At 39.9% G+C, this 288,358-nt stretch overlaps 3 protein-coding genes, 2 non-coding genes and 2 pseudogenes across 15 annotated transcripts; 3 read left to right on the forward strand and 4 right to left on the reverse strand.

The window, feature by feature from the left end:
* Positions 1–1,936: 1,936 nt before the first annotated feature.
* On the forward strand, positions 1,937–94,490 carry INPP5F (inositol polyphosphate-5-phosphatase F). Of its 3 annotated transcripts, XM_022568602.3 has the most exons (20): positions 1,939–2,252; positions 21,589–21,669; positions 42,053–42,189; positions 60,446–60,574; positions 60,799–60,966; positions 61,084–61,140; positions 63,225–63,423; positions 63,968–64,147; positions 65,044–65,111; positions 70,163–70,287; positions 71,060–71,137; positions 72,044–72,164; positions 73,745–73,873; positions 79,600–79,717; positions 82,058–82,256; positions 88,143–88,214; positions 89,211–89,284; positions 89,706–89,834; positions 90,424–90,511; positions 92,300–94,490. In XM_022568602.3, exons 1-20 carry the CDS (start codon positions 2,156–2,158, stop codon positions 93,453–93,455), a joined length of 3,405 nt encoding a protein of 1,134 aa, XP_022424310.1. In that variant the 5' UTR covers positions 1,939–2,155; the 3' UTR covers positions 93,456–94,490. The 3 variants fall into 3 exon arrangements, with proteins under 3 accessions (XP_089754367.1, XP_022424310.1, XP_089754366.1); XM_089898241.1 differs by lacking the exon at positions 90,424–90,511 and having other exon boundaries at positions 1,937–2,252; positions 92,300–92,497; XM_089898240.1 differs by lacking the exons at positions 60,446–60,574; positions 60,799–60,966; positions 61,084–61,140.
* A 779-nt stretch (positions 94,491–95,269) lies between these two features.
* On the reverse strand, positions 95,270–163,975 carry MCMBP (minichromosome maintenance complex binding protein). Of its 2 annotated transcripts, none has more exons than XM_022568605.3 (16): positions 163,627–163,975; positions 142,311–142,396; positions 141,563–141,703; positions 141,390–141,431; positions 131,367–131,468; positions 126,211–126,355; positions 123,235–123,386; positions 121,421–121,521; positions 116,255–116,433; positions 115,792–115,915; positions 114,503–114,620; positions 109,151–109,316; positions 108,080–108,213; positions 106,980–107,144; positions 97,571–97,659; positions 95,270–97,173 (listed from the first exon to the last, which is right to left on the reverse strand). In XM_022568605.3, the coding sequence occupies exons 1-16, from the start codon at positions 163,682–163,684 to the stop codon at positions 97,047–97,049; spliced, it is 1,929 nt and encodes a 642-aa protein (XP_022424313.1). In that variant the 5' UTR covers positions 163,685–163,975; the 3' UTR covers positions 95,270–97,046. The 2 variants fall into 2 exon arrangements, with proteins under 2 accessions (XP_022424313.1, XP_022424315.1); XM_022568607.2 differs by having other exon boundaries at positions 116,261–116,433; positions 163,627–163,974.
* Positions 119,035–123,681, forward strand: LOC149747335 (Y-box-binding protein 1 pseudogene; annotated as a pseudogene).
* A 4,572-nt stretch (positions 163,976–168,547) lies between the features above and the next one.
* Positions 168,548–175,140, reverse strand: LOC149747336 (metallothionein-1G-like; annotated as a pseudogene).
* On the forward strand, positions 174,848–227,755 carry SEC23IP (SEC23 interacting protein). Of its 8 annotated transcripts, XR_016388183.1 has the most exons (20): positions 174,848–175,105; positions 180,397–180,929; positions 183,771–183,990; positions 184,800–184,993; positions 189,190–189,279; positions 193,146–193,266; positions 194,260–194,349; positions 196,107–196,248; positions 197,461–197,669; positions 198,034–198,152; positions 198,540–198,692; positions 200,174–200,269; positions 204,631–204,825; positions 209,003–209,158; positions 209,544–209,646; positions 211,172–211,357; positions 212,000–212,162; positions 212,987–213,088; positions 224,809–224,859; positions 225,844–226,799. XR_016388183.1 is itself a non-coding variant. In XM_089898244.1 (19 exons), the coding sequence occupies exons 1-18, from the start codon at positions 174,943–174,945 to the stop codon at positions 213,066–213,068; spliced, it is 3,015 nt and encodes a 1,004-aa protein (XP_089754370.1). In that variant the 5' UTR covers positions 174,848–174,942; the 3' UTR covers positions 213,069–213,088; positions 226,806–227,755. The 8 variants fall into 8 exon arrangements, 7 of the variants coding, with proteins under 7 accessions (XP_089754370.1, XP_089754369.1, XP_089754368.1 ...); XM_089898244.1 differs by lacking the exons at positions 224,809–224,859; positions 225,844–226,799 and adding an exon at positions 226,806–227,755; XM_089898243.1 differs by lacking the exon at positions 224,809–224,859.
* On the reverse strand, positions 191,004–191,076 carry TRNAA-UGC (transfer RNA alanine (anticodon UGC)). Its single transcript has one exon. It is a non-coding gene; the product is annotated as a tRNA-Ala (tRNA).
* A 6,711-nt stretch (positions 227,756–234,466) lies between the features above and the next one.
* On the reverse strand, positions 234,467–234,599 carry LOC115801537 (small nucleolar RNA SNORA66). The gene has a single exon (XR_004021837.1). It is a non-coding gene; the product is annotated as a small nucleolar RNA SNORA66 (small nucleolar RNA).
* Positions 234,600–288,358: the final 53,759 nt, after the last annotated feature.

Raw genomic sequence — 288,358 nt, forward strand, 5'->3', positions numbered from 1 at the left:
CTGTCAGGCAGATTTTTCCATTTAATTTCATTTAAAACAGTGGTGCTTAATCCTGGCTGCATATCAGAATACTCTGGGGAGCTTAGAAAAAAAAAAAAATACTGTTGCCAGAGCCCATCTCAATTAAATTCTGTTTTAATTGGCCTGAGTTCCTAGTATTGGTATGTTTGAAAAACTCCCTAAGTGATTCTACCTAGGTAGCTATGGTTGGAACCACTGATTTAAAACATCGGGGAAAGTTTCAGTCAACTAATCAATTGTTTCAAAAGTTACAATAGCATTATTTTCTTCACATCTGGCAATGTGATTCATTAAAAAATAAAGAAGTAATTTGCAGAACATCCTGTCTTCATAAGACTTTCTCATTATCTCTTCATTTTTGCTAAGGAAAGTCAACACACGGCTGAATTCAACAATAAATCCGAAACTGATGGCTCCACTGAATCTTCTTTCCACCATCTTATTGCCATTATCTTCTTTGTCCAACTCGCCTCATTTGCCATAGTAATTGCTCCTATTGACCTTTAGGTTGAGATGTCTGGGCAGTCCAAAAGGCATAGTACTTATCACAGATTCCAGGACAGTTTGTCATCATGGGACTTCCTGTGCTATGGAAATTCAACTGAGAAACCAGTGTGGGCTGGAATAATTAGTAATGTGGAACTCCTTCCTGCTTTTGGGCCCTCTCACTCTTATCTAGCAGAAAGTTAAAAGCATTGCCTTGCTTTTCTTGTCTTCTACCTCGTTTTTGTTTGTTTGTTTGTTTTTTCCTTCTTCCTTTCTAAGGCATTAGAAAAGGCAGGAGACAGGAGTAGAAAGATTCATTTACTCATAAAACTGGGAGTGGAATTAAAGGTCATTTAGTTCAACCGCAATCTGAGACCAAGAGACTTTCCCAAGATCACACAGCTAGATCACCCCTGGCGTGGGGCCTGGAACTGGGGTCCTGACTCTCAAGCCCCATTCTGTTCAACATACCACCTGGCCTTTCAAGATAGCTCGAAGATACTTGGGAGGGCTTCCTCCTTCCACAAGAGGTTTTCCAGCCATCTTATCCTTGTCAAACTAGACCCCTTTTACTTCCTTGACATTTTATTGTCTTCTCACATGCGTCCTGCTTAATTCGGGACATGATAGCTTATGGACTTTGCTCTCTTCCTTCTCGTTATTTTGAGCCCCGTGCTGGTAATACTTGTTTAATTTCTATTGTTACATGCTTCTCGTTGATGTGCATTTATTGAATGTTTGCTGTTGTCAAATGTTGCAAGGTTCTAAGAGGAAATTCCCAAACAGAAGACGCCCCAGCTCTGTGGAGAGCCTGGCTGGCGACAGACCCCTGCAACCAGCCCCTTAGGTCGCATTTCCCAGCTCTCCTAGTCTGGGTCTCTGCGGGCAGTACAGGCCCGGGGGAAGAGGGCGGGGGGGGGGGCGGTCAGGCTGGATTTAGGGAGTCGGCCTGGCTTTTCTCAGGGCTGGTGAAAGTAACGAATAACCTGCTGGCATGGGAGGGGAGGCCCCAGAAGTGGGCTTCTGCTCCAAAGGCCGCAGGGCAGTAAGGCGGCCAGTCTGTCTCATCCAGGCCGGTGTTCTGCCCGCAATTCCCGGGGCTGGGAAAGCGGGCCCGCCAGGGGCGGGGCCTGGAAAGAGCGGGAGGAGGAGGAGGGGGCTTGGATGGAGAGAGAAGAGGGAGGAGGAAGAGCCTCGGGGGAGGAACCAGGCGGAGAAACCCAGGAAAAGCTGGAGAAGAAGGCGGCGGGAATGGGCAGGAAGAGGAACGGAAAGGAGAGAGAAGCGGGGAGGAGACGGGGAGGGGGTGGAGCCTGGGAGAAGTCAGGGGAGAAGCGGGGGAAGGGGTGGGGCAGGGGGCGGAGCCATGAGGGGAGCGGGGGCGGGGCCGATCAAGGGGCGGAGCCGGGGGGAGAGGCCTCCCAAGGCCGCCGCCGCCGCCGCCGCCGCCGGGGCGCGTTCTCTTCCCGCGGGTCTGGCAGCCGGGGGTGCTCCCTCAGCCGGCGCTCCCCGAAGCGCGGGCTCTGGCGGCCCCGGCCGACGAGGACGCCCCGCGCGAACCGCCGCCTCTGGGGTCGCGGGGTCGCGGGGCTGCAGAGCCGCTGGCGCGCCCGGGCCGCCGCCGCCTCCCTTGGTGTCCGGGGCCGGCATGGAGCTCTTCCAAGCCAAGGACCACTACATCCTGCAGCAGGACGAACGCGCGCTGTGGTGCAGCCGCCGCGACGGCAGCCTCCATCTCCGACCGGGTGAGGCTGGCGGCACGGGGTCGCCCTGGGCGGGCGGGGAGCGAGGAGGGGGCGCGGCCGGGGCGCCTCGGCCGGGGGCTGCGGATCTGGCGCCTCCTGCGGCCCTGGCGGGCGGGGCGGGGCGGGCTCGAGCGAGGGCGCGCGGTCTGTCATTATTTCCTGAGAGGAGGGAGCGCTGCCGTCGCCCCTGCCCCTCTGCGGGGGACAAAGGACTGGCGACCCTCGTCCCTCCGAGCGCGCTTCCGCGTCGCGATCTGCTCCGCTGCTCGGGAGAGGGGACGTGAGTCGAGCCGCCCGCAGTCGGGGTCGGGCCGGCGCCCACCAGAAAGTTCGAGCGAGGTGCGCCTGGCCTTAAAGGCCTCTTCCTCTCTGGAGTGGCCTCTGCCCGTCCTTCGGGACAAGTTCTGGGTTCGAATCCTGATCTCAGGCCAGAGGCGATCGCGCCAGTTCAGTGGAACATCCTGCCGGAGCTTCAGTGCCTGTGGACATCTATCTGTTTCTGGTGGTCCTTTATCATTAAAGGCGTGACTTCATTCTGGTTACCTCATAGGCACTCGATTTACAGCGCCTTTTTTTTTAAAATTTTAGTATTACAGTTAAACTGTATCGTAATATTCAACTTTTAATATTTTTGTGTGGCTCAGTATTGTGAGATACACTCTTGTGGGTCCATGTTTGGGTGTCATGTAAGCTGTCATGAGATGTCTAAGTCTACAACGATTAGTCTGCATTAGGAAAACTAGGTCACAGTGGTGAGTTAAACAGGGCAGTCGCTGCCCTCAGAGAGCTGACAGTCCGGGGGGGGCGGTTTCCCTTGAGGGGGCCCCGGAGCACCTCCCCCTTTGAGGTTGCCAGTCCTTTTTCCTAATCACTGCAGATCTTTCATTTTAGGAGAAGTAAGAGAACAGAGTTCTTGAAGGAAATAGCCAGAGCATTTCAAGTTTACTTGTAATTCTTATATGTAATCTAGACAAAGGAATTTACGTGATATGAATTGGAAAGTATGAAAGGCACAAACGAACTTTTCATATACATCACAGCGGTTACCATTTATAGGAGGGTTTCCAAGGATCTGGTCCCTTAATATATTATTCCCAGTCCTCACAACAACCTTACAAAGCAGGTGGTGAGGTGATATCCTCTTTCTCAGGTGAGGAGACAGGTGTGAAAGGTTGAGTAACTTGACTGAGGTCACAGAGAGTAGAATTGGCCCCCAGAACACTTTCTGGCCCGTCCCACTGCTTGCCTAGGAAGGCCTGCTCGTTGATTTGCTAGAGCAGTGAAGAACTTATTTTTTTTTTCTAGGTTTTGGATGTATTTTCTTGCTATTACATTTTATTTCCTCTATTCAGAATGGAAGAGAAACTACTGCACCCAGATAAGGTTCTTTGATAATCTTGAGACAGGAGGTGTTGTAGATAGGCTAATTTTGGCCGGTCTCCAGTCATTCTCTTCTCCCTGTTTTTCCTGATTTGATCATTTGCCTGGTCTTTCTCCCCTCGCCCCACCCACAATGTTTGGATAAGGCTTCAAGTGCAGACTGAAGAAAAGTAGATTGCAAAATTCCCCAGGCTGTCAAAGAGCCGACTCTTTGGATTCTTAAGAGCTTAAAATTAACTATGGCAGCTGGATGGAACTTGACATCACCTCTAACTCATTGGACAGAACACTTTTCTGTACTTCATTTCCTCAGCTATAAAATGAGGGTTGGACTTTTTGGTCCTTGTACATAATGAAATGTTTTTGAAACTGCCAATTTAAGTGTTTGTTCAGTGTACCTCTTTGAGGACAAGAATTGATGTGTTTCATCAAAAACACTCAGGAAATCTCTAGGTCACCTGTGTATTGGGACAGTGAATTGAAGCATATGTAGATAGAGGTGGATGTGGTTGTCTCCATTTCTAGGGCTACTCTCTCCTTTCTCTTAGCCTCTAAGATTGACAGAGATGAACCAAGCTGGTGGAATTACATGGAAGGAGGTAAGGTCCCAGGAGTCCTCTGAATAGATGGCTTTAAATGAATTATGTGTCATTCTGTTTGGTTTGTGTTCATTTCTCGTACACAGGAACCTGTCCAGTCCTAACAGCTTTAGGGATAAGTTGCTCCCCTCAAGAGAAGTAAGTCAACTCTTCTAGGGTGCTGGCTAGTAGCTTACCTTTCAGTGGAAGGATACTTAAACCCAACCATCTGAGCTGAAGCTCAGATGATCATGCTACAGGCTTAAGCCTTGAAGGAATATTCACAGGGAAACCTGGGCCTAGATTTTGGATTAAGCCATGTGGTTTGAATTACTGTTTATATATCCAAAGTCCATATCAGAAGGCAAATTAACTTTTTTCTGAATAAAATGGTTGTAGCCTTTGCAATTAATTTTATCACACTTCTTAGGATACAGCCTACCACAGACTAAAGCAGACCAAAAATATAGAGGAAGGAAGAGGCCATCATCTTTCAGAACAGCCTGTTTTTGATCTTCAGGTGTTCAAGTACATATAGCCAATGAATAAAGAATCTCACACACCTGACTTTACCAAATAGTTTATCCTATCCAATACTCAAGAGCCTTTCTAAAGAATGCCTATGGAATAATGGCATTTAATTGTTAAATGTTTTCCAGGTCTTTTTCTGTAGACTTATTTAAAATTCTCCATTTTATTGGATCATCTCCCTCTGCTTTTACAGCCAGTTTTGCTATTGTTTGTAATGAAAGCATTTAAAATCGTTCATAGTTTCTTACTGGTTATTCAACTGAATAAATTACTGGCCAAGTCCTTTTCTTTCTAAAGGGCAGTACCATAAGACCAAAAAAGCCTGTGAGCCTTGTGATTTTTATGTTTGTGGCAACTTGAAACAGGACTTTTCTTCTAGTGGCATCAGAAGGATCAGTATTGATATTTAAGTCTAAAGCGACCATTTCCTTGGTCTGGAATGTTTGTTACTGTCAGTCTCTTTTCCTGCCTAGTTTATTTTGTAAGACCCAGTTCAGATGCCACCCCTACTCTGTGCTCACCATAGCCTGCATTCCTGGGGCAGAATTATTGGTCACCTTTTTGTGTTTCCAGGTGCTTTAGACGCTTGGTACACACGTTAGTTATAGCCCTGACTGTATCATATAATAATAGTTTGCTTCCTTCTTCCCCAGTGGAGAGAGCATTCCTCAAGGCAAGGACCACGTTCTACTCCTCTTGGTGTCTCTGAGCTTTAGAGTGCTTAGGACACAGAAGGCATTTTTGGTTGAGTTGAGCCGAATTAAATTTAAGTCCAGGTTTTCTCTCAATACTATCATTGCCACAAATATAGCATGTTGTGTTATGCTTATTACTCATTTTAGGCCCTGTTTTAAACGTCTTCTAATTTAGGTGGAAAATCTCTGTCCAGCTGGATAAGGAAATAAATGTGAGGAAAGGTGCATTTCCATTTACGTTGTTTTTCTATCTGATTTAACGTCATTTAAAAAAAAAATCTTTGTGATGGTATTCCGTATTTTCTTCTTTAACATTGTTTAAATTTTTTCTTCTAAGTAGTTGAGTATTTTTTCTGGCTTTCCATTTTTTTAAGGTTAGTGAGTGTCTGTATTCATACTTAGAACTGCTTTTTTGGTGGATGCTTATATCTCTTGCAGGGTAATGACCAGCAGAGGAAAATATTTAGACTGTTTTATTTTCAACCAGGGAAGATGATAAAGCACTGTGTAAACATTCAGTCATCTCTTGAGAGTGGAGTTTCACTATCTGAGAATAAGGGCTGTAATTTAAAGACTTAAAAAGCAATATAATATAGTCCACTGTTGAGCAAGGGTGATATGGTCTTATCTCTTTAATCTTAAAACTGCTTCCACTTGTCCTTGTAGCTTTGTCTGATAGGACAGTGTTATATAATTTACTGCTGCGTATTGCTTCATTCTATTCTGAGACTGACCACGAAAAGATGGTAGAGCATCTGTCATACACATAACATTCATAAGCATGTAAACTATTTAGAGAGAGACGAAACACTGAATGATACATACCAGTGAACAGTTTTTGGAGGGGGATGCTAGTTATCAGAATGTACAGAAACATAAAAATGCATTCCTGTTTTTCTTAGTTATTTTTTGATAATGAAATTATTTTTAATATGTCATATGAAAACTTTTTTGAATGAGAAATTAGTTACAGAATTGAAATCTAAATAGAACTTTTATCTGTTTTGCGGAATCATATTTTATGCAACTATATCCAGTTTAGACTTTTGTGTTATTTGGTATTTACTTTGAAAAAATCTTTTAACTTTACCTTTTAAAAAAATCATGTTTGCTAAAAATTCACCGCTTACCATGACAAAATGTAATAGGGCATTTTAATTTAAAAATTAGTTATTAAATATATTATGAAAATCTTTTAACCATTTTTGTTGCTGTTGAATAACCAGTTTTTTTCCCCTAGTGTCTTTAGTTTTCAGTTTCTTTAAAATGGCTTACCACTTTTATACCTTGAACACTTCTTACCCCATATTTTATATTTCTAACAGGCTAGCAGTTGGATTGAACAGATCTGTAAACTTATTTTGTGAACATTTATTGTTATGCATGCAAGATACAAAACACATCTTTCCAAAAAATTTCCCCCTTTCTTTGGCTTAAAAAAAAAAGATAGTCTTTGTAGGGTGAATGATGACAATTTTTGGAATCAGGTTTTACAGCTAGAGGGAAGTTTTTGTGCATATTGTCTGCTTTGTGAACTGAGATTAATAGTAGCTAATAACAACAGCTTTTATTTACTAAGCATTTTTCTGAACCAGACACTGTTCTAAGCCCTTTATGTGTACTGTTTCATGTCATCCCCACAATAAAACTTAGGCGGAGGGGTTTTATTATTATCTTACAGGCACAGAGAAGTAATTTGTCCAAGTTCAAAGAATAAGAGGGAGAGCCAGACTTCTAACCCCATATTGACTCCAAAGCCAAGTTTTTCTCAATATTGACAAAAATGTTTTATAAACCTTTCTACCTTCTTGACCACAAAGTTGTAGGATTTATATTTTTATGGGTAATATCTGAAATGTATTTAGCTGTCATAGTCATTATAGTGTAGCCTATGTAGAGAATAAAATAGCCTCTGAAATGTCAAAGTATGCACGTTGAGGAAGGATCTATGTAGAATGAAAAGGCTAATGATGGGACTATTGGTTTGTTCTTTGACCTTTCACCTGTCCTCACTCTTTTCTTGCAAAACTAGTTATATAGTTACAGGGAATATCGTTATATAATAGGTTGACTCGTTTTTCCAGTTACGGTCAGTTGGTAAGTTTTCTCTTCTTAAGTTTTTAGAACATTTGCAGGTTGTGGAGGGAATATATAGAGGGAAGATCTTGGAGCAGAAACACTGATATGTACTGGATGGGAACTATTTCAGCCAGTGATGAGCAACCTGAAGCCTTCTCAGTCTAACTTTGCAAGAGTTCCAGATCCAGTTCCAGATCCAGTTTCACAGACATCCTTTCAGAGCACATAAAGCAGAGAGGGAATGGAGGAGAAAAAGTCTTCAGGGCAACCACTTCTGAAGAGGGGAGGGACTTTGTAGCATCGCTGATTCCTAGATGCTTGTGTTCTGGCCATGCCAGCAGAGGCCAGGACTTGCCAAAGGCTGGCTTCAGAGGAGAGGCAGTATCCAGGCCTTTAAGATAGAGCATGCAGGTGCCAGAAACAAAGGTGCCCTGACAGCTTGGTCTTTTCGGAACATGGCTACTTTGGTGCTGCTCCAGGATGCCCAGCAGCACGGCTTCCCCTTATCCCACCTGCCCAGCCTAACTCAGCCCAAGCAGGGAGAAGGAGATGTAGATTCATTATTATATCCCTAGCACCTGGCCCACTGCAAGTCATCTGTAAAAATTGTATTGAATGAATTGAAATAATTCTAGTTTCTGGTTGACTCTGTGTATCTTGAGCAGCAAAGAGGTTGTTGGAAGGATTAAATGAAGAACATAAGAACAGAAGACTAAAACGCTGCATCTCTTACCAACTTTAAAAAATGTGCTAATTTCTCATTGTCGTTTTATTCAGGAAACGGGGGAATCTAACTTTTAATTCTGTGGGATTCAATAAATCTTTTCTTTTTTTAATGAAAATAAATGAGACCCAAAGACATTTTTATTTTTCTCTAACTGGCCCTATGCCAACAAAAAAAAAGATTGTTGGCTGATTTTGGTTCTTATGATTTATGACAAAATTAGCTGATGTATTTGCAGATAGATACTAGACTATCGGAAAATCGAACTAATTTGGCTATAGTATTGATTCAGTGCATTCTCAGAGCCATAGTCTGACCTTGATGTGGTTTTATGGGGATTTAAATGTGTTAGATCTTTATAAGCTGCATTACTATCTCTCTGTAAACCTTTTTGTAAACTGTTCTATTCCTGTTCAAATATGTTTTAAAATATAAACTTTTAAAATCTAGTCTTGCAAACACAAACCTGAGAAGTAACAGCAATCTCATAGAACCTGTAACAAATTACTCATTAGCTGGGCTAAGTTATAATCATATGTGTCAGACGACCATAAACGAGCTGAGAAGAATATTTGAATTAGAGTATGTTTACCAAAATAGAGAAATAATACATTACTTTATTATCAGTAGCTGTTGATAATACATTAAGTAATATTTAAGTAGTATTTAAAAAGTGAGGGTGAGCACTGCACATTTAGCCTCATAGTACTATCAGAACACATACTGGTAGTATCTTAATTAAATCCCATGCTCTGTTAAGATGACTCATTTTCTGGTTGCTGTGAGACCCTTAAAGGAACTGCTCTCATTCACAAAAAAGCATCCACTCCTGCCAACTTTTTGGTAAGGCTGTTGAGGGAAGTACAGGTTGATTTAGGTCAGTGTTCCCTGTTTTTTTTTCTTTTTAAGCTACCGCATTTTAATTGCAGATTCTTCCACATTTAACCTTGAATTTCTTCAACTTCATAGTGGGATATTTAAAAATACATTTAAAGTACATTAATTTTTCGTTATGAAAATTTATGAATATTATTCTTTGAAACCTCTTTTTACTTGTACTAAACTTCAAATTCCAGTTTCTGCCATGGTCAACATATATAATTTGAAATAGTCCTAACATGTAACTGAAGTGTTGGGACATTTTAAACATGCCACAATGCTCTTAATTTTAGTAGTTTGCGTGTATAATATTAATGATGCTTCATGGTGTCATTATACATTGCTTTTATGCCAGATATAAACATTCTTCTCCCTATTTCCAGCATAATAACCCTCCCCTCCCCCAGGGAACAGTTGTGGTGGGTAGACCAAAGAGTTTGGCAGAGTTTCTAGTTTGCTAGTCTCCCTCTGGGCAGTTGTTCTTCTTGACCTCCAGGATTCACCTCTAGTAGCTATTGCATTTATCCCCCTTTGCACCTTTCAAATACTCCCTTTTCTCAAAGAAGCAGCCCTCCGCCCTGACGACTAATTTAGTATTCTATTCCTTTCTCCTTCCAAATTATATTAAGTCTGAAATTCTGTGAAGTCATTTATTTATTATTTCAACAAACATTTATTGAAGATCTGTCTGCGAGGCATTGTGCCAAGGTAAAAAGATGGATAAAATACTGTCTCTACCCTATAACCCAGGTAGTGGTCCAACAAGGGAAAGGCATACAGAGGATTCTAGAGCGACAGATACTGTGATAGAGCTGAGTTCTGTGGGAGATTTGAGCTGGGTCTTGAAGTTCAAAGTCTCTGTTTTTTCCCAAGGTAGTGAAAATCTGTTTTTCTTCCTCATAAAGAAATGGGAAGAAAGGAGTTCTTTTATTTGATTCTCTGAAGTTCCTGCCAGCTGTAAATTGTCTGTGATTGTTTCTGTCTTATTTAAGAGTGGAAAGTCCTGGGAGAAACTGGCCGTGTGACTAGTGGACTTTAATGGGTATATATATTTTTTGCCTTGCCTTGCCAGAAATAACTTTGTATGCACATTGCCTTGGTTCTAATTAAGTACTCAAAAAAAAAAAAAAGAAAAAGAAAAAAGTTTATGAGAATGAATAGTGCCTAACTGGCCAGACTGAAATAGTACAGGTTCTCCCCTGTACCTCCCACCCCACAGGACACTCTGCTGTGGCCCTCGTTTGATCTAGAAGCAGTTCTACATTTGAGGGCAATTAAAATGGCACATCCTAGACCTGATGGTGTGTTTGAAGGTAGAGCTTTTTGTTGGTAAGGACCTATGGTATCAGAATGACTATACAGACGATCCTAGATGGAAGAGAGTAAGTTTCGAACAGAGTTTTCAGGAAAAGCTAGGAAACTATTTAAACGCCAACAGAGACAAAGGTTGCATCTATTTTATGTTCGAAGTGCTAATTTTATGCATCTCAGTTACCGGCTCTAAAATGAGTTAAGGAAAATACCAACTGTTAGCTCACCTGTGCTCTTATTTAGCTTTCAGAATCCTATTTCTTTCTCTTGTCTTATTCTAAAGATTTATTTATTTATTTTGGCTGCCGTTGGGTCTTTTTTTAAAATTAATTAATTAATTAATGGCTGCATTGGGTCTTCGTTGCTGTGCGGGCTTTCTCTAGTTGTGTTGAGCGGGGGCTACTCTTTGTTGCGGTGCGCGGGCCACTCATTGCAGTGGCTTCTCTTGTTGCAGAGCACAGGCTCTAGGCATGTGGCTTCACTACTTGTGGCTGGCGGGCTCTAGAGTGCAGGCCCGGCAGTTGTGGCGCAAGGGCTCAGTTGCTCCGTAGCATGTGGGATCTTCCCGGACCAGGGACCAAAACCGTGTCCCCTGCGTTGGCAGGCAGATTCTTAACCACTGAGCCACGAGGGAAGTCCCTGAGTTGGGTCTTTGTTGCTGCGCGTGGGCTTTCTCTAGTTGTGGCGAGCTTGGGCTACTCTGTTGCTGTGCACGGGCTTCTCGTTGCAGTGGCTTCTCTTGTTGCGAGCACGGGCTCTAGGCACACGGCCTCAATAGTTGTGGCTCACAGGCTCTAGAGTGCAGGCTCAGTAGTTGTGGCACACGGGCTTAGTTGCTCCGTGGCATGTGGGATCTTCCCCGACCAGGGATTGAACCCGTGTCCCCTGCATTGGCAGGCGGATTCTTAACCGCTGCGTCACCAGGGAAGTCCTATCACAGGACATTGAATATAGTTCCCTGTGCTATACAGTAGGACCTTGTTGTTTATCCATCTTATGTATATTAGTTTGCATCTGCTAATCGCACACTCCCAATCCTTCCTTCTCCCCAACCTGCTCTCCCTTGGCAACCACAAGTCTGTTCTCTATGTCTGTCTGTTTCTGTTTCATAGATATGTTCACTTGTGTTGTATTTTAGATTCCATATATGTGATATCATATGGTATTTGTCTTTTTCTTTCTGACTTACTTCACTTAGTATGATAATCTCTAAGTCCATTCATATTGCTGCAAATGGCTTTATTTCATTCTTTTATGGCTGAGTAATCTGTTATGTATATATATACCACATCTTCTTTATACATTCATCTGTCAATGGACATTCAGGTTGTTTCCATGTCTTGGCTATTGTAAATAGTGCTGCTATGAACATAGGGGTGTATGTATCCTTTTGAATTATAGTTTTATCTGGGTATATGCCCAGGAGTGGATTGCTAGCTCATATGGCAACTCTATTTTTAGTTTTCTGAGGAACCTCCATACTGTTTTCCATAATGGCTGCACCAGTCTACATTCCCATCAACAGTGTAGGAGGGTTCCCTTTTTTCCACACCCTCTCCAACATTTGTTATTTGTAGACTTTTTAATGATGGCCATTCTGACCAGTGTGAGGTGGCACCTCGTTGTAGTTTTGATTTGCATTTCTCTCATAATTAGTGATGTTGAGCATCTTTTCATGTTCCTATTGGCCACCTGTATGTCTTATTTGGAGATATGTCTATTTAGGTTTTCTGCCCAAAAAACAATTTCTAATATCCTTCATGCTGCACTGTAATTAGATCCCAGTTTTTGTTTGTTTGTTTGTTTGTTTTTTGCGGTACGCTGGCCTCTCACTGTTGTGGCCTCTCCCGTTCCGGAGCACAGGCTCTGGACGCACAGGCTCAGCGGCCATGGCTCACGGCCCCAGCTGCTCCGCGGCACGTGGGATCTTCTCGGACCGGGGCACGAACCCGCGTACCCTGCATAGGCAGGCGGACTCTCAACCACTGCGCCACCAGGGAAGCCAGATCCCAGTTTTAATAGAAAAGTCTAGAAATTCTTAGGATCCCTTTCCTAGGTAGTATATCTCATCTTTTAACTATTCTTAGGGTTTTTTTTTTTCCCTTAGGGTTATTTTTTTAAACGTATTTTTTTATACTAGCTTACACCAACTTTTTGCTTATTCACTATATATTATGAACTCTTTATTCAGTTTATGGTTCTTAATTACGTGAAAGAGTTTCAAGCTGTCCACGGCACAGGCGTCATCTTTGAATCACTCAGGTAGGATAAAACTAAAGCTACTAATGCAGGTTCCAACTAGTAACCTATAATCACTTCGACCTGTAATTCTCAACCTGGCTGTTCTTTAGAATCACCTGGGGGAGATTTACAAAATACTTGTGCCTGGGTCCCACCGTAACCCAACAGTCAGACTCGAGGATGGGGCCCAGGCATCAGTATTTGTAAAGCTCCCAGATGGTGATGTTGAGCAGCCGGGATCCAGGACCGTTGAGCTGGAGTTCACACTGGGAAAGCAGCAGCCGCTGGAACTTCTAAAGTGGATTAGCTCTTTAGCTTGCTGAATGCTGGAAAATAATTACTATTGGAGAGTTCAGAGAAACATGTATCAAATTTTGCATTTATAAGATGGCATCTGAATCAAATTATTCCTTAACCTTTTTTTCTGGCCTAATTAAATTTTGAGAATTTAAGTATGGATGAGCTAACCATTGGAACTTTTAGTTCCTCATTGTAGAACCCTTTTCCTCATCTGTTTGACTTTGGTGTTGGTAATTGTCTTTTCAGAGCCATAATGTCCTTTTGTCTTTAGCAGGAAATGAAACTTGGGTCTGATTATGTATGCATACACTAGCACCTTTTTTTTTTTTTTTTTGACACAAGTGAAACTGCCTGTAAACTTCAGCAGCTGTGCAAAACCCAGGTTTGTTCTTGGGCTGAGGGAGCGCCATCACTCTGGGCTCTTGGAATGAGTGAGTCATGCTCTCTGCAGGCACACAGTACTTAATCACTTGTTTTCTGTGTACCAGGAAGAAGAGGGCATATGAAAATAGAAGCCATGTCCTGCCAAATGGATCTGAAATAAGAGTGGAAATGTTGACCTAATGGGTCAAACAATTGAGCTTATGACAAACTACTTATGTCTTTGGGTGTATGTTACTTTAATGGTTTCACTAATTAAAATTTGGCATTATTTCTAAAATACTATGCTTTTGTAATTTGTAAGCAGCTCTACTCTTTACTAGATAACCTTGATAATCCTAAATTTTAAAACCTATTTGCAAACTTCAAATGTCTCTCTTTTGAAATTGTGTGCCACATTGGAATATACCTTTCGAAGGAAGGATTAGAAAGCAATATGTTTGTTGGAGCAGATCAATTACATGGCTCTTCTTTGTGGAGGGAAGGGACAAGCCCACTGGCCATTCTCCCTGTCATTCCAATGCCTTCTGCCTCCGGAGTAGGCATTAATAATGGTGACAGAGTGTCGATTACTAAGCATAGTTGCTACATATGCCGAGACCAGTATGGTTCATACATGTCCTCTATACAAACACTCTGCTAATGCTTTTATTTATTTTTATCTCCTTAATGAAGAGTAACAGATTAAAAAATACACACATATTTTGAAGTGTCTGTTGTGTGCCAGGAACTGTACCAGGCATAAAGTCATAGCGGCTCAAAAAGACACACTCAGCCTCCCTTCTTGTGCCCGTTATATATAGCCTATTTCAGGCCTTCCTCCACTGGCTTCTCGCTATATTGGTGTGAGAAGCTGTGGGCACCTGCTAGAGATTTTAAGATAATTTAAAGTTTCCCAGAATTTTTAGTTAAGTCTTTCGTTGTGAGAAATCACATGCTCATCGTTTATGATTTGGTTCAATAACTATTGAATGAGTCCCTGTTGTGTCAGACACTGTGCTAGGCTGCAGGCATACAGTGGTAAACAAAATAGGCCTAGAATTAAATAAACCGATAGAAGAGTCGAGACTTAATAGTCTGTCTTTTAATTGGTAAGTTGAAACTTTACATTTATTATAATTATTAATATATTATGAGTTATTTTCACCTTTTATTCATGTTTTCCATTTATTGTGCTTTTCTCAGTTTTTTTGTTCTATCACCTTTTACTGTGTTCCGTAGGATGCTATGAATTTTATTTTTACTTTAAAATTTTTTTAATTTTCTGGATGGTATGAATTTTTATCAGATGTCTTTCTGTTGCTGATTAAAAGCTACCCATTCTGTTTTTTGTTCTTCTATGGTTTCTCAAAACTTAGGACCCTAGTACTTATTTTCATGTATATAACTAAAGTCTACTGATGTCTGTGTCTTTTTCCCAAGTATATTTTAACCTTCATTTAGACTCTACTGCTTCTAGATTTCCCCTCTCCAGTGTAGGGGACTTTAGGGGAGGGGAGGAAGCTGGCAGTTATGCTTGATTTGCCATTTGGACCTGAATTGGGTTGCTAGGACTGTTTCTGCGTGCCTAATTTTGAGCTGCATCAGAGCCCTGTATCTGTTTCACATTCTGAAGAAACAGAATTTGGGGGGCATATCTAAGCATTGAGATATTTTCATAAAACATTTATTACTCTCAGAAGGCTTTTAGGGATTATGGCCTTAAGATTTAATGTAAAAAACAATCGAAGTTGGGTTTTTCCTTTTTTATCCTTTCCTTTTTAAATAAAAAGCCGTATGTAGACCCTTGAAATAAAAATCTATAGAGAGATTTAGTGAGTGCTAGGAACCTGAAATTTTAAATGCATATACACATTTCCCAACTTGAGCTAAAAGTTATTGAACATTTATGTGCCAGGCATTGTGCTGGGTACTTTCACATAATTCTTCCATTTAATCCTCATAAAAATCCTGTAAGTTAGATGGAATTCCCACTTATGAAAGAGGGACCTGAAGTTGTAAGGGGTTCCAAGACTGCAGTAGAGCTGGGACTTTTCACTCAGGACATGGAACGCAGGCTGTGCCCATGTCACTCAGAATCTCTTGACTCTGTCCAGCCTTCCAGTTGCAGATTTGGAACCAGGTCACCCTCGTGCACACTCCTGTCACCTGGATCTCTGGCTTTAGGCTTGCCTTCTCCCATCCATCCTCTGCATACTAGCCCCAGTGTTCAATCTCAAATGCAAATCTGCCCTCTCTGGAGGAAATGTCTCCTGAATTTACTGCCTGTGGTCCTACTGAGTTGGTCCCTGTTTAGTTTTTCAGCCTCATTCTTACAGCTTCCTGCCTTTTACCTTAAGGGCTTACAGTACCAAACTGTTTAGAGTCCTCCTTGCATTCAGTAGATATTTGAGTGCCTGTTATGTGTTATACAGTCTGCTGCATGTGGGCCTGCCCAGGGCTTTTCTCATGATCTAGATGGAGGAGGTCTTGGCTCTGGACAAGGATAGTGGCCACGGGGATGGAGAGAAGTGAAACATTCATCAGATATGAGGAGGTAGAATCAACAGGACTTGGTGAGGAAGAAAGCTGTTTTTTTTTTTTTGGCCGCATCATGCAGCTTGTGGGATCTCAGTTCCTCAACCAGGGACTGAACCCACGCCACAGCAGTGAAAATCTGGAATCCTAACCACTAGGTCACCAGGGAACTCCCAGGAAGAAAGCATTTTGAATGTCTCCCAGGTTCTGGCTTGTGTGGCTGGAATGATGGTGGTGAGCTGAAAGCCCCCTACGAACTTAAAATGAGAGTATTATATCTTAGTAGTTACACATGGTAGGGAAACTTATGGTGTTAGAGGTAGGATAGAGCCCTGGACTGAGAGTGGGATATGGGGTTTTGATTTTAACAAGCTGTGTAGTTAATATTGGACACATTACCTCTGCCAGTCATGATATCTTTATTTGAAATAGAGCAGATGACTTTAACTTTGTTACTTCAAATACTGAACCCTTCTAATGTGATTCAGTGCAAATTATCTGACTCCAGCCTGCTTCTCCATTCTGTGTCGTTCGCTCATTTGTCTGTTCAGCATTTGGAGCCTGCTGTATATCATGCACTTGGGGCATAAAGCTAAATGAGATCAGGTCTCCATGAATTTTCTGTTCTTGATGAGCTTCCTGTTCAGTCAGGGAGACAGGCAAGTCAGTAATTAGGTGCATTAAACCAAAATGAGATGCCACGATGCGTATACGAGCAGGGTTCAGGGGGATCACAAAAGAGAACCTGATCAGTTCTGCCGGGTGGGTGGAATGGGGAATGTGTCAGGGAACACCAGTGACCCTTGTTCTGAGTCTGGAATGGACAGCATGCCGAAGTGGGTGGGGAGCAGCATTCCAGGCCCAGCCTGTGCACACTTCTGGATGACTGTAGGAAGACAAGGATGCTGGGGTGGGGAGGCGGGAGGAGGGTAGACAGGAGGAGCCCACGCTGGGCCTTGAGAGCCTTTCCAAGGAATTTGGACTTTGTTTCTCAGGCTCTGGGGGGTCGGAGAAGACATATGACTGGATTAACAATGTTCTATGTATTTTTTTCATGCCTAATGTATTTCTTTTACAATATCAATGTTAGACAAACTAGACTTTAGGGCAAAGAGCATTATTTGAAATAAAGGCAGTTATTACGTCCTGATAAATGGAGCAATTCACCAGGAAGATATAATAATCCTGAATCTGTATGTGCCTGACAACATAGTCTGAAAAAATATGAGGCAAAAATTAAGAAGGAAGAGTACACAAAGCATGAGATTTAAAAAAAAAGAACGCTGTCAAAGTATTAGGCTAAGCAGTCAAAACATTAGCAAGTACATAGAGCAGTTGAATAAAATAATTAATAAAGTTGATAATGAGCCCTCACCCCAGAGTTGAATAGTGTATTCAAATGTTTGAAGTAAGAAATACTTTTAAAAGCATGACTTGAACAGACATATATGTATATACCTATAACTTCAGAAGCAAGAGTTTTGTGAAGTGTTTCCCCTTACATGGTACAGTTTTTCTCTTTCCTGTTTCTTTGCTGTTAGTGCTGGTCTCGTTGTACAAAATTGATATAATGACCCACCAACGGATTGAATTGACACCCTTTTTCTTGAAAACACTAAGGAAATATATGTGCTTTTCAAGTACACACAGAACATTTGCAAACTGGCTTTCTGGATTCCCCTCCCCGCACCAAGCGTCTGGTACTCCTCTTGTTCTGCCTCTTGTCCTTCCCCCGCTAAAGCAAAGATGACTTTGACTCCTATTTTTACTGAGTCAAGGCCATACGATACATCCATCTGCTTCTCATCTCCATTTCTATATTTAGCCTTTTCATCTTTTCTTCTAGACTTAGAAGAAAGTAATATCTTTCATTTCCAAGGTTAACTTTTACACCTGTACTTTTGATTTCATTTTGTTTTCTTTTCCTCCTTAAATAGCTCCTGGTTTTTATGCCTAGACATTTCTCCTTGACCACCCTATCATGAACTCAGTCTTAATGGCCTAACTAGTTCTCTCTCAAATAACCTCAAAGATTATTAGTGACTATTATTTTTATTTATTTATTTATTTATTTATTTATTTGTGCCAGGTCTTAGTTGCGGCACGCGGGATCTTTTTTTTTTTAGTTGCGGCACGCGGGATCTAGTTCCCTGGCCAGGGGTCGAACCCGGCCCCCCTGCATTGGGAGCGCAGAGTCTCAACCACTGGACCACCAGGGAAGTCCCAGTGACTATTATTTTTAGTCGTTAGACCGCAAAACTTAGTCATCTTTATAGGTTTTTTTTAAGTGAAATTTTAATTTTCTTGAATGGCTACTATAGTCACATGGTTCAAAATGCCAAAGGTGCAAAAGGGTGTTACTGAGTTAGGAGGTTCTCGCCCACCTTTTCTCCTGCTGCTGTATAGCCTGCTTTTTCTTCCTTCCTCCTTCTTACTCAGCTATGTCCTCATCTTATCCCTCTCAAGAGAAGATAGACGTTTCACTGTCATTTCAAAATTCACCCTCTTCCTGTCCTTTGTGTAGCTTCCTTTGGGGTGTTTCATGTTAATCTCCTTTTGTACATTCTTCACCTACTGCCCACCCTGCTCCCCAAGCTACCATATCCTTTCAAGCCAAGGCTCTTGTGATAAATAACCTTCTAACTCCTTTCCCTGCTCGCAGTCTCCACCCCCGTTCAGTGCTGTCACCTAATCCCTGGCTGCAGTCTTGTTTTACTTTTGTCATTGTCTGCCTGCCAAGGCCTCCAGGAAGTAAGGCTCATTAGTCTTTTATTCAGGTCTCTCCTTATTGGCCTCAGTTTACTTTTTCCAGTCTTATCAATAAAGATCTCCACCATACTAACGATACTCATTGGTCTTCTGATCTATACTGTTTGCTCCTTTATTTTTATATCTTAGCCTGATAACAGTGCCTGGTTCTTGGAAGGTACTTGATAAGTGTTTCCCCAGTGAAGGGACAGTTTCCAAAACAAACCTTGTACTTTCTTTCTGCTGCATTATTTTTCTTTCTGATTTCCTTATGCTTGAAGTTCCACTTCCTCCATGTAACTGTCCATGACTGTTTTAGCTCTAACTTTTTCATCCTCCTCCATATTCCTAGAGCTCATCTGAAACCCAAGGGATAGAGTCTTAAAACTGTGGTTGTTCATCTGAAGTCAGGGTGGGGTTATGAGTAGCTGGAGCTGTTTCCTTAGCAGGGGCACCTGTGTTGGCAGATGTTGAGATTTGGCCTGCCTGACAGGGATTCTGGTTATTTGAAAAGAAATCAGGGTATTTTTAGTTTGTACACCAACATGAATTCCAGAGTTAGAGTTAGATTTTTATAAATTAACAAAGAGGTAAAATTAATAAATACATAATTGATAATGGGTAAGGAACAACTTAGATAATATGATAAGCGAAAAAATAATGAAAAAACAGATTTGTATAAAAATTTAAAACTGAAAATATTTACAAACATATCAAAGAGTTGATGTTCTTAATATAAAAAGAACTCGTAAATCAATAAGGAACATAAAGAAAAATTGTTAGAGGATATGAATAAGAAAATCATAGAAGAAGAAACATAAGCAGTCAGTTTTATAATTAAATGTTTAATCTTACCAGCAATGAAAAGAAAATAAACATCATTTAGGCAATGGATACCATCAAATTAGCAAAATTTAAAAAGAAATTCTAAATGATGGCAAAGCATAAGAAGCATTTTCATATGCTTCTGGCAGAAATCTAACTTGGTGTATAACCTTTGCAGAAAGCACTTTGGTAATATTTGAAAGCTTTCATTTTTTTTTTTATGTTTTCACCTATTAATTTCATTCCTAGGAACTGTTCTAAAGCTATTAATTAGGGAAATAAAGTATTTGAATAATGTTCATCATTGATCATTATTGTTTATAATAGAGAAAAATTGGAAATCACTTAAATGTCCAAGAGTGAGGAGGTGCTTCCTTAAGTGGAAAATTAGCCATGAAGTTATAATTTTGGAGAATATTTTAAAGATGTGAGAAAATACAAAATGGTATAAGAAAAATTAACATACAGTGTTGTGTTTGCAATATTGCAGTTGGATATGCACACAGACATATGTGAAATGTAGCAAAATAATGTTATCTCTGGGTGGCGGGATGGAAGTGATAAAATATTTTTTCCAATTTTATACAGTATTTATAATAAGAATGCATGTTATTTAAAATGTAAATATTGTCTTACTGATTAGTTCCATATATAAATTCTGAGGGAGGCACTGTAGTTGGATGGTTAAGAGCACAGGCCATGAGTCATGCAGACCTGGCTTTGAATTGCAGCTCTGCCCTTGATCCGTTGTATGACATGGCCACTTTACTTTTCTAAGGCTCCATTTCCTCATCTGTGAATTGGGACTCCTAATACCTAACTCATAGAATTGTTAGGGTTAGAAATGATAATGTGTATAACAGCCTTTAAAAAAATTAATTCCCTATTTTACTTTAATTCTTGAAATAAAAACAGAAGGTAACTTTTTTTTGCCTCCCATTGAATGTATCATTAACAGAGACGTTCAAGATACAATAGTCAAAACTCTTCTGTAATTACCCACATGTGTTACAGATTGATTATACATTTCATTAAAATAGAATTTAAATGGTAATAACTAAAATGTAATTTTAATTTTCTGCTAAGAGAAATGCTGTTTTCATTCTTGCTAATTTTTTCCTGCTATTGAACCACCACTAATGTTACCTTTATCTCCATGGATATAACAGCCTTTTGTAGCCTGGGTTCCACAACAGAATTATGCCCTAATGTCCTCAGGCATCCTTTGTATGTAATGAATTAGCTTCTCTTCTGTGTGCCTAGAATGGTACAAACTATGTACCATCCTTGGGAGAATTGAGAAAACAGTCATCCAAATCATTGTCTTGCTCTGTGGTTCAGATGAGGAACCCTGATTGGATGCCTGGCACATATTAGGCACTCAGTATAAATGGAAGCAATTCCTATTGTTTTTTCCATAGAAGTCACATAAAAGAGCACTTGCTTTCTGGGTTTCTTTGCTTGGTGTTAGCTTCTTTGGGAAAGGGTATTTTCCAGAGTGTGATTCAGTAAGTGCACATCTCTGTGGTGGTTTCTCAGGCCTTGTCTTTGGATCTGGGACTGGCCATGGCGACAGCACCTTGGATAACTCCTCTTGTTTGCCCTCTTGTAGTGTACCAGCCTCCTTCCTCCACTGCAGGGCGCCAGAGTACTGCCTCGCATCTGAGTAGAGTTTTAGAATTTCAGTTATCTCCCCATAACTGTCCGTATATTAGAAGGCTTATTCAGGTCTGAATTAATACTTGTCCACAAAGTGCTCGATAGTAATGTATTCAGTTCTGGGTGTTGAAAACTGCTCTTTTGGAAAGCGGATCATTTTTTAATATACTGCTAAAGATAGCGTTTTTTTTTAAATCGTCTTGTGACATTCCTGTGACATTTCTTTTTAAAAATTTTAATACAATTTTAAAAGTTACTTTCCATTTACAGTTATTAGAAAATATTGGCTATATTCACCGTGTTGTAAAATACATCCTTGAGTCTATCTTACACCCAACAGTTTGTACCTCCCACTCCCTCACCCTTATATTGCCCCTCCTCCCTTCCCTCTCCTCACTGGTAACCACTAGTTTGTTCTCTATAAAGATACTGTTTTAATATGTTTTCTGATGAATATGTTTTCATGATTGCTTCTTATTTTATTTTAGCTACTGATCTACTTCTTGCCTGGAATCCCATTTGTCTGGGGTTGGTAGAAGGTGTTATTGGCAAAATTCAGCTTCACTCAGGTATGTTTCTGTAAACTCCTTAAACTTGTCAAATTTAATGTGGCATTCTATGATATTTTCTTCTTTGAGGATAAATGTAGATTCTGTAATGGCTTTGATTCCTTTACCTTAATTTTGGGTCTGCCCAAAGTGGGTATATTTCCGTATAAGTGAAACAAAAATACAAGCATACCTCATTTTATTGTCCTTTGCAGATATTGCGTTGTTTTACAGATTTAAGGTTTATGGCAACCTGGCGTCAAACAAATGTATTGGTGCCGTTTTTCCAGCAGCATTTGCTCACTTCATGTCTCTGTGTCACATTTAGGTAATTCTTGCAATCTTTCAAACTTTATATTTGTTACGGTGATCTGTGATAAGTGATCTTTGTTACTACTACAACTCACTGAAGGCTCAGATGATGGTTACCAGTTTTTAGCAAGAAAGTATTTTGTTGTTTTCTGCTTGTTTGTTTGTTTTGGCTGTGCCATGCGGCATGTGGTACCTTAGTTCCCCCACCAGGGATCAAACCTGCGTCCCCTGCAGTGGAAGCATAGAGTCTTAACCACTGGACTGCCAGGGAAGTCTCAATAAAGTTTTTTTTTTTTAATTGAAGTATAGTTGATTTACAGTGTTGTGTTACTTTCTGGTGTACAGCAAAGTGATTCAGTTATACATGTATGTATTTATTCTTTTTCATATTCTTTTCCATTGTGGTTTATTACAGGATATTGAATATAGTTCTCTGTGCTATACAGTAGGACCTTGTTGATTATCTATTTTATATATAGTAGTTTGTATCTGCTAATCCCAAACTCCTAATTTATCCCTCCCCTCCCCTCTTTCCCTTTGGTAACCACAAGTTTGTTTTCTATGTCTGTGAGTCTTTTTTTGTTTCATAAATAAGTTCTTTTTTTTTTTTTTGGCCACGCCACGCAACTTGCAGGATCTTAGTTCTCTGACCAGGGATTGAACCTGGGCCCTGGCAGTGAAAGCACCGAGTCCTAACCACGGGACCGCCAGGGAATTCCCTTGTGTCATATTTTAGATTCCACATATAAGTGATATCATATGGTATTTGTCTTTCTCTTTCTGACTTACTTCACTTAGTATGATAATCTCTAGGTCTGTCCATGTTGCTGCAGATGGCATTATTTCATTCTTTTTTTTACGGCTGAGTAATATTCCATTGTATTGATGTTTTTAAAAATATATATATATATAAAATCATATATGTATATATATACCACATCCTCTTTATCCATTCATCTGTTCATGGACATTTAGGTTGTTTCCATGTCTTGGTTATTGTAAATAGTGCTGCTATGAACATTGGGGTGCATGTATCTTTTCGAATGATAGTTTTCTCCAAATATATGCCCAGGAGTGGGATTTCTGGATCATGTGGCAACTCTATTTTTAGTTTTTTAGGGAACCTCCATGCTGTTTTCCATAGTGGCTGCACCAATTTACATTCCCACCAACAGCATAGGAGGGTTCCCTTTTTTCCACACCCTCTCCAACATTTGTTATTTGTAGACTTTTTAATGATGGCCATTCTGACCAGTGTGAGGTGGTACCTCATTGTAGTTTTGATTTTCATTTCTCTAATAATTAGCGATGATGAGCATCTTTTCATGTATCTGTTGGCCGTCTGTTTGTCTTCTTTGGAGAAATGTCTACTTAGGTCTTTTGCCCATTTTTTGATTGGGTTGTTTGTTCTTTTGTCATTGAGTTGTATGAGCTATTTGTATATTTTGGAAATTAAGCGCTTGTCAGTCACATGGTTTGCAAAGATTTTCTCCTAGTCTGTAGATTGTCTGTTTGTTTGTTTATGGTTTCCTTTGCTGTGCAAAAGCTCATAGGTTTGGATTACGTCCCATTTGTTTCTTTTTGCTTTTATTTCTATTGCCTTGGGAGACTGACCTAAGAAAACATTGGTACTATTTATTTCAGAATGTTTTGCCTGTGTTCTCTTCTAGGAGTTTTATGGTGTTATGTCTTATATTTAAGTCTTTAAGCCATTTTGAGTTTATTTTTGTGCATGGTGTGAGGGAGTGTTCTAACTTCATTGATTTATGTGGGCTGTTCAGCTTTCCCAACACCACTTGCTGAAGAGACTGTCTTTTCTCCGCTGTATATTCAGCAAGAAAGTTCTTGTTTTGTTTTGTTTTGTTTTTTTGCGGTACGCGGGCCTCTCACTGTTGTGGCCTCTCCCGTTGCGGAGCACAGGCTCGGGATGCGCAGGCTCAGCAGCCATGGCTCACGGGCCCAGCCACTTGGCGTCATGTGGGATCTTCCCGGACCGGGGCACGAACCCGTGTCCCCTGCATCGGCAGGCGGACTCTCAACCACTGCGCCACCAGGGAAGCCCAGGAAGTATTTTTAATTAAGGTATGTACATTTTTTAGACATAATGCCAGCCCACTTAATAGGCTACAGTTTAGTGTAAACAACTGTGCACTGGGAGACCAAAAAATTTTGTGACTCATTTTATTTGTTTTATTGCAGTGGTCTGGAACTGAATCCACAGCATCTCCAAGGGATGCCCAAAAAGCTTTAGAGAAAGGGGGGCATAATATTAAAATCGTTTCTTCCTCTTAAAAAAAAAACCCCACAAGCTATTAAATGCCTGTTTTTAGGAATTGTGTCAGGAACTGTGCTAGTCGGTGGAATACAATAATGAGCAATAACTGACCTGTTCCCACCATGAGCGGAGCTTATGGTTTAAGAGGGAAGTTAGACATTAGTGAGTAATCATTGAAATAAATGTATAATTATTTGTGAATTGTGTTAGGTGCTCTGACAGAAAGATACACCAACCACACTGATTTTGAGGGAGAGGACAGTAAGAACAAGGCTGGAGAGGTAGGCAGGTGTCAGACCGGGACTGGTTGGCTTTGGGTTAGCTGTCCATTCCTAATATAGTCAACTCTGGCCAGGGAGGAGTATGGGTCTGTTAGTACACAGTGCAGTCCTTTCCGGGAGCTGTATCCAGGGCAGACAAATTCATGAAAGGTCTAGATCATTCACTAAGCCCTCCCTTTGAAGGACAGGCACCTGTGCTGAGTTCAGAGGGAATTTTGTTTGTGAGAAGGTAGGTGTTACGTAGGCAGGTCCCAAAAAGTCATGAAAAGGACTGAATGAAATATTTTAAGCACTAAATTTAAATATCTGTTTTTCCTTTGGTAGCCATTTTAATGTGAGTTAAGAGCTATAGGAAGCTTTGCTGTTATTGCTGTGTTATGGGGAGCGTAGCTACGTCTGTAGTGTGCTTTTAAAAATGCTTTAAAAATAAAATTACTGAGCGTTTGGAAGCTAGGTTAATTTCTGGATGATATAAAGCACAAATTGCTGGAGACAGTCTAATTTTCTTTTGCTGATTCTTGTGGTTATTTTCTGAAATGTGTCATCTATTTTATAGACACGAAAAGCTATTTACCACGGATATGCAGTATAGCTTGCTGAAAAACAAACACGCATTTATCTACCACCTAGATTAAGGAATGAAACGTGACGAATGTCTTTGGAGCCCTCACTGCCTTTCTCCAAGTGTATCCTCTCCTGCCTCCTTCCCTTCAAGAGAGTCTGTGATTTTGAATATTGTACTTATTCGTCCCTTGATTTTCATTATTGCTGTTGTTACACATATATCCCTCGACAATATGTTGCTGAGCCTTGTGTTTGGGGAATTTTATATAAATGATATTAAGCTGTATGTGTTCTTCCACTTCTCCTCTCCACTCCCACAACTTGATGCTTTGTGATTTATCCACATTGATATAGGAAACTTTAGTTCCTTATTTTCACTATTGCATGAATATATCATAATTTGTCCTTTTTTCTGTCATTGGGTAATTTTTGTCATTGTTGTTTTTTTGCCATTAGAAATAATACCACTGCGAGCATTATTGTATGTTCTGTCTTTGGTAGTTTTAAAATTCTTTCAATACAAAGGAGAAAAGCATTAGACATTGTGTAACATGCTAAGTATTTCAGTCACACTCTCCTACCTGTCCACATTTACATACGTATATCTTTAATTCATTTATATGCTGACAGGATAATTTCACAGTTGAATGTTCTGAGCTAAAATTCATTTTCTATTGTTTAAGTGAAGCTTATGAAACTTTGGAGTTATTTTTCTCCAATTTCAGTTACATCTTGAAACAGTGAATAAATCACTGACATGAGTCAAGAGACCTGAATTCAGGCTGTATTTATTAGCTTTTAGATAATAGGAGAAGTTACATAACATCTGTTTCATCTGTTGCTGTGTAACAAGCTGTCCCAAAAGTTAACGCCTTAAAACAACAACGTATAATAGCTCACGATTCTATGGGTCAGCCACGCGGCTCTTCTGCCCTTTTCTTCTGTTGGCTGGGGTCATCCATGTGGCAACATTCAGCTGGGGGTTTGCCTGGGGGCATCTCAGTTTTCCTTCATGTGGCATCTCTGTCCACTTGTCTCATCTCACAAGGCCTCTCCTTGGGGCCTGTCTCTCTCCTGGATACCTTAGCATCCTTTCAGGGTGCTAAGACGACAAGTTCCAATGTATAAGGGCTTATCAAGCCTCTGCTTGTGTCACTGAGCTTGCTAATATCCCATTGGTCTAAGGAGGTCACACATCCAAACGTAGAACTAACATGAGAAGGGGCTTCACAAGGGTTTCCATCCCAGGAGGCTGGTTCATTGGGGGCCACAACGCCCCAGAGCCTCTACTTTATAAACTGTAAAACAAGAGTAAAACTAACTGCCCACTTTTTTTCCTTAGGGTGTTGTGAATCTCAAATAAGATAATATACCTAAAGGTGCTTAGTAAATTATCACTATTTCATCAATTCTTTGGTTGCAAATACAAACCTATCAGTTTATGCAAACAAATTTTTATTAGGAATTCAAGGGAACAAAACCAAGAAATGGATTTGTTCAGGATCTGAGATTACTTTTGCGGCGGGTGGTATCTGACCACCACTTCCCCCCGTACAGCTCCTACAGTCTTCTCTTCTTTTGGCTGTCTCTGTTTCTGTGTTATATGGGACAGAATTTATGCATTTATGTGGTACTCAAACCAACCTCAGCCCTCAAGCCAACCAACATCTGATGTTCCCTGCAACCCCTGGAGACTGACTAGCTATCTAGTTCAGACCCCTAGGGAAGAGACTTTTTGGCTTACCGTGAGCCAGGGACCTTCCCTGGTCACAAAGTTCAAACATGCCCACTGCTCTAAGCTGGATGGGCAAGCAGCGCAGGAGGGTTTGTCCTTGGCAGACAACCCAAGGTCATTTCCTACAAGCAATGTACAAATATGTTACTGGCTGATGAGTTTGATGCAGTCAAAGTATGGTCATTAGGAGGTAGTGGAGGTGTGAGCATTTCCTATGGTCAGCCCCTGTTTACATGCACTTTCTCTCCTTGCACCACGTGCCTTTCTTTGGACCAAAAACAAGAAGTTGGTAGGCAGTGTAGATATCTGTTATATAGGATATTTTGGAAGAGGGAAAGGTGGGGAATAGAGTGAACTAGAGAAAAAAATACTAAAAAGAAGTAAAGAAGGGCAGGGAAGGTGTCTCAGTTTTTCACTCTCCTAACCTGTCCCTTTTTTTTTTTTTTTTTTCTTCCTCCTGCCCCATCACTTCTAAAGTTTGGCTGTTAATAAAAGGGTGTGGGGAGGAAGCAAAGGAAAGTTTTTTCTGGGCCCCCTGCTGTTCTTCTTCCCCTCACCCACAAGAGAACTGCAGCCGCACCCTGTGTATCACTCCACCCCCAGCTCCCACCCCCTGAGCATCCATCTTACTCTTGTCACCTTCTCTTTCTTCATCCTCTGTCCTGGGCATGCCTCGTCTCCTCCCCTCCCTGTGTCCCATTAAAGCTCTTGCTCTGATCACACTACCACCTTGGCCGATGGGCAGTGTGTTCCTGGTATGTATTATAACCGAGATAATCACTCCATGTGCATTTTCCTACGGGGGCATCTTACCTTCTGGGGGTAGAAGATGAGAGGAATAAAATGTCTGTACTTAAACTTTTTCTCACTGCTGTTTCCCTCCTACTTAGTCTCTACATATTAATGCACGAATTTTCTTGCCTAGTGAGATGGGAACATAAGTTTACTTGAATAGTTGTCATTGACAGTCTAAAAACGGCGTGGGTGAGCCATGACTGTCATCAAGCTCATGGGGTGTGAGCAGTCGTGACTTACGAACCGTTAGTAGCTGGCTAGGGCTGCTGCAGCAAAGTTCCACAGACTGGGGGGCTTAAATAGAAATTTATTTTCTTACAGTTCTGGAGGCTTGAAGTCTAAGATCAAGGTTTCATCAGGGTTGATTTCTTCTGAGATCTCTTTCGTTGGCTTGTAGATGGCTGTCTTCTCCTTGTGTCTTCACATCATCTTCACATTGTCTTCTCTCTGTGTAGTGTCTGTCTTCAAATTTCCTCTTATAAGGACACCAGTCATATTGGATTAGAGCCCTCCCTAATGACCTCATTTAACTTACTTACACCTTTAAAGATCCCACTTTTTAGAATAGGGTCACATTCTGAGGCACTGGGGGTTAGGATTCAAACATATGAATTTTAAGGGAACATAATTCAGCCCTTAACAGGAACCTAACATCCACTGGAAAACTCACTGCAAAAGCATGTCAAAGAGAATTCCCCCCATTGCTTCTGACCCTTTGTTTTACAGTGGAATAGGCCATTCCCCAAATGTCACTGAGTAGGCACTGGCCCCAGCAGTGGACTAACCGTAGGATCACACAGTTGCCTTGGATCAGGTTACTTCATCCAAGCCTCAGTTGCCAACTATAAGACAAGGATGATGACACCCCCTAGATATGTTTATTGTAAGATTTAATAAAACTCACATGAAGCGCTTAGCATAGCTCCTGTTAATAGTAGGCATTCAATAGATGCTGGCTATTACTATTTTTTCCTTAGTTTTAAAGGTAACTTAGAGGTGTCACGTATATCACTAGAGAACCACTTAAGTTCTAGCTATACAATTTTGAACAGATTTTAAACTTAGACTTTTTTTTCCAATAATATTAATGTTTACCGAAACTAATGATACTAACGTGTCACTAAAAGGTGACATGGTGGGGATTATAAAAAGTAATGTTTTTAGAAGTGAAATATTAGTAGCATTAGTGAAGGTTATATTTTATAATCCACCTGCCCCTTTAGAAAAATGTGTGTTGGAAGAATTTAAAAGTATTATTTGGTTGTGGTATCCTTTGCTGATAATTGCCCTTCCTTTTAGCAAGCTCTGTCCCCAAAATTGTTCTATTAACCCTGGTGCCTAGAAAACAACAGTTTAGAACCATTAGCCTTTCTTCAGTTTGGAAGGTGTCTTCCCCAGACATTTGCAGGCAGGTGGACTTTCAGCCAGTGTCTAATGCAGCCTATTTTTGACAACCTGAAGGTGTCTGACTTTGGTTTGATCACTTGGGATTTATTAAGATGAGGAACAGAAAGTAGAAGGGACATGTAATGTGCTAAATAGATGAAGGAAAAGCAAAGCTTCATGAAAAATCATTGTCTTCTATTCCTGGTAGTGTCCAGGGGGGAGTAAGGATGATAGTCAAATTCTTACCACAGTTGTCATTACACATTAATTTTTTGTTTTCTTCTTTTTCGTTTGTCCTCTTCCACCCATCCTCCTTCCCCAGGGTATAAGCTCCAAGACAGGGGCTATGTGTGTTTTGCTCACTGCTGTGTCCCCCTGTGCAGTGGCTATTCAAAAATATTCAACAAATAGTTATTTAATAAATATTTACGGAGTGCCTATTATGTGCTGGGGGCTGCAGGATGAACAAAATTCAAAGCTTCCAGGAGCATAGAATCGAAGCCAAGAGATAGACATTAATTATCCCATCAGAATTTTATCATTAAACATAAGCTTCTGAAGAAGAAAAATGTAGGATGTTGTGAAGCACATAGCAGAGGGGCCTGACTGGTGGTAGCGGGGGCTCCTGGATGGAAGGCATCCCTGAGGAAGTGATGTCTGAGTTGAGGACTGAAATGTGTTTTCTCAATCACGGGAGTCTTTTTGCACAGCTGCTAACTCTGCCAACGACTACTCTCCTCTCATTCCCCACCCCTCACCTTGGCCCTGTCCAGATTATCATACTAATATTTCAGGCCTCAACCCAAACACCACTTCCTTAGGGATGCCTTCCATCCAGGAGATAGCTGTATCATCACAGAGCCAGGAAGAGATTGCTCGAGGCTGGAGGCTTTAAATGGATTACAAAAACTCTTTAAATTAAAATCTCCAGTAGTCCCCCCCTTATCCGTGGTTTCCCTTTCCAAAGTTTCAGTTACCTGCGGTCAGCCATGGTCCGAAAATATTAAATGGAAAATTCCAAACAATTCATAAGTTTGAAATTGCACGCCATCCCGAGCGGTGTGATGAAATCTCACTGTTCTGCTTCCTCCTGCCTGCGATGTGAATCATCCCTTTGTCCAGCTTATCCACACTGTATGCTATCAGCCCATTAGTCACTTAGTAAGTTTCAGTTATCAGATCGACTGTCGAGGTATCACAGTACTGTGTTCAAGTGATGCTTATTTTACTTAGTAATGATCCCAGTGTTCAAGAAAGAATGTATATATAGGGCTCGGTTCTATCTGTGGTTTCAGGCATCCACTTGGGGTCCTGGAACGTATCCCCGGGGGATACGTGTTTTGAAGACTGAGAAGAGGATAAGCTCGTTAGGGTAAGAAATATCTGAATATAAAATGCAAAAGCATTTTTCCTACGATATATTCAGAAATAGTTTGAAGAGAGAATTGTCAGGAATCCTGATTAATTTAGCAACAGAGGCTCTTAGGTTAGTAGTAATTAAGTGAATTACTACTCCTAGTATTGAGCAGCTACAGACACAGTTCACTCAAGTCGCTCCCATTCATTCAAATAGTACACACCATCTGCTGTTTCTTCACTTTTAAAGTGGTGAGGATATCTCGATCATTAAAATGCTAAAGTGTATTATGCGTATGATTTAAAAAGTTTGATTTTAGTCCGTGGCTGTCAATGGAGACCTTGCTATGACACTCAACGACATGAAATATTTTTATACTTTAGTGATGAATGAATGGAGTGTCACCAGCATTGCCTCAGTAGTTTCCTAAAAAGCCATTAGAAAACCCCACTGCTCAAGGGCACTGGAGAAAAAGGAAGAGAAGCCTGACAGGGTCCCTGCTGAGCTCTCAGCCTCTGCTGGAGGCCTGCTTCTCAGGCACGGTCTTTAGATAGTGCTTCTGTTTAAATACGAGTTCAATTGTCTGCGTACAGTTGCCCTTGAGAGAAGTGGATTGTTTTATTGTCTACTGACAACTCATATAATAAAAACATGTAAGGATTGTGATGATGGTTGTACAACTCTAAATTCTTCAGAATCATTGACTTGTTTTACTTAAAATGAGTGAATTTTATGGTATATGAATTATATCTCAATAAAGCCATTGAAAATATTTAAGTCAGAGAATAGCTTTTGTTGTATCCTGTTGTCATTACTTCTGATTTTAACTTAATTTAAAAATTAAGTAATCTACCTTTTGGTAACAAAGGTGACTTTTGTTCATGTAGTAAAGTTGATTTGAAGGAAGTATTTTAAAGAAACAGTGTTATTCGGGACTTCCCTGGTGGCGCAGTGGTTAAGAATCCACCTGCCAATGCAGGGGACACAGGTTCAATCCCTGGTCAGGGAAGATCCCACATGCCGCAGAGCAACTAAGCCCATGTGCCACAACTACTGAGCCTGCACTCTAGAGCCCGTGAGCCACAACTACTGAAGCCCACGTGCCACAACTACTGAAGCCCACACGCCTAGAGCCTGTGCTCTGCAACAAGAGAAGCCACGACAATGAGAAGTCCACGCACCGCATTGAAGAGTAGCCCCCACTCGCCGCAACTAGAGAAAGCCCGCGGGCAGCAACGAAGACCCAACTCAGCCAAAAAAAAAAAAAAAAAAACAGTATTATTCGTAACATAACATTTCTACCAAATAGTCTAAAATGTAATTTAAAAACAGTCATTTTATATTCACTTTTTCATTCATGAGGGTCTCAGAACTACTTATTTTGGAGGTAAGATTTACATTGGTGACTAGGTTCCTGGTTAATCCTTAAAAGATTCTTTAATTGTAGTTTAGCTGACCTATTCTGTTAATAGCTTTGGGTCTTGGAAGCAGGCAGCTAAGTGGTACAATTGGTTCCTTTCTTTGGCATCTTCTTGTCTCTGGTTTTTGCTTCCCTCTTCCTTTTACTCTCTTCCCAGGTACCTCGGTGCTGAATGACCCTTCCCTCCTCTCTTTGCTCCCCTCAGCCTGCTCCATTACTTTATGCTTCAGAATTTTCCATCACCTCCCTTGTCCCTGATCTGAGCTCCAATCTCCTTGGTGCAGATGGTTCCACCTCCCCGGTAGGAGCAGTACTTGAACTGGACACATGAAGGTGCCCCATAGTTCTGAGCTCTCCCAAGGGTCATCAGATAAGCATGCTGCTTAGTTCTGAGCATACCTCTAACTGGCAGATTTTTATATCCTCAGGCAGAGAGAAACTTTAGAGGCAAGCCAACTTGCCTCTTCTGTTTCACGATCGTTCCATTTTCTAGTTATAAATGAATTTGTTCTTAAACTCTAGTTGTTTCCCTCAGTGATCCCTATGGCAGTGATATTAAAAGTTTTTTTTACTCCATAAAGAGAAGAGGCTTGTTAAGGTAAGATTGACTGACTGACTGTATGGGCCAGCTATAAACGTGCTTCCTATATTTATTTCCTCCTTTATATTCTTATTGAACATTTTGAAGTGATTACAATCAAATTATTATCAGGTCTAATTGTGTTTAAGAAAGAAGATTCTTGGTTCTTGGCTATCAGGTTTTTTACAGCCGGTAGGCTTGGGTCCCTTCATGCACAGGGGCCAATCACCTCCAACCTTGAAGCATACTTATGTCACCCCCCAAAGCAGTAATTTATCTTCATGATGATAAACCTTCATCATAAACAAAAATCCCAATTATATTTAGTATGCCTGGGTTTAATAGGTAGGAAAGTATGTAATATATTAACATTTTAAATAAACGTGTAAGAAAACATCTTAGCACTTTAGGAAGATAAAGATATAGTTATCTGGAAAATGTACTTTTTATTTTTATAATGTTGACTTTTTAAATTTTTATTTTATTTATTTTTGGCTGCGTTCGGTCTTCATTGCTGTGCATGGGCTTTCTCTAGTTGCAGCGAGCGGGGGCTACTCTTCGTTGTGGTGCGCGGGCTTCTCATTGCGGTGGCTTCTCTTGTTGCAGAGCACGGGCTCTAGGCGCGCGGGCTTCAGTAGTTGTGGCTGGCGGGCTCTAGAGCACAGGCTCAGTAGTTGTGGTTCACGGGCTTAGTTGCTCCGCGGCATGTGGGATCTTCCCTGACCAGGGCTCGAACCCGTGTCCCCTGCATTGGCAGGCAGATTCTTAACCACTGTGCCACCAGGGAAGTCCCCACTTTTTATTTTTTTTTGGCCCCACCATGCAGCTTGTGGGATCTCAGTTCCCCAACCAGGGATTGAACTCGTGCCCTCAGCAGTGAAAGCATGGTGTCCTAACCAGGACTGCCAGGGAACTCCCTGGAAAATGTACTTTTATATAGAAACTCATTTTGCCCATGGATACTCTGTAAGTTAGACTTTTATAGTTTTCTAGGACTATTATAAATAGAAAAGACTTTATATTTTTATGGCGTATAATAGATTATTTCATTTTATGGCAGGTCATTATTAAGGATTTTATTATTAGGATGAATTTAAATTCATAGGTTAAGCTGAAGATGCTTCTGATTCCACCATTTGGTACCTTTGAAATGGAGCCTAGTAAGTGTACCTCTTGCCCTAGATGCTGTTCTTATGAGTCATTGTCAGTTTTCTATATACCCAGACTTAGGAAACTTTAGTAGGCAACAGAACGACCCATCAAGAAACACTGAGTAGTTACTATGCTTGGAAAATGAACAAATTAATAATTGGCTCTTTGGTCACTGAGAGTATTAGAAGCCCAATATGATGTACTTTGAAAAAAATAGCTCTGGTGTGCTGGTACTGTTACTTGTATTTCTACTTACCTGATGTATAATGGTGTACGTTGCTCCCTGAAATATATTCAAAGATGTATAGTGCTCTATTTCCATTAGGAAAAGAAAGCATTTTTCTTAATGTAGTTTTAAAAAATAGAAATAACCTTAAATATAAAGCAAAAAATTATATTAAACATACCATGAATCCATATCTTTTAGTAGAAATTTAAATTCGTGCATAAGTTTGCATAAAACCTATAGACTTATGCTCATATTCATTTAAAAGTACTAAATGGCCAATTAATAGCTTATGCAATAGGTATCAATGAAGTAGGTTTTATGCACACATTGGACTGAATTTAAATTCCTACCAAAGATTTGTTTTTTTAAAAAAAGAAAAGCAGGATCCTTCAAATTGGAACATAATTTATCTTGAGATAAGCCGTTAAGACATTACCCAATTATTAGAGTCTCTTAAAATGCATAGTGTGTTAATATATTATATAACGGATCATTTAACGATACTTCATACATTTTAAAAAATGAGATCAAGAGAAACTAGACAGATTGTTTCTGACAGCAAGAGACTAGCAGTACTTGAAGAGATAATAGCCAAGAATTTTCGAAAACTAACTATAAATACAAGTCACAATGTCAAGAAATACTTTGTACTGCAAGGGAAAAAATACAAAGAAAACCACACTTAGGCACCTTGTAGTAAAACTGATGAAAACTAAAGGCAAAGAAAACATCCTAAAGCAGCCAGAGAAAAACCACACATTAAATTCAAGGGCATTCAATCAGCCTTGATAGGAACAATGGAAGCTGGAAGACAGTGGAATGCTGTCTTCAAAGTGCCTGTCTAGAATTTTATACCTTCAAAAATTAAGGAAAAAAAGACATTTTGAGCCAAACAAAGAATTTGTCATCAGCAGTATCTGCACTAAAAGAAATACTAAGAATTCTTCAGGTAAAAGGACCATGATTCCAGATGGGAGTGTGGAGTTGTAGGAAGGAGTGAAGTTCAGTGGAAAGAGTAAATGTGTTGGTAAATTTAAATAAAGTTGGCTTTATATGAGGTTTAAAATTAACGCAGAATGAAAACACACAACAATAATAGTAACAATAGTGAGTTAGAAAGGGCTGGTGTTCTAAGGTCCTTTCACTGTCCAGGAACTGTCAAAAATACTAATTTACATTAGGCTTTTGTAAGTTAGGGCTCGTATTGTCAGACCCTACAATATAACCACTAATAGCATAATAAAAGATTGTAAAAACCTAATAAAGGGGGAAATGGAATAATAATAATTTTAACACTTAATAATCCAAAAGAAGGCAAGAAAAGAAAGCATGTAGAACAGGTGGGACAAATGGTAAGACGGTAGAATGATTCTTAAGTTTATCAACAATTACATTACATACAAATGGACTTAGTACTCAGTTAAAAAACAAAGCTTTTCATAATGGAAAAACAATAAAATTCATCTACAAGCTGCTTTTAAGACAAATATCTTAGTTATATGTATATAGAATGGTCCAAAGTAAAAGGATAGAAAAAAAGAGAAACCAAGCAAATGCTAACCTACTGAAAAATAATGTGTCTATCCCAATATCAAAACAGACTTTAAGGCAAGAAGCATAAAGAAGATATACATTTCAAAAATAGCAAAAGTTCAAGTCACCAGAAAGATATAGCAATTTTAAATTTGTACACACCTAAGGCTTAAAATATAAAAAGAGCAATGAGTCATTTGCCTTAAATTTATTAGTTAGACTGTCAACTTGAAATGGCAGAGAAACATACGAGTATTCTTATTATCAGCTTGACACAGAAGAAAGGAAAGGTGAGCCAACTATAATCCCCTTTCCTAATTCTCTTTTTTCCTTCTTAACGACACATCTCCATTCTCTGATTAATCTGGTGCAAATGCAGACTCCGAGCATTTATTAGAGGCGTAATCTACAGACGCTCTTCAAGAATTTAAATATTTGTTATTTGAATATTATGTTACAACTTCAGAGTATGTAGTAACCACCTGGGTTAGTATTTATTGGCATGCGGATATAATTATAAATTCTATTGTGCTGATTTCGAGTGTTAAGGCAGCAGGGTTCCCTCTGCTTTGTCATTTCCCAGCTTCTCCTGTTGGACACTCCAGGTGACGTGGACCTAGGAGAGGTGAAGGAAGTGCTTTGTCCTCAGGAATATAGTCTGCAGGATTGGGGCAAGCTAAAGGAGGAAAACATATGAGAGTCATTATCAGATCCACCTTCTTTTTTATTTTTGCCTTTGGTTGTAACGTGAATGTTTATAGAGAGACACAGAGAAACTGGAAAGTGTCCAAAAGAGCAGTGAAAACAGAACCTTTGTATGCTACAAAAGTAAATAAATAAGTTTTTTTTCTCTAAAAGAATTAAGTCTTAAAAAAAAAATCCCATTGAACCAGTTCAAATCAGAACCAGTCTTTGGAAAAGGTGAGCCAGAAGAAAAATATCAGAAAAGCAAAATCATTTTCACGCAAATATTTCATTCACTTCAAGTGTCTGGCCCACAGAATATGTACTGCCTATGTATTTCTATCACTAGGGGCTCTTTTAGTTGAATCTCACTTAACCTGTTTGCCAGATTAACCAACATGCCTTACTGCCTCTGCAGAGTCTGTTGGTAGATGCATTGGATGCTCTGAAGGCCGGGGGAGACTGGGTAGGAAGCCCTCTCTCTTCTGGTGGATCGTGTTTATTTCCAATCCTGTTCATACTTGTTTTACTCGATATCGTAATTACATAATTAAATAAGCCCATCAACTATGAGTATTGATACAAAAAGAAAGACTTCCTGTTTCTATGAAGGCTAAATTGAATGCTTTGGAAAGACTAGATAAAGCTGTGTTGCATCAAAAGAAAAAAAAAGGTAAATTACACCACCAAATACTTATTAGGGGGCTCATTCTCAAAGAATGTGGGAATTTAGCTCCCCAACCAGGGATCATCGAACCAGTGCCCCATGTAATGGAAGCGCAGAGTCCTAACTACTGGACCACCAGGAAATTCCCTAAATTATGTATGTTTAAAAGGTCATTGTTAAACTCCCAAGTAAGATTAAAAGGACTAATGCCAACAATGGTAACCAATTGCTCTCCTAGTCTCTGCTAGTCTTATATGAGAGAACTCACAAGGTGGGGTTTGGATTAGATTTAAAGAATTGCCATGGAATGGGGAACAATGGTCAAAGGGAACATTAATTGTATATGTAATGTTTACATTTTTAAACAAATGGAATGTATTCGTTTATTTCCTATCGAATTAACATTAATAAAAATGAAAAGGATTGCTAGACGTTCATTGTTGGATCAAATGCGTATCTTTTCTATATGTCAGTAGGATGGATTGTCATGTTGAGAAATATGTAAGATGCAGTACTTCCTAGAGGTGAGGTCATGAGTAGGGAGAAAAGATTTTCATCCAATTTTAGGAAAAAAAATTTTTTTTAAATGAAAATCTTTATCCTGCCATTACTTATCCTCTTTTAACTGAGTCAGTTATTGTATAGGGCAAGCAATTGAATCTTTTCCAGGACTATTGTTTTAGTTTGCCCTAACTGGTCATGCTTTTCAAGACAATCACTTCCTAATCAGTTTTCTTATCTTGCTGGGGAAGTCAGATTTTCCTGTCTGTCTTTTCCTGAAGGAGTCAGGGTTACAAAATTGACCTTTTTTCCCATTGTAAAATGTTTAAAAAGTTGAAAAAATATCTTTATGCTGAAAGACCTTGCTAGACTAAATTACCTTTGACACATGGTTGTACCGCATATCCAGATTTCAGTGTGGCAGCTTTAATTGAGCCAAGTTTCTTCTGCTGGTGGGTGATATAAATTAATGCAGTAACCTGCATTTGTGCTTTTAAAAACTTTATTACAAAACTATGCCTGACTGGATACTGGGATTGCTAAACAGTAGTGATGCTATATATCAATACTTTTACCTTTTTCTTGGCTTAAAGCACAAACTAGAGAAAATATATTTGGATCATTTAACCCTGTAACTAACATGCTCATTCTTGCCGAACTTCCAGGCTTCTATGTGTTTATTATTGTGTTTTGTTTCACCTAAGGCAAAATAATTACAGGAATACATATTGCTATTTCTCATGAGGTTTTTTGTTTGTTTTGTTTTGTTTTCTAGGGGCAGCCTAGAAATACCTTAGTGTCCAATTCGAATTTTTCATTTTCTTTCCATTATGATTTTAATGTTCCTTTGAACACTATTTCAAATACCTGTGTCTCTGTGTTTGACAGGAAATACACTTTTTAGTTTTTTTCATTTTATTTATTTATTTATTTATTTATTTATTTATTTATTTATTTATTTATTTATTTATTTATTTATGGCTGCGTTGGGTCCTCATTGCTGAGTGCAGGCTTTCTCTAGTTGCGGTGAGCGGGGGCTACTCTTCCTTGTGGTGCACGGGCTTCTCATTGCGGTGGCTTCTCGTTGCGAAGCACGGGTTCTAGGTGCGTGGGCTTCAGTAGTTGTGGCACGCGGGCTCAGTAGTTGTGGCTCACGGGCTCTAGAGTGCAGGCTCAGTAGTTGTGGCGCATGGGCTCAGTTGCTCCATGGCATGTGAGAATCTTCTCGGACCAGGGCTCGAACCCGTGTCCCCTGCATTGGCAGGCGGATTCTTAATCACTGCGCCACCAGGGAAGCCCACTTTTTAGTTTTTTACTCTCTGCTCTGGTAGATAAGACTCCTAACAAGTTCTTTTGTTCTTTAGAAGGAGTTTTTTTTAAAAAATGATTGAGACGTAGTTCACACACCATAAAATTCACTCTTACATTACAATTCAGTGGTGTTTAGTATCATCATAAGGTTGTACAACCATCACCACTATCTAATTCCAGGACATTTTCATCATCCCACCTTACTTAGATTATAACTAGTAAATATTGATTTTCTTATCTATCTTACTCTTAGTTTTTTTGTTTTGATCAGTGTGTAAGACTGAAAACAGTAAGACAGGAAACTGTGTATTAAAAGACTTATGAGATTTTAACCCAGTGCAATTTGTAGAGCTGGTTGGAAGTCAACTACAAAAAGACATTTTTATTCATGGTCCCCACACTCCCAGCGTCTAAATTATTTCAAAGCAGATTCCAGATATTTTTCTGCAGATACTTCAGTATGTATTTCAACACTAATTATTGACACACCATGCTTTCCCCCTCTTTATTATCATTTACTAGATGCCCATATTTACGTGGGTCTGCGTCTGTCTTCTCTGTTCTTTTCTAATATTCATTTGTCCATTCTTGTACTGGCACCACGTTGTTTTATTTACCATAGGTTTATCATATGTTTTGCTACCTGGTAAACATTAGCTCTTAGTAATAATAACAGGAATTATAAAAATTATTTAGTCCGCATAGATACTCTTCGAAATAGGTGGTTTTATCCCATTCTACAGATGAGAAAACCAAGAATTGGAGCAGTTTAGTATTAAGCTGAAGTACATGATAAATAAATAAGGCAGCTAAAATTTGAGTCTGAGTTCTGACCTCAAAGTCCAGAACACTGAGGCTTTTCTGAAAAGGGAAAGCTACTGTTTACAAAATTTTTTCTCTTTTGTTTGAGATCATTTACATGATATTTTCTCGGATTTAGTCTTCATTATAATTCCTCAGGCATATTGAACTTAAGTCTGTAATTTTTTTTGTAGAAGCACCTCAGTTTTTCAGTTTCTGTGTATGAGTTTAGCTAGCTAAACTCTAAAAATATGCGTATTTTTTTTTTAATGTATTTGAGTTTGTAAGTTGAATTTCAGTATTGACAATACCAATGTTTTTGTGGAAAAAAGCATGCCTTTCGTTTCCTAAGTGAGTCTATGTGTGGGGTAAAACCTCTGTGTTTGAAATTTAGTATTTTTATATTTTTGGTACTATACCATTAGATGGCTTATTGGAAAGACATTTATTACATTTGATTGTGCACGTTGTGTTTTTGTCATTGCTGTAATTTCTTAAAATCGCAATTCTTAATGTTAATATGAAAGCAAGAAGGCATAAACTGGGAAGAGGGCTTCCTAATGTTGGCTTGTCTGGTCATCTGCCAACACTAAATTGTTCAGTGTAAAATAGAAATTATTCCTGTGAGGTTAAGAGACCTGCGGTAAGAATTTCTTTTTATTCAGCAGACTGTATTAGCATTCAACAGTTTATTATGTATTATGTGCTTTATTTATTTTGTGTTAGGTTTATTGTGTGTTAGGTGCTTGGTAACCTTAATCTATGCCTGACGTACTTCCCAGCACATGGTAGGTCCTTGGTTAAAGTTTAATGATATTAATGAAATGACCTGCAAAAGCCTTGAAACTTTGGAGTAGATTTCTACCCTATTTTATAAAGAACTATGAAACGTTTCCAAATTCTTGCATTTATGAAATGCTTTAAGCACATCTCCAGAGCACTTTCCCTCAAATGAGAGTTGACTAATATTTGGGGGAAAAATGGGGGAAATTAAAATACTATATATCTTTTAAAAATATTTTTTCATAAGGGGAATATATATCCATCATGCTATTTTTCTATAGTAAGAAATTCCTGAAACACTGTTTCAATATTTTTATTTTTGGTACTAATTAGGTAGTATTTTTAAAGGGTGTAGAGTCTCATAAAATGAAAAATTGCTTTTGGATGCTGTCTTTCATAGACCATTTCTCAGTTAAATAGAAATCTTTTGTGAGAAGTAGAAATTTGGATTGGAAAGATAACTATTGGGCCTCTAGGTGTTTTCTTTCCTTTCTTTCTTGTAATTATTAAATACTTCTTTCATTTGTTTTACACCCCTCCCCCACTTTCTTCAATATATTTACTTATTTGCTCAGTCCTAGTGTACACATAAAGTAGTTTTGGAATTGCTAACTCATACTCTTCTGAAAAATAATTCACTAACCAGAGTACAATATTGTATACAGTTCTTTTTGTCTTTATCCTTGCAAAATACTGTTTTCCAAAGTTATTTAGATTAGTTTATTTCTTCCTTATCTCCTACATTATGGTTACGTTTTCCATTTGTAACAGAGTTGGGTTACTCTTTGCATTTTGTTTTGGGTTCCCTTCACATTCTGGTTAATTTGAACTACTTGTTTTTGAGGGGGTGTGAAACATTACCATGATTCTAAGAGTCAGAACTATGTGAAAGGGTATACTTGGAGAGATGTCATCCCCCTGATTCCTTTTATTCCATTCCTGTTTTCTCTTCCTTCCATGTCATTTCCACCTACTCCTTGTTCAGTAACCAATCTCATTAATTTCTAATTTCTCTTTCCTCTTTTTTTTTGTACAAATGAGCAGATATGTGCATATTTTCTCATCTTTCTTACAGAAAGGGTGGCACACTCTAGATACTCTTTTGTGCTTTGATTTAGTACTATATCTTATTATGTAATACCCTTATTGTATATTAATAATATCCAGTTTATCCCCTTAATATATCTAGGAATCACTTCTTATCAGTTTACAGAATGCTTTTTTACAGCTGCATAGTACTCTACTGCATAGATGTGCCATAGTTTATTCAGCCATTCTCCTATGTCTGGGCATTCTAGTTGTTTGCAGTATTTTACAGTTGTAAACTGCTGCAGTGAATAGATTTGAGTATGTGTACTTTTGTGTTGTTGAGGTGTGTCTTCAAGGTAAATTCACAAGAGTGGGATTGCTAGGTTAAAAGGTAAGTGTGTATGTTTTATTATTAGTTATCACAAAATTTCCCTCCAGAAAAGTTGTGTGCGTTTGTATTCCCACCAGCACTAGGAGAGTGCCTGGTTCCCGCAGCCTGGCCAGTGAATGTGCTGTCATACTTTTTTATTATCCCCAAGCTGATGGGTGAGAATGGTATTGCAACATTTTAATTTACATCTCCATTGAAAATCTTTTCATACATTTAAGGGTCATTTTTATATCTTTGTTGTGCTCTAAAAGGTACCAGTCCACGGCCTGTTAGGAACCGGGCCACGCAACAGGGTGAGCGGGGCGGGGAGGAGGGGGGAGCAGGTAAAGCTTCATCTGCTGCTCCCCATCGCTTGCATTACTGCTTGAATCATTGCTCGCGTTGCTACCTGAACCATCCCCCCCACCGCTCACATTACCACCTGAACCACACCCCAACCCGCCTCGGCCGTGGAAAAATTGTCTTCCACGAAACCGGTCCATGGTGCCTAAAAGGTTGGGGACCGCTGCTTTAAAGGGTTGTATCTTTTGCACACTGTGTTTGATTATTCACCTTCAGCTTGCCGGGACAGTACCACTTTATAGAAGCCAGACATTAAATATGACTTTTCTCTTTCAGATCTACCATGGTGGCTTATTTTAATTCGGCAGAAAGCTTTGGTGGGCAAACTTCCAGGAGACCATGAGGTCTGTAAAGTTACCAAAATTGCTGTGCTATCACTTTCTGAAATGGAACCTCAGGATCTTGAGCTAGAGGTAAGGTAAAGTCTCAGGAAATTTTATGGAAACTTGATATAGATGTAATGGCAACTATGGGGATTTGGTTTAATAGACCAGAATCATAGAGTTTTAGAGCTGGATAATATCTTTAGAGTAATTTAATCCTGTGGTTTTTAAGTCTCACTTTGGTAGTGGAACCTTTGTTTTAAAATCTGTGAAATCCAGTATATAAAATGCATAGAAGCCAGAGCTGCTTTTGTTGAGGTAGTGATAGGAGAAGAGGGGTTCCTTGGGGCCCTGCCTACTTGGCTTCTGCTGGAAGCCACCTTCTGTTTCTAGGGATCCCTAAGACTCTGCATAGCACAGTTCAAAAACTGGTTTGGGGTAGGGGAAGTCAAGAAGGTGAGATTTAACTTTTATTATATCTTTTATCTATATTTCTTGAAATTTCTCTCAGGCTATATTTCTCTTGTAGGTTTTTTTTTTTTTCATTTCTAATTTTATTGATTTGAGTCCTCTCCCTCTTTTTCTTGATGAGTCTGGCTAATGGTTTATCCATTTTGTTTATCTTCTCAAAGAACCAGCTTTTAGTTTTATTGATCTTTGCTATTGTTTTATTTCTATTTCACTTATTTCTGCTCTGTTCTTTATGATTTCTTTCCTTCTGCTAACTTTTGGTTTTGTTTGCTCTTCTTTCTCTAGTTCCTTTAGGTGTAAGGTTAGATTGTTTATTTGAGATTCTTCTTGTTTCTTGAGGTAGGCTTGTATAGCTCTAAACTTCCCTCTTAGAACTGCTTTTGCTGCATCCCATAGGTTTTGGATCGTTGTGTTTTCATTGTCATTTGTCTCTAGGTATTTTTTGATTTCCTCTTTGATTTCTTCAGTGATCTCTTGGTTATTTAGTAACGTATTGTTTAGCCTCCATGTGTTGGTGTTTTTTTTGTTTTCTTCCCTGTAATTCATTTCTAATCTCATAGCGTTGTGGTCAAAAAAGATGCTTGATATGATTTTAGTTTTCTTGAATTTACCGTGGCTTGATTTGTGACCCAAGATGTGATCTATCCTGGAGGATGTTCTGTGTGCAGTTGAGAAGAAAGTGTAATCTGCTGTTTTTGGATGGAAGGTTCTATAAATATCAATTAAATCTATCTGGTCTGTTGTGTCATTTAAAGCTTGTGTTTCCATATTAATTTTCTGTTTGGATGATCTGTCCATTGGTGTAAGTGAGGTGTTAAAGTCCCCCATTATTATTGTGTTACTGTCGATTTCCTCTTTTATAGCTGTTAGCAGTTGCCTTATGTATTGAGGTGCTCCTATGTTGGGTGCATATATATTTATAATTGTTATATCTTCTTAGATTGATCCCTTGATCATTATGTAGTGTCCTTCCTTGTCTCTTGTAACATTCTTTATTTTAAAGTCTATTTTATCTGATATGAGTACTGCTACTCCAGCTTTCTTTTGATTTCCATTTGCATGGAATATCTTTTTCCATCCCCTCACTTTCAGTCTGTATGTGTCCCTAGGTCTGAAGTGGGTCTCTTGTAGACAGCATATAGATGGGTCTTGTTTTTGTATCCATTCAGCCAGTCTATGTCTTTTGGTTGGAGCATTTAATCCATTCACGTTTAAGGTAATTATCGATATGTATGTTCCTATGACCATTTTCTTAATTGTTTTGGGTTTGTTTTTGTAGGTCCTTTTCTTCTCTTCTGCCTCCCACTTAGAGAAGTTCCTTTAGCACTTGTTGTAGAGCTGGTTTGGTGGTGCTGAATTCTTTTAGCTTTTGCTTGTCTGTAAAGCTTTTGATTTCTCCATTGAATCTGAATGAGATCCTTGCCGGGTAGAGTTATCTTGGTTGTAGTTTCTTCCCTTTCATCACTTTAAGTATATCATGCCACTGCCTTCTGGCTTGTAGAGTTTCTGCTGAGAAATCAGTTGTTAACCTTATGGGAGTTCCCTTGTATGTTATGTGTCATTTTTCCCTTGCTGCTTTCAATAATTTTTCTTTGTCTTTAATTTTTGCCAGTTTGATTACTATGTGTCTCGGCGGGTTTCTCCTTGGGTTTATCCTGTATGGGACTCTCTGCACTTCCTGGACTTGGGTGGCTATTTCCTTTCCCATGTTAGGGAAGTTTTCGACTATAATCTCTTCAAATATTTTCTTGGGTCCTTTCTCTCTCTCTTCTCCTGGGACCCCTATAATGCGAATGTTGTTGTGTTTAATGTTGTCCCAGAGGTCTCTTAGGCTGTCTTCATTTCTTTTCATTCTTTTTTCTTTATTCTGTTCTGCAGCAGTGAATTCCACCATTCTGTCTTGCAGGTCACTTATCCGTTCTTCTGCCTCAGTTATTCTGCTATTGATTCCTTCTAGTGTAGTTTTCATTTCAGATATTGTATTGTTCATCTCTGTTTGTTCTTTAATTCTTCTAGGTCTTTGTTAAACATCTCTTGCATCTTCTCGATCTTTGCCTCCATTCTTTTTCCAAGGTCCTGTATCATCTTCACTATCATTATTCTGAATTCTTTTTTCTGGAAGGTTGCCTACCTCCACTTCATTTAGTTGTTTTTCTGGGGTTTTATCTTTTTCCTTCATCTGGTACGTAGCCCTCTGCCTTTTCATCTTGTCTGTCTTTCTGTGAATGTGGTTTTTGTTCCACAGGCTGCAGGATTGTAGTTCTTCTTGCTTCTGCTGTCTGCCCTCTGGTGGATGAGGCTATCTGAGAGGCTTGTGCAGGTTTCCTGATGGGAGGGACTCTTTTTTCTTTTTCTTTTTTTTTTTTTGAAGAAAGAAAAACCACTGATCTTGTAAGACTTTTTCATTTTCCAAGAGGAAATCAAGCCTTCAAATACAGTGACTTAGGGCCAAGGTAATGAATTTGCCCAGGGCCAATGTTTGTCTCCACACTGTGCCTGCCACCGCCTGGCTGAAGTAACCCATGAAAGCATTTGTATCATGCCTGCTATCATTGTGGGGATGTGACATCTAGGGATGTCATCACTCTGTCATAGTCCTAGCCTATTTTGGTCACTGTGTGATGTGCCAGACAGGCCCTGAGGGTTAAATGGATTATCATATTTAATCCTTTGGACTATCCTATAAAGTAGGCACTGTTACAGTCCATGTTGTACAGGTGAAGAAAGAAGGCTTGGAGTGGAGGTAATCACACCTGGACTCAGTCCGTCTGGTCCTGTATCACTCTGCTGACCTTGCCTCCCTGTTACCTGAATAGCAGGTAACAGGTAACATAGTTCCCACTGCCCCACAGCTCAAATACGTGTTTTTCTAAGGTGAGTTGTTAGGAAGAAAGTTTGGGGACAGGGTTAAATTGTTTAAAAAAATAGGTACAGAGATACCTCAGAGACATTGTGGGTTTAATTCCAGACCACTGCAATAAAGCAAATATAATAACATGATTCACATGAATCTTTTTGTTTCTCAAGCATAGAAAAGTTATGTTTATACTGTGGTCTATTAAGTGTGCAAGGACATTATGCCTAAAAAAATAATGTACATACCTTAATTTTAAAATACCATTGCTAAAAAAATGCTAACCACCATCTCAGTTTTTGGTGAGTCAATCTTTCTGCAATAACATCAAAGGTCACTGATCACAGATCACTATAACAAATATAATAATGATGAGAAAGTTTGAAATTGTGAGAATTAACAAAATGTGGCACAGAGACATGAAGTGAGCAAATGCTGTTGGAAAATCCTGCCAATAGACTTGTTTGATGTAAGGTTGCCACAAACCTTTAATTTGTTAAAAAAAAAAAACGAAAAAAATATCTGCGAAGCACAGTAAAATGGGTATGACTGTGACAATATAGTTATTTTTATGCTGGAAGTTTGACAATCTAATTTTAAGAAACAAGCATTAAAATGAACTTAGGAGGCCATTGATATTCTATTTGTTGCAAGTATCAAAAAGAGATTAGAGTACTTCTTATTTCCTTTAATTGGTACTAGAGATGGAATACTAATACTATTGCTGATCTGAGACAAGTGCCTTAGGTGGCAATTGGGCCTATTAAAAACAGGTATTGGAAAGTTTTGTTTGCATTGTATTTTAGTGAAGAACAGCCAGACTAAAAAATTGTGTCAGTTTGCTAAGCTAATAAACTTGTGTCCTTTGGATGACTGCTGACAAATTGAAAGGTCAGTGTGGCTTCTTGTCACCAGCCTTTGCCTTGAGGGCGAGCACCCCTTGGGCAGCATGCTGGTTTGAGCATTAAGCCTGGGGCCCTGGCAGTTAGAGTTAGAGCAAGAAACAGCTTATCCAGCACCTTGGTCACCTGCTAGTCATCAGTTTGCACATCTAGTACTCCCAACCCTGGGGAAATGAGCTGTCCTCATCGGAGAACTGGAGCTGGACTTTTCAGGGAGGTTTTCTTATGCCCTTTGTGGCCACCAACCCGTAACATTTGAGATTAGTAGCTGACTATTGTGTAAATGGCAGGGGTGGAGGGGGAGGAATCTTTAGGAAATAATATTTAATGGAATTTTAAGACACAAAAATGTGAATATGATGAAAGCTTTTAAAATGTCTTTATTCTGAAGACCTTTCCTTTTCTCTCTTGATACTCATAAGTGAATGAGATTATCTTCAAATACAGGCGAAAATGAGATGCGCCCCCACATAGCTGAGTATTTTTACAGCACAGTGGAACAGTCTGAGCTATGGCGTTTGCCAGGGTACTAAAAGTTAAGAGTTGGAAATATGTAATGACCCTTGGTAATTAAGGGTAACCGTGATTATAGATAAAGTATTTCCAGATCCCATTTTAGTGATAGTTTGGCATGCCTTTCTCTCAAGAGAATAGAATTTTAGAAATTTGCACTTAAGCCTTTTTTCCCTTTCCTTTAATCCTATTTTATGGTAATGGAGCTTTACAGTGAACAATAGGAGGAAGGGAAAGAACAGCTATGTTGAAAATCACAAACTGTTTGCTTATTTTCTGACACATTAATTTAAATCTTTGGTATCTTTAATTCAATTTCCGTATAACTCCAGTTAAAAGGTGCATTTAGAAGCATGGTAATTTTTTTTTTAACATCTTTATTGGAGTATAATTGCTTTACAATGGTGTGTTAGTTTCTGCTTTATAACAAAGTGAATCAGTTATACATATACATATGTTCCCATATCTCTTCCCTCTTGCGTCTCCCTCCCCATCCCACCCCCCTAGGTGGTCACAAATCACCAAGCTGATCTCCCTGTGCTATGCGGCTGCTTCCCATTAGCTACCTATTTTACGTTTGGTAGTGTATATATGTCCATGCCACTCTCTCACTTTGTCCCAGCTTACCCTTCCCCCTCCCTGTGTCCTCAAGTCCATTCTGTACGTCAGTGTCTTTATTTCTGTCCTGCCCCTAGGTTCTTGAGAACAATTTTTTTGTTTTTAGATTCCATATATATGTGTTAGCATACAGTATTTGTTTTTCTCTTTCTGACTTTACTTCACTTTGTATGACAGACTCTAAGTCCATTCACCTCACTACAAATAACTCAGTTTCGTTTCTTTTTATGGCTGAGTAATATTCCATTTCCATTGTATGTATGTGCCACATCTTCTTTATCCATTCATCTGCCAAGGGACACTTAGGTTGCTTCCATGTCCTGGCTATTGTAAATAGAGCTGCAATGAACATTGTGGTACATGACTCTTTTTTTTAATTTTATTTACTTTTTTATACAGCAGGTCCTTATTAGTCATCAGTTTTATACACATCGGTGTATACATGTCAACCCCAATCTCCCAATTCATCACACCACCAGCCCCACCCCGCCGCTGCTTTCCCCCCTTGGTGTCCATACGTTTGTTCTCTACATCTGTGTCTCAATTTCTGCCCTGCAAACCGGTTCATTTGTACGACTTTTCTAGGTTCCACATATATGCTTTACTATATGATATTTGTTTTTCTCTTTCTGACTTACTTTGCTCTGTATGACAGTCTCTAGATTCATCCATGTCTCTACAAATGACCCAATTTCATTCCGTTTTATGGCTGAGTAATATTCCATTGTACATACGTACCACATCTTCTTTATCGATTCATCTGTCGATGGGCATTTAGGTTGCTTCCGTGACCTGGCTATTGTAAATAGTTCTGCAGTGAACATTGGGGTGCATGTGTCTTTTTGAATTATGGTTTTCTTTGGGTATATGCCCAGTAGTGGGATTGCTGGATGGTATGGTAATTCTATTTTTAGTTTCTTAAGGAACCTCCATACTGTTCTCCATAGTGGCTGTATCAATTTACATTCCCACCAACAGTGCAAGAGGGTTCCCTTTTCTCCACACCCTCTCCAGCATTTATTGTTTGTAGATTTTCTGGTGATGCCCATTCTAACTGGTGTGAGGTGATACCTCATTGTAGTTTTGATTTGCATTTCTCTCATAATTAGTGATGTTGAGAAGCTTTTCATGTGCTTCTTGGCCATCTGTATGTCTTCTTTGGAGAAATGTTTAGGTCTTCTGCCCATTTTTGGATTGGGTTGTTTGTTTTTTTAATATTGAGCTGCATGAACTGTTTATATATTTTGGAGATTAATCCTTTGTCCATTGATTTGTTTGCAAATATTTTCTCCCATTCTGAGGTTGTCTTCGTTTTGTTTGTAGTTTCCTTTGCTTGGCAAAAGCTTTTAAGTTTCATTAGGTCCCATTTGTTTATTTTTGTTTTTATTTCCATTACTCTAGGAGGTGCATCAGAAAAGATCTTGCTGTGATTTATGTCATGGAGTGTTCTGCCTATGTTTTCCTCCAAGGGTTTTATAGTGTCCGGTCTTACATTTAGCTCTCTAATCCATTTTGAGTTTATTTTTGTGTATGGTGTTAGGGAGTGTTCTAATTTCATTCTTTTACATGTAGCTGTCCAGTTTTCCCAGCACCACTTATTGAAGAGACTGTCTTTTCTCCATTGTATATCCTTGCCTCCTTTGTCATAGATTAGTTGACCATAGGTACATGGGTTTGTCTCTGGGCTTTCTTTCCTGTTGCATTTATCTGTATTTCTGTTTTTGTGCCAGTACCATATTGTCTTGATTACTGTAGCTTTGTAGTATAGCCTGAAGTCAGGGAATCTGGTTCCTCCAGCTCTGTTTTTTTCTTTCAAGACTGCTTTGGCTATTCAGGGTCTTTTGTGTCTCCATACAAATTTTAAGATTTTTTTGTTCTAGTTCTGTAAAAAATGCCATTGGTAATTTGATAGGGATTGCATTGAATCTGTAGATTGCTTTGGGTAATATAGTCATTTTCACAATATTGATTCTTCCAATCCAGGAACATGGTATCTCTCTCCATCTGTTTGTATCATCTTTAATTTCTTTCATCAGTGTCTTATAGTTTTCTGCATACAGGTCTTTTGTCTCTGTAGGTAGGTTTATTCCTAGGTATTTTATTCTTTTTGTTGCAGTGGTAAATGGAAGTGTTTCCTTAATTTCTCTTTCAGATTTTTCATCATTAGTGTATAGGAATGCAAGAGATTTCTGTGCATTAATTTTGTATCCTGCTACTTTACCAAATTCATTGATTAGCTCTAGTAGTTTTCTGGTAGCAACTTTAGGATTCTCTATGTATAGTATCATGTCATCTGCAAACAGTGACAGCTTTACTTCTTTTCTGTTGGATTCCTTTTATTTCTTTTTCTTCTCTGATTGCTGTGGCTAAAACTTCCAAAACTATATTGAATAATAGTGGTGAGAGTGGACAACCTTGTCTTGTTCCTGATCTTAGTGGAAATGGTTTCAGTTTTCACCATTGAGAACGATGTTCGCTGTGGGTTTGTCATATATGGCCTTTATTATGTTGAGGTAGGTTCCCTCTATGCCTACTTTCTGGAGGGTTTTTTTTTTTATCATTAATGTGTATTGAATTTTGTCAAAAGCTTTTTCTGCATCTATTGAGATTATCATATGGTTTCTCCTTCAGTTTGTTAATATGGTGTATCAAATTGATTTGCATATATTGAAGAATCCTTGCATTCCTGGGATAAACCCCACTTGATCACAGTGTATGATCCTTTTAATGTGCTGTTGGATTCTGTTGCTAGTATTTTGTTGAGGATTTTTGCATCTGTTTTCATCAGTGATATTGGCCTGTAGTTTTCTTTCTTTGTGACATCTTTGTCTGGTTTTGGTATCAGGGTGATGGTGGCCTTGTAGAATGAGTTTGGGAGTGTTCCTCCCTCTGCTGTATTTTGGAAGAGTTTGAGAAGGATCGGTGTTAGCTCTTCTGTAAATGTTTGATAGAATTCGCCTGTTAAGCCATCTGGTCCTGGACTTTTGTTTGTTGGAAGATTTTTAATCACAGTCTCAATTTCAGTGCTTGTGATTAGTCTGTTTATATTTTGTGTTTCTTCCTGGTTCAGTCTCAGAAGTCTGTGCTTTTCTAAGAATGTGTCCGTTTCTTCCAGGTTGTCCATTTTATTGGCATATAGTTGCTTGTAGTAATCTCTCATGATCCTTTATATTTCTGCAGTGTCAGTTGTTACTTCTCCTTTTTCATTTCTAATTCTGTTGATTTAAGTCTTCTCCCTTTTTTTCTTGATGAGTCTGGCTAATGGTTTATCCATTTTGTTTATCTTCTCAAAGAACCAGCTTTTAGTTTTATTGATCTTTGTTATTGTTTTCTTTGTTTCTATTTCACTTATTTCTGCTCTGATCTTTATGATTTCTTCCTTCTGCTAACTTTGGTTTTTTTTGTTCTTCTTTCTATGATTGCTTTAGGTGTAAGTTAGGCTGTTTATCTGAGATGTTCTTGTTTCTTTTTTTTTTTTTAATCTTTTCAATGTCTGTTTATTGTGTAGTGATATACTTTTATTTTTTTATTTTTATTTTTTTAACATCTTTATTGGGGTATAATTGCTTTACAATGGTGTGTTAGTTTCTGCTTTATAACAAAGTGAATCAGTTATACATATATATATGTTCCCATATCTCTCCCCTGTTGCATCTCCCTCCCTCCCACCCTCCCTAGAGATGTTCTTGTTTCTTGAGGTAGGATTGTATTGCTATAAACTTCCCTCTTAGAACTGCTTTTGCTGCATCCCATAGGATTTGGATGGTCGTGTTTTCATTGTCATTTGTTTCTGGGTATTTTTTGACTTCCTCTTTGATTTCCTCGGTGATCTCTTGGTTATTTAGTAGCGTATTGTTTAGCCTCCGTGTGTTTGTATTTTTTACAGATTTTTTCCTGTAATTGGTATCTAGTGTGATAGCGTTGTGGTCAGAAAAGATACATGATATGATTTCAATTTTCTTAGATTTACCAAGGCTTGGTTTGTGATCCAAGATATGATCTATCCTGGAGAATGTTCCATGAGCACTTGAGAAGAAAGTGTATTCTGTTGTTTTTGGATGGAATGTCCTATAAATATCAATTAAGTCCATCTTGTTTAATGTGTCATTTAAGGCTTGTGCTTCCTTATTTATTTTCATTTTGGATGATTTGTCCATTGGTTAAAGTGGGGTGCTAAAGTCCCCTACTATTTTTGTGTTACTGTCGATTTCCCCTTTTATGGCTGTTAGCATTTTTCTTATGTGTTGAGGTGCTCCTATGTTGGGTGCATAAATATTTACAATTGTTGTATCTTCTTGGATTGATCCCTTGGTCATTATGTAGTGTCCTTCTTTGTCTCTTGTTATAGTCTTTATTTTAAAGTTTGTTTTCTCTGATATGAGGATTGCTACTCCAGCTTTCTTTTGATTTCCATTTGCATGGAATATCTTTTTCCATCCCCTCACTTTCATTCTGTATGTATCCCTAGGTCTGAAGTGGGTCTCTTATAGACAGCATATAGATGGGTCTTGGTTCTGTATCCATTCAGCCAGTCTGTGTCTTTTGGTTGGAGCATTTAATCCATTTACATTTAAGGTAATTATCGAGATGTATGTTCCTATTACCATTTTTTAAATTGTTTTGGGTTTGTCATTGTAGGTCTTTTCCTTGTGTTTCCTGCCTAGGGAGGTTCCTTTAGCATTTGTTGTAAAGCTGGTTTGGTGCTGCTGAATTCTTAGTTTTTCCTCATCTGTAAAGGTTTTAATTTCTCCATCAAATCTGAATGAGATCCTTGCTGGGTAGAGTAATCTTGGTTGTAGGTTATTCCCTTTCATCACTTTAAGTATGTCCTGCTACTCCCTTCTGGCTTGCAGAGTTTCTGCTGAAAGATCAGCTGTTAACCTTATGGGGCTTCCCTTGTATGTTATTTGTTATGTTTCCCTTGCTGCTTTTAATATTTTTTCTTTGTGTTTAATTTTTGATAGTTTGATTAATATGTGTCTTGGCATTTTTCTCCTTGGATCTATCCTGTATGGGACTCTCTGTGCTTGCTGAACTTCATTGACTCTTTCCTTTCCCATATCAGGGAAGTTTTCAACTATAATCTCCTCAAATATTTTCTCAGTCCCTTTCTTTTTCTCCTCTTCTTCTGGGACCCCTATAATGCGAATTTTGGTGCATTTAATGTTGTCCCAGAGGTCTCTACGACTGTCCTCAATTCTTTTCATTCTTTTTTCTTTATTCTGCTCTGCAGTAGTTATTTCAACTATTTTATCTTCCAGATCACTTATCCATTCTTCTGCCTCAGTTATTCTGCTATTGATTCCTTCTAGCGAATTTTTAATTTCATTCATTGTGTTGTTCATCATTGTTTGTTTGCTGTTTAGTTCTTCTGGGTCCTTGTTAAACGTTTCTTGTATTTTCTCCATTCTGTTTCCAAGATTTTGGATTGTCTTTACTATCATTACTCTGAATTCTTTTTCAGGTAGAGTGCCTATTTCCTCTTTGTTTGGTCTGGTGGGTTTTTACCTTGCTCCTTCATCTGCTGTGTGTTTTCTCTGTCTTCTCATTTTGCTTAACTTACTGTGTTTGGGGTCTGCTTTTCACAGGCTGCAGGTTCATAGTTCCCGCTGTTTTGGTGTCTGCCCTCAGTGGCTAAGGTTGGTTCAGTGGGCTCTGTAGGCTTCCTGGTGGAGTGGACTAGTGCCTGTGTTCTGGTGGAGGAGGCTGGATCTTGTCTTTCTGGTGGGCAAGACCACGTCCAGTGGTGTGTTTTGGGGTGTCTGTGACCTTATTATGATTTGAGGCAGCCTCTCTGCTAATGGGTGGGGTTGTGTTCCTGTCTTGTTAGTTGTTTGGCATAGGGTGTCCAGTACTGTAGCTTGCTGGTCGTTGAGTGGAGCTGGGTCTTAGTATTGAGATGGAGATCTCTGGGAGAGCTTTCACCGTTTGATATTACATGGAGCCAGGAGGTCTCTCGTGGACCAGTGTCTTGAGCTCAGCTCTCCCCCCTCAGAGTCACAGGCCTGACACCCGGCCGGAGCACCAAGACCCTGTTAGCCACACGGCTCTTTTGGGAAGTCTGAGGTCTTCTGCCAGTGTTCAGTAGGTGTTCTATAGGAATTGTTCCACATGTAGTTGTATTTCTGATATATTTGTGGAGAGGAAGGTGATCTCCACATCTTACTCCTCCACCATCTTGAAGGTCCCCACAGCCCCCCAGTTGACTTTTTGCTTTAGTTATATGGCTTGTTTGCCAGTTTTTAAAATAATTTTCATAGTATACAGTTTACTCATTTAAAGCACATAATTTCAGTGGTTTTTAGTATATTCACAGTTTTGTAGCTGTCACCACAATTAATGTTAGAACATTTTCATCGCTCTAAAAATAACCCTGCACTCATTAGTAGTCACTCATTTCCCCCCAAACCCCAGGCAAATCCTAGGCAACCATTAATCTACTTTCTTTCTCTGTAAATTTGCCTATTCTGAATATTTCTGATAAATGGAATCATAAAATATGTGACCTTTTGTGACTGGCTTCTTTTATTTAGCACCATGTTTTCAAGGTTCATGCTTGTTGTAGCATGTGTCAACACTTAATTCCTTTTTATTCCATTGTATACCACATTTTATTTATCCGTTCATCAGTTGACGGACATTTAGGTTGTTTTCACTTTGGGGCTGTTATGAGTAATACTGCTGTGAACATTGTGTACAAGTTTTTGGGTGGACATTTGTTTTCATTTCTCTTGGGAGAAAGAGAAATTCCATACCTAGGAATGGAATTGCTGGGTCATATAGTAACTGTGTCTAACCTCTTGAGGACCTGCTAGACTGTTTTTCAAAGCAATGTGCCATTAAAGGAAAAAAAAAAGATCTAGGGACTTCCCTGGCAGTCTAGTGGTTAAGGCTCTGCACTTCCACTGCAGTGGGTGCGGGTTTGATCCCTGGTCAGGGCACTAAGATCCCACATGCCGTGCAGCATGGCCAAAAAAAAAAAAAAAAAAGATCTATACAAGGGTATGAAGAATCTGTGGGTTTCAAATAGATGTTCTTTCTTTTGAAAAAACATCCTTTAAAGTTTTATAGGCTTATGTTCCATATCTGCATATCTTATTTGCTGTATCTCATTGCCTTAATAGATAACTGTATCATTTTCCATATTTGGTTTCCCATTAGACATCTGTTTAAAATTTTAGCTCCAGATGGACATAGATAGCTACCAACCTTTAAAGTAAAATCATTTAGTTTCCTTTTCCTATACAGCAGCAACAACATCAGCCCTTAATCTTGGTTGTGAAATGTAAGTTGCTAGAGTCGTAGAAAAACTAGGGGAGTACTGTGGCGCTTGCAGTGGTGCTTTTCTTTTTGAGATGGTGTGTATCGATGTTGTGAGAAGTGCCTAAGCACATATTACACAGGACTGGCTGGGCCTCTGGAAAAGGGAAGGTGATCCCACTGTCCACACTGTATGTTGTAATCCCTAGAGCTCTGTCTAAACAAAACATCTTAAGACTGGAAGGGATCCCAAGAAGTAGTTTTCTGTATTCCTGTTTCTGGGTAGGCCTGAATTTAACCTATTTTAAAAGATAGTGGTCTATACTTTCTTTTCTAAAGTTAACTTTATATATGGAAGATTTTAAAATATTCATTGAAAATGTTTTATGTTTAAAGTATTTTAAATTTCTATTTAGAAAAGTCAGTTTTAAGAGACAGAGACAGACTTCTGGATAAGATGGTGTGGTGACTTTGTGCTTTGTAATGCAGATCACAATCCTTATCTGAAATCTTTGGGGCTGTATTTGTTTTAGAATTCACGTTTGGGGGGCTTTCTAAAAGGTTATTCCATGTACTTGATATATGTGCAGTGAGTCTGGGACACTACCCTACAATTTTACACATTCATACTTCTTAAAGAATCATATGAATATTCATTCTAAGGAAGGTAAGTGATGACTATAAATTGCCTCATATCAGTTCAGGGATTATTTTGTCATTAGATGAGCTTGTAGCAAACTTTTAAAAACTTTCAGGTTTCAGAGTTTTTTGGATTTTGGAGTTAAGGGATATTGGGCCTATACCAACTCTGTTCCAAGCCCAGGAAGAGGATAGATTAAAAAAAAAAAGAGGGCTTCCCTGGTGGCGCAGTGGTTGAGAGTCTGCCTGCCGATGCAGGGGACACGGGTTCGTGCCCTGGTCTGGGAAGATCCCACATGCCGCAGAGCGGCTGGGCCCGTGAGCCATGGCCGCTGAGCCTGCGCGTCCGGAGCCTGTGCTCCGCAACGGGAGAGGCCACAACAGTGAGAGGCCCACGTACCGCCAAAAAAAAAAAAAAAAAAAAGAGAGAAACGAAAAGAAAAACAAGACATTCCCAGACCTGGAGGGAAACCGTATCTTATCTTCATGGACCATAAACGGAATAGTGGGTCAGAGGCCTTCTAGTTTCTGCATCCATAAGTAGGCAGTGGTGGGTGGAGATGTTCCCTACACACTAAAGGGAACTAAAAGGGCTATATTGGAGATGGGTGTCTGGAGCCATGTTCAGTACTTTAAGCCTGGTGCTGGAGTGGGACCCCCCAGTTCGTGAAAGGAGGCTGTTAGGTTATCTGTTCTAAGTGGGATAATTGTGCCGAAAAGAATTCTCTTGTCTGTTAAGCCAGTAGTACCTCCCTTGAGAAACACTGGTCTTGGCAAAAGATAAGGATCTGAATTAACACAATAAAATCAGCATGAAGTAGTTGGGGTTGATAGGAGAGACTTCAGCAGGTAGAATAATGGAAGGTGACTCCAAGGTTTCTTGCTTAAGTAATCCAGCGGGTGATGTAGTCATTGCCTGAGATACGGCATACCAGAGAAGGAACAAGATTTGCTAAACAGACGTTGGTCAGGTTTGGAGATGCTGAATTTGAGAGACTAGTGTCTCATTAGTGGGGAGATGTATTTTGGGGTCATGAGCTCAGAGCAAAAGAGTAGAGTTAGAAATGTAGAGTTCAACGTAGTGGTAGTTAAAAATGAGGAAAGAGGATGAAATTTTCTTGGCAGAGCATGAAGAATGGGAAGAGAACTAAGGGTGGAACATTGGGAGCCACCATTATCTTTAGAGATAGAGACGCCAACAAAGAAGACAGAGAAGGAACAGTTGGAGGTGGGGGAAGAGCCCAGAGAGACGGGTGTCATAGGGGCAGGCGACAGGATGGCAGAGAGAGATCATTAATGCCACATTCTTAGACAGACATAAGGTTTCTCCTTTTCAGAGCGAGGGGGTCCTTGTTTCACTCTGCCTGAGCAGTTTCATTGGCCTTCACTCTTTGACCTACTGCAACCAGACTATAGTCCTCACAGTTCCAGTGACTGTGACACTGTACCCTGCTCACTCATGGAGATTTCAGGGTTGAGGGATGGATTTAGAGAAAAGATTCTGGTAAACTTGAACAATGTTAAAAGGTGGTAGGAAAGGGTCTATTAGAGAGAGGTTGGAACAGAGGAGAGAGGGGGTGAATGATGGGGCAAGGTCCTGATCCTAGAGGAGACACAGCCTTGCAGAGAAAAACAACTCCCGTCCTTCTGAGACTGAGGAGAGTGGGTGCAGACTAGGTGTGCTGCTGCAAGATTACTTCAGAATAGCTAGATATTTAGAATCATCTTTGATATATTCCCAGGGGAAAGTCTTGCTGGCTTGAATGCTCTTAAGGAATAACTGTGTCTGACAGAGGCATAATATCCTGTTTGAATATTAAAATTGCAACAATCTATAACTAGGTTTAAGGCATGTTTTCAGATCTTTTAAAGAAGGTGTTATTAATATGACTAGATGATTACTAACAAACACTCTGCATAAAAATCACTAGCCGGCAATTGCTCAGTGCCACAAGCAGCAGCAGCAGGGTGCTAACGGGAGGCTCCTTTGCTGCCCCAATAATTCTGTACTAACCAAGGCTGGAGGGGTATGAGGTGTATTCATGGAAGAAGGGAAGTGATGGTTTTCTAGGACTACTTTTATGCCCCATGTGTGAATCTGGAGGTTACCACTTACATTTGTAGCATCAGAGCCCATCCATTCATTTAACAAAGGTTTTTTGAGACCTCCTGTACCAGGTACTGCTAAGGCCCTGGAGATATATGAGTCAGTAAAACAAGGATCTCTGCTATTATGGAACTTACATCATGGTTGGGGTGCGGCAGACAGTAAACATCAACATAATTATATTATGTCATATGTTGGAAAGTAGTGAACGCTATGGGAAATAAAAGTTGAGTGCAGTAAGGGTGGTGGGTGGAGTGCCCAGGAGTGGAGATTATGGTAAGATATCTGAGGAGAGGATGTCTGGGCCGAGAGAACAGCCAGAACACAGGCCCTGAGGTGGCAGTAGTCCTGGCTTGTTGAGGAACAGCAAGGAGGCTGACGTGGGCGGAGTGGAGTAAGCAAGGGGAGGAGAGCCACAGGAGATGAAGGCAGAGGAGAGAAGATGAGGGTCTAGTTTTGAACATGTTGCGTGTGAGGCACCTGATGGAAATCCAAGTGGAAACGTTGGGATTTGTGATTCTAGAATTTTGGGAAAGAGTGGGGTTGGAAATGTACCGCTGGGAGGGAAGGGTTGGCATGTAGATGTATTTAAAGCCATGAGACTGGATGAAATCGCTGAGGGAGTGAATGCAGATAGAGAAGGGGGTCAAGGACTGAACCTTGAGGTGCCAAGACATTAAGAAGTCAAATGGTCAGGAAAGAACCAGTAAAAGAGGAAAAGAGTGACCACTGGAAGCCAAGTAAGACAGTGTATCAGAGAAGATGAGGGAGAGGTGAACTGTGTCAAATGCTACTGAGCAGTTAAGATAAGGACCAGGAATCTACCACTGCATTTAGCCAAGTAGAGACCATTGGTCACACTGAAGATAAGGTTTCGGTGGAGTGGTGGGGGCCAAAGCCAAGTTGGAGTGGGCTGGAGAGAGAATGGGAGGAGAGGGATTGGAGGCAGTGAGGAGTACAAAGAAGTAGGACCCTAGCTGGCACAGGAGGAGTGTTAGAGGAGAGAAATATCAGTGTGTTTCTGTGCTGGTGGGAATGATCAGGCAGAAAGAGGGGAAAGGAGAGAATTGCTGGAGCAACGTCCATATGCTTGATTCTTGCTCCTTCCCCATTATCTCAAGATCTGGTTAGTTTTGCTTACTTGAAGGGAAATTAAGTTAACTTGGTTTTGGCAGGAAGACTGTAGATTTTTTTTTACTTCACCTTTGGTTCCCTTGTCTTCACTGGTAGGCCAGGAGGAGTGTAAAGTTTCAATCATGTTTTGAAACCCATGTGAATAGAGTGTTTGGTAGCCATAGCTTTGAAAAGACATAAAACCCGTAAGATTGCAGTACATCCGAATTCTTCATTCAATTACCAGTCTCCACTTCCAATTTGATAAAACAGGAACAGCCCCCTTCCTTTTTTTAAAAAATTAATTTACTTATTTATTTTTTTGCATTGCGTTTTCGTTGCGGTGTGCGGGCTTCTCATTGCGGTGGCTTCTCTTGTTGCGGAGCATGGGCTCTAGGTGTATGGGCTTCAGTAGTTGTGGCATGCAGCCTCAGTAGTTGTGGCGCATGGACTTAGTTGCTCCGTAGCACATGGGATCCTCTGGGACCAGGGCTCGAATGCGTGTCCCCTGCATTGGCAGGAGGATTCCCAACCACTGTGCCACCAGGGAAGTCCACCCCCTAACTTTTTTTAAAAATTTATAATCAAAACTCGAACCAGGGGACTTCCCTGGTGGTCCAGTGGTTAAGAATCTGTCTTGCAATACAGAGGACGCCAGTTCGATCCCTGGTCGGGGAACTAAGATCCCACATGCCGCAGGGCAACTGAGCCCGGGCGCCACAGCTAGCGAGCCCATACGCCACAACTACCGAACCCACGTGCTCTGCAGCCCACGCGCCTGCCACAACTAATGAGCCCGTGCTCTCTGGAGCCCGAGCACCGTAATAAAAAAGATACTGTGTGCCACAACTAAGACCCCAATGCAGCCAAAAACTAAATAAATAAATAAATATTTTTAAAAACCCCACAATCTTGAATTAGTTTTTTCTCCTCATTAAGTTTTTTTATCCTGTTTATAATCTAGTAATAGTTATTTTGTAAGTAAGACACTACTAATGATAACCATTTAGTGACTGTTAGCTCTTAACAGGTGTCTACCACTTAGCATAGCAATAAAACCAGTGTATTGAAAAAACGGAATTAGTCTGCATATGGTTAATAGAATCCTTGTGTCCCTTTCAGAATATTTGCTTTGTGTGTTGAGCCACATGAAATTATATGTAAAACGCTTGACTTTAACCAGGTAGTCCTCTGTAGAACCTCTGTGCCCTTCTCTTGTCTTAACACCTTCCCATCCTCTTCATCACCTTTGTTGGTTGGACTGCATATTTCCTGCAGCCCCTACTTTCTGCTTCAAACTTAATCTCTGGACCCAAAGAGTGTGTTTTTGTGCTGATTTCGTTAGTGTGTGTGACGATAGGAGGCGAGAGAGTGGTTGAAACGTCCAGCTTTTAACATTCCCAATAGAGCAGACTCTTGGCAACTTCTCACCCAAAACACTCAATTAACTAGCATGAATATTTAGCATATATTGCTCTAAAGAAGTGTGACTAGAGCATAGCATATGTGTATTTTGCACTATTTTTAATCTTTGATGCCAATTTTTAAAGTGTTAATGAATCCCAACCAGAGCATTTTATTCTTCAGTTATATTACATAAGAACTTACTAGCATCCTAACCAGAATTTTCTACCCCTAAATCCTAAGTATATCCTGCCCTGTATTCTTTGCTTATCCTCTACTGTAGCTTTCTAATCCTTGAAACCACAGCTGTGTTTTCTAATATCAGTTGTCTGCTGGGTCATTTTACCTGTTCTTGATGTTCTAACCACAGTGCTTGAGGCATAGTGACACTTCTGCACTCACACTTGAACATTAAGCAAGCAGATATTAGTAATAATGAATTCTCTTTCTCCTCCTATTATTTAGCTCTGTAAGAAACATCATTTTGGAATTAACAAACCAGAGAAGATTATACCATCTCCTGATGACTCAAAGTTTCTACTGAAGACCTTTACGCATATTAAATCCAATGTGTCTGCTCCTAATAAAAAGAAAGTAAGAGTTTAATTGATATGGGCTTGGAATTCATCTTTGATTAGTTTTAAATTGAGGGGTGACTTTCCTGCTAATAAACTTACTTTCAAACTACTTGTCATATTAAAGCACCATCTCTGCGTATCCTTGGGGTTATTTTTTACTTTGCTCCTAGGGAGTTGTGTGGTATCCACACAATGCTTTACATTTAATTCCTGCAGTAATAGTAGATTAATTTCTTACAGGTTAAGGAAAGTAAAGAAAAGGAGAAGTTGGAGAGAAGATTACTTGAGGAGTTGCTGAAGATGTTCATGGACTCAGAATCCTTTTACTATAGCTTGACCTATGACCTGACCAATTCAGTGCAGAGGCAGAGTGCTGGGGAGAGGGACCCCTGTCCTCTCTGGCAAAAGGTACCTCTCACAGCTCAGAGCAGGGTTTGCCACCAGAACAATTTATGGACCCGTTTGGCTTCTATAGGAGAACTGAAACAACATGTTTCTGAACTGTTTGTTTTCTACCTTTTCCAGGTTGATGACCGATTTTTTTGGAATAAATATATGATACAAGACCTTACTGAGATTGGTGTGAGTAGTTGTTTCTGAAATATTCTAAGGTAGTTTATAGTTGTTAGGCAAATATTTTTAAGTTGTACTAAAACAAAAATTTTAAATCTCACGTAATGTTTTCCCCTGTAGAATGAGAATCATTTAGCTAGGGAAAACCAGGGCACTACTTTAAGGCAGTTCCTAATTTGACTATATAGCCACAGGCTTATCTTTTTAGTAGGTTTCCATAGAACAGTCATAATTTAAGGCTGTGGAACTAATATCCATAGAGTTCCTGTAAAAGATATTTTGTTTGTACCCATTGGAAGTGTTGAAGCCCGGTTTTCCTTTAGTGATACCAGTCATTTAATGTTCCGGTTTCCTCATATGGAAATTGGAGTAAACAAATCTCTAAGAACGTTCCAGTACTACAAGTATTCGAATCAGGGAAGACAGGGGGTATGATGAGATTATTGCATGAGGTTCCTTCAGGTTTAATGATTACCTTCTTCCTTTACTCTGTCATGTATATTGGAGAATTATGACTGTCCAAAGACAGTTCATTTATTCGGTCAATCAACCAATATTTATCGAAAGCCTGCCATGTGCCAGTTACTGTTTTGGACACAAATTGAGCAAAAAGTTGAATAGGGTCACAGATTATCTTTTTCTTAACCTTTCAGAAAGTTCAAACCTTTTTTCTTTCTGTTTCTCCCTATTGGTGGTGGTTAGTATAAATGATTTTGACCTATTTATCTGGTGGTATCTAAAACTAGGTATCTATCATGGCTTACCTCTCTAAAATGTTCTTGCCTCTCTATGATGCTGATCAAACCATGACCACCAAGACTTAATGATAGGGGGAGAAAAATAAGGGTGTCTGTAATGAGTATTTGTCCTGTTTGCTGACATATTGAGCTCTAATGTGTTTTGCAGAGTTTTTGTCAGACATGTAGCATTACCATTTAAAACCGATGACTTACAATAAAGGTGGCATTTCGTAGCATACCGATCTCTGTTCCCGCTGAGAGTTTTGTATTTATTGCTAAAACAAAAATATAAATAATGAGAATGGTGATAAAAGTAATGAATGCAGATAGATCCTTTGCTTCACTATTTTCAACTCTAACCACCTTCCTAAGATCCTATCTGCAGACTCCATAAAACAAAACTGTGAGATAGGACCTGGAGTATATAAGTAGTATATTTCATAGCTACTTTAGACTGTGAAAGAAGGGGTGGATTTGAAGTTGATGCTGAGATTAAGGCTAGATACAGATACGGAGATAGGAGGGAAGGAGGGGCTAAGAACAGCTTCTCTGGAGCACTTTTCATCCTTTACTGTCCCTGCATACAGTCAGTTGAGAAATCTGACTATTCTTAGTCGGAAAGACTAAGAGGAAATCTCTAACTTTAATTAATACTCTCCTAATTACATTGGATGACTTTTTAAAATAAGATATTTATGGAAAGGATTCTTTTTTTGGTTCATTGACTACTTGGATTTTAGCTTGGCAGAGCAAGACTTTTTCTAAACTAGAAAGTAGAATAGACCTCTGTGTTTCATAATAAAGTGATCAGAGTTGGTTGTATTTAATTAAAGGCTTAATACAATTGGGAGTTGAAAATCAACCTTTAAGCTTTATTTTCTTCTACACCAGCAGGAAGAACCATAATAGCCACATTTATTAAATCCTTACTATTAGGCAGGCACTACGCCAAACACTTTTTAGATTTTACTCATTTAATCTTCACAACAACCTTACGAGGTTGTCGTTTTTCTTATTTCACAAAGCAGAATGCCGAGGCATGGCAAGGTTAAGTGATTCACCTGCGTCAGGAAGTAAGTGGTGGAGCTTGAATTTGTACCCAGCAGCTGTGGTCCCTTTCAGGCAGCTCTTCTTATGAATGACCACCATAAACAAAAGGAAAGGCTCTCACCTCCGCCCCCCTCCCTCCCTCCATTCATTAGTGTTCTCCAAAAAGCAGAAAATATAGTTAAAGGATGGAAGGTTTCTGCTTCTAATAAACTAACAACAAGTATGTGCTAACTACTGCTTGGGTTTAAGGAAGTAGCAGTGCTGTACAGAATAGGAGCAACATGATGTTCATATTATTTTCAGACACCGGATGTGGACTTTTGGATTATCCCCATTATTCAAGGTTTTGTGCAGATTGAAGAACTTGTGGTTAATTATAATGAGTCATCTGACGATGAGAAAAGCAGCCCGGAGACCCCCCCTCAGGAGTCCACCTGCGTAGATGACATTCACCCACGCTTCCTAGTGGCTCTCATTTCACGCCGAAGTAGACACAGAGCAGGTGAGTGGAGGGCTGTAATAGTGTACAAATTAAATCCAGGCGAGAATGGAACATCTGCAGATGTATTGAAATGGTAATGACAATAATGGATTTGGAAACACAGTTGGCTTCAAAGTGCCCAGTGACTCTCAATAGTGTGATATAATTGGGGATCAAGTTTTTGGAGAGAAGTGAATGGGAGAGAGTTAACAAAAGGGAAAAGAAAAGGAGGTATATATGTGGAAAAGAGCAGAAAGTCACTTGGGATGTGCTTCTAGATACCATTGTTCCTACTGACAGCCTGTATCACAGTAATAAATCCTTCCCGAGTGCTAGCACCTTTGGGAAAAACCTCCTCTTTCAGTTCACAGGAGCTATCTCAGCTTCAACTTTTAAAAAACGATGAATACAGGCATGATCTGGGGTAAGTTGATACTGTTCTGCCTGGCAGTTGCTCATTAGATCCCCAAGGCTGTCCTGAAAGACACAGATTTGGTTAAGAAGCATATCTAGTGACACTAATTTTTTTTTTCAATGTTGCTGTTTTGTTTTAATTTTCTTTTAGGAATGCGTTATAAACGAAGAGGAGTGGATAAAAATGGAAATGTTGCAAATTATGTGGAGACTGAGCAGTTAATTCATGTGCATAATCATACCTTGTCATTTATTCAAACACGAGGCTCTGTGCCTGTGTTTTGGAGCCAGGTTGGGTATCGATATAATCCAAGACCTCGGCTGGACAGAAGTAAGCCTGTCCGTTATTTGGTTTGCAGACGATGATTTCAGAGGGAGTTTTTTAAAATATTAGATACTTCATAGGTTTGGATTTGTTTTGCCAGATACTTCATTTAAAATAATAACTCATGGTAAAATTTAATAGTGATATAATAATCACAAAAGTAATAATGGTTGTTGACAATTTAAGTAATTGACAATAAAAAGATTCCAAAAGAGAGCAAAACAGAGCTTAATTCACAGATTTTAATTTGTTGTTTCTTTAAAGAATACTTTATTACATGCTTAATTTTGGAAAAGTGTAAATATGGCCAATATTTATAGAAGCAGGAAATATCTTAAATAAGACAGCATCTACAAGGAATAGATAGGATGCCTTTACTCACATGTTTTGCTGGGAAAGGTTCGTTGTTGTTTTAAATATTAAGGACTTAATTTCTTCCAGTATTTTAACTTTAGCACTGGAATAGCTAAGTCATGTCAATCTAATTAGATTACTGAAAGAAGCTGATTTTAAAAATTGTTTTCAGAATATTTTTCTCTCAAAACAATTTATATTTGTGAGAATTCAGTAAAACTTCAGTTTTTAACATCCTTGTTTTAAAGGGGTTTTTATTAATTTATTATGAACTACATGAAACCTTTTCTGACAAGTTGGCTGGTTATATAAATAATAAATGTCATTTCATAGTTGCCACCTTCAGTATTTCAGTTTAGTCTAATTGGGGGAAAAAAAATCAGAGATCTTCCGCTTAGCATTTCATTTTAAAATACTGGTTTTAGACAATCTTAGTTACATTTGGGCTGTCAATAAATTATGTAAAAGTAAACGTAAAGGTGGAATAGACACTAATTTCTGTGTTACACGTGGGAAGGAAAAAAAGATTTTGTATCACTTCTTTGTAGGTGAAAAGGACACTGTCGCCTATTTCTGTGCCCATTTTGAAGAACAACTGAAAATTTACAAAAAACAGGTGGGTTTTGATCTGTAGTAATAAGTGTTCCTTCATATTTTTAGAAATGGTTATGCATCTGTTTCTTTAAATTTCATGAAAATAATATACGATTCATAATTAAGCAAAATGGCATTTCTCGTGAAGTTAAAGAACACATAGCTAAGAGTGTTCTTAATATTCTTTAAGAATTATCATTGAGTCAGCTACTTTAGACTGTTTTTAGATGAGATTAATCTACTGTCAATTACTACAATCTGAGAAGTATCTGGAGTAGGATAGGAAAAGCATCTCTCAGTACCACCTATAGGTCCATCTCTTTGAGGTAACAATTTGGTATGTATCCTTCAATATCTTTTTTCTCGGCCCACCGTTCTTATTTATTCATACATTCATATGTAGGTATGTGAACATATAAACCAAAATCAATTGAGAACTGTTAGGTGAAATACAAGTTCAGTAAGATGACCAGATTTCATACAGATTAATATAGACTAATCAGTAACTCTCTTATCCGTTAGCAATGACCAGTCGGAAGGTGTAATGCCATGGGATGCATTTCTCTAACAGTCACAAAAATAGGAAGAAACAACCTGAAATCTACCGAACATACAAAAAAGATAGCATGTATATGGGGGCAAGGGTGTTGGGAGGGGAGGATTACTGAAGAACGTAAAAGAAGACTTGAATAAACGGAGAGAAAATACCATGTTCCTGGAAGGAAAGACTCAATATTGAATAGATTTCAGTTGTTAATATATAAATTTTGTGCAATCTCAAAGAAAGTCCCATCAGGGAAATAAAAAGCAAACCCTCATATTGAAAAAAAATATAAAGTTTGTAGTAAGAGATAAAGGCAGGTAACTGGGGAAATGAGAACGCTCACACATTGCTGGGAGCAGCATAAGTTGCTATAGCCATTTTGAATGGTATTATCAATCAAAATAAAATATGCTTGGGCTTCCCTGGTGGCGCAGTGGTTGAGAGTCTGCCTGCCAATGCAGGGGACACGGGTTCGTGCCCCGGTCCGGGAAGATCCCACGTGCCGCGGAGCGGCTGGGCCTGTGAGCCATGGCCGCTGAGCCTGCACGTCCGGAGCTTGTGCTCCGCAACGGGAGAGGCTGCAACAGTGAGAGGCCCGCGTACCGCAAAAAATAAAATAAAATATGCTTATACTGTTAATCCAGTAATTTGTCTTTTGATATCTATCCTACATACCATATACAGAAATCAGTTCCAGATGGATGTGGATCTAAATGTGAAAGGTTAATAAGCCTTTTAAAGGAAAATATAGAACATCTTTTGACCTTGGGTCTTAAACAGGGCTTTAAAAGCACTAACCATAATGAAAAAAAAATGACTTTACTAAATGTTTAATTTTTACTAAAATTTTATTTACTGAAACGTTATTGAATGATCAAATATTTTGAATATTAAAATACTGCTATATGTTATAAATATTATTTATTAAAATTAAATAGGACTTAAGCACCAACCATAATGAAAAAATGGATAAATTTGACTTCACTGAAATTAAAGAACTTCTGATTATTAAAAGGCACCATTAAGAGAATGGAAAGGCAATTCACAAAGCAGGAGAAGACATATATAAGACAAAGGACTTTTATCTAGAGTACATTAAAAAGTCCTATAAATCCATAAAAAAGGTGTACAGCCCAAAAGAAAATTGGACAAAAGACTTGAGCAGATTCTTCATGAAAAAGGATGTCCAAAAGCCAATAAACATGAAAAGGTGTTCCACGTCGTTAATCATCAGGGAAATGCAAACTAAAACCACCATTCACAAAGCCAGAATGACTAAAATAAAAATGGCGGGAAGTACAAGTTTTGTCAAGGATGACAAAAAAATTTAAATCTCCCTGAGAGAAACATGTGTTCAATCAAGGAGGCATGTATAAGCCTCCTTATTGCAGCATAAAAAAACCCTTTGTTCATCAGGAGGTCAGTGGGTAAATAAAGTACAGCATATCTAAAGCGCTGCATACAAATGCTTAAAAATGATGAGGGGTCTTCCCTGGTGGCACCGTGGTTGAGAATCTGCCTGCTAATGCAGGGGACACGGTTTCGAGCCCTGGTCTGGGAGGATCCCACATGCCACGGAGCAGCTAGGCCCGTGAGCCACAACTACTGAGCCTGCGCATCTGGAGCCTGTGCTCCGCAACAAGAGAGGCCCGCGCACCGCGATGAAGGGTGGCCCCCGCTTGCCACAACTAGAGAAAGCCCTCGCACGGAAATGAAGACCCAACACAGCCAAAATAAATAAATTAATAAAAACTCCTACCCCCGACATCTTCTTAAAAAAAAACCAAAATGATGAGGTACATCTGTGTGTACTAATGTGAAAAGATCTTAAACTCATACAGTGGAGTGAGAAAAACTGCGTGACAGCATATGGCATGGTACCATTTAAAAACTCCCACTAAACAAAACTGTCATATGTAATTCTCTTCCATATATATGTGTTCTCACCTACATATGGCACGCACATTTATATAGGAACGCACTTAGATGGCCTGAAAGGGTACACATCAAACTTGTAGTGGGAGTTACCTTCAGGGAAGACTGTGGATTTATTTTAGCTTGTGGTCAGGAAGGATGTGACCTTTATCTACGTTTGAATTTTTTACAATGTAAATAAATTTCATGTATTCTCAATATGTGTAATTATAAGTAGCATTGAAGAGAATAAACCATAATTTAAATGTAACACATAATCACTGTAAAAATTGAAGTAATTGTGAGGTATGTAAAGGAAGTAGAAGAAATAACCTCCTCTCCACCCTCATTCCTGCTCCCTGTTGACTTTCACAACCTGTTTGTACACATCATACTCATCAACTTTATAGGCGTATGTGTTGAGGAGACACTTGTTCCTGTCTAACAGTACCCCAAGAGTGTTCTTTTATCCACCCTCATCCGCTGGGTAATTGCTCTCTGGGAGGTGGGCGTACGGTCGGTCTGACTCAGTCATGGTGTCACTACTGTTGCTCTTGCCTGTATTTGGTACAGGCGTGGGCTTGTGTATGTTCTTGGCACTTTGGCCAATGAGGTCTGATGTGAAGGGAAGTCTGCTGGGAGGCTCTGGGCAAGATTTCCTGCTCTAATAAAAAGAGATACAGGAACCCACAGTCAATCCCTCTGTGGTGGTTGTGTCTGGATTTGGTTCGTACTGCTGCAGCTGTGTCAAGCCTAGGTCATTAGCCTGAGGATTGACTAATATGCCGAGGATGGCAGAACAAAAAGATAGATCTGGTTTTGGTCACCATTGAATGAAGCAGTTCTGGAACCGTGCAACCTCGACTTCTGAGGTTCAGAACAGATTTCCGTTCTGAGATTTGAGTCAGTAATTTGTCATTTGCAGCAGAAAACATCTTGACACATGCATATTACACATTCAAAATTTAAGTCAAAAGAGGGCTATAAGCTATGGGATATACACCATTCTGCACCTATTTTCACTTAATAGCTCATGGCTATTATTTAACCATTTCTCCATTGGTGGACCTTTAGGATATAGTTTTTGCTATTCTAAAATTCTCCAGAAAACATCCTTTATATGTTTTGGAACACTTGTGTGCTTTATAAAGTTCTAGAGGTGAAATGGCTGGATCAAACATTACATTTCTTTTAGGTTGATACCTACCACTCAGTTGCTTCCAAAAAGATCACACCAGTGTACACTCTCAGTAACAGTGGGAGCCAGTGCCCATTACCCCATATACTCACTAATGCTGTCTACATTTAGTGTTCAGCTTTTGCCTGTCTATAGGTGAAAACTGGTTTCCTGTTTTAAAATGTACGTTTCTTTAAAGTTGTAGTCTCGTGTTTATTGGCTATTTGTTTATCTTCTCTTGTGAATATCCTCTGTATCCTTTACCCATTTTTTTCCTTACTGAATTTATAGCACTCTTTATATATTAATGGTTTTTATGTTGCAGGCATATTCCCCTAGGTAGTCCTTTATATTTTTTTTAACCTTTGCTTATTCTGTCATTTAGTACACAGAGGTTTTATATTTTTATGTTGTCACATCTGTCCATCTTTTCTTTACACTCTCTGGTTTTTGTTATGCTTAGAAGGTCAGTGCCATCCTTCAATTAGGGAAAAATCATCCCAACATTTCGTCTAGCTTTTTTATAACTTGAAGAAAAAATATTTAGATCATTAATGCATCTAGAATCTATTTTGTGTATAATGAAGTGTAGAGGGCTAACTTAAGTCCCCCTCCATGTAAACAGACAGTTATCCCAATACCATTTGTAGTATACCACTATAGTATAGTCCACACGTAGTCCACATATAGTATAGTCCATATTTCTCTCAGAATGATGTAACCATAGCTTAGATTCCTCAGTGTACATACGTCTGTCTCTAGGCCATCTGACCTGTTCTGTTGAGTCATTCATTTTTCTGCACTTGTACCACAGTTTTAATCACTATACATTTAAAGTATGTTTTGCTCTCCAACGGGACAAGTCCTTTATTATTATTAGTGTTCAAATATTTTCCTGTATTATTCACTCTTCCAGATAAACTTCAGAATTAATTTTCCAAGTCCATAAAAAGATCCTGATTGAATTTTGATTGGGATTGTTGAGTATATAGATTAACCTAGGGAGACGACATCTTTACTATATTGAATCTTGCCATCTAGCACCATGGTGTGTCTCCATTTATTTAGGTTTTCTTTTACATGTTTCAGCAAAGTTTCAGAGTGTCCAGTATGTAGGTTTTGTATATTTCTTTAAAAATTATTCTAGAGATTTAAAATACCTCCTATTATAAAGGAATTTGTTTTCATTTTATATTCTAAGAGGTTATTGCAAATGTATAATGTGTAAAAAAGCTATTCATGCCATTGATGTAAGTTCTCATAAACCTAAATGTAACAAATGAAAATCTTATAGGGAAAAAAAATTGATGCTTGAGTGGATTAATTTCTGAGTCTGGCTATAAATTATTTCTAAAATATAATTCTAAATAAATTCAGTAAAAATTATGAGTCTAATGTCTGATTAAACTAAATTTTTTCCTTTTCTTTACTCTCACAGGTTATTATTAATTTGGTAGACCAGGCAGGAAGAGAGAAAATAATTGGCGACGCTTACCTGAAACAAGTGTTGCTCTTTAACAACTCACACCTCACTTATGTTTCATTTGACTTCCATGAGCACTGGTAAGATGGCTTCCTGAGAGGAGTTTTGATCAGTTCCAATGTTTGTGGTAGACACTGCCACAGGGACCTTAGTTTCTCTTCTCTTTATTGGGAAGAAAATCTTGTTCTCCTCACTGTTAGAAAGGAAAGGACTATCATTTGTTTACTTAGTTCCATTTACATATGGGTTTTATTTTGCCTAAAAATTTAAGTTAATTCTTCCTGAAATATTTACAGTCTTTTTGTTCCAAAATGACTTGGAGACTTAGAGTTCCTTTTTTCCTTTTATCCTTCAGTAAAAGAATTTCTGGAACTTTCCCTTTCTGCTTGAGTTTGAGCCTGGCAGGAGTAATAGTGTTCCCTTACTTAAAACTCATCCTGCTGGCTCATCTTTATACTGTTAGTAATACTGCTCTCTCTTGGGATAACTCCACTGGAGTTTGCTCTGGAAAAACAACAATCATTTTGATGGTAATTTTAACTTGTGTGTATTCTGAGAGCAAGTTTCTTCTGTCATAATCCTGACTCTAATGTGGGTTCATTTACATAGGTATTGAAAATTTTGGTGGGGAAAGAAGCTTCTGATGGCTGTGATATGTTTCAGTGTATCCTTAAGCATATTTTCTTTCATAATGAAGATTAGTTATAAATATTTATATAATTGCCTATTTAAAGTAGTGTTATTCTCATATTTATAGTAATAATTTTCTTTCATTTTTCCAAGTAACCTTAGATATCATAATCTTAAAAAAATTATTAAAGTTTTTTTTTTTCCTTTTGGCATGTATTTTAGCCGAGGAATGAAGTTTGAGAATGTTCAAACACTAACAGATGCCATTTATGACATTATTCTTGACATGAAGTGGTGTTGGTAGGTATTTCGTAAGAAATCAGTTTGACAGACTCTTGGTATGTGAAATCATATGTATTTGTCTAGTACCACTAAGTGTTAAAATAATAGCAGGCTGAGAAAGGATTTTTGTTTTTCTTGTTTTGCTTCCCAATTCCTATTCTCCTTTTCAAAAGGGTGTGAGTCATTAGGCATAGTTAGCTTTGAACAGGGGAAAGGTGTCAGGTGGTCACAGCAAAATGGAGTGGAGTGCTCCGTGACTATTCTTTAATTCCTTCTAACGCTCCATGATCTACATTTCTTCTTGGTCCCTAACATGGGAAGGAAGGTTTAGAGGTATTTGGTCCCAGTTTTGAGACATTTAAAAATTATCAGAGAAGGAAGTTGATTCTTCAGGGGAGACGTAGGAAGAAGAAGTTGGCTTAAAGGACAGGAGAGAACATTTGATTAGATTTTAAGGCCACAGGTGGCTAGAGAAGTTAGATGAGTGAGGCATGCTGCATGACTTCTCACTGGGTGATAGAGTGAATTAGTCTGTTCAAGCTAATTTAGATGCATTTCTACTTGAAGTCAAAAAGGAGGAATGGGATGGTGTTTTAAAGTGCCTTCTGGTTTTAAATGTGTAGAAAAGCATAACTAGGGTTTGTATCAGCTCTGCCTAGTAGTTGTGTGACTCAGGCAAGTCACTCTTTCTGTACCTGTTTTCCTCCCCCCCCCAAAATGGGGAGAATATCTTCTTTGTTGAGTTATTGTGTAAATTAACAATAACGTCTACAAAGGTCTCAGTAATGCCTGCCACATAATAATATTCTAAGCAAATTGATAACCAATGTTGCTGTTGTTATTATTATACTGTGAAGAATTGTGGGTTTTGAAAACTTTAAAGTATTTCATATTGTAAAGTAATTCCATACTGTTTTTGAAAAGGGTTGATCAAGCTGGAGTAATATGTAAACAAGAAGGGATTTTTCGAGTTAATTGCATGGACTGCCTGGATCGCACCAATGTGGTCCAAGCTGCCATTGCACGAGTGGTCATGGAACAGCAGGTAATTTGGAGTCCACTGGATTGTAAATATTCATTTTTAATTTTTTTCACATGTAAACCAGTAACTAAAATCTTTGTTCCATAGAACATTTACAGCATGCAAACATCCTTGTTGCTTTAAAACCTGGAAAGTACAGCCTTTCCTAGAAATCAGTTGAATCAAATGGCGTTTTCTTAAGTACTCATTTCAAAAATGTGAGGCCCAGCATTTAAAATTGTACTGGGTGGCACTGTGTAGTCATTTACCTTTTTCTCTCAGCTCCAAACACTCGCTTCTGTATTGGGGCATGGGGTCTGCACACCACCTTTCTGCTCAACCAGCTGGTTCCATGTCAGGCTCTGCCAATAGAGGGCATTAAAGGAAGACCATGTGGCTGGAGGAGGACAAGGGGACAAGTTCCTTCACCCGTGTTATATTCCCATCATCAGCACCCTCTCTGTGGCTTTGGTTCCTTTGGCACCACAGAACCAGCCTCTTCCCTTTGTGCCCCAACCCTGCTGTTTCCTGGAGTCATTATATCTCTTACCTCAGTGTCCCCTTTTAGATCTTTCAGCCCTGTAACACCTGGGTAATGAATTCCCAAGGTTGACATTCCTAGCATGTTTTTTTCTCCTGATAGAACCTTGTGACTATCCTTTGGGGTTGCCTTCTACTGTCACACTGAAGCAGCCAGGCTTTGAAGATCAAGCCCTGGCCCTAGCACATACAAGGTGTCGACCCCATGCAAAGAATTCAACCTCTCCAAACTTCTATCTCCTCATCTATAAATGGGGGTAATAAGAGTATTGATTGCACAGGGTGGTTATGAGGAGTAAATGAGATAATTTATTTTAAAAAGCTCGGACTTCCCTGGTGGCGCAGTGGTTAAGAATCCACCTGCCACTGCAGGGGACATGGGTTCGAGCCCTGATCCGGGAAGATCCCACATGCTGCAGAGCAACTAAGCCTGTGCGCCAAAACTACTGAGCCTGCACTCTAGAGCCCACAAGCCACGACTGCTGAGCCCACGTGCCACAACTACTGAAGCCCGCATCCTAGAGCCCATGCTCTGCGACAGGATAAGCCACTGCAGTGAGAAGCCCACACACCACAACGAAGAGTAGCCCCTGCTCACCATAAATAGAGAAAGCCCACGCTCAGCAACAAAGACCTAATGCAGCCAAAAATAAAATAAATTTATATTTAAAAAAAGCTCTTAGAATGTGGCACCAGACTTAACATTTATTGGGCACTTACTGCTCTGCTACTATTAATATTATTGTTGTTTCTATATGGTTTTTTGATGGTTAGTTTCACTTCATAGCCAAATTTAAAAGAAAGACAAAATATAATAGTATGAGTCTACACATTAAAAATTACAGCAAAACAGTATAAATTTTTTATTCTATTTATTCAGATGTAGCAATTCATAAAGCTATCTTTCAAGTGGTGCTTAATTTTGAAAAAGTCTGAAAACATCATTTTTTAAAATTTAAGGGTCCTAAATTGTACATGCATATGCTTCCTTTCTCTGCAGTATACATTTTATGCTATAGTGTCCTGGCTTATATGCAGTTAATCTACCAATGTATTAATTTTAGCTGAAAAAATTAGGTGTGATGCCCCCAGAGCAGCCACTACCGGTGAAATGCAATCGCATTTATCAGATAATGTGGGCCAACAACGGTGACTCCATTAGCAGACAGTATGCTGGGACAGCTGCCCTGAAGGTAAGTACCTGCAGCCAGCATCTGTGGGTCATTATGTGGGACACAGGGTATAGTTTAAAACCAACTTGGTTTTTGAGAGAAAAGTACATGGGCTTCAGGTGGTAGGTGTATGTAGTTGACTCCTTTCTGGAATGTTTGGGTAAGGCAGGGGTCACACATTCAAATTCCACAGATGCCAGGTAATGTGACCCATTAGATTAAAGGGAGAGATGGGCTGTGTGGGCCTGAGGAAGAGCATATGTTGTCTTAGGAAGGTGCTGTTCTGCTACTTCCTAATGGGGATGGAGGCCCAATGTTGCTAGATCTCCCAGTTTTCAAGGGAGTTTGGAAAGTTGGAATTTTAAGTATGGCGGTTAAAACTTTATACAGACAAAATAAAACATGTCTATATTGGTGGGATTTGGGTCCCTGGTATAATTTGCCTCCTCTGAACTTGAATCCCAACCCTGCCTCTTACTAGCTCTGTGACTATGGGCAAGTCACTTAACCTCTCTGTGTCTGTCTCTTCATTTGTAAAACAGGAATAATACTAGGCCCACTTCAAAAAATTGGCATGGGATTATATGAGTTAATAACATGTTAGAGCTTAGACCATTCCCTGACACATAGTAAATTGTTGAAGAAAAGTTTTATTATCTTTTTGTGATTGTTACACATAAAGTCTTTTGAAGATCCCACCAAGCTGATCTTCACAGAATTTAATGTAAATGTAAACTGTAGTCACTGGTCACTAAAGACTCCCTCTGTGGGCCATAGGAAGTGGTTGAATTAGCTTAAATTAGGTTTATGTTAGTTTTCCTTCAAGGTAATAGTTCACCCCAGGATATTTGTTATAACAAATTGTACCATCGAGAGCTCAACAAGCATCAGATTATCCATCTTTTAGTTGGGTGATGAATGTCAAAAAGCTTTTTGTTAATTAAGGAAACTGAACTTTAGAAATCCTTGTGCAAGTTATTGTTTAAAGAGAAGTACTACTTATGCACTCAACGTCAGAGCACCTAAATATATAATGCAAATACTAATAAAACTAAAATGAGAAATAAACAGCATTACAATAATAGTAGAGGACTTTAACAGCCCACTCTCAACAATGGATAGATTATCCAGGCAGAAAATCAATAAAGAAACAACGAATTTGAACAACACTATAGACCCTATGCACCTAACAGACATATACAGAACATTCCATCCACCAACAGTAGAATACACATTTTTCAGAAGCACAAACGAAACATTCTCCAGGATAGATTATATGTTAGGCCACAAAACAAGTCTCAGCAACTTCAAGAAGACAGAAATTATATCAGGTATCTTTTCTGAGCACAGTGGTATGAAACTAGAAATCAGTAACAGGAGGAAAATTGGAAAATTCACAAATATGTGGCAATTAACATACTCTTGAACAACAGATGGATCAAAGAAGAAATCAAAAGGGAAATCAAAAAATACCTTGAAACAAATTAAACTGGAAACACAACATACCAGAATTTATGGGATGCAGCAAAAGCAGTTCTAAGAGGAAACTTTATAGCTATAAATGCCTATATTAAGAAAAAAGGAAGATCTCAACCTAACAATTACACCTCAAAGAGCTAGAAAAAGAAGAAGAAACTAAACCTAAAGTTGGCAAGAGGAAGGAAGTAATAAAGATTAGACCAGAAATATGTGAAATAGAAAATAGAAAAACAATAGAAAAGATCAACAAAGTTAAAAGTTGGCTGTTGAAGAGATAAACAAAATTGACAAACTCTTAGCTAGGCTAACCAAGGAAAAAAGAGAACTCAAAATTATAAATGAAAGAGATATTACAACTGATACCACAGAAATACATAGGATTATGAGACTACTATGAACAGGTGTATGCCAACAAATTGAACAATTTAGAGGAAATGGATTAATTCCTAGAAAGATACGACCTACCAGACTGAATCATGAAGAAACAAAATCTGAATAGACCAATGAGTAAGGAGATTGAATCAGTAATCAAAAAGCTCCCAACTAAGAAAAGCCCAGGACTAGGTGGTTTCACTGGTGAATTCTACAAACATTTAAAGAAGAATTAATACCAGTCCTTTTCAAACTCTTTTCAAAAAATAGAAGAGGGAACACTTCCAAACTGTTTCTATGAGGCCCTGATACATAAATTAGATAAAGACACAAGAAGAAAACTCTGAGCCCATGTCCCTGATTACTGTAGATACAAAAATTCTCAACAAAATACTAACAAACCAAATTCAGCAGCTCATTAAAGGGATCATATTCCATGAGGAAGAGGGACTTACCCCTGGTTCAGAATTTGAAAATCAATAAATGTGTTACACCACATCAATAGAATGAAAGATAAAAATCATAGGATCATCTCAGTAGATGCAAAAAAAAAAGCGTTTGACAAAATTCAACATCCTTTCATCCCGTGGTGAAAACTGAAAGCTTTCCTCTCAGATCAGGAACAAGACAAAGTTGCTCACTTTCACCACTCCTATTCATCATAGTGCTGGAAGTCCTAGCCAGGGCAATCAGGCAAGAGAAAGAAATAAAAAGCATCCAAATTGGAAGGGAAGAAGTAACATTGTCTTGATTTGCAGGTGGTGTGTTCTTATGCAGTTGACTTTGAACAACATGGGTTTGAATTACACGGGTCCACTTTATATGTGGATATTTTTCAATTGTAAATACTACAGTACTACACAGTCTGTGGTTGGTTGAATCCCTGGATGTGGAGGGAATGTGGATACAGAAAGCCGGCTATAAGTTATACAAAGATTAACCTCCACATTGTTAAAGGGTCAACCTTATATAGAAAATCCTAAAGACTCCACCAGAGAACTGTTAGAACTAATAAACGAATTCAGTAAAGTTGCAGGATACAAAATCAACCTACCAAAATCTGTCGTTTCTATATGCTAATTGAGATTATCTAAAGAAATAAAATAATCCCATTTACAGTAGCATCAAAAACAATAAAATAGTAAGGAATAAACTTAACCAAGAAGGTGAAAGATCTGTACACTAAAAACTGTAAGACGTTGATGAAAGAAATTGAAGAAGGCACAAATAAATGGAAGATAGCCTAGGTTCATGGCTTGGAAAAATTAACATTAAAATATTACCCAGCGCTTCCCTGGTGGCGCAGTGGTTGAGAGTCTGCCTGCCAATGCAGGGGACACAGGTTCGTGCCCTGGTCCGGGAAGATCCCACATGCCGCGGAGCGGCTGGGCCCATGAGCCATGGCCACTGAGCCTGCTCATCCGGAGCCTGTGCTCCGCAACAGGAGAGGCTGCAACAGTGACAGGCCCGCGTACCAAAAAAAAAAAAAAAAAAAAATTTACCCAAAGCCATCTCCAGATTCAATATAATCTCTATCAAAATTCCATTGGCATTTTCTACAAAAATAGAAAAAAAATCCTAAAATTCATGTGGAACCACAAGAGACCCCTAATAGCCAAAGCAATCCTGAGAAAGAACAAAACTGGAGATATCCCACTTCCTGATTTCAAACTATATCACAAAGCTGTAGTAATCAAAACAGTACTGGCATAAAAACAGGCACATAGACTAATGGAATAGAACCGAGAGCCCAGAAATAAACTCACGCTATCAGTCAACTAATAATTTGACAAGGGAGCCAAGGATACTCAATGGGGAAATGATAGTCTCTTCACTAATGCTGTTGGGAAACTGGTTATTCACATGCAAAATAATTAAACTGGACCCCCTATCTTACACCATTCACAAAAATTAACTTGAAATGGATTAAAGACTGTAAAACCTGAAACTTTAGTTTACTCCTACAAGAAAACATAGGGAAAGTTCCATGACATTGATCTTAGCAATGATTTTTTGGACATGACACTAAAAGCACAAGAAGAAAAGTAAAAATAAACAAGTGGGATTACATCAAAAAAAAGCTTTTGCATAGTAAAATAAATAATCAACAAAATGAAAAGACAACCCATGGAATGGGAGAAAATATTTGCAAGCCATATGTCTGAGAAAGGGTTAATATCCAAAATATGTAACCAACTAGTGCAACTCAATAGCAAAAAACAAATAATCTGATTTTACAACAGGCAAAGGATCTGAACAGCCATTTTTCCAAAGAGGATATACAAATGGCCAACAGGTACATAAAAACGTGCTCAACATCAGTAATCATCAGGGAAATGCAAATCAAAACCACAGTGAGCTATCACCTCCCACCTGTTGGAATGGGTGTTATCTAAAAGACAAGAGATAACAAGTGTTGGGAGAAAAGGTAACCCTTGTACATTGTTGGTGCGAATGTAAATTGGCATAGCCACTATGGAAAATGGTAAGGAAGTTCCTCAAAAAATTAAAAATGGAGTCACCATATGATCCAGCAATCTTATTTTATGAGTATATATCCAAAGAAAATGAAATCAGTATGTCACAGAAATACCTGTACTCCTGTGTTCATTGTAGCACTATTCATAATAGTCAAGACCTGGAAACAACCTAAGTATCTGATGGTGGATGAATGGCTAAAGAAAATGTGTGTGTGTGTATACCAAATGTGTGTGTATATATATATAATGGAATATTCAGCCATAAAAAAGGAAAATCCTGATATTTGCAGCAACATGGATGAACCTTGAGGACATTATGTTAAGTGAAATAAGGCAAACAGAGAAAGACAGATACTGCATGATCTGACTTACACGTGGAATTTTAAAAAGTCAAACTCATAGAAACATTGAGTAGATTGGTGCTTACCAGAGGATGGGGAAAATGGGGAGATATTGGTCAAAGAGTACAAACTTTCAGTTATAAGTTCTGGGGATCTAACGTACAGTATGGTGACTATAGTTAACAGTACTATATATATACACACACATATATCAAATCATCACATTGTACACCTTAAACTTATACAATGCTACTTGTCAATTATACAAAGCTGGAAAAAAAAGAGGAACACTTTTTTTCCTTTGATATTAAAATTCTTTGGATGCAGCATTCATGTCTCTCTCTTTTATAATAGATTCATGTTGCTAAATTAATACTTCCTGCGAATGACCTAATTGGCAACATGTTCTTCCTCAGCTGTCAATTTTAGGACCAGGCTTGTTTCCAAGATTGCCTTGGATAGAAATAGTGGGGTTGGGATGTGGGAGAAAGAGACTATGCTTTCCTTGCCTTAAGTTTAAGTCACTACCTCTCTAGGGACTTGCTCTGACACCTTTGTTGTGAAAACCAAGAGAAACAAAACAATTAAATCTTCATTGGATCATTCTACAGGGATTGTAATGTGCAGCAAGGTATGGAAACCTCTGCTCTCTCTATATATACACACAACCACATATGCAGATTAAATTCCATTATAATAAGCTCTAGGGAACTGTCTACATTTTCCCACATCAGAAATGTGTGTTTTGAATATCATACCAGTTGGAGGTTTGAAAATCTTTTTGTTTTGTTTGTTATATAATAAGTTTTGACCTGTAAATTCTAGATATTGTACAGATTGCCAAGAATGGCTTTACCTTAAGGCACAATCTAACTGTGGAGACTTTATGTCACCAATAGCATGTTTAATTGTTTGACATGCTTGGATCCGAGTCAAATACTAGTAGATATTTTAATTACATTATTTGGAAATTATAAAACCCTATAGATTTCCAGTCTTGAATCAAAAGCCCACATTGACTTCAGGAACATTTTTGTGCTTGAATAAATTGTTAAAGTGACTTTTTCCTTGACAGGGTGACTTTACAAGGACAGGAGAAAGGAAGTTAGCAGGAGTTATGAAAGATGGTGTTAACTCGGCAAATAGGTATTACCTGAATCGATTTAAGGATGCTTATAGGCAAGCCGTTATAGGTAAGGAACATAAATGCCTTTCTCTCTCTCAAATTTGTTATTCTTTCTGTGACTAACCTTTTACAGTAACCAACTTCATTAACATAGTTCATATGTTGTATAATATATTTGTGTCTATGTGTTGAACATCTTACCCAATAAATCAAATTTTTACGAGATTAGAATTTTTTTAAAATATTTTATTTATTTATTTGGCTGCATTGGGTCTTAGTTGCAGCATGTGGGACCTTCGTTGCGGCATGCAGGATCTTTCGTCGCAGTGCACGGGCTTCTCTAGTTGCGGTGTGTGGGCTAAGTAGTTGTGGCGTGCAGGCTTAGTTGCCCCATGGCATGTGGGAATCTTAGTTCCCCCACCAGTGATTGAACCCACATCCCCTGCATTGGGAGGCGGATTCTTTTTTTTTTTTTTAATATTTATTTGTTTGTTTTGGTTGTACTGGGTCTTAGTTGTGGCAGGTGGGCTCCTTAGTTGTGGCTTGCAGGCTCCTTAGTTGCAGCAGGTGGGCTCCTTAGTTGCGGCTCGCTGGCTCCTTAGTTGCAGCATGCAGGCTCCTTAGTTGTGGAATGCAAACTCTTAGTTGTGGCATGCACATGGGATCTAGTTCCCTGACCAGGGATCGAACCTGGGCCCCCTGCATTGGAAATGTGTAGTCTTATCCACTGTGCCACCAGGGAAGTCCCTGGAAGGCGGATTCTTAACCACTGGACCACCAAGGAAGTCCCTACAAGATTAGAATTTGACAGTTTTTTTAGGCTGGAGCAGCAAAAGAAACCGCTCATTTCCATACGTATTTGTCAATTTGTTATTCATGTAACAGAAGGCAGGGTTGAGGCTCCTGGAGTATGGAATAAGGTGCCCTAAAAACCTCATCGACTAAAAACTCCATATTCTATTTGTTTTTCCATTACTCAAGGCTGAGAGAGAAAAACGAGATGATTTTCTTTCTTCGTATAGTGTTTACCATGTGTTCTTGCTATGGACAAATATAGCATCCTTTCTTATAAGCATGATTTAACAGGGTATTAGGGTATCAGATTTAGAGATTATCCTAACCAATTCCTATCACTATTTAAGAAAAGAAATGGAGGGTAGATTGCCCAGTGGAATTCATGCCTTGGCATATTTTAACTTTAATTTTCATGAAAGTATTACCTTTTAGGATTAAAGTAAATGTAGAGTATTCTGGATTAGAATCAAATGTAACAGCTTGTCATATGGTCTCTAAGAATATTTTATAAATCCTATTTTTTAACCTGATTATTTATTATAAATGAAATAGTAGGGCCTATGCATAGGCAATTTAGGAACTTGAGAAGTCTGGTGTAATTAAGTTTGGTCCATTTGCCACACATAGGGTGCATGCTGATAGGAAAATTGGATTTTAGCAGTTTATTCAAGGAAAACTAAGATACCTTTCTTTCTCTTGGTTGATCTAGCGCCTCAGTTATGTCATTGAGGAGGCATGTTCTGTTCCTCTCTCATTTTGACGATCAGTCGCATCAGCTTCATCCTAACCCTGAAGCTGGATCTTTTCAAGTTTAAGAGAGAGGGGCCAGTAGCAGTCTGGGCTTACTGCTTCCCTGAAAGGGTCAGTGGTTGGCAGATCTCTCCCAGAAGCCTCCTCCAGGCTTACAGTCCCAAACAAGCACAGGGAATGGGATTACAATGATTTTGTTAAGCCTTGAGCTGCGTGCTGTACCAGGACGAAGTTAGCTTGTCTGTTCAGTTCCTTTGCCCATTTTAAAATTGGCTTATTTGTCTTTTTATTATTGAGTTGTTGGAATTCTTTATATATTCTTGGATACAGGTCCCTGATCAGACAGATGATTTTTAAATATTCGCTCATATTCTGTGGGTTGCCTTTTAATTTTCATGACATTGTCCTTTGAAACACAAAAGTTTTTAATTTTGATGGTGTCCACTTTGACTATGTTTTTTCTTTTGTGGCTTGTGATTTTAGTTTCATATCTAAAAAAACCATGCCTAGTCCAGGGTCACAAAGATTTATGCCTGGGCTTCCCTGGTGGTGCAGTGGTTGAGAGTCCGCCTGCCGATGCAGCGTACATGGGTTCTTGCCCCGGTCCGGGAAGATCCCACATGCCGCGGAGCGGCTGGGCCCGTGAGCCATGGCCGCTGAGCCTGCGCGTCCGGAGCCTGTGCTCCGCAATGGGAGAGGCCACAGCAGTGAGAGGCCCGCGTACCACAAAAAAAATTTTTTTAAAGATTTATGCCTATGTTTTTTAATGAGTCTTATTATTTTAGGTCTTGTATTCTCTTTGCTTTTTAAAAACGCATTAGTAAACTAAGAAGATGATAGATATTAACACTTTCTACTCTAGATTTGATGCAAGGCATTCCAGTGACAGAAGATCTTTATTCCATATTTACCAAGGAGAAAGAGCATGAAGCTTTGCATAAGGAAAATCAGAGAAGCCACCAGGAACTAATTAGTCAGCTCTTACAAAGTTACATGAAGTTACTGCTGCCTGATAATGAAAAGTTCCATGGGGGCTGGGCCCTCATTGACTGTGACCCCAGGTGAGTTGGAGTGGTGTCCTGGTAACTAACGTGCTTTCTGACGTTGTTAAGTTGTCCTAATTATTGCTAGCAATTGTCCATAGAGCTGTGGGCATGGATGCATAGTTCATAGCAGTTCTCAAGTACACGGCTGGTACTAAGGCAAGCTAAGATACTCACCTTGGCCGTAAAATTAAGGGGGCACTAGCAATATTTGATTTTTTAAAAACCCAAATGGTGAAACTACAGTTCAAAGCTTGTTTCTTGAGTTCTCCCCTGCCCCCAACCCCACTCCATGCCCCAGAATCTAGGTTTATTGTATTAATGCACAAAACTGAGTGTACCAACAGGTTTAATGATGCTAGTTACTTTGGGTTGTAAAGTGGTCCTGGTCTTTCATAAAATAAATAGGGCAACTAATACTTAACGTTCTTTTTTAAACAAAAAGCATCCAGTTTCAAGTGGTTCTTTAAAATATCAACTGAATGGCAGGATCCAAATTTATCCACCAGATTGAATGCTTGCTTTCAGGCTAAAATCTAAAATTATAATTTTCAATATTACGAATCAGAAACACTTCAGAAAATTCTAGACCAAGCTCTGAGAATAAAAGGCTTTATTTAGATTTTATTTTACATTTCATATGTTTTTAATAAAAGGGGCATAAAATAAGCTTGAAAGAACAGTAGGACGCAAGGTATTATACATATATTAAAATGAGCGAAAGGCAACATTGACTGTAGCTTCATAGGGAAACCTTCCATGACTTTAATTCCATGGATTATTTCACTTTGATATTTAGTATTATATGTATGGATGCAATTTTTGGACTCTTAAAAGATGAGGTTTTCCTCACACACAACTTAGCAGAAAATTTCTGTGCTCTTATAAGCCATTTGGTAAAAAATTTTTATTCATGTACGTTAGTTGTTGTTTTTAAAATAGCAGTCAAATTTAATGCAGCATGAAACAAACAAAAACTCCCAAAAGGTAGTACTTTTAATTCCCATTCAGAAATAACTGCAGGTATCACATCTGCATTTTGCTTGAGTTTTAACTTTGCACTTCACTTTTTTGAAGGTGTCATGATTGTCAATATCATTTTCCTTAGATCAAGTGGTTTTTTTTAAAAATTATTTTTATTTTTGTCTGCGTTGGGTCTTCGTTGCTGCGTGCAGGCTTTTCTCTAGTTCTAGCGAGTGGGGGCTACTCTTCATTGCGGTGTGCAGGCTTCTCATTGGGTGGCTTCTCTTGTTGTAGAGCGCGGGCTCTAGGCACGCGGGCTTCAGTAGTTGTGCCTCACGGACTCTAGAGCGCAGGCTCAGCAGTTGCGGCACACGGACTTAGTTGCTTTGGGGCATGTGGGATCTTCCCGGACCAGGGCTCGAACCCATGTGCCCTGCGTTGGCAGGCGGATTCTTAACCACTGCACCACCAGGGAAGTCCCAAGAACTGTCCTTCTTATTAAAGATACTTTGTGGTTATCATCCTTTCTAACACTGCTAAGATTGCTTTAAATTTGCTACTGGTATTTATCTGCATTTGCAAGGCGTAAAGATTTTCCAGATGGTGGATAGTTTTCCCTTTCTCTTGAAGGGAGATGTTTGGAAACCTGCTCTTTGGCTCTCTGAGTTTGCTATAGAGCCTTTGTACAGTCCGTCTACTGAGCCAGGGATGTGGACCCAGAACAGGCAGCCCCTGGTGGAGGACAGCAAGAGGTAGCTCTGGGAATGGCTTTGGGGGCTTAGGTCCCCAGACAGCCAGTGGTGAGTTCAGCCCCTTGAGCTTGGAGGCTTCAGCAGTCAGCACCTGTCTGCCTCATGCTGTGTGTGTGGTTTTTAAAAACACCTTTATCAAGATGTTATTCATATAGCATACAATTCGCCCATTTAAAGCATACAATTCAGTGGCTTTTAGAATATTCAGAGTTGTGCAACCATCACTTTGGTCAGTTTTAGAACATTTTTATCACCACAAAGAGAATCCGCATACTCTATCCCCACCCTCACCCCCTAAGCAGCCACTAATCTATTGATACTTCTCTCTGGACTCGTGTATTCTGGACACTTTATATAAATGTAATCATGTAATATGTAGCCTTTGTGACTGGCTTCATTCACTTAGCATAATATTTTCATGGCTCATGGGCGTTGTGGCATGTATCAGAACTTCATTCCTTTTTATGGCTGAATAGTATTTCATTGTATGGATAGACCGCATTTTGTTTATTCACTCTTCCTTTGGGCATTTATGTTTCCACCTTCTGGCTCTTCTGTTGTAAATAGTGATGCTGTGAATACTCACGTACACGTTTTTGTTTGCGCACCTGTTTTTCTTTTGGGTGTATACCTAGGAGGGGAAATTGCCAGGCCACATATAATTCAATGCGTTAACTTCTGAGAAACCACCAAACTATTTTCCACAGTGGCTGCACCATTTTACATTCCTACTAGTGATGTAGGAGGGTTCCAGTTTTTCCATGTCCTCACCGACACTTGTTTTCCATGGTTTTTTACTGTAGTCATCCTAGGGGTGTAAAGGAGTATCACATTGTGGTTTTGATTTGTATTTCCCTAGTGACACATGCTGTTGAGCATTTTTTTTTCTTGTGCTTGGTGGGCATTTGTCTTCCTTAGAAAAATGTCTATTCAAATCCTTTGCTCATTTAAAAAATTGGGTTGTGTGTCTTCTTGTTGAATTGGGCTACATGTTTTTGTAAATAAAGTTTTACAGGAACCAGGACTGGGATTAGGGTGAGGCAAGTGAGACAGGGTTGTACAGGTTGCAGGGTCAGATCCTATCTTTATTTGAAATGTTGATGTTATATCATGATATGTTTGCATTAATTTTGATTTTTTAAAAAATATTGCACTAAAAACTTACCTTGATGGCTCAGTTTTTTTGGCATCCCCTTAAATTTTGCGCCAGGGACCAGTGCCTCACTCACTTCACTGCAATCACCGCCCTGTTTAAATACCTGGCAGAAAAAGTTACAAATGCTCCGTCCTGCGCAGCTCAGCAAGAATGGCTGCCGTTCCCTTTTTCTTTACCTCCCAGCACCCCAGCAGGAACTGTCCAGCACAGCTTTGTGCCGTTTGCTTGGTTTCTGCCCTCCTTCGTGCTTACCCGGTGCCCACCCCCGGCCCCGAGCCTTTTTCTGTTAAACACTGAGCACAGCTCAGTTTGTTCCCCGCGGACAGCCCCTGGCGCATACAGATCAGACCTCTCGGGCCGTTCTGTGTCCTTTCCCTTCCAAGCGGCCGCAGCGGCTGCAAGGAAAGCTGACTTGAATGACAGCTGATAAGCGCCGGCTGGCGCGCTGCGGCCGGGGGAGGAATCTTTTATGTGACGGGAAATCGGCGGTACCGTCCAGGTGCCCTTCAGCATCAGCACAAAGCCAACTCTTTATTTTGTCCCACTCGGACTCACTTTTTCTTACACCCAGAGCACATGACCACTTGTACCCGCGTTAGTGGACTAGTGAGGTGCGCTGCAGCCCGCCCGCTAGCAGCCCTCCGGCCAGCAGAGATGGCCCTTCGCAAAGGCGTGCGTGCGCTCTCACGGGAGCCGGGCTGGGGGACCAGAGCCCGCGGCCACCTCGGTGCCCCTCTCCGCCGGCCCGGGAACCCGCCCTGCTCGCGGCGAGGGCGGTGCCGGACCGGCCACGCCTGCGCACTAGGCGTGCGCCGCGGCGGAGGCGGGCGGCGGAAGCGGGCTGAGGTTCTGGGCGTGACCCGGCGCGGCCGCGCTGCAGTTGCCGCAGTCAGCGTAGTCGCTGCAGGTGGTGGCTCTGCTACCAGCGGCTCTGACTGAGCTTCGACTCGTGGACGGACGGACGGACTGACGGGATGCCACGCTCCCACCGGCCTCCTCCGACCGCCCAGCGGCAGGCGAACGCCACGGGCAGTGCCGCCGGCAACGCCGCCGAGCCCAAGCCCGAAGGCGGCAGCCTGGCGACGACTTTCAAAATTTTTCTCCTTTTTGCAGGACTTATGGTTAAAGTTCCCGTGGGGTTGTATTTTTCCTGTAAATTACTTCTTTTCCAAAGCCTCCTGTTAATGTCGCCTGATGACAGTGGCTTTTACGCGACCATTGTCGCGGTGGTGGGGCTGCATGTGGTGCTGGCGGTGTTCGTGTTCATCGTGTGGAAGGAGGGGATGCCTGACTGGTGGGAAGAGAAAAGCGAGTAGCGCAGCGCCGCTTCCCAGCTGCAGGCGCGGGGGCGGGGAGCCCTGAAACGGGGTTTCTTGTTTTTCTTGTTCGTGTTTAAAAAAAAAAAAGTGTGCGTTTTCTGTTTTCTGGGGGTTTTTTCTGTTTAAGTGGGGCGGAGGGTGGCGGGGAGGGAAATTAAGTATTTACTGCAGCTTATACGTCGATAAAAATGCGGTGGGGGGGAGGGCTGACATTTTTCTCGACTGTCTGTCACGTGCCAAGTGCTTTTCGTCCGGACAGGATGCTTTTGACCGAGATCATGTTTGACCGATGTAAATATTAGTGTCAAAATAGAAACTAAGATAAAGTAACACTAATTAGTAGGGTTAGAATTTATTTCATATTACAGTACGTGTCGTGACGTAATTTTTATGGCTTGGCTCAAGCGACAATTTTAAGAGTGCACGTAAGTACCAACGCGCACAACTAAATTACGTTTTACGTCATTAGTCTGTTCTCAGTGAGCCTCTGCCAAAATCATAGAATTTGTGGTTTTTTCTTTACCGTTGGTTGGTTATTGCTCATATTTTGGATCAGTCTGTGTATTCATTGGGTTCTGGCTTCTGACCTAATTAGTTGTATTTTGGGGGCATATTTTTGGTGAAAATTGAGGTCAGTTTGTTATTTTACATTAAGACTGTTAGAGTTAACGCTGCAGCAACGTGCTGCCGAGGTAAAATCCTGCACTGGAAGATCTTGGTAAAGTTCTCTGCAGTACCTGTTAAAGAGTGACCTCATTCTTACGCAGATTATGTACGTGACTTAAACTCCATCTACAAGTGATTTTTCTCCCTCCTGTTTTCCATTTGTTTTTCAGTAGCATTTGGTAAGTCTTTGCAAATAGCTATGAAATTCTAAGGTAGAAATATCCACTCCAACAGTGGAATTTTGAGAAACAGTATAAGAGGCGTGGATTAATTTCACCTTTTGATTGGAAATGCTGTTTTAATAGATGAAAGTTTGAGTTCGGATTCTGCCCGTGTTATCTGTTGACTATGTGTAGATTTTCTGTGTTGACCTTTTTAAAAAAATTAGTATTTGGTTTAATGGTTAATCCCTTATTCTGATACTTGACTTTAGAGTGGAAATAAAATATGGCAAAATGGACTTAGAATAAAGAAATGTTTACTCATTCCTTAAAAGCTGAGTAAATCTGTAGTAAGAAAAATGCAAAGTAGTTTGGGCTGGGTTCCATTTTTGCACATAAACACTACATTTACGTAAAGTTCTTTCAAAGGATGCATTCTACATGAGTGTAAAAATACCCTAAATGTGCAGTGTCATTTTGAAGGTTAGGTCATGTGAGATGATCTAGACAATTTCTCTTTTCTCAGCCTCACATTTTCCTTTCTTTCCAACCCTTACCCCCTCTACCATCATCCAGTCCCCCGCCCCCATTATCCCATTTCCCCTGAGCACTCTCTCCTCCTTGGCTACCTCTCTGAGAAGGGATCTCTTCTCAGCTCCAGTCCTTTCCTTCACCTACCCCACCTTCCTAAACTGGGTTCTTGGTTTTTCGGTTTTTTAAAAATTTCCAGATGGATAGATTATATATATTTAACTGAAGAAGTAGGACTCGTTGATTTTTTTTCCCCACCCCAGCCCCTCCAATCTTTTATCATAAGTGGATCTGCTGTAGAAAAAAAACGTAAATGAAAACAAAAATATTTAATTCCCTGTGTCATGTTTGTTTAGCCTCATTGATGCTACTCACAGAGATGTGGATGTGCTGTTACTGCTTTCTAACTCTGCCTACTACGTGGCCTAGTAAGTTGCTTATTGATTTAAAGCTTTTACTTTTTATTTTTTAATGTGAGTAAATTTCCTTTTTAGAATTTGTAACACAAAAAAGTTAATCTAGTTTTACGTATTTTAAGAAATTTCACTGAACCCCTTTACCTTACATAATTGTTACATCACTCTGACTTCGGTTTGAAAGTGCTTTATAATCAGTGTGTTTATATAAGTGTTCTTTTAGTAGTATTTCCTATAGAGCTCAAGTTTTGATGTATTCCACATATTTTTATTGTGAATGACCATATAGCATTGTTTTTTATTACTATACCTTAGTTAAATGTTTCTCCATTGTTAGGCATTAAAATACTCCCATCTTTTTTGCTATTATGAATGATACAGCTGTCTATGCGCAGATAATTGTGTGTGTGTGCACATGCACTTCTCTGATTATAAGGGTATGATGAATATATGACTTTTGTGCCTTATTGCAAGATTGGTCTCCGGAAAGACTACCAGTTAACAATGCCACTAGCAGAAATACAAGTACTTCCTCATAGCTTTACCAGAATTGAGGTTTATTTTTTTCAAATACATATATATTTACTTTCTTTTTGGCCTTGTGTGAACTGTCATTTTTCAGTCATTGGCCCAGGTGCCTACTGGCACTGATCATATGGATTTCTCATTCTTGATTTTGGATATCAGATTTATCTGCTGTATCAGGAATACATAGCTTCAGTATATGTATGTGTTTTTCTCTCCTTTTAGGTTGTTAGGTTTGTTGGTTTGATTTCTTTTAGTGTAAGATGTATAAACTGATTTTCCTTTAGCTGTTGAACTATATATTTATGTGTGTGTGTATACATATATATATAAATATTAGTGTCAAAATAAAAACTAATTTACCCCAGAATGTATTGTGCTGTGGAAGATTTTAACTGCATAGTAGCTGCTGTTATACCTCAGCTGACAAGCCAAATATGCTTTTGATTTTAATCCTCTTCTTACTCTCTTTCCTTTGTCTAGTTATGATGATGAAGTTGACAAAGTAAACCAGTATCAACGACTAAGTCTACAAGATCTGGAAAAAATTGAAATAGGTAAATTTTAACATACTAAACCAAGTCATAGAAAGCAAATATTGTTTCTTCTAAGAATGGGTCATTATTTAAGCACGTGGTATAACATCTTATTAGAATCAGAAGGGGATAGTCTAAGTAGTACATTTCTTAGGATTCCCTTCTGATTTTGAGAGATTAGTGATGGATAATAGTCTAATAATAACAACTATATTTCTTTCATTACTTGCCTTGTGAAGATTAACCCTGGGATCGAGACAGTTTAAATATTTGAGACTGAAGAATTTTTATTTATAATCACATGAAACCAAACCATAAGCATGCGCTCTCATTTAGATTATGAAGAAAAATGCTAAATAATTGATGAATGTCAGTCCTTTGAAGATACAGAAGAAAGTGAATGTTACGTGAAAGATTTACATGTATTCATTTGGGTCTTTAGGTCCTGAACCCACTCTTTTTGGTAAGGCAAAGTTCTCCTGCATGCGACTGCACTACAGATATAAAGAAGCAAGTGGCTATTTCCACACCTTGAGAGCTGTAATGCGCAATCCAGAAGAGGATGGAAAAGGTAACGCAGAGAGATGAAAGTATTCAGTGATAACTTTTTCTCTGCTTTTATAAGCCCACAGGGACTTGGGGGACTGTACATACCCAGTACCAACTGAATGATCCAGGAAAATACCTTTGTGATTTGAGATCCTGAAATAGCAGCTTTGTTCCCAGCAATGCAGGGACATTATTTGAACTGATGATGTAGTCTGGGGCAAGGGAATCTATTATGGGAATTCTCAGTGTGTTTGGCCTTATGGGTGTCATGGCTTTTCCTACCACATACGCCTCTCATGGATAGTAGTCAGAAACAACACCTGTCTTGTTCACGGCTGTTGTCTCAGCATCTAGCAGTGTTTGGACAGATGAGGGTTTCAGAATAACTTTTAATTCCAATTGATTTGGTTCTTTTGTTCTTTAGTCTTCTGTTGAAATTTTAGAACATTTTGAATTAGGGGAGTGATGAACAAGTAGCATTTTTCTGTAAATTATAACAAATAAACTTGTATCTAATTACAAGACTACAAATTTCATTTGGAGTTCTGAGAACTGCTAATTTTTAAATATGTTTTTGGAGAAACTGGAAAGCAACTATATTTGGGTTTCAGATACCCTTCAGTGCATTGCAGAGATGTTGCAGATCACCAAGCAAGCCATGGGATTAGATGTGCCTATAATAGAGAAAAAGCTTGAGAGGTAAGTATACTACTTTGGATAGTAATGTCTTTATTCTTCAGAGACAATTAAAGTTTTACTTCTTTTAAAGTATTTGCAAAAGGGAGAGAAATCACATTATGATACTGTGTCGGTATTTAGAGGGAGAAGTATCATATCTTCGTGGATCAGAAAGTAATAATTTTGTTTAAATTATGGCCATGGGACTTCCCTGGCGATCCAGTGGTTAAGAAAGACTCTGTGCCTCCACTGCAAGGGGCCACTGGTTTGATCCCTGGTCAGGGAACTAAGATCCTGGATGCCGCTCGGCGTGGCCACAATAGTAATAATAATAAATAAAATAAATTATGGCCACAAGTGATACATTTTGAAACGCTTAAATATACTCTTGAGAGGGAACATTCAAATTTAAATAACTTTTTAGAGAAAATAACCAGCCAGTATGTTTTAAACACTAGGTTTTTGAATTTTGGAAAAGAATGCCTGTAAACAGATTATTTTACATTTAAAATCTGTGGGTTTTCCATCTAATGAGCAGGTTTGAAAGTCCACATTCCACTAGAAAAGAGAGTCATTTGGTCATCTAGAGGAAAATTGTCTTCTGTTAGAAATAATTATTTCAGTGGTTCCTTTTTTTAATTGAGATTATTTAAATTTTATAGAATCTATAAAGAGCTACTATAAAGTAGCTCTTTAACATCATAATTTTTATGAAATATTGTCATGACCAGTGATCTTGCGTGACCAAGTGTGGAACCAGTGTACTAAGACGTGTGGTAAATAGCACTGACTTTTTTCTTATTTATAGCAGCCATGAGGGATGCCAGCGAAGAAAACACTCAGTGCAGTTATGTTAAATGTCCCAAGTCTTCTAAAATAAATCCAGGTAGCCCACAGGAAACATAAGGAAACGGCGTTCTTTCCCCTCCCCGCTCTACCTGAATTCAGCAGAATTGGAATGTGTAGACACCTTAGTTAAGATGCTGTAGACACCTGTCTATAGTTAGTGTTGCCTTTGCTGGTGGTTTAGATTGCTGATGTGGTGGATCTGTGCTGCCCCCAATTGTAGTCAGTCACCACATATGGCTGTGGAGCCTTTGAAATGGGACTAGTCTAAATTTTGGGTGTGGGGTTTTTCTGGAAACATTTATTCTCAGAATAATGCAAAAGCAGAGGTTGAGGCTACTGTTAGGAGGCTTCCCTCCCCTCCTCCATTACCTCCCTCTCCTCCCCGAATGCCCAAGAACTCAACGTAATTCATCTAATTACTGTGAAGTGCTTCATTAAGTAGGATTAAAATATTGCAGATGTAGTGTTTCCACAGGGTGGTTCTTCGGTGCGCCAGGTGGCCTGCTTGAGAAAGATGACAGCACATGTGGGAGATGTCTGTGGCCTGATGGCTGAACTTGGGGTTAAAGTCACACAGCCGGGCCACCCATTCCATTCGGTGCCTGGGGGTGACTCGTCAATGTCACTTACAAAGGCTTCTGCTGCCCTGTTGTAAAATATAAAATACTGTGCATTGGCTGTTCCAAAGACTTAGTTTAAGAAAGATTAAGATATCTGATTAATCATCTCTTAATACTGATTATATGTTGAAATGATGATATTTTGTATGTAAAATTGTCTATAGCTCACATATTTGTATTGGATATTAATGTTCTTGCATCAAGTCCAAGGGGTTATCTGGGTTTATCGTTTAGCAGTGTACTGTTTTTAAGAAATTGGGGCCATTTTAAATAAGAGTTTTCCCTTACATTAATAATTGGCCTCCATGGGAAATTAACTTTTTTCTTTTCTAATTTGTAGGAAGAGCAGCAAACCTCATGAAGACATCATTGGCATCAGATCTCAAAATCAAGGCTCTTTGGCCCAGGGAAAAAAATTTTTAATGAGCAAATTTTCATCTCTAAATCAAAAAGTGAAACAGACCAAATCCAATGTAAATATTGGCAATCTACGAAAGCTAGGAAACTTTACAAAACCTGAAATGAAAGTTAACTTTCTAAAACCAAACTTAAAAGTAAATCTTTGGAAATCAGATAGTAGTCTTGAAACCATGGAAAACACTAGTGTGGTGGATAGTAAAGCCCAGGCAGAGTCAGATGGGGAAATGTCTTCAGATAATGACTCATACCACTCTGATGAATTCCTTACAAATTCCAAGTCTGATGAAGACAGGCAGCTAGCTAACTCTTTAGAGAATGTAGGGCCAGTAGACTATGTTCTTCCTAGTTGTGGTATTATTGCTTCAGTACCTCCATTAGGCAGTCGATCCCAGTCTATGAGCAGCACTGATATTAGCGTTCATGTTCCTTCAGAGGTTACTCTTGCTCATGAAAGTGGGCCTGGAAAAGGCTGTGAGTCTTCTCAGAAGAAAAGTCCTTCTGCTGACAACATACACACATTGACTGGCTTTGCCAAGCCCGTGGATATTTATTGCCACAGATTTGTTCACGATGCACAAAACAAAATGAGCCAGCTGTCAGAAACCAGGTCTGTTTCTCAGCAGGCTAGTGAGGAAGGAAATCACGTGACCAATCAAGTTTCTAACGAAGACACTCAATTTGAATCAGCGGAACAGATACCTTCTCGACCATCTCAGTTAGATGTGTCTTTTTCTGCAGCAGGCCCACAGCTTTTGTCAGTTGAACCAGTGCATTCAGTTGTATCTCAAAAGACCCCCGGCTCTGAATCTGGCACACTTGAACTCGAGAGAGGGCTTCACGTAACTCCTTCTCCTTCAGAGAGCTGTAGCAGCAGAGCAGTCTCTCCCTTTGCAAAGATTCGAAGTTCCATGGTCCAGGTTGCTACTATTACCCAAGCTGGATTAACCCAGGGGATAAGCTTTGCAGTGGCAAAGGTTCAGAAGAGCCCTGCAGAACCTGAAGGAGTTAATGAAGTCCAGCAGAATGAACTTAAAAATATGTTTACTCAATGCCAGACACGAATAATTCAGATTTAGTTTTTAGCCACACAGAATCCTGTGGCTTTTATTTAATCCAAAAAAAAGGTGTCATATAACCTGTACTGTCTTTGAATCTAGGGATCACAAATTCTGTTTATTTTGGAAAGGTTTTAAAAGGAGACTGAACCTGAGCATATTTCCAAATCTGAGAGCTAGGACAGTGGAAGTGCATCATCCTAGAACGTAGACCTAAGTAGCTTATACACTACAGAGCAGTTTGTCTCTTTAAAAGTAATTCAGGAATAGATTACTTTGGGATGTAATAACCTGAACATATTTTGGAGTTGGGTGGGTGGGGAGAAGGTATGAAGTAGACACAGAGGGTGGACATGGATCCATTTAGGTGATTAGCATTTTTCATAACTTGTTTTTCTGTTTGTCAGTTCATTTCTGTGTGTTTCCTCTACAAGGTAAATACTTAGTTTTTAGTGACTTCAAAGTGTTACTAGTATGGCCAAGCATTTTAATATAAAAACTGTTGGTTTGAGTTTTTAATGGCTTAACCATTCCCTATAAAGAGTTAATTGAGGGCTAATGGCGCTACAGTCAAGAAATGAATGCCCATTTGATGCTAATTTTCCCCACATTCTACTTAAATTTAAAATACTGCTACCTTGTACACCCCAAAGTCTAGGAGCATTAAGACTTGTCAGTCATAAAACCTGAGCTGTCAGATGTGAACACCAGCACCTATTAATTTTGCTCTCTTTTCAGAAATGTTAAGAACGTATACATATTGGATACTGGTAATGTTTGAAAGAAGTCTTTCAAGTTGTAATTTTTTCCAGGGGGCAGTCCATAACATCCTGTGTAGTCGAGCACAACTACTGAAAGTTCAATCTGAAGCACAACTGTGCTAAAACTTTAGGTTTTATGACTGTAACCTTGACCACATGGAACCGGGGCCTTGTCTGTAAGCCTATACAGTAAGAAAGTTGCACACCTTATTCCAAACAAGTACTGGTTTGTCTGATATCTTTAGAGCCTTACTCTGTTGAAATGATTCTCAGCTAAACATTATGTCTGTTGTAACTTTGATATTTCCACTTTTGTTATTTATCAGTGGTATCTTTTTTGAAGTGTCAGATGTCGTGACTATTTAAAATAAAATATCATCATAATTTAAAGTGACAATGTCTATGAGAATTCCTTGAATAATATTTTGAAGATAAAGGTTTGATATTTTATGTCAGACTAAAGAACTTGGAAGCAAGGTAAGTTTGCCATAACTGAACGCTTGGTCCCAGCCTTTCCTAATACTTTACTCTTTTGAAGTGTTTTCATGACTTTAAAAATGATGAAATGGATCACAAACCATCAAATTTTAAAAACCAAACATCGAAACTGAATGCTTTTTTCTCTTACCACCTTTTCTTGAAACTATTAGATGTCCTACAACATGAGAGAAAATAAAGTCAAGGTCAGGTGATAAAAGTATGTGTTTTTAAGCTCCAAAGAAATTAGTTCCAAAGAGATTTTTGAAAACTAAAATTAAGGAATTAAAATTAATTAATTTTAAAACTAAAATTAAAACTAAAATTTAATCTCAATCAAGGTGATAATATATAGATGTCTGTTCAGTTTCCCGGTGATTCAAATAGGATTAACATTGCATTAGAACAACAAACTTCACTGTCCAAGGAGAAAAGGATTTCTGAAGCCCAGAGTACTAATCTCTTACCTGAATGGGACTTCAGAGGGAGGACGCCGTGCTGCACCACCTCTCATACTGAAGTTTACGTCTGGTAATGGTTTTCCACACAGAAGATCACATGGGGTGAGTCTCATAATTCATGAAAAACAGCCCAAAGTACTAGTAATTTAGGAAGTTTTATTTATTTGAAAGGGTTTTCCTTTCAGGGGAACTTCTCTGTAAGACCAAGCAAATTATGTACTTCTCTTTGGTAAATTACAATTCACACTGGCACAATAAACACACAGTAACTCATCTACTCTGTTGAATTTTATTCCCACAAATCCAGTTGAGCCTTTGTTTTATTTCTAAAAGTTTAAGGAAGGTCTAGTCTACCAGTTATAAAAATGAAAACCAGTTAGAATTCTAAATATAAACAGATTATTTACATTAGTTTATAAAAATAGATTTGAGTTTAGGAAAAGTTAAACAACTAGTAATTTTCAGTTCAGTTCATGAGGCATAATAAACTCCTCCATTTTCAAGGCTGACCCTGTTTTCTTGGTTAGCAATGTCACTTTAGGCCTTGGGGGCCAGGGGGGTGCAGAATTTAAGTAATCATTTAACTGATTTCTAATGTTTCCGACTAAGTAAGTTACTAAGAGAAACTAATCTTTATATATAACCAGTGATAGCTTAAAAGTAGTGTTCTAACCTTTTCAAAGATTCTTGATGCCACTTATACTACTATACTGTATCAATTCGCTTTCTAGCTATGGATAATATTTTTATTCCTTTGAAAATTTGTATTAAAACTAATTTGTCTGGGGAAAACCTACCTACATACAGTTTTATCAGGGCATTCCTGGACTAGCAGATAATATTAGTTCATCTAATACATCTGGAACTAATTGATAAATTTATATAAAATGCAAAATCCAATGTAATCACAGCAACTAAATGACATTTATTAAGGAAAAGAATTAAAAACCATTTTTTTCTAAAGAAGGCATTTTTTAAAAAGTTAAATAAATTTTGTCCTCTTCCTATTTGGGCAAAACAACTTCACAGGGCAGACAGCATTCCCTTAAGCGAGTCCATAAAACAGTGGTTCCCAAATGCACTGGAGTGAAATGAGAAAAATAAGGACAATGTAGTGTTTTTTCAAAAAGCTACATTTATTCCACTTAAAGAACTATCTCTTGTTCTGAGATTGTCCTTTTATGAAGAAAAAAAGGGTGATAATACAGTGACTTCTTTCAGATTACTTGGCAAAATAAATTGGCAACTCTGTCAATCCCCACAATTTTTAGAAGTATTACAGGTCCATGAAACCCAAAACGTCTGGGAACCACTGCCATTTAAAGACTTGTTTTGCATGTTGTTAACAACTGTTAAATGGAAAAAAGTTGTGGTCAGATGTCTGGGAGATAATATTATAGAATTTCACATGATCATGTGAATTATGGCAAGTATGCTCCATTCCCCAAACTTGGACCACTGTACACATTCACACCCACTGTTCATTGGAAAGACATAAAAATCTGAAGTGAACAATTCCTCTGACTTTGGAATTGCAACAATTTTCTTCAAATGATGTTGATGTTAGCATTTCAACAGTCTGGCCTATGACTTAGCTGAAGCTAAGGAAACTAAGGAAATGGTATAATCAGCAACATTATCAATATTAAACTTTTAATATCAAATACAATTTTGTACATTACTAATTTATATAATTATAAAACAAACTTCAAAAGCTCCGTAAAATCAGTAAGGAAAAAGCCCCTACTGAATATTATATAAACTTTAGATGTTACCAGGTGTGATTTCAGGAAAAGACATTGGTTTTTTCTTTTGATACAAATTATCTACAAAACAGTGTGGTATAAATGATATTTGAATTTTAATAATGTGGCTACAATTCGCCCATTACTCTTTCATAGATGTCAGTACCTTCAAAGTTCATTTCCATTCACACATTTCTGCTGTTGAAGCCTGGTTCTTCTTAAAGACTCTAGCTGCTTTGCTCTTAGCCATCGTTCTCTTGACAGTGTTGTCTGACCAGCACTGAGGGACAGAAACCTGGTTTGAAATACAGAAACAAATTTAAGTCTAGACCTAGAATAATGACTATTTTTTTTTTAAGACCTACTGGTTTGTAAGTTTTTTTAATACTGTTGTGGGAGACAAGACCATCTGGTAACTACAGAACTCAACAACCAAGTTAGTTAGACTTCTACAAAGGAACACTCTGTCATATTTGGAGGGTGATTCCCTCTTTGAAGTGTGGAGAACAGGGAGCATGCCTGGTCCACTGAGGTGATCCCTGGCCACTGATTCCCTCTCAATGAGTCATTCCACAAGGGATTTTTAGAAGGAAGAAGTTCATTTCCATTTTTCTAAGTCTGCCTCAGTTACCCTAAGTAAGCAGATTTATCTACAGCTCAATGAAAAGGCAATCGTGGACATGTACACTCACCGAGCTACAATGAGCAACTGGTGGAGATCATCGGCAGTGATGCTCTGAGGATCGTTCTTGCGCATCTCCACAAAATCATCTTCAACTGCCTTTATCAAACAGTAAATGAACTTTAAAATTATTCCTTATGAGGAAACGACATTTGCATTTTGTAGGGAAAAGGAAGGTAACATGGTGACTTGCCTGATGTGAAAATGAGGAAGTCACCCTGCATCTTAGACAAATGAGGTAATAATATGGGTAAAAGGACTGAACCAAACTTTACACATAAGTTATACCACTGAGGAAAGTACTCTAAACAAAGTAACAAAACTCAAGATTCATTTGAGAATACCAGGCAAACAGATAAAAGCCAGCAACGTGCATAGCAAACATGATGCCTTTAAACACAGGGAAGAGAGACGTCAGCAAAAACTGCCAAGTAAGGACCTCTGAAAATCCTCACCACCATTAAAGGGAACAAGAACACAGGCAAAAATGATCAAAATCAGCTTCTTCAAAACTCTACACATTAACCAGATGCTTGAAACAATTCGGGAAGCATTTTTTCAAGAAAGATAGGAAGAACAGTGAGCTTTGAGGCATTTAAATTTGCCCTATTCCTCTACCCACCTCCAAGCAGCCCTGAAAACAGCCAGCCTGGCAACCACTGGAGAGGGCTGTGGGGCTGGAGCTGTCAAAGCACCATTCCCAGAGAACTGTTATTATTTGACTGTCTGGTAGTTCCCAGGAAGAATCCATTTGCAAGCCTGTCTTTATTTAACCTGACTTGGCACTTGCCCACTGTGAGTAGCCTATTCCCCCAGAGAGTTTATCAAAAGTAATCAGAAGCAACTACTGATCATCTTAGCCATCCCAGACACTGGGTAACAGCTGGGGCAAACAGCAGGCTACAAAACCATTAAAAAGAAAATCTAGGGAATGAGAGAGAGTGGTTCAGACGGCGGAGTAGATGGACATGTGCTCACTCCCTCTTGCGAGAACACCTGAATCACAACTAACTGCTGAACAATCATCGACAGGAAGACACTGGAACTCACCAAAAAAGATGCCCCACATCCAAAGACAAAGGAGAAGCCACAGTGCGACGGGAGGAGGGGCGCAATCACAATAAAATTAAATCCCATAACTGCTGGGTGGGCGACTCACAAACTGGAGAACAACTATACCACAGAAGTCCACCCACTGGAGTGAAGGTTCTGAGCCCCATGTCAGGCTTCCCAACCTGGGGGTTCGGGAATGGGAGGAGGAATTCCCAGAGAATCAGACTTTGAAGGCTAGCAGGATTTGACTGCAAAACTTTGACAGGACTGGGGGAAACAGAGACTCCACTCTTCAAGAGCACACACAAAGTAGTGTGTGCATCAGGACCCAGGGGAAGGAGCAGTGACCCCAGGGGAGACTGAACCACACCTACCTGCTAGTGTTGGAGGGTCCTGTGCAGAGGCGGGGGGGTGGCTGTGGCTCACCGTGAGGACAAGGACACTGGCAGCAAAAGTTCTGCGAAGTACTCCTTGGTGTGAGCCCTCCCAGAGTCTGCCATTAGCGCCACCAAAGAGCCCAGGTAGGCTCCAGTGCTGGGTCGCTTCAGGCCAAACAATCAACAGGGAGGGAACCCAGCCCCACCCATCAACAGACAAGCAGATTAAACTTTTACTGAGCTCTGCCCACCAGAGCAACAGTCAGCTCTACCCACCACCAGTCCCTCCCATAAGAAAACTTGCACAAGCCTCTTCAACAGCCTCATCCACCAGAGGGCAGACAGAAGCAGCAAGAAGAACTACAATCCTGCAGCCTGTGGAACAAAAACCACATTCACAGAAAGATAGACAAGATGAAAAGGCAGAGGGCTACGTACCAGATGAAGGAAAAAGATAAAACCCCAGAAAAACAACTAAATGAAGTGGAGACAGGCAATGCTGCAGAAAAAGAATTCAGAATAATGACAGTAAAGATGATCGAGGACCTCAGAAAAAGAATGGAGGAAAGATCGAGAAGATGCAAGAAGTGTTTAACAAAGACCTAGAAGAATTAACAAACAAGCAGAGATGAGCAATAGGATAACTGAAATGAAAAACACACTAGAAGGAATCAATAGCAGAATAACTGAGGCAGAAGAACGGATAAGTGACCTGGAAGACAGAATGGCAGAAATCACTGCTGCGGAACAGAATAAAGAAAAAAGAATGAAAAGAAACGAAGACAGCCTAAGAGACTACTGGGACAACATTAAATGCAAAAACATTTGCATTAGAGGGGTCCCAGAAGGAGAAGAGAGTGAGAAAGGACCTGAGAAAATATTTGAAGAGATTATAATTGTAAACTTCCTTAACTTGGGAAAGGAAATAGCCACCCAAGTCCAGGAAGCACAGAGAGTCCCAGGCAGAATAAACCCAAGGAGAAACACGCCAAGACACATAGTAATCAAACTGGCAAAAATTAAAGACAAAGAAAAATTATTGAAAGCAGCAAGGGAAAAATGACACATAACATACAAGGAAACTCCCATAAGGTTAACAGCTGATTTCTCAGCAGAAACTCTACAAGCATATTTAAAGTGATGAAAGGGAAGAACCTAAAACCAAGATCACTCTACCTGGCAAGGATTTCATTCAGATTCAATGGAGAAATCTAAACCTTTACAGGCAAGTAGAAGCTAAGAGAATTCAGCACCACCAAACCACCCTACAACAAATGCTACCACCCTACAACAAATGCTAAAGGAACTTCTCTAAGTGGGAAACACAAGAGAAGAAAAGGACCTATAAAAATAAACCCAAAACAATTAAAATGGTAATAGGAACATACATATCGATAATTACCTTAAACGTGAATGGATTAAATGCTGCAACCAAAAGACATAGACTGGCTGAATGGATACAAAAACAAGACCCATATACATGCTGTGTACAAGGGACCCACTTCAGACCTAGGGACACATACAGACTGAAAGTGAGGGGATGGAAAAAGATATTCCATGCAAATGGAAATCAAAAGAAAGCTGGAGTAGCAATACTCATATCAGATAAAATAGACTTTAAAATAAAGAATGTTACAAGAGACAAGGAAGGACACAACATAATGATCAAGGGATCAATCCAAGAAGATATAGCAATTATAAATATATATGCACCCAACATAGGAGCACCTCAATACATAAGGCAACTGCTAACAGCTATAAAAGAGGAAATCGACAGTAACACAATAATAGTGGGGGACTTTAACACCTCACTTACACCAATGGACAGATCATCCAAACAGAAAATATGGAAACACAAGCTTTAAATGACACAACAGACCTCACAGATTTAATTGATATTTACAGAACCTTCCATCCAAAAACAGCAGATTACACTTTCTTCTCAACTGCACACGGAACATCCTCCAGGATAGATCACATCTTGGGTCACAAATCAAGCCATGGTAAATATAAGAAAATTGAAATCATATCAAGCATCTTTTCTGACCACAACACTATGAGATTAGAAAATTACAGGGATAAAAACATAAAAAACACCAACACATGGAGGCTAAACAATAGGTTACTAAATAACCAAGAGATCACTGAAGAAATCAAAGAGAAAATCAAAAAATACCTAGAGACAAATGACAACACACGACGATCCAAAACCTATGGGATGCAGCAAAAGCAGTTCTAAGAGGGAAGTTCATATCAATACAATCCTACCTCAAGAAACAAGAAAAATCTCAGATAAACATCTAACCTTACACCTAAAGGAACTAGAGAAAGACGAACAAACAAAACCCAAAGTTAGTAGAAGGAAAGAAATCATAAAGATCAGAGCAGAAATAAATGAAATAGAAACAAAGAAAACAATAGCAAAGATCAATAAAACTAAAAGCTGGTTCTTTGAGAAGATAAACAAAATTGATAAACCTTTAGCCAGACTCATCAAGAAAAAGGAGAGGACTCAAATGAATAAAATTAGAAATGAAAAAGGAGAAGTTACAACAGACACAGCAGAAATACAAAGCATCCTAAGAGACTACAAGCAACTCTATGCCAATAAAATGGACAACCTGGAAGAAATGGACAAATTCTTAGAAACACATAAACTTCCAAGATTGAACCAGGAAGAAATAGCAAATATGAACAGACCAATTACAAGTAATGAAATTGAAACTGTGATTCAAAATCTTCCAAGAAACAAAAGTCCAGGACCAGATGGCTTCACAGGTGAATTCTACCGAACATTTGGAGAAGAGCTAACACCCATCCTTCTCAAACTCTTCCAAAAAATTGCACAGGAAGGAATACTCCCAAAGTCATTCTATGAGGCCACCATCACCCTGATACCAAAACCCAACAAATATACTACAAAAAAAGAAAATTACAGACCAATATCACTCATGAATATAGATGAAAAATCCTCAACAAAATACTAGCAAACAGAATCCAACAACACATTAAAAGGATCATACACCATGATCGAGTGGGATTTATCCCAGGGATGCAAGGATTCTTCAATATACACAAATCAATCAATGTGATACACCATATTAACAAACTGAAGAAAAAAAAACATATGATCATCTCCATAGATGCAGAAAAAGCTTTCAACAAAATTCAACACCGATTTATGATAAAAACTCTCCAGAAAGTGGGCATAGAGGAACCCTACCTCAATATAATAAAAGGCATATATGACAAACCCACAGCAAACATCATTCTCAATGGTGAAAAACAGAAAGCATTTCCTCTAAGATCAGAAACAAGACAAGGATGTCCACTCTCACCACTATCATTCAACATAGTTTTGGAAGTCCTAGCCACGGCAATCAGAGAAGAAAAAGAAATAAAAGAAATACAAACTGATAAGAAGTAAACGTGTCACTGTTTGCAGATGACATGATACTATACATAGAGAATCTTAAAGATGCCAGCAGAAAACTACTAGAGCTAATCAATGAATTTAGTAAAGTTGCAGGACACAGAATTAATGCACAGAAATCTCTTGCATTCCTATACACTAATGATGAAAAATCTGAAAGAGAAATTAAGGAAACACTCCCATTTACCACTGCAACACAAAGAATAAAATACCTAGGAATAAACCTACCTACAGAGACAAAAGACCTGTATGCAGAAAACTACAAAACACTGCTGAAAGAAATTAAAGATGCTACAAACAGATGGAGAGATATACCATGTTCTTAGATTGGAAGAATCAATATTGTGAAAATGACTATAGTACCCAAAGCCATCTACAGATTCAGTGCAATCCCTATCAAATCACCAATGACATTTTTTACAGAACTAGAGAAAAAAATCTTAAAAGTTGCATGGAGACACAATAGGCCCCGAATAGCCAAAGCAGTCTTGAGGGAAAAAAAACGGAGCTGGAGGAATCAGACTCCCTGACTTCAGACTATACTACAAAGCTACAGTAATCAAGACAATACAGTACTGGCACAAAAATAGAAACATAGATCAATGGAACAGGATAGAAAGCCCAGAGACAAACCCACACACCTATGGTCAACTAATCTATGATAAAGGAGGCAAGGAGATACAATGGAGAAAAGACAGTCTCTTCAATAAGTGGTGCTGGGAAAACTGGACAGCTACATGTAAAAGAATGAAATTAGAACACTCCCTAATACCATACACAAAAATAAACTCAAAATGGATTAAAGACCTAAATCTAAGACTGGACACCATAAAACTCTTAGAGGAAAACATAGGAAGAACACTCTGACATAAATCACAGCAAGATCTTTTCTCATCCACCTCCTAGAGTAATGGAAGTAAAAACAAAAATAAACAAATGGGACCTAATGAAACTTAAAAGCTTTTGCACAGCAAAGGAAACTACAAACAAGACGAAAAGACAACCCTCAGAATGGGAGAAAATATTTGCAAACAAATCAACAGACAATGGATTAATCTCCAAAATATATAAACAGCTCATGCAGCTCAATATTAAAAAAACAAACAACCCAATCCAGAAATGGGCAGACAACCTAAACAGACATTTCTCCAAAGAAGACATACAGATGGCCAAGAAGCACATGAAAAGCTGCTCAACATCACTAATTATTAGGGAAATGCAAATCAAAACTACAATGAGGTATCACCTCACACCAGTCAGAATGGGCATCATCAGAAAATCTACAAAGAAAAATGCTGGAGAGGGTGTGTAAAAAAGGGAACCCTCTTGCACTGTTGGTGGGAATGCAAACTGATACAGCCAATATGGAGGACAGTATGGAGGTTCCTTAAAAAACTAAAAATAGAATTACCATATGACCCAGCAATCCCACGACTGGGCATATACCCAGAGAAAACCATAATTCAAAAAGACAAATGCACCCCAGTGTTGACTGCAGCACTATTTACAATAGCCAGGACATGGAAGCAACCTAAATGCCAATCCACAGACGAATGGATAAAGAAGATGTGGTACATATATACAATGGAATATTACTCAGCCATAGAAAGGAAATAAATTGGGGCATCTGTAGAGACGTGGATGCATCTAGAGACTGTCATACAGAATGAAGTAAGTCAGAAAGAGAAAGACAAATATTGTACATTAACGCATATATGTGGAACCTAGAAAATGGTACAGATGAACCGGTTTGCAGGGCAGAAATTGAGACACAGAAGTAGAGAACAGACGTATGGACACCAAGGGGGGAAAGTGGCGGGGTTGTGGTGTGATGAACTGGGAGATTGGGATTGACATATATATACTAATATATATAAAATGGATAACTAATAAGAACCTGCTATATAGGGCTTCCCTGGTGGCACAGTGGTTGAGAGTCCGCCTGCCGATGCAGGGGACACGGGTTCATGCCCTGGTCCAGGAAGATCCCACATGCCGCGGAGCGGCTGGGCCTGTGAGCCATGGCCGCTGAGCCTGCACAGCCAGAGCCTGTGCTCCACAACGGGAGAGGCCACAACAGTGAGAGGCCCGCGTAACGCAAAAAAAAAAAAAACAAAGAACCTGCTGTATAAAAAAATAAAATTCAAAAGTCACTGTGGGGAAAAAAAACAACAACAACCAAACCAAAAAAAAAAGAGAAAATCTGGGGAATGAGATATCCTTAAGGGGATCTGGAGGGGGAGGAATACACATATATATGTATATATATACACACCCACACACACAAATATGTGTGTGTATATCTATCCCCAACCACCAGGAATTTAGAAGGTCGCATGCATGCCCAGGGCTGGGCACATGCTCAGAAGATCTGAGCCTGAGTAGGCAGGCCATAAGCTCTCACCACTGAACAACCCTGAGGCTCTGTGCAAGCAGAAGGTGAAGGCTAGGGGGCAGCTGTAAACTGCATGGCTGAGTGTTAAAGGATTGCTCCAACATGGATACAGAGTCCCTTAGCTTAGACTGGGAGACTGCTTCCAGGCATCTAAGGAAATTAAATTTCTATCCAATCACTGCCCACTCAGCTAACCGAGCCAAGACTTCAGTGCCCACATACAACTAAGAATACAGACTTTTAAAAATCAGTTCAGAAAAGTCACTAAACAACAAAGAGCAACAACAACAAAACCCTGGGGGGGCAGGCGGGGAGGGGGCAGAATCTGCCAGAGCAGAGTTGCCAAATTATATTATTCACAACACCTGGTTTGGGCTCCCCTGGTGGCGCAGTGGTTAGGAATCCGCCTGCCAATGCAGGGAACACGGGTTCGAGCCCTGGTCCGGGAAGATCCCCCATGCCGCGGAGCAACTAAGTCTGTGCGCCACAACTACTGAGCCTGTGCTCTAGAGCCCGCGAGCCACAACTACTGAAGCCCGCGCGCCTAGAGCCCGTGCTCTGCAACAAGAGAACCCACCCAATGAGAAGCTTGTGCACCACAACGAAGAGTAGCCCCCACTCGCCTCAACTAGAGAAAAGCCTGCATGCAGCAATAAAGACCCAACGCAGCCAAAGATAAATAAAATAACTAGATTAAAAAAATAAATCATCTATAAAAAACCTGGTTTTCAATACAAAAAGTAGGAGAAATACAAAGAGACAAGAATGTGTAGCCCCCTTCATTGGAAAATAAGAAGTCCTTGAGGAAACTTAAATATTGGAATTACTACACAAAGACTTTAAATTAGCTATTTTAAATATATTCAAAGAACTAAAGGAAACCATGAATAAAGAACTTTAAGTATGAGAATGATGTCTCACCAAATAGAAAATACCAGTAAAGCGATAGGAATTATTTAAAAAGCAAACAGAAATTCTGAAGTTGAAAAATACAACTTAAATTAAAAATTCACTTGAAAGGCAGAAGAAAGATTCAGCAAATCTGTAGACAGGCTGACCAAAATTATCTGGTCTGTGGAACAGAAAGCAAAAAGAATGAGGAAAACTGAACAGAGCCTCAAAGACCTGTGGGACACCATCAAGTGTACCACATACATACATGGGAGTGCCACAGAGGAGAAAGGGGCAGAAAAAAACTTAAATAATGGTCAAAAACTTACCAAATGTCTTGAAAACTCCCCCCAAATGTGCATTAATCTGCACATCCAAGAAACTCAATAAATTGCAAGTAGGATAAACTCAAAGAGATCCATATGTAGACACATTACAGCTAAACTGTCAAAAGCCAAAGAGAATCTTGAAAGGACAAGAGAAAAATGACTCATTGTGTACAAAGAACCCTCACTGGAAACTGACTTCTCCTCAGAAAATCCACTAGGCAGCTGGAGGACTTAAAAGTGCTGAAAGAACAAGCCTATGAACCAAGAATTCTACATCCAGCAATATTAGTCTCCAAAAATTAAGGAGAAATTAAGACATTCCCAGGTAAGCAAAAACTGAGAATGTGTCACAAGCAGAGCTCCCCCATAAAAAATACTGAGAAACACGAAAGAGAGTTCTCCAGGCTAAAGTGAAAGTAACTCGGATCCACGTGAAGATCACCGGTAAAGGTAACTACACAGGTAAATATAAAAGGTAGTATAAATGTCTTTAAAGACAACTGCATAAAGCAATAATTGTAAATGTGTTGACAGACGTATCAGTGTATAAAGACGTAATGTGAATGATGATAAAGCACAGAGGAGCGGGAGAAGGAATGGAAGGTATGAAGGAGCAAAGCTTTTGCATACTATTGTGCTTAAACTGGCATAATCCTAAATTAATCCCAGATTATCATAGTTAAGATGTTAATGTAGCTCCCAGGGCAACGACTAAAGAAAAAAAATATGTCATAAAAGAAAAGACATGGAAATTAAAATTGTACACTAGAAATATCTATTTCAAACAAAAGAAGACAATAATGGAGGAATAGAGGAACAAAAAAGACATATGACACAGAAAACAAATAGCAAGATTACCTTATCAGTAATTACAGTAAATGTAAATTGATTAAATATCCCAATTCAACACAGGGAAATCCTTTGTTTTAACCCAAACACACCTTGGTTATTTCATCAGATATGCTATAATCCAGGAACCTCAAAAGGGTCAGATAAATGCGGAATTTATTCAGCACAGAAGGCAGCACCGCAGAGAGAAGGCTGTTCATGTACTCCTCCATGTTTGGTGGAATTAGCTGTGGCTGTAAGTGGATCCGGCAGTCTGCCTAAAATGAGAAACAGTACACATTATTTTCCAAGTTCCTAAATCAACCTAGAATTTCAGGGGGATGCATTATCTCTATCAGCCCCTAAGGGAATTAAATACAATTCATTATTAGGGGGAGGGCACTGTTTAATATTAATTTCTATGCACTGTAACTATCTCAGCAATAATTACAGAAGTTAGCCTTTTCTTTGTTACTTATGTTTCTTCAATGGTATCAGTAAACATATAAAAAGACAGTGAATCTCTAAAAAGCAGCTAATTAAAATGTTTTAGATGTTTCCTTAATCACGGAACATGTACTCTATTTCTTACTGAACTGCATTTCTAGAAACCACATATAGCAAATCACACTTTCCCACAGAAATTTACCACTGGGCCATTTCATTCTCATTCACAGGCAGTTCCTCATATATCAAGGGTGAACATCATTATACAGAGCAACTATATGCCTTTTCAACAACTGGGCATACTTCTCATCATTAATGACTCAGATGTAAAAGCTCTCTTCCTTAGTCACTGATGATTCACCAGAGCATTTCACGATAAAGCATAGAAATAATTACCAGGTGATTAGGAACATTTTAAAAGGAACTCTAAAATATTTCTCACGTAGGATTGGCAGAAAACAATGGAACAGAGGCAGCAAGAACAAAGGTCTGGATGTTAATCAGGCAATTTACAGACAGTTTCTACTTTCTCTCCCTACATGTGGGAGTTTTCTGCTGCCAAGAGTTTTCTTTGCTTGTCTTGTGATTTTCTTTACAAAGTTTTCATCCCAGAGAACAAAATCAGCAGCTCCCTCATTAATAATCGGCAGCCACAACTCTGAAACAAGTTTAACTTATTAATAATAAGTAGTACCAAGAAACAAAGCAAAAATATAGATATCTTTCCAATGTAACCTCCGTCCATTTTAAAATGACCCTTCATTACCGGCAGGAGTGATCTCCCCTCCGAAGTAATAAAAACATTAATATTGCAGGGGAATTCCATCTGGTGGTAGCTGAAGTCATAATCCACCTTCTGCCAAGTTATTAGGTTGCTCAGGGCAGTCACATTATGAACACCTACAAAAACAAGGGAATAATTTTTCAGTAACTTGATTTTAATCACCTAACCAAATTAGTTTTGCTGACGTTAATAAGACATGAGATTTCTACTGCTTTAAAAAAAAGTATATGAGGCACTGTTCAATCTTCTAAATGGTCATTAATTAACAGGCTTCACAGATAATATCTGTCAAGCTACACAAACGTATTTCTGGAGCCAAGATTCCTCCCCCACCCACCCCAAATCTAATACCAAGCATCTGGTGTGCAATTAGATATAAAATAGTTCCCGATAAAAGTATGATTATTTTGTATGTGGCATCTTCACAGGGCTAAAATAATCTGGTAGAACCAAAATTATTTTTATACAGAGATAAGGTTAGTGAATTTTACTGAATTTATACTCACCTTTGCCTTAATTCTACCCAGTCTACAGTATTTTTTCTATTTTTACCTCTTGAACTTACACCAGCAAAGTGTCTTAATTCTCATTTGAGCATAGATAAAGCAATCTGCTTTCTTGTAATTTTATAACATGTTCCATAACTGAGGTTAGTGCAAGCCATCTGATCTACTAAATATTTTTTCAGAGATTCTTTGAAAAAAATTTTTTAAATCACATTGGCTGGTAGAAAATGTTTTATTAGATCTTTTCTACAACTTTTCTTTTGAGGTAATATAGGACTAAAGGCAAAACCTCCTCCCTTTTCAGCCTTTAAAAAGCTACCTGCTACTTGGTGTATTATCATACTATTTTCAAACTATCACAAAACATAGTTGATGTACACAATTTATTTGTTAATGATATATGCTTTAACCAAATTCACAGAGCAAGCCTTTGTCTTAAATATTGTGAAATGTGAATTTGTCTTTGTTCAGTTATTCCTTAGAAGATCATTACCACGCCTGGCTTTGCTGGGAGTTAGAAATGGAAGGACAACGTCCGTGCACACACCTGGCGTGTCCAGCTGCCCCTGTTCCAGGAGAGTTTCATCAATTACAAGAGAAGTATTGCTGGGCAGCTGGAGGAGCCCGCTGACCAAGCGATTGGCTGTGTAGTCTTTGTGGGGAATGAATTTCAAGTGGTTCATGTTCGCTATAGTCATCTGCAGATGAAAAGACTGCAAAGAGAAATTTTTTTAATGATCAAGGAACTAAGTTTCCCTCTTTTAAGAAAACATATATTTGGAGTTAAACACTACATTTTATAATGGAAAGAAAGAGCTTATTATTTCTAAGGGAGTAAGCAGTCTCATGGTTTCTTGAGCTCTTAGAAACAAAAATTTCTCCATCATAAGAATTTCTGATTCTATGAGCTGCTTTATTTTCAGCTGTCTTGTTCAGTATTCTTGAAGAATATTTTTTATTTTACCAGTGAACCAGAAACAAATGATAGACAACTGATATATATATCAAATATTCAGAGGCTTATAACTTCTTTAACTGACCACAGGCTAACAAAACAGAAAATAAAATGTTTATTTACACATCAAGACGGAGAGAGAAAAGCTTAATTTTCCTCTGTGCTCCCTGAATTAAAATCATATTCATCAGTAAAGGCAAACATACAGTAGAAGTAGGAAATCATCCATACACAAATACGATATCTAAATCAGTAATCGTGAGAGGAGAGGACAAACACCAAACTATATTGCCCAAGGTGATCTACAAATTCAATGCAATCCCTATCAAATTACCAATGGCGTTTTTTGGTTTTGTTTTTGTTTTTTTGCGGTACACAGGCCTCTCACTGTTGTGGCCTCTCCCGTTGCAGAGCACAGACTCCGGACGCGCAGGCTCAGCGGCCATGGCTCACGGGCCCTAGCCACTCTGCGGCATGTGGGATCTTCCCAGACCGGGGCACGAACTGAACCCGTGTCCCCTGCATCGGCAGGCGGACCCTCAACCCACTGCGCCACCAGGGAAGCCCCCAATGGCGTTTTCTATAGAACTAGAAAAAAAAATTTTTAATTTGTATGGAGACACAAAAGACCCCAAAGAGCCAAAGCAATCTTGAGAAAGAAAAATGGAGCTGGAGGAATCAGGTTCCCTGACTTCAGACTATACTACAAAGCTACAGTCATCAAAACAGTATGGTACTAGCACAAAACAAAAATATAGATCAATGGAACAGAACAGAAAGCCCAGAAATAAACCCACACACATATGGTCAATTAATCTACAACAAAGGAGGCAAGAATATACCATGAAGAAATGACAGTCTCTTCAATAAGTGTTGCTGGGAAAACTGGACAGCCACATGTAAAAGAATGAATTAGAACAGTCTCTAACACCATATAAAAAAATAAACTCAGAATGGATTAAAGACCTAAATGTAAGACTGGATACCATAAAACTCCTAGAGGAAAACATAGGCAGAACACTCTGACATAAATGGCAGCAATATCTTTTTGGATCTATCTCCTAGAGTAATAGAAATAAAAACAAAAATAAACAAATGGGACTTAATTAACCTTAAAAGCTTTTGCACAACAAAGGAAACCATAAAGAAGATGAAAAGACAGCCCTCAGAATGGGAGAAAATATTTGCAAATGATGCAACTGACAAGGGCTTAATTTCCAAAATATACAAACAGCTCATACAGCTCAGTATCAAAATAACAAACCCAATCAAAAAGTGGGCATAGGGCTTCCCTGGTGGCGCAGTGGTTGAGTGTCCGCCTGCCGATGCAGGGGACACGGGTTCGTGCCCCAGTCCGGGAGGATCCCACATGCCACGGAGCGGCTGGGCCCGTGAGCCACGGCTGCTGAGCCTGCGTGTCCGGAGCCTGTGCTCCACAATGGGAGAGGCCACAACAGTGAGAGGCCCGTGTACCGCAAAAAAAAAAAAAAAAAAGTGGGCACAGACCTAAGTAGGCATTTCTCCAGAGATGACATACACATGGCCAAAAGGCACATGAAAAGATGCTCAACATTGCTATTAGAGAAATGCAGATCAAAACTACAATGAGATATCACTCACACTGGTCAGAATGGCCATCATCAAAAAGTCTACAAATAATAAATGCTGGAGAGGGTGTGGAGAAAAGGGAACCCTCCTACACTGTTGGTGGGAATGTAAGTTGGTGCAGCCTCTATGGAAAACAGTATGGAGTTTCCTCAGAAAACTAAAAATAGAATTACCAAAGGATCCAGCAATCCCACTCCTGGGCATAGAAACAAAACTCTAAACCACAAAGATACACGCACCCCTTTGTTCATAGCAGCACTATTCACAATAGCCAAGACATGGAAACAACCTAAATGTCCATCAACAGATGAATGGATAAAGAAGATGTGGTACATATATACAATGCAATACTCAGCCATAAAAACCAATGAAATAATGGCATTTGCAGCAACATGGATGGATCTAGAGATTATCATACTAAGTAAAGTAAGCCAGACAGAGAAAGACAAATATCATATGATATCACTTACATGTGGAATCTTAAAAAAAAAAAAAAAAAAAAGATACAAATGAACTTATATACAAAACAGAAATAGACCCACAGACACAGAAAACAAACTTATGGTTACCAAAGGGGAAAGGGTTGAGGGGTGGGGGGATAAATTAGGAGTTTGGGATTAACATAATACACTACTGCATATAAAACAGATAACCAACAGGGACCTACTATATAGCACAGGGAAGTATACTCAATATTTTGTAATAACCTATAAGAGAAAAGAATCTGAGAAAAAAATAGATATATATGTATGTGTAACTGAATCACTCTGCTGTACACCTGAAACTAACACAACACTGTAAATCAACTGTACTTCAATTTTTAAAAAATCTGTGAATCACTATATTGTACACCTGTAACTTATATAATATTATATATCAACTATACTTCCATTTTTAAAATTTTTAATAAATTTTGAAAATAAAATAAAACTATATTCATTCAGCATAGACAGCTGCAGACCTCTAAACAAATTGCTCCAAGGAGGCCTGAGGTGTGGAGGACTCCACACTGTCATCAGTGCTGTGGGTCTCGGAACCTGCTCTACCCGGGAGAGCCACCTCCTCACCCAGTCTCAGCAGTAGAAAATCAGTTAAGTCCACCTGCACCTCCCTCCGTCTTCCTGAGCCCACCACACCCAGTGCCCTCTGCACCCTGCGTTGTACTCCAATCTAAGATCACTCTGGACCATAAAGAAGTATGTGTGGTACGGGTGGAGACTGGGGTGGGGAAGGATGTCAAGGAAGAGAGAAGATGTATTTTCAAAATGCAGAGGATTTTTGTACTTTGGCTCAGTAATTCAAAGAAAGCGGAGGGGGGGGTCATATTATAGATACAAGGAAATGACCCCGAAAGAAACAGAGTCTGTCGAAACAAAAGGTGGCAAAGAGCAGGGTGCAGCTCCATATAAGCAAAAGCAGGTCACTCACACTTACTGCTACGAAAACTAAATAAGATATTAAAAAGGCAAGTGTTTAGAAAAAGTTCAGTGCTAGCTAGACACAAACATAAGAGTAATATAAGGGAGTGGGATATGGTAAAAATGAAACAGTAAAACAAACCACTACAAAGTGATGTGGAATAAAAAGAACAAAAAGGAAATACCTTACCATGCAAGAATCTTGAGTACTTTCCTCATATCACTTTCATACTTAAAAATATAATTCATGTCCCAAGTATGTGCTACTTAAATCTTGGCCTCAAGCTTTGAGTGGCCCTAGGCTGCCACTCAGACCCCACGTCCTACGCTCCTCCCCAGCATTCATTCCATGGCAGTACACCGGCCCCTCAGGCTGGCGTTCCTCAACATGCCCAGCACGCTGCGCTCAGACCCTGAACTTGTTCTCTGCACAGGACAGACACTTTCCCCAACACGGCCCTGTGTCTTGATCCTGGGTTTGCATCAAGTCTCTCCCTGAACTCCACCCTGGAGAGGGCTTCCCCAACACGCTGTAGATGTCATCAACTCCACCCTGGCCTACCCCCCAGCACTCCCTATCCCCTTCCCCTGGGCCTTTACTGTTCTCCATGGCACTTCAGTGACATACTATATATGTTATTATTTGTTGGTCTTCCACCACCAACAAAATGTGGTCCAGGGCACTCCCAGGGAGTTGCTGAAAAACCCTCATGGGGTCCATGAGGTCAAAATCACACATGGATAAAAGATCCATTCAATGTGCAAGACAGACCAATGAATTTACGATAGCAGAGTATAAAAAGTTCATTGATGAGATTACAGATTTCACACAACTATCCTTGAAGAAAATGCCATATGGACAGTTTTGGTCTAGTATCAGAAGAATATCTACAGTTATCTGAAAATGCCATTAAAAGTCCTTCCTTTGCCAACTACTTTTTCATCTGTGTAAGGCCAGCATTCCTTCATATACTTCAGTCAAAACATCATGTTACAATAGACTGAATGCAGGAACAGATATGACAATCCAGCTGTCTTCTATTAATCCAGACATTACAGAGACTGGCAAAAATTTAAAACAATGTCACTTTTATCACTAATATTATTTTGTTTGGAAAAAAAGCTATTTTTTACAAAAATATTTTACTTCTGCTCATATGTAATTGATTTTCAATGAATATTTTAATATGTTTTTAGTTTTAACTTCTAATATGGTAAATTGATAATAAAAACCCAAACAACATCTCTTTAAGTTCTCAATAATTTTTTAACAGTGTAAAGTGAGTCAAGGAGAGTGAGAAATGTTGGTCTATTTAGTCCAATGCTGTTTCTTAAGAGCCCAGAAGATACTCAATAAACACTGGTTAAATGAATGATCTGTTTCAACCTCTTAAATTTCCAAAGAAGTGATCGGCATTGCCAGTCACACAGCTAATTAGAAGCTATTCCCCTGTCCCCAAGATCTTAATACCACACAAACACTGCGTTCCAGATGTCCTGGCAAATAAAGGTAGCTTGACTTTCCAAACAGGAATTAAAACTGGGGTAGGAGAGATCAAGTTATTACCTCAACTAAAAGAATTATGCTCCTATAATTTAGAGTTTACTTAGATTTACGATTTTAAAGCACACAAAGGATACCAAATTGTACAAACAAACTGGCATCAACGGAGAGTACAATGTTAAGGGAGTTACTACAGTTGTGTTGTTACTTGAAGAGACCTGTGCTAAGGCAATAAAGGAAACGTGAAATGTTTAGGAGTTAGTACATTTTAAATTATGAAACTAGGCAGGCTTTGTTTCCCCTTAATGAGGTCTGTTAACATCTCAAAGTTAAATATTTGGGTTGAATGAAAGACAATTAGATGGACTTTTAAAGTGTACTTAAGCTTATAATACATATTTATATTGATCTTACTGCTGGAACTAGATGTTGAATAATTCGATATAAGTGTTCGGTGAAGGTACTATTCCGTGGACACCCACTCAAGTTAACCGTAAATTTTCCTAGTGGAAGAACATCTCTTCTTGTATATCTAGAAAAAAAAAGATATCAACCAATAAGATACTCACGTGATTTCCTGATCTCCATCAAAAAGCAAACGAAGAAAAATTAGCTTAATACTGTCATTAAAATTAAAGCAGATTATTCTGATCAGTTGTTTTTTTAAGCAGAAACAACAATAAAAATAACAGCCAATATTTAAGTGCTGGGCACGTGCCAGGTACTGTTCTAAGTACTTAAATGCTTTCTCATTTAATTCCCAAACACTCTAAGGTAGGTATTATTGTTTTCATTTTACAGATGAGAAACCTGAGATACAGAAATTTTAAGAAACATGCCCACGTTCACGTAGCCAGGAAGTGACAGAGCTGAATTTGAACCCAGGTAGTTTGGTTCCAGAGTCTATGCTCTCAACCATCATGTACTACTGTCTCAAATCCTACCTGAGGAAAGATTTATAGTACAAAGATGTTTACTGGAGGATTATTTAAACAGAGAAAAAGTAGGAAAACCTAACATTTAGGGAAAAAGTACAGCTGTCTATAATGAAATACTGCACAGCCATTAAGAGGTTCAAGAAGAATTATGATAGGAAACGCTTAACATAAATGATAAAAGCAAGATAATGATCTGTTTAGAGTATAATTGAGGTCTAAGTAGGGATGGATACATATGTAAACAAAAAAAAGATGATATGAACAGGTACCAAGATCTGTTAACTGAGATCATCTTTAAGTGGTGAGATTACAGACAATTTCAATTTTCTTCTTTATGCTCTTGGAACTTGTTGAAGGCGCACATGTTATTTTGAAATCAGAAAACAAAGAGCTGTAGTGAAGTGAAAGGGAGAGGGGCACATGTCCACATACAAGTGAGATGTACACCAAATGGACCTCACAGAGCCTTGGGATGTATAAATAGAGAATTCAGAATGCAAAAAGGATAAAACAACTCATTTTACTCATTGGCCAGGTTCTTTATCTGATTTTTGCTCTTAAATTTAAGGAGATACAATCAAAATGCTACATGTGACGCTGAGAAAAGTTGAAAAAGGAATTTCTGTGATTTGGTATAACACCTGTTACACTGAACAAATAACCATCTGGTGATGAAACCTGATAAAAACAGAAACCTTTCTGTTCTTTTCCCCTCTCAACAAAACACCAAACTCCCTTAATTCCCACCAAGAACAGAGCACTTACACTGTAGAAATGAGATGTAATATAAGATATTCAGCAGCCAAACTGTCTCCCAAAAGGGCGTGAGTGAGGAACCCAAGCAGTTCTGCTCTGACTGGAGACAATTCAGACATGAAACTAGAAACAACTGGAGAGAGAAAGGAGACCAGATTCAGAACACAAACCAGTTCCTCTCGTGTCTCGTAGGTTAAAAAGTAACTGGAACAAAGCACTGCACATCAGTAGATGACTAGTATGGACTTAAAATATTGGTCGGTAAGTGATGCCAGCTGTCAAAATAAGACAGCGTGTGTACCTTTTGGGGGGCCTCATTTTAATGAAGAGAATTAACATAAAGGAAAATGGGGCAAAGAAATGGTGACCGCTGGAGAAATTTATTCTGACGACCAAGAATCTGACTGACAGCTCCACCACGCAGCTTTCACGTGCTGGGTAAGTCTCTGGGCCACGAGGCTTTAGCACTTACACTTACAGGTTTTGCTCTCCTCCTTGTTAAGGCAAGCAGGCAGTAAAGGGTTGATGTGCTGCAACTTCTGGGCTAAAACCACATGGATTCTTGGCACTAAGGAGGCAGGAGGACTGTGCACTCTCTGTTCTTCGGCCGTGTCTGTGCATTCCATTGGATCTAGCAGCGAAGAGGCATCCCTGCGGAGAGATGACAGAGCTTCAGTTCACAAAGGCGGCAGCTGTACAGATGTAAAAATAACACACATCTCTGAAAATCAAATGAGAACTCAAGCCAAGAACAATTTCACCTGCAGGTCCCCTTAAAGAGCAGAAAATGCTCCTCTTCCTTGTGAACACTTACATCACAGATTTCAGGCTACTTTGGTCATATTATGAGATAATGTACTTATTCTATTCTTCAAGATCAGTAACATTTTTACTGGGTGTGTTGTAACTGCAACAAATGGGATACAGCATATCACTCATCAAGTTACTTCAGAATGCAGACACCCTTTCTTAAGCTACTAGCTGGGACATCAAATACTTCATCACGTGTCTCAAAAATGGGGGCCTCTTCCTTAAAAGCCATCAGGTGTCTACTATTCAGCGTGAAGAATCCATTCCTCTCTCTTGCTAATTTTTTTTCCTAAATTTTATTCTTACATGATACCTCTCTTGAACAGTGAATAGACAAGCAGTGAAAAGGAAGTGTGAGTTTTTCAGGTTTGCTCAATAAATTAGCAGATGATAGATTTATTGTGAGATGATTGAAACAAATGACTAAGATGTTTCTAGACTTTACAGACTGACTCTAGAGAGTAATCAATTCATACCACCATCCTCCTTAAATACAAGAATGATACCAACAACCTTTATATAGTGTGTATCATGTGCCGGGCAATGTTCTTCACTTTGCACACACAAATTCATTAAAACCTCACAACCACACTCATGTATAATGAGGAAACCAAGCCACCGTAGTAGTTAAGTGTAAGGTCACAAAGCCAGTAAGTGGCCAAACCAGGATCCCAACCCAGGCCATCTGGCTCAGTCTGTGTACTAAAATGCCTCCATAAATGAAGTAACTCAAGCAGGAAATTCACCATAACCAGAAACAGCCAAGACAAGCAATTTTGTATGCCATTATTATGGAACTGTTTATTTAAAGTTGTTTAAAATGTCTGTTTTGCATCATTTTTTAAGTGTGAAAAAATAAGTTCTTCCTATGGAAAACCAAGATGAATGTCCAATATTTAACAAAAAACTCTACTGCAGGGGCAGAATATAATTCCTTTCTTTCGCCAACCTCAAAACAAAATAAGAAAGAATGAGGATGATCTGGATTTTCAGAATATATTAAGTGAGGGGAAAAAATATGTAAAAGAGCACATATACCATGCCCCATTTTATATAAGGCTAAGTGAGGGAAAAAATATATATGTATCTGTTTTTGCAAAAAAGAGATACAGGAAGGATAAAAGCAGAACTGAGGCTGGTTCCCTACAGCAGCAGTCCTCAGCCTTTTTGGCACCAGGGACCAGTTTCACAGAAGACAATTTTCCCATGGATGGGCTGGGGAGTGGGGGGTGCAGGGGTTGGGGGGATGGTCCAGGTGGCAACGCGAGCAAGGGGAGCAGCAGATGAAGCCTCGCTCTCCTGCCCTACAGAGCATGGGTGGGAGCAGGGTAGAAGAGATGAGGGTAGTGGGGAATGACATTCCTACATTCTTTTTATACAGTTTTGATTTTGGCAACAATTTCCATGTTTTCTATACTTATCTTTAAGTACAGAAACCAATAAGGACAGAGGGAAAACTCTGCAGTGAAACACAATGGAAACAAATGAACCTAACTATGTATAATGAATAACAACTAGCAGAGCACTAAGTGGGAAGAAGTCACCCAGGTAACTCTGGAACACAGCTGACTATATATACCCTCTCATTCTAAAATAAAAATTGGAAACAAATAATGAACTCAAGTTACTAGGTTTGTTTTTTGCAGTGGTATGGGTTATCAATTCTGAAATTACCTTCTCTGCATAGCAGTCTCCTCTTACCAGCAGGGAATACATTCCAAAACCCCTAGTGGATGCCTGAAACTGTGGATAGTACTGAGCCCCACATATGTCTTTTCCTATACATACATTCCTATGATAAAGTTTAATTTACAAATTAGGCACCGTAAGAGATTAACCATGATAACTAATAATAAAAATGAACAATTACAATGATATACTGTAATAAAAGTTACGTGAATGTGGTTTCTCTCTCAAAATATCTTATTGTACAAATTTAATGCCTTCTCCATCTTAACTAAGCACTTATCACATACCGTGACTGTAACTTTTGCAGGTTGAAATACAAAAGCAAAACTAGCACTAATTTCTTTTTCCATCTCAACAATTTCACAGAATCTTCTACTGTTCTTACTGTAGATCTTAACAACCTCAGCATACGATTTTTTTTTCTTTCCGTATAAGTCAAAAAATTTTACCTTTTCACTTTAAAAAAAGCATTTTACAGCTTTTCTTTGGCATACCCGAATTGCCAGATCACTACGCTTATGCTTTGGGGCCATTATTAAGTAAAATAAGGGTTACTTGACTACAGGCACTGTGATACCTGGAAAGTCGATCTGATAACTGAGATGGCTACTAAGTGACTAACGGATGGCATACCCTGGACAAAGGGATGATTCACGTCCTGGGCAGGACGGAGTGGGACAACTCAAAATTTCATCACACTACTAAGAAAGGTATGCAATTTAAAACTTATTATTTCTGGAATTTCCCAGTTAATATTTTCAGACAGCGGTTGACTGTAGGTAACTGAAACCATGGAAAGCAAAACCAAAGTGAGGGGGACCCTACTATACCATAGAACTGAGCAAAGGAATATATTGAGGATACTAGGAGTCAAGTTTCTTTCTGTTAGAAAAGGGAATTACAAATACGGAAAGGAGGAAGACTAGAATGACACCGAGTTGTGGAGCTGAACTGAACTGGAAACAGGAAGACAGCGTGAGCTCATGGTTTCTGATATTGTAAATAATATAAAAATATATGTAGATGTGTGTATATAAATGTGTGCGTGTGTGAGTATGTATATATTTATTTCCTAGCTCTGCTGAAATGTCATAGAAGCAATGCCAGCTCAGGACCAATGAGCACACCAGTACTCAAATCTTGATTTTTTAAACAAAATTCCTCAGTAAAAGAAACAGGTGCTCCTTGGAAAAAGGGCTGAAACTGAGGCTGAAGCATGGGAAGTACAAGATGAGGCTGAAACAGCTTAATGCATCAGAAAATATATGTTCAAAAATGGTAAGATAAGGTCACGTCAAAAAGAACCCACTGGTGGCGCAGTGGTTGAGAGTCCGCCTGCCGATGCAGGGGACACGGGTTTGTGCCCCGGTCCGGGAAGATCCCACATGCCGCGGAGCGGCTGGGCCCGTGAGCCATGGCCGCTGAGCCCGCGCTCCGCAACGGGAGAGGCCACAACAGTGAGAGGCCCGTGTACTGCGAAAAAAAAAAAAAAAGAACCCACAGTTCGATCGGTAGCAGGAGCGGACCCCGGAGAGCCCCGAGCAGCCCCACTGCCACCGTCCCCACTCACCATCACCGCAACCATGAGCAGCGAGGCCGAGACCCAGCAGCCACCCACCGCCCAACCCCCCGCCCTCACTGCTGCCGCCGCCAAGCCCAGCACGATGGGCATGGGCAGGACTGGCAGTGGCGCAGGCAGCCTCACATCAGCGGCGCCTGCTGGTGGGGACAAAAAGATCATTACAGCGAAGGTTCTGGGAACAGTAAAACGGTTCAATGTAAGAAACAGATATGGTTTCATCAACAGGAGTGACACCAAGAAACATGTATTCGTACACCAGACTGCCATAAAGAAGAAACCCAGGTAGTACCTTCGCGGTGTAGCAGATGGAGAGACTGTGGAGTTCGATGTTGCTGAAGGAGAAAAGGGGGGTGCGCAGGCAGCAAATGTTACAGGCCCTGGTGGAGTTCCAGCGCAAGGCAGTAAACATGCAGCAGACCGTAACCATCATAGACACTATCCACGTCGTAGGGGTCCTCCACGCAATCACCCGCAGAATTACCAGAACAGTGAGAGTGGGAAAAAGAATGAGGGATCGGAGAGTGCCAGGCCCAACAGCGTCGGCCCTACCGCAGGCGAAGGTGCCCACCTTACTGCATGCAGAGACCCAATGGGTGTCGACCACAGCACTCCAACCCTCCTGTGCAGAGAGAAGTGATGGAGGGTGCTGACAACCAGGGTGCAGGAGAACAAGGTAGAGGAGTGAGACAGAATATGCCTTCCTCCCCAAAGATGCCCAGAGAGGACGGCAATGAAGAAGATAAGGAAAATCAAGGAGATGAGACCCAACGTCAGCAGCCACCTCGACATCGGTACCGCGGCAACTTCAATTACCAACGCAGACGCCCAGAAAACCCTGAACCACAAGATGGCAAAGAGACAAAAGCAGCCAATCCACCAGCTGAGAATTCATCCGCTCCCGAGGCTGAGCAGGGCAGGGCTGAGAAAATGCCAGCTTACCATCTCTACCATCACCCGGTTTAGTCATCCAACAAGAAGAAACAAATATGAAATTCCAGCAATAAGAAATGAACAAAAGACTGGAGCTGAAGACCTTAAGTGCTTGCTTTTTGCCTGTTGACCACATATCTAGAACTATGTGCATTATCTAAGCAGCAAGGGGTTTTTATTATTTTTACCTAAAGACATCTTTTTGGTAATGACAAACATGTTTAAAAAAAAAAAGAAAAAGCCTGTTTTTTCTCAATACACCTTTAAAGGTTTTTAAATTGTTTCATATCGGGTCAAGTTGAGATTTTTTAAGAACCTCATTTTTAATTTGCAATAAAAGTTTACTGCTTGATTTTTTTCAAAAAAGTCAACAAACTGCAAGCACCAGTTTTAAGGTCTTAAATAATAATAATTTAAAAAAAAAGAACCCAGAGCCTGCTTAAAGTGGCTCCCAGTAGCCAAATATGGGAAAATTTGAGCCTCAAAATAAATAACAGATTAACATCCACACTAACATAAACAAAAATTACTTGAATGAATAAATAGGAGAGAAATCTTACAGTAGAGTTCTTTATAATTTCAAACTTTCAGAAAAGTTGGAGGGTAATTATGTCAAAATAGACTCACCTTTCATCATTATTCAGTATACTTAGCACAGGATCCACAGATAGTATGCCATATAACTCAAGAACATCATTTACTTTAAAACAATCCCAGTCTTCATAGACCTAACAAGAGGCCACACAAAATCACATTGTTAGGACTAAATAACACCAAAAAAGCATACGATATTAGTCTTAAAGTAATAATAATATCTTAGCATTTTAAATCAGAAAATGAACCTCAAAGCAACTCCTTTATTTGATAAATTGAGATCAAGAGAGGTAAAGCACTTACCTGAAGTCATTCTGCAATAAGCAAATACGTTAACAACTAAAACATGAGCCCTCCTGACTCCTGACCAATGTCTGTTTCCCCACTACATTCAGAGAAAAGGCTTTCCCCCAAGGATGATGGTCAACTAAAACTAGAAACATGCATTATCTCAAAATCTATTAACTACATCAAGAGAAGGGAAAACCCCACAATTATTAACTTTGGACTTATTCACAAGGTATGCAGTGTTAGGAGGATTAACACAAACTTAGAATGGCCATGAGGTTTCTCACAGTAAAGAGCCAAACTTTCAAAGCTGTCTATCATGATGGATATTAGAAACTGTCAAAGCCTCCTACTGGTGAGACCTAAGAGAAGCATGGAAGGAAAAACGTGCTAATTTTTGCTCCTGTGCTACATAACTGAAGTGCCATTTAAATTAAAACCACAACAACTAAGAACAGAAATTCTCAATGATCATTTCTGAAACTTGTATCACTTGTTCACCTCTCATGATTAAAAAATCAGAATAAGCAGAATAGGGGAACAAACTATTAACAGATTTTTTTCCTTCTACCTTATTTTAAATCTAAGTGAGAAATGGCTTTTGATAAGAAAAGGAAGAATGATGAAAATAAAGCAGATAGGGACTTCCCTGGTGGTCCAGTGGTTAAGAATCCGCCTTCCAATGCAGGGTACCCAGGTTCGATCCCTGGTGTGGGAACTAAGATCCCACATGTGGTGGGGCAACTACGCCCGCGCTGCAACTACATAGCCTGCGCGTCTCAACTAGAGAGAGGCCAGCGCACCGCGACAAAGATCCCGCACAACTAAGACCCGACGCGGCCAATAAATAAATATTAAAAAATAAAGCAGATATTAGTAAGTTAGAAATGATATAGAAAGGAAATAGATATTAATTTAAAAGTTGTTCCACTTCTATCTGAAATATCCATTTTTTGTAAACAATGCCGTGGTAGACAAAATAATGTCCCCCCACCACTCCGACCAATATCCACTTCTTAATCACTGGAATCCTTGAGTATGTTGTTACCTTACATGTAAAAGGAACTTGTATAAATTAAGGACCCTAAGATGGGGAGATTATTCTGGATTGCATGGGTGGGCTCAATTTAATCATACATGTCCTGAAAATTGGAGAATCTCTCCTACCTAAGGTCAGAGGGAGATGTGACTATGAAGAAATGGTCAGAGGGCTGCATTACTGCTGACTTGGAAGATGGAGGAAGGGGCCACAAGCCAAGGAATAATGGCAGCCTCCAAAAGCTGGAAAAGGCAAAAAAACAGACTCCCCCCCTAAAGCCTCCAGAGAGGAACCAGTCCTGCTGTCACCTGAATTTTAACCCCAGTGAGATCCATGTTGGAATTCTGGCCTAAAGCCTGCAAAATGATAAATTTTGTTGTTTTAAGCCACTAAGTTTGTGGTGATTTGTTATAGCAGCAAGAGAAAACTTGCTAATACAAATGCTAAGAGATTTCTGTTTTAATTTCTGAGACACTTAAAACATCTTTGTCAGCATCAGGTCTATGAAAGATTTTATTACCTTCACGAGGCATGCAGGACCCTTCTCTCCTGGCAGTGGAAAATTCAGATCAAAAGGAGAAGAGAAGTTTAGCGAGTTCAGCTGTTGTCCAGAAGAAGCTTCAGTTTCTAAACGTTTTGGTTCTCCACACCACTGAAGACCACCAACACTCCCTAAATTCAAAGGGACAGCATTGCACATCATCATTGCTAAGGCTTCCTGGAGATAAAGAACATTCCTAAACAGCCTTTTGAATTTGATAGAAATGATGCTTCTGAGCTTACAAACTTCAAGTTGTTACAGTTTTTAAGGAAATACCACATACTAGAAGTCCTTTGACCTATCAAGAGAACAAAGATTATTATGAAGATCTGAAAGTGTAATCACTTTCCACCTGCAATAAAATGGCAACAAATTCCCCCCCCCATCAAATCTCATGTAAGTAACTTTAAAGTTAATATTTAACATAGTTACTTGACATCTTTGACCCAAGGAGTACACAGGTCTACTGACAACAAAAACACCTTTGTAGAACATACTTCTTTCTACTTATTAAGTAGAATAAAACCATATAGCAATAAATTCATTTACCAAACATCTATTAATGTCCACTATGTACCAGGAATCAGACTAGTTGCTGGGGATACAAAAGATCATTTAAAGATAGCCTCGGAGGCTTCCCTGGTGGCACAGTGGTTGAGAGTCCGCCTGCCAATCCAGGGGACACAGGTTCGTGCCCCAGTCCGGGAAGATCCCACATGCCACGGACCGGCTAGGCCTGTGAGCCATGGCCGCTGAGCCTGTGCGTCCAGAGCCTGTGCTCCGCAACGGGAGAGGCCACAACAGTGAGAGGCCCTCATAAGGCAAAAAAAAAAAAAAAAAAAAAAGATAGCCTCGGGCTTCCCTGGTGGCACAGTGGTTGAGAGTCTGCCTGCCAATGCAGGGGACATGGGTTCGAGCCCTGGTCTGGGAGGATCCCACATGCCGCGGAGCAACTGGGCCCGTGAGCCACAACTACTGAGCCTGTGCATTTGGAGCCTGTGCTCCGCAACAAGAGAGGCCGCAACAGTGAGAGGCCTGTGCACCGCGATGAAGAGTGACCCCCACTTGCCGCAACTAGAGAAAGCCCTCACACAGAAACAAAGACCCAACACAGCCAAAACTAAAATAAATTAATTAATTTTATAAAAATAAAAAAATAAAGATAGCCTCTACCCCTAAAGTAGTCACAGTTTAGGGCTGATAACTAGTTAGAATTAAAATATAGCTTCCCATACCACACAATATTGCTCAGCAATAAAAAGGAATAAACTATTGATATAAGCAACAACTTGAATGGATCTCAAGGGAATTTTGCTGAATGAAAAAAGCCAATCTACAAAGTCTATATACTACATGATTCCATTTATGTAACATTCTTAAAATGACAAAATTATAGGGATGAAGAACAAATTAGTGGTTGCCAGGAAGAGGTAGAGAGGCAGGAGAGGTGGGTATGATTATAAAAGGGCAACATGAGAGATCCGGGTAATGAACTGTTCTGTATCCTGACTGTGGTAGTGGTCACATGAGTCTACACATGTGATGAAACTGCACAGAATTAAATACATACACATGCACAAAAATAACTGCATGTAAAAATGTGAATTCTGAATAAGGTCTATGGACTATATCAATATCCATTTCCTGGTTATGATATTCTACTATTAATTATGCAAGATGTTGACCCAGATGAAACTGGATCAAGTATATACAGGATCTGTCTTATGTTTTACAACTGCATGTGAATTACACTTATCTCCAAAACAGCTTAAGATATATATACAGCCTGAAAGATTGCTTAGAAACCAACAAACAAGGTAAACTTTACATAAATAATGCACTCAAATGTATTCAAAAGCCCTGAAAAGTATGATATTCAAACAAAAGGGGCAAGAAATAGAAGCATCAACAGCTTAAATGATAAGAAATTACCATGTGTCTTGGATTCTAATATGTTATTTATTGTTATGATACACCGTTAATTTTAATAAACATTTGGGGGGTGAGTGGAGAAAAAGAATACTATCACATTTGTATACATTTACTATAAAACATTCCAATTTTAAAAACATTAAAATATGCCTTAGCATTAAAGAAATACGGTAATATGAACTTATAAAGTAGAATAATATATGATTAAATGAAATTCAGTAGTAAATCTTTGTGTACCACTGAGTGCTATATTTGCCCTCTCAACCCATCCTTCACATTCAAATTAACTAGACTAATTTGTTTTTACCTCCTCTGCCTTTAACTTGTCTTTGGATTAAAGATGCTAAAGAGAAATGACTGGACACAAAAGGAGAAATAAAGACAAACTTATCTACCTGCCATATGAAGGAATTCAGTGTTCATAATAACTGTGGCTGGAGAAATCAATAATGATATATACCAATTTTGAAATTCTCTCATTCTCTTAGAAAATTTCAACTTTTGGTCTCCTTGTTTTAATCAGAATTGCGTTTTAATTAATTTTAAAGTTTAGGAGTAAGTAATCCAGTATACCACAATTTCACATTTTTCCTCCAATGTTTTCAGTCTTACTAATTAAAAGCATCACTATTCCAAAAAGAAAATAAGAAAGGATGTTTCAGATATAAATAAGTCACTTTTAGGGTAGAGTACTTCATATTACTTAAAAGCTGAGATAAATAAAATATGAAGAAAGATAAAAGACCTTTTCCAGCTACCCAAATTGAGACGCTTAACAACTGACAGTAGAGTAGCCACTTCTCACTAAGTGATGCCTAACTGCTCAATTATGAAGCACAGTCTGACCAAAGAGTAACTGTTCAAACTCTCAAAACTGTCTATAATTGTGATAAACCTCAAAGCAAAGTTGTCAAATCACTGCCAGCTCCTAAATCTAGAGCTACATTATACAACAATTAACTCTGAATATGAATCTACTGCAAGAGACCAGAAGTCTACCGAAAGCCCAATGGCACACACTACCTGCTTGCCTGGTACCGGCGTGCTGCTCTTTCTGTTTATTCGGCTGTAGGTCCATATCTTCATCATCTTCATAACTCCTCTTGTGACGACTGGGAGTGTAGGACGTTGAAGGGCTGACTCGAGCTTGGTTTGTATTAACATAGACGTTAAATGAAAGGTTAAGGAAAGATTTTCATGAACTGGGGAATATCGTAAGTTACCCTACCTAGGTGACTAATAAAAAACTATTACTTTGGAGGGAAGAGATATGGGAACATATGTATATGTATAACTGATTCACTTTGTTATAAAGCAGAAACTAACACACCACTGTAAAGCAATTATACTCCAATAAAGATGTAAAAAAAAAAAAAGACTATTACTTTGGCAGTTTGGTTAAAATAAAAATGTATTTTTAAAAGAAGGTTGATGTATACAATAAATAAGCTCTAAGGATATATTGTATAGCAGCAGTCCCCAACGTTTTTAGCACCAGGGACCAGCTTCATGGAAGACAATTTTTCCCGGACGGGTGTGTGTGTGTATGCAGGGGATGGTTCAGGCGGTAATGAGAGCGGTGGGGAGCGGCAAAATGAAGCTTCCCTCATTCGGCCGCCGCTCACCTCCTGCTGTGCAGCCCAGTTCCTAACAGGCCACGGCCCAGGGGCTGGGGACCCCTGTTGTATAACACAGGGAATACAGTCAACATTTTATAATAAATATGGAGTATAATCTATCAAAATTTTGAATCATTATGTTGTACACCTGAAATTAAAACATTATTGTAAATCAACCACACCTCAATTTTTAAAAAAACCCAGAATAACAAAAATTTCTTTTCAATAAAAGAAGGCTTCCAGTTTGGGTCATAAGAATTAACAGCTCAAACTTATGCCCCCTACCTTGCTGTAAACAACTGTAAAACTGACCTCCCAAGGCAATAGAAATAAAAGCAAAAATAAACAAATGGGACCTAATCAAACTTATAAGCTTTCACACAGAAAAGGAACCATAAATAAAATGAAAAGACAACCTATAGACTGGGAGAAAATATTTGCAAAAGATGAGACCTACAAGGGCTTAATTTCCAAAATATACAAACAGCTCATATAACTCAATAAGAAAAAAACAAACAACCCAATCAAAAAATGGGCAGAAGATCTAAACAAACACTTCTCCAAAGACGGAATATAGAAGGCCAACAGGCACATGAAAGATGTTCAACACTGCTATTTATTAGAGAAATGCAAATCAAAACTACAATGAGGTATAATCACTTCACACTGGTGAGAATGGCCATCATCAAAAAGTCTACAAACAGTGCTTGCTTCGGCAGCACATATACTAAAAAAGTCTACAAATAATAAATGCTGGAGTGTGGAGAAAAGGGAACCCTCCTACACTGTTGGTGGGAAAGTAAATTGGTGCAGCCCCTATGGAAAACAGAATGGAGGCTCCTTAAAAAACTAAAAATAGAGTTACCATTATGATCCAGCAATCTCACTCCTGGGCATATATACAGAAAAGACAAAAGCTCTAATTTGAAAAGGTACATGCATCCCAATGTTCAAAGCAGCACTAGTTACAATAGCCAAAACATGGAAGCAACATAAGTGTCCATCAACAGATGAATGGATAAAGATGTGGCGTGTATACACACACACACACACAGGGATGTTATTCAGCCATAAAAAAGAATGAAATAATGCCATCTGCAGCAACATGGATGGACCCAGAGATTATCATATTAAGTGAAGTAAGTCGGACAGAGAAAGACAAATATTATGGTATCATTTATATATGAGATATAAAGAAATAGTACAAATGAACTTATTTATAAAATAGAAACAGACTCACAGACATAGAAAACAAACTCGTGGTTACCAAAGGCGAAGGGTAGGGGCTGGGCGGGGGAAGGATAAATTGGGAGTATGGGACTGACAGATGCACACTACCATATATAAAATAGATAAACGACAAGAATTTACTGCTTAGCACAGGGAAATATACTCAGTGTCTTGAAATAAACTGTAATGGAAAACAAACTTTAAAAAAGAATACATATATATATGTATAACTGAATCACTTTGGTGTATACCTGAAACTAACACAATATTGTAAATCAACTATACTTCAATTAAAAAAACAAAAAAACCTGTAAAGCTGAACAAAAGGCATGAAGCAACTGTTTTCAGTCTCTGGACAACAAAGAACATAAGGTTATGATCCTTGAATGAGAAGAAACACCACAGGTAAACTCCACATTCTCCCCAGCTCTCTCAGGGGCATTTTCCAAATTGGCAGCAAAGGGAAGTGGAGGTTCTGCTCTTGCTGGTAGAGAAAACAGAGCACATAGCTCAGGGCTACTGAAGCAACTGGAATTTGCAGAACAGTTAGAGAGCAAAGAGCTTCAAATAGAGCCCTAGGAGAGAACAGCTGCTGCTTGGTTGGGAGCTTAGCAGAGCTTCTGGAAGTTACACAATACTAGAACTGGACCCTACCGAGAATCACGAGCATTTAGGTGAGACCCGGAAATAGCACATCTCGCAAGTAAGGACTACATCCTACATTGTAAGTGCCACTCATACCTACCTTAACAAATCCCAAAACCAAGCCTTGGCAAGATCAAAGCGATCCACTTAAATTACCTGCCTGCCAGAACAAAATTCAACACTCTTGAAGACAAAACTTTCAACAGTGTTGTATATCAGCATAACTAATCATAACACATGATTAATTATGTGAAGAAGCAGGAAAGTATGGCCTATAAGCAGGATTAAAAACAGTATCAACAGAAAAAAAAAAAACAACCCAGAGACAACCTGGATATTGGAATTAGCAGACAAGGGCATTAAAAAGCAGTTTTAAAATTTACAATTTTAAAAGAAAAGATGAGGACTATCATCAGAAAAATGGAAACAAAGAAAAAGAACCAAATGAAAAAATCTAGAACTAAAACATAAAATGGAAAAAAAAAAACCCTCAATCACCTGAGAACAATAATAATTAGTCTACAATCATGTGATTTGAGCCCCAGAAAATGAGAAAAAGATGAGACTGGGAAAGAAAAATATTTGAAGAAATAATGGCTGAAATCTTCTGAAAATATCAACCCACAGATCTAAAAGCTCAATAAAACCCAAGCAAGATAAACACAAAAAACCCAGACATGGGCACATCATAGTCAAGCTGCTGAAAACCACAGAGAATATTAGAAGCAGCCAGAGGAAAACTAAAGACCCATTACATACACGTGACAATGATAAAAATGATAGCTATCCTTTTATAAAAAAACAATGGAGGCCAGAAGACAATGGAACAATATCATTGAAGTGTTGAAGATGGGAGATACCTGTCAATGAAGCATTCTATAACCACTGGGAGAAAAAAAAGCGTTCTACAACCTCCGAAAATATCCTTCAAAAATAAAGGTGAGGGACCTCCCTAGCAGTCCAGTGGTTAAGACTCCATGCTCCGAATGCAGGGGGCACATAGATCCCTGATCAGGGAACTAAGATCCGGCATGCTGCACAATGCAACACACACACACACACACACACACACACACACACACCCAAAAAGGTGAAATAATGACATTTTCAGTTGAAAAAAAGCTGAGAAAATTTATTACCAACGGATCAGTACTTAAAAAAAAGGGCTCAGTGAAATGATTCCAGACAAAAACAAAGACAAAAAGAGCTAGAAATGATCAATATTTATGCAACATAAAAGACGTAATTTTTTCCCCCTTATTTCTAAATTTATGTAGGAGACAACTGTTTAAAAGATCAACAGAAGTATATTGTAGTGAGGCTCAAGGATCAAAGAAGAAATCACAAAGGAAATTAGAAAATATTTTGAACTGAATGAGAGTAAAAAAAAGTCAAAATTTGTGGGATCCAACTAAAGCAGTGATTAGAGTTTTATGGCCTTAAATGCTAATATTAGAAAAGGAAGGTATGAAATGATCTGCACACTAACCTTAAGGTTTAAAAAAAAATTAAAACCATTACTAAAAATGAAGGAAATAAGAGCAAACATCAATGAAATAGAAAACAAAAAATTAAAGTAAAAAGTTGATTCTCTGACAAACCCCTAGCAATACTAATCAAGGATAAAAGAGAAAAATAAATTAACATTTTGGAAATGAAAGGAGATCATTGTTAGATATGCCTTAGACATTAAAAGGAAAACAAGGAAATACTATGAAAGTTTTATGTCAATAAATTCAAGAACTGTGATTCAATGATTGTGAAACATTCCTTGACAGATACACAACTTTATCACAACCGACACAAAGTATCTGTTAAAAAACTGATTTAGTAAGTTAAAATCTCACCAAAAAAATGCCTGGCCTCAAACTGGAAACAACCAAAATGTTCATCAATTGGATATTATATAAACAAATACCATCAGCAATAAAAAGGAATGAACTATGGATACACATGGATGAATCTCAAATGCATTATGCTGAATAAAAGATATCAGACACAAAAGACTATATGTTATATGATTCCATTTGTATGACACTCAACAATAGGTAAAATTAAGCTATAGTGAAAAAAATCAGAGCAGTCGTGGGAAGGAGGTGGTGACGGGAAAAAGGCACAAAATTCTTTACTTCGATGGGTGTGCAAATTACAGGTGTATGCATTTATCCAAACCACTTAAGTATACCTTTAAAATCTGTGCATTTCAGTATGTGAACAATGCCTAAAGAAATTAGTAACTAAAAAAAATAAAAATGAGAATGAGATGTCTCCACAATCTCTCAAAAGAACAAACATATTGTTTTCCCTTAATAAAATTAGAATGAGTTCCAATTTAAAACCAGTTTTTTTACTTAATGATTGTGCAACTCTCTTTTTCAGTCCCTTTAAATCCACCTCAATCTTTTAAACAGTTTTTCACTAGCAGAATGCACCATAATTTTATCATTTCTCAGTGATGAATACTGAAGGTTGTTTTATAGATTTTCTTGTTTAGGACAAAGGAAACACATTTTATAAAAATAAAGCCAAGCTCTATAAATGAAGAATAATTTTCTTTTCCAGCTACCTTCACTGAGGTAAAAAGACTAAGTTTAAAAAAAACATCAAAATGTGAATTGTGCTCTCTTCAATTAAGAAAACAATCAGTAACCATTCAACACATAAGAAGGTTCAGATAAAGGATATTTCTTTTACCCACGTGGATTCTCCAGGCACTGGAACACAATAGAAAGTCTGTCTTTCCAAAGTGGTAGTTCGTGGAGAGTTTAAATCAACTTCTTGCTGAGGCTGTGATGTATACAAAATTTTGTTTTATTTAAAAAAATTTATGACAAAAACTTTAAAAATTAGCAACCATATTTCCATGTTATTTATAAAATCACAATACATACTTTTATATTAAGAGTTAATTAATAAGCAACTACTAAATCCAAACTATCATTTTTGAAAAGAAAACAGACATAAAATCATTTCAAATGCAATAATCAATACACTACCTTGCTTCAAATCCAAATATACAGCACCCTAGGTTAAAAAATTAAATCCCTTTGAATATTAATCAGAGTGAGGCCTCCCGGAGGTCCTCATTTCAGCACCAACACCAGCTCTATCCAACTGTCTGCAAACTCTAGTGCTGGATGTCTCAGGCCAAGCAACCAGTAAGACAAGAATACAGCACCACCCATCAAAAAGAGAAAAAGAAAAGAAAGAAACAACAAAAAACTATGTTACAGACGAAGGAGCAAGGTAAAAACCTAAAGACCAAATAAATGAAGACGAAATAGGCAACCTACCTGAAAAAGAATTCAGAGCTATGATAGTAAAGATTATCCAAAATCTCGGAAACAGAATGGAGAAAATACAAGAAACATTTAACAAGGATCTAGAAGAAATGAAGAGCAAACAAACAGTGATGAACAACATAATTACTGAAATTAAAAATACTCTAGAAGGAATCAATAGCACAATAACTGAGGCAGAAGAACAAATAAGTGAGCTGGAAGATAAAATGGTGGAAATAACTGCCAGGGAGCAGAATAAAGAAAAAAGAATGAAAAGAATTGAGGACAAGGGCTTCCCTGGTGGCGCAGTGGTTGAGAGTCCACCTGCCAATGCAGGGGACACGGGTTCGTGCCCCGGTCCGGGAGGATCCCGCATGCCACGGGGCAGCTGGGCCCATGAGCCATGGCCACTGGGCCTGCGCGTCCGGAGCCTGTGCTCCGCAACGGGAGGAGCCACAGCAGTGAGAGGCCCGTGTACCACAAAAAAAAAAAAAAAAAATTGAGGACAATCTCAGAGACCTCTGGGACAACATTAAACGCACCAACATTCGAATTATACGGGTCCCAGAAGAAGAGAAAAAGAACGGGGCTGAAAAAATATTTGAAGAGATTACAGTCGAAAACTTCCATAACATGGGAAAGGAAATAGTCAATCAAGTCCAGGAAGCACAGAGAGTACCAAACAGGATAAACCCAAAGAGACACACCAAGACACATATTAATGAAACTATCAAAAATTAAATACAAAGAAAAAATATTAAAATCAGCAAAGGAAAAGCAACAAATAACATACAAGGGAATCCCCATAAGGTTAACAGCTGATTTTTCAGCAGAAACTCTGCAAACCAGAAAGGAGTGACAGGACATATTTAAAGTGATTAAAGGGAAAACCCTACAACCAAGATTACTCAACCCAGCAAGGATCTCATTCAGATTCAATGGAGAAATTAAAACGTTTACAGATAAGCAAACATTAAGAGAATTCAGCACCACCAAAGCAGCTTTACGACAAACGCTAAAGGAACCTCTCCAGGCAGGAAACACAAGAGAAGGAAAAGACATGCAAAAACAAACCCAAGGAACAGGATAGAAAGCCCAGAGATAGATAAACGCATACACATACTGTCACCTTATTTTTGATAAAGGAGGCAAGAATATACAATGGAGAAAAGACAACCTCTTCAATAAGTGGTGCTGGGAAAACTGGACAGCTACATGTAAAAGAATGAAATTAGGGGCTTCCCTGGTGGCGCAGTGGTTGAGAGTCTGCCTGCCGATGCAGAGGACACAGGTTCGTGCCCCGGTCCGGGAAGATCCCACATGCTGAGGAATGGCTAGGCCCGTGAGCCATGGCTGCTGAGCCTGCGCGTCCGGAGCCTGTGCTCCGCAACGGGAGAGGCCACAACAGTGAGAGGCCCGCGTACCGCAAAAAAAAAAAGAAGAATGAAATTAGAACACTCCCTAACACCATACACAAAAATAAACTCAAAATGGATTAAAGACCTAAATGTAAGGCCAGACACTATCAAACTCTTAGAGGAAACCATAGGCAGAACGCTCTATGACATAAATCACAGCAAGATCCTTTTTGACCCACCTCCTAGAAAAATGGAAATAAAACCAAAAATAAACAAATGGGACCTAATGAAACTTAAAAAGCTTTTGCGCAGCAAAGGAAACCATAAACAAGATGAAAAGACAACCCTCAGAATGGGAGAAAATATTTGCAAAAGAAGCAACTGACAAACGATTAATCTCCAAAATTTATAAGCAGCTCATACAGCTCAATATCAAAAAAACAAACAACCCAATCCAAAAATGGGCAGAAGACCTAAATAGACATTTCTCCAAAGAAGACACACAGATTACCGACAAACACGTGAAAGGATGCTCAACGTCACTAATCATTAGAGATATGCAAATCAAAACTACAATGAGGTTATCACCTCACATCCATCAGAATGGCCATCATCAAAAAATCTACAAACAATAAATGCTGGAGAGGCTGTGGAGAAAAGAGAACCCTCCTTGCACTGTTGGTGGGAATGTAAATTGATACAGCCACTATGGAGAACAGTATGGAGGTTCCTTAAAAAACTAAAAATAGAATTACCATACGACCCAGCAATCCCAGTACTGGGCATATACCCTGAGAAAACCATAATTCAAAAAGAGTCATGTACCACAATGTTCACTGCAGCACTATTTACAATAGCCAGGACGTGGAAGCAACCTAAATGTCAATCGACAGATGAATGTATAAAGATGTGGCACATACATACAATGGAATATTACTCAGCCATAAAAAGAAACGAAATTGAGTTATTTGTAGTGAGGTGGATGGACCTAGAGTCTGTCCTACAGAGTGAAGTAAGTCAGAAAGAGAAAAACAAACACCCTATGCTAACACATATATATGGAATCTAAAAAAAAAAAAAAACAAAAAACCCAAAATGGTCATGAAGAACCTAGGGGCAGGATAGGAATAAAAACACAGACCTACTAGAAAATGGACTTGAGGGCGTGGGGACGGAGAAGGGTAAGATGGGACAAAGTGAGAGAGTGGCATGGACATATATACACTACCAAATATCAAACAGATAGCTAATGGGAAGCAGCCACATAGCACAGGGGAGATCAGCTTGGTGCTTTGTGACCACCTAGGGGGGTGGGATAGGGAGGGTGGGAGGGAGGGAGACACAAGAGGGAAGAGATATGGGGATGTATGCATAGCTGATTCACTTTGTTATAAAGCAGAAACTAACACACCTTTGTAAAGCCATTATATTCCAATAAAGATGTTTAAAAAACACTCAAAACAATTAAGAAAATGGTAATAGGACCATAAATATCAATAATTACCTTAAATGTAAATGGATTAAATGCTCCAACCAAAAGAAACAGACTGGCTGAATGGATACAAAAACAAGACCTGTACATATGCTGTCTACAACAGACCCACTTCAGACCTAGGGACACATACAGAATGAAAGTGAGGGGATGGAAAAAGATATTCCATGCAAATGGAAATCAAAAGAAAGCTGGAGTAGCAATCCTCATATCAGACAAAATAGACTTTAAAACAAAGACTATCACAAGAGACAAAGAAGGACACTACATAATGATCAAGGGATCAATCCAAGATGATATAACAATTATAAATATATATGCACCCAACATAGGAGCACCTCAATACATAAGACAAATGCTAACAGCCATAAAAGGGGAAATCGACAGTAACACAAAAATAGTAGGGGGACTTTAACACCCCACTTTCACCAAGGGACAGATCATCCAAAATGAAAATAAATTAAGGAAATACAAGCTTTAAATGACACATTAAACAAGATGGACTTAATATTTATAGGACAGTCCAGCCAAAAACAACAGAATACACTTTCTTCTCAAGTGCTCATGGAACAGTCTCCAGGACAGACCATATTTTGGGTCACAAATCAAGCCTTGGTAAATTTAAGAAAATTGAAATCGTATTAAGTATCTCTTCTGACCACAACGCTATGAGACTAGATATTACAGGAAAAAAAACTGTAAAAAATACAAACACATGAAGGCTAAACAATGTGCTACTAAATAACCAAGAGATAACTGAGGAAATCAAAAACTACCTAGAAACAAATGACAATGAAAACACAACAACCCAAAAGCTATGGGATGCAGCAAAAACAGTTCTACGAGGGAAGTTTATAGCAATACAATCCTAACTCAAGAAACAAGAAAAATCTCAAGTAAACAACCTAATCTTACACCTAAAACAATTAGAGAAAGAAGAACAAAAAAATCCCAAAGTTAGCAGAAGGAAAGAAATCATAAAGATCAGTTCAGAAATAAATGAAAAAGAAATGAAGGAAACAATAGCAATGATCAATAAAACTAAAAGCTGGTTCTTTGAGAAGATAAACAAAATTGATAAACCATTAGCCAGACTCATCAAGAAAAAAAGGGAGAAGACTCAAATCAACAGAATTAGAAATGAAAAAGGAGAAGTAACAACTGACACTGCAGAAATATAAAGGATCATGAGAGATTACTACAAGCAACTATATGCCAATAAAATGGACAACCTGGAAGAAACGGACACATTCTTAGAAAAGCACAGACTTCTGAGACTGAAGCAGGAAGAAATAGAAAATATAAACAGACTAATCACAAGAACTGAAATTGAGACTGTGATTAAAAATCTTCCAACAGGGCTTCCCTGGTGGCACAGTGGTTGAGAGAACACCTGCCGATGCAGGGGACACGGGTTTGTGCCCCAGTCCGGGAAGATCCCACATGCCCCGGAGCGGCTAGACCCGTGAGCCATGGCTGCTGAGCCTGCACATCCGAAGCCTGTGCTCCGCAACGGAAGAGGCCACAACAGTGAGAGGCCCACGTACCGCAAAAAAAAAAAAAAAAAAAAAATCTTCCAAACAAAAGCCCAGGACCAGATGTCTTCACAGGCGAATTCTATCAAACATTTAGAGAAAAAGCTAACACCTATCCTTCTCAAACTCTTCCAAACCACAGCAATGGGAGGAACACTCCCAAACTCATTCTATGAGGCCACCATCACCCTGATACCAAAACCAGACAAAGATGTCACAGAAAAAGAAAACTACAGGCCAATATCTCTGATGAACATAGATGCAAAAATACTCAACAAAATACTAGCAAACAGAATCCAACAGCACATTAAGAGGATCATACACCATGATCAAGTGGGGTTTATCCCAGGAATGCAAGGATTCTTCAATATATGCAAATCAATCAATATGATATACCATATTAACAAACTGAAGGGTAAAAAACCATATGATAATCTCAATAGATGCAGAAAAGGCTTCTGACAAAATTCAACACCCATTTATGATAAAAACTCTCCAGAAAGTGGGCATAGAGGGAACCTACCTCAACATAATAAAGGCCATATATGAGAAACCCACAGGCAACATCGTTCTCAATGGTGAAAAACTGAAACCATTTCCTCTAAGATCAGGAACAAGACAAGGTCGCCCACTCTCACCACTATTATTCAACACAGTTTTGAAAGTTTTAGCCACAGCAATCAGAGAAGAAAAAGAAATAAAAGAAATCCAAATAGGAAAAGAAGAAATAAAGCTGTCACTGTTTGCAGATAACATGATACTATACACAGAGAATCCTAAAGATGTTACCAGAAAAATACTAGAGCTAATCAATAAATCAGGTAGAGTAGCAGGACACAAAATTAATGCACAGAAATCTCTTGCATTCTTATACACTAATGATGAAAAATCCAAAAGAGAAATTAAGGAAACAATCTCATTTACCACTGCAACAAAAAGAATAAAATACCTAGGAATAAACCTACCTAAGGCGACAAAAGACCTGTATGCAGAAAACTATAAGACACTGATGAAAGAAATTAAAGATGATACAAACAGATGGAGACATATACCATGTTCTTGGATTGGAAGAATCAACACTGTGAAAATGACTATACTACCCAAAGCAATCTACACATTCAATGCAATCCCTATCAAACTACCAATGGCATTTTTCACAGAACTTAGAACAAAAAATCGCACAATTTGTATGGAAACACAAAAGACCCCAAATAGCCAAAGCAATCTTGAGAAAAACGGAGCTGGAGAAATCAGGCTCCAGGACTTCAGACTATACTACCAAGCTACAGTAATCAAGGGTTTCCCTGGTGGTGCAGAGATTAAGAATCCGCCTGCCAATGCAGGGGATATGGGTTCGGACCATGGTCCGGGAAGATCCCACATGCCACGGAGCAACTAAGCCCGTGTTCCACAACTACCGAGCCTGTGCTCTAGAGCTCCTGAGACACAACTACCGAAGCCCGCATGCCTAGAGCCTGTGATCCACAACAAGAGAAGCCACCACAATAAGAACCCCATGCACCACAACGAAGAGTAGCCCCTGCTAGCTGCAACTAGAGAAAGCCTGCGCACAGCAGCGAAGACCCAACACAGCCAGAAATAAAATAAATAAAATAAATAAATTTAAGAAAAAAAAGCTAAAGTAATCAAGACAGTATGGTACTGGCACAAAAACAGAAATATAGTTCAATGGAACAGGATAGAAAGCCCAGAGATAAACCCATGCGCATACAGTCACCTTATCTTTGATAAAGGAGGCAAGAGTATACAATGGAGGAAAGATTGCCTCTTCAAGAAGTGGTGCTGGGAAAACTGGACAGCTACATGTAAAAGAATGGAATTAGAACACTTCCTAACACCATACATAAAAATAAACTCAAAATGAATTAAAGACCTAAATGTAAGGCCAAACACTATAAAACTCTTAGAGGAAAACAAGGGCAGAACACAGACATAAATCACAGCAAGATCCTTTTTGACCCACCTTCTAGAGAAATGGAAATAAAAACAAAAATAAACAATTGGGACCTAATGAAACTTAAAAGCTTTTGCACAGTGAAGGAAACCATAAACAAGATGAAAAGACAACCCTCAGAATGGAAGCAAATATCTGCAAACAAAGCAATGGGCAAAGGATTAAACTCCAAAATATACACAAGCAGCTCATGCAGCTCAGTATGAAAAAAACAAACAACCCAATCCAAAAATGGGCAGAAGGCCTGAACAGACATTTCTCCAAAGAAGGTATACAGATGGCCAGCAAACACATTAGATGATGCTCAACATCACTAATCATGAGAAAAATGCAAATCAAAACTACAATGAGGTATCATCTCACACCGGCTAGAATGGCCATCATCAAAAAATCTACAAACAATAAATCCTGGAGAGGCTGTGGAGAAAAGGGAACCCTCTTGCACTGTTGCTGGGAATGTAAATTGATACAGCCACTATGGAGAACAGTAGGGAGGGTCCTTAGGAAACTAAAAATAGAACTACCATATGACCCAGCAATCCTACTACTGGGCATATACCCTGAGAAAACCATAATTCAAAAAGAGTCATGTACCAAAATGTTCATTGCAGCTCTATTTACAATAGCCAGGACATGGAAGCAACCTAAGTGTCCATCGACAGATGAATGTATAAAGAAGATGTGGCACATATATACAATGGAATATTACTCAGCCATAAAAAGAAACGAAATTGAGTTGTCTGTAGTGAGGTGGATGCACCTAGAGTCTGTCATACAGAGTGAAGTAAGTCAGAAAGAGAAAAACAAACAAATACCGTATGCTAACATATATATATGGAATCTAAAAAAACAAAAAAAAGTTTCTGATGAACCTAGGTGCATGATAGGAATAAAGACACAGACGTAGAGAATGGACTTGAGGATATGGGGAGGGGGAAGGGTGAGCTGTGACAAAGCGAGAGAGAGTCACGGACATATACACACTACCAAACGTAAGGTAGATAGCTAGTGGGAAGCAGCTGCATAGCACAGGGCGATCAGCTTGGTGCTTTGCCACCACCTAGAGGGGTGGGATAAGGAGGGTGGGAGGGAGGCTCAAGAGGGAAGAGATATGGGGATATACGTATGCATATAGCTGATTCACTTTTTTATACAGCAGAAGCTAACATAACATTGTAAAGCAATTATACTCCAATAAAGACGTTAAAGGAAAAATGAAAAAAAATTAACTCCCTTTAAATAAACATGTTATTTTATTAAATTTTTTCAAAGACAGTGCTCATGGTAATCCCACTGTCTCTCTCATTAAAAGCTCTCAGAATTAGCCCATTAAATAGGAATTTAGTGAAATACTCATTACAAGGTAGCTCTGAGATGAGATTTAAAAGTCAGATATTATTCCTTAGAAAAGGCATATTCTCTATGTCAAATATACTTAGAGATAAGAGGCAGAGAGGACCCAAGATGTAATATTGAAAAAATTATTTCAACAAACACATATTACTTTTAGAGTACCAAAAAAAAACCCTTAAAAGTAAATAAAATCTATATTCTGTTTTTTAAGAGAAAAAGAAAGAAAGAAAGGAAACAAAGAAAGAATCCCAGAGATATCAATTGAGCCTGAGATAATATATATAAGCTAAGTTTTTTCTGTGTATTTCTTTCCAGGGCCAAAGTTCCCTTTTCCTGGTATGGTGCTTTTACTTATGACTCTTTAGCAACGTAGTACAAAATAAAAACTCTTTGCCTTTGGGAGTGTCACAGATAGACAGTTTCACCTATTTCATTTTCCCATTTCCAGAGGCTGAGATTGTTGAGCTATAGAGACACTGCATTATTGTGTACTAGGAAAAAAAATGTGTATTCATTTATTAGCCTAATATGGCTTAGGGCCCCTCAAACAAGGGATGCAGGAAACCAAAAGTTGATTCATTAGACTTGCACAATGGTGATGCTATGGGACACCCTAAAGGAAAAAGAAATGGGAGAGCTGGAGGCCATCATGCGTAAGATTAAACGAATCCATCATTCATGAGTCCGTTACTCTAAATAAGTATAGGAGGTTATCATTTTTTCTTTATAGCAACCTTTCAAATTAGGGCTTTCCTCCCATACAGATCAGCCCACTGGGCTAAAACATTTATTCAACAGAAACAATTTATACTGTGAATTAACAGGCTGGGATTAGGGTTTATATATCAACCTCTTGAGGTTTGGGTAAGCAGGAGTCAGACTCCCAGAATGTAAAAAGCCCTAAATAACCTGATTAAACTAAGATTCTGGACTGCAAAGCAGAAATCTAATAGATCCAGAATGGAGGTAACTACTGAGGCTCACCTTTCTACTGGGGTCGTGCCTCAGCACCTGTCTGGTCAATCCCCACCTGTGATACTTGTTTTCTTTCTAACAATTGAAAATTACCACCTGTGTTTCAATAGTACCACATGAAAAACACACAAAAAGCAAAATATGAGATATTTTCAGTTAATATATTTTGACATGCTGATAATCTTCTTCTACTATTAAACCAGAAATAAGTTTTAAACACAATGCCAGGCATGTTGAACAGGTGTCTGAATGAAATTAAGTTTAATTCTGCATGTTGTTCTTCTACTATCAGAAAAGCAATACCAAAGAAAATGCAGATATACTGTGGTTCCTCTAATTGCTTTTCTAGTAAGTTTCTATCTCAAAACTACCCCTTTTACAACTATAATTATATCCAGGATTCTGTCTTCTTCCCTTTCCCATTACTGATATGTAAGAGAGTTTCTATTACTTCCTTTTATCAAAGAAAGCTTAAGTTTACTTTTTTCCTCCCAGGAAAAGACGGCAGGATTTAATCAAATTTAATTAAGCACGTGTAAAGCCCTAAATTAATCTTCTTTCATTTTTCTTCTACGTTTCATTTTAAAAGAACTTATCATGACCTGTAATTTTAAAAAGCAGGTATATAGGTATTAGGAAAAGAAAGGAATTAATTTTATCATTTACAATATTCCACCTTCTAAGAGATTTTTAGATCAAAAAAAAATCATATCAGTGAATATATTTTAAGTATACATACCCCACACTCTGCTACATCTCTATATTTTCCAAAATGAAGAACCTATGACCCAAAGCAAAAAAATAACAGTATTATATCAATCTATCAGAATCAAAATTACCATAAACAACACAAGGACAAAATTAATACTACTAATTGTAAACAGTAAGTTTCATGAATAAAGCAATACATACACGTGCTTTTGTGTTTCGGTTAACGGTTTCATAAACTCCCATGTAAAATTCAGGGTCAAACATATCCTGAATCATGCAACGGAACTTGACAAAACTGTTAGGTTTCAAATAATGAAGGGGAACTTCATTCAATGATGGTACCTTTAACGAAAACGAACAATCAAGTCAAAATATTCTGTGTATAAAACATTAAGCACATATACATAGACATATATATCCAGACTCAAACCGCAATTCCCACACACACACACAAAATCAAAGGAGCCAAATGATCTCAATGGTTAATATAACACAATTGCTAAACAAAAGTACTTCCTGTGTTCTTGCAAGTTTGTATGATGACATTTGACTATAATGTAAAAGGATGCTTTTCCTTCATAACACTTTCCAATTAGCAGAAAGGCATTTGCTTTGTTGAGCTCTTCTCTTAAAACTCGTACATGTCAACTCTTTTAAAATGAAGGTAATTAAACAAAAGATAATCGAATCTCTCACAACTACCCATTTTTTTCATGGTCAATTACTGCCACCTAGAGGCGCCAATATAGAAGCACTTATTTGCTTGAATTTAAGTTTAAGTTGCAAAAGAGACCAAAAACCTTTTAATACATATGCACTTAAAGCACAGGGCAGTGAACATTAATTTATATATATTTAAACTGTATGTGGATTACTGCTCTACTGTGAGAAACTGCAAGTCTGCCCAACCCTCGCCACCCCCCTCCCCCACCAAAAGCAATGAGCTCACCCATTTAGGAGCATTATTTTCCTTCAGCTTTTCCTTAAAATACTCAATTACTTTCTTCTCCCAGCCAGGATTAACTCCATTTTGAGCTGAAAGAAAAATATACTGTTCAAAGCTGAAGGTACAATCTATAATAATAGACAATGTTCACACATTAGTTTAGTGTGCACCTTATTGGAAGCACTGAACAAGACACCAGAAGCTGCCCTGTTGGGGGATTGGATATTACAATCAGGGCGAGGCTGACACCCTGCAGGCTCTCAGGAGCTAACAATCTCCTGAGGACACCCACAGAATGAGATACGAGGCTCCCCAGACAAAGCAGAACAGGAACCATCATTTGAAAAGCAGACTGATCTTTGAAAACATTTTTATACAGATTTTAAAAAATTTTTACAATTACCCTGAAATGAAGAGCAGAGAGTGGTGGTGTGTTTTTTTTTTAAGTTTTTATTTGGGAATAATTTCAAACTTTCAAAAAGTCACAGTGAAAAATATGTCACAATGATAATTACAAAGAACACCTGTAACCTTGCCCCATTTACTTTATTTGCTTGCTCTCTCTCTCCCACATATTTTTCTGACTCACCTGAGATTACATTACACACATCATTTATTTTTACCTTTAAATAGTTCAATGTGTTTCCTAAGAATAAGGAGATTATCTTATATAACCACAGTACTTGTTATCAATCTCAGGAAATTCAAAATTGATACAATACATTTTATCTAATCTACCATCCATATTCCAACTTGTCATTTGACCCAACACTATCCTTTATTGCACTTTTTCCACTTCAGTACAGGACCCAGTCTAGAATCACATACTGCTTTTAGCTATCGTGTTTTTTTTATCTCCTTTATTCTGGAACAGTTTCTCAATCTTTATCTCTTATGACACTGACACTGCAGAATACAAACCCTTTATTAAAAAATAGAAATCTCCTCACTGGGTCTGTCTGACGTTTCCTTATGAGTAGATTGCAGTTACGTGTTACCAGTCAGAGTGCTACATAAGGATGCTGTGCCCTTGTAGATACATCATTTAGAGACAAGATGTCCATCTTCCCTCATCGATGACGTTAATTTTCATCACCCAAAGTGACAGCCAATTTCTCCACTGTAGTTACTTTCTTCCCCTTACAACTAATAAGCAATCTACAGGAGATACCTCAGACAATTATCATGAAACTTGCCCTGCTCCCAAGATTCAGCATCCATTTTATGCTTCTTGCAATGATGATTGCAAAATCAGAGAAAGGTGTTTTTAATGTCATGTTAAAGAAAACCATACTTTGAAAAACTATGGGAATTGGTCAAGACCAAAGAGTGAATCATCAACAGAATTAGGAATATATGTTTTCATGAACTAGAACTACCTAACCATAGCTGGTCAGTACTTCCACCACCACACAGGTACCATACTCATCACACAGGTGCTATGGAGATGTGGCGTAAAGGAATTTTGTCTATATTTGTTGTGGAGCTGATTCTGTTAGAAATACTCATAAAATCCTGCTAACACCATGCTGCAGCAGAGATTCCAAATGCTTTCACTTAACTGAGCAAAGGACAGTTCTTAAAAAGAACTCGTGGAGGTGAAAAACGAGGAAGTGATTCTGATGTGCAATGAGGGTTAAATCTACTACTAGTAAACCAGTCCTCAAAGCTTGGTCCCCAGACTAGCAGTATTAGCACCACCTGAGTGGTTGTTAGGCAAATTCTTCAGCCCATCCAAGACCTACTGAATCAGAAACTCTGGAGGTGAAGCCTAGCGATTCATGTTTTAAAATACCCTCGAGGTGATTCTGATGCACACTAACATTTGAGAACCACTACTCTACTAGACACATGCCAATAAATGATTATTGAATTGGACGGTGGGGGAAGGGGACCAGAATGGGTATTTTTGCTTCTAGTCCAAATGGATGTTTAAAGAAAAGACCTACATGCAGCCATGACTGCGAACACCACTATGCTGACTGCATTTGTGTAAGAAACTTGAATATACCACATCACAGGTGATGAAGCTACATCAAAGAGTGATTGGGAAGCAGTAAGTTATTTCTAAGTAACTTACATGTATACAAAATGTTCTTAAGTAAAGGCCAGCTTACTAATATCTGGTACTGCTGGACAATTAAAGGACTACAATAGATAATTCCAAAATTATCAAGAGTACAATAACTGGGCTTCCCTGGTGGTACAGTGGTTGAGAATCTGCCTGCTAATGCAGGGGACACGGGTTCGAGCCCTGGTCTGGGAGGATCCCACATGCTGCGGACCAACTAGGCCCATGAGCCACAACTACTGAGCCTGCGCGTCTGGAGCTTGTGCTCTGCAACAAGAAAGGCCGCGATAGTGACAGACCCACGCACCGCGATGAAGAGTGGCCCCCACTTGTCACAACTAGAGAAAGCCCTCGCATAGAAACGAAGACTCAACACAGTAAAAATAAATAAATTAATAAACTCCTACCCCCAACATCTTCTTTAAAAAAAAAAAAGAGTACAATAACTATCCATTATTTATTAAGCCTACTGTGTGCCCAGCACTCTGCCAGGTGCTATCAGGATATTTAGAATTGAAGGAACTTAAAGATAAGATAAGCTATGGGTAAAATAACAGGCAAAAGCAAAGAAGAGAAACTAATGTAGGTCAAAAAAATCTCAGTGAGGGCTTCTGAAAGAGGTGTTTGAGCCAGGCCTGGGAAGAAGGGTAGAACTGAAACATGTTGAGGTATGAGGGATGGGCATATTCCAGACATAGAGCACTCTGGGGCAAGAAAGAGTAATGGTAAACCAAGGACAAGGATGGACACTACCAGAAATTCAAATACATGGAGCACAAAGTGCCTGGAAAAGAATAAAGCTACTGAACAAAAGGAAGATGAGGCCAAACACATCACAGAGTTTTCAATGCCAGGCTACAGATCTGCTCTCTATTCACAAACAATTCACCTTTACATTTCCAGGGTCTAGCAAGGGCCTGGGACATAGCTATCGGAGTTAGAGAAATAAACATTAAATAAGTACAATGTAGAGAAAATAGGTTGTTTCGCAAGACTAGCATCCATTTCCCCTTTTTCTAGTGACAGTGCCTCTTTTTGAGGGAGGAACCACAGCACCGTTACTCCCAGCCCAAGGGTGGACCTGACCTAGACCTCACAGTGGTTCTGATGATCAGTTTAGGGATGCATCAATCAAGGACAATCCTGGGAATAAGGCTTAGTACCTGGGTTCAACATTATAGGTTATAATCCCGCAGCTGCATGTGGCCACAGTGACCAAGGTCTGTCTGAAAGCTAAGCCATCCCAGAGGAAAGTGGAGTAAAAAGGCTGATTTCTGTAGACACAGTGTGAAGTATTTGGCTGTAATTGAGCCTGACGTTAACCCCCTCAGGAACCGTTACCTGAGACAACGTATTCATCTTCTCTGGTTTAAGCAGAATCGAGTTGGACCATTTGCAACCAAGAGACCTGCTGAGCACACACATATCACTCTATTATATTTCCCATGAATTCCTGGCCATCTGAATGTGGGCACCACTGCACTCAATCCTGCCCTAGTTTAAGTGGTCAGGGGAACTGAGGGACAAAAAATATATACACTTTCACACTCTCACCAACAGCATATGAGGGTTCTATATAACCTCACCAACACCTGGTCTTGTCAATCTTTTTAATCCTAGTCATTGTGCTGGGTATGCAGTAATATTTCACTGGGGTTTGAATATGCATTTCCCTAAGGACTAGTGATGTACACCTTTTCATGTTTATTGACCATTCCAATAAATCCTTTTGTGAGGTGCCTGCTTATTAATTTTGCCCATCTTTTAAAAAAAATGATTTTGTTGGGAATTCCCTGGCAGTCCAGTGGTTGGGACCCCACGCTCGCACTGCCAATGGCCAGGGTTCACTCCCTGGTTGGGGAACTAAAATTCCACAATCCATGCAGTACGGCCCAAAAAAAAAAAAACATTTTGTTGTGGCATCAATGATTTGTACAAATTTTGTGTATTCTGGATGCAAGTCTTTTGTCAGATATATGTAGGGCAAGTATTTTCTCCTAATCTGTAGCTTGCTTTTTGACATTCTTAATGGTGTCTTTTGATGGGAAGTTTTCAATTTTGACGAAGTCCAACTTTTCAATTTTTTCTTTTATGTTTACTGACCCCAAGGTCATAAAGATATTCTCCTGTTTTTCACTTTTCACATTTAAGTCTGTAATCCATATCAAATTAATGTTTTTGATTATAGTGTGACATAGACATCAAGGCTCATTTTTTTCCAAAAAGATATCCATTTGTACCAGCATTATTTAATTAAACAACTTTCTAGCAGTAAATTGCTTTGGCAAACAGAGTAACAATTAACTGTCACACATCTACCAAAGAGAAAATATGCAAAAAATAACCACTCACTAAACATATGCACTCACTAAACCCATGGTCAAAGACAGGAACTTCACTCATACACTGCCAATCTTTCCTGCTATAGAATTAGCAAACTATCATAGTTCCAAGTCCATCAGTGATAAGAAATAGATGTTGTGACTGGGGGAAAGTCTCCTGGTTGGTCCTCAGCAGCAATAAATGATAGATTTTTTTAAAATAAATAAATAAATAAATTGCTTTGGCACTACTGTCAAACTCAACTCATTGTATTTACGTTAATGTATTTCTAGACTTTCCGTTATGTTACACTGATCTAGTTGTCTATCCTTATGCCAATACCATATTGTTTTAATCACTATAGCTTGATAGTTAGTCTTAAAATCAGGTAGTTATGTTCTTCATCTTTGTCTTCAAGTCTGTCTTGATTACTCTAGATCCTCAAGTTTTCTAAATAATTTTGAGGAACAACTTGTCGACTTTTATATAAAGTCTGCTGAAATTTTGATTAGGTTTATATTGCATAGTATAGATTTGAGGAGAACTGACATCTTAACAATATCGAGTCTTCCAAGCTATGAACTCTCCCATGGGAGAGAGCATAAGGAAACCTATGCATAAATTCCAAGAGACTCCATCTGTCTTTTCCCCTTGTGATCCGGCTGTGTATCCTTACCATGCTGCTTTAATAAATCTTAGCCAGGAGTACAACTACATACTGAGTCATATATGTCATTTTAGTGAATCTCCAAACATACAGTTGGTTTTGGAACCCCCAACACATAAGTGTATCAATAGTTCATTTCTTTTTTATTGCTGAGTAATATTCCACTGTTCAGCCAAACTACAATTTGTTTCTCCATTCACCTGTTGAAGGACATTTAGATTGTCTCCAACTTTTGATGACTATAAATAAAACCATTATAAACACTTGTATGCAAGTTTTTGTGTGAACATAAGCTTTCATTTCTCTAGGGGAAAAACCTAAGAATGCGACAGCTAGATATATATATGTGTGTGTGTGTGTATGTATATACACATACATACATATATATATATATTATATACGACTAACATTTTAAGATTCTGCCTATTTCCCAGAGTGGCTGTACCATTTTGCATTTTCACCAGCAACGTATAAGAGATTCAGCTGTTTGCATTCTTACCATTACCTGGTATTGTCAAAATTTTTTTAAAATTTTAGTTCTAGGGCTTCCCTGGTGGCACAGTGGTTGAGAGTCCGCCTGCCGATGCAGGGGACACGGGTTCATGCCCCAGTCCGGGAAGATCCCACATGCCACGAAGCGGCTGGGCCCGTGAGCCATGGCTGCTGAGCCTGCGCGTCTGCGACGGGAGAGGCCACAACAGTGAGAGGCCCGTGTACCGCAAAAAAAAAAAAAAAAAAAAAAATTTTTAGCTCTACCAGTAGTTGTGATATCCCATTATGCTTTAAATTTGCATTTCCCTAGTGACTAATGATACTGAATTCTTTTCATGTGGTTATTTGCCATCCTTATATCCTCTCTGGTGAAGTGTCCATTCAAATCTACTTAAATCTTTTGCCCCTTTTTAAACTGGCTTAATAATCATTACATTTTCCTTATATATTCTAGATATGTCCTCTATCTGATATATGATTTTCAGGTATATTCTCTCAGCCTTTCATTTGCCTAACAATGCTTTTGCAAAACAAAGTTTATAATTTTGATGAAGTCCAATTTATCAAATTTTTGTTTTTATGCATTGTATCTTTGGAATTATGTCTAAGAACTCATAGCCAAACCCTGGGTCATGAAGATCTTCTCTTTATTTCTAAAAGTTTAACAGTTTAAACACTTAGATCTATGACCCATTTTGAGTTTGTTTTTCTATAAGGCATGAGATTTAGGTTGCAAGTAATATTTCTGCATTTAAATGTCTAATTGTTCCAATATCTTCGTTGAAAATAATCTTATTTTTCTATTGAATTGGCTTTTGTATATTTGTCAAAAGACAATTACGGCAACAAGAATGTGCCTTAAAAACATGCTAAGTGAAATAATACAGACAAAAAAGACAAATACTGTATCCACTTATATGAAGTACCTAGAATAAGCAAATGCATTGAGACAAAAAGTAAAACTGAGGTTCCAGGTGGGCAATGGAGGGAGAGTGGACCTGAGAGGAGGGAACTGCATTTTATCTTGAGTGAGTCTGGATAGTAGGTGGCTGTGGTAGACAGAATAACGCACACACACACACACACACCCGCAAAGATGTCCACATTCTAATCCCCAGAACCTGTGAATATACTGTTACATGGCAAAAGGGAATTTAGGCGGAGCTGACCTTAAAACAGGGAGATTATCTGGGGGGATCCAAGGTAATTACAAGGGTCCTTAAAAGTGGTAGGAGGCAGAAGAAGAAGTCTGAGTAAGAAGATGTGAGAAAAACTTGACCAGCTGTTGCTGGCTTTGAAGATGGAGGGGGGGCCACAACCCAAGAAACGTTGGCAAACTCTAGAAGCTGGAAAAAAGACAAGGAAGTAGATTCTCCCCTAGAGCCTCCAGAAAGGAATGCAGTCCTGCTGACAACTTGATCTTATCCCAGTGAGATCCAAATCAGACTTCTGACCTCCAGAAGTGTAAGATAATAAATTTATGTAACAAACGCTGGAGAGGGTGTGGAGAAAAGGGAACCCTCCCACACTGCTGGTGAGAATGAAAGTTGATGCAGCCACTATGGAAAACAGTATGGAGGTTCCTCAAAAAACTAAAAATAGAGTTACCATATGATCCAGCAACCCCAGTCCTGGGCATATATATGGACAAAACTATAATTCAAAAAGATACATGAACCCCTATATTCACAGCAGCACTATTCACAATAGCCAAGAAATGGAATCAACCTAAAAGTCCATCGACAGATGAATGGATAAAGAAGATGTGGAACATATATACAATGAAAACTACTTGACTATAAGAAAGAATGAAGTAATGCCATTTGCAGCAACATGGATGGACCTAGAGATTATCATACTAAGTGAAGTAAGACAGAGAAAGACAACTACCATATGACATCACTTATATGTGGAATCTAAAATATGACACAAATGAACTTACCTACAAAACAGAAACAGACTCATAGAGAACAGACTTGTGGTTGCCAAGGTGGAGGCGGGTGGAGGAGGGATGGATTGGGAGTTTGGGATTAGCAGACGCGAAATAGTATACATAGAATGGATAAACAACAAGGTCCTACTGTATAGCACAGGGAACTATATTCAATATCCTGTGTAAACCATAATGGAAAAGAATATAAAAAAGAATGTGTGTATGTATATATATATATATATATATATATATATATCTCTGAATCACTTTGCTATACAGCAGAAATTAACACATTGTAAATCAACTCTACTGTAATAAAAAAATAAATTTATGTTGTTTTAAGCAACTAAATTTGTGGTAGTTTGTTACAAAAGAAATAGGAAATAAATAGGGTGTTTTTTAAGGAGTTGGTCGATTTCATCCAAGTCATTCAATTTATGCCCATAGAGCTGTTTGTATTATTCTTTTCGTGTCTGTATTATTCTTTCACATGTCTCTAACGGTATCTCCCATTTTGTTCCTGATGTCAGTAATCTTTGTCTTCCTTTCTTTTTTCTTTGCCAGTCTGAAGATGCATATGAATTTTATTGATCTTTTTGGGTAAAAAACCAACAGAACACCCAACTAGCTTTGGGTTTCATTGATTTTCTTTTTCTTCTGTTTTCAACTTCATTCATTTCTGCTCTATATTATTTCCTTTGTTCTGTATGATTTGGGTTTATTTTGCTCTTCTTTTCTAGTTTCATAAAGTATAAGCTTAAATTATTGGTTTGAGACCTTTCTTCTCTTCTAATAAATGCCCTTGAAGTCTCTCAGTACATCTTTGGCTTATCTCACAAATTTTGATATGTTGTGTTGTCATTTTCCTTTAGTTTAAAATATTTTAAAATTTCCCTTGTGACTTCTTTTTGATCCACAAATTGTTCAGAATGTTATTTTCACAAGTCTGAATTTCTTGTTATCTGTTACTGATTTCTATTCTAATTACATTATGGTCAGAGAACATACTTTGATGATTCCAATTCTCTTAGGTTTGTTAAATATTTGTTTTATGACTTAGGATGTGGTTTACCTTGGTGAATGAATGTTCCATGTGCACTTGAAAAGAATGTGTATTCTGCTGTTAAGTAGAGGGTTCTACAATAGTGAGATCTATTTGACTGATGGTGTTCTATATCCTTGCTGCTTTTCTCTCCACTAGTTCTGGTACAGTTCTGAGAAGAGTAGTAGCATGTCCGACTATAATTGCAGACTTGTCTATTTCTCCTTTTAGTTCTGTCAGTTTTGGCTTGTATTTTGAAACTCTTGCTAGGTGTATTTACATTTAGGTCTTCTTGGTGAATTGACTATTTTATCATTATGTAATGTGCCTCTTATTCTTCTTCTCACACAACCTTTCCTAAAAAGAATTTAAAATTTAAAAAGACTCCAATACAGAGGTAGACACAGGATCCAAGAAACAACAGAATTCATGAACGCAATGGAAAAAAAAAAATCCCAGTATGAAAACTAAGCAACAAACCTAAAAAGCAACTGACACAAATTAAAGGAGTGATTCAACAGGCTCATTAAAGAACATCCACGAAAAGATAACAGTCTGGAGTAAAAAAAAATGATGTGAATAAAATGCCAGGAGAACTTAGTGAAAATGATGTCAAAATTCTCTTCAACGGGGAGAAAATGCAATAATACAAATATAAATAAATTAAATTTTAACACACTACTGCTTAAGAAAATAAGATACATATATACCTGATATAGCCTCCAAAATACATAAAGCAACAACTTTCAAAACTAAAGAGAAAAAAAATAAAACAGCAATCACAATTAGACTTTTCCACAGCTCTCTCAGAAACATAAATTAAGCACAAAACACAAAAACAAATAATATAGCAAAATGAATAAGATAATAAGTTCTCTAATAAATATATAAATATCCAAACAGAGAGTGTATTTTTTAAGTACACAGGACATTCACAAAAAGTTCTATGTACTAGCCACAAAGGAAACCTCAATAGATATGAAACACAACGTTTTCTGACCAAAATGTGACAAGGTAAGAACTCAATAACAAAAGGAAAGCTTAAAACAACTGCATCCTCATATCCTTGATGATTTAAGAAAAAACAAATAAACTTATACTATTAAAAAATCCTTAGTTTAGAAAGGAATATGCAGTGATAATTATCAAATACTCTTGGATGACAAAGAAACCTGTACAGGTTAATATCTGTGGGCTACTAAAGTGGTGTTCAGGAAGAAAGTTACAGATTTTAACACATTTATCAAATAACAAGAGAGAATGGAAATAGATGAGTTTATTAGCATTCAAGTTAAGAAGCTAAAAAAAGAGCAATAGGGACTTCCCTGGTGGCGCAGTGGTTAAGAATCAGCCTGCCAATTCAGAGGACACAGGTTTGAGCCCTGGTCCGGGAAGATCCAACATGCCGCGGAGCAACTAAGCCTGTGCGCCACAACTACTGAGTCTGCGCTCTAGAGCCCGTGAGCCACAACTACTGAGCCCACGTGCCACAACTACTGAAGCCCACGCGCCTAGAGCCCGCGCTCCACAAGAGAAGCCACCGCAATGAGAAGCCTGTGCACCGCAACAAAGAGCAGCCCCTGCTCGCCGCAACTAGAGAAAGCCCACACGCAGCAACAAAGACCCAATGCAGCCAAAAAATAAATTAATTTAAAAGAAAAAAATTTTTTAATTAAAAAAAAAAGAGCAACAAAACAAACCAAAGAGTAAGAAAGGAAATAAAGCTAAGGGCAGACATCAATGGAATGGAGAACAAAAACACCAATACAAATGATTAATATTAAGACAGACAAATTTTCTGGCACGCCTGTACAGGAGAAAAAGATAAAAAGAAAGAAAGAATAAAATATACAAATAAATAAAAACAACAGGATACAAATAAGACACAACACTATAAGGAAAAAGTAACAAAACTTTAAAAGAAGACATGCTATAGATAAATACTAAAAACTATATATAATATCATAAAGTATGAACTAATAATTTTGAAAATTCAGATAAAATGGATAAATTTCTGAAAAAATATAAGTTGCCAAAATTGGCACAAGATTAGAAGACTGAGTTCTTATTTTTATCACAATTTGGTCAAAAAAAATTGTAGGTCCAATATCAATGAGAGAAACAAAAGAAACAGTAGCTAATCCTTCCTCCCAATCCCATGAAGTCCCAAGTCCAGAAAATTCTGCAAAGTTTCAGGACAACTTCACAAAAGATAAAGAAGCAAAACTCCTATATAAACTATTAACTTCTGAATCCAATGGAATATATATTAAAAAAATCATGTTCAAGCAGCACTTTTATCCCAATAATGCAAAACAGTTTGTTATTAGAAAATCTATTAGTGTAATCTGCCACACTAAAAGATTAAAGAAAAAAAAAATGACCTTCTCGGGGGATACAGAACCAAGCATTTGATGAAGTCCAAGACCTATTTTATTATGAAAAACTGTAAATTATGGCTTGATATTAAACCTTGGGGTTTAAGAGAAATGATTTTACCTTGTTCTTAAAAGACTATTCTTAAACCAAAAAAATTTAATGACAAGATAGTTTATACATGGTAGTTTGTACCTCTTAATCTCCTACCCCTATCTTGCCACTCCTTCCTTCCTCTTCCCCACTGGTAACCACTAGTTTGCTCTCTATATCCATGTATTTCTTTTTGGTTATATTCAGTAGTTCATTTACTCTGATTTTTAACCTTTCTAACATGATCAGACGAAGCACAAATTATAGTCACAGATAGAATATAAATATTATAAACTTTGGTAATATACAATGACTGACACAAATTGGGTAGAAGCAATGGAGGGCAGTAAAGAGACACTAATTTCCTCAGTGAAAGCCTTGAATTAGTATCTAAAATTGTTGGAGGAAAAAAGAATATGCCTGTAAATCTAAAAGGAAAGCAACAGAAGAATTAAAAATAGTATAAGTGAGAAACCAGAAGCTTTTTCACTAAGAACGGGAACAAGGTAAGGATGCCCCCTCTCTCACCACTCCTTTTCAACATGGTACTGGAGTCCTAGCTAATGCAGTAAGACAAGGAAGGGAAATAAAGGTATATGGATAGGAAAAGAAAATAATAAAACTCTCTGTTTGCAGATGGCATGATTTTCCACATAGAATACCCAAAAGAATCAACCAAAAAAACCCTCCTGGCACTAATAAGCTATTAAAACAAGGTTACAGAATGCAAGGCTAACATACAAAAGTCAATCACTTCTCCTATGTACTCCCAGTGAACAAGTAGAATTTGAAATTAAAAACATAGTATCATTTGTAGTAGCATTCCCCAAAATTAAGTTTTTGGGTATAAATCTAACAAAATATGTATAAGATCTAGAGAAGGAAAGCTACAAAACTCAAAAGAAATCAAAGAAGAACTCAATAAATGGAGAGATAGTCCATGTTCATGGAGAGGAAGACAATATTTTCAAGATGTTGCTTTTTCCCAACTTGATCTATACATTCAACGCAATTCCAATCAAATTCCAACAGGTTATTTTGTGCATACTGACAAACTGAATCTCAAGTTATAGAGAGGCAAGAGACCCAGAATGGCCAGCAATAGTGAAGAACAAAGAACAAAGTTGGAGGACAAAGAACCCTTAAAACTCAATAAGAAAATGAACAACCCAATTAAAAAATGTGCCAAAGACCTGAACAGACACCTCACAAAAGAATATATACATTGTGACCACCTAGAGGGGTGGAATAGGGAGGGTGGGAGGGAGACGCAAGAGGGAGGAGATATGTATAGGAGATATGTATAGCTGATTCACTGTTATAAAGCAGAAACTAACACACCATTGTCAAGCAATTATACTCCAATAAAGATATTTCTTAAAAAAAGAATACATACAGGTGGCCAATAAGCAAAAGATGCACCACATTCTATGTCATTAGGGTAATGCAAATTAAAGCAACAATGAGCTACCTCTACACTCCAAAATCCAGAATACTAACAAATGCTGGAGAGGATGTGGAACAAGAGGAACTCTCATTCATTGCTGGAGGGAATGCAAAATAGTACAGCAACTCTGGAGGACAGTTTGGCAGTTTCATATAAAACTAAACATACTCTACCCATACCAATGGCACTCCGTGGTACTTACCCAAAGGAGTTGAAAACTTATGTCCACGAAAACCCTATACACAAATGTTTATAGCAGTTTTTATTTGTAACTGCCAAAACTTAGAAGCAACTAAGATGTCCTCCACTAGGTGAATGGATAAGTAAATTGTGGTATACCCAGACAATGGAATGTAGTGCCAAAAAGAAATGCACTTATCAAGCTAGGAAAACACATGGAGGAAACTTAAATGCATATCACAAGTGAATGGAGCCGATCTGAAAAAGCTACATACTATATGATTCCAGCTATATAACATTCTGGAAAAGGCAAAAAAAGCTATGGAGACAGTAAAAAACAGATCAGTGGTTGCCAGGGGTTAGAGGGGAGAGGGGGATTAACAGGCAGAGCGCAGAGGATTTTTAGGGCACAGAAACTATCCTGTATGCTGCTATGATGAATGTATGTATGTACATATTATTATACATTTGTCCAAAGCGACAGAATATACACCACCAAGAATGAACCATAATGTAAACTATGGACTTTGGGTGATAATGATGTGTCAGTGTAAGTTCACCAATTACAACAAATGCACCACCCTGGTAGTAGATGTTGATAACAGAGGGGAGACTATGCATGTGTGGGGCAGGAGGTATTTGGGAAATCTCTATGTCTTCTGCTCAATTTTGTGGTGAACTTAAAACAGCTCTAAAGAAGTCTTCAAAAACGAGGATGGGGGGAAAAGTACACATTGAGACTCAAATGGAAGTAAAATATATATTGTTTAGAATAATGGTTGTAAATTATAAATTTTACCAAAGTATAGTAGCTAATGTTTAGTGAACGCTTAAAAGACTGTGCCAGGCACTATTCTAAGCACTTTATATGCATTATCTCATTTAATCCTTTTAACAGGCTTAAAAACTGGATTCTCTTATTAGTCCCATTTTACAGATGATAAAATTGAGGTAAAGAAAGGTTAATTAATTTGACATGTTCACACTCAAAGTTAGGAAGTAAGAGGGGCCAAGCAGTGACCTACTACAGAAGTGGCAGGAGTAGTCTACCCTAAGTGCTAGCAATAAGAGATACATTTCCTGCAGAGAATTTAAAACTAATAAAACCAACTAAAATTCATTCTGCTTCTACCATCACTCTGAATTGGCAATTCTAAACAATGTCAGTGATAAAATATTCTTCCTTGGAAAATCTTTTGTTGGTATTAATCCCAAACAATTGTGGGAACTAAACTAAAACTACTGCTGAGTTTTAGTAATATATGTGGTAGTGTCAAATTAGCACATTTTTACTACTTAACCTTTAATGAATATTGCATTCTACATAGAAGTTAATTTGAAGAATCCTCAGTTACACACTTGGCTCCCAACAGACACAGCTACATGAATATGTCTGGATAGTAAATTTCTCAGTGGTACACAACAGTCCAAATTTAGTTAGAGCAGTTAGTATCCCCCAAGCCCTGTGGTACTCTAGAGTCCTACATGTATACAAAAGATTTAAATAAACAAACAATAACCCAGTGATTGTAAAGATGAAGAAGGAGAACCTGAGTTACTTCAATTCTATCTTCCATGGGACAACTTGTTGGAATTGTTATTTGTGTTTAATAAATCAGTGAAACAGTGAGAAGTGAGAGGTGCAGTAGGTGCAAATTTTACTCCTACATGAAAATTTTACTGAATCTGAATCATATCTTAAAATTGAAATGTATTCTTCTTAAATGGCTATTTGTTTTAAAGCTAAAGAATGAATTATGAAAATATGTTAGTAACATCAGTGGAAAGATTTGGTATCTCTCTAATTTGTGTCTTTTGCAGATGTTTCAGTTTTATCAAAATTCACTTATTAGTCATCGGACAATTCTTTATATAAAATATTATTATATCAAACTATAACTAAAAGACCAAAATTCAAACTATTAGGTAGGTATAAACACTACCAAGTAAACAGTTGAGTTTTGTCTGCTGAAACTTGCTAAGTTATTCTTAATACAAAGAATTCATTAATTATACAATTAATACAAACTTATTCAAATCTAAAGTGTGGTACCCATACCAATATGAAACAACATCAACATAACAACTCAACAACAAAAAGTTCTAAAATGGGCAGGGAGAAGTTGATAGAAGCAATGTCTAGGTCTATTTTGAAAATATGTAATTACCTTAAGCACTGCATATAGCTTTATTTCATGATTATTACTGAAAATAATTCTGTAGTATAAAGAAGGGAGATATTAAAAAATGATTATAGACAAATATCCTGGGTATGGCCCTGTAGTTAAGAAGCAGTCTGGCTCTAGAATCTGTAATCTTTTTTGTTTTGTTTTGTTTTTTGTTTTAACATCTTTATTAGAGTATAATTGCTTTACAATGGTGTGTTAGTTTCTGCTTTATAACGAAGTGAATCAGCTATACATATAAATATATCCCCATATCTCCTCCCTCTTGCGTCTCCCTCCCACCCTCCCTATCCCATAGAATCTGTAATCTTTACTATTCTCTATTACCAAAAGAACTAAACGCACTACACATTCAATGCAATCCCTATCAAAATGCCAAGTGCCTTTTTTTGCAGCAATGACAGACTGATCCTAAATTCATATGGAAATACAAGGGATTCTGAAGAGCCAAAACAATCTTTAAAAAAAAAAAAAAAAGGAACAAATTTGGAGGACTCACATATCACTTCAAAACTTACTACAGGGCTTCCCTGGTGGCACAGTGGTTGAGAATCTGCCTGCCAATGCAGGGGACACGGGTTCGAGCCCTGGTCTGGGAAGATCCCACATGCCGCGGAGCAACCAGGCCCATGAGCCACAACTACTGAGCCTGCGCATCTGGAGCCTGTGCTCCACAACGAGAGGCCGCGACAGTGAAGAGGCCGGCGCACCGCGATGAAGAGTGGCCCCCGCTTGCCACAACTGGAGAAAGCCCTTGCAAAGTAAACGAAGACCCAACACAGCCAAAAATTAAAGTAAAACAAAATAAAGAATTATTCTGCAAAAAAAAAATAAAAACAACTTACTACAAACCTACAGTAATCAAGACAACATAGTACTGGCAGAAGGGTAAACATATAGATCAACGGAACGAAATTGAGAGTTCAGAAATAAAGCTATACATCTATGGTCAATTGATACACATACATACACATTTTTTAAACAAAGCTGCCAAACCCATTCAGTGGGGGAAGAATAGTTTTTTCAACAAACAGTGCTGTGGGGCTTCCAGACTGGTGGACACAACCACATACTGAAAGGGTAGCGCACCCAAGTTCCATGGGACAGAAGCTCTTCCACAAGGGACCCTTCCACACCTTGCCCTATGTACGTCTTCATCTGCATCCTTTATGATATCCTTCAAAATAAACTGGTAAATATTAAAACACAAACACACACACAACGTGCTGGGACAACTAGATATCCACATGCTAGAGAATGAATTCGGATCCCTACCTCATACCATATACAAAAATTAATTCAAAATGGATCCAAGACCTCAATGTAAGGAGCTAAAACTTAAAAATTCTTAGAAAGAACATAGGTGTTAATCTTTGTGACCTTGCATAAGACAATGGTTTCCTAAATATGACACCAAAAGCATAAGCAACTAAAGGAAAAAGAGATAAATTGGACATCATCAAAATTAAAAATTTGCATCAGAAGACACTATCAAGAAAGTGAAAAGACAATTTATAGAATGGTAGAAAATATTTCCAAATCATATATCTGATAAGGGTCTAATATTCAGAATATATAAAGGACTCTTATAACTCAACAGTAAAAGACAAAACCCCAATTTAAAATCTGCAAAGGGGAATTCCCTGGCAGTCCAGTGGTTAGGACTCTGCACTTTCACTGCAGAGGGCGCAGGCTCAATCCCTGGTCGGGAAACTAAGATCCTGCAAGCTGCGTGGCGTGGCCAAAAAAAATAAAAATATCAACAAAAACCTGCAAAGAACTTGAAGAGACATTTCTCCAAATGAGATATATAAATGGCCTATATGTATATGAAAAGACACTATTATACTATTATCATTACAGTAATATAAATCAAAATCACAATGAGATACCAGTTCACCCCCATTAGGATGGCTATTACTAATAAAACAATAGATCATAACAAGTGTTGAAGTGGACTGGAGAAACTGGGACCCTCATACATTGCTGGTGGAAGTGTACAATGGTGCACACACTTTGGGAAAAAGTTCCAGCATAAAATTACCAGATGGCCCAGCAATCCCACTCTGAGACATATTACCAAGAGAACTGAAAACATATATTCACACAAAAACTTGTACATGAATGTTTATAGCAGCACTATTCACAATAGCCAAGTGTTCACCTATGGATAAATGAATAAACAAAATATGGTATATCCATGCTATGGAATATTATTTTTGGTCATAAAAAGGAATACAGTACTGATACATGTATCAGTACTGTACAAATACAGTACTGATACATGCTACAACATAGATGAACCTCGATAACATTATGCTAAGTTAAAGAAACCAGACACAAAAAGCCACAAGTTATATGTGCCCATTTATATGAAATGTCCAGATTAGGTAAACCATAGACAGAAGTAAATTAGTGGTTGCAAGAGAAGGGAGGAGGGGGCAATTGGGAGTGGCTGCTAACAGATATGGTGCTTCTTTCTGGGGTGATGGAAATAATGTGGTGATAATTGCACTCATAGTGAACATACTAAAACCCAATGAACTGTACATTTTAAAACAGTGAATTTTATGTTATATCTCAATGAAGAAAAAAGAACTATAATCGGAAACAGTTAAAACTGGTGACCTCAGTGGGAGAAGAGCAGCATACTTCTACTCTTCATTTAATACTATCATGCTGGCTTTTTTTTAACCATAGGCAAGTTATTATTCAATAATTTTAAAATTCATATGTGTACATGTATATATATCTACATATATGCACATGTATAGATATATGTATTTATGCTTTTGCCACAGCTGCCCAATCCATTCATCTTCTCTGAGAACTTCCCCCACTGCTGAGGTATGGGCCTCAATAGTTATGACTATCCTACATAACACTGCCCTGGCCATAGCTGACTAGTGGACCCCTGACTCCATGGTGGGCCAATCAGATTCTCTAACCCTGGAATTTGGGATTAAGATAAAGATGCTAGCTCAAGTGGGTTGGAACTGACAGGTGAAACTGGGAGCTGTGGAACAGAGAAAGATAAAAGTTTGTGTGCAGAGATGAACATAGCCTAAGGGAGAAAAACTGAGAAGCACTGCTTGGTTGGATTCCTGCTAGTTTTCCAATTCCATTCAGCAGTCTCTTGGGATACCAAGCCACCCTCCCTGCTTTTGGGTTTTATAGCCTTATAACAAATCACTTTTTTTCAGTGGTCTAACAAGGGCCAGGTGGTAGGAGAGATCGAAGGTGGGTACAGACAAAAGGGGGTGAACTGTCGGTACAGAATCATGGTGACAATAAAAAAGCAGACAGACTTTTAGATGATTTTATTATTGCTTTAAATTCTATAAAGTACTAGTGATAAAATACTACTCCTTTCCCTCCTCCACACACCAGTGTCCTTTTTTTCATGAGCTAGTCTAGTTCTAGTTCTGTTAGATATGACCAAAGTGCCTTGAATATAATCAGAACTAATGATCCTGACCCAACCAGCAAACTGAAGAGAACGTACATAAAGAATCAGTTGATAAGCATTCCTACTTTTCTGAAATTAACAGCAGTTATTAATTCACGGGAAAAAAACTCCTTCTTTAAAATAAAAAATGATTAAAAGAAAAAGAAGTATACAAAACTTTTTCTCATCTAAGATTCCTGCTCTTGTTTAAGGGAAGCAATTTAATATGGGTCAGTAAACGAACAAGCACTGTGGGGACTGAGCCATCAGCATTATGCACACAACAGAGCCCAATAAAGTATTCCTAAATCTTAAGCCTTTGGCCCTCAAGATTCTACATATAAAATCTTTTAGAAACTGGTACAGAAACATAAAAGGCATTTTATGAAGGCTTATAGGAAAAAATTTACATACGAACAATTGTCATATGGCAGATACAAATTCAAAATATGGATTGGTTCACAAAGATGAATTATGATTCATACAGTTATGAATGGCCTCTAAGAGAATTTCAAAGTTTCTTATCCAAACCAAGAAAAAAGAATTAGGATTTGCATGTGAGAGTAACTCATACCTGGTACGATCACATCGCATTCTCTGAACCAATACAATGTCCACCAGGACTGTCCTTAGTTTAGATTTGTGGTCACAGTAACCACCACAACTTATACCATTTCTGATTGATTAATCAGTCTTTCCACTGCCTCTCCTCAGCAAATGTTCACGGAGCCCTTCTGATGTACAGGTATATTCTAGGTGAATAAAGCAGATACACGGCCTGAATTCCCAGGGTTAAAATACAGCCGAGGAACCCAAGAAACAAGTGATTTCAACAACATGCTTTACAAGCTAATTTCTAGGCCACACAGGATCCTATAATTACATGCAGCAGGAGGTACCTAACTGAGGTTCCCAAAGGAAGAGTAAGATTTAGCCAGGAAAGTGGCCCTGGGAGAGGGAGTGGGGACCAGGCAAAGGAAATAGCCTATGCAGAAAGCCTAGAGGCAAGGTTCAAAATCAAATAACTGAAAGAAGGTTCAATATGAGGGGGAATATAGTGATGAGGTCTGAGAGCTGGGCAGGGGCGGGGCCCAGAAGCTTCATAAACCACAACAGACGGGCACTCCTTTTCTATCTGGGGGAAAGATGGATTCAAAACAATTTCCTGCTAAACCAAAAAGAGTCTACAAGTTTAACACCTCACTTACTTCTCACACAAACATACCTGTAAATGCTGTTATGATAAAGTTATTCAATATATTCACAGTGATAGGAAAATATAGCAAAAATATATACTATACATCAGAACAGCTTCTACAAAAACATCATGACTGTAAGTATTAGTTGTTTTCTCTGTAAGACACACCTGTATGAGAATAAGACATTCTGGAGGGAAACACATCCACAAGGTCCAGGTTCCCACAACACTACACAAACTTTACAAAATACTGTGAAGCCAATATTTTATATCCAAATTACACCTTTTGTACTGTAATGAGTCGTCTGCCTCTTAGGATCATACATGCAGGAGACAAAATCTGACACAAATACATTCAAATATATACCAAATATAAAATCATCTCATTGATCCAGCAAGACTAGGATAGGGGTATTTCTCATAAATAAATTTTCTAAACATCAATAATGGGAACTTCACCCTTTAAGCACCAAAACTTACTTTTGAAAGATTTTTCCTAAAACGTATTTACGCCCCTGAACCCTCCTAAACCTACTGTGCAACTTAATCTTCACTCCACATTTTGGTGCCATCACTTTGGAAATCAATTATTAGTTCCAGTATTCATTACGAACATCAATCGCTAGGATTCAGTGGAGAGGTATATGCCCCTTCCTCAAAAGCACTCTTGATGGATATACAGTGATTCAAAAAAAAATTTTTTTTAACAACATATGCATAGTTTTAAATTTCTTCTTTATCAGGTTGTCGGTGTTCACTGCCTACACTCCGGTTGCCTATCCAGCCCTTCTCTTCATTTGCTGCTTCTAGTTTCAGCCTGGGAAACCAGCTAACTAAACTAGTTCAAATTATAAGGAAAATGAATGAAGATTTGCTGAGTGAGCCTTTCCTGCAAGAAGTACACACATTTTCTGCCATCGGTTTTGGCTGCTGGGGACTACTGAGCTTCTTAATAGGCGTTCTCACTAATATCCCACAACGTCTTAAGTGAGGAAGGCCACTCAACAAGTTTAAGTTACCTCCTGACACGTCAGGTGTTCTGATCTAACACACTGATTTCTGGTCGGGTTTGCGTCTACCACTCCTAAGCGCAAAAGACATGGGGGTTGTGGCCAAAATGCCCAGTTAACTGAAAACAAACCTGAATTTTCCTTACCAGAAAAGTGGCATTAACAATAATTGCAGCTAAAATTTACTAAGCTTGCCTGCCACATTCTAAGCTCTTTCTATGTAGGAGCGCGTTTGAGTAGTTCAACACTTCTTGCTACCTCTGGCACAAGAGGAGATAGAGACCCGGCTGGTTTTTAAAGGCACCCTTAAAGAAAAATTAAGCTGTTAACACTATATCTTATCTCGAAAAGAGAGGATGTGTGTAATACAGGAGTTAGAGCCAACTTCTGCTGCGAGGGAGCGAGTACTCCCCCGACACACCGGAAGTTTTGAAATATCCTGCAGGCTTCCCCTAAGCAAAGTGCTTTTCCTTCACCCCATCTCCGCCGGCCCTCGCGAAGGTTCAAGGGCCCCTCCGAGCTGTGCCGCACGCGGGGCTCGGGCCGCCAGCAGGGCCAAAAAGGGAAGCGAGGCCGTCAATCACGGCCGCCCGCCCGCCCGCCCGCTCCTCGCGGCGTAACCTTGGCCGCTTGCGAATCGCGAATCGGGCAGGTGGGAGGCACCTGCGGCCGGGCCCGGGAAGCCGCGGCCCGAAGTTCGCTGTGTGGAGCGCCGGCCGGCGCAGGCCCGGCTGGCCGTCTCGGCCGCGCGAGCCCTCGAGGTAGCCCCGTGTGGGGCCGCGCGGCGGGGCCGGGCCCGGGGCTCCGTCAACTCAGCGGCCCCCCCCTAGCCCGCCCCCGGCGCCGCCACTCACCGAAGAAGCCCTGCACTATCCCCAGCGGGTGGCTGAGCCAATCCTCCCCACAGGGCATCTCGCAGACGGGCCGGAGCCGGCGCGGCCCGGCGTCCCGAGCCGCTGCTCCTCTTCGCTGGCTCGGCCGCTTTTCGCCCGCGCCCTCCCACGCAGGGTGAGCCTCGCGGCGCGGGCCGCCCGGCCTCCCCGGGCCTCAGAGAACGGCGGCTGTGGCTGCGGCAGCGAGGCGCTGCCGGAGACGTGCAGGCGGCGCGTGCGGGCCCCCAACCTCCACTTTGCACAATGGCGGGAAATAGGCGCCGCCGACCGCGCTGCCTGCGACCTGGGTGGAGCTCGCGCGGGGAGAGGCGGCAGGAGCGCGCTGCGCGGTCCCGCGGCGGGGAGGCGGGGCGGGCCTGCTGGGGGGAGGGGGCGGGCCGGGGAGGGGCGGGACCGCGGCGGCAGAGCGGCCGCCATCTTAGAAACGGGCGAAAGGAAGGGCAGGCGCGGCCTCAGGATCCGGAGCCCGGCGTCGCGGGCCGAGGGAGGTGTTTTGCTGGGTGTCACTCTGCAGGACCGAAGGGGGAAACCCCCGAGGTCCGGTTTATACATTTATAGTGCGAGCCCTTGCACACGCTTTGCAACAGCCCCAAAGCACAAACCCAAAGAGACCTCAAAGTTATCGCTGGGCAAAACTAGAGTGTAAAGCAGCCTTTGGTGTCCGCTCACCTCACGGCGTCCTCTTGGTGTTTGTTTGTTTGTTTTTGCCGATGGCAACTCTTTTTTCTGGTTCCCTGCCCGAAACCCTATGTAGTGACTTTGCTTCAGCTGGATCAAGTCTTACCCCACTGAGGAAGGTGTACATTTAGATAAGGGGGACTTTGAAAAACCCCAAGCTCTCTTTCTGTTATCTCAGGCACTGCAGAGGGACTAGTTCCTGATTGAGAGGCAAGTTCATAACTGTGAAAACATACCCTGGCCTGTGTCTGCCTAGAAGCTGGAAACAGCCGAGGAGCTTTGGCGAGGTTCCTACAGGACGTGTGTGTCAGGACACCCTCAGAATGAAGACGGTGGCATCACCACACACAAAAGATCAAGTCAACAGTAACCTTTGAATGAGGAAATTTGGGAAATATGCAAGTTCTGTAATGAAACAGCCCCTAGGCCTGGACTATATCTGAGAAATCCCAGTCTTACCAGCTGAAATACGGCGTATTAACGGAAGGATCTGAATGGAATCTAGAAAGTGGGGAGCTGGAGAACCTGAACTCAGGTCTCAAGCCCTGCTTAGGGCAAAAGGGGTTATTTTGTATTTGTCACCGTGAACTGATTACATTCTGCACCGGGTATCCAGGGGTCAAGGTTGTTTGAATCCGCAGATGTAGAAACTGCAGGTATAGAGGGCCGGTCACCCAGGGCCACTGTTGTATGCCATTTTATATAAGGGACTTGAGCATCCGCAGATATCCGTGGGGTCCTGGAACCAACTCCTTGCAACTAATACCCAGGGATAACTATGACTGGCGTACTATATCATACATCTGGCTCTGATGAGTTTGGGGGAGCTGTTTCAAATTTTTGGCATTACCACCACTTTGTTCATTCATTCATTGAACAGAGGGGGTTGCCAAGTCCCTGGTATTGAATGGAGAAACCCCCTCTTTAGCTTTGTGGCCAGTAATACACAAATTAAATATATGTCATGAACATCTGCTTTTATTTATTTATTAATTTATTTAACTTTTTGGCTGCACGGCAGGGCGTGTGGGACCTTAGTTCCCCCACCAGGGATCGAACCCCTGCCCCCTGCATGGGAAGCACAGACTTTTAACCACTAGACCACCAGGGAACATCCCGAACATCTGCTTTTAAATTGTGATAATTTCAGATTTACTTTATATGAAATTTCAGCTGGATAGCAATTCAGCAGTGGCTAGTAACACTTAAGCTTTTGGTTTCTACCTCTGTATTCAGTGATTTGTAAGCAAACAATTGCTCAGATTTTACTTAAAGAGACACTGTGATTCTACTGAAATGTAATTACTTTATAATGTTAATAATTTCACCCTCTAATTTTCCTGGGGCAAGATGTTTTGACACTACTAATAAGTAGTTATGAAAATTTAAAAGGCCAAGGGAAGGTCCATGAGAGTACTTCTCTATGGCAAGTTTTCTCTTCCCACCACTGGTAATCACACTTCTGCCCCCACCCCAAGTCCGTATTTTTAAGGAGGATGTTACGTAACACTGTCTACAAGTAATTACCAAAGGCATTGGAAATACTGGGGTGAAAAAGGGAGATACCATCCCTGCCTTCATGGTATGTATGGTTCAGTGAGAGACTTATTACTAAATAACTATTCATTTACAACCATGATAGGTGCCAGGCAAGAAAAAAGTGAAGTTCTATAAGAGGAATGAACAGCACTATCTATTCTAGTGAGGGAGTCTTGTGGGGAAAGGATCCTTCAGGGATTTCTTGAAAATGTGACATTTACACTAGGACTTGAAAGATAAATAAGTTAGCTAGGTGAAAAGTGTGAGGGAAAAGTGTTCCAAGCCTTAAAGGTAGGAAAACAAAAACTTGAATAGAAAATTAAAAGAATCACAATTTATTGCATGATACGGCTATCAATAGCGTTTAAATAGCATAATAATGTTACAATTTCAATATTAATCTAACCAACATTATAATTTTTTTTTTTTCGGTACGCGGGCCTCTCACTGCTGTGGCCTCTCCCGTCGCGGAGCACAGGCTCCGGACGCGCAGCCTCAGTGGCCATGGCTCACGGGCCTAGCCACTCCACGGCATGTGGGCTCCTCCCGGACCGGGGCACAAACCCATGTCCCCTGCATCGGCAGGCGGACTCCCAACCACTGCGCCACCAGGGAAGCCCCTAACCAACATTATAATTTTTTAAAATATTTTTAAATTAATTTATTTGGTTGCGCCGGGTCTTGGTTGTGGTAGGCAGGCTTCTTAGTTGTGGCATGCGAACCCTCAGTTGCGGCATGCATTTGAGATCTAGTTCCCTCACCAGTGATCAAACCCGGGCCCCCTGCATTGGGAGCGTGGAGTCTTCTTATCCACTGCACCACCAGGGCAGTCCGTATAATTTAACTTTAGGAGGCTAGGGGGATGAGGATATATAGGATTCATATATGTGATAAGGACAAAGAAGACCAAAAAGAGCAAAATCCTCATCTTTCATCTGGGAAGTCAACACATAATGCAAAGGAGAAAAAAAGGAACAGAAGTGACATGTAATCATGTTAATTTAAAAATATAGAAATACAGAAAGAATCAGCAGAAAGAATTGAATGTAGTTGCCTCAGGATGGGGTAAAAGTTTCTTTTAAACATTTGTTTGTTTTCTATATACTTATCACAAATTCAGCCTCAGCTGCACTAAAATTTCCACCAGATCCTTAAAGCAATGATTTTGGTATTTGTATGCTGCCTTGTTCCCCGGCACCTAGAACAGTGTCTGACATCATAGATGCTCAATAAATATTTGCTGAATGGGTAATGCACACTTTCCATCAATTGCCCAAATCTCCTCTCTAGATATTTAGAGACATCAGCTATTTTATATACTTTATTTTCTTGGACATCTTTCCCAAAGCCCTTTTTCCTATTCCACTCTGGCCTTTGTTGCCTTCTACTTCTTAGGATCTTCTACCACCATTATCCTAACTCTTCTTTAGGATTCATCTGTTCATTGAGACTTTGAAAAAAGTCTGTTCTCTCCTTCCAGGGCTATATAAAGTTTTCCCAGGGAAGAACTGCATCTCCTAGCTACAGAAGTGTAGCTGAGGTTGGTTGCCTGGCTAGGGACTACATTTCCCAACCTTCTTTGATGCTAGGTAGGGCTGTGTGATTAGGTTTACCAAAGAAACATGAGGGAATGTGACATCTGGAACTTCCACTTCAATTTCTTAAACATTTGGCCCTGGATATGTTCTTTGCTCCTTCCTGATGGATGGGACGGTGATGACTAGAATGACCTTGTGCTAAAGTCAGCCTGGATTTTTATAGGAACATTGCATTCCGAGATCTCTTTCTTAACAGCTGCTAGCATTACTGTAAATAATACAAAAAGTATTATCAGAAGCGGCGTGCTGTCGTAACAAATAGAAAATAACGTGGCTCTAGTTTAGTGGTTGGATAGTGGATGACAACAGGTGAAAGACAAAATGCCTCAGACAATGAAGGAGGTGATTTTATTCAGCCTGTTGCAATAGGGAGAACACGCATTCAGGACATTTTTAAAGAAGAGGGGTAAAATTTGAGATTTTATAAAACAAGGGAGTCATTGAGGATGGGTAGGGGTGAGTCTTATTTTGGAATGTGCAAGAGCAAGGTGGTCCTTTACAGTTAACCCTTTCTTAGAATACAAAAGGGAGCAGGAATTTTTTGTTTGTTTGGTTGGTTTGTTTTTTGCCTTGCCCCCATGACTTGCAGGATCTTAGTTCCCAGACCAGGGATCGAACCTGGGCCCCTGCAGTGAAAGCGCCGAGTCCTAACCACTGAACCGCCAGGGAATTTCCAAGGAGGAATTTCTTAACCATTCCTGTTTTCTGGGGAGTGAAGGAAACAAATAGGAAAGTTGGCACTCATCAACCAAGTCCTGACCTTTGTGAACCAATTGCTCTACTGTCAGAGGATACAGGTTCTATTGTTAAATATGGTCTGGCCATTGTTTGTGTATTCAGTCTCTCAGATATACCTTGCAAGCCACATATGTAATTTAAAAGTTAAATTAAAAAATGTAAAAAACAGGTAACACTAATTTTAATAAAATATTTAACCCAACATATAAAAATATTATAATTTGAACAAATAATCCATATGAAGACTATTGATCTTTTTTTTAAATTAATTCTTCAAAATCCGGAGTGTATTTTACACTTATAGCACATCTCAATTCAGACAGCCACATTTCTAATGATCAATAGCCACAGGTGGCCACTGCTACCAGATTAGGCAGCATAGGAGAAATTGGGGCCTTCCAGGACTGGAAAAACCAATCAATTCAGTGTTCAAACCCTAGGAGGATTCACTCAAAGGTATTTTCAAGGGTCCTTGAAGACTTCTCAGGTAAACTAGAGAATCTAGCCCTGTGGCAAAGATCAGATCAAGGTTGTAGCCTGGTTTCAGATGACCTCAAGTTAACCAACATTAGGCTGAGAGAAAAAAGAGCTCAGGTCAGACATGGAAGTTATTGGAAAAAAAAAAAACCAGGAGAGGGGCTTCCCTGGTGGCACTGTGGTTGAGAGTCTGCCTGCCGGTGCAGGGGACACGGGTTCATGCCCCGGTCCGGGAAGATCCCACATGCCGCGGAGCGGCTGGGCCCGTGAGCCATGGCCGCTGAGCCTGCACATCTGGAGACTGTGCTCCGCAACAGGAAAGCCCACAACAGCAAGAGGCCCGCGTACCGCAAAACAGAAAACAAAACAAAAAAAAAACAGAAGCCTGGCCTGAAAAAGTCTGCAACTGTTCAAGCCTGAAAGCAAGTCTCAGGCCCCAAACTCATACCAGCAGGAAGTAAATTGCCAAAGCTGTACAGCCCCCAAAGAGGACATGCTTCCCAGTGCTACTTCACATATGGCCTTGGACGACCATGGTCAAGGAGAAACCCCCAGAAGGCAAAGCCAGGGCCAGGAAGAACTGCGCACTGGGGAGTTATTTACAGAGGACCAAACCAAAGACAGTCAGGACTAACCACAAACATTCTCCACTGTCAGGGCAAGGAGTATTTTCAATTTATGCCTAGCAGGATTCAATCATTTCTATGGAACCGTGATTACTGTGTTTTCCATTCCTCTTTTTTTCCCAGTGGGAGTTTCCATTGCAGTTATCCTGTTTTTGCTCCACAACTGTCTATTGGGTGTCTTATAGTCGTAGCTCCTGAGGAACCACATCCAGACACATTGGAAAGGGCTGAGCTGCCTAGAGATCCTGGACTTTTAAGCTGGATGCAGCTGGTTACCCCCCTTGGGGCATGAGTATGTTCTATTTGGGAATAAGGGTGGGTACATGATGGCCAGAGGGACAGACTGCCATGGCAATTGCCATTTGCCCACCAAAATCTTCTTCCTCGATAGTTACAGAATTGTAGTTACAATGTGGGTACCCAGGTGGGGAGTGTATTTTCCAGCTCTTCTTGCACCCCAGAGGAGTGCATTTTGTCGAAGTTCACACTAGTGGAATGTGAACAAAAGTGATGTGTGCAACTTCTGTCTCACTTGTTAAGATGGGACATTTGTCCCTGAACTGCCTGACCCCTTCCAACTTCCTTGCGTGGCAACAACTTGAGCAGCCTCAGAAGCCCCATGTTGAAGGCAAAAGCTGGTCACCAACACGTACTTTTGTGTGAGTGAGACACGAACATTTGTTTGAGTCCTTGCATTTTGGGGTCTGTTTGTTTGGGAATTTGCTTGAATTCCCCTGTACACCTGTGTTGGATATCATGTTACCTGCATCCCCCATAGGAAGACTTTCTTAGCCTTATTCTTTTACTTTTGGTGGAGCAAGTCCTTCATATTTTCTTAGAAAGTGTGCTTGAGAGGTAAATATTTTGGGAGCTGAATTTCTTTGCATTTGACCTGTTTTTATCCTTCTGGAACCTATAGAGATCTTTGTCTCCAATGCTCCAGTATGTATGTTTTCAACCATTGTGCTGGGTACCAATGAGAAACTTGTATACTTCATTTCTGGGAATTAAAAAAAATTTTTTTCCCTTGATGATTCCCTCCCCTGTACTTTCTGTCTCTCTTAGCAGAGCTCTTAAAATTCAGATATTGGATTTTCTTTCATGGCAATCTAATTTCCTTAGGTTTCTCTCCTAGCTTCCATCTGTTTGTCTTTTTGCTTTACTTTTTGAGAAATTTCCTCACACTTTTTTCCTTCTACTGACTTTCTTTTTTGTTCCCTAAATATTTTTTTTCTTTTCTTTCTTAAACACCCTGATCTTGTTTCTTGGTTGCAGATCCCTCTGAAGATATTATTGATAGATTTTTGAAAGTTCTTGCCTTCTTGTGTCGGTAATTTTTTCTAAATTGCCATTTCCCGTTCCTTTTGTGGGTCTTGTTTGAATCACTATCTTCCAGGTTAAAGAATCTTCTCGAGTATGTGGTAATCGTATTTAAAATGTGGGGACTACCTCCCACCTGTGCTTTTTCTGATCACATCTGTCAACCTGACTTGGTGCCCAGCACATCACCTTGTACAGAAAGCAACACAAACCTTCCTCTGAAAGAATGGCCATTTCTGACAGTGACAGAACACGAGGCTCTTTTCCCACAATTTCTGAATCAACTACATGTGAGCTGATGCCTCCTACATCTCATTTTAAGCCTGGACTTCTTTCTTCAGTTTCAGAGCCATATATCTAACGGCCAGGCATCTCCATTTTTAGGTTCCAGTTTGTCCTCCTGTTGCACTGTGTTTCCTGAATCAGAAATTAGCACACTTTCCCTTCAGTCACCTGTGTCTCATCCTCCCAGTTCACCTGCCTTGCCAGGGGGAGGTGAGTATGGAAGCAAGAGAGGGTGGCTGTCCCCTAGAGTGTGAACTGTCACGGCTCTGCCCATTTGTCCACTCTTGTATCCCCCGTGTCTGGCATAGGAGCAGGTTCACATAATAATATTTGCTGAATGAATATCTGAACAAAACAAAAAGCATGGGGACTAAAAAGGTGATTGGGAGCTCAGAGCATATACATGGGTCTTGTTGGTTTTTTGTCTAGATGAGTTTATTTTCTTACAAGTATTTCATGGAAATAGGAATGTAGCAAGCCGGTCAGGGTAGTAGGAAACAAATTTTAAGTGCAGGTTCGCGCATGTTGCTCTATTTACACCTGGGAGCAGGCTTTCGCAACCTCGGGCGCAGCAGCTGCCCTCGTCCGTGGCCCCTTTGCAGACGCAGCCCTGGGCACACTTGGCACAGCTCACGGGGCAGCAGGGGCAGCAGCTCTTGCCGGAGGTGCATTTGCAGGAGCTACAATAGGCGCAGGAGCCACCAGTGGCTCAGGGGCACTTAGGGTCCATTGTGAGCTGAGCTGACACCAGAGGTGCAAATCAGTGACCAAGAAGAGGCTCTTGGGTTAGTGGAGGGTGTGTTCCTGGGGCTTGTTGATTGTGAGCTTAATTAGGGGGTGATTCTGCTCTGGGCTATCTCATTGGGGAACCCAGATTTAATCCTCTCTAGATCTTTTGTTCCCTGACCCCAACAAGATGCTTCTAATCTCCTGCCTAGAGGTTGAAGACCCGGCAGCTAGTGTTTTTGGAGCTGAGTGAAGAAATTGGGCTGGGTTTGTGGAACAGGGTGTTTTATTACTCAGTATGTATGTATTTGCTTAATCTTCCTTCTGTTTTACCCTCTCCAGAAGGGAAAACTCAGCCCTTTTCCTTTTTTTTGCGGTACGCGGGCCTCTCCCTGCTGTGGCCTCTCCCGCTGCGCAGCACAGGCTCCAGGTGTGCAGGCTCAGCTGCCATGGCTCACGGGCCCAGCCGCTCTGCGGCATGTGGGATCTTCCCGGACCGGGGCACGAACCTGTGTCCCCTACATCGGCAGGCGGACTCTCAACCACAGTGCCACCAGGAAAGCCCCAGCCTTTTTCCTTTAAGGGGGATGGTCAATAGTCCAGTTACTGAGAGTGGGGGAGGGGGTCTGTTTCTTAAACAGTTTTAACCAATCCTCCTAATTATAGGACCTCTCTCTTCCACTGGACTGCCACTTCCAGAGGTGCCTGAGGTCATCAGGTCCTAAATCTTTTGGTGATCCTGTGGTGCAAATAATGTTGTCTTTGAGCGTTCCCCATTACTGGTTTGCTAAATCATCTACTACTTGCCTATTTTTTTGGTGCCTTCCAAAATCTGTTGCTGCCAAATCTTCTCCCATTTTCCTCATCCTTATGGGTTTATGCCTAAAAAAAACAAGCAAATCCATCTGTGTTTTCAACAGAGCTTCAGGAAGAAGAAAATGAAGATACAGCTGTTCAATCTGACATCTTTCCCCAGAAATTACTCCTGTTTCTGTTCATTCCTACTCCAATCGCTCTAATTTGAGCCACCATCATTGCTCAGCTGGTCCACTGCAGCAGTCGGCCAACTGTTCTTTCTGCTCCCGAGGCTTGCTCTTTCCTTATCTATTTTATTACACTGAGGACAGAGTGAACTTTCTACAGAGCAAATGTTATTTCTCCACCTTCTTTTAAATCCTTCTTTCAGTCCCTTTTGCTCTTAACTTGTAAGGACCCTGTATCATCTGGCCTTGGTCTACTTTTCATTCTTATCTCCCAGCTTTCTCCCAGTTGCTCACTAGGCTCCCGCCATGCTGTAACCCGTGTTTCTTTTAACATTAAGATATGGCATCTTAAGGTAACCCTACATACTGTAACTTTATCTGTAATTGTCTCTCACCACTTCTTCCGGTCCCTCTCCTCCAAGCTTTTCCGGTTAACTTCTACTCATTGGCTTTCAGGTGTCAACTTTAATATTTCTTCTTCAGGAAAGCCTTTCATGTCACTCCAGACGAGGTAGGTCCTTTGTTGATGGTCTGATTGTTCTAAATACTTGCTATCCCTCCCCTAAAAGGGTTACACCTCCCTCTCCTGATGGTGTCAATATTCCACACAACACACTTTGAGAAATTCTACATTATTTTCATCACACTTTATTTTATTGTTATTATGTGTTTAGTTGTCTGTCTTCCTGACCAGACTGTAAGCTCCAAGAAGGAAAGGTCCTGTGTCTATCTTGTATACCATGGTACCCCAATGTTTAGTATACTGCTTCGACCACCCATAGTAATGACAAAGACCCCCTTGGCCAAACTCTAGAATGGCTACCAACAGCTTAAGGCCATGTCCCCAGGATGAACCCTGTCCCCCTTAAAATGTCTGCCTGAGAAAGCTCAACACTGCCAGGAGAATTTACTGTTTCTTCCAACCCAAACCAGGTGATAGGCATATAGGCCCTGAACCTCCCTTAAAGCAGTTACTTTAGAAAGCTTGCGATTATAAATCCTTTCTCCACCCCTTTCGGATATAAATCTTTTGTCACCCAGAACTGCCTTCTCAAGGACCTGAGAGCTGTCTCCTCCCAGCCTGGTGGGTACCTTGCTCTAACTTGTACCACTGCATGTCATAAAGATATGAGAAGTTAATTTCTGCTCCATATAAGTGCCAATTAACAAGCCCAGTCACATGGACCAACACCCCTTGGCACCTTTCGATGCCTTTACCTTAGCACACGCCAGTCTTTAAAGTCTCCAGCCTTTTGTTTTGGGGAAGTTCAGTTCAGTTCACGATGAACCCACTTCCTTAATGCAATAAAAATCTATCCTTATTGCTTTAAACTAGTATCTGGCTTTGTTTTGACAGTAAGCATACTAGTTGTTGAATTAATAAATGAACAGATACTATATAGGTGTGAACAGCTGGGGGAGAGGGTAGTTTCATTATTTGAAAGCTTCTTTTGGGTTTCTTCTATCCCTCTCCCGTCCTCCAAGAAGTTGATTATCTGTTATTTTTTCTTTCATAATCTCTAACTATGTGAAAGATGACAATTATATCCAAATTATCCATAGTGCATTTTAGGATTAAACTAGTCAGATTATTTTAGACAGATTATTTTAGACAGATTATTTAAAAAGTCACACGCCTATTTTAAATGTCAATTTCCTGGTTTCACTTTCAAACTTTTTTTTCTTCTCTTTGGCTTAAAAACTTCAAAAGTTCTACCATTTCTATTTCTGGGCGAATGACAAGAGTTCAATTCAGTCCAAAACAACGTGGGCGGGTTAGATGCGGGTGTTTGGTTACAATTGGTGAGTTTGGCTAGACTTCAGCTGCAAATGGCCCCCACACCTTTTCCTCCCTCTGTCTGCGGCTAGCACTCTGCTACCTGCGCCTGCGTGCTTTCGCTGTTCCGACAAAATTTTATCTAGTTAGACGCTTCTGTGGGTACTTTTAGGAAGCCTAGACAGCCCCCCGCAACCAGAGATTTTCAGTGCCGATTCGTACTTTGATTCACAGCCAGAAGCGTTCCCTGTCCCATGCTCCAACCCCAGTCGCGGCATCCACCTCTGCCTCCCTTCCGGCCCCGGCAGCGGCCGAGGGTGTCACGTGCTAGGACCCGGGCGTGAAGCCTGCGCCGCCATGTTGGTTCCTGGCGGCTTGTAGGAGAAGGCAGAGGGAGGCTGACCAGCCGTCCGGAGTTCCCGCCCTTGTGCGCAAGTGCGGAAGTTTGTTGGCCCCGACCGTGACCGGTTTCCGGCTGGTGGTTCCGCACAGGCCCCCAGTAGACGTGTAACGGAAGGTGGGCCGTAGCCATGGCTGAGAGGAAACCTAATGGTGGCGGAGGCGCAGCTTCCACCTCCTCGTCGGGCACTAACTTACTTTTCTCCTCCTCGGCCACGGAGTTCAGCTTCAACGTGCCCTTTATCCCAGTTACCCAGGCTGCCGCTGCCTCGGCCTCCCTGCTCTTGCCTGGAGGTAATAAGGAGATGAGGATCCGGTGGGGCAAGTGTGTGCGGGGAGGTGGGCGGGCGGCGGCGAGGGTCGGACGGGAGGTTTTTCTTGTGCCTGGACCCGACCCTCTGGTACCTTGCCAGGGCCATCAGTGGCCAGGTTTGAGTGGCCTGAGGACTTTGGGATATTGGGGGCGGGGGCCAAGCTCTTCGTGGAAGGAACTGTTCCCAGTGCTGGACACTCCTGAACTGGCATTCCACAGATTTTTGTTGAACATCTCCTGTTGAACACCCAGGTGCTTGCAGGGAATACAAAAAAATTAGACAGTGCCTCCTCCTCTCTTAGGGTACTGTAGGATATCTCTTAGGATAGACACGTAGTATTTGCAAAGTAGAGGTACAGAACGCAGTCATCTTTCAAGTCATCTCATTTTCTCTAAGGAGCCCTTGCTTGTTCTCAAGTCCCTACTCCTGTGTGCATCTTAGCACTTTGTACATATCTTTATTATTGTCTAGGGAGATTGCTTTTTAACGATTACGTGGCATAACCCAGAGCTGGTGTTTAGGAGCACAGACTGTATTCCAGCCCTAGCCCTGCCAATTACTTGCTGTGTGACCTCAGGCATGTTACTTTACCTCTCTGTTCTTCATTTTCCATATGCGCTGTGATGAGAAGTGAACTGATTTTTGTAAGGCACGGAATATAGTGCTTGGCACATAGTGTTATATAAATGTTTGAGAAATAAACATGTCTGCCTCTCTATTTGGACTGTGGGCTTCTTGAAGATTGCAGCTATAACTTATTTACCTTTTTATTTCTAGGATCTTGTTTAGTGCCTAGCACATAGATCCTCAGTAAATGTTGAATATTTTCCTGTTGAATAATTTATTCTTGTTTGGAAGACTGAGGAAAGTTTCATGGAGAAGTGAAGAAGGGCAAATCGGAGACAATACATGATGGTTCCTCTTCCCTTGTGTTATGTTTCTTCTTGGTACTTATCACCACCTGACGTGTACAAATATTTGTTTATCTTTTTAAAATTTTTAAATTTATTTTACTTTTTATTTTTGGCTGCGTTGGGTCTTCGTTGCTGCACGCCGGCTTTCTCTAGTTATGGTGAGTGGGGGCTACTCTTCGTTGTGGTGCGCGGGCTTCACATTGTTGTGACTTCTCGTTGCGGAGCATGGGCTCTAGGCGCACAGGCTTCAGTAGTTGTGGCACACGGGCTTAGTTGCTCCGTGGCACGTGAGATCTTCCCAGACCAGGGATCGAACCCTTGTCCCCTGCATTGGCAAGTGGATTCTTAACCACTGCACCACCAGGGAAGTCCCATATTTGTTTATCTTATCCCACTAACATGTAAGCTCTATGAGAGCAGGAACTTATGCCTAGAACAGTGTCTGGTATGCTGTAGACCGATTTTTCAATAGAAACTTGTTGAATGAATGAAAGGGTGGCAGTCAGGAATATGTATGTCTTGTTTTGATAGTGTGGCTGAAAGGTTCAGCATTGCCATTTTTGGTGGAGGACTAGCATGGCTGGAGCAGAATGCTTTGGGAGGTTGCAGGAATAAATCAGGCTGTACATGGGGTTTTCATGTCATCCTCTGCTTCACAGATGTTTGATTCATGCCCCATCTTCCTTGCTATATAACTTGTTTGTGTCTGTTACTGTCCGTAAATGCTAAACATCTTCATTGCCAAGTAACAAGATAACTTACCTGTCTTGAAAACTATTGTTTCTTGGAGATGATTTATTTTTTATTATTTTTGTTTTTTTTTTTTGCGGTATGCGGGCCTCTCACTGTTGTGGCCTCTCCCGTTGCGGAGCACAGGCTTCAGACGCGCAGGCTCAGTGGCCATGGCTCACGGGCCCAGCCGCTCCGCGGCATGTGGGATCTTCCTGGACCGGGGCACGAACCCGTGTCCCCTGCATCGGCAGGCGGACTCTCAACCACTGCGCCACCAGGGAAGCCCGGTTTATTTTTTTAATAGGAAAATTAATACTTTTTAGAACTAAAATTCTGTAACAAATATTTTTCTACCTTTAAAAAAGATTTGATCATTAGAAACCCATTCAGATAATTTCCAGAGACAAAAGGAGAACCTGTCACATTGGAAGCAACAGTTAATCATGTCAGTGAAAGAGACACATAGGAAGCAATTTCATTTCACAAACCTGGATTGAGCAGCTTCGTTTGCCAGGCCCTGTTCCCAATGTCCGGGAGACACAGAGGAGCAGACAGCATTGCCCTCACGACTGCACAGTATATACAGATGCAATGTACCCAGCTGTGTAAGTAATTGTGATACAGGTTTATGACGGCTGGAGAGAGGGATTGATAGGCTGCTGTGAGAACTGTGGCTGTCAGGCTGGCTGACCAGGGAGAGGATATCCCTCGGGCCTTCAGGACCTCACAGAGGAGGCAGTTCTTGAGCTGAATATTGAAGGATACATAGAAATTAGGGAGTCTGGGGAGACAGACATGTGAGAGTCTGGAGGTGTGAGAGAAACCTGCTGATTTGGTGGGATTTGGTGGTAGGTGCTCACATTTGCTTTCCATCCCCCGCTTTTTCCCTCTCGCCCCGTCCCTCCCCCGCTGCACCCCTCCATGTGACTAGAGTGAATGCAGGGGAGTGCTTCAAGTGGTTAGCGGGGCCCAGATCATGAAGGGCCTCAGACACCACACTGAGGAGTTTGTAGTTTACCCTGTGGGGTGTGGAGGGTGCCCTTGAAGGGTTCCGAACAAGGCAGTGGGATTAGAGGTGTGTTTCAGAAAGACTGGAGTTTCCTGAGATTGCAGAGATTGCACTAGAGTGAAGCTGACCGTAGCAAGAGCGGCCGATCTGGAAGCCACTGCGAGTCAGGCAGGAGCCGGTGGCACTCTAGCCCTGGTCAGCCACACTGGGTGTGAAGAGCAGGGAACAGATATGAGAGATTCTACACAGTCGAATTGTTGGGATTTAGTGACTCACGGGCGTCCAGGCTGTGCAGTGCAGAGTCCCCTTCTCTTTGTTCAGTTTCAGCCCCAAGACATAGCACCACCTGGCATATAATGGATACTGTGTACATATTTCTTTAATGAGGATCTGAATGATTAAATGAAGGGTGTGAGGGGGAGGGAGCAGTCTGAGAGAGGAGGTTTCTGGTTTGAGTGTCCGGATGGATGTTAGCAGACATCTGTTGAGGTTAGTGAGATGTGTAAAAGGGGGACATGAAGGGGGACAGTTAAGATGATAAATTCAGTTCAGGCTTACTAAGTCTGAGGTATATGTGGCTGAACCTGTCAAAAAGTATTGAGGAGGCAGTTGGAAAATAGGTTCTGGGACACATAAGATCAGTCTCAGTTTGAGACAGAGTTGGGAGTGTCACAAGTATACAGGTGCTTATTAAAGTTATGGTTCTTGATGCCAGATGTGTCCACATGTAATTAGAAAGCGCCCCTGAGGTGAGGCTGGCAGCTTGTTGAGATCAGTATTTTGTTTGTAATTAATGCTAATCAGAAAAAAGCCTCTTGGATCAGGTTGATCCCAAGTTGTCTTAGAGGATGAAAGATACCACAGAGGTTTTTTCCTCTGCTTTTAGATGTTAAGACATCAACTAAGAAATCTGAGTCCAAGTGAGGTTCATGTGACTGAAAAGAGAGGGTAGGAATCGTAAATGTATCAGAAAAGTAGAATGATATAAGCAGACAGTGCCGGGGTTGGGGGGGGGCCCTTGTGCAGGAAGATATTTTTAGTTACAAAGAAACAACTCAGAGGAGTATTTTGAATAGTGGAGTATCTCAGTTAAATTGATGTGTGTGAAATATAATGAGAGCAGCCTAAGAGCTGAAGGCCCCATTCAGTAAAGGTCAAGAAGGAGCTCAGAGTTTGAAAGGCCACCCTTTGGCAGGTCTCAAGGGCAGGGACTAGTGTGCCTGTGTGCTGGGAGAGGGTCCACCCTTCTGATCTGCTCTATGCCTCCAGCAGTGGGAGATAAGAGGGAATTGGAAATGGGAGGGAATGAGATGGGAGAAGGAAAAGATTAGGAAGAGGAAGACAACGTTAGAAGCTAAGGCCTCCTAAAAGTTTCCTGAGGAAAGGTAGACTGGGCTTTTTTATTTCTGTTTATTTATGTATGTATGTATGTGTGTATGTATGTATGGCTGTGTCAGGTCTTTGTTGTTGCACGGGCTTTCTCTAGTTGCGGTGAGTGCAGGCTACTTGTTGCAGTGCACGGGGTTCTCATTGCGGTGGCTTCTCTTGTTGCGGAGCACGGACTCTAGGCATGCAGGCTTCAGTAGTTGTGGCATGCAACCTTCAGTAGTTGGGGCTTGTGGGCTCTAGAGCGCAGGCTCAGTAGTTGTGGCGTACGGGCTTAGTTGCTCCGCGGCATGTGGGATCTTCCCGGACTAGGGCTTGAACCCATGTCCCCTGCATTGGCAGACGGATTCTTAACCACTGCACCACCAGGGAAGCCCAGACTGGACTTTTGAGGCCATGTAGAAGGAAAATGTTTTTATCACTATTTTACGACTTGGTAGCAGAAGAGAGGATAAATAGTTTGGTGCTAATAATACCCACAGTGAAGATCAAGTTGGGCAAAGGGAAGTGAGGAGAACTTCCCTTAGTTAGAAAATGGCTTTTCCAGTGATTTGGCATTCTCTAATGACTATCTGGTTGTGATACTGTGTGGTTTTAGGGATGGCAATTAATGGTTGACCTACTTTGCCTCAGGAATACAAATACCACATGTTCACTTATATAATGAGTGCTTTGTAGGTAAGAGCCCTGACACACCCCTTGTTGTCAACAGAGTTAATATCTGTACTTTAGTTTCTTGTCCTTACTGTAGAAATAAAGTTTTGTGTGTTTGGGTAGCAGAACAGTATTTGAATTGTTTCTTACCAGGAAAAAACAGTATTCAAAATAACATGTAAAACTAGGAGTATAGATTTTGTTTCCATTTTTAAAACCTTCTCGTATATACATATATGTCTACATAATTTATACATGTCTACAAAGTAAATAGTATATAACTATATTTATTTTAAAAGTGTGGAAAGGTATGTATCAAAATATTAACCGTGTTAACAGTGATTGTCTCTGGGAGGTGAGCTTACGAATGAGTTAGTATTTTTCCCTCTTGTTTCTTATTCATGTTTTCTAGTTATTTATTTCAAAGAAAAAAAAGTTTTTCATTATTGTTTTTAATGCAGAAATGTAAGTTTGAACAACAAAATAAGAGGTATAATTGCTAGATCTGCGGTATAGAATCTTATCTACAGAGTGATGGCATACCTTTAAACCATGTACCCTTCTGTTCCCTTTCAGAGGATTCCACAGATGTAGGTGAGGAGGACAGCTTCCTTGGTCAGACTTCTGCTCACACGTCTACCCCACAGACATTTAGTTACTTCTCTCAGGTATCAAGCAGTAGTGATCCTTTTGGGAATATTGGACAGTCACCGTTAACAACTGCAGCAACATCGGCTGGACAGTCAGCATTCTCCAAGCCCCCAACTGCTCTCCCTTTTACCACCGGATCCCAAGATATGTCGAATGCATTTTCACCATCCATTTCGAAGGCTCACTATGGTGCTCCACCTGCTTCACAAATGGGAATAAATACTTATCTGCCTTCTCAGCCTAGTAGTCTCCCTCCTTCAAATTTTGGGAGCCCACCCCAAGGAACGCCCCAACAAGGATACAATCCATATCGCCACACAGCTGTAAGCAGCAGGGCTAATCCTTATATTGCACCACCACAGCTGCAGCAGGGCCAAACACCGGCCCATCCTACCCATCCCCCGCCCTCTGGACCCCCTGTTCAGATGTACCAGATGCCTCCAGGATCTCTGCCATCGGTATGGAAACATGTTTTTTATATCCTAATTATTCACTGTAATTTTTAATCGCTCTCATCTTAACCTGTGTTTTTGAAAACACTGTGCTTTTTTTTTTTTTTTTTTTTGCGGTACGCGGGCCTCTCACTGTTGTGGCCTCTCCTGTTGCGGAGCACAGGCTCCGGACGCGCAGGCTCAGCGGCCATGGCTCATGGGCCCAGCCACTCCACGGCGTGTGGGATCTTCCCGGACCGGGGCACAAACCCGTGTCCCCTGCATCGGCAGGTGGACTCTCAACCACTGCACCACCAGGGAAGCCCAACACTGTGCTTTTAATAATCAATATGATGACAAATTATTTTCAGAGGGTATTTTTTTTAAGCTACATGCTTTGAAGTAAACAATCTTTTAAAGATAGCTCATTGAATGGTTCATTTTTTAGTTTATATTATCTATTTATGGAGGTAGTAATTGATTTTAATGAGTTAACCATATGCCAATATTTCCAGATTTAATGTAAGATACCAATAACAAATGTCATCTAGGGACATGTGAGAGTCGGAGCAATTATTAACAGACTGCCAGCTTCTCATTTTTTAATTATACTACTCAATCAAAACACTCAATTAGTGGGACTAAAATTGATTACTCCAATAATTTCTTTTATTTACATTTATGGAGTTTGGATCTAGACAGTCAAACTCTGTCTCAGGGGAGCAATGGAATAACTTTTGCATTGGGTAAATTTTATGAAATTCCTCTATGCCTTTTTTCCCCACTAATTATTCAACTGACTTCCAAAGGGAAGTGAACTGAATCAAAAAAAAGGGAAATGACTGAAAGGAAGAATTAAGAACCCAGCCCAGTGTGGCAGAGATAATAGTATTTCAATCAGAGTGTAACCTGACTTCTCTCTTGGGGATAAAGAATGGGTTCCATTTTACCATCTAATTTAAATCTTACCAATACACAAACTCTTGGTAATGTTGGATTTCAGCATATTGGAAAGTAACCAGATTTGTAGCATGTAATATAAGTTAGTATACTTTGTTTGCTGATGAAATTTTGTAAAGATTCCTAATTAAGAATTTCTAAAATGACAATTTTAAATATAAAAAAAGGTTGTAGGGCTTCCCTGGTGGCGCAGTGGTTGAGAGTCTGCCTGCCGATGCAGGGGACATGGGTTCGTGCCCCGGTCTGGGAAGATCCCGCATGGCGCGGAGCGGCTGGGCCTGTGAGCCATGGCTGCTGAGCCTGCGCGTCCCGAGCCTGTGCTCCGCGGCGGGAGGGGCCACGGCAGTGAGAGGCCCGCGTACAGCAAAAAAAAAAAGTTTGCAAAAATAAAAATAGGACAGAGAACACCCCAGTACCCTAATCCAGATTTACCTGTCATGAACATTTGTTCTGTCATTTGTGAACGTGCACGTTGACACGTGTTGGAGTATCCTTTTCTCCCCTCCCTCCCTCCCTTCCTTTCTCACTCTGTATATGTGCAATTTTGGGGGGAAACATTTGAAGATCAGTTAAATACATTATGATTCTTTACTCCTAGATTCTTCAGTGTGTATTTCCTGAGAATAAGGGTATTTTTTACATAACCACAGTACAGTTATCAACCTCAGTACATTTGCATTGATAGAATATTCTAAAATGATTTTTAATAAAAATTTTAAAAAATAATTGTATTCTGATTTTAAAAGTATTTTCAGTACAGAAAATTTGAAAAATGCCGAATAGCCAAATGAATAAAAATTGCTGCTAGAAAACCCTGTTTTTATTTTGTTTTATGTCTTTCTTATCCTTTTTTCAAGATAAAAGCATAGTGTTCTGTTTTTTTTTTCTTTTTTAATTAATTATTTATTTTCGGCTGCGTTGGGTCTCTGTTGCTGTGCGTGAGCTTTCTCTAGTTGTGCCTGAGTGGGGGCTACTCTTCGTTGTGGTGCCCGCGCTTCTCATTGCGGTGGCTTCTCTTGTATCAGAGCATGGGCTCTAGGTGCGCAGGCTTCAGTAGTTGTGGTGCACGAGCTTAGATGCTCCAGGGCATGTGGGATCTTCCTGGACCAGGGCTCGAACCCGTATCCCCTGCACTGGCAGGCGGATGCCTAACCACTGTGCCCCCAGGGAAGTCCCAACACAAGCATTATGTATGTTTTTTGTGAACAAGCAAGCAAGCATTATGTATTTTTTTTGTGAACATATTTTAGGTGTTATTAAGACTTTTTCTAAAACGTTTTTAATGGTTCTAGAGAATTCCAGCATATGAGTAAAAGATGATTTATTTAATCAGGTTTCTATTAGACATTTAGATTGTATCCACTGATTGTCTATTATAAATAACTTTTTGATATACATTCTTATGGGTAAATTTTTACAATTATATCTTTAGGATAAGTTCTTAGAAATGGAATGTCTAGGTCAAGGAATATGCACATTTTATTTTTATTTTTATTTATTTATTTATTTTTGTCCATGGAGCTTGTGGGATCTTAGTTCCCTGATCAGGGATTGAACCTGGGCCACAGCAGCGAAAGCGCCAAGTCCTAACCACTGGACCAACAGGGAATTCCCAAGGAATATGCATATTTTAAAGATTAAATGAACCACAAGAGACATACTGCTAGGTTGATTTCTGTAAAGGTATTAGTTTACTTTGCCACCAATGTGAGAAAGTCCTGTTCACTTTGCAACTGATTTTGGGGTTTGTTAGATTTTTAAAAATTTTACTTGCTTTGGAGCCTGGTTATTAAATAGTTGTCTAGAGAAATATTTAGGATAATCATTACTATGTTAGTTTGTGTGTGAAACATATACAGAATTGTTCCTTTGGACAGACGTGATGGTCCTAACTTTTGTCCCCCCCAGATTCCTCCAGTGCAGCCAGGGCTGTCTCCTCCAACCCAGCAGCAGGCACCTGCTAGACCTGCGGGTCCCTCTGTGCAAGCGTCATCTCCTTTTCTACTTCAAAACCAATATGAACCTGTCCAACCCCACTGGTTTTACTGCAAGGAGATAGAATACAGACAACTGTGGATGCCTTTCAGTGTGTTTGACTCTTTGAATCTTGAAGAAATCTATAACTCAGGTAAGCACAAATCCTGCATCATTTGTATCTGATTTTAGGAAGAGAGAAATGAAGAGTATTTATCCATGGCCTACTTTTTATGAATGTCAAATTCTTTAATCCTTGTAGAGCCTGCCAGTCTCTGTACCTTAAGATGATAATATTAATGTAAGTTCTGAGTTATTTGAGCAAGGTATTTGAAGAAATGTTTTAGTAATTTTCTTTTTTTGTTTAAAGGTAGTTTAAATCCAAGAAATAGAGTCGTTCATATAACCCAGGTGTCAGTTTTCTTATTTCCCTTATTTGTTTGTAGCTATAGGGCGTTTATAAAGCATTTTCTATGGAACTCTTGTTACTGAAGATGCTGTGAAAAAAGTGTTCCATGGTCAGATGAGTTTTGGAAGTGCTGTAACTACATCCATCTCTTGAGATAGTGCACAAGAGTGTGTTAAGACTCTGAGAAGTCTTCACTATAGAAGTAGGTTTCTTTGTTTATCCTGATGATATTTCATCTTGGGACTTAAAAAATCACCTATTCTTTAGACGTATGCTTCATGGAGCATTGCTGCTTTGATTAAAAAAAAACCAAAAAACTACCAATTATTTGAATTATTTCATGATCATGCTTTTATTTTTTACCCTCGTTATTTCTTCTCCACTTAAAAGAATCATCATTTTGAGCAGCACAGATTAATCTTAAACTTCTGTTTTTTTAAAAAAATGAGCTTAGTGCTTTGTCTTTAAGGATAGACGAGTCACCATATTCATTATTTATTACTTTTAAATGTACCTTATAACTGTCGAGTTAAAATGTGGTCTTTGTGCTCCAGTCCAACCAGACCCTGAGAATGTGGTTCTAGGCACTGATGGAGGGCGCTACGACGTTTACCTGTATGACCGGATGAGGAAAGCCGTGTACTGGGAAGAGGAGCCAGCTGAAGTGAGACGCTGTACTTGGTTTTACAAAGGGGACACAGACAGCAGATTTATTCCCTATACAGAGGAGTTCAGTGAAAAACTGGAGGTACGTGGGCTTTATTCCTTTATGCTTTTCTTTAAAACACATAGACTCTGTATACGTTGGAGCCTCATGTAACATCACTCACAGTGGAGCAGACTTTATTTACAAGACAGCCGATCTTGATCCTGTGCGCAAAGAAGATTGCCTTTTAATTGGTGTCATCTTTTATGAGGTACTAATTGTGGCCTCGGTGTCTAAAGATAGAATGTTTTTCAGGGGAACATCACAGATCTAATATAATAAGGTACTTATATCAAATCTTCAAAAGAGCTTAGGCTGCTATGATATGCTGCTCACAACACATGCCAAGGAGATGGATGCTTTTCAAATTAATATTCAGTAAAAGGCTTGAAATTCACCTCTGGTTTATGAAAACAAATATAGGAATAGGAACAAATATTGTGAGACTTTTTAGCCATCTTAAAATTGGTGGTTAATGTTGTTTTACATAATTGTGTTAATTTCTTGTTATAATTCTACTTAATAATTGAGTAATTAAATATTTGAAATAAGTTAAATGAATTCATCTGCATACATGGGAAATGGAGTATGGAACATTTTAGTTACTATTTTTTAATGTATTAACTAAAACTTATGTAACCAACACTAACATTAAACATTAAAACAATACTAATATTGACATTAAAAGGGACCTCTAAAATGTTAATCTTCCCTAGATTCATATTTTGAAAGCTTCAAGCAAGGACTGGGCTTTATGTTCTGTTTAGGAGCTGACAGTCAAGTTTAGCAACTGACTGTTAATTACTAAATTTTTTTGTCCTTGAAGAACATCATAATATAATTAATAGAAATAAGAAAAAAATTAAATCACAGTCTTGTCATCCTTTCAAATAAAATGTTACATTTTAAAAATATTTTTTTAAACTGTTCTTTATTCATATACGTGTTTTTCTTTTTTTGTGTGTGTGTGTGTTTTTCTTATAGCTATAATAGTACAGATTTTTTGTGGAGTATTTTGCTTTTTCAAAAGAAAATTTGTAAATGTAATCCTTAGTCATAGTCATTATCAATTGTGCCTGCCCTAGAAATATTAATCTCTATAATAGTGACTATGAAATACTGTTCTATAACCAAAACAGTACAAAAAGGTGAATATTGGCCTGAAGTTAAGACAGATGTTAGTTGGGGTTAAGTAAATTGGAAAAGAAGCTTGTTGAGAACAGAGGCCTCAAATGTTTTTCATTTCAACGCGTAGTAAGAATACATTTTAGATTGAGATTTAGTACACACATTTTACACACACACACACACACATACACACACATGAGTATGTGTGTTTATTTATCAGAGGCAGTGGTGTTTGGTAAACTGGCTCTCCAGGGAAAAAAAACCCTGATTTATAGTGTTTGCTGATTTCCATGGTGTAAATACTCCCACCATGGCCAGTAGTAAGCTAGCAACATGATGTAACTAGACACAGAGTTGGGAAGCGGTATGTGTGATCAGCTCTTGTGAGCTGGTATGAGTGAGCTCTAACGCACCATTATAAACAAAGAAAGGTACATGGAACAACACTTACCTCACTAGGTGTCATTCAGTTAGATATTTTCTATGTCATTGAAAATATTAATTTTACAGTTTGTTGCTGGTCATGACCCACAGTTTGAAAAACACTGATTTAGAGCTGAGTCAGAACCCAGGTAAGGGCAAAGACTGAAAAGAAGGCATAAAATTAATTTTGTTCCTGGAAATACCAAATATCAGGAGGCACCAGTCTCCTGAAACATAATTTTAATCATTTGAATAAGGAATAAAATATGTAAAGGAATGCTGATATCTTTGGCTTAATTTTAGACCTAAATAAATAAACAAACAAATGTGTACTATAATTTTTGGTACCCTTGACAAGACCCTACTGAAGGTATAGCATCCCAAGGTTGAATGTTTAGTCCTATTATTTTGAAGCTAAAGTATATATTTTCAAGTCTAAGCAGTATTTGAAAGTGTATACTATATTTGATTATAAATGGGTGACACAGGCTTCGAGGATGGAATTCATGTATTGACCGTCTCAATAGCACATAGCTGTTCTTAACTTTAGGAGACCTTAGTTCCTGTTCAGCCTCTACCCAGGAAACTCAAGCCAGATCAGGGAAGAGGCAGAGGAGGTTAGGAAATGAAAAAGCCAGTGAGAAAATGAGAATCAAGTGATACATATTGCTAGTGTTGTAGATGATCCTATCCTATCAGAGCACTAAAACAAAACAGTAGAAGAGTTGGAAACAAAAAACACCTTAATTTGATAATTACACCAATGTCTGCATAGAAAACTAGGAGAACCTCTAGAAATTCCATTAGTACCAGTGTAAGAGTTCAGCAAGTCTGTGGATATAAAATCAGCATATAAAAATTAATAACATTCCTACACAATAGAAATAACCAATTAGAAACCATAATAATAAAAGAAGACTATAACACTAACAAAACTACAGGCTAAATAGAAAAATCGTCCAACAAAAGGTATATATGAACTTTATGGAGAATAAACTATGAAGCAGAATTGAAGGACGTAAAAGATGACCTTAAAGAAATAGACCAAAATATTACATTCATAGATGCACAGTCTCAACATAATAAAGATGTCAGTTCTTCCCAAATTATTTTATAAATTGTATGTAATCCCAATCAGAGTCACATCAGGGTTTTTTAAGTAAAATTTGCAGACTGCTCCGAAATTTTATATGGAAGATCAAAGTATCAAGAATAATCAAGACCATTTTGAAGAATGAAAAGTAGAAACATACTCTACCAGACAAGATTTATTATAAAGCTGTGGATTGAAAGGGAATACAAAGAAATGAAAATAATTCTTAAGATGGTGAATCTTTAAACATTTTTGTTTGTGATCTTGCTTTTAAAAAAATGTAAACAAATATATTAAATTTTTTTTAAAAAGTAGTGAGGAAGAGGGTCAGCTGGATAGAGGCTGATGGAGAGGAATTGTTACTGAATGACTGCCCAGGAGACAAAAAGAAACACTTCTATTTTGACATGATTGTCAAATAATCACTGTTACTCATTTTAAAAAATATTTATTTATTTGGTTGCACTGGCTCCTTAGTTGCAGCAGTGGGCTCCTTAGTTGTGGCATGAGAACTCTTAGTTGTGGCATGCATGTGGGATCTAGTTCCCTGACCAGGGATTGAACCCGGGCCCCCCGCATTGGGAACGCAGAGTCTTCACCACTGCGCCACCAAGGAAGTCCTACTGTTACTCATTTAAAAAAAGACTTTGGACAGTGGGTGTGCCAGAGGTTCCCCCTTACCTGGTCTTGAATCTTTCTCCAAGAGACCCTCAGACTTTTGCCTTATAGAGAGCAGAACAGTGTCTCTGGAGGGAGAGTAAGAAAGTGGTGGGACAGTCAAGTCTTTGGAGTCAGAAGGTCGTGGGTGGGAGTGAACCACAGTTCTGCTTTTGCTCCTTACCTCTGTGATCACTGTGTGGTCTTGTGCAACTGTGAACTAAAACTGCCTGCTAGCATTAGAATTGTGTCTGCCCCCCACCACCAAAAAAAAAAAAAAAAAAGAGAGATAGGTTGAGGTCTTAACTTCTAGTACTTCAGAATGTGACTTTATTTGGAAATAGAGTTGTTGCAGATATAATTAAGAAGAGATCATACTGGAGTAGGGTGGGCCCCTAATTCAATATGATTGGCGTCCTTATAAGAAGACAGTCATGTTAAGACAAACATAGGGGAGAAGGCCGTGTGAAAGTAGAGGATTGGAGTGATGCGTCTGTAAGCCAAGGAATACTACAGATTGCTGACAGACCACCAGGAGCTAGGAAGAGGCGAGGAAGGAGTTCCCTATGAGTTTCAGAGGGAATGTGGCCCTGCTGACACCTTGGTTTCAGACTTCTAGCCTCTAGAACTGTGAGGCAATAAGTTTCTGATTTTATAAGCCACTCAGTTTGTGGTACTTCGTTACGGCAGCCCTAGGAAATTAATAGACTGTTTAAACCTTGGTTTTCACCTGTAGGTAATGGGGATAATATTATTTAGGGCTGATTGAGAGCAGTTAAGTGAGGTACTGTATGTAAAATGATATTAAGTATGGTAGCCAGTTAGTACAGGAGAGCTGCTATTACTATTATTTTTATTACTATCATAGTTATAATTTTCTTCCACACTTTCTCTTAATAGATTTGTCTTACTGGATTGTATGTTGTTTCCCTTGTAGGCTGAATATAAAAAAGCTGTAACCACGAATCAGTGGCACCGCAGATTAGAGTTTCCGAGTGGGGAGACAATTGTTATGCACAATCCAAAGGTAGTGATGTTGTTTAAGATATTAAAGTGTTTAGGTTTTTAAAAATAATTATTTTACTGAATGTTTGATAAATGTTCATTTTTACTCTGCAGTAGGGATATATTTATAACTAGTGCATTGCTTTTAAGTTTACTACAGTTCATATCAATGATAGAAACTAAAATGAAATTTAAATTTGTCTCATGAAGTTTCTGTTTATGGTAACACAGTAGCTGAAGCTTAGTATGCATCGTTGAAGTTAAGCTTGATAAATTTTTGTACTTGATCCAGGCTCAGCAGACTTTTCTGTGAAGGGCCAGAGAGTAAATATTGAAGGCTTTGTAGGCCATGTAGTCTCTGAAAGCAGCTACAGGCAGTATGTAAGCCAATGGGCCTGGCTATTTTCAATAAAATGTTATTTATAAAAACAAGTGGTGGGCCAGGTTTGACCTGCAGGCAATAGTTTGCCTACCTTGCCCTTGATGATGGTTTGTTTCAACCTTTAAAGTAAAAATAAGTTCTTCCTCTTTATTTGTATCATCTCTGGAAACCTTTCTTGTTTTTTTAAAGATATTGGGTGCGGTGTTTAGAGTCTTCCATTTACCATCCTTAACCTCTCTAAGCTCCAGGTTCCTCACTCGCAATAAATAAGATTTACCCCCCAGGGTCATATTTTTGATGAAGTGAGGTAATTTATGCAAAAGCATTTAGCATAATGCTAGTAATATGGTAGTTTCTCAGAACATAGGCTGTTTATTACAGAAAAGTGTAAAAGAAAAACAAAAACCTATATTCTAACCACCTCTATAGTCCTTACTGTTGTTAAAATAAGTAAAAATAAAAACATTCGTATGCCATCAAAGTTTAAACAGTATAAAAGGGTATCAAATGAAAAACAAAAGCCTCTTACCTCTACATTCCCCTAGTTTTGCCCCTTAATGGTAACCACACTTACCCTTTTGTTTTTTAATTTTTTTTTTAACTTTTGTTTTTTATATAAGCACACAAAATTTTACATACCATCTTGCATGCATTCGTTTTTTTGGGGGAGGTGGAAGGTTAATGTTAAACTATTAATTTATTTTATTTTTTAATTGAAGTATAGTTGACTTATAATATTATATTTGTTTCAGGTGTACAGCATTGCGATTCAGTAGTTTTACAGATTATACTCCATTAAAAGTTATTACAAAATAATGGCTATAATTCTCTGTGCTGTATAATATATCCTTGTTGCTAACCTATTTTATACGTAGTAGTTTGTGTCTCTTAATTCCATACCCCAATCTTGCCCTACCCCTTTCCCTGTCCCTACTGGAACACTACTTTGGTTTTTTTTTTTTAATCTGTGAGTCTGTTTCTGTTTTGGTATCTATTGATACATCCGTTTTATTTTTTAGATTCCACAAATCAAGTGATACACAGTATTTGCCTTTCTCTGACTTATTTCACTACACACATTTTCTAGGTCCATCCATGTTGCTGCAGATTGCAGAATTTCATGCTTTTTATGGCTGAGTAATATTCCATCGTGTGTGTGTGTGTGTGTGTGTGTGTGTGTGTGTGTGTGTGTATGTATGTGTACCACATCTTCTTTATCCATTTGTCTGTTGATGGACACTTGGGTTGCTTCCATATCTTGGCTGCTGTAAACTGTGCTGCTATGAACATTGGGGTTTATTCCCGGGTATTTTATTCTTCTTTTTTTTTTTTTGGGCCGTGTTGCACAGCTTGTGGGATCTTAGTTCCCCAACCAGGGATCGAACCTGGGCCCCTGGCAGTGCAAGCCCAGAATCCTAACCACTGGACCACCAGGGAGTTCCCCCTAGGTATTTTATTCTTCATGATGAGATTTTAAGCAGGATTGTCTTTTTTTGCTTTCTCTTTCTGATAGTTCATTTTTAGTGTATAGAAAAGCAACAGATTTCTATATACTAATCTTGTATCCTGCAACTTTACTGAATTCATTTATCAGTTCTAATAGTTTTTTGGTGGAGACTTTAAGGTTTACTATATATAGTGTCATGTCATCTGCAAATAGTGACAGTTTTACTTCTTCCCTTCCAGTTTGGATACCTTTTATTTCTTTTTCTATGACTGCTGTGGCTAGGACTTCCAATACTATGTTAAATAGAGGTGGCAGGAGTGGGCATCCTTGTCTTGTTTCTGAATTTGGAGGAAATATGATCAGCTTTTCATCACTGAGTGTGCTGTTAGCTGTGGGTTTTTTCATAAATGGCCTTTACTATGTTGAGATATGTTCCCTCTGTACCAACTTTGATGAGAGTTTTTTTTTTTTTTACCATGAATAGATGTTGAATTTTGTCAAATGCTTTTCTGAATCTGTTGAGATAATTGTGATTTTTAATCCTTCCTTTTGTTAATGTGTGTATCACATTAATCGATTTGCAAATGTTGAACCATCCTTGCATCTTTGGAATAAATCCCACTTGATCATCGTGTATGATCCTTTTTATATATTGTTGGATTCGGTTTGCTAATATTTTGTTGACAGTTTTTACATATACATTAAAGATATTGGCCTGTAATTTTCTTTTTTTTGTAGTGTGTTTGGTTTTGGTATCAGGGTAATTGTGGCCTCATAGAATGAATTTGGGAGTGTTCCCTCCTCTTCAATTTTTGGAATAGTTTGAGAAGGGTAGGTATCAGCTTCTCAGCTCTTCTTTATATGTTTGATAGAATTCCCATGGGAAGCTCTCTGGTCCTGGACTTTAGTTTGCTGGGAGTTCTTTTTATTAGAAATTCAGTTTCACTACTAGTGATTGGTCTGTTCAAATTGTCTGTTTCTTCTTGATTCAGTCTTGGCAGGTTGTATGGTTCTAGAAATTTGTTTCTTCTAATATGTCCAATTTGTTGGCATATAACTGTTCATAGTATTCTCTTACGGTTTTTTTTGTGTCTCTGTGGTATCAGTTGCTATTTCTCCTCTTTCATTTCTTATTTTGTTTATTTGGGTCCTCTCTCTTTTCTCCTTGGTAAGCCTGGCTAAAGGTTTATCAATATTGTTAATTTTTTTCAAAAAACCAGCTCTTGGTTTCATTGATCTTTCCTGTTGTTTTTTTTTTTTGGTCTCAATTTTATTTATTTGCTCTCTGATCTTTATTAGTTCCTTCCTTGTGCTGACTTTGGGCTTTGTTTGCTCTTCTTTTCCTGATTCCTTTAGATGGTAGGTTAGGTTGTTTATTTGAGATTTTTCCATGTAACACTGGACTAAATTTAATACAGTTGATTTAACAGAATAGTATATGTCTTCCTGAAAAGTGGTAGGTAAATCCGTTTTGGACATTGAAATTGAATTTGCACGTTGTTATTTAGAGGATTTTGCCTTATATGTATTTATAAAACAAGGATTCCTCTACTTCTTTTATTTCTTATGTGTAAACTTGAATTTTTTTTTTTTTTTTTTTTGCGGTACGCGGGCCTCTCACTGTTGTGGCCTCTCCCGTTGCGGAGCACAGGCTCCGGATGCACAGGCTCAGCGGCCATGGCTCACGGGCCCAGCCGCTCCACGGCATGTGGGATCTTCCTGGACCTGGGCACGAACCCGTGTCCCCTGCATCGGCAGGCGGACTCTCAACCACTGCGCCACCAGGGAAGCCCTGTTTGTTATATTTTTAAATCAAGGCATACTACCTCTGATTTAGTTGTATTATTTTCCAACATAAGCATTCGAAATAATGGTATTGATTTACTTAGTTTTAATGGTTACTGAACGCTAGCAGGACTGTTACAAAATTGATTTTGGAGGAACAGTACAAGTATCTGATTATAAACTATACTATGAAGTAGTTTATTATGTATTTAGCTTATAGTGGGAATGGATTTGATAGTGAGCTCTGTCATAATCCTTCTCTTGTATCTTGAAGGTTATTGTTCAGTTCCAGCCCTCATCAGTGCCAGATGAATGGGGGACCACACAAGATGGACAGACAAGGCCCAGGGTTGTAAAGCGTGGAGTTGATGATAACCTTGATGAAATTCCTGATGGTTCGTACAGTTTGTTTAGGACTAAGGTCATTTTTAGACTTCTCTATTTTAGAATGATGAAAAAAGGAAATAGTTATTAGGATTACCTGCCATAACATGCAGAAATCAGCTAGGTTGGCACAGATCTTTCCTTTTTATTACTTTTATATCTGTTTGTTCTTTAATTTAGAATTCTGTTGAAGGTGCACAAATCATGTAATATAGATTCTAAAATATATATTGTTGTGAAGAAGCACTTTGCTGTTGAAACTAGGCTTTTGGCAATATTTTTGGGCTTGTTTTGTCATGCCTCAACTAGTTTGTATTACTTTAGTGCAGGAGTGGTGAATTTTTTCTGCAAAGGGCGAAGTAGTAAATATTTTAGGCTTTGCAGGCCATGCAGACTCTGCTGTATCTCTGCTCAACTCTGCCATTGTAGTGTGAAAGCATTTGTATGCAAACAAATGGGCCTAGCTGTGTTGCAATAAAACTTTATTTATAAAAACAGGCAGTGAGCAGGATTTGGAAATAAATGTAGTCATATTATGAATCTGTATGAAATAACCAGAGTAAAATAGTAGATTTAACTTGGAAATGTTCATGTATAGTATGTGTGAATCTAACAAAGAAGGATTTTGGGAAAAGATTTTGAAGGTTTATATTGGAAAGTGGAATCTCCATGTGGGGCTTAGTGCCCTGGGGAGTTCTGAAGAAATTACAAGGTTATGGAGCCTCTATAGGTACAAAACTGATGATCGTCATTGGCTCATAGCTTCTGGGATCACAAATGGCCTGCTTCCTCCACTCCTTGGTCTAGTTCACTGTTATTTGCCAAAAGGTGGACTTTGAGCTGCGTTCATCTGATTTTGGCAAGTTTATGATGACAAAAGGGGTATTGAATATTGCTATTCAATTAAGAAAACCTAAACAGTCCCCAGCTTGTGTGTGTGTGTGTGTGTGTGTGTTTGTATGTATATATGCATGGATGAATGTCTTTCTTTCTTTATTTTGCAGGGGAAATGCCTCCGGTTGACCATTTGGTGTTCATAGTGCATGGCATTGGACCTGTGTGTGACTTGCGCTTTAGAAGTATTATTGAATGTGGTAAGCGTTAGTCACTTTATTTCATGAAATGATTGGAGAACTACTAGAACTTTTAAACCTTAATTTTTAAGATGGTTTCCAGCTGTATACTGTTGGCTGAGGGACTGTAAGAGGAGATTTAAATGATCACTGGGCAATACTACTTTGTACTTCATTTGCTCTTATGACATTTATAACTCATAAAATCCTAGATTGTGAAGAATTAGAAGGGATCTTGGAAATAATTTAGCCTTTTTGACAACCTCTGCCTGAGCACTTCCAGCCACTAGGAGCACCTGTGCGTTGAACTGATTTATGGTGAATTAGTTGTGAGAAGTTGTTTAAAGGAACTGTGAATCTGCCTGGTTTACTTAAATTTTGGAAGTTTTATTTTTATGTTTGTAGTAATAGTTCATATTTATTGAATACTTGGTATGTCCCAAGTATCTTGCATGAGTTGTATCATTTAACCCTCACAATAACCCTTTGGGCTGTAGGTGCTGTTACTGTTATCTTTACTATTAGGTGAGGAACTGAGGCCCAGAGGATGAGTTAACCTCTCCCGTGTCACGGTCTGTAGGTTCTGGAGCAGGTAATTTGATTCCAGAGTCTACCCACAGTGCATTTCTGCCTCCCAGTAATGGTAGTTGAGCTAATGTTTTTCAGTCATTTATATATTCCTGTAAAATAATGAAACATGAACAAGAACTTCCGAAAGGTTGGTTTTTTTTCTTTTTTGGACTGATTTTGTCATCTTTTTTTTTTTTTTCTTGAAAAGTTTGTGTTATAAAAAATACTGGCATAAAAGAGGTAATTGCTAACTACTTAATCAAGCTAGGAAAATTTAATCAAGTTAATTTGTCTTCCCTGATTTATTTTTTTACATCTTTATTGGAGTATAATTGCTTTACAATGGTGTGTTAGTTTCTGCTTTATAACAAAGTGAATCAATTATACATATACATATGTTCCCATATCTCTTGCGTCACCCTCCCTCCCACCCTCCCTATCCCACCCCTCCAGGCGGTCACAAAGCACCGAGCTGATCTCCCTGTGCTATGCGGCCGCTTCCCACTAGCTATCTACTTTACGTATGGTAGTGTATATATGTTCATGCCTCTCTCCCGCTTTGTCACAGCTTACCCTTCCCCCTCCCCATATCCTCAAGTCCATTCTCTAGTAGGTCTGTGTCTTTATTCCTGTCTTACCCCTAGGTTCTCCATGACATTTTTTTTTCTTAAATTCCATATGTATGTGTTAGCATATGGTATTTGTCTTTCTCTTTCTGACTTACTTCACTCTGTATGACAGACTCTAGGTCTATCCACCTCATTACAAATAGCTCAATTTCATTTCTTTTTATGGCTGAGTAATATTGCATTGTATATATGTGCCACATCTTCTGTATCCATTCATCCGATGATGGACACTTAGGTTGTTTCCATCTCCGGGCTATTGTAAATAGAGCTGCAATGAACATTTTGGTACATGACTCTTTTTGAATTATGGTTTTCTCAGGGTATATGCCCAGTAGTGGGATTGCTGGGTCATGTGGTAGTTCTATTTTTAGTTTTTTAAGGAACCTCCATACTGTTCTCCACAGTGGCTGTATCAATTTACATTCCCACCAACAGTGCAAGAGGGTTCCCTTTTCTCCACACCCTCTCCAGCATTTATTGTTTCTAGATTTTTTCATAAAGGCCATTCTGACTGGTGTGAGATGATATCTCATTGTAGTTTTGATTTGCATTTCTCTAAAATTTTTTTTTTTTTTTAAGTGGATGATTTTAGGGTGGTTTCTCTCAAATTGCTGCAGACACATTTCAAGAAATCTTTAGATGATCGGAAAGTAAGCAGAGTGGAATTCCTTCCGGTTCATTGGCATAGTTCCTTGGGTGGGGATGCCACAGGTGTTGACAGGTTTGTGGATTTTGATGGCTTGGTTTTCAGATTAGTCAAACTTAGATTCAAATTTTAAACTATAGTATAAAGTAGTTTATTATGACTTCAACAGATACACTTAAAAACTTTATATACTTGTTCTGACATATGATTAAACACTTAAGTTTATGTGCTACTTTGTGTGTGTGTGCACGTGCACGTATATACGTACATACGTATGTGTGTATTCCTATGTAAATATTTAAGAGAATCTAAGAAACTTAAGCTGGTTTTAAAATACTGATCTATAGTGGTTCACACATGGGACTGTCCTGTACACTATAGGATGTTTAGCAGCATCCTAGGCTTCTACCCTCTAGATAAGAGTAGCACGACCTTACCCTTAATTTAACAACCAAAAATGTCTCTAGTCATTGCCAGATGTCCCCTGGGGATAAAATCGCCCCTGGTTGAGAACCACTGATTATTGTTTCTCAGTGGAGACTCTTCTGGCAGGACAGTTCTGTGTCATGTAAGACTGTTGTGTGTATTGTAGGCCATTTAATATCCTTAGTCTAAATGCCAGCAGCACTTACCAGGCACTGTGACAACTAAAAATGCCTCCACTCAATTTGGAATGCTTCCAGTTGGGAAGCACAGATTTAGAAAATATTTATGCTGGGGACACAGGGCTAATGACATACTTGGATTTTAGTGAACATCATGATGTTTCAGGGCACATGCTTTAATAAAACTAACGCTACAAACATTCTGTTCTCTCCATGTGAAGCCCTGTTATGGGGGTGCTTTCTCTCTCTTTGGGTATTCCTGAAGTATGGCCATTCTCAAATCAGGAGAGATTTTCATTCCATTAAGCTCCTTTTTTTACTTCTTCATTCTCTATTGTCCTGGCCACCCACAATTTTTGTCAGGTATCCTGATTTCCAGTAAAGTGGAAGAAAAATGGAAGAGTAGGCTTTCCTCTTTAAAAATGAATTAAAAATCTTCGCTTATTTTATATGATAACTTCAGAGAATCCCCAAGTTCATAGTATAGTTATAGGCACAAATGACAACTTCTTTGGTTTATCTTGATTTGTTTACAGTAACTGTCTATAAAATCAACTCATAATTAGTCTGTGGGATCTTTTTTTTACTTAGTGTATTTTCAGGATTCAAAATTGAAACTTTTAAAAACCGATAAATTTAAGGTGCTTACTGACTAAACATACTTCTTTTTCTTTCTGAACAGGAATATTAAGAAAATCACTTTACCAAGTATTGGTCGGTTTCGTCACTTTACTAATGAAACCTTGCTAGACATTTTATTTTACAACAGCCCCATCTACTGTCAGAGGATTGTGGAGAAAGTGGGATTGGAGATAAACCGTCTGTATGCACTCTTCATGAGTCGGAACCCAGACTTCAAAGGAGGGGTCTCTGTTGCTGGTCACAGTTTAGGTAAAACTTCCAAATATCCACATTTTAAATACAATTTTTGTTGAGTCATCCCTGCTTTCAGTGTGGGTGACATTGTTAGTTCAAGATTTAGAATTATAGATTTTAAGTTTTATAAAGGGTAGAAATGAATGCTTTGAGTTTACATTCTGCCTTATTTGCCTTTCATGTTACCTAGGAATGCTTTATATTTTAATTTATTCTACTACTTGGTAAAACGAGAATATTGATTATCAGATCTTGATTAACATCTAACTTTATGTGACTTCTGCTTGGGACTTTGAACAAAAAAAAGGAGGAGAATTTATTTAGTGTTATAAAAGCACCTAGTACATTATAAAGCAAAATGCTTCTTTTTTTTTTTAAGGTTCTTTAATATTGTTTGACATCCTGTCTAATCAAAAAGATTTGAATTTATCAAAGTCTCCTGAGCCTTTAGCTGTTGCTAATGGAGTTGTGAAGCAGCCACATTTTCAGGAAAAGCAGGTATGGCCCAATTGACCTCTAGATTCAGAGTTGGAGCTGAAGAGTTTTCCACAATCTGAACTGATTCTATGTAACAAAATACCCTGAGCTTTAGGAGTGCAATGGAATCATAGAGCTCATTATTTGAGTTTCTCACTCGTCTTCCTTATGTATTATAAATTTAAATGTGAGAGACAGTTTATGGTTTCTTTAAAAAATGTGAAGTAAATTATTGTAGGAAATGGGAGCATGCGTGATTTAAAATATACTTTTTCAGAATATTCAAACTTTGGATAGCAAACTGCCAAAAATTATGATTTGTGTATAGGACAGAATTAAGATTTTTCCATAGATCAGAAGACATTTTATGGGAACTTTGTAATGTTCTCCCAACTTTTTTTTTGAAAGATACCTGAAGAGCCAAAGCTGACGTTGGATGAGTCTTGTGACCTTGATGTTGAAAATGAAGAAGTCCTGACTTTGCAAGAAACTCTGGAAGCACTTAGCCTCTCTGAATACGTTAGCACTTTTGAAAAGGAAAAGATTGATATGGAATCTCTGGTACTGATGATAGTTTGATTCATTTTTGTCTAAAATGGTTTTTCCTTTGTATGAGATTGAAAATTAATAGGATTTAAACACTTTTACATCACAGTGCATTCAGATAAGGCAGAGACTTAAACGTTTAAAAAAAATTGAAAAAAACAGGAGAACTTTTTTTAATAATCTGGGAAGGCTTTTCTAAGTATGACATAAAACCCAGAAGCCATAACGGAAAAAAAATTGCATAGCAGGGGATGGCATAAACAACATCTAAAGGCCAACAAAAGGTTAAGAAGACTGTTTGCAACACACATTATAAACAAAGGGTTTATTTTCTTATTATTCAAAGTTTCTATAAGTTAGTTACACAAAGACCATCAACACAATAGGAAAATAGGCAAAGAATATGAACAGATGATATTCAGAAAAGAAAATAACAAATGACTTCTTATCATATGAAAACTCTTGAGAGAAATATAAATTAAAAGTGCAGTGAGGGACTTCCCTGGTGGCGCAGTGGTTAAGAATCAGCCTGCCAATGCAGGGGACAGGGGTTCGAGCCCTAGTCTGGGAGGATCCTGCATGCCTCATAGCGGCTGGGCCCATGCGCCACAACTGCTGAGCCTGCACACTGGAGCCCGTGAGCCACAACTGCTGGGCCCGTGCACTGTGGCTACTGAGGCCCTCGTACCTAGAGCCCGTGCTCCGCAGTGAGAGGAGCCACCACAATGAAAAGCCCGCGCACTGCAATGAAAAGCCCGCGCACCACAGTGAAGAGTAGCCCCCGCTCGCCGCAACTAGAGAAAGCCCGCTCGCAGCAACGAAGACCCAACGCAGCCAAAAATAAATAAATAAATTTATTAAAAAAAAAAGTGCAGTGAGGTTTTTTTAACCTATTAGTTTGGCAAGAATATTAAGGGTTTGATATTAATATACCGTGTGGCCAGGATGAGGGGAAATAGGAGCTGATGATACTTTGATACATTTTTGTCTAAAATTGTTTTTCCTGTGTATGAGGAAAGAATTCTGTACAACATGCATGTATTTTCTGTTAAAAATTAAAAGAATGGGGCTTCCCTGGTGGCACAGTGGTTGGGAGTCCGCCTGCCGATGCAGGGGACACGGGTTCGTGCCCCAGTCCGGGAAGATCCCACGTGCCACGGAGCGGCTGGGCCCATGAGCCATGGCCGCTGAGCCTGCGTGTCTGGAGCCTGTGTTCCGCAACAAGAGAGGCCACAACAGTGAGAGGCCCACGTACCGCAAAAAAAAATTAAAAGAATGACTTAGATGTGGAGGCCTAAAATTTTACAGCCTAAATTAATTCATGATTTAAAAAAAATTACCTGAGGCTGGGGACAGAAAAGAAATTAACTTTAAACAAATTGGATATTCAGTTGCCTTAGATGATACGGTTTCTTTTCATAATTTCCTTTTTTTAAATTTCAGTTCATGTATCATTAGATTGACTAATTAATGTGCTTGTTTGTTTTCTTTTAAAGCTTATGTGTACAGTGGATGACCTGAAGGAAATGGGGATACCACTTGGACCCAGGAAGAAGATAGCTAACTTTGTAAAACATAAAGCAGCCAAACTGGTAAAGTTCATCTCTGCACCTAAAAGAAAAAACTCATCTGTGACTAGCTTGTTTATATTTTGGAAGTTTTTGTTAATACCATCATGGTTAGGTCAGCTACTGTGCTCTCTGCCCAAGGGCACAGTAATGGAGTTGATGGAAGGCCTGACTTGGGAGTCAGCCAGAACTGGATTCAAATTCCGGTTAAATGCCAATTCCTGGTTTTCCTGGGGCTGAGCAAATTCCGGGATGAAGGACTTTCAGCCTTAGAATTGGTATTTGAGAATTTCCCAGTGCAACAACTGGGTAAGTCCTGGACAAAAAGATGACTTGGTCACCCTGATTCCCAGTTCAACCACTTATTAATTACATATTCACGAGCAATCTGCTTAACTTTTCTGGTCTGTGGTTTCCTTCATTTATAAAACGGGAGTGATAATGCCTTCCTTATAGGATTGCAGTGAGGATGAAGTAATGCATGTGTAGCTTATCATCCAATAAATGTTAGCACATTTTCTCTTTTCCCAGTCCTTCTCACCATCTAAAGAGATAAGAAGGAACACGGATACATTTCATTAATTAATAACCAGAAACAAAAAGTTGTCAACAATCCAAATCAGAGCAATAACAGCAACAACTAGAAAACATTGCAAAAGAATAAAACTATTGGGAATAACTCGTTTAATTTTCATTAAGTTAACTTTACAGAGATTTTCTGTATACTTAGAAAAATTAGGTAGCACTTAGGGTGGCTATTTTATTTTTATTGTATTAACATGGTCTTCGTTGATCCTTCCATCTTTTGAACTTCTGTGGTTCTTTAATTTGTGTTACTTCTTTGGAACTTAACATATGCCACTTCTTTATATGTAATATGACTGTAAAGTCATAGGACTGATTTGTTATGATTAGCTTAAGCAATTGAGTTGTTCTGTATTTTATGAGTATATGTTTTAGATCAGGCATGCGCTGAGTTCTTGGGATTTGGAGATGAACTGAGGGTATGCTGTCTAGTTAGGGGGAGAGATTTGACCACAGATGATGCATCAGTGCTGCTTGTGCTGTCAGAGCCAGGTGAGGCCTGCCCGGGAGAGAAGGGGCTGGGGCTGGTGAGAGAAGACTTCTCCAAGGTGTTGGTACTTGAGCTTGAAGGAAGGGTAGGGCCAGGGGAAATGGCCTTCCGGTAGTGGGCAAGTGTTTTTCTGCAGTGGAAGCAGCAGTCGAGCTGAGAATAAGGTAGAGCACAGGGTTCCGAGGGCCTGAATGGCAGATGTGGCAGATTTCAGTTAATGAGGGAGTGGTCCGCAAACACGTTCTTATGGCTGTGAAAGTCATGGTGCTTTTAAAGTAACATCATGAAATGCTTACTTACTTATTAATTTTTATCACAAATTATGATTTAGCACCAAATCATCTGTTTAGCCTAAAGTTTAATTTTTACTTCAGAAATGTTAAAATTGAAAACTATGTGCTGTAAGTCACATAAAATTTCAACCATGAGCAAATGTGCTTATAATAAGTGAGTTTTTAGACATATTGATTCCTTCCTGGTTTTTCCATTAATATTTGCTGTCGGCTAGGGCCTACTGGCTGATAAGGAGTACTAAAGGAAAAAACAATTGGAACAAATCTTAAAGCTGAGACAATTCTGTTATCAACTTGAATTTTACGTTAATTTTGTGTGTGTGTGTGTGTGTGAACTGGGCCACATTTTTAGCAGCAGTGTAAACCACTGGTTCAGTTCTAAGGGGACATGGTGTGAGAACCACTGCTGTAGGTCAGTGGAGCAATGAGGGCAGTTCCATGACTGGGCTGGTGTTTTAGGGAGTTCACTTGGTTACGGTGCGGGGATGGAGTTGGAAGGGCATGAAGCTAGAGGCTGTTAGGAATCTCCAGGCATAGTCACTGTAATTATGCAGTGACTGATTGAGAGATGATAGGGGTGTAATAGGAAATGGAAAAGAAAGGTGCAACTCAAAACACATTTTAGACACAGAAATAGTGTTTTTGATGGTTGATTGAAGGCGACAATGAAGATTGAGTTGAGAGGCAACATCTCTGGTGAGCACAGTGGTCACACCAAAACCATGATGCAGGCGTGCCAATGTTGTTCCTTTCCGCCAGGCTGTGTTCTCCAAGTGTGAGCATGTTCATCTCCATGTGCACATCAGTGAAGCACAGGCCTGTAAAAACACAAAAAGAACAAATGAGAAGCTATGTTTCCAGGTCCTACATCTGTCCCTGATTTTATTTTGTAAATAAAAGGAAAAAAAGTAGGAAAGTATTCTACAGTTCTTGAAGAATCTCTAGAAAGAGCCTGGTTTGGCTCCTGTAGTGGCTTGGATATATAAGTAATGGCATTATAAGAATGTTTTGAAAGGAGTAAAACTATAAAGTCATCTTATTTTTTAAACTCAAAAGTAATTGCCTCTGGATGAACCGTGAAACTTTCTCAGCCGTGTTGCCATTGATTGCTGTTATTCCTAGTTAACAAGGTGCTGCCAGATCACTAATAAGATAAAAAGGTGTGTCCTATTGATTTAGTGTAACCGAAATAATGGAACCAAAGTTAGCTTGTTATTTTAATAAAGAGGTCAAATATTTGTGGCCTGAGCTTTTCTTTCCCCTTTGTAAGCCATCTTATTCATTTTCCTTTGAAAAGGAATAATTTTTAGTGCTGGGAATATTGATACTCAAGTATGTGTATTTTGGCTCACTTTGTTTTAAAGTTATAGCATGTGTCTAGGAGGGGAAACAGAACAGCAGTTCGCAGTAGGACAGTTGAGGATCTGTTTAGACAGCCCTCTTAGCAATTTAGATTGTTAAGTTCTATGAGTATAGTGGGAGGTACTTGCAAGTGAGAAAGCAAATTTAAACTGAAGAACCTTGAACATGTTCTTCATTTTGGGTTTTAGGTTTAATCTTGTGGTTCCTCCAAAGGGCAGAGATAACGAAGCCTTCCAAGACTTTAATGGTGGAATCAGTTCCCAGCTGGCTGGTGGAGAGTTTTCTTTATTCTGTATTGCCTTTGAATTAACCAGTTGGACTTATTTCCAGGTTTCCTAGTATTTGGAATTTATTGATAGACAAGACCAATTTGGCCAGCTGTTTTGTTTAGGCACTGTCAGTAGGTGTTCTTTTTTTTTAAATTATTTAATTTTTGGCTGCGCCATGAGGCTTGTGGGATCTTAGTTCCCCAACCAGGGATTGAACTCAGGACCACGACAGTGAAAGCGCCGAGCCCTAACCACTGGACCACCAGGGAATTTCCTGTCAATAGCTATTTAAACAGAGACTTAACACAGTCATTCACCGCTTGGGGAATGAGGGCCAGTGAATGAATCCACCATGACGGTTGTTCACATTCCCTTGACGTTGTTGCTGCTGTATCAAGGTGTGATCACAAACCCACACGAGCAGATTTTATCTCATTACTACAGAGGTACGCCTGATCTAGAGACGCTCCCAAGAATTTTCTTTGCTTATTTCTGAAATGCATAGATCTTGACTATTCACTACAGTAAGTTTTGACAATTTTTGCGGCTGTGTAATCACCAGCTAAAACAAGAACTAGACATTTCTGTCACTCAGATAGTTCTCTCATGCTTCTTTCTGGTCCACTCCTCCTCCCATACAACTACTATTCTGAATTTGATCACTATAGGATAGTTTTGCCTGTTCTAGAAGTTTATATAAATGGAACCAACACTGTATACTCTTTTGTACCTAGCTTCTTTTACTCAAAATAGTGTTTTTGAAATTCATATAATTGTTGTTTTATTTGCAGTTTACTCCTTTTTATTTCTAAATAGTTATTCCATTGTATGAATGTACCACAGTATGTTTATCTGTTCTTCCCAGAATGCTTTTGAGGAAAATTTGTCAGTGGCTCCGTGTAGACATAATGGTGTAAAGATGTTGAATGAATAAATTTCTCTTAAGTTACACGTCTTTATAGGAAGTATATATTTTACAGTTATATAAAGTACTTCTAAATTATCTGGCTAAAGTTGAGATCACAAAGGAAGAAGTCGGCATTTTTAAAAACTTTAGTAAAATTTTAAATTACATAGAAAAGTGGAGAGCAAAGAATATACTAATAGCAAATATTTAGATTTAACTGTAGCTGTTTTGCCACATTTTGCTTTTGTTCTTAATTTTCTTTTTCTTAAGAATTTTAAAGTAGATTATAGACATCATGGTATTTTTTTCCTTAAATATTTAGTATGTATGTCTAAAAGGACATTTCCCTAATAATCACAATACCATTATTATGCCTAAGAAATTACTAATCATTCCTTAATATTGATATAGATATTTCATAGTGATAGCTGATAACTTTTTTCCACTCAGTTCTATTATGAAAATTTGGTATTTCACAGGAACAGAAAAAAGCATCAGAAAAGAAGGCAGTGATGGCTGCTTTGACAAAAGGACAAGAGGAAAGTGCTCAGAAAGCTAAAGAAATGGCTTCTCCGCCCTCAGAATCTAATGAGTCCAAGAGGAAACTCCCACTCGGAGTCTGCGTTTCTTCTGTGCACGTTGATTATGAGTCTTTTGAAGTTGGCACTGGACAGGTAAGTTAACGTATTGACTTGGGCCATGTATTTTATGTTGGAATCACATATCTGTATTATTTGGGTTAGCTTTAGATTCTTTAAATATTTATTCAACAGTTTTTTTTGGTCGAGGGGAGAAAACTGAATTTCTCTTAATAAAAATTGTATGCTTCTTTCACAGTGTTGGAAATGAGGGACTGAATGTGTACTGAACATATCACCTAGCTTTTGAAATTGTCCTTATTCAATTTTTTTCACCCCTCATAATTTTATAGCATTAGTGTCTTAGCCACTAGCAATGGAAGTGGTGATAGTTAGAAAATTATTTTCAGGGTATAGTTAAACTTCTGTGAGAGATGCTTGCTGCATTCCCTCAATTTATGTTTTTTATTACTCATAATTCTTCCCTGGGGGAAATATTCCTGTAAAAACCTACCAAGTAGTTTATAATGCTGCATTTAATGATATATTGTTTCTCAATGGCTTAAAAGTATTAAAATCTTTTTAGACAATATTACTTTCAGTATATTTATAGTTGTTTATATGGTTCCATTCTCTTAAGTGAGTTCATGACTGATTTAAAGAAGGCAGGAAATGTTATTGGATGTTTGCTATAGCCTGTTCAAGCTTTTAAGCCTAACTCATCCATAAAATTTGCATTTTATTTATTTATTTATCTATCTATCTATTTATTTAGGCTGTGTTGGGTCTTCGTGGCTACGCGTGGGTTTTCTCTAGTTGTGGTGAGCGGGAGCTACTCTTTGTTGCGGTGTGCAGGTTTCTCATTGTGGTGGCTTCCGTTGTTGCAGAGCACGGGCTCTAGGCACACGGGCCCTCGAGCACAGACTCAGTAGTTGTGGCGCACAGGCTTAGTCGCTCCACGGCACGTGGGATCTTCCCGGACCAGGGCTCGAACCCGTGTCCCCTGTATTGGCAGGCGGATTCTTAACCACTGCACCACCAGGGAAGCCCCAAAATTTGCATTTTAAAAATGTCTTTTTTTTAAACATGAGCAAACTTGAACAGATTCTAGCAAATTAAAGGCAGGTATTTCTTCACCTACCTGTGAAGGTTGGAGTGTCAGAGTTGTGGAACCAGGGGCTCTGCGCCATCAGGACACTCTCACCTGCCTGCCTCTCCCTGGGAGTTGGCCTTCTTTTCCAGTGAACCTGGAATGGTGGGTGTCAGTGGCTCTGGGCTCATCTCCTTATAGCTTTATTACCATAAGAGGTAAAGGAATGTACCCCGATAGGTCCAATTAGGAAACTTTTAAGAAGGGATTTTATTTGACCTCGTTTGAGTCTCAAGTCCATTCTGGACCAATTCTTGTTGCCTGGGGAATGGGGCATGGTTGATTGACCCAGCCGAGGTCACATGCCATCTCCTTTGTTACCCAAAGTGTTGTGGTAATCCACAGTGTGCATCATTCATTGCCAGAAAGCCAAGAAATACTGATTTAAGCAAAAGAAGAGGGGAAAAAAAAATCTCTTAACCAGGACTAATCACCATTAGCAGTTTGAACAAGGCCTTCTACACTTTTATTTGAGCATATATTTACATATATATTTTAACAAAAATGGAAAATACTAGAATATCATACATATCTTCCTTGACTCACGATGGGGTTATGTCCTGATAAACCTATTGTAAATTGAAAATATCCAAAGTGAAAAATGCATTTAATATACCTAACCTACCCAACATCATAGCTTAACCTCATCTACCTTAAACGTGCTCAGAACACTTAACATTAGTCTATAGCTGGGCAAAATCATCTAATACAAAGCCTATTTTATAATAGGCTGCCATATAACAAAGTATCACAAACTGGGTGGTCTTAAGCGCCAGAAACTTATTGTCTCACAGTTCCGCGACTGAGGTGTCAGCAGGACCTTCTTCCTCTGAAACCTGTAGAGGCATCCTTCCTTGCCTCTTTCTAGCTTCTGTTGGTTTGCCGGCAGTTGTTAGCATCCTTTGGCTTCTGTGTTCATCACTCCAATCCTCCATCTTCACATGGCAGACTCCCTTTGCCTTCACATCATCTTTCCTGTGCATGCCTGTCTCTGTGTCCAGATTTCTCCTTTTTATAATAACATCAGTCATATTGGATTTAGGGCCCACTGTAAGTGGCCTACCTCCAAGTAAGGTCTGAGGTAGTGGTACATTTCTCTTTTGGAGGGAACACATTCAACCCATAATGTTGGACATGTAGGCAATTTTTCATTCTTTTAAGCAATCCAGTGATAAACAGTTTTAAACCAATTTTCTGTGTACATTTTTTATCTTTCTTTCAGTTAAATAACTGGAAGTATTTATAGCTGGGCCAGAGGACGTGCACATGAGAATGTTAATAGTTATTGCTGCTTGCCCCTGGAAAGGTTGTGCCAGTTTGTACTCAACTGGCAGTTTATAAGATTGATTGCCTCTCTCTCCTCTCCCTCACTAGTACTGATATTATCATTCTCCTTTAAAAATATGTAGTATTCTTACTTGTGTAACTTCTTCTAAAGAAATAATTTTTTACATGAAAATAGATTTTAATTTTTTAGTATTTCATTTATATCTTTGATAACTGTATCTCACTGTATTTCTTTGAGCACTAGAGAGGTTAGATGTTTTATCACCTATTTTTTAGGGTTTTTTTTGTGTGTGTGATGTGCTGGTTTACTATTTTTCTATCGGGTTGCTTTTCTCTTACTGATAGTTAAGAATTTATATATTAAGGATATTGGCCCCTTGATGTAAATATTTTTTCCAGTTTATAAATTTTTTTAACTTTGTTTTTTCTTCTCTTTTTTTTTTCTGGAACTGGGGGAAGATACATAATCTTGAGAGTATTTTGTGGCCCTCATCAGTAGCAGAAACTATTGAATTTGCAAATATAAGGGCAAACAAAGGGATGTGAAGTCGAGACTTTGTTAGAAGGGCAGCCTAGTTAGTAGAAAGAGCATTGGTTTGGGAGTTAGAAATCCTCATTCTGCCACTCACTATGTGCTCCTGGGTAAGTGACACCACCTATTTGGGCTTCACTGTCTTCGTCTGATAAGCGGGAACGAGGGTTCCTGCCATGCCCTTCGCTCTCAGTGGACCTCTGTCATGCACTTGGATTATGCCATTCATTGTTCTTCATTCTCAGGATACTAAAATGATGAAGACTCATATTCTGTCACTGAGCAACAAACAAAAGAGCTTTGTAACTTATAGAGTGCTGTCCGAATGTGGGTGCTCTCTCTCACTCTAGGCAGCTCTCAGTGAACTGAGACGTTTCCCCCAAACGAGCTCTTTTGGGATAAATCACATTTTTTTTTTTAAACATCTTTATTGGAGTATAATTGCTTTACAATGGTGTGTTAGTTTCTGCTTTATAACAAAGTGAATCAGTTACACATACACATATGTTCCCATATCTCTTCCCTCTTGCATCTCCCTCCCTCCCACCCTCCCTATCCCACCCCTCTAGGTGGTCACAAACCACCGAGCTGATCTCCCTGTGCTATGCGGCTGCTTCCCACTAGCTATCTGTTTTACGTTTTCTAGTGTATATACGTCCATGCCACTCTCTCGCTTTGTCACAGCTTACGCTCACATTTCTAATGGAAAGAAACAAGCCTAACGAATGAGGATGGTAGTTATAATAGAAGTAACAGTCATTGGATGCTTAAAATATGCTAAGCACTTTATGTGGATTAGGTTATTTTTCAACCACATTATGAGTTTGGCATTGTTATGATCCCCATTTTACAGATGAGGAAACTGAGGTGGAGGCAAAAGAGGTTAAGAAACTTGCCCAAGGTCAGTCACACAGTGGGGAATGGAGTCAGGATTCAAACCCAGGCAGTTTGATTCTAGAGTCTGTAGTTTTGACCACATTTATAACTAAAATAAATATAATGCTTCCATACACTATATATTTTATGGTTTTTACTTACTTCTTACTTACTTACTTTTTTACACAGTAAGTAAAAGTATAGTCACAGGATGTATTAGTATGTAAAGATTTCAAAAGGAAATTTTTTGGTCCTTTTCAGCTAGCAGCGGCTGTCTGTGACTGATATCAGCACTGTAAGCCACACCTTGAGGGGCATCAGCTATATTGGGATGCTTTTAATTAAGTGCAGTTCCAGTTTGAACTTTTGAATTTTGTATTACATGACATTGGAATGACCATCTTTCATTGTTTTCTGATCCTTTCTAGGTTTCTGTTGTTTACAACTCCTTAGACTTTGAACCAGAGATTTTCTTTGCCTTGGGATCTCCAATTGGTATGTTTCTCACTATTCGAGGAGTGGATAGTATAGATGAGAACTACAGACTTCCTACCTGCAAAGGGTTCTTCAATATTTATCATCCAGTGAGTGAACTGCATTTACTTCTATTTTGAAGAAGACGAAGCGCCAGTCCTCTTTATCCTAATAGATTCTCAGATTCTTATTTCTTAGGAATTAATACTGATTTTGATTTTGTACAACTCAGCTCTCTGACCTAAAAAATACAGTCTGATACTTTCCGATAAACTTTTCTACCAAAAAGACTTTGTTCAAGGAAATAATTTTCTTGCTTTGCTTGCCAAGTAATTTTACCCGGAAACTTGGAATTCTTCTTATAATTACCAGTATTTGAATAAGGTGTGAAAAGAAAATCAAAATCTCTGGTTTGCCAGATACCTGTTTTCTCACTCAACTAAGATATATAACTCAAAACAGCTTTTCATAGATTTCTAATTCTTCTATTTGTAGCTTGATCCAGTGGCATATAGATTAGAACCTATGATTGTACCAGATTTGGACCTAAAAGCAGTTCTCATTCCGCATCACAAAGGCAGAAAAAGACTTCATTTAGGTAAAAAGCAAATACTATAAAAACTTGTTTCCTTCCTGTCATTTTGTAATCTGTCATTTGTAATGAATTGTGTCCTTCCTGTCATTTGTAATGAGTTATGAAAATTTTAACACTAAGTTATTTATTTAAATGCCTACATTGTTCAGAACATGTTTACTAATTATTTGCAGGAGCTGTAAAGTTATGAATGAGTTCCTTCTCCTTAATGATTTCTCCTTGATAACTTTCTAATTGTTGACATAATAAGGAATGGAGAAAGTTGGTAATAAAGTGATGAGGTGCATAGATTTTGATAGAATTTGGTTATAGTTTTTGGAATTGGGAAGCAAAGTAACTTTTGAACTAATGACCAAACCATCAAGAAATAAAAATTTGATGATAAGTCAAGCAAGCTGTTTTTTCCTTGCTAACAAACTTTTCCTATTAAAAAAATTCATTAAACAAAATGGATTGATAATAATTCCAAGTAGGGTTTAGGTTTCTTTTATGCCCACTAATGGTGTATAGTACTTCTTATCCATAGGTTTAAAAGAAGGAACAGTGATCATGCCCTCTTATTTAAAATATCTTTCTTTTTTTTTCTAACGTTGCACCATGCTTTATAAACACAATTAACTCTTTTGAAGTTAAATGAGAAATTTGATATGCTAAGACTATGAATTCATATATTTTTTATTAGACAAAAGCAGAAAAGGTGAAGGGGCAGGAGTTCCTTCATTTTTAAATTAGAAGTTTAAATTGTGGTTATATCAGAATCTCAAATTCTCAAAACCATTTCCAATACGTATTAGAAAAACAATCATCTTTTTAGTATTGTGGGCCCATTTTTTAACTTACAGTAAAAATAAAGCACATAAATGTGCTTATTACATTTTTATGGTATTTGAACTCCGTTTTTTTTTTTTTTTTTTTTTTGCGGTACGCGGGCCTCTCACTGTTGTGGCCTTTCCCATCGCGGAGCACAGGCTCCGGACGCGCAGGCTCAGCGGCCATGGTTCTTGGGCCCCGCCGCTCCGCGGCATGTGGGATCTTCCCGGACCGGGGCACGAACCCGCGTCCCCTGCATCGGCAGGCAGACTCTCAACCACTGCGCCACCAGGGAAGCCCTGAACTCCTTTTTTTTTGGTGAGAGGAAATGTATAAGTTTAGGCTGGATCAAGTTTAGTTGTCAAAAAAAAAATGACAGAATAAGACTCCTCAAAACATTTTAATACGTTGGAAGTTCTTGGCTGAGAAACTCCATATATTTGACATTTAAGAGAAGAGTAGGAAGAGATATGGGAATATATGTATATGTATAACTGATTCACTTTGTTATAAAGCAGAAACTAACACACCATTTTAAAGCAATTATACTCCAATAAAACTGTAAAAAAATAAAAAATAAAATAATAATTAAAAAAAAAAAAGAGAAGAGTAAGAGGTCTTATCCTGTCTGAGAACAGTATAACTTTTGTTTTAATTTTTGTGGTGCAGAATTTAACCCAGTAACTAATAACTTGATATGTCATCTTAATCTCTTTAGAGTTGAAAGAAAGTCTCTCTCGTATGGGATCTGATTTGAAGCAGGGTTTCATTAGCTCTCTGAAAAGTGCTTGGCAGACATTAAATGAGTTTGCCCGTGCTCATACCTCTTCAACTCAGCTGCAAGAAGAATTGGAGAAGGTAGCCAATCAAATCAAAGAAGAAGAAGAAAAGCAAGTAGTTGAAGGTAAATTTGACATTTGAGGCATTTTCCAGTACAAATATTACATAAATTATTTGATGATGGTTTTCCATTGTAGTCTTTTTTGTTGAAGTGTAGAGGCTCTTCCTATAAAGGAAGATCAGGATAAACTGTACTTCAAAATGCATGTCATCCTTTTTTTTTTACTAGGCTTTGGGCTCATAGTTGCTGAACCTTTTACTCTGCAGGCTTAAAATTTTGTTGAGATTCATAAGGCCAGAGTGGAATGTTAGAGTGGAGAACTAAGTTAGTATTCAGGCACCTGAATGACCCCCTGTGAGAAATGTTCTCCTGGTACTGTGTCGTTGTAGACTGTACACCTAATGTCAGGTCGTTGTGCCGTGATGTTTTTGATTCTTTCAGATTCTAATTCTATTTCCTTTCTTTCTACAACGCTCTCTCACCCCTTTTCTTCAAAACTTCTGTCGGCTCGTTGGCTCTTTCTCCTCTGTCTCGGGGAACCAGCCCCTCTTCCCCTGGCTCTTTGGAGGAATGGGAAGTGAGCCTGGTAGTTCCCCAGGTTGCTACGTGTGTCAAGCAATATTCTCTTGAGCCCAGAAGGTCAGCTAAAGTCAAAGGATAATGATTAAGTGATTGACTTTGATATTGAAATGGTTTAAATTCTAGCAGAAAAGACTGTTGAAAGTCCAGATTTTTCCAAGGATGAGGACTACTTAGGAAAGGTTGGAATGTTAAACGGAGGCCGCCGAATTGACTATGTTCTTCAAGAAAAGCCAATAGAGAGTTTTAATGAATATCTTTTCGCTCTTCAGAGTCACTTATGCTATTGGTAAGTATTTTCATCTTTGATAACATTCATGTGGCCTTTACGTTGCAGCACATACAGCAGTTTTAGTGAGGTTCTTGCTGATTTACCATTTGCAATTGGAATGCCCATATATTCAAAATCAGTATTTTCCCCCTTTAGTTTAGTTATCCACAAGATGGCAGCATGTCATCTGCCTTTGACCAAAGGCCTTTGGTACTTGCACACCGTTTTTGCAGGGATGCCTTTCACAGAATGGGAATGGTAGGGACTTTGAAAGCCATCCTTTTGTGTATCCTCCATCACCAAGGAGAACTGCAGCACAGCTATTTTGGAGCTGATTGGTATTCATCCAGTTTTTAAGGACAGCTCTGGGATTACACTACTTTATTTTCATTTGCCCTCCTTAGGTAGAATTGAATAGAACCAAAGCTGCATTCTCCATCTTTATGCATAGAGGTTAATTTCTTTCTTTTTTAAAAAAAATTAATTGATTTATTTATTTTTGGCTGCATCTTCATTGCTGCGTGTGGGCTTTCTTCGTTGGGGTGCGTGGGCTTCTCATTGTGGTGGCTTCTCGTTGCGGAGCACAGGCTCTGGGCACGTGGGCTTCAGTAATTGTGGCACGCGGGCCCAGTAGTTGTGGCTCGCGGGCTCTAGAGCGCAGGCTCAGTAGTTGTGGTGCACGGGCTGAGTTGCTCCACAGCATGTGGGATCTTCCCAGACCAGGGCTCGAACCCTTGTACCCCTGAATTGGCAGGCGGATTCTTAACAACTGTGCCACCAGGGAAGTCCTAGAGGTTAATTTCTAATTATCTCTTAAGTAAATGTGCTTTTCTTTGTAATAGGGAATCTGAAGATACTGCCCTGTTATTACTTAAAGAAATTTATCGAACAATGAGCATTAGTCCAGAGCAGCCCCAGCATTGATTGGACTTCAGCTTCACTGTGTGAGTTTATCTTTATTGTGTGTATAAATTCTGAATGTTTCATTCTGAAGCCTCTTTTATGGAGTTGATGTTGACTATAATTTTTTCTTTTTTCTGTTTCCTCTGAGTGTTTTTCTTTCTTTCTTTCTTTCTTTTTTTTTAAATTCAGAGTAGAGACATTAAGGAACCGAACTCACAATACCTTAAAAAAATAGAGGTTTATTTTTCTTACATAACAGGAAGGGTTCGTCTGTTGAATGATGTCACTAGATCGTTTGCATCTTTTCACCTGCCTGTTGGCTCTTGTTGCCTCGTAGTTATTAGATAGCTCCCATAGTTCTAGATATCACATCTGTGTTCGGGGCATGAAGAAGGTGAGAAAGGGTAGTATGGGTTATATCTATCTATCTTAATTAGGAAAACAGAAGCATCTCTGAAAATTTACTCACGCCTGTTGCCTAAGCCTGTGTCACATGTCCTATGTCCCCCCTCAACCCCAAACTGCTTGAAAGATCGTAAAGGTTTTATTTTAAGCATTCCCAGTCATTATCAAGGGAAGGAATAGAGAAGGGGGTTAAACCTATAATGCATAAACCAGGCTGCAAGTTGGCCACACTCTGTAACCTGACCGTTCTCCTGAGACAGCCGACGCCAGTTTTTCCTCACTAGATTATACATCATTTTAAAAAGTAGGTGATGTGTTTTTTAAAAAGAACTTTTATAGCCTCTGATAGAGTGAAGTGCAAAGTGGTGAGCTCTAGATTGCTGAAATCGAAAGTAGTTCCCGGCACTTTTTGGTTTTTTAATCATAAATGATAAGTTCAGTCTTCACCTTCTTATTTTGGAGAGGTAACCACTTTTAGTAGGATTTTCTTAGAGAAATTTTCCTGTTGCGTGTCCAATCAAATATGTGTTCATGTCAAAACAAAGGGATCTCATTGACTATATTGTTTTGTTCTGCAACTTGATGTTGTCGGTCAGCCGTACAGCTTGCATAGTAACTTGTGTAGATCTTTTTCATTCTCTTTAATGGCTACATAGGAATCCATTGTATGGCTCTGCCCCATCATATTCAGCCAGCTTCCTGTTCAAGGATATTTAGGTCATTTCCTAATGTGTATTAGAAAACCTTAACAGAGTAGGTAAGAGGTATAAAAGGCCATTTTGTAATCAGACTTTTGATACAGTTTTATCAGTTTTCAGCATTTCTGATATTATAATATTAAAATAAACTAAATGTAATGTCAAGAGTTACCTCAGTCCAGATTTTCAATTATGAAATAGTCATTCAGTTGGTTGACAGATATTTGTTCAGCACTGACTATGTGCCAGACGCCAGTTTTCTTCCTGGGGGTAAGTGGTAAATGAGGTTGCATTCTCACCTTTAAGGAAATTGCCTTCTGCTGGGAGGAGATTACAGTAAGCCTGTACTCTATAATTCAAAAGTAAATGTCAGCTATTGATAGGTTCTGTGGAAAAGACAAAATAGGAAGAGGTTGAGAGTGACTGGGGGTGCTTCCAGGAAAGGCCTTGCCAAGCTGATGGTATGTGAGTTGAAATTTGAATGATGAGAAGGAGGTGGACACCTGGAGGTACGGGGAGAAAAATCCAGGCAGAAAGAAGAGCAGTTGCCAGGGCCATGAGATGGGAGCCGATGTGTTGTGTTTGAGGGACAGAGAGCAGACCCGTGTAGCCAGAGGGGAGAAGAGGAGAGAGGTAGGTGGGCCTGACTACGAGGGATCTGGTAGGACGTTTACGTTTTATTCTAAGAGTAATGGAAACACTGGGCGTTTTTAAGAAGAGGAGTGACATAATTTGGTTTATACTTTAGAAAGATTGCTTTGGGTGCTGGGTGGAGGGTGGACGGCTGGGCAGGGATGGAGGGACAACAGGTAAGAGGCTGGTGGTGACTCCGACTGGGGTTGTAGTGATAGGGATGGTGAAAGATGATTGAACTCAGGTCTAGTGCGGGGGTAGCGATGTCCAGGACTTACAGATGAGTTCAGTGTGGGGAGTGCGGGAAAGAAGAGTTAAGGATGACCCTTAGGATTTTGATGTGAGCAACTGAGTGGTTGCTGGTACCTTTTCCTGGGAAGGCTTGTTGGGGAGCAGGTTTTGAGGGTTGTGGGGATGGAGAGTTGGTAGTGGATGATGTTAGTCTGAAGATAATAATAACCTTAGAATCATCAGCACATACTTGCCACCTGAAACCAGAAACTGGATGAGGTCACTTAGGAGTGTGTCAGTGGAGAAGAGAGAAGTCTGTGAAGTGAAAGAAAATCCAGGGGCTCGTGGTCTCAGGGAAGCTGAGAGATTGTTTCAAGGAAGGAGCAGTCAGCCATGTGAAATGCCACTGAGAGGTCAAGTAAGAGGAGGACCAAGAATGGGCCTCTGGCTTGAAGAGGACATAGGACATCATTGGTGACCTTGAGCAAAGCTGTTTTAATACAGCAGCGGCTCAGTGGGCTGAGGGGAGGTAAGGGATCAGAGGAACGAGTTTCGCTGTGAAGGTTAACAGAAACAAGACAGGGACATTTTATGATATTAAGGTGCGTTCGTTTGCTAACGACAGTGATCCAGTATTGAGGGAGAAGTTGAGAATGCAAGAACTAAAGGGGATATTATTGGAGGAAATACTTGAAAAGTCAATGGGGGATAGGGCCAGGGCAGATCGAAGGGTCTTGTCTTAGAAAAAGAGCAGGGCTGCCTCTTCCATGGCACTGGAGGAAGGCTGAGTGAGGGCACGGTATGGGCAGTGGGTAACGGTGGTGGTGGGTAGAGCGGGGTTCTCTGGCCTCCTGTCCTAAGTGTGTGAGAGTAAGGTCACGGTCAAGGGCTGTGGGAGACGTGAGGAGAGAGGGGAGCAGAAGAACACTCACCTCGGAGTGTGGGGAAAGGGACTTTACCAGCAAAGGGTGGTGGGATTGTACTGCAGGCTTGAGTGCCCGTTCGATATTTTGGTCGTAAATTTGAAGTGAGCACAGTTAGCACGATCGCCTGACTTTTCTCTGGCCACGTGCTGCTACTGGGTTGAGGCGCACAGCAAGAGATAATTGGGTTTACTAGGATTAGGGTTTTGCCGGGTGACCAAGACAGGAGGAGAAAGACAAGGAAGCTAAGGGAGGTGATAGAGACTGAAAAAAGCGAGAGGTCAGTGCAGGATGAGGTCGGAGAATCACAGGAGTGAGGAGTTTCCCAGTGGGTGACCCAGAGGTTGGGATGGGAGACGCAAAGTGAGGATCACTGAGGCAGCGCTGGGAGGGAGTCACTGTGCCCTGGGATCTGGGTGCTGCGACCCTCTGCTAAACAAGTGCTCTGTGTGCTTCAAAAACCATTAAAAAATTATAAAACGATAGTGCCTCATACAGAAACTAAAGAAAAATGTAGAAAAGAAGCAGCAGAAATCACCTATAATCTTGCTAACCAAAAGTGTTAGAAGTTAATCCTTCTAAGCTTTTTCTAAGTCGTGGTGTATTTCATATATTTTTTTAACATCTTTATTGGAGTATAATTGCTTTACAATGTTGTGTTAGTTTCTGCTTTATAACAACGTGAATCAGCTATACATGTACGTATATCCCCATATCTTCTCCCTCTTGCATCTCCCTCCCACCCTCCCTATGCCACCCCTCTAGGTGGTCACAAAGCCCTGAGCTGATCTCCCTGTGCTATGCGGCTGCTTCCCACTAGCTATCTATTTTACGTTTGGCAGTGTATATATGTCCATGGCACTCTCTCACTTCGTCCCAGCTTACCCTCCCCCCTCCCTGTGTCTTCAAGTCCATTCTCTATTCCTGTCCTGCCCCTAGGTTCTTCAGAACCATTTTTCTTTTTTTAGATTCCATATATATGTGTTAGCATACAGTATTTGTTTTTCTCTTTCTGACTTACTTCACTCTGTATGACAGTCTCTAGGTCCATCCACCTCATCGGTGTATTTCATATTATTTGCTATTTTGTAGCCTGTTTTTTTCCACTTGCGAGTATATTGTATAGTTTTTCCACCTCAGCCTACAACATGGGTGTGTGTATATTTACCATTTTTATTTGTTTTTCTGAGTGGGTTATACATACAGTTGGTTCAGCTTTTATTTATTTATTTTTTAGGAAGAGACTCTTCCTTTTTTTAAAAAATATATATATTTATTTAGGCTGCGCTGAGTCTTAGTTGCAGCATGCGGACTCTTAGTTGCGGCATGCAGGCAGGATCTAGTTCCCCCACCAGGGATCGAACCTGTGCCCCCTGCATTGGGAGCGTGGAGTCTTACCCACTGGAACACCAGGTCCCTGGTTCACCTTTTAGAAGTGACAGAAGAGAGGGCCCTCCCTTTTACACTTCTTCCCCAGTGTCACTGCCCGGAGGCAACCAGCGTTCCAAGTTTTGTGTATCCTTCCAGACATCTGCTAACACATACACGATTTTTTCCTTTTTAAAAGACAAATACTAGCAAAATAAGACACGCTTCTTACGTTTGTATCATTGAGATTTTCCCGTATCCATCCACTCATCCATCCATCCACCCATCATCTATGCATCATTCGCTGAGCACCTTACTTACTAAGTGTCAGGTACTAGTGTCTAGGCCCCCGGGGTTCACAGCAGTGGACCAAACAGTCTCTGCTCTCAAGGATCTTCTTTCCTCTGGGGGAGGACAGACTGTAAATAAACAATGGCAGTGTGCCGGATGGTTAAAAGTAGAGCAGCAGGAAAAGGGCGAGAGGGAGTGCATTTGGGATGGGAACAAGTTGCTGTTGTATAAAATGGCAAGGGACATTCTCACTGATAGAATGTCATTTGAGCAAGTGAGCCAGGTGGATATCCGGGGGAGGAAGATCATCTCAGGCAGAAAGAATATATATCAGAACAAAAGAGCCGCCTTATTCTTTTCAGGGATTGTGTAGTATTCCATTGACTGTTACACCGTAATGTGTTTAACTGTCCCTTACCGATGGGCATATAGGTTATCTAATCTTTTACTAGTATGAACAGCGCTTCAGAGATACATGGGTATTTAATAGTTGCATTATATTTCATTTTATAGTTCTATTTATTAAAATCCTTAATTTATCTACCACTGTTGCACATTTAGGTGATTTTCCAACTTTTCACTGTTATAAATAATTCTGACATGTAGTTGTACATACTTTCTGCACATCTCTGACTGTTTGCTTGGCATAAATTCCTAGACGTAGCGTTGTTAGATCTAAGGATAGTCACATTTTTAAAAGGCTTTTGATCTGTATTTGTTGTAAAGTTGCATTTCAGGAAGGTTGCTGAAGTTTCATAGCGGCCATCCATATAAGTGCTGCACCCTTTTGCCCACACTGGGTATTAATGGTTTTTTTAAAAGTTTTGCTAATTTGATAGCTAGAAATTATTATATCATTGTTTTATTTTGCATTTCTATTACTAGTGAAATTGAGCATGTTTAATGTATTTAATTGGCCATTTCTTCTTTTGTCAGTTGCCAGTTTTTGACCTTTGTACATTTTTCTGGCGGTGTGGGGTGGGGTATTTCTGTTTCCGGTTGATTTATAATTATGACAGTTAAGGGTATTAACCTTTGGTCATTGCAAATTTTTTTTCCAGTTTGACATTTGCCTTTTATTTTTATGCTTTGGGTTTTTGAGGGGTGGGGTGGGGAGCATGTTTTAAAAATATGTAGGCCAGTCTTTTAAGATTAATTATTATTTAGATAATTACATTTATTCTCTTTTAGTTCTTATATGGTTTTGTTTTTTCATCTAACTTTGTAGGTTAGGAAGGATATGGTATAGAGAGGGATTGAACTTTTTTCTTAAATAGTTAATCTTTTTGGTCTGTGCCATATATTGAACAGTGTACGCTTTTGTCGTTGGCTTGATGTTTTTATCATGTGCTATTATTGTTTGACCTTTTTTTAATCATACGCCCAATATTTGTTTTCTTGGCTTTCTGACATCTCTTCTATTGAGTTATTTATCTGCCTACCAGAGAAATAACTGATTTATCTGATTTCATATTATGTATTTTCCACATTTTAGCATCTTTAAATATGGAGTGCATCTTAAAAATCAGCTGTTGCCTTAATGGAAGTTGAGTTCTCCCTGAGAGGGTTTGAGTTTTCTTCTGCTAGTCACTTGGGGGCACTACCAGTCTGAGTCTGTTGAAGCTAATATCTCTGCTTGAGGTTTTCTTGGCCTTTGCTGGTAGTGTGAACTCAGAGCACAGAATTTGTAGGCAGGTTGGGGTGGAGGTACCAGTGCAAATATCAAGGAATTATTTCCCCCTCTTCCTGTTGTCAAGGAAGTGGTATGCGGGCTTCTTTGCCTTCTCTTCTGGAGGAAGCGTTGTTATTATTATTTTTTTAACCCCTCATTGAGGCTGTTGCCATTTGGTATCCCCACTTTTTGTGAGGGTCTCTGTCTCCTTTTAGATTCCATACCCTGGACATCGTTTCTTTGCATGGTACATAAAACAGTATTGCATCTTACAATTGATGCTGTCTTAGAATCAGTGAAAGTTTTTAATATCTGGCAGTGCAAGTTCTTGGTATACTATGTTCTTGGCTATTATTCCAAATGAATTTTGAAATGATTTAAGTTCCCCTGACATTCTCTCTGCACAAAACAAAGCAAAACAAAGTCCAAACAGTAGTAGTCCTGGGACTGTGATACATCTGATATGAAAAATTAAGAACCTTTTATTTCACACATGATTTGTTCACCGTAATTGTTTTCCTTCTTATACGTGGTTGTAAAATTTAGGCAAGAAGTTAGTTCCCAATGTTACGCTGGTACTGTAAAATAATTAATTTAAAATATTAACAGTCCTTCTATACTTGGTTCATTCAAGCATAGACAATTTTGCTGAATAATTTTTTTCTGCCCTTTAGCCCTTTTTAGGATTGTTCTTTAAAAAACCTCAGATTAACCCAACAGATAACTCACTTTCTATTTTGTGTTTTATTTTCTGTACTCATTTTGTTATGAAGGTTATCAGGCTAGTTTATCTCACCAAACACTCCCTGATGCCCTTTCATCCCTCCAGAAGGCCTGTCTGAGGACTTGTGCTCGCAGGCTCTTCTTCAGAGGCAGTTTGCAGTGTTTGTTTGGCACTTGACAGTGTGTTTGTTCTTTTACTTCAGAAAGGAACGACGGTGCATTATTGTGTTATTACTATAAGTTTGTAAAGCTGACCGAGGATTCATTTTCTTCTTTTAAAGACATTCTTGTCTTTACAGAAAGTTGCAGTATAAATTACATTGCTGAGAAAATCCTCAGAGGACATCCCCAGTCTGCTCCTGTGATGGATGACAGAAATGTGATTCACCGACAGTTACTCTGCTGTAATTCTCAGATGTAGGGCTGCATTTGAAAGAAAACATACAGAACAAAAAGACAGTGAAATCAATCAGTACCACATTTGGGCTGTATAGATGAGAAAAAGAAATTATTAAAATGATGCAGTTAAAAACTCCTCAGATCAGTTTAGTTGTACAGTTGTCAAAGTAATATGTGATATCAATGAAGAAATACTTGTAGCATGCAGACGGTTGTTTCTGTTTCTTAAAAAACTATTGTCAGTGGGCTATTGAACTTGCATTTTTTAAAAAAATTAATGTAGTACGCTCTATGGACTTCTTGAGAAACTATAATAATACAGTTTTTTAAAAATTTATGTTCTACTTTAAATGTGAATTATAGTTCTGAGCTGCTTTTATGCGGGGTCATTTATATCTGTTAGCGGAAGTAACCAAGATCACTTCTATTCCAAGCTGAACTGCTGTCTTTAAGAAGCCTTCCAGGCTGTTGCTGAGAGCAGAGCTGTGGAAGGAAGTGAGATGCTCCGCACTTCACAGAAGACTTGTGAAGTGCTCTCCCAGCATCATTGCCACCAGCAGTGGGGAGCAAATGAGAAGTTTTTCCATTTGTCATCTAAGGTAGCTGTGCAGTCGCCTCATTGCTAAAGTTCCAATCAATATGAGAACCACAGTAGAATTTTTTTGGATTTTGGTTTTTTTGCTTTGTATTCATTTCACTTCTACCAAAGTATTTGAAAGTATGAACTGTATTGGCTTTAGACTATAACTATTTCATGAAAAGACTGTTCTGTGATATTTTACTTCGTTTTACTGTAACTTCCAATTATCTAGATATTTTCCTAATACGTGGAAATGCTGGTTTTCTTTTGTTATGCAGTAGGAACATTTTACACTGTTTACATAGTTCTCATGGAACATAGAATTTTTTGAAAGCCACACATGATACACATTTTTTGTGTATATATTCTAGTTAGTGTGAATAAAACAGTAACATCAATGCATTTTTTTAAAGCAGAGAACGTCTGTATTCTTCTTGTCTTCCTTCAAAGTACTCCTGTGAGTTCAGTGGTCATTTACTTTTCATTGTGAACACCTGCTCTGTAGTTAATACATAGCTACAGCATTTGCTCCTAATAATTAGGACAGAATTAGGACAGTAGAGTTTTTGAGCTGCAGGTGACCCCAGACAGCACATATTCCAACCACCTCATTGTGCAGCCGAGGACACTAAATGCCTTTCTCAGGCTGCTGGGTGGCAGATCTGGGCTGGAATACAGTTTCACTGACTCCCTTTTGGCCTTCATTTCTCTACACCAGTGCTATTACCTCTCAGTTTCCTCTTAATGTTCCCAAACTGATGAAATAAAGAAAAATAAGGGTTATTTATGTATATTTTAATAAAATCCAGTTTGATTTTTCAACTTACAACTGGTTTTGTCTGTATTATTCAGCCTGTATCTTCTGAATATTGGGCAGAGGGGAAGAAACACTTGAACCAGTGTCCATAGTAGAAACGTGTACCAGCTCAGTTTTAGGAATCTTGTGATTTTAACACCTGGGGAAATATAAAATAGAATTTTAGAAGGTAACTCTGCTGTGGACAGAGTTTATATCACTCTTCAATTTCTTAAAAAAAACAACCAAAACCAAAGCCAAAACAGTAATAGGTCTGAGGGCAGAGTCTGTATTTATTAGCGTACTGTTCACTGTTGTAAACACCATGCCTACCACAGAGTAAGGCACTTTCCAAATATTTGTTGAATAAAACAATTTTAAAAATCAGAAATAGAATTAAATACTTATAGACCTTAGAATGGCCATTCAGGTCAGTGGTTTGCAAACGTTTAAAAAGTAGCTGAACCCTTTTCAAATTTCAGTATATAAACTATAGATGAGAGCATAGCCACTGAGTAAAGCTTGACCTCCTTTTTCCCAGTAGCTCGTCGCCTCCTGGGACCCTCCTACCCAGCCCTAACCTGGATTAATGCCCTCATCTTCCTCAGATGAGGAAAGTCAAGTCGCTGGTTATTCTGAAATTGTTTTCTGTGCAGAGTTTGGGACTAAAGTTAAAAAGCATCAGTGTCTGAAACTGAAGGCCAAAGAGTCGTCGTAAAACCAATGAGGTCAGCCTAGGCCTGGTTTGTTAATGTGGCCATAACGAGAGGAAACTCCTTTCCGAGTCTGATGGGCCTGTGTGGTTCATGAATCCACCAGAAAAGGATTTTTCTCAAAACCAGAGTGTGGTTGTAGTAGAAGGACTTAACAGATTATATTGATTTTTGACGTAAGTATGTTATGGGAAAGGTGTGCTCTACGTAGACCCTTGAAAATGAGGACATTAGAGCATAGATACCACTACTCTGGCAGGGAGGATCATATATGCAGAATAGCAACTCACAATATTATAAATAGAGTGCTGGAGATCAGGACTGTCCCGGAAATTCCAGAGTGGTTGATCTTGGTATATTGCCGTTGTTTCAGGTGTGTATGACTTGAGGTGTCATATACCTTAGTGCTGAGCCTTAGTGTTTACCGAGCAACGTTCTGCTGGTGACTTGTTTCCCATGTAGATTTTGCCATCTGGGAACAGGGTGAATTGAGCTGCAGGCACTGAATGTTCTGGTTTTCCTCCAAGTTACTGGTTCTCATTGTAGCAATAATACCAGTCAGTATGAGTTAGTTCCCCAGGGCGGGTCCTCTAAGGTGAGTTGATAGAATTCATTTCTTTACAGCTGAGGCGCTGACACGGCGTTCCTGCTGTTGTCTGTCTCCCTGCAAAGCGCTGGATGGACTGTCACTTGACTTGTCTCCTTGATATTTGTATGAGACTTGCAACAGGTTGTCAGTCTTTTCCTGTTATTTCACCCCTAAAGTGAGCTTACCAAAAACTTGACAGCATGTTGAAGAGCTCTGGTGCCCACCTGCCTTTGTGTCCAAGCTCTCTACCTCTTAGCTGTGGGTCCCGTGCAAGATTGTTTTCCTCTGACCTCTCGGCAAAGTGTTTCCGATTTTTGGTCAGTTTCCTCTTTCGTGAAATTCCTCAACCTCATAGAGTTATTGTGAGGCTTAAATGAAAATATGAGTGAAGATCATATAGCGATGCTGGGTACATAGTAAGCACTCAGAACATTAGCTAACCGTCACTCTACTGCTACTCTTTTTATCACGACCACTCAGGTTCAGGGAAGACCCACGTCTTTGTTGCTAGGTCACTGCCACTTCCAGTCCTCCCTGGGTTGCAGTTGGCCGGGTCTCTTGTCCCTGAGAGCTGCCAGAGAGGGCTGAGCATCCTTCACAGAGGCCCGGGTGTCTGCAGGTGACTGGAAGGGAGGACAGGAGCTGTGGAGCCAGTCGGGGCGGGCGCGGGGGATGGTAATGCTCATGTGGCTGTCTTCACACAGATCAGTGGGACTCTTGGAGAGCAACTTTGAGTAACTTCTACATGCCTTGATTCTCTAAGTTCCTTTTGGGATAAGGACCCAGAAAACATGTTTGTCTTCCTAGATTCTGCCTTCTTTTCACCCTGGTATTTCTTTTCCTGCTTTAAACATCAACGCTATTGCAGGTTTCCCCAAACCTATCAGCCCCACAGAACTCTGAGAACGACTTTATGTTGTTGTTGACACTAGTGGGTGCTCGTGAGATAGTGGAGCCTCTCCATTTACTGCTTCCTTTTCTCAGTCTCAAAGCAAGTGAAACACGTTTGGGCAGTATTCACACTTAATATGACAGTAAACTATCACAATATGTGTCCAATATAGGAAACTTGTAGCGACCTGTAAACTAGACCAGGGATCATCAAGGACGCATCCGTGAGAAAGTAGGCAGTGCTGCGTATTTGGTAGGGGGTGAGCTGCAGTTCAGGTTCATGGACAGGTGGAATTGGTGTACCTGGGATGACCCACCATGTTTTTCTTTCATTTCTTATATTAAAGAGTGACTTTGAAAGGTTTTATTGTGGAAATTTTCAAATACTCAAAAGTGTGGAGAATGGGTAGTGAATCCCCCTGTCCGTACCCCTCCCCTAGCCTCAGTAGGGGTGCCAGGGTTGGCCTCTCTGTAACTTAAAAGACAGGTAAGCAGGGGCAACCAGGGACAAGGTGGGAAAGAAAGTGCATTCAAGAGGTGGAAAGACCTGAGGTGGGAAACAGCATCACCTGTTGGGGCAACTGGACGAGATTAAGTTGTTCATGAAACACAAAAAGGGCTGTTTGAATGTGTTGAGAATGGTTTTCATTAAAGTTGTTTTAAAGACAACATTTCTTGTGGTGCCTTTTCTTTCTGTTAAGTCACTTAATAGCATTCACTCTTGTTGAAAGGAGCATGGTTTGGAATATTGGGAAGTGCTTACTACCAGCTAAGAGGCGTTCCTTTCCTGTGCCCCTCAAAGCCTGTGCTCAGCTGTATCTCTGAGACTCGTTTGCTTCTCTTTCCCAGGAGGTGAAAAGGTGTTTTGAACAGCACTTCTGACTCCTGAAGAAACTTCAGGTGAACAAGGCTGTGGTGGTTCTCTGAATGTTACTCCCTGGAATAGAGCTGGGGAGGGGAACTCGTGTTTTTGGGGTGTCAGTTGTGTTTCGGGCACTGTGCAAGCTCTTTCATGTAATCTTTACAGAACCCCCATGGAGGTAGGTTTATTCTCCCCATTTTACAGATGAGAGAGCTGAAGCTCATAGAAGCTAGCCATCTTGCCAGGGCCACTCAGTTAATGGCAGGGGAGAATAAAGTACGCTTAAGCCTCAAAAATAAAGGGAAACCTCTACTATAGAAAGATGCTTGCAAATTGACTGTCTGCGTCTCTCTGGAAACACCTAGGCAGTCACAACACTGCTCCCCACCCCCCAGCTTGTTTTTTCACAAGCAAAAGCATTTTCAAAGGATAACCTTTGAAAGAAAAAGATAAGTTTTAGGAGATGTAGATTATAATTTACTCTGTTGTTTTTGCCTGAAGTGCTTTTTTTTTTTTTTTTTAAATGTGGGGCGTAAAACCTCGTGTTAATGAAGATTCCCCAATATTGGTCTAAACAGGACCTAGATGTTTGCTACCCTTTGAGCTGAAAAGGAAGGGATAAACGCAAAAATGGTCTTTTGTCCTTACAAAAGAGTGTTTGTAGAAGTGTCCTAGCTTGTGTGCCCTCCTGAGGGTCTCAGTGACCACCCCCAGGTTTTATTGTTTCTCTGGGGTTGGTTCTCCATTCTCACTGCCATCACCCCGGCTTTCCTTAAGCCTAGGCAGCCGAGACACCGTCCTAACTCTGCAGTCCATCCTGAATCCTCTGCCCTCCCAGCTTGTCCTCAGAAGCCGTCTCCAGCTCCCTTCTACCTCTGGGTGGCTTTCCCTGGTTCAGAATTTCCTGTCCTCCCTGCTCTGCTTCCCCAGCCTCTCTCTGGCCTTGCCTGCTGCTCCCTCTGTATGAACCAAGCTGGTCATTCATCCTCCCAAATTTGCTCTTCCATTATCATCCTTTCCAGATGCTGCAGCAGACCAGAACCTCGGGCTCCCGCCTTTTCCGCAAAGCCTCCACCCTCCAGAAACCCTGAGGGGGCCTGCTTCCCCTGTACCAGTGCCGCTCAGTGATGTTTAATTGACATTTGTTTTACCCTGGTTTGGTCTCAGGTGTCTTAACTCAAAAAGCACTGTTCAACAGGGGAAAATGACTAACGGGATTCCATTCTCTGCCCTCAAAGGGAGGCAAACCCCGAGGGCACAGAAACGCGAATAAGAACCCCATTTCCATCCTCTTCCCTGACACCTACAGCCTCTGCCACGCTGTCCTCAACCTGCACCCCTCCCCAAACACAGTGAGAACGTGAGAGAGTTTCTCATAGTTACACCTGGACCCTCGCGGACATCCATTAGGTAAGAGGAAGGCACCTGCATGAGTAGATTTCAGCAAGCGGCTGGTGACGGAGGGAGATGCCCATTTCTAAATGTGCAGTTACCTGGCAAGGTGTCCTTTTTAGGCTGGAAGTTCACTTTCACCTTAAGGATCTGTATTTAATGTTTTTTGTTCCTCTGAATAAAAAAGAACAAAGCTTTCCCAGTGGAAAGATACATATAAAATCCACCCCACCCCCTCATCTTGTGTCAAAATACTTAGTTTCTTCAAATAATACCCATGATAGCTTTTACTAGACAGGCTTCCAGAAATTCTTAATTTGCCAGTTTTGAAGTAGCTTTTCTGTCATTAGAAGTTCTCATTAGAACTTCTTTAGGTCATGTTTGCGTCATGTGCGTGAAAGGAAGAGATTTTGTTATTCAGCATTTGGGTAGGCAAACTCTTCAGTCTTATATTGGAAACATACAGTTGTAATAGGAAGTTACTTTTTTTTTTTGAGACTACACCTCATATCTTTTAGCTCAAATACTTTTCATTTAACTTCTTTCAAAGTTCATTTTCTGATGCCATTTTTCATTTTCCAACAAATTTCAGAACCAAGCCCTCGCCGTCTCCACGTTGTTTCCTCTTTCCCAAATCAGTTTTGTCAACCCCTGAATCTCTAGTAGGGCCGTGGTCTTCAGATGACTGTATATGATTCTCTCCCTCTTTCATGACTTCTTATTGCCTGGGGCCTGTGGAGTTTTATTCTCTATAAAATGACAATATTTTGCCAACTGAAAATTATAGTTTACCTCGACTGTTGTCAAATCTGATGAGTTTTGAATTGATGAGTTTGAGCCTCAGTCTCCTCCAGAAGAAATACGTAAAGATGAAGGTTTCTGAATCCTCGGTGTCTCCAGTCCAACATGTGCTACTGATCTGCAGAGAATTAAATCTAGTCTGCTGGCTGGATTGTAGAGTCATGTCTGTCACCACTTTCTTTGGAACTGAAAGAGGAACATCAAGGGACTTCCCTGGTGGCACAGTGGTTAAGAATCCGCCTGCCAGTGCAGCAGACAACGGGTTTGAGCCCTGGTCTGGAAAGATCCCACATGCCATGGAGCAACGAAGCCCGTGCGCCTCAACTACTGAGCCTGCACTCTAGAGCCCGTGAGCCACAGCTACTGAGCCCGTGTGCCACAACTACTGAGCCCATGCACTACAACTAGTGAAGCCTGTGCGCCTAGAGCCCGTCCTCGGCAACAAGAGAAGCCACTGCAATGGATAAATAAATAAATAAGTAAATAAATAAAATTTAAATGAAAAAATGTGAAAACTGTTTTGTTTTTTTTTAAAAGAAAGAGGAACATCACATCTACTCTTGGCATATCTTAAAATTCCGGAAAGAGCTTTCTTGAATTGCAGGAGTGATCGTGTGCAGTAAGCTGGAACTAAATTCCCATTTGCCAGGCCCCAAAGGGAAATGAATATTTAAAGAAGTTTTCATTTTATGGATGTTGTTTAGTTTTGTATAGTTCAGATCCCAGCCAACTTTAAAGTGGTTAGTTTTTATCTTATTTTACTTTGCTTTTGAATTTTATATTTCATTTCGACTGAAAGTGTCACATCTAAAGAAAAGTCACAGTTTTTCATAAGGTGGCAAAGTAGAGAAAAAGATCAATTTTTCTTAAAATTGCTTTAAGGTAAAAAATATTTTACAAAAATGGAAGTGTGTATGCTTTAATTTCTGTAACCAATATGTGTGTTAACAGGATATTTAGCTAAAGTTTTCATTTCACATTAATCAATTTCACATTTCTATTTTTGTGTCTAGAGTTAAGTCTCCCACCCTGTTTAGCTATGGAAGGAATTGCTTCACAGATTTTCTTTGATGAACTTAAAAAATATGAAAAGGACACAAACAGATAATTCACTGAAACAACAAAACAAGCCAGTACACTTGAAATAAAATGTTCATCCTTGTGACTTATCTCAAAAATACAAATTAAAATATGAAAGGGGGGACTTTTTATTTTTAACTGCTCATACTGGCCAATGAACAAAACAAAACAAAACAAAAGGATGGGCCCACGGCTTCATACATTGCTAGCAGGAATATCAATTGCTTGTTCTTTTCCAGAAGACAATTTGTTGTAATGTGTATCAAGAGCCTTAAAATGGTCTGCACCTTTTAACCCAGTAATTTTACTTTGAGAAATAGTCTTAAAAAAATAGACAAAGATTTATATACACTGGATTGTTCATCATGGGAGAGTTAAAGAGTGAAAATCTGGAAACACATGTTCAGTGTTGTTAAAATTAGATGGTCAGTTTGGGAAGAAGTTGGAGGAGAAAAGGGAGGAAGACTTGGAATTTCACAGATTTCTAGTCTTGGCCACAAGGAGTCTTATCGGACAGTAAGGGCCCGTGGACAGGTCGATGTAAATCTACGTATTTCTGTAACTATAAAAACAGCCAATCGCTGTCAGTGGCAGGCTGGCAGCACTATCCGTACAAGTTCAACTTGTCAGACAAAGGCGGTGTCCTAGCACCGATGCCACTGCAGGGGGAGGGTGGCCACTTGATATAAACAGCCCAGTCTGGGAGAACAGTGGATGTGCGTAGCTTGAACTGTGGCTAGGTTGGGAGCTCAGGAATCCTTCTAACCCTTCCCAGCAATCTGAGGCTTAAAGAGGAGGGGCCTTGGTCACCGTTGCAGATAATGACAAAGCCAGCGTTGGAGTCCTGGTCTCCTGTGCCCAAGTCCATTTGTGTCCACCTTGAATCCCAAGTGGAATAACAGCTTCATAGGTCACTCTGACATTTGTGGCATAGGAATGGCACAGGCCCATTTTATAGATAAGGAAACAGAGGTCAGAAACATGGAGTGACTTGTCCAGGATTACATAATAAGTAACTGGTGGAATTGTGGTCAGAGTACAGAAAGCAAAATTTTAAAAATAAGATGAAAATTCAAGCTTTTACTTTTCCTCCAATGTTTGGACAAACTCTTTCAGCCTGTTGATCGAGATTCTTTCATTTTTTTTTGGCCGCACTGCACGGCATGCAGAACTTCCCTTACCAGGGATCAAACCCGTGCCCCTGCAGTGGAAGCACGGAGTTTTAACCACTGGACCACCAGGGAAGTCCCAAGATTCTTTTTTTTTTCAGTGGATTTGGAAGGCAGGGGAGTGTGTTATCATCTTAAAAAATTACCCTGTTCTCATACGTGGATGTCTCTCCCACTACATCCTTACCTTGTCTTCTTCTGCTTCATGTAACTGTTGACGAGGTACCACCAGGGACCTGGGACAGCTGTTTCTTCACTCCAGTGGTTTGTGAAAACATCTTGTTTTTTCTCTCTATGGGCTGATACTACCTACCTGTCCAACACTCCTGCTTTGGTGCTTTGTCAGGGTCCCCACGTTTGTCCCACCTGAGGGAACAGGTGTGTGGCAATGATGGATATTTTTTTCTGAAACAAAATACAGAGACTTTAACTTTATAAGCTTGAGTCAGATCCACAAGAACTTTAAGAGGATCTTTGGTAGTTACTGATTATTCCTTTTTTTTTTTTTTTTTTTTTTGCAGTACTCGGGCCTCTCACTGTTGTGGCCTCTCCCGTTGCGGAGCACAGGCTCCGGATGCGCAGGCTCAGCGGCCATGGCTCACGGGCCCAGCCGCTCTGCGGCATGTGGGATCTTCCCGGACCGGGGCATGAACCTGTGTCCCCTGCATCGGCAGTCGGACTCTCAACCGCTGCGCCACCAGGGAAGCCCTGATTATTCCTTTTATTGAACCTCACTTTCCTCTTGGCAGAAGGCTTTCATGAACTGTTTTATTTTTCTTTTTTCTTTTTTTTTTCATGAACTTTTTGTGTTTGACCTTTGCACTAATTAAGGGAGGAAGGCGGGACAGGGATAAGCATCTCCATCTTTTTTTTTTTTTAAATAAATTTATTTATTTATTTATGTTTGGCTGTGTTGGACCTTCGTTGCTGCATGCAGGCTCCCTCTAGTTGCGGTGAGTGGGGGCCACTCCTCATTGTGGTGTGTGGGCCTCTCATCGCAGCAGCCTCTCTTGTTGAGGAGCACGGGCTCTAGGTGTACGGACTTCAGTAGTAGTGGCACATGGGTTCAGTAGTTGTGGCTCGCAGGCTTAGTTGCTGCGTGGCATGTGGGATCTTCCCAGACTAGGGCTCAAACCCGTGCCCCTTGCATTGGCAGGCAGATTCTTAACCACTGCGTCACCAGGGAAGTCCCTCCATCTTTATAGATGAGAGAACCGAGAGTCCCAGAGGTGCTATGACTTGTCCAAAGTGACTCAGAGGAGTGAGCGGTGAAGCTGGGACTTGAACTCAACTCTTCTCCAAGTCCAGTCCTCTTTCTGTGGCACCATTTTGTTTCTGTGTGGAAGTACATTATTTATCAACATAGGTAACTCTGACAGGCCTTAAAAAGTATAAATATGGGGGCTTCCCTGGTGGTGCAGTGGTTGAGAGTCCGCCTGCTGATGCAGGGGACACGGGTTTGTGCCCTGGTCCGGGAAGATCCCACATGCCGCAGAGCAGCTAGGCCCGTGAGCCATGGCCGCTGAGCCTGCGCGTCCGGAGCCTGTGCTCCGCAACGGGAGAGGCCACAGCAGTGAGAGGCCCGGGTACCGCAAAAAAAAAAAAAGAAAGTATAAATATGAAATAGCTCTTGGCATTGTGTTGGATTTGAAAATTTGGAAAATGCAAAGAAGCATAAATGAGAAGATAACAATCACATGTATTCCACCCTCACCATTTTGCACTTTTCCTTAATAAAAATGGGATCACATTATAATATTTGGAACTTGCTTTTTTCATTTACTATTATCTTGAGTTTTTTCTATGTTATGAAAACAATCTTCTATAAAATCAAATCAGTTTTTACTTAGGCACCTATTTTTTGATTGTTTCCAATTTTCCAAATATGTATGTATATATAAGTGTGTGTGTGTGTGGATAGAAAGATACATCAGATAGATCAACCTTTTGATGAACCTCCTTTCAGAGAAAGCTTTGTGAATATTTGAATTAGGTTTTAAATTCAGTCACTGAACAGATATAAGATTTCTCTGAGGCCAAATGAAATAGGAAGTTGCTAAGAAAATCAGACTTTCTTCACTTGATTTATTTATTTTTTCCTTCACTTGATTTTTTTTGAGTCTTTGTACAACCTCTTTGCAGGCTCAAAATCACCCTCAAGATTCTGTTCCCTAAATGGTAGTGTTTGTATCCCCCCAAACCTACACTTCAAGTAGATTTAACTCTCAGTCACTGAGCTATCTAGTAAAGTGGTTTTTCTATTTTTCAGCCAAAAATAAATCCTGCTAAAAAGCTGAATTAAAAAAAAAATGAAACAGTTATAGGAAATGTGAATTCTAGAAAGCATTCCTCTGTTAGAACACATTGGCTTTTTTTTTTTTTTTAACCAAAAGGTGGTATTTTGTGTCTAAACCACAAACTGATTTGATCAGTGGATGCCATGTAAACCTAATGATCCAGTTTCTGAACCTTTCTGAATCTTCCGGAAAGGCTCCCTAGTTCAGGAAGTTTTGAGTTGTCTTGTTTATGCTGTGTATATGATTTGTATTGCATTCATTTGTTTTCATTCAGGTCATATGTCTTACTTTAGAACTTGGTCTGACTTATGTAGCCAGTGTTAGCATTAGCAATATTTTAAATTCCTTTTGTAGTACCTGTGGCATTTCACTTATTTAAAAATGAAATTTGCCTTTGGACATAAAACTTTAATTTCAGGAAATGTAATAATTGGCTTTAGGTATTGTTTCCTCACAAACCTGTTCAGACTCTCTATTTACCTTCCAAAATCTTTTAAATCCAAATTATGTGTATGACAGGGGAAGAGGGGGAGGAGAGTAGCCCATCCAATGTTGCCTCTTGACAAGAAATCTTACCTTCCAGAATATTCTTGATACTTTTTGGCTTTTTTCCCCACCCAGTTTTTTAGTACCCAACTCATCACATTTTTCAGTTGCAATGCCATGAGGGAGATTTCTACTTTCAGTAATGGTGGACTAGCTTATTGTACACCAGCCCTTCCACCAAAAACAACTAGAAAATATAATAGATGGGAAAAATGTTTGAAGGTAGCAGAGACATACCAAAGAAGCAAGGACTTGAGAGATCAAGATCCCAGAGAGAAGGGAAGGCTGACATTTTGTGCCACTTCTCCCCTCGAGGTAATTGCCAATGCAGAAAGTGCCAACTGAGATGCTACTAAGCTGAGCTCTTCAGGCATTCTTATGACTGAGGAGACAACGATTAAAGTTTAAGGCACACCAAGGATGAGGGATTCTTATAAATACCTCCAGGATTTCAGCTGGGACTTCTAACAGTCTATTCCATCAGATAGGGATGAACCAGAAGTAAGAGCAGCCCTCACAAAGACTAAAGCCCAGGTTTAAATCAGCTTAATCCTTGGTTGTAAGGTGATCTATCCCTCTCCAAACTACCTGCAAGAAGAAAAATACATTTTTGGGGAGAGGAAGATAACATCACCCAGAGCTTCAAATTTTCTGTATAATTTTTCATACCTAATGACCAATCTATATGACTGAAAACCAAAACCAAACAGACAAAAAAAATGGTAAAGACAGATGTATAGTAGATCCAGACATTGGAGTTATTAGACACAGACTTAAAATAACGGTGATTAATATTGTCAAGAAATTAGATGACAATTTGGAGACTTATTTTGCAGAACTGGAGATATACAAGAAGCTGAATGGAAATTCTAGAACTGAAAAATATAGCAGTCGAAGATAAGAATTCAGCAGTGGGTTTCACACCAGATAAGACATAGTTGAAGAGAGGAATAGTGGATTGGAAGGTAGGTCAGAAAGAGATAGACTTATGCTCACAGAGGCAAAGGATAGAAAACACAGGAAAGAGTGTAAGAGATATATGGAATATGATGGAAGATATAAATATGTGTAATTGGAGTCCTTGAAGGCAAGGAGGACAGAGAATAGGGCAGAAGCAATATTTTAAGAGATAATGAGAATTTTCCAAAAGTGATGAATGGTTTCAATAAGCACTATAAACCCTTGGCTGGATAAATACAAAGAAAACCACACACTAAGGCACGTTGTGGTAAAATGCTGGGTGGCTTAAAATCACTGCTTAAGTCACTACTTGACAGGAATGTCTTCACCTCAATGGGCAGCACCATGGCTATGAATTTCCACAATTGCTTACATAGCTTTGCCTTTAATTTCTTACCAGACACATCTCTCTTTGGGGGAACATTTTCCAAGGACCAGCTTTTGCCCTTAGTAAGGTCTCTGTGCACCCAGAGCTGGAGTTCTCCTCTCGCTGCACTTTTGTCTATAATCCTAGGGGAAAAACACTCAGTGCCTAGTGTGCCCTGGCAGGTCTCCCACTGAGGGGCTGGATGGGGTATAGGGTAATGGCTAAGAGCACAGGCTGTGGAAAGAAATTGCCTTTGTTCCACCACTTACTCATCACGTAATCTCACTTCTTGAAGCTTTACAGCTCTAAAATGTACAATAAGGATTAAAATAGTTACTTACACTTTTTAGGGTTGTTATGAGAATTAGATGAGCTCATGGATGTAAAGTGTTTAACATACAGGAATTAATGGAATTAATGAATGAGTTTCTTTTTAAATCTCCTTGACCCATGTCTTCAGCCTGATTGGTAGCCATGTATTCCTTCCTTAATAATAGCTGAGGCTTCTTCAAATTTTTGTGCCTGACTCGCCCCAGTGGGAACTAACATGAAAGGAGAGGAGGTGGTGTACATTTTATATCAGAGGAGAGAGCTTAAAAATTAATCTCCTTAAGTATGTACAAGAGTTGGTGGACTTCGCCCTTCAAAGGAAGAAGTAAACATTAAAGGTAGAAAAGTTTCTGAAGAACCAGAGAAATCAGACCCTGATTGGATCAAATAAAACACCTGGATGGGTTAAAGGATTTTTTTTTTTTTTCTTTTTTTCCTTAAAGACTGCCACTCTCACTACCCTGACCCAATTTAAATTTTTTTTTTTACCTGTTCAATAAGTTTATTACTGTCTTTATCTGAAAAATCTTCATAGAAATTGTGGTTTGGTTTATTAACTCTCGGCAGCCCGTTCCTGAGCTCTAAGGAAGCTTGCCTTCTTCTGAGCTACCCGGTCTTTCTTCTGGGCAAGTGACATTTTGGGACGGTTCCACCTGTTCTCTTCCTTAGTTAGCCTATTAAAAAATGCAGTAATTGACAGTTACAATGTACTGGGATAGAATGGGCCACCTCGGTAGCATCCAAGGCTAATACATTTCTATCACCACAATTACTTTAGCAAACCTGGTTCCCCTCACCTCTGCAACATCATGCAGAGCTAGTGATCGAGTTTGCACCCAATTTAAATTTGGTTACTATTTCTGCCTTAAAAAAATGCATAAAATGTACCATTTTCTCTATCATAAAATTCTTTATTAACAATTGTATTAATTAACTCCTGTATTCCCGATTCAACTGCCTTCTGACTACTGGTAAGTTCTTGGTTAATGTATTTTAAATATATCCATATGAATTCATACATATTTCCTATAATTTTTTACATATACACACACTAGGTATTTTACTGCAATGTATTTTATTCTCATTGTGTTCCTTCTCCTTAGGTAAATATATATTTATACAAATCAAATTGTAATTTTAACTACATTGAAGAAGATTGGAAATCTGGTCCTCACAGCAACTTGGAGAGGTTTTTACTTTAGGCCCAGGGCATCATTTATTTTTTTCACTAGGCAGAAATTTCATTTTAATATGAATATAAAATTATTATTATTATTATTTTTGGCTGCACCACATGGCATGCAAGACCTTAGTTCCCCAGTCAGGGATTGAACCCATGCTCCCTTCAGTGGAAGCATGGAGTCCTAACCACTGGACCACCAGGGAAGTCCCCATGAATATAAAATTATACAGAGGTAGTACTGGGTGTTTTAGTCTGTTGGGGCTTCTATGCAAACTACCACAGACTGGATGAATTATAAACAGCAGAAATTTATCTCTCACATTTCTGGAGGCTGGGAAGTCCAAGATCAAGCTGTCAGTAGATTCAGTGTCTGGTGAGAGCCTGCTTCCTGATTTATAGAAGACTGTCTTCTCACTGTATCCTCACATGTCAGAAGGGGTGAGGGAGCTCCCTGGGGTCTCTTTTATAAGGGCACTATTCCCTTTTGTGAGGGCTCCACCCTCGTAACCTAATCACCTTCCAAAGGCTCCACATCCTAATACCATCACATTGGGGGTTATGATTTCAACATATGGATTTGGGGGGAACATTTATGTTCGTTCAGTCCATTGCACCAGGTAAAAAGTGAATTTTTCACTCTGTCCCCTTGTCCCAATTCCTCTCTTATTTATATTTCTTCGGTAGATTTTTTGCAATGTTTCCCCAGTATTTTGAAATTTTTGTTGTTGCTGTGGATGGGATGATTTTTTAAAAACAATTTCGAGTTGGAAATTTTTGGTACATGGGAAGGTATTGATTATTTTTCATTTATCTCATGTCCCTTGCCTAACTCCTCACTCTAATGAGCGCTAATAGTTTTGCTGTTTATCTTTTGGATTTACCGAACATCGGTTTTCTCATTTGCAAAATGCAGATCGTGTTGACCTTGCAGAGCTTTAATAAGGGTTAAATGAGATAAAGGAGCCGAGCTTAGTGGGGGCTGGATTAATACTAACTTGTGGCCTCACTACTATCGTCCTCAGGATAAGATCTTTTTCTGTGCGACTCCACTGATTGTGGAGAAATGGATCATGGAGAAATGATTTGATCAGAAAAGGCTCTGCTTACAACTGCTGATACAGAGAGACTGACATCAATCAAGGGGCTGCCAATAGTTTATCTTTTTTACCCTTTAAATTTTTTAAAAATTGTGGTAAAGTTCACATAACATACAACTCACCATCTTAGGGACTTACCTGGTGGACCAGTGGTTAAGACTCTGCGCTTCCACTGCAGGGGATATGGGTTCGATCCCTGGTCGGGGAACTAAGACCCCACCAAAAAACAAAACAGAAACTTACCATCTTCACCATTTTTAAGTACAATATTGTCTCATGAAGTACATTCACGTTGCTGTGCAACCATCACCACCATCCATCTCCAGAACTCTTTTCATCATGCAAAACTGAAACTCAGTACCCATCAACAATAACTTCCTACTCCTTTCTTTCCTCCAGCCCCTGGCAGCCACTGTTCTGCTTTCTGTGTCTACAAATTTGATGACTGCATGTACCTCAAGTAAGCGGAAACATATAGTATTTGTCCTTTTGTGTCTGGCTTATTTCACTGAACATAATGTCCTCAAGGTTCATCCATATTGTAGTACTTGCCAGAATAGTCTGCCTTTTTAAAGCTGAATAACATTCCATTTTATGTATATACTACATTTTGTTTATCCATTCATCCATCAGTGGACACTGGGGTTGCTCCCACCCTTTGGCTATTGTGAATAGAGCTGCTTTGAACATGGGTGTATAAATATCACTTTGAGTCCCTGCTTTCAATTCTTTTTTAAAAATATATTTATTTACTTATTTGGCTGCGCCGGGTCTTAGCTGCGGCACATGGGATCTTTGTTGCCGCATGCAGGATCTTTAGTTGTGGCATGCAAACTCTTAGTTGCGGCATGTGGGATCTAGTACTCTGACCAGGGATTGAACGCAGGCCCCCTACGTTGGGAGTGTGGAGTCTTACCCACTGGACCACCAGGGAAGTCCTCCTGCTTTCAATTCTTTTCCGTATATATGCCAGTGGATTTTTGAAAGCACTGAGGAAAAAAATTCCTGTGTGCCTTCTGTGGTTTCCGTAGCCTTTGGAAGAATGGCCTGACCAGCACACCCTGGGCATCTTAGGCTGCTGTGGCAGAAAGGAGGTGTCTGCAGCTGATCGTCACTGTGTGTTGAGCTTTCGAAGTCTCCACCAGCCTGCTGTCTCAGCACTCGGGGCTGCAGAAGGCATTGGACAAATGCAAGATTTGCTGCTCTCGTTGCTACCCACAAATGCACATTTTTCTATTTTACTGTGTAATTCCAACTGCTAAAATGACCCTGTACAATGTGGAAACTGCAGTCAAGCATCAGCATGAAGCTTCCAGGAAAATAAAAATGCAGCAGGAAGAAACAGCAGCAGGAGAAATAAGTTACTGGGAAACACTCACAAAATGAAATGCCTTGGCTGTTCTTTTGTTTCCCCCCTTTGTTTAAACGCTCTATTTTATTCAACGCAGCATTGTTGGTAATAGGGGAGACCGTAAACAACCTCGACGTCTGTCAGGGGGAGATGTTGGATACACCACAGTCCTCCATACTGTGGGAGACTGTAGAGCTATAAAAAGGATGCTCAACCCTTCGGTAGAGAAAGATCTACCAGAAAGTTAAGTGAAATAACAAAGGCAAAATGCTGAGTAGATTGTACAGTATGCTGTCCTTCGCAGAAAAAGGGAGCAAATAAGACAGTGCGTGCGTGTACATATAATACATTCTTATGCTTCTTGTATATATATAGTGAAAGTCTGGAATATGCATAATAAACCAATATTGGTGGTTAGATTTGGGGGTGGGAAGGAGGTTTTCACAGTGTCACTTTTTAGATATTCCTGAGCCGTGTGAATAGATCACCTTTTGAAAATCAAGAGAGAAAGGGCTTGTATTTTTCCACCAGCTTGACCATGGGAAAGGCTCAAAATCTAAATTAAGTTGATTTATAGGCAATGAACAGTTGCACAATATCTTGCAAGAAAAACAAATGTCTGTTACAGGCTGTTCAGAATTTGTCTTCTGGTTAGGAAAACCAACAACTTCTGATTCCGACACTGGAGATGCCGAGAGGAGATAGGGAGGGAATGGTGCTCAAAACCTTACTTTACAACTGACCCTAAACTCTCAGGAGAAAGGGGAGAGTTGGGTTCAGGGCAGGAAACCAAAGCCAGGGTTGGACTGGGACTGGTTATACTTGGGCTTTTTCTCTCTCTTACACCACCAAACCAGGGCAATAGCAAACCTTTGATTGTATGGCTGGGCCAGAACTTTGGGTGCTTGAAACCCTAAAATCTAAAGCAGCTCATAAACTAGCAGGCAGATGAACACACTGATTGAGTTCCCACCTGCATGTGTCCAGAGCTTCTATCACACCACAGGGTGCCCGGGCAGGAATTGCTTGAGCTTGGAAAGCCGGAGTTGGGGCTTTCTGTGTCTGTACCTCCAACTCACCTGGAGAAGCTCAAGGTAGGGCCTCTTCTCACTACCAGAGAGCCATCACTGGCCAATGAATAGTCTTAAGGGAATAATGGTGAATGCAGAAGAACAATTAAGAGACATTTGGGGATCAGGAGCCCTGTGAAAGAAGGATGACTGCCGAAGTCAGAGACTCTGGGTGGGCTGAATGAGAGAATCCTGAGATCCAGTGACATTTCATCTACCAAGTTGCACTTGAAACAAAAGGACACAGGAAAACTGAAAATAAAGAGGTGAAAATAGATACACCAGGCAAATAAAGCTCAAGGAACAATTTTAGTGTCAGACAAAACAAACTTATGGAAAAAAAATCAAAGACAAAGCAAGGTGTTGCATGCTGATAAAAGGCACAATAGACCAAGAAGATCTAATGATCATAGACATATGCCCCTAATATTATACCTTTGGAACATATAAAGCAACATATGGTAGATTTAAGATGAGAGATAGATAAATCAAGAATTATAGTTGGAGATTTTAACATATACTCAAAAGCTGATAAATTAAGCAGAAAAAATAACCAAGGATACAGAAGAGTTTAATAACATGATTACTTAACCCAGATTAGCAGAGATAAATTTAAGCAACACAGAATATACATTCTTTTGAGCACACACAGAGCAGGCACAAAGAGATTTATGTATCACACCACAAAAAAGCCTCAGTGAGTTTGAAAGAAATGGGGTACAAAATCAATATTAATAGCATCTCCCTTACTCTAGAAATAACTCATTATAAAATGAAAAAAAAACCAATTAAAATACAGAAAAAAACTTCAAACTCCACAAACCTATAAAGTTTCTAGGAATTAGCATAATAAAAATTCTCAAGACCTTTATGAAGAAAAGTCTGAAACTCTATTAGAGGATCTAAAATAAAATGTAAATAAAAGCTGTGGATGGGATGAAAACATTATAAAACTATTGATTTCCACTTAATCTATAAATTCAATGCAACTCCAATTAAAATTCCAAGAGTATTCTAAGGGGACTTAATAAACTGATTCTGAAAATTAGATAGATGAATAAAACTTCAAGAATAACTAAGACATTTTTGGGGAAAAAAAGAGCAAAGAAAGGGGACTTGCACTACCAGATATTAATATAGAACCAGGCATAAAACCAGGCTCAATGGAACAGAAAAGCATCCAGAAATTGACTCTGTATAAATGAGGATTTGGTATTTTATAGAGCCAAGGAAGAGATGGATTATTTGGTAAATAATCTTGGGAAAATTGGGTTGTTATCTGGAGAAAAATGAAGTTGGGTCCTCATCTCTACCATATCCAGAAATAAACTTCTGGTGGATTAGAGACCTAAATTTAAAGATAAAAGTGCAACGTTATAGGAAAAAATGTAGATAATTCTTTGTGATCTTGGGTGGGGGGGATTTCTTAATAGATGCTCCAAGTGTATACAATAAAGAAAACAATAGATTTGAATACTTTAAAAATAGGCTTTTTTTGGGCTGCTGTTAACAGGTAAATGCCATCATCAGAGTAAATGAATAGGTGACAAATGGTAATGTATGTGCAACATCTATGACTGAAAAAAAATTAGCTTTAGCTTCTAGAGTGTGGAGAAAGACATCTAAAAATCGGTATGGAAAAAAGGGAAACAGAGAAAAAAATTAAAAAGGGAATTATATGAATAAGCAAGTTACAGAAGGGGAAGCCTGAATGAATGATAAGTAGCCAAAGAGATGCTCAATATCAGTCAGAAAAACACAAATTTAAATAGTAATGGGATCCTATGTCCATTTGATAGCAAAGAAAGCCCCAAACAAACAAACAAAATCTTTATGCTTACGTCACTCCCCTGTGTAAAAGCTTTCAGAGGTTCCCTATTTAGGAGATAAAACACACACCCATGTTGCCTGTGTGATGGACCACACACCCACCTCTCCACTCTTCTCCTTTGCTTCCTCCCATCAGATTTGCATTTTAGTATGACTCTAATAACTATAGAGATTGGAGAGAGAAGATACTAGAAAAAGAATGACTACTTAGAAGACCATTGAAATAGACTAGGAAAGAGATGCCTGAATTGGGATACAGAGGGGGGTCAAAGCGAAGAAACACTGAGAGAGAAGGAAGGATATACAGACCTTTGTTGGGTGGCAGGGAGTGGTTGTGAATGGCTTCTAAGATTTGTCTTGGGCAACTTGTTGCATGGTGGTGCCATGCATCGAGAAAGGAGAAAGTCTAGATCAGGGTTCACTGTGTTGAGGCTCAGACAGCCATAGGAACTTCAGGAGGAGATGTACAGTTGCAGTTGGCTATGAAGGCTTGGCATTTAGAAGGGTGATCTGGACAGAGGTGTTGGTTACGGGTGTCATCACTCCATAGGAAGTGGTTAACACCATTGATTCAGTGAGACTGTTGCCTGAACCATAAAACACAATAGCTCCCTTTGTTCATAAAGGTGCTTTCTGATTACTGGCATGACTTTTTTTTTTTTTTTGCTGGAATACGATGATTCTCCACCCCCAATTTGACCATCTCCTCATTTTGTTTTTTTTTGGTAACATGATAAAACTTGCCTCTTGTTTCAAACAAACTTCATTTCTTTGAAATATTACTGATTGAAGTTAGTGGTGGAGATAATTAAACCAGTTTACCTGGAGGTTCAAATTCATGACTTTGGCCTCTTTATTACTATTGCTTTAATAAGCCAGAGATTTAATATCTGAATACAGTATCTGGCATGAAAATAAGTGAACTTGAAAGTGAAAGAGCCTTCTTAATGTACTTGTTTATTAGATGACATTTTGAATGAGTTGTAGGTTAAACTGATAATTGCTGTTGCTGAAACTTCCAGGCTATTGATATTCAAAGATTTATGATCTAGGGTTACTTTCTAGCACTAATAAGTATACAAATTCAAGTTGCAGAGGTTCCAGAAAAGTGCCAACAGCTAATTAGAGGCACTTGATGTATAAACTATTGTGACATAATAGGAGCCACAAGTATGATTTTTCCCTCAGGCTGTTTTCTGGGGATAGTCTTTCAGTGTAGACTATGAGCTAAATAAAGAACATGGGATTTGGGACTTCCCTGGTGGTCCAGTGGTTAAGACTCTGTGCTTCCACTGCAGGCAGCATGGGTTTGATCCCTGGTCAGGGACCTAAGATTCCCACATGCCGCTTGGAAAAAAAGCAATTTAGAAGAAGTAGACACCACAAGAACAAAAGCTTCAAAGCCATATTTAATACTCTCAGAGCAATAAGAGAATAGTTTATCTCCGTGAAATTAGAACAGGATGCTATAACTATGAGCACAAAGAAGAAAAGAAAGGGGGGGGCTCCCCCTTTTTTTCCCCTTGGGAAAAAAAAAAAAAGAACATGGGCTTTGGAGGTAGACTTGAGACCTAGTTCTTCCACTTATCAAATGTGTGTCCTCTTGGGCTGTGTGTTCTGTGGTTCGAAGATGGCTAAGGCAGTTCCGAACACCCAGAAGCAGCAAAAGGGAGTCGTTCTTCCCGCATCTATGTGAGTTATTAAGAGACGTTTCCCAGAAAGCTAATGCACACTTCCCTTCATGTCTCAGTGACTAGAATTGCACTGTACACCCAGTCCTGAGCCAGTCATTGGCAAGGAGGGGAGTGGAATTAACATGTTTGGCGAGACCATGTCTCTCATGTTTCAGAATGTCATGATCCTGTGTCTGGGTGTGGGTCTATTTGTATCCATTGTCAGTTGATCCTTTCAACCTGCAGACTCATTCTTTAAATTATGGAAAATGTTCTTGAAACATAAATAAATTAATTTTCTTCCCTTTGGTTTTTCTGTACTCTCCTTCTGAGGGCACCCCTCTTATTTGAGTGTTGAACCTCCTGGACTATTCTTCCTATTTCTCTAATATTTTTTCATCCCTTTGGCTTTTTGTCATCTGAGTTTTTCATTTTGGCTGCTAAAAATTTAATTTCCAAGAGCACCTCCCCTTTTTTCTTCTTTGTGCTCATTTTTATAGCATCCTGTTCTAATTTCATGGAGACAAACTATTCTCTTATTGCTCTGAGAATATTAAATATGGCTTTGAAGCTTTTGTTCTTGTGGTGTCTATTTCTTCTCAATTGCTTTTTACTGTTTTTGGTGTCTTTCATGTTAAGGATTTTCCTCAAATATCTGGTAATTATTTTTAAGATTGAGACACTAAGAACCCCAGTGAGATTGGGCTTGTCGATTGAGAACCTCACCATGGGTGGAGGGACTATTTCATCGGGGAATTTCTCCTATTCTCCTAACTATCTTTGTGTCTTTTCTCTTGAGTTGGCCAGAGAAGAATTTTCAAATACCCTTCTTGGGGTGTAGAAGCCTTGTTTCCTCTGGATTCTGAGTCAGGGAGGGGAGCTGAATATTTCAACATTAATATGTAAATTCTTACTTGATCTTATTTTCAGTATCTTACTCTGTCCCTTAACCATGGTTGGTGCTTCCATCTTTTTTACCCACTCCAGTGAATAAACCTCTCATTTTCTGCCAGGGTGGGGCAGGAGCAGCTGCTGAAATACATCAAGTGGGGGAGAGCATCCAGGGGACCTGAACAAAACTGAGATGGCAGTATAATGTTTCCATATACCCAGCACTCAGTTTCCACTACTATTAGCATCTTACATTGGTATGAACATTTGTTACAATTAATAAACTGATACTGGTACATTATTATTAACTAAAGTCCATAGTTTAGATTCCTTTAGGTTTTTTTTTAATGTCTTTTTTCCATTCTAGGATCCCATTTAAAATACCATGTTACATTTAGCTGTCATATCTCTTTAGGCTCCTCTTGGCTATGGAAGTTTCTCAGACTTTGCTGGTTTCTGATGACCTCGAATAAACACTGCTGGTAAGCTGTTTTGTAGGATGCCCCACTATTGAAATTTGATGTTTTTCTCATGATAAGGCTGGGGTTACTGGCTATTGGGAGGAAGACCACTGGTAAAGTGCCGTTTTCGTTGCATCATATCAAGCGTACGTACTATTAACATGATTTGTCACTGTTGTTGCTGCCCGTGATCACATGGATGAGCTAGTCCCTGTTAGCTTTCTTCACTGTAAAGTGACTCTTCCGCTGACCCCTCCCCATTTCCATACTGTGCACTTGGGAAGGGAGGCACCGTGCACAGCCCAGGCCTATGGAGTGGAAGCTACCCTAACTGGTTCTTAAACAGACTTTCAACCTCTACTCCACTTCCACGAGTACCTGGTGCTGCCAATTCATGAGACTTTTTGAGGTTCTGAAGCACAAATTATGTGGCATCATTGTTTTCCCCAATGTTGACTTAGGATTCAGCTTCCTTTGATCTGCTGTTGGATTTGATTTCCTGGTTCTGAATTTTTGTTGCTGTTGTCTCTTCTGTTTTCCTTGTCCTTCTGGATTTATACTGGGTTTTTTTGGATCCTTTTCTGTAAGTTTAGTGAGTCTACTAGGAGGGAGTAGAGACATAGTAGTTTTAAAAACATGTCTACAAATTCTTTGATACTGTTCCCTTCAAGAGTTGGAACTGAATTCCTCTCTCCTCGTATGTAGTCTGGACTCAGTATTTTGCCTCTAATAAGTAGAACATGGCAGAAGTGATGATATGTCACTTCTGAGGTTAGGTTATAAAAAGACTGTAGCTTCTGTCTTGGATATGTGTTCTTGCTTTCTTGGATGACTTGCTTTGGGGGACGTCAGCTGCCATTTTTGTGAGCGTCCCTATGGAGAGGCTGGCGTGGTGAAGAGCTAATGCCTCCAGCCAACAGCTGCAAGAAACTGAAACTTAAAAACAATTACATGAGCTTGGAATCTGATTCTCCAGTCCCAGTTGAGGCTTGAGATGAGTGTACAGCTTGACTGCAACCTTATGAGAGACACTGAGACAGATTCACTCAGCCAAGCCACTCCTCATCCTCAGAATCTGTGTGAGGTAATAATTATTTGCTGTTTTAGGCTGCTAAGTTTTGGGCTGATTTGTTATACAGCAACAGGCAACTAATATAAGAGGTAAATTACAAATGGAGACTTTTATAAATGTTAACTATCCCTATATTTAGATACCATCATGAATTTTTTGAGAATTCAAGTAAAGATATGAACTATTTTTTAAAATACGTTTTTTATTTTGGAAAAATCTTAGATCTATGAAAAAGTTGCAAAGACAGGGAAGGTTTCCATATACCTCTCACCCAATTTCCACTGTTGTTAACATCTTACATCACCACAGTACATTTGCCAAAACTAAGAAACTGACTTGGGTACATTGTCATTAACCAAACTCCAGACTTTATTTAGATTTGCCAGTTTTTCCATTAATATCCTCTTTCTGTTCCAGGATCCAAATCCAGGATACCATATTGCACTTAGTTATCACATCCCCGCAGCCTCCAGATGTAGTTTCCCAGTCTTTCCTTATTTTTCATCACCTTGACAGAGATCTGAGCTATATTGAAATTACTTTCATTTGCTGGGTTGTGTTTCTTTGTGACACTGCTAGGAAAATGAACAACAGGAACCCAAGCTTTATAAGAATTACAACACTTATCCCATTTGATAATTAGTTTTATATTTACTTGTGCAATTCTTTGGTTGTCTGCCTTCCCCAGTAGCCTGTAAAATCCATGATGGTAGGGGCTATGTTTGCTTTTGTAAACCCAGCATGATGTCTGGCACATAATAGTTGCTCCATAAATATATGTTGAATGAATATGTTCACTTATACATATTGGCACACATCCAGAGTTAATGATCCTTAAGTTTTTTTTGGCCACGCAGCATGTGGGATCTTAATTCCCCAAGCAGGGATCAAACCCACGCCTTAACCACTGGACCACCAGGGAAATCCCATCATAAGCATTTTTTTTTTTTTTTTTTGCGGTACACGGGCCTCTCACTGTTGTGGCCTCTCCCGTTGTGGAGCACAGGCTCCGGACGCACAGGATCAGCGGCCATGGCTTATGGGCCCAGCCGCTCCGCGGCATGTGGGATCTTCCCGGACCGGGGCACGAACCCGTGTCCCCTGCATTGGCAGGCGGACTCTCAACCACTGCGCCACCAGGGAAGCCCGCATCATAAGCATTTTTAACGAATGAATGAGTCTCAGTAGTCCTCAGAGGACTTAGAATTGTGCCTTAATTATAGTAAGTCCTAAACAAATAATAACTGTTTGCCATACACATTGCCAAATGCTTTACCTACCTTAGCTGAATAAATAAGCATACAATTAAGTTACATAAAATAAGAATTGCAAAATTCTAAGAGACAATACTGTGTCTCTTCCAGATGAGGAACTCTTATTTAATGCCTATGAATTGTTCCTTTCAGTCAAGCCTAATGCAGTTGAAGAGAAGAAAGATGTCAGAATGGGCACAGTGGCTGCTCTCCTAGAAAGAGCACACTGAGTAAGTATGGTGTGTCCGGGTGCCACGGAGTGGAAGGAGAAATTGTCAGTTTCTCAGGAGCAATGTATGCAGAGAAAAACATCACAAGTTAACGACACAAGGGAAGAAAATACAAATTCCTAGGACTCATCTCTGCCACTTTGAAACCTAACGCCTAAGTTCAGAAAACTTTATTCTAATTAAATGCAACTTCATTTTAATTCACTGCAAAACTTTCATCCAACTCTTAACATTTGAATTTTAAGATTTCACTCTTTAGTATTACTATTCATATTACTATTCGCATTTTAGTTAAAATGGTAAGTGCAAATCATTTGTTGGACTTTCTTATGGTGGGGAGAGGTGGAGGGTTGATGGCACCATCTGGGAAGTTCCATCTTAATGGAATTTGGGAAATACGAAAAGCTGAGCTGGTGATGTCTACGGCGGAAAACAGTAATGCTTTCCAGTGGCAGCTCAACTGACATTATTACTAAAAGCTTTACGTGGTGCTTTATATATAATTCAGAAATAATAATAAATTGGAGTTGGACTTTTGGCTCCTCTCCCAGATTAATTCCCTTGAGTGTTTAATGTTTATCTTCTAGAAGACACACAAAGAATTCAATTTTAGACCTGTATATTTATCTAAATGCAGTGAGTGACCATTTTGTGTGTGTGTGTGTATGTGTGTGTAGGGAAGAAGTAAAAATGTGCTTCAGAGCAAAATACAGGAAAAGTCATTAAAGTAAAAATTCAGGATTGGGACTCTGTAATATATTTGCTAGTAGCAGCATAGCCCAATAAATCAGGTCTATTTGTTTAGTTTCTTTATAATTGATTTTCCATATTTTTCAGCAAGCCACAAAAATTCGTCTTTAAATATGTCTGTTTTTATCTGTGACCTTCTATGGGAAGAAATTACATGTGCCCGTATTTTAAATTATTTTCCCTCATGAAATTTTCATGGCCTTACTTCCAGATTGCTCTTCCATAAAAGGGCTCATTCATTTATTCACCCATTGTTTGCAAACGCTTTACACTGGAGTCCCATTGATTAGCTCAGTGTCTGACATATAGTGGCATTGGATACATATTTGTTGGATGAAAAAATATTGTCTGCATGCACGCAACATCGTTTTGAATGTATTTCCTAAGCCATGGTCACTTGAGATGCTCATTTTCTTTCACTACATGTTCTCCCTTTCTTTGATAGTGAAAGAACTTTTACCTTGGCTCTGCCTTTAGAAGGAAGGGACTTTCCCTCTCCTTGCCACCATTCCCCCTTCTTACTGGTTGGAATGTAGACAAGGTGTAGAGCCATTGTAGACAGATAAAGGCCATGCTCTGAGGATGGCAGAGTCACAGGTGGCAGGTGCTTGGATCCCTGCTCTCCAGCCCCACACACTGCCTCTGTACCATTATGTGAGAGAGAAATGAACTCCCATCTTTTTAAAGCCATTGTTATTTGGAGGTGTTTCTTACGCAGCAGCCAGATCTGTCTTTTAACCATACAGTTCTCAAGGCACTTAATTCTAGAAGGGGTTAGAAGTTCTCAAATAACCATAATATAAGCCAGGATGTGAGAAATTCCATGAGAGTTCAGTAAATGCTCTGAGGGTTTGGAAGAGGGAGGGTCCACATCCATCAGGAGAGCAAGTCAGGTGTGCTTTAGATACCAGGATATCTGAATTTTGAGAGCAGCATTACTCTAGTATCTGATGGCCATGGATATTCTTATTCATGGTACCCTAACTGCCTGGCTTACCTTGTCTGTCTGGCACAGAGTTGCCACCTTCAGACTTGGGAAAAGCAGACAGATATTCCTGAGGGTCTGGGGTGATGGGTGGTGGTGTCAGTGTGCACTCAGCCTGCACCAGGACAAAGAGGCCGACTGAGCTTTCTCTAGGTAAATGAATTGCAGCCCTCGCAAATTATCGAGGTGGTCAGGAGGTTTGGGGTCAGACAAATGTTGGGGTTTAGATTCTGCCTATACTACCTCCCAGCTGTGAGCAAAAGACTGTAGGAGCTGAGATCTGGATCTTTGGGTTCAAATCTCTGTTCCACCACTTAGGACCTATGTGACTACAGCAATTTGTTTAACCTCTCTGTGACCTGATTTCCCGTGGGATAAAAGTACCCACTTATTAAGACTGGTTGAGGAGTGTTGAGGAGATTAAGTGAGAACTCCTGATGATATTGTCTTTTTCTTTAAATTAATCAATTAATTAATTTATTTTTAGCTGCGTTGGGTTTTTGTTGCTGTGTGCGGGTTTTCTTTAGTTGCGTCCAGCGGGGACTACTCTTCGTTGCATGCATGGGCTTCTCATTTTGGTGGCTTCTCTTGTTGCAGAGCATGGGCTCTAGGCACACGGGCTTCAGCAGTTGTGGCACGCAGACTCAGTAGCTGTGGCTTATGGGCTGACAGTGCAGGCTCAGTAGTTGTGGTGCACGCGCTTAGTTGCTCCGCGGCATGTGGGATATTCCCGGACCAGGGCTCGAACCCATGTCCCCTGCATTGGCTCGAACCCGTGTCCCCTGCATTGGCAGGCGGATTCTTAACCACTGCGCCACCAGGAAGTCCAATAATATTGTCTTTAACACATATTTAATGTTTAGTATGTGCCAGGCACACAAATATATTTATAATGTATATAAAGAGAATAGTGTCTGGTATATAGTAAATACTTAATGAATATTACCTATGACTGTTGTTTTTAATGACACAACTTCTTGTGATTTAATGGCCTCAGTTTTATGCATGTGTAAAACAAAGGTGATAATACTAATCTTCTTGTCATAAGATTAGGGTCATAAGATTATGTCCATAAAGCACTTGCAAAATGCCAGGTTTTAACAGTAGGATCAACACAGTATTAAGCACTTTTTGAAGTAAGTCTCCAAAATATATTTCCCCATACATTTCCTATGTACTTCTAAGGCAAATAAAGAGTCACACGCAGTTTTGTTAAGTGCAGACTTGAGGGAGGGAGGAAGCCATGGGCACAAGTGAAATAGTAAGTGTTTGGTTAAACACTCTGCTGCCCTGGCGATCTTTGTAAGGATTTTGCGGCAAAGATACAGAGAATTTCGGTTGGTGTCAGGGGAGGGAAAGAGGAGTAGCTGCCTTTTATTGAGGCCTTCTCTGTGGTTCACCAAAGCCCTGGGAGGTGACTGTGTCCCTTCTGAAGGTCAAGAAAAGTGAGGTTCAGAGAAGGTAACCCAGCTGGCCTGGAACTTACTGTACACACCCTCTGAGTTACCGTTCAGTCTCGTTCTGGCTGAAGTGCCAGTAGCAGGGCCAAGGAGCCAGGCAGGAATGGTGGACGGTGAGCTTGACTCACCTGGAGGTCCCTGCCCACCTGTGGGTGTCAGCAGACACCCCCTGCCCCTCTGACAGCCTTCGACTGTCCCAGAAGGTGCCCAAGCGAAATAATCCCAGACCCTGTGATGATCCCTTGGGGGCCATTCCCCTGGATCTTCCAGACCCTGATCATCTCTCAGTCATTTAGGGATAAACACCCCCTTTCCCTCCTCAGCTAGAGTTGGAGAACTCTTACTGTGGTGTCTCCCAGCATGGGGCACACACAGTCTTGTGGTGTCACTGGGAGCATTGCAATCGTAGGGAAGAGGGCTCTGAGTTGGCCACACTTTTCGGGAGCTCTTTGAAAGCATGGCTCTCTTTCTCTTGCCTTTCTGGGTCTCTGGGAGGGTTGTGATGGACTGTGAGGACCCTCTCAGTTCCTAACCATTCTCTCTGCCCTCCCTGTGCTGTTGTTTCCTGGCTTTTATGGCACAAGGGACAAGGTAGAAGGTGCCCAGGGTTCCAGGTGGGACAGGTGACGCTCGTTCTCTCCACTCTGGGATTTCTAATCCATCTGGGTCTCTGCCAGCAGATTTCAGCACCTTGTCTTCTGGGAGCAGAGCCCAAAGCCAGACTGTTTCAGTTCCCTTCCTTCCTCTCCAGCTCTCTGCCACCCTCCTTTTCTAGCTCCAGGGTAAGAGAATGCGTGAGGGCTGGGGAGGGCATGGGATGCGGAACCGCTTCTCTTTTCAGATTTTTTTTTCTTTTACTTGGACTGTGCCATTTGCACTTAGAAGCAAGTAATTTGTTGTCTCCATTCTCTGGACATGACCTGGTCACAGCCCCTGGGACATGAACATGGGCCACTTTTCATGATCCAAAGAGACTGTATAGAGGGAGCCTGGGGCCAAAGGGCGTGATTCCTATCTCACAAGATCATCCTGCTGCATTTCTTTGCTTGGACTGTGTATGTGTGTGTGCGCGTGTGTGTGCGTGTGAGTGTGTGTGTGTGTGTGTTTCAATTCTTCCTTTGCCTCACGGATCCTTAAAATGATGAGACAAATTCCACCGAGTCCCGCAGCTTTGTACAGAAACGAGTGTGGCTATATATGTTTCTCTTACTTTGTAACCAGTAGGAATTTTTCTGTGTTAAAGAGTTTTGGAGGCATTTTCCCAAGAGCCCACAGGCCATCTTTCATACCAAACACATTCGTCAGAGCTTTATAGGATGTAGGACAAGCCCCAGCAGCAGGTTTCATGAGTGAGGGTAGTGCATCGTTCAGCCGTATTATCTAGTGCAAGTTTACCATACACTTTTTAACCAGAATCTACTCTAGATAAAGCCATGTGAAACTCCAACAGCCCCTGACTGGGGGATATCACAAAATAGGACTGCTCTGGGGGGATTTGCTTTTTACTGATGGTCTGTAGTCATCTTCAGTATATGCTTTGAGTCGCAGATCTGAACACAGTGGCTGTGGACATTTGGGACAAGGAGCAGAGCCTGATGAGCCCTACATTCCTGAGCCAGTTGCCTCTAAAGCTTTACTTCTGTGCCCGTCTTAACACTGAGATTCTGTTTGAAAGTTGTCACTTGCTGGCCATGTCGACAGAGGTTGTCACGAGACGGATAGCTGCGAATGATGACCTGTTGTAGGGGGACACAGGATTTGAAAGTCACTGGCATGGGGCAAGGGGAGGCCAATGGGTGCTTTCCGTTTTAATGAAGATTTTTAGCAGTGAGAGGATGAAGCTGAGAGACGATTTAAGGTACAAAATGTACCTTAAATTTTACTGTTAATGTTTATTATTTTCCCCAGATAATAAAAGTAGAAAATTTGGAGGATACAGGTAATTATAAAGAAGAAAACAATTACCCGCCATTCCACCACCCAGAGCTAAGCTTTTATCTATGCACATATTCCTACATGTAGCATATATTATATTATATAAGAATATCTTATACTTAATATTTTATAAATATTTTATATAGAGAAATTTTATAATGATGAAAGCAATGCATGCTTGCTGTAGAAAACTCAAGCAGAGCACGCCACGTAAGCCAGCAGTCGCCCCTACCACCTCCTGGAGGGTCAGCGTCAAAATTTGGTGTGCATCCTTCCAGATATTTTGTCCACACATGTACTCTCTGCAAATTATTTTATTCACTTATCTATTCTTTCTCACAGCCACCTGGCCCTAGATTTCCAATATCTTCTTCCAGTTCCCTGTGCTGGTGCTTGACTGGCTCAGTTAACGAGCTCACCATGCTGAACAGACTGAAGCCACTGGTTCCATACCCAGCTAGTGCCCTTTGGAATCATAGCCCATAAGGGCACTCCCACTGGCCTGGCCCCTGAACATGGATGGGATGGTTTCCAGGGCGCGAGAAGAGAGCAAAAGTCCACTTTCCTTTCTGGGAGAAAGAACTTCTCACAGGGATGTCTGTAGAGGACCCCAGGAGCAAGGTAGGTTCCCCCACCCCCGTCCTCCCTGTGCACGGCCATCGTGCTCAGTAATTCCCACCCTGTCACAGCGATCCTCTGTGTGGTGATTGTGGCTTGCTTAGCAGAGGCTCCCTGCAGTTAAGTTGATTTAAAGAAATGAAAGATATGTTATGTCTCAACGTTTGTAGTTGCACATTCGTATGTATTCCAAACTTGTACAGCTTCTCAGAAACTCTAGAAAGGTAGCTTCTGAGTTGACGTCTAACGTGTCTGAAAAGTATTGGTGGTGTCTGGAAGCATGGGAAAGTTGCACAATCTAATATCTCCTGGCAACACATTGTTTACAAACATTACCCATCTCCTAAGAAGGATGGTGGCAGGTGTTAACGCTGGCTTGGCCACTGACAGAAGAACGGGTGATTCCCAGCGTTCTCTTAATTCTGTCACCAGCTGGTGACTTTCTCTCTCTCTCTCTCTCTCTCTGCCCCCCGCCCCTCCCCGCTTCCCCTCCCTTCCTCTCTCTGACATGCTGGAGGGTAGTGTAGTTGGAAATCCACATTTTTCTTTATGCTCTCCCAATTTTTAAATGCAAGCCATTAACTTAATTTTCCAAAACTCCACGCAGGTGGAAAAAAACCACATCTGTGGGCTACATTTGGCGTCTATGGCACTGTAGGGCTAAATTCCACCCTACCCATCAAGTTACATTGTCTTTTCATAGTTTCAAAAAAAATCTATCTCTGAAATCCCAAAGTCCTTATCTTGCCTATCTCACGTGATTTATAGGCCAATCAGCTAAGTAGTTATATTAAACACCCTTTAGCGTCCTCTTTAAGAGGATTAAGGGGCTGACTTTAAAACACTTAAAAGGTGGCTATTTTGGATATACTTTTAATGTATGCTAAAGGGATTTTGGTTTAAGGAACAAATTCTGTGGTTTTGTAAAGAGAGGCTAAATGGAAATTAAACTTATTATAGAAATATCAGTGAGCATGGTTACCTTCCTATAATATAAATTCAAGCCTACATTGATTTAAGAGTGTTATGATGCTATTGATCTCTCTGAACAGAGTAAAATGGTAGTATACATGACAAAATTACAAGGTTGTTCGGTTATTTTTTCCATTATTAGAGTCTAAAACTCCTTTTTCTATGTGGAACAAAGATGTCAATTATACAGAAAAACGTCAGATGCTTTCCCTATTACCTGCTCCCCACCCCCCATATCTTTCTCTTAGTTGCAGCACGTGAGATCTTTGTTGCGGCATGTGGAATCTTTTAGTTATGGCATGAGGAATTCTTAGTTGCGGCATGTGGGATCTAGTTCCCTGACCAGGGATCGAACCTGGGGCCCCCTGCATTGGGAGCATGGAGTCTTACCCACTGGACCACCAGGGAAGTCCCCCTCAGTACGTTCTAAACTGCCTGCAGGGTCCACAGGAAATATATTGTGGTCTCCAAGCTGTCAGTACTAACTGCTGATTTATCTGTTTTCTGGCTCATCACCTTTTTCTTCGGAGCGATTAATCAGCTCTCAGGACTCTAAGAATTAAGAGTAAGTCTGATTCTGTAGGATGATAAGAAAAGTGAGTGAATGGTATTTGGCGATAGTTGCTGGCTTCACTGCTTTAAGTTCTTGTCACTGGAGTGACACACTATGATAAAATCCATTTCTTTTATGGGAATTTCTTTGTACAGGAGTCTGGAGGCTCCATGTGTCAGTAACTCAGTTCCCAGGTCAGTGGAGACCTTGAACCTGTGCCCCTCTATTGAACAATGGGAAGTTTCCCTTCCAAAGTCAACTCGAATATCTGACAATTAGAAAAAATTTCTAATTTTGGGGGGTTGGGTAGAGCTTAATAATATCTAATTCCGAATGATATGCAGTATTACATTTAATGTAAGGACAAACCATACATTAGAGGGTCACAAAACCTGTTTCTTGGAACCATATTTATTTTTTCACAGTTCTTCATGACAATCAGTTGTGGCTTAAAAGTCACAGATGGTTGGGCTGAACTTGTGCTTGCACTTGTCTCTATCGGTAAAGACATTCTCTAAATACAAGGTTCCTATCAGCATCCAATGAAGACTTTGTTGTTGCTCTTTTAACTCTATCATAGTTCTAGAAGTCACAGGTTTTCAACTGCAGTGTGTTCCTACTGTGATATATACTGCCACTAATATAACAAGAAATGATCTTAGGAGATATATGAATGCTTTTTTAAATTTTAGTGGCTATATATTTATTTTAAAGTAGTTGAAAAAAATACAACTAGCACACCAAACCAGTGAATTCAGATCTTTTATCATTCTTTTGACATAAAGTCGATGATTTAAATGAAATTATTAAGTAAATAATGGTTTGGGTGATACAGCAAAAATCATATGGATGGGGCTTCCCTGCTGGTGCAGTGGTTAAGAATCCGCCTGCCAATGCAGGGGACATGGGTTTGAGCCCTGGTCCGGGAAGATCCAACATGCCACGGAGCAACTAAGCCCATGTGCCACAACTACTGAGCCTGTGCTCTAGGGCCTGCGAGCCACAACTACTGAGCCCATGTGCCACAACTACTGAAGCCCACACGCCCTAGAGCCCGTGCTCCACAACATGTGAAGCCACTGCAATGAGAAGCCTGTGCACCACAACGAAGTAGCCCCTGCTCGCTGCAACTAGAGAAAGCCTGCGCGCAGCAAGGAAGACCCAACGCAGCCTAAAAAAAAAAAAAAAAAATCATATGGATGGTTTGGAAATGATTGAAGCATGAGAAACTGAATTAATGAAGTCTCACTGGGTCTGTCAGTGTGATACTATCTTTTAACTTTAAAATTTCAATCAAATTAGGATTAGATGGACCTCAAAGGTTAACATAGATAATCCTAATGATTTAACATGGAGCCTGAAAAGAATAAGTCAGTTGTTGAGCTTAGCTTCCCATTTTACCATCTTGTATCTTAGGTTCTAATGTTGTAGGCACCTTATGTTATATAATAGTGTACACTCTGGACTCCTGACTCTACCACTTAATTTTTGTGTGAACTCAAATTTATTCAACTGCTATGAATCTATTTTTCTCACCTGTAAAATGGGGAAAAAATAGTACCAGGCTTGGGAGGTTCTTCTAAAGATTAAATAAACGAAAACACATTAAGGATTTAGGCTGTTACCTCATGAAGTACTGAATAAATATTACCTATTATTATTTTACGTTTCTGAAAGGTTGTGTAAATATAGCGGTTTACACCTAAAATTTCATTTATCATGCCACAGAAGAGTCTATTTAGGGACTTCCCTGGTGGCGCAGTGGTTAAGAATCCACCTGCCAATGCAGGGGACATGGGTTCGATCCCTGGTCTGGGAAGATCCCATATGCCATGGAGCAACTAAGCCCTTGGGCCACAACTACTGAGCCTGTGTGCCACAACTACTGAAGCCCGCGTGCCTAGAGCCTGTGCTCCACAGCAAGAGAAGCCACTGCAATGAGAAGCTCGTGCACCACAACGAAGAGTAGTCCCTGCTCGCCACAGCTAGAGAAAGCCTGCACATAGCAACGAAGACCCAACGCAGCCAAATAAATAAATAAATATATAGAAAAAGAAAAGAAATGCTTGGTGAGCCCCATTGTGAAGCAAAGAATTACTGTGAAATGTACTGCTTTTTAAGATCTCTATTTTTTGGATGGAATGGGTTGAATGTGAGGCTGTTCTTGGAAACATTTAAGTAATATAAGATTTGACAGGCATTTCTTTTCACTGGTTCTCACTATGACTTGGCACGAAGAAAGTTACTTCACATGGTAATGTAAATTAGCCCAGGATTCTTGAAGGCAAATATTTCACAGAGTATGTGTAATACTTTAGGATGATAGTCTGTATATCGAGAAAAATAACTACATTTCTCCTGGGAATCTTTTAGAGGAACTCTAGGTTAGGGCACTTGAAAATGAGGTTTTGGTTTCCATTCTCTTTAGCACCACCTCAATAGGATGCAATTTCATTCTTAAAAAAGTTTGTAAGATATCAAATTTTTTGCAATTAAGCATGTTATATATTCTTACCTGGGAGAGTATTTTAAAAAATCTGTTTATTACTTGCTTGACTTTATGCTTAATCTTTTTTGTAACTTTTTATTTTATATTGGAGTGTAATTGGTTAACAACGTTGTGATAGTTTCAGGTGTACAGCAAAATGATTCAGTTATACACGTACATGTATCTATTCTTTTTCAAATTCTTTTCCCATTTAGGTTGTTACATACTACTGAGCAGAGTTCCCTGTGCTATACAATAGGTCTTGTTGGTTATCCATTTTAAGTATAGCAGTGTGTGCATGTCAACCCCAAACTTGAAGAGTTTTTTGATTGTAGCTGTTTAGGTAGGGCTACATGGAGAATTGTAGAGTTTTTAGAGTTGGACGAAGCCTGAGGTATTGTTTTTCTTTTTTTTTCTTTTTTTTTTCTTTTTTTTTGCGGTACGCGGGCCTCTCACTGTTGTGGCCTCTCCCATTGCGGAGCACAGGCTCCGGATGCACAGGCTCAGCGGCCATGGCTCACTGGCCCAGCTGCTCCGCGGCATGTGGGATCTTCCCGGACCGGGGCACGAACCCGTGTCCCCTGCATCGGCAGGCGGACTCTCAACCACTGCGCCACCAGGGAAGCCCTGAGGTATTGTTGAGTTATCTTCTCCTTCTTGTTCTTTCTTTCTCTCACAGAGCTCTACAGAAGTTCACCAACTTGTCCAAATTGCCCAGCTTGGCAGTATTGAATAATTCTTTTAATTTAGTACCCCATGCCCAATTCTGTTTAGATTCTTCACTCATTAAGCACCCAAAGGCTACGTTTCTTTGTCCTGTCAATTCCTCACAAATTTATTGTTTCTTCGTCTAAAAAGTATAAAAGCTGCCTGCTTTGTCCACTTCTTAGGTCCCATTTCTATAAGACCTTGACGTGCACAAATTAAAATTAGTTTCTTTTTCTCCTGTTAATCTGTCTTGTGTCACTTTTATTATTAGTGCAGCCACAAGGACTCAAGAGGGGTAGAGGGGGAAATTTTCCCTCCCCAGCAATGCATAAAGGTGAGAGAGCCTTAAAACCACGGAGAATTACCTAGACACAGGACCTAGATGGCTGAGGTGTTCAGGAATTTTCTTTTCCTAACTGACTCTGGGTGAGGGTGGAAAACTCCCCCAGTGAGAATCTGGGGGCAAATAAGCGTTAGAAAAATTATCCTGGTACTTCTTTTCATGAAGAAACAGAAAGGTTCTAGCATGCTAAAAACCAAACCCCTGATTTATAAAGGGGTTGAATTCTACTTTGCTATTGCAAAGAAGAAAGGATAAAAATATCCATTTTGAATAAATCTCTGCGTATTGTGCCCCATTTCTCTCTTCCTCTCTTGCCTGCAGGTGTATGGTGCCAGCAGCCTTGATTAGTTCCTGATGCTCACTTTGTTTATTTATCTTGAGCTCCACTCTGTACCTCTCTCTGGGCCCAACTTGTTTGATACGTCATAAATATTAATGAGCTAATCTTTCCTACTGAAAACACTGAAGAGGAGGAAGTATTTGGGTCTTCTCTCTGTCTCTAAATGTCTCCCCAAATGAGTCTCAATTCACCAAATAGAGGCTTTGGATTAAAACAAGCCGTTCTTACCTATATGGGAAAAGGATCCAAAAAAAAGTGGAGATATATATATATATATATATATATATCTGATTCACTTTGCTGTACACCTGCAACTAGCACAACATTGTAAATCAACTATACTCCAATAAAAATAAAAAACTAAAAACAAAACCAAGAAAACCAAGCCATCCTTGAGACAGTTCTGAAAAGGGAAGTATCAGACACTCACTTGTTAGTGTGAAATACTTAGATTATTTTTCTTCCAATACCAAGTTGAAAGCTACACTTAGGAAGAGATTTGTCTATTTGTGAGTGGGGAAGGGGTCGTTGTGGCTCACAGGGGAGCTTTTGGCAGTTCAGAATGCACCAGAGAATTGCTGGTGGTGCTGGTATGCTGGCGCTGGGAGGGGGTTGAGGAGGCTGGTGATTTAGCCCAGAGTAAGTTTAATTAAGAAATAATTGTATGGACATTATAATTTCTGCTCCTTTGTATTTATTAGATCCTATGTATAGTAATCCTGTGTGTTTATTAGAAAATACTCCTGAAATAGCCTTGTGAGACTTTTGTCCTTTCATTTAGAGAGCTGTCTGGTGGGGAAAAAATGATGCACAGCAAATTAGAGGTTTGCACAGGGAAGCTTTTGCCCTGGCCAGCTGTGCCATTAACCTTTCACCTGGTGACTAATTGCCTGTGGATCTCAGAAGCTGAAGCTAATTAGAAATCTCAGTAAATGGGACATTCTGAAAGTCTTTAGGAAACTTTTGGTTCCCTCCCTAGGCAAATTTTCCTTACATTTATGATCTAAATGTCCTAACATAAGTAGATCTCCAAGATATATTAAGTCAACAAGATAAGTTTCAGGACTAAGCCTTAAGTATGATACACACACACACACACACACACACACACACACACACACACTGCTATAGATCCTCTGTAAGTAAATACTTGAATATATGTATGCAAAGTAGCTGTCTCATGAGGTTGTTATGAGGATTAAAAAAAGATGATGGGTATAAAATTCCTAGAACAATGTCTAGCACAGTGTAAATATGTCACAAGTGTTAGCTATTACTATGATGTAATGCAGTTAGAATGACTTGTACTGAACTTGTAGCCAAACTTGTAACAGTGGGGTGGGGTGGATGGATGAATTGGACTGTAGCCTGATCTTTAATGTTTCAATACTTTTGCAATAAGGAAATATGTTCACAGATTACTTGTAGAATTGAAAAGGAATTTAATAGATCTTAAAAGCAGATATATTGAATAAAAATTTAAGAGAGATATCACAAGCAGGGCTGCCATTGGACCTGGGCAGAGGGGATCCTGCCCGGAGCCCCGTGTTCTAGAGAGTCCTGCATCTCAGAGAACACATCGGCAGCTCTGTCACTTAGGAACTGGTACCCAACATGGGTATGGTATGATTTAATGCTAATTAAAAACCCAAACACCTGCTTTTGTGACTAGCTCCATTCAGGCCCCAGGGAAATGCTTCTCCATGCCTCTTGCCCTTGAACAAAGGCAACTGCCCCCAAATGCTAGGAAGGGTGAGCCTTGTGCTGCTGCCTGTGTGGGAGCTGCTTTGTTGCCTAAGGATGATTTGAGCAGCAGAGCAGTGAGGTAAAGAAGAGACAATTTAATTAATTTATCTTTAATTAACTTATAATGGATTCTTGCATAAAGAGTTATTGTTTCCCAGTATTGCCAACATTCGTTTTCTTGCTTCTCTTTGTGTTCCAATTCTTGCTTCCAGAGGTACTCACAAATTAGCGCAGTATTTGCAGTAGTTATGCACGGCAGCTGAGGAATATTCTGCAATATTAAAACAATGCATATATTCTTAAATTTGTCTATATGGAGGTCTAGATATAACATCATGAAGCATGATGTCTATTTTTTATATAGGCAACTAGATGGAAATTGAATGCTAGAATTATGAATAGTTTTACTTCTATGAGATATATTTAATATGCTTTGATTGCATTTTCAAAAAATTAAATGACTAGTTTTAAGAACTTTTGACTTAAAAATTTTATCTTCATTAATTAAAAATTTTGTTTTGTCTGTATATACCCTACTCCCCCACCACTTTGTTTTTTGTTTTTTTTTTTTGTGGTACACAGGCCTCTCACTGCTGTGGCCTCTCCCGTTGCGGAGCACAGGCTCCGGACGCTCAGGCCCAGTGGGCATGGCTCACGGGCCCAGCTGCTCCGCGGCACGTGGGATCTTCCCGGTCCAGGGCACGAACCCGTGTCCCCTGCATCAGCAGGCGGATTCTCAACCACTGCGCCACCAGGGAAGCCCTCCCCCACCACTTTGGAATGTTTTTATTAAAAAAACCTATTTTGAAACCATAAAAATAATTTTAATTTTCAAATTTTAATGTTTTCTTTTAATTAAATCAATTTTATTGAGATAAATGTACATAAAATAAAGTGCAGCAATTTTAATTGTGGTGAATTTTATGAATGTATACAAATAACCACCACCAAGATCAAGACAGAACGTTTCCATCACGTCCAACTTCCTTGTGCCCTTAATTGTCAATTTCTGTCTACCTCAAGCCCCAGGCAATAACTGATCTGTTTCTATCACTATAGATTTGATTACGTTTTCTAGAATTTAACATTATATGGAGTCATGCAGGATATATGTATTTTGTGCCTGGCTTCTTTCTTCCTGCATAATATTTTTGAGATTCATCTATGTTGTGTGTATCAGTAGTTTGCTAATTTTTTTTTTTGGCCACACCACACAGCTTGCAGGATTTCAGATTTCAGTTCCCTGACCAGGGATTGAAACCAGGCCATGGAAATGAAAGCCCGGAATCCTAACCACTAGGCCATGAGACTCCCAAGTTTGCTCATTTTTATTGCATAGTAGTAGTCTTTTGCATGTGTATACCACAATTTGTTGATCTGTTCACCTGTTGATGGCTATTTGGGTATGATGAGTTTTGAGCTCTTGTGAGTAAAGCTACTTTGAACATCTGCATGCAAGTTTTGTGTGGACATATGCATTCATTTCTTTTGGGTAAGTAACTAGGATTGGAATTGCTGGTTCTTATAGTATGTGGTATATTAACTTTATAAGAAACTGTCCTATCATTTTACACTCCCATCAGCAATGTGTAAGTGTTAAGTTGCTCCACATCTTTGTCAACATTTGTTACTGTCAATCTTTTAAAGTTTTAGCCATTTAGTGGGTGTGTAGTGGCATCTCATTGTGATTTTAATTTGTATTTCCCTGATGATTAATGCGCTTATCTGCCATTCATATATCCTCTTTGGTGAAGTGTCTATTCAAATCTTTTGACCATTTGTCTTCTTCTTACTGAGTTGTAAGGGCTCTTTTATATATTTTGGGGAGATATAAGTTTTGTAAATATTTTCTTGCAGCCTGTGGCTTGTCTTTTTATTGTCTTAAAGTGTTTTTTGAAGCAAAATATTGAATTTTTGATGCAGTCCCCTTTATCGATTTTTAAAAAATGGTTTGCTGTATTTTTTTAAAAGATGTATTTATTATTTATTTTATCTATTTTTGGCTGTGTCAGGTCTTAGTTGCAGCACGCGGGATCTTTGTTGAGGCATGCGGGATCTTTCGTTGTGGTGCGCGGTCTTCTCTCTAGTTGTGGCGCGCGGGTTTTCTCTTCTCTAGTTGTGGAGTGCGGGTGCCAGAGCACGTTCACTCTGTAGCTTGTGGCACACGGGCTCTAGTTGAGGCGCAGAGCTCAGTAGTTGTGGTGTGGAGCTCAGTAGTTGTGGCATGTGGGCTTAGTTGCCCCGCGGCATGTGAGGTCTTATTTCCCTGACCAGGGATCAAACCCAAGTTCCCTGCATTGTAAGGGGGATTCTTTACCATTGAACCACCAGGGAAATCCCTTGATTTTTAAAAATTTAAAAAACAGTCCTTGCTTTTTGTGTCTTAAGAAATCTTTGCCTAATTTAAACCCTAAAATTTTCTTCTGTGTTTTCTTTTAGAAGTTTTATAGCATTAGCCTTCATATTTAGGTCTATGATATGTTTTGAGTTATTTTATTCTGTGTGGTCTGAGGTAAAGTTTGAAGTGTGCGTTTGTTTTTTTTCTTTGCGTATGGATGACCAGTTGCTCCAGGATCATTTCTGAAAAGATTGTTCTTTTTACCCATTGAATTACCTTGGCAACTTTGTTAAAACCCAACTGATCATATATGTATATGTCTAATTCTGAACAGTATTTTATTTCATTGGTATCTATGTTTATCCTTTTGTAAATGCTACTCTATCTTAAATGACTGAAGTTTGGGAAGATACTAAACAGGAGAATAAAAAGCCTCAGGGACCTCAGAAATAAAACTCTAATGAATGAACAAGTGGCCAGTGTGTACTTTGGGGCATCCCAAATCACACTGATGATCTCATTTGCAGTGAAGAGAATTTCTAGTCTGGGATTAAACCTTCAGGTAAATTTTTCTATAAGGGGGCTCTGTGACATCCAAACTCAGGGGTACCTGTGTATTTAGGGACACCTAAAATAAATCAAACCTTAAACAATGACACTGAGCTTGGAGATATGAAATGGCAGGAAGTCAGTGCTTGCTGCCCATCAGAGGTGACGTGTTAGGGGTTAAATTGCAATCTCTCTGCAGGACTCCTTATCAAGTAAAGAAAGATGGAGTAGGCATCCCTCTTGCCGATATGAACAGTAAAAATATTTATTGCTCTGTTTACCAGATGCCTAGGATCCAATTCTACGGTCTTTGATTGACAGTGTGACCCTTACCTGTGATGCATCCCAGTTTCAGTGGATAGGACAACATAATTGTGTATTTATTTGCCACCTGCCTTCCATAGAAGCAGGTTGAACTCAGGAGCTGAGTACAAAGCTGAGTCAGGTCAGAAGGGCGTCAGTATTCATAGTCTGAATCTATTTCCCCAGAGCACATGGTCTATTTCAGGAGACAAAGACATGATTAACCAAGCTGGCCGCTGGTTCCTTTGGAAAACACAGAGCAAGAGTGTCACGGCAGGGCACACAGGAAAGGTGGGTGGATCACATGATATACTACTTGGCAAGTTATCTGAGCCTCAGCTGTTCCCTTCCCCAACATCAACATGGAAGATGGAGCATTCACAACCATTTTGTTCCACTTATTGAAGCGTGCTAACAGATTTTTGTTGACTTGAATTGTCCTGCACTGCATTCCTTCACCAATCAATCTATTACACAAAATTCTACACCCCCCCCCACCCCGTCTTCAAGTGGCAACATGGTAGCACAGTTAACAGGGGCCTTGTTCTTTAGAGCAGAGAGTCCCATTGTTGCTTGTGTCCTGTCCTATCTTATCTAGGCTTCCCTAGGCGCATGTCTGGGAGATGAGGGTTACCATTCCTGAAAACTATCTTTTGATTGTTATCAATCAGTTTATTCTGAAGGCATTTCTGCCCCCCATTTTTTGTGAAATTGATTAAGACTGGCTAAGTAAAATTAGGAAACATTAAAACTCTGAGCGAATCATGGTGAAAAAAGAACCACCAAGTAGTAAATTTATCTTAGAGTATACTTCCAATGAATTTATATCTCAAATGAAAAATAATGTGTAGCATGAGGTTTTCCCCTAAAATAAGAAAACTTCGTATGGATGTGTATAGGTGTGTGTTTGTATAGGGTGTGTGTGAGAGTGTGTGTGTGTGTGTCAAAGCAAATCAAACTACTTCAGTTCTTATCTAAGGAATAAAACTGTTCAAATTGCAGTGGCTTGTAAATTCCTGACTTTGGAAGAAGGAATCTGTACTGTCTTTGGAAGAGGGAATAAACATTTTCTGCAATGCAAGGCCGTATTCCATTCTCTTCACCTATAAGAAATCCAGCCAAAATTATGACAGTGTATGTTAATGTAGTGGCCGCTGTACTTGCCTGCCCGGCCCCCTTTACCCTCTTCCTCTGCTAATGGACCACCTCCCCCTTCCTTGGGGTACAGCCCTTTCTCCCCTGCAACCGCAATACTGGGGGCTGCCCTTCATAGTACTCCACCTTCCTGACCACTGCAGTGGGCACCTGATCAACCTGGGCCCTGCATCTCTGTATGAGTTTCCCAGGGCTGCTGTAACAAAATGTCACAAACCAGGTGGCTTACCATAACAGAAACTTACTCTCTCACCGTTAGAAGTCAGAAATCAAGATGTTGGCAAGGTTGGCACCTTCTGGAGGCACTGAGGGAGAACCTGCTCCACGCCTCTCATGTAGCTTCCGGTAGTTGCTGGCAATCCTTGGCATTCCTTGGTTTGTAGATGCATTACTCTAATCTCTGCCTCTGTCATCACATGATGTTCTCCCTGTGTGTGTATATCTGTGTCCAAATTTCCCTCATCTTATAAGGACACCAGTCATTGGATTAGGTCCCATTCGAATCCAGTATGACCTCATCTTAACTTGATTAGATCTGCAATGACCCTGTTTCTAAACAAGGTCAGATTCACATGATACCAGGAATTAGGACTTGAACATGTCTTTTGGGGGACACAATTCAACCCACCACACCTTTTTTCCCATAGTGATTGGTCCAATGATAAGCATGGTACCCAAACTGGGCCAGTTGGAGTCCCCCCCTTGAAGGTTCTAATTGGAGCTTTGGGGGACATTCTTGCTTTTTGCTTGAGAGAATCGTGATGGTGCTGCTGGCCATGATGATTCCAGCCTGGGGAGAAACTTGTCTGAGAGAATGGAGCCCAGGAGCAGAGAAAAGCAGAGAGAGGAGGAGACAGTCTTGACAATGTTCAGATCATTACATCCAGACTCACCTTTCCTTGGTTTGCTCACATGAGCCATTAAACATGTTTGAGGACTTCCCTGGTGGCTCAGTTGTTAAGAATCCGCCTGCCAATGCAGGGGACACGGGTTCGAGCTCTGGTCCGGGAAGATCCCACCTGCTGTGGAGCAACTAAGCCCATGTGCCACAACTACTGAGCCTGGGCTCTAGATCCTGCGAGCCACAACTACTGAGCCCGTGAGCCACAACCACTGAAGCCCATGTGCCTAGAGCCCGTGCTCTGCAACAAGAGAAGCCACCACAATGAAAAGCCTGTGCACCGCAATGAAGAGTAGCCCTCGCTTGCCACAACTAGAGAAAACCTGCGCACAGCAACAAAGACCCAACGCAGACAAAAATAATAAATAAATAAATTTATTTTAATAAGTGTGAGATAATTTTTCAGTCATTCGCAACCAAAGGGCCCTAAATAATACAATTTAAAGATGGTCTAAGATTTTGTGAGAAAGGACCCTAAAATGGAAACGCAATCTCCCAGAAAGCGACTTAGCCAAGTTCACTCCAATGTGCCTGTGTTTACTTGGCAGGTAGTGACGTGTGCGTGAAGGGACAGCTCCCACCTTCCAGGCCACGTGGAGATGCCCACTTGCTCTGGATCGCCACAGTAGCAAGCACAAGCTCTGGCCTCGTTTCATTTATTTTTCTTTTCTTCTCACAGGCTTAATCTGACCCTCTATTATTTTAATATGAATTTACGAAAGAAAACTTTTCTTGAGTTCCTAAGAACAAAGGAAAAATGTGGAATGATGTGCTTTTCCCAGGATGACAGAAGGAGTGCTGTAATAACACGTGAGTATCTTGTCCAGTTGCCTGATCCATTGCAAGCATACAAAGGTCACATTGCAGTATCACTGAAAAACTCTCTGCCATCAAGTGACCTTCAGCAGGCAGGAGGCTGGCCTCATGTGGCACCTGCAGGACACTTCTGGCTGCAAATAATAACTTAAATAATAAGGAGCTTCTTATCTTACATAACAAGAAATGCAGACATAGGTCTTCAGTGAAGTCATCAAGTCTCTGTTGCTTCCTACCTTTCAGCTCTGCCATTCTCAGCTTGTTGGTAATATTTCTCCCCATAGTTGCAAGTTAACCTTGGGAGGTCTGGGTTCTGAATGCAACAACATTCAGAAAAGGGGAGCAACGTTTTCTCCCTTGCATGTCTTTTTATTGGAAGGAAAACTTGCTGTGAATCCCCCCATTCCAACCCTGGACTTTCCCCCAATCCTAACAGCCATGATGGAGTCTCATATTCAGGGTTGTACCAATTGCTACAGAGGGAATTGGTTTCCCACTATGGTTTACGAATCAGCATTCACCCCTTGGGGCTGGGGAGTGGCCTGTGAAGCCCAGGACACTCAATACCTGAACAAAACTGGGGGTCTATTAGCAAGGAAGGGGCAGGGGAGAGCATCAGGACCCGCCAAAGCACTTGGAGGCCGTTGATGGACACTCCAAATGCCCTGATGTCAGTCTTACCCAGCAGGCTGCCCCAGAACAACTTGGGGTAAGTGGTGCATGAGGAACTGGTAAAATATTAAAACTTATTTAGTGTTTCTTAGAAGGAAGTTGATAGTGTTAATATTTAATACACTATATTTAATATAATATATTAATATAGTTTATTTATATGATATATTTCTATAATCATATATTTTATGTATTAATAATATGTGATATATCATATATTTAATGTATTAATATTTAATATACAAAAAAGAGGGCTCAAAATGAATGAACTAACCATTGAACTTAAGTTAATAGAAGAAAAGTAGAATAAACTCATAGGAAGAACCACAATGATGGAAGTAAGAGCATAAGAACAAACATTAACAACATAGAAAACATTAGAATAACAATAAGAATAGAAGAACATTTTTATAGAGAGGATCAACAAAGTCAATTTGTTTCTTTGAAAAGGCTAAAAAATTTTCAAGCTTTTCGTAAGAATGATCTAGAAAAAAACAAGAGGAACACAAATAGTATCAGAAATGAAAAAGATTATAAATGCAGACAGTAAAATGTAATAAAATAATATAAACCACTTTAAGTCTATAAAAATAAAAGTTTAGATGAAATGGAAAATTTGTAGAAAGGTAGAGCTAACCAAAACTGATTCAAGAAGAAATCTGTACTGAATAGGCTTATGGTCTAAAGAAACTGAACCATTTGTTAAAAATCTTCCCGGAAAGGATATTCCAGATGGTTTTTACTAGCAAGCTCTATCAGATATTCAAGAAACAAATAAATCTAGTTTTATACAAATTATTCCAGATATAGAAAAAGTGGGAACAATCCTCAACTCATTTTGAAAGTTGGATAACTTTGGATAAGGACTGAATGGGAAAGGAAAATCATTCATAAACATAGTTACAAAAATCCCAAAGAAAATATTAGCAAAATCCTTTATCAATTAAATGTGTAAGTCATGAACAAGTTGGGTTTGACTTAACATTATAAAATAAGTTAATATAAATTATCATATTAACAGCTTAAAGGAAAATAGTTTTAGGATTATCTCAACACATGCCAAAAAAAGCATTTGATGAAACTTCTGTTCATGGTAAAAAAAATTCTTAGTGAACAGAAGACTGACGATGCCAGTTTGGCTGGCCCATTGGCTAAGTAGCAGTTTCTCAGGATGTTCCCTGATGCTCTATTGAAAGCTGACCGCAGAACTCCTCTGTCCTTTGGGGCTCCTTTCCCGAGTTTCAGCTTTGTGCTGTTGTGTGAAAGTCTTGTAAATAAAAACAGGCACATGTTATATATACTGTTCTCATCCCTACTTAGTTCCATTTGACATACTTACTATAGACATATTTTCTCTTCAATATGCATATATCTACTGCACTCTATAATAGCTACATAGAAATCCATTGTATATAAACCATAATTCATGAACTTTGTTAAGAAAACATAGTTCAGCAGCCTGAAGACTGAGGGCAACTCTTAATACATACAGAATTATTATTGAGTTGGATGGAATGAAAACCATATAACATAAAAAACTGGACATTCTGGGCTTCCCTGGTGGCGCAGTGGTTGAGAATATGCCTGCCAATGCAGGGGACACGGGTTCGAGCCCTGGTCTGGGAAGATCCCACATGCCGCGGAGCAGCTAGGCCCATGAGCCACAACTACTGAGCCTGAGCGTCTGGAGCCTGTGCTCCGCAACAAGAGAGGCCGCGATAGTGAAGAGGCCAGCCTACCGCGATGAAGAGTGGCCCCCGCTTGCTGCAACTGGAGAAAGCCCTCGCACAGAAACGAAGACCCAACACAGCCAAAAATAAAATAAAGAATTATTCTGCCTTCCTCACTGAATTACTTAAAAAAACAAAACAGGGCTTCCCTGGTGGCGCAGTGGTTGAGAGTCCACCTGCCGATGCAGGGGACACGGGTTCGTGCCCCGGTCCAGGAGGATCCCACATGCCGCGGAGCGGCTGGGCCCGTGAGCCATGGCCGCTGAGCCTGCGCGTCCAGAGCCTGTGCTCCGCAACGGGAGAGGCCACAACAGTGAGAGGCCCGCGTACCGCCAAAAAAAACAAAAACAAACAAACAAAAAAAACTAGACATTCAGTAGATTTCCACCACCTGAGGAAAAATTTGGGCTCCTCTGGGCTGTAAAATCATCACCCTGTGAATTGAGATTTGGGCGAATGTGACAAAAGCAACTTTTGAAGGTCATCTTTCTGTATACGGGTCCAAAAGTGAGGAGAAGATGTTCAGCAGTGCTTCTGGGGATGTGACCCAACAGAGAGAACGTGACTACAAAGTCCATGAACCCGAGGTGCTTTCATTCTAGAAAAATCTATAGTCACTCCAACTACCCGCCCCACATCCCCCCAGGAAATTTGTTGGGATGTTTGTTTTAAACAATACCGTCTATGACTCCCAGTTTGGTGGACTGACTGTGAGGCAGGAAGGGGCTGGCCAGGCACCTTCCAGAACAAAGGGGATCTGGCTTGGGGGGGGAGGATGGGAGGTCAGGGGTGTGAGAATGCAGGTCACAGGTTCATCACTGCACTCTTTGGCAAGTGACTTGGGCTCTCCTGGGCCTTCTTTCCTCTTCTTTAAAATGGGCAGGATGGTGTTTGTTAAATGGTGTTTGTGAGCCTTAAGTAAGATAAGCTTCCCTGCCAAAGAAGGGTGGATTTCAGAATATAGCAAACATCGTGCCGTTTGGGGAATGTGTTATTCCAGGGAATAGTTTTCAAGTGGAGTCAGACTGTGTCCTTCCTTGTGTTCAGGGGTTGCACTCAGAGTGATAATAAGGAAAGTATCATAAAGTAATTTCTGGGTTAACCCAGCTGTTGGCCATTCATTTTTCCTTTTTGCTGGGTTGCCCCCTCTAAGACCCTCCTCAAAGCACCAAGCAGCAGTGGGGCAGTCACTGGAAAATGCCCAGGGGAGACTGGGAGAGGACTCTAAGTACCTCCCTCACCCCATAAACAACTTAAACAACCTGATTAGACATTTCTATTCTGTCCCCCAAATCTCTCCTCTCTTGCCAGTAGGGGTTTCTCCCTCCTTGGGCAGAGCTCAGCCTAACTGGCTCAACCACGTAAAAACCTGCGGTTAATAGACCCTGTCCTCACCTGAAATCAGTTTGGCAACCCTATCCTTTTACTAGAGCATAACCTTAGGGCCTTTACCATACTGGTCCATGCCAAATTCTTAGCAGAACATTTTTTCCACAAGAGAAGATGTCGTGCCAGTTGCTACGAGATTCTGTTTTCCCTCCATATTTTTGCATCAGCAACATTGTCGTGGGCATGTGAAGCTGGCAGGAGCCTCTTCTGTCACTGCCAGACTCCTGATAATGTTGCATGTGTTGCCTTGGCCACCTCTGGCTTCCTCAGTTATGTGCAGCTGCTACTGGCTACATGCAGATCCCTCTTGGGCCATGTCCAAGTTCTTCCCAGCTCCCTCCACCCTTTCCAAGCACTCGCCCTGGTGGTAGGGAATTCGGTGCGGAGGCTTGAGTGCCTGTGTGACGGGGCCATTATAACTCCAGGACCCAGTGCGGCACCTACCCAGGAAAGCTACCCCCAAATTTTTGTGGAACAAATCCATGCATATCCATCGACTACCGAGTGTTATATATTACCCTCCATATAACTTTCTACACTTTCTTGCTGTGGAAGGGTGTATTAGTTTTCGAGGACTGCTATAACAAAGTAGCACAAACTGGGTGGCTTAAACAACAGAAATTGTCTCTCAGTTCTGGAGGCCATGAAACTGAGCAGGACCCTGTAGGGGTTTTCCGGGTACAAAAGCCCTTCTGTGTTGCCTGTTTCTTGTTTGTAAAAAAAAACCTTTAGTCTCCTAGGCTTTCCCTGAGTTTCAGAGAGCAGGCTCAAACAGTTAAGTAATTAGCGAAGTGAGGGAATACAGAAAGGGAAATCAGTCAAGCAAGAAAAGTAATGATAGCTTAAACAATAGTTCAGATAAAACAAAATAAATTAAATGAAAAACTTAAAAATTAAAAAAATTAAAAAATAAAAAATAGTTCAGATAATGAAACAGAGCCCTACCTCCCCCTCAAGGGACATACATAACAATCTGATGCATATCTTTGAGTTGTTCTGCAGAAACTAAGACCCCCACCCAGGTGGAGGATGGTGACTACATGCTGACCACAAGCACACAGACCCCAGACTGGCTGGAACCAGAAACTGATGATTAAGATCCCTGAAACACCACCCTGTTACCTCACCACCAACCAATCAGAAGAAAGTCATGTACCCTGCAACTCTCACCCCAAATGTTGCCTTTAAAAACCCTTCCCTGAAAGCCATTGGGAGTTTGGGTCTTTTGAGCACAAGCTGCCTGTTCTTGCTTGACACCTGACTTCATTTTAACTAATTACATCTGCAATGAGTCTAAGTCAGGTCACATTCTGACTTAGAACTTGAACATATGAATTTGGGGCTCGGGATGTAATTCAACCTATAACAAGGGTTACCAAATGGTATAGTTCCTTTCCTTTGTTCTCAATTCTGTTGCTCTTTCTCCATTTATGTTAGAAGAGGTTGAAACTTACATAGATTTCTTTGAAGTATGGACAGAACTTTCCTTGAGGAGGACCAAGGAAATGTTCCTCACCTTAACAAACCTTATAAGAATTTTGGGTTTTGTCTGAATATGACAACTGAGGCTAGGAATCTTAGTGATCACATAAATCGTGCTATTTCATCTCGACCTTGTGTATCTGTGAATAAACCATATTTTCTCTTTGGAATCAGTGAATTGTTTGCACCTCATTTTTAGCTGTGTGACTTTAAGTAAAATGTAGTGCTGTCTTGTGACTGGATGGACACAGCTGACACAACGTTTGTTAGAAGAAACCGGAAACGATAGAAATGGCAAACCTTTTCTCTACTGCTTGCTCAGACAGACGCTGCTCTAAGCACGGGACTCATCCAACCGCCCCCAACCCCACCAGAGGGCTGCTGTTAACAATCATCCCATTTACAGGTACAGAGACCATGCGCACAGAGTGGCCAGCAGATGGCGCCAGAGCTAGATTTGAATCCAGGCAGCCTCATTCCCACCTGGGAAGGCACGGGGTGCTTCTGACACTGTAACCAGGCTACAGCTTGTATGCCCGTGGCAGCTACAAAGTAAGTTTGCAGCAAAGTAAGGGTTTATTGCAGGGCGCCGAGCAAGGGAGTGGGAGACAAGCCTCAGATCCACTCCAACTTGTTCTTTGAGTTAGGGTTTTTTTTTTAAAGGGAAAGAACAAAGAGGCTGGGATTAATCATGTCCTGTGACATTTCTTTGACATTCCTTATTTGAGGTTTCGGAGTAAAGATGTCTGTGGTTTACGATTCTCTGGCGGGGTGGTCCATGGCTTGGGGGTCTGTTAGTTCACCTTGCCCTGGAGAAACAACCTGAATTTGTAGTTAAGGGTGATATCTAAACAGCAGTTTTAGCACATTAACGATGTTATTGACAACAGCAATTTTCGTACAATAATGACTATCGACAGCAGCAGTTTTAGTCATCTGACTTGTGGATTAGTGTTCAGTTAGCCCAGGGCTGAGGTCAGAGGGGACAAGAAAGGGAATAAAGTTTTAGATACAGAGGTTCATCATAAACGCGGCTTTAGGGGGGACTCGGTTTGAACACCTCACTCTAATCCTGGCCGTTGCCTAGAGCCTCTTGGGGAATACACAGCCCCCGTGGGAGTACAGCTATCTTTCAGGGAGCCTTTGAAGAGCATGGTGTTGGGAGTGGAAACTTACATGGATTATAGTTAATTTTTACCACCTACATTTCTGGCCAAGAAACTGTCTTGGTAAGATGCAAAACTCAGTCATGTGCCTGCCAACAGTGCCACAGCCTCGGGCCGTCAGGCAGTTGGCCCTGCCCCACACTGGCCCTGGAAGTGTCACCTCTTCAGGTGCCCGGTGGAGCCTGTTCCCTTTGGAAGTCCTCCAGCTCCTGTCTCTCCCCCACCTGTGGCTGACGCTCCCTGGGCAGTTCTCCATTCATTAACCGTTCCCTCAGGGTTTAAAGGCAGAGGAAAGAAGCTAATACCTAGTGTGGAACTTGGCAGAGGGAAGGATGGCAGGAGCGAGATTGGAGCCAGTGGCTTAGATGCATGGAGGGGATTTGCCGCCCTGCTCTGCTGGCTTGGCCTCCAAGGTCATGGTGAAGATGCACACATTTTACTTGGGGAGAGAGAGGGAAAAGGGCCGGTTGTGGAGGACATCTCTGCTTCCCATGAAGTGACAGAGAATATGCCCCAAGGAACCCTAGTCAGGACATACCAGGGGCTGGGGCAGTTTTCAGAGCCCAGAGGATCTGCTTAAAGAATGGGCTTCTGGTGACTGGTTAAGGGGGGCGGCGTTGGGAAGAAGAAGAAAGGGGAGGGACTGGATGGGGTGAGGGGGAGAAAAGCCAAAGGTGGCCAGGCTCACCGTCTTGCCTGGGGCTTACCTGGAAATTTTGCCTTGGGGTTGACTCATTATTATGGCTAACAGTTATGGAGGAATGGGAAGAACTGGCCTATGAGTGGCTAAGTCATTTTATGGACAAATATGTACCTCTGTTTTCCTAACTGTAAAATGGGACGGCAGCTTTCCAGGATGGCATAGGGCTAGGAATGTGGGTTTTGCAGCTGCAGCACTGCTGGCGTTCCCATCCAGCTCTGATGCTTTCTGTGTGACCTTGAGCATCTCCAAGCCTAGAAAATCTCTCAGCAGCGAATGAGAGAAACACACTGGGGTTGGAGGATGGGGAGAGATCTCTATGGGACCTACATGCTGAGGACTGAGACCTGAATTCTCCATGCTGGAACATGATTTTATAAACTATGCCCATGTAGATCTGACTCATGCTTTCTGGGTTTGTGTGGATAAAACAGAAACTAGCCAGAGCAGATTCTAGAGAACAGAACTGGTTCTGCTTGGAATCATGTGAGACAAATCAACAGTAGCTTGTCAAAAAACTGTATGTAGGACTAGCGTCTTGGGAAACCACCATATGTTAATGACTGAATTTAGTTTTGTGAGTGTCTGCATACATGTGATGTAAATTTAAATTCTAACCTTCTCACAATGCTATATCTATCTGTGAAGTGTTAAAAAACAAAATTCAAGTGAGTAAATTTGAAGATCTAATTCAGTTTATTAAGTGACTGATGAATCGGGCAGCATCCATTCTACCAGCTAGAAGGATACTCGGAGAAGGTTGTACAAAATGGAAAGCTTTTTGTTTTTTTTTAAAATTAATTAATTTATTTATTTTTGGCTGCGTTGGGTCTTCGTTGCTGTGCGGTGGCTTCTCTTGTTGCCGAGCACGGCTCTAGGCATGCAGGCTTCAGTAGTTGTGGCACGAGGGCTCGGTAGTTGTGGCTCACGGGCTCTAGAGCGCAGGCTCAGGAGTTGTGGCACATGGGCTTAGTTGTTCCACAGCATGTGGGATCTTCCCGGACCAGGGCTCGAACCCGTGTCCTCTGCCTTGGCAGGCAGATTCTTAACCACTGTGCCACCAGGGAAGTCCTGACCCTCTTTTTATTTTATTTATTTATTTATATTTTTATTATTTTTTTCTTTTTTGCAGTACGCGGGCCTCTCACTGTTGTGGCCTCTCCCATTGCGGAGCACAGGCTCCGGACACACAGGCTCAGCGGCCATGGCTCACGGGCCTAGCCGCTCCGTGGCATGTGGGATCTTCCCGGACTGGGGCTGGAACCCGCGTCCCCTGCATCGGCAGGCGGACTCTCAACCACTGCGCTACCAGGGAAGCCCCCCTGACCCTCTTTTTAAATGTTGCAGTTAAACACGACAATTTGTAAAGAATTTCCAGAGAGTTTATAAACTCAGGTGGTCCATCTCTGTTTAAGAAACTAAGTGCACGGACTTCCCTGGTAGCTTTCAGGTTTGCATTCCTGCTTTCAACTTTGTATAATTACTTACGGATTACTTTGTATGTACTCTCAGATATGTCTATTTGCCAGCCACTGTCCCATGCAAATATTTGACTTGAAAAGAGTGTGTGTATAAGGAATGGCCACATGTTTGGATAACACTCCCAGATCATTCCATGTGGGAAGAATTCCACTAGAAAACACACCCACTGTTTCTTCCACTGATTCAGCTTTGAACCTGCTTAAGCCAATTTGTTGCTATTCTGATCATGGTCAGCAGTTATATTAAAGTCCTGATAAATCAATTTACAAGTCAAGCAGTTTCGCACTGCAGGGTTGCAGGGTATTACTTTGTGGGGAGAGAAGAGATGGGAGTAGTAGCTTGGGATTCATAATCGATGCACCTCTCTTGTATAGACCCTTTCCTTAGAGTAGGATTTTGTGCAGGCATGCTATAAAGCAAATCTTATGAAGCCTGAAACAGCACAAAGTGAACTTTCCAGGTTCTCAGATTCCCTGATTTGTTAAAGGTCAGGTTTCTCTCTGTGGGGAAGTTGGACCCTGAGTACAGAGCCAGGTTTATGCCTTAAGATGAACTTGTGAGTGCTATGGTACCCAGTGCTTCCAAGAACCAGCAGAGCCATCTGGGGTGAGGGGACAGCTTTGATCTCCCACCCCCAACTGGCTCAACAAGAGACAGACATAGCAAAGAAAGAACCTTCTCGGAAGTATTGCCATTTGCAATTATTATTATTTTTTTTGCATAGTAGGTGGTGGGTAGAATATTGTGGCTGGGAGTTTTCCTGCTCAACTAAAGCCATAGTTCTTTGATTAAATCCATATCTCCTCAGAAGATTATGACCCATCCAGAAGGCTTTATGCTTCCCTTTTGAGTGCTGGGGAGGACAGAAAGCCTGCTCTCATAATTTTGTTTTTATTAGAAGCATTTATCACGCTGTTGTAACTCTTACTTCTGTATTAAAATTTCCACATGGCATTTTTAAAAGACATAAAGTAAAAGCTTTGTCTTATTGCAATTTTTTTTATTGAAGTGAAAATCACAGGACGTAAAATTAACCATTTTAAAGTGAAAAATTCAGTGGATTTAGTATATTCACAGTGTTGCACAATCACCACCTCTGCCTAGTTCCAAACATTTTCATCACCCCATAAGGAAACACTGGACCCATTAAGCAGTTACTTTCTATTCCCCCCTCTACCTAGAATCCTGGCAGCCAGCAATCTGCATTCTGTCTCTATGGATTTATCTATTCTGATATTTCATATAAATGAAATCATATAATATGTGGCCTTTTAGGTTGCTTCCTTCACTTAGAATAATATTTTCAAGGTTTATCCACATTGTGGCATGTATCAGAACTCCATTCCTTTTTATGGCTGAAGAATATTCCATTGTGTGGATCTGCCACATTTGGTTTATGGACATTTGGGCTGTTCCCACCTTTGGTTGAATGCTTTGTTTTGGAATTAGACACCAGAGCATAGGACACTAAGTGGCAACTCATATGGTGGCAAGATTCTTTGATGGAAGAGTCACTCCATGGTACACATAGCAAGGGAGAAATGATAATTCTATAGGAGACAGAAAGAGAAGAAAGTTCCAAGTTCCTGGTAATCGTCTAGTCCATGATGAAGACTGGAATGGCTCTGCTTTATCACCCCTGATTTACCTTGGTTCTCAAGATTGATTAGACAAGGCATAATATACACTAATTAGCAATATTTCCAGCCCTGCCTTGCTTCAGTTACCATTTTAAAAAATCATCCATAGTTCAGTAGAACTTAAACATTTCTTTTCGTTTGTATATTTGCCTGCCACAAAACATTTGTCTTTATTTCAAGATTTTTTTCAAGTCAGCTTTCCTCAAACAATCCACGGTGAAATTCTACAAATAAACCACATTTCCTGTCACTTATGGAGACAGAAAGTCGAAGATGGAGGAACCCTTAGGCTTCAGTTTTAATTCCTCTAATGGCAAGATTTTTCAGTGTGTGGCATATTCCAAGACCTTACCACTGAGAACTTTCCCTTGAACAAAAAATATAGGAGCTGGCCTATTTTCTGCTGTCAAATTTTGATACACTCTCTTGATTCATTTAAGATACGTGGACTCAGTGCTTTTAGAAATTTCCCTTTTCTGACCCAATGGAGAAATCCACCTCGATAAGAACCAGTCAAGCAGATTGCATGGTCAGACTCAGACGTGGTGTTCTTTGTTTTTGTTTTTGCTTTTTTACCAATCTTTGTCAGTTAATCTGAAGGAAATCTTCACTGGCCATTTGTTAGAGCATAATTTTTAGGGATGTAATTTTTACTGTAATTTTTAGGGATGTGTCCATAGGAATTTTTAGGGATGTGCCCATAGGAATTTTTAGGGATGTGCCCATAGGAATCCCAGGTGGGGTTGCATGGAACAGTGTTTCTGTCTACGGCTCCAGAGGGAGCCCCCAAGACCCAAGGAGTCTTCTTTATCTTCCTAAGTCTTGGTGATTTATAGTTTGCATTCTAGTCTCAGAGAACACAGATCTCATGAACCCCAAAGTGGTTTGCTTTGCTGCTGGTAATCTAGTTTGCAAAGTTATTGCTTTCAAGAGATTCCTAATGTGGTCTTAGATGTATGGTCTCATGTCAAATTCCAGTGGAGAAAAGAGGAATAATGCTCTCCCAATCGCTCCTAGCCTCGGGTTCCAGTTTCCAGTTTTATGACAGGTAACAAGAGAATAACGAAAGAAACAGATATTCTTAGAGCAATTAAAAATGTGCATGGGAACAAAATGAAATGTAGTCACTTGTTTTTAGTCAGTTTTCTCACCATCCTTTTGGGTCCTCATCACGCCCATTCTCAGTCCATCTTTTTCTTAGGCGCCCATCGATAGGGACCGTGGGTGATTTTGAATCTGATGTCCTTGGTTCCGAGCTCTACCACTTACCATCTGCGTCACATTGGGCAAGTTACTTAACCGCTCGAAATAGCAACCTCCTCATCTATAAAGTGGCAATAATTCCTAGGGGTTATTGTGAGGATTAAGTGAGATCATATATGTAAAATGCTTAGCCCTGTCCTAGCTACTTAAACAAGGTACAGTAAAAAGGTCCATGTTATTGTTATTCAAGTAAATGCCAAACATGTCACTCAACTTCAGTTCTTTGAGAAAAACATGCATCTGAAACACATGAGATGGTTTATAATTAAGTGTTCGTGTTACCAGGTAACATCAAGACCATGACAATGAGTGTAGCTTTATATTCCAGAGCAACATAATGTTGATAAATGGAGCAATCCCACATTCAAATGGAAAATCTGCTTTGCTGGAGGAGAGGGTGCCAGAGATTCTAAGCAGGATGAATGTGTGTGAAATTGACTGAAATTGACTGCTGAGAAATAGGATTCCATGGGCAAGAGCAACTGCTCAGGAATTTAAAAAATATATGGTTGACAATGATCAATAGCCATTACATAGGTTACCAGCAGGAATTTACCTTTTTGATAATTCATATATGTGTCCAGCAGACATTTATTGAATTCCCAAGACCAGCCATGCCAAGTACTGACACTGGGGAGCAGAGTCCCTGTCCTCAAGGAGCTCATGATCTGACTTTGTGCAGAACACATCTGGAGCAGAGCGGTGGTACACATAACCCTGCAGGGCCTTGATGGCTACCTGAGGCAGGGTACCATAGGGAAGGGGGAGATTTCCCCTCTACCCCTGTTGAGTTCTTATAGCTGCACTGATAATAAAATTGACACAAGACAGATTAACAGGAGAAAAAGAACCTTTTTCATTCATGAGCATGGAGGTTTTATAGAAATAGGACCTAAGAAGTGGCCAGAGCAGGCAGCTTCTATGTTTTTTAGACAAAGAAACGGTAAATTTGAGAGGAATTGACAGGACACAAAAACTTAGGTTTTGGGTGCTCAATTAGTGATGAATTTAAACAGAATTTGGTCTTGAGGTAGTAAATGAAAAGAAGTAACAAGGTTTGTTTATTTGTTTATATAGGCTTCTCAGCCCGAATTCCCTATCTCTGTCAATAAGAGTGTCCTTCTACTTCCAGATGCAGCGAGTGTCCCTTTCACATGAGAGATTTATTTCCTCATTTCAGGGAGACAGAGAGGAGGGTCAGTGTGTCCCTCTTGCACTGGCTGTTTCTTAAGCCACTTTCATTCAAAATAATCGATATGTCACGAGGCACATTTTGGGGCAGCCTGCTCTGGGCTCCAGCAGTACCCGTGAGCTGAGGGTTGAAGAAAAGAAGCAAGTAAATAAGCCGGGGGGTTAGAGAGGCAGGATCCTTCCAGTGGATTCTCTGTCTGCTGAAGGGAGCTCAGCAATTTTTGTTAGTTGCAGCCAAAAGAGTATTAATTAGAAGAGACATCCAAAGGGGAAAAGTTGACTGTTCGAGGACCTTGAAGTGAAAAGAACAAAGTGCTCAAAAAAAAAAAAAAAAAAAAGAAAAAGGCCAGAAAACCAAATCTGCATCACCAAGGAGGGAGATGTGCTGGAGGCTGACCACTGGGAACAGAGGCGAAGACCATCGTGGTGAGTAGGTGAACCTCGCGCATTTGGTGTTGCTGGTGCACAGGGCGGGTAGGCTGGGGTGGTGACAGTGGAAGCGGGCCAAGTGGCAGGGACCACACGTTCAAATCCTGAACTCTATCCATAGGTGACAGGAAATCATAGAAAAACTTTACGCACAGGAACAATGGGGTCAGACTTCTGGACACTGTTAATTTTTTGCTTCAATTTTAGAAAATTGCTTCTCTTTCATCAGTTTCCCTCTCTCTCTTTGTCCTTCTACATGTTCAGTAAGAAAATGGGGTGATGAAAATTAACTGTTGATTTCTCTCCCTTGCACTGCATGAGTGATTGCAGCTTTGCAAAGCAACTTCCCATCTGCTGCGTCATGGGCTCCTCCCAGGAACAGTGCTGTTAGCTGAGAGATTTGGGAATGAGCTTTTGAGGTATAAGTAAGGGAGGCCACCCCTGGGACAGTGCCGTTGACTGGAGTAGACACAAGATCAAATGTCATTCATTTGACTCTTTGCTTTCCTAGAAGCAGGTCACTTACTATAAGGAAGTTATTAATTCCTTCCCAAGCCTCAGTTTTAAAAATTGACCCCTTTCTGCATGTTCCCAGGACACTTGTCAAGTGCTGGTTTCCTTTCTTACGGTAACTGCGCCTTTCTGTCATCTTGACATTTCTAGCTTTTAGGGAGAATTCTGTGCCCATGGTCCTCCAGCATCTCTGCTTCCTTCTAGACACAGATTTGGTTTATCTATCTATCTATCTATCTATCTATCTATCATCTATCTATCTGTCATTTATTTATTTAGGATCCTTTGCTCTTTTCCTTTAATGGTCTTCTCATAATCATCTTTGGCTCATTAGATGTCTTCTAATTAACACTCTTTTGGCTGCAAGTAACAAAAATCACTTGAGCTGGTTTCAGCTGGCAGAATTCTTTGGAAGGGCGTTGGGGCCTGTGGCAGAACCAACCCAAGAACAGGGACGTGATGGGGTCTCAGCAGAGACTAGAGCCAGGTTGCTGCCGACATCTCCTGCAATTTATAACTCCCCACGCCCACCCTAGTAAGGCTGAGCGGCCTCTCTTGGTCTTCCTCCCAAACCCTGGGGTAGAGGCTTTTGGTCTGTGGTTGGGGAATGGGAGAGAGGTCATTCTGTGTCAACATGACCATTCCCACCGCAAGCCTATGGATAGAGAGGAGGGGGCAATCCCTCAAGAATGGCACTGGGCAGAAACCAATGAATTTGACCACACGAAAGTATAGCTTGGCTATGTTTTTAAATAGAGGCTGGAATTTTGTTGTTGTCATCGTCATTTGAAAAGAAGAACTTGTTGTCCTACTGAGTCTTGTAAAAGTCATTCAAGTTATTATATTGATATTTATTCTTCTCTTCATTTTCTTTGCATGGATCTCCTTTCCCTTGACCCTTCCAGTCAAAAAATTCTACAATCCTTTCCCTTGGGTTTTTCTCATTACTTTAAATTTAGAAGTATATGCATTTCTCTGTGTGTGTGTGTGTGTGTGTGTGTGTGTTTGCAGACTGAGCTGAACCTGGTGTTCAGACATATCTGAGCATGTGTGATAATGGGTGGGCAGAGGGCTATAGACTGGAAGTGGGGGGAGGAGAGATTTTTGCATTGGAGCAGAGGGAGAGCTTGGGTTGAGGAGGACAGCAAGGCTCACACCTTGCAGATTTGCCTCCAGTTCAGAATCAAGAACTTAGCCTCAGCCCCGTAGAGAGTGTGGCTGCCGGCAGAAGCTGTAGGAACTAGTGAGGCCCTGGGGTGCAAGTTGCACTTCAGTGTGTGATGCACTTCCCTCTCCTGCATGGAACAGTGTGGCGTGGATGTGGTGAAGACCCCCAGGACCTTCAAGCAGATTTGACGCCTCCAGGGACACAGGACTGAGAGCACCAGGTGATGGCACTCTTGGCATATTGACAACTAACTCCATTAGCTGGATTTGGTTACAAACGGAAGAGACCCCATCAGACTGGCTCCAGCACAAAAGGGGACTAACCGGTGCCTGCATCTGTCGAGTCCAGGACAGATCTTTGGGCCTGGATGGATGAAGAAGTTCAAATGGTGACCCTTGGGCTCTCCATCTCTCTGAGGATTGGCCTCGTTAATGAAGGCTTTATCCACCTTTAAGGAAACATGCTGTGCTCAGGTGAACATCCTTCCAGGGTAAAAAAACTCAGTGGAAAGTTACCTTTTCTCTCCCGTTATTTGTGGAGAAGAACTCTGAGTGGCCAGGTTGGAGCTGTGCCCACTTTTGGACCAATCATTGTTGCCGGGGAATGGGATCTGTGGTTGGCTGAGTCCGGGGGCGGGGGGTGCCCCGTCTTGTGGCTGTGACTGAAATTCTACCAGCACGATAGGGAATGGGGGAAGGGCCTTGAGCAGACAAGACACACATTTCCACTACAGCATTATCCTGAAGGGCGTCCTATCAATGGCCCGCCCTAGGGAGGAGCTACCTCAAGGGGCTTTTGGAGAGCAGATATCAATGACGGGAGGGTGCAGGAGATGATGTTAACAAGGACTATACAAGAGCACACGTGAGACACCCCTAGGGAGCCCCAGAAATGCAGAAGAGTCTGAGGTCCCACGCTAGCCTGCAAAATCTGAGCGAATATTGTAATTGGACCCCACTGGTGGCCAGCCAGAGCCTGGGCAGCCTGGGGAGTGATGCTTAGCTATAGCCTGAATTGTCTTAGTTTACGTAACCGCAGAGGGCGGGAACGCGCATTTACCAGAGAAGTGTCGGTGAGCGCCTGTCGCTGTCGACCGCACATTTGATATTTGCGGTCATAAAACTCGGAGTGAGCCCAGTCATCCCAGCCACGTGAGCCTCTCCAGAAATGTCCCACTATATACTTGGGTTAAACAGGGTTGGGGTTTTGCGAGAGGAGTACAACGGAAAGAAAGAGCAACCAGGGAGTTAAGGGTATTTGCAAGGAAGTGTTTCTACTGCTGGACTGTGGAATTTAGCCTGGGCAAGGAAGTGAGGTTAGGATGAGGGTTCTGGATAGGGAAAAAAATGGTCAGCTGAATGGACTGCCCGAGGTCTTTGCTAAAGAGGGAGCACTAGAGAAGGTGAGGGGAAGGATAAGAGGGGGTGGTCAAAGAGTTTGGATGTTACATTGAGATTTTGGTGGGGGCACCATTATTGGTGATGATTCCAGTTGTGAGGCTGCGATGCAGTAGAGGAAAAGATGATTGAAACTAAGATTAAAAGAAAGAAACTGGGTGGTCAGAGTGTGGGGTGGGTCATCCAGATAGATGTTGAAGTCACTGAGAATAATTGTAACAGTAGGAGGAGGAGAAAGGGCGTGAGGCAAATGCCCAAGTCATCAGAGAATGGGGAGGATCGACCCGGAGGTTGGTAGGTGAAAGCCATAAGGAAAGGTAAAGTCTGATAATGGATGCTCTATTCCCAAGAGCTTCAGCACCTCCAGGCTTTGTGGGATGTGAAGTGCAGAGGAAAAGTGGCCTCCACTTGGGAGGGCTGCAGACAGGGCTACCTCCTTAGGGTCACGTGGAACCATCATCGTACCACATTGTCATCTCTATGAATGGCACCCTCTGAACTTTCTCAGATGGTGGGCTTGGCTTCAGGGAAGGGATATGATTAGAGGCCATCAGATTCCCCGAGGAAAAAGAAGGAAATGTTCCGAGAAGAGGCTGAGGGATTTAGGGGTGTGTTGACAATGGACGTGAGAAGCAGGGTTCTGGAGGGCAGTGAGGTGAGGGATGGAGAGTTGAGGGGCGTGCATGGAGCAGAATGTAGAAACTTACATGGAGCCTCTGCTAAACAGAGTTGCCCGTGTAAGAAGCAGCCCTTTTACAAAGCGACAGCTGCAACTTATAGCCTCCAACCTAATAAGTTTGACTTGGACCTCATGTTAGAAGCCACTGTGTGTTTTTTGTGTTCGTGGCATCATGGAATATCTGTGTTTTTTTTGCCCGAGCCACGTGGCATGTGGGATCTTAGTTCCCTGACCAGGGATTGAACCCGTACCCCCTGCAGTGGAAGTGCAGAGTCTTAACCCCTGGACCGCCAGGGGAGTCCTCAGGGAACATCTTTTACAATAGATCACCCCATGGACTTCTTGCTGGGGTTGAGTCTCAGTAGTCTTGGGGGGTGACCCTAGGAACCTCATAACCAAACCCTAGGAATGCTACGAATGCTATTTTAAGTCACACCACCCAAATGTGCCCCCGTATCACTGTTTTTGTATAACATGGTAGCAAACTGCCAAAATCTTAACTTTTAAAGTGTAGACTCCCTGCCTTATTCCAGAAAAGATACTAGAACCTTTATAATAATACATTTAGTTTAACAAGATTTAAAAAAAAAGATGAGTAAAGAAATTGAGGTCAAAGGAAAATAAGGGTCTGAAAGATATGACGAAGCCCAAGGTGAGGTTAGCACATAAAGTGCCCTTTGTTATGATCCCAAGTGTGTGGCCGTGCTTCTTAGCCTCCAAAGCTCAGGAATAAACAAGATTCATGGCAGGTAAGAGATTAAAAACAAATCAGTGGTTCGGCGAAGTGCAGCTACTTTTGTTACCGAGAGCTGAGACATTTCTCCTGTGGGTCTTCAGTAGGAGGCCCAGTGTGATGTAGCAGATAATATCCTCAAAAACATTCAGCTAGAATATATAATAATATATAATAATGCGCTTCCCAGGGTTGTTTCTCACGGTATCTTTCAACGTCAGTCAAATATAGTGGAAAAGTATAGTTTAGTAAAAACTTGTATATGGGAAGCAAAAATGGTTCAATTATTCTCTCTAAGGGTCTGGCTGACTCAAAAGGTTGCACTTAAAGTTAAAGGAACGAATGGACAGTGTGTTCTCTAAGCAGTCCTTCATCAATATTATTTCTTGCAATTAAGTTAGAGTCGCTAAGTATAGGCTAGCAGTGAGTTTGATGGTCTGTCCTCTGACAAGTAGTGACATAGCATCGACCAAGTCATCCTTCAAGGGCAGATTCCTGGACTGGAGATGGGGTGGGCATCCTCTTAAGAAAACTGAGAGTCTGACCAGGACATGTGCCTGAGTTGGGGCTGGTCCACCTGCCCACAGAGGTGGGTCACAGAAGTACCTGTCAGCAGGGCCAAATTTTTCCTTAGAAAGCAATTCGGGATGTGTTCTAACACCTGGATAATGGGTGAGTAAAGGCCCAAAATTTTATGTCAGTCTTAGCTAGGAAAGCCTTTAAAGCAGATCTATGCACTGTGTGCATTTTTGAGGTCCTATACTGTGCTAAGTGTTAATGATAAAGGCAAACTCCTTACCTTCATGGAGCTTGCTTTCTGGTGGATGGAAGATGGAGAGCATTGACGTAAACGAATGAATAAATAAAATGATAATTACAAGCTGCGCTAAGGGCTTGGACGGAGGAAGATGAGATGAGGTGAGGAGGCCCTTCTGAGGAGGGAACGCTTAGGTTGTGCACTGAACAAGAGACTGACCTTGCAAAGGTCTGGGAAAAGAGCCTTCAGGAAGAAGCAATGACAAGAGCACGGACAGAGCCAGGAAGGGCTCGATGGTGAAGGCACTGAGGACAGACCCGTGTGGCCGGAGCCCAGGAGCTGTGTGGGGAGGCGTGAGATGAGGCTGAGAGGCAGTGGAGGCCTGGCGGAGGAGACCTTAGCAGGACACAAGACAGTCTTGGTTGTCTACAACTTTAAGCATTGTATCTTGTTTGTATCTTCTTTAAAATGACTTAATTGCAAAGTGTGTCCTTAGGGAACTCAATGAGTAAATTCACTGTCCAAGTTAGTTAGTATAACAGTTATAGTTAAATTGGGAGGCAGCACAGTGAATTTTATGCTGTGTGAATTATATCTCAATTAAAAGAAATTGTGAGGGCAAGGGTCACATCTTGGTGACCAATGTGTCATATATCCAGTTGGTGCTCAATAAATGATTTTGATGAGAAAAAAAAAGGTTAACTTTGGGAGGGTTGATGTTTAGTCCTTTGGTTAGTCCTTATCTAGCGTGGTCAGTTGTTTATTTTGACCCCTTCTTATTTGTGACAACATCCTGTTCGTGCAGGGAATGCTATCTTTCGGTTAGGTAGTCAGAGTTGTTCTAAGGATTTTCAGTCTTCCATAAGGTATCAAGTCATTAGGGAACAAGTGAAAAAAAAAAGGTGGTGTTGGGGGAGAACTTACTCCTGTATCATTCTTCTGGGAAAGATCTACTTTTCTAAAGGGAAATTCTTACCAATACCAATTGTTGAGGTCCTGATAAGGTAAACGATATAGCATTGAGTTGTCATAACCCAAAGCTGGCACCATAGACCACCTTACAAAGGGATCCCTACTCTTCTTTGTGCGCAGTTGGTTTCAGGAGTCCCTACAAACAATTTCTTTGAAGTAGATTAAAACAAGTTCTCTGCTTTCTTGTTCATACCATAGTTCTGTTTAGCAAACACTTTCTTCTCAATTAGTATAATACACAGGGAAGCTTTAGCTGGGAGCAGTTCATGATCACAGATGCCCAGGGAGAGGCCTGTGTGCTGTTGATGGGCTGGGCTGGGCTGGGCCTCTGGCTAGTTTCGTCTCTTTTTTTTTTTTTTTTTTTTTTTTGCAGTACACGGGCCTCTCACTGTTGTGGCCTCTCCCGCTGTGGAGCACAGGCTCTGGACGCGCAGGCTCAGCGGCCATGGCTCACGGGCCCAGCCGCTCCGCGGCATGTGGGATCTTCCCGGACCGGGGCACGAACCCGTGTCCCCTGCATCGGCAGGCGGACTCTCAACCACTGCGCCACCAGGGAAGCCCTAGTTTCGTCTCTTTTGTGTTGAGTCTCCTCTCTATGGAACTGATAAAAGCCCCATCATTCACTTAACCCTAAAGAGGTGGTGTGTGAAGTGATGGTCTTCAATTTCAAATGTTCGCCCCTTTTCTTAACTTGCTTTATTTTAAATTCTAGAATGGAAAACAAAAGGTAGTGCTCTTCAAAGATGGACAAATAGGGGGCTCTTTGGAAAACGTACTTTTTCGGGAAAAGGTAACTTTAAATATTACGTAAGTGACACATGCTTTGTTGTAAAATATTCTATCAATACTAAAGTTGATAGAATTATAGAACTATAGAGTAAAATACCTCTCCATTCCTCTCCCAGGATTCAGGAATGCCAACAATAGATGGCTATGCTTTCAGTTTCCTGTGCATTTACAGATACTCATATCCATATGTGTATATATACACGTGTATATAGTTTTATTATTTTTCTATTCTACATGATTTAAAAAATTATTTTATTTACAAATTTTTAAAATTTTGAAATAATTACAGATCCATAGGAAGTTGCAGAGTCAATGCAGAGAGGTCCCCTGTACCCTAACCCACTTTCCCCTGAAGGGGAATAGAATATACCACCCCAAAATATGCCACTTTGATGTTTGTTTATTTTTTATTTATTTATTTAGGCTGTGCTGGGTCTTAGTTGCACCACGTGGGCTATTTGTTGCAGCATGCGGACTCTTAGTTGCGGCATGCACGTGGGATCTAGTTCCCTGACGAGGGATCAAACTCACGCCCCCTGCATTGGGAGTGTGGAGTCTTACCCACTGGACCATCAGGGAGGTCCCCCAAATATGCCAATTTGGCATATTGATTATTTTGAATTAAAGTTACTTAGGAAACAGCTGATGCAAGAAGGACACTCTGACCTCCTTTGTCCCCCTGCAAACAGGAAATACATCTCCCCGGTGAAAGGTACCGATCCTGTACCAGGAGGGTGGAAGGCATCCTTATCAACAGAGACTGGAATTTAGGTCCAAGAAAGCTGTATAAAAACAAACCCTATGGGCTTCCCTGGTGGCGCAGTGGTTGAGAGTCCGCCTGCCGATGCAGGGGACACGGGTTCGTGCCCCGGTCCGGGAAGATCCCACATGCCGCGGAGCGGCTGGGCCCGTGAGCCATGGCCGCTGAGCCTGCGCGTCCAGAGCCTGTGCTCTGCAACGGGAGAGGCCACAGCATTGAGAGGCCCGCGTACTGCAAAAAAACAAAACAAAACAAACGTTGTTACTTCTTCATTAATTTACTATTTCAAGCCCAAACCCCTTTGTCTTGTCAATTCTTTGCAAATTTATTGTTTCTTTGTCTAAAAGATATAAAGGTTACCTGCTTTGGCCACTTCTTTGAGTCTCGTATTTTTATGGGGCTCCCATATATACAAAATTAAATTTGTTTTTCTCCTGTTCATCTGTCTTATATACATTCAATTATTAGACCAGCCAAAGAACCTAGAAGGGAAAAAGGGAAAACTTTTTCACCCTACACCCCCAATATCAAAGCCAGGCAAATGACATTTGTACAACTTAGTTCTATGCCGTTTGATCACATGTGTAGGTTTGCGTGACCACCGCCTCAGTCAATATGCAGAACTGCTCCATCACCACAAAGATGTCCCTTGTGCTGCACTTTTATAGTCACACCTCTGCCCTTCCCGTCCACCACCATCTTTAACCCCTTGTTACTGTTTTTTAAAAACACGAATTGTTACATACTGTACCTATTGATCTATAATTTTCTTTGTTTTCCCCTCTTAACAACTAGGCCTGGAGAGTTTTCCACATTAGCCTAGAAATTGTTCTGGGAATGCCTATCCACTGCATATTATTCTGTGTGGGTGGGTCATAATTACTAAATTACATGTATTCCATGTTTTTGGGTTTTTTTTGCATGTTTTGGCTATTATCAACAAATGCTGCATTTAATATCTTTGTGCAGTTAACGGAAGTGTGTGTGTAGGATTGAGTCCTATGAATGAAATTTCTGTGTCAAAGAGGTGTGTATGTTATTGATAGATACTGTCAATCTGCCCTTCAAGAAGCCTGTATCAGGGCATACTCCCCTCAACAATTTATAGGAGCAGGAAGTCCTGCTTTATACAGTGGTTATTAAAGGCTGGTGGCAAGTTTTATTTCATGTTTTTATGAATTTTCTCCCTTTGAGTGGAACACGGTCTCAGACAGTATATTATTACACTGTGGGCAGATTCTTTTTGCAATAACCTAGCTTTTCTACAAATGTATTTGTTTCCTAGGGCTGCCACAACAAAGTACTGTAAACTTTGGCTCAGAACAACAGAAATTAATTGCCTGGCAGTTCTGGAGACTGAAAGACTGAAATCAAAATGATGGCAGGGCCGTGCCACCTCTGCAGGTTTGGGGGAAGGATCTGTTCCAGGCCATTCTCCGACCTTCTGGTAGTTCCTTGGCTTGTGGCAGCATAACCCCAGTCTTCATAGGGCATCCTCCCTGTGTGCATACCCATGTCCAGATTTCCCCTTTTTATAAGGACACCAGTCATATGGGATTAGGGGCCTACCCTACTCCAGTATGACCTCATCTTAACTAAGTTCATCTGCAAAGACCCTGTTTCCTAATAAGACCACATTCTGAGGTACTGGGGGTTAGGACTTCAACTTTTGAATATTTGGAGTGAGGACACAATTCAGCCCATAACAACAAGTGTTACAGATAAGAACATGCCACTCCAAAACACACAACAGAATACTTTCTTTCTTTCTTTTTTTTTTTAAATTTATTTACTTATTTATGGCTGTGTTGGGTCTTCGCCTCTGCACGAGGGCTCTCTCCAGTTGCGGCAAGTGGGGGCCACTCTTCATCGCGGTACGCGGGCCTCTCACTGTTGCGGCCTCTCTCGTTGCGGAGGACAGGCTCCAGACGCACAGGCTCAGTAGCTGTGGCTCACGGGCCCAGCCGCTCCGCGGCATGCAGGATCCTCCCAGACCAGGGCTCGAACCCGCATCCCCTGCACCGGCAGGCAGACTCTCAACCACTGCACCACCAGGGAAGCCCCCAGAATACTTTCTTTTCTCATTCTGGACAGAATTCTTTTCTCGTCCCCTGTGTCTAACGGCAGGTCCCATATTTGACTCAGCCACCCAGTGAGAGACCATTAGTGCTTTCCCTTTCTAGTTGCGTGACATGGAGCACACCTAGAAAGAATTAAGTCAAATTGAGATGAACTCAAGAGACCTGTGTTCATACTGGGCAAAACCAGAGAAACATTCCCCTGAGAGAATTCTACCTGTCCAGTAGGGCCCACCTAGTCCAGGTGTGCAAATCTGCAGAATTCATAGGAATGCCTTGGCTGAGGTCTTTATGACAATGACTAAAGTCTAACTTAAGGCTAATAAGCACATACTCTGAAGCAGCAATCTTAACAGAGCACTGGTATATGCTAGGCACTGACCTAAGCTCTCGACCTGTATAAACTCACTTAGTCCTCACAATGACCCTACAAAGTAGGTTCTGTATTAATAGAACTTAAATAGACAAGTACATTGAGGTATGTCTTTGAGTCATGTTCAGTTCTTGGCCCTTAATTGGTGAGACCAGTTCTGC

The sequence above is a fragment of the Delphinapterus leucas genome, chromosome 16 (assembly GCF_059928025.1).
Source record: "Delphinapterus leucas isolate spDelLeu-1000000601 "Yukka" chromosome 16, BTC_Dleu_Yukka2, whole genome shotgun sequence".
NCBI classification, from domain to species: domain Eukaryota; kingdom Metazoa; phylum Chordata; class Mammalia; order Artiodactyla; family Monodontidae; genus Delphinapterus; species Delphinapterus leucas.

Excerpts from the sequence above, each read along its gene's own strand:
- INPP5F (XM_022568602.3), top strand. The coding sequence starts at position 2,156 with ATGGAGCTCTTCCAAGCCAAGGACCACTACATCCTGCAGCAGGACGAA. Across the intron at positions 2,253-21,588 it reads CAGCCTCCATCTCCGACCGG|CTACTGATCTACTTCTTGCC; the intron begins GTGAGGCTGGCG and ends ATTTTATTTTAG. Across the intron at positions 21,670-42,052 it reads CAAAATTCAGCTTCACTCAG|ATCTACCATGGTGGCTTATT; the intron begins GTATGTTTCTGT and ends TTTCTCTTTCAG.
- MCMBP (XM_022568605.3), bottom strand. The coding sequence starts at position 163,684 with ATGCCCTGTGGGGAGGATTGGCTCAGCCACCCGCTGGGGATAGTGCAG. Across the intron at positions 141,704-142,310 it reads AAAATAATGCTCCTAAATGG|GTACCATCATTGAATGAAGT; the intron begins GTGAGCTCATTG and ends TTTTCGTTAAAG. Across the intron at positions 123,387-126,210 it reads CGCCGGTACCAGGCAAGCAG|GGAGTGTTGGTGGTCTTCAG; the intron begins GTAGTGTGTGCC and ends CTTTGAATTTAG.
- SEC23IP (XM_089898244.1), top strand. The coding sequence starts at position 174,943 with ATGGCTGAGAGGAAACCTAATGGTGGCGGAGGCGCAGCTTCCACCTCC. Across the intron at positions 180,930-183,770 it reads CTCCAGGATCTCTGCCATCG|ATTCCTCCAGTGCAGCCAGG; the intron begins GTATGGAAACAT and ends TGTCCCCCCCAG. Across the intron at positions 196,249-197,460 it reads GATGCCACAGGTGTTGACAG|GAATATTAAGAAAATCACTT; the intron begins GTTTGTGGATTT and ends CTTTCTGAACAG.